This window comes from Lacerta agilis, chromosome 6 (assembly GCF_009819535.1).
Source record: "Lacerta agilis isolate rLacAgi1 chromosome 6, rLacAgi1.pri, whole genome shotgun sequence".
NCBI classification, from domain to species: domain Eukaryota; kingdom Metazoa; phylum Chordata; class Lepidosauria; order Squamata; family Lacertidae; genus Lacerta; species Lacerta agilis.
The window spans coordinates 65,482,113-65,684,273 of record NC_046317.1 but is presented as its reverse complement, the minus strand read 5'-3'; the positions used below and the strand labels follow the sequence as shown (position 1 = coordinate 65,684,273).

At 41.9% G+C, this 202,161-nt stretch overlaps 4 protein-coding genes and 1 long non-coding RNA gene across 13 annotated transcripts; 2 read left to right on the top strand and 3 right to left on the bottom strand.

Moving 5' to 3' along the window:
• Positions 1 to 31,559: 31,559 nt before the first annotated feature.
• RALGAPB (Ral GTPase activating protein non-catalytic subunit beta) lies at positions 31,560 to 84,511 on the bottom strand. Of its 5 annotated transcripts, none has more exons than XM_033153219.1 (31): positions 84,334 to 84,511; positions 71,442 to 71,657; positions 69,723 to 69,925; positions 68,083 to 68,246; positions 66,366 to 66,552; positions 65,334 to 65,465; positions 64,257 to 64,435; positions 63,548 to 63,595; positions 60,537 to 60,685; positions 60,181 to 60,397; positions 54,000 to 54,201; positions 52,377 to 52,544; positions 51,687 to 51,801; positions 50,914 to 51,061; positions 48,393 to 48,457; positions 48,106 to 48,238; positions 45,242 to 45,375; positions 44,559 to 44,741; positions 43,302 to 43,453; positions 42,776 to 42,963; positions 40,881 to 40,987; positions 39,668 to 39,820; positions 38,835 to 39,044; positions 37,648 to 37,806; positions 37,041 to 37,206; positions 36,366 to 36,488; positions 35,959 to 36,095; positions 35,314 to 35,422; positions 34,567 to 34,645; positions 33,932 to 34,080; positions 31,560 to 33,365 (listed from the first exon to the last, which is right to left on the bottom strand). In XM_033153219.1, exons 2-31 carry the CDS (start codon positions 71,625 to 71,627, stop codon positions 33,172 to 33,174), a joined length of 4,539 nt encoding a protein of 1,512 aa, XP_033009110.1. In that variant the 5' UTR covers positions 71,628 to 71,657; positions 84,334 to 84,511; the 3' UTR covers positions 31,560 to 33,171. The 5 variants fall into 5 exon arrangements, with proteins under 5 accessions (XP_033009110.1, XP_033009112.1, XP_033009111.1 ...); XM_033153221.1 differs by having other exon boundaries at positions 45,242 to 45,363; XM_033153220.1 differs by lacking the exon at positions 84,334 to 84,511 and adding an exon at positions 83,877 to 83,895.
• An 8,948-nt stretch (positions 84,512 to 93,459) lies between these two features.
• On the top strand, positions 93,460 to 144,484 carry NDRG3 (NDRG family member 3). Of its 3 annotated transcripts, XM_033153224.1 has the most exons (17): positions 93,462 to 93,527; positions 112,027 to 112,126; positions 114,137 to 114,172; positions 129,676 to 129,781; positions 130,014 to 130,134; positions 131,936 to 131,998; positions 132,312 to 132,372; positions 133,344 to 133,430; positions 134,513 to 134,569; positions 135,215 to 135,318; positions 135,924 to 135,989; positions 137,153 to 137,204; positions 139,040 to 139,087; positions 139,875 to 139,910; positions 140,001 to 140,052; positions 140,707 to 140,745; positions 141,698 to 144,484. In XM_033153224.1, exons 2-17 carry the CDS (start codon positions 112,070 to 112,072, stop codon positions 141,865 to 141,867), a joined length of 1,155 nt encoding a protein of 384 aa, XP_033009115.1. In that variant the 5' UTR covers positions 93,462 to 93,527; positions 112,027 to 112,069; the 3' UTR covers positions 141,868 to 144,484. The 3 variants fall into 3 exon arrangements, with proteins under 3 accessions (XP_033009116.1, XP_033009115.1, XP_033009117.1); XM_033153225.1 differs by lacking the exon at positions 114,137 to 114,172 and having other exon boundaries at positions 93,460 to 93,527; XM_033153226.1 differs by lacking the exon at positions 140,707 to 140,745 and having other exon boundaries at positions 93,464 to 93,527.
• Positions 144,485 to 146,457: 1,973 nt separating this feature from the next.
• SLA2 (Src like adaptor 2) lies at positions 146,458 to 155,594 on the top strand. 3 transcript variants are annotated; one of them, XM_033153216.1, is made up of 9 exons: positions 146,458 to 146,663; positions 147,508 to 147,760; positions 148,807 to 148,980; positions 151,332 to 151,428; positions 152,487 to 152,573; positions 152,765 to 152,868; positions 152,978 to 153,127; positions 154,890 to 155,020; positions 155,415 to 155,594. In XM_033153216.1, the coding sequence occupies exons 3-9, from the start codon at positions 148,872 to 148,874 to the stop codon at positions 155,544 to 155,546; spliced, it is 810 nt and encodes a 269-aa protein (XP_033009107.1). In that variant the 5' UTR covers positions 146,458 to 146,663; positions 147,508 to 147,760; positions 148,807 to 148,871; the 3' UTR covers positions 155,547 to 155,594. The 3 variants fall into 3 exon arrangements, with proteins under 3 accessions (XP_033009107.1, XP_033009109.1, XP_033009108.1); XM_033153218.1 differs by lacking the exon at positions 146,458 to 146,663 and having other exon boundaries at positions 147,205 to 147,760; positions 154,890 to 155,019; positions 155,419 to 155,587; XM_033153217.1 differs by lacking the exon at positions 146,458 to 146,663 and having other exon boundaries at positions 147,212 to 147,760; positions 148,832 to 148,980.
• An 844-nt stretch (positions 155,595 to 156,438) lies between these two features.
• PHF20 (PHD finger protein 20) lies at positions 156,439 to 188,692 on the bottom strand. Its single transcript, XM_033153215.1, is given in 20 exon segments — positions 156,439 to 158,308; positions 159,610 to 159,781; positions 161,019 to 161,418; positions 161,939 to 162,128; positions 164,126 to 164,261; positions 166,033 to 166,208; positions 169,829 to 169,993; positions 172,629 to 172,727; positions 173,285 to 173,560; positions 173,737 to 173,901; positions 173,904 to 173,918; positions 174,116 to 174,289; positions 177,081 to 177,188; positions 177,784 to 178,134; positions 178,137 to 178,167; positions 179,648 to 179,727; positions 180,548 to 180,632; positions 181,907 to 182,078; positions 188,586 to 188,611; positions 188,613 to 188,692. Coding segments are annotated over 20 exon segments (2,934 nt in total). The 5' UTR covers positions 188,670 to 188,692; the 3' UTR covers positions 156,439 to 158,252.
• Positions 188,693 to 194,780: 6,088 nt separating this feature from the next.
• On the bottom strand, positions 194,781 to 201,886 carry LOC117048851. The gene is made up of 2 exons (XR_004426886.1): positions 201,717 to 201,886; positions 194,781 to 194,924 (listed from the first exon to the last, which is right to left on the bottom strand). It is a non-coding gene; the product is annotated as an uncharacterized LOC117048851 (long non-coding RNA).
• Positions 201,887 to 202,161: the final 275 nt, after the last annotated feature.

Genomic DNA, 202,161 nt, shown 5'->3' with positions numbered 1-202,161 from the left:
CTCCCCATCTTCAATTCTGGGGAAACCCATAATGTCTCGCTTTACATTTGGGATGTATTTTTGTTCACACAGCCAGAAATACTTAACAGGACAGCCGTATTATTTTTCAGCAGAATGTTAAATTCTGAAGAGAATATTGATTATCCATTCCTTCTGAATTGTGTAGACTGGGGGCCTGTGCGTAGGAAGTTTAAATTTAAGATTTGGGTATCTTTTAGATGCCTTAACAAACATAAAATGATGATAATCATTATTTTGACAAGCCTCTGGATAGATAAACCTCTGCTGACAGTTATAAAGGATAAAACTATTAACATAGTTGCATTGATCTTTCAGTTCTCATGAATAAACTGCGAGTTTCACTTCCTTTGAGGTGAATATTGGTTCTTTTAACACTTGAGACTTGATGTTTTACACCAGGGGTCAGCAAACCTTTTCAGCAGGGGGTCGGTCCACTGTCCCTCAGACCTTGTGGGGGGCTGGACTATATTTTTTGGGGGGGAGATGAACGAAATCCTAGGCCCAACAAATAACCCAGAGATGCATTTTAAATAAAAGGGCACATTCTACTCATGTGAAAACACGCTGATTGCCGGACCATCCATGGGCCGGATTTAGAAGGCGATTGGGCCAGATCCAGCCCCCAGGCCTTAGTTTGCCTACCCATGTTTTAGACACCTGGTAAGGCAACAGTAGTTCAGGCAATCATTTCAAAATTTCTAATGATTTCTAAGTCCTGGAACACTTTCCCTCTTTCTGCGGAAGCAGCTAGGTATGGACCAGTGGCAGTCAGTTTCTTTTGACAAGTGTGCTGTGAATCAAGTCCAACATATGAGACAGTCCTGCTGTAAAGAGCAGTGCAATACAGTGCATATCACCCAATCCATCCACTGCTTTTGGATAGTTTTATCTTTGACCTACAAAGCTGAGGAGCAGGCAACAGCACAGCACTGAGGAAGCAAGTGAGACTGAAAACTGACTGCTGTAAACACCTATGGGGCTCCTCTTCGGTCTTTCCACAATGGAATCCTGTAGACCTCTTCCACTTGTGGCAATGAAGCCGGGAAGCTGACCACACATATTTTGGAGCCTCAAATAAGGTTTGCAACATCACTGTCTATACTCGCTCTTTAGTCACCTTGGGGATTTAAACATCAATTTAGAATACAACTAGAAGCATGTGCCACAAGATGGCATCTTACAAACAAGCAAGCAAATAAATAAATGTGTCAAAGCAGAGAACACAACCCTATTTGATTTCAGCTTTAGAATAACAGCACTACCTTTCATCTATTCCGGAGGATTTGAAAACTGATTTATTATATTGTGGGTTGACAGCAGCCTCCCCACCCCAATCCTAGACCACCAGCTAATACTGTATTCATCATTTAGCCTTGGGCTACAGGGAAATAACAAATGCAATGATCGTTTGGGAAAGAGCTTTGGGGGCTGGAGGGATCAAATTAGTATTCAACGTACACATTTCTAAAGTCAGTACAGATGTCTAAAGCTCTCCACACAAATATGCATCTCTGCCTGATTTTATGGCCTTATTTGTGTCCCTCATGGCTGCATACCGTGCATTCAGGAACTGCTGTGGCTTTTGAGGAAGCTGATATGGATATGCCATCTTGCTTCACCAATAAGAAAGAATTTCCAGACTTTGTTGTGGCAACCATTTAAATATCCTCTAAGTCAGCCAAAGAGGGAGTCCAGGTTGCCACCACAGGCAAATAAAGGTCAGGCACAGCCCATTCAGAAAACTTCTCTGTCAAATCCCAGCTGCCAGAGATTCATGACAGAATTCACTTCCCATGCAGGTTGCTAGCTGGAACCAGAGACACCCTCAATACCTGTTTCAGCCTGAGGTCAGATGGGCTCCCTCCATATATAGAAGTTTACCAGACTAGCACTCTAATTTTACATCTTCAGCACTGGTGATGGCGCCATTCCTCCAATGCACCTGAAAGCTTCAAAGATGCACAGCAGGTCACCTGGCTCACATAGATTGGTCCTCCAAGAGAGGGGAATGGACAAGGAGATAATGATTACTCATACTACCACCCCATCTGCCACAAAGGCAGCACCTTACTCTGATTATTATTATTATTATTATTATTATTATTATTATTATTATTATTATCATTTTTCATACAGTTATTGACATAAGCACATACAAAATGCAATAAGAATGGTAAGTGTAATAAATAATATTTATCTGTAGAGCAGGGGGTTTACTGGGCTGTGCAGACAAGCTAACATAGGAGAAAAACTTATACCAAGTCAAATAAAAGTGAATTATTTTTGATGAAAGATTAAAAACTCCCTGTTTGTGTCAGGTGGTCTGATAATGCAATGTCCCACACTTTCACTAGCCATTCCTCTTGGGAAGGAGGTGAGTCAGATTTCCAGTGGGAAGCCACTGACATTCTGGCTGCAGCAAGAAGCATAAGCACAAGAGATTTATGCATGATGGGCATATTGGTACTATGCTTCAAGGATAGGAGCACCAGGCCTGGGTCTGCTTATTCTGCCTAATGGTAGGTCTGGTCCTGGTTAGGACTCTGGCTAAGGCTGAGATCCTTTCTTGGGAGTATCATTAACTGAATACAGTGGGATTTTATTCTGGGCATACATGCATAGGATTGTACTGAAAGTGTACTAAATGGGAACAAAGAGGCGTGGTGGGCCAAATCACAGGAAGATTCCTTTAGCAACACAGTAAGACTCAGATGCTTAATAAGGCAAAGTAAGACCAGTCCGCTTAATTCCATGGACCCCAACTCCTAGTTTTAGAATTCTCTGTCCTCTTTCTCTACACACCATGCAAAATCAGCAGCGGCTGCTGCCCATTACAACAGGGAGGGTGGAAAGCAGAGAGTCAAAGCAGTATGTGGAGCCAGAGCCAAAGACTAGTGGAGGCAACCAGTTCTAGTTTTGTTCCCATCCTCCATCCTGCAAGGGAAACAATGAGATTAAGGAGGAAGAAATAAGCAATGCCACCCTCTGAGCTTCGCTGAAAGCAGGAAGGCAGGCAAATGCCTGAATGGACCAGCCTACACTGTGTGTAATTGTATAAATCACCAGCATGCGTTCCCCACACCCTTATTTTTTCCTATACTAAAAATCCCCAAACAGTATAACCTTCCTTGGCATGGAAGGTGCCCCATAACCTTGACCATTTTTTCAGCACTTTTCCCAACTCTACAAAATCCTCTGTGATATGAAGTAACCAGAATAGTAGAAATGTGACCTTACCGCAGATTATGTACAAGGCCTCACAACACATTTTCAATCTTTTTCCTAATACTCCCTAGCATGGGATTAATCTTTTTCACAGCAGCTATGCATTGGTTTGACGTTTCCATTGAACTATCCGCCATGACCCCAAGATCGCTCTCCTGGTTAGTCATATCTGTTTCTGCCACATGTGATAGGGTTGTCTTTAAAAAAACCTTGTATTAGGTAGGAAATGTATCTGTAAAGCATCCTGGTGCTTCATACTTGTATATTTTTGTGTTTTGCTTGGGGGGTGGGAGTACTAACACCCTTTCTTCAGAAGAGAATTGTAATTTTAAAATTATATTTCCATTAAGGAATTGCAAAATGTGAAACAAACCATTATTTACAAAAAAGTTCCTTTCAAGCCTTGCTTACAGTTTAATAATAATATATTTATACCCTGCCCATCTGGCTGGGTTTTACTCATAGTTGTCAACCTTCCCTCTTTTTTTGCGGGAAATTCCCCTATAGTACTGATAGGGGAATTTCCTGCAAAAAAAGGAAAGGTTGACAGCTATGGTTTCACCAGCCACTCTGGGTGGCTCCCAACGAAATATTAAAAACACGATAAAACATCAAACATAAAAAACTTCTCTAAACAGAACAAAATCGAAAATTCTTTCTAGTAGCACCTTAGAGACCAACTGAGTTTGTTCCTGGTATGAGCTTTCGTGTGCATGCACACTTCTTCAGATACACGTGTATCTGAAGAAGTGTGCATGCACACGAAAGCTCATACCAGGAACAAACTCAGTTGGTCTCTAAGGTGCTACTAGAAAGAATTTCGATTTGTTTTGACTATGGCAGACCAACACGGCTACCCACCTGTAACCTTCTCTAAACAGGACTGCCTTCAGATGTCTTCTAAAAGTCGGATAGTTGTTTATTTCCTTGACATCTGATGGGAGGGCGTTCCACAGTGCGGGCGCCACTACCGAGAAGGCCCTCTGCCTGGTTCCCTGTAGCTTCACTCTTCGCAGTGAGGGAACCGCCAGAAGACCCTCAGCACTGGACCTCAGTGTTTGGGCTGAATGATGGGGGTGGAAACGCTCCTTCAGTAATTGACAAAGTGTGTCCATATTTCTCTGTAAGCTTAACATTCTGAAAACTGCAATTTCTTCTGTATATCATCTGTCAATTTGTCTAGTTCAGCCAACTCCAAAGGCTTCAACATCCATTCTCCTATAGATAGTACTTGAAGATTTCTCCACCTACATGCCTGTACAACCTTTGCTGCTATTAACAAAATCAGTATTGAGGATTTCAATCTTTTAGGGATAGCCAATTTAAGCAATATCACTTATTTGAGTAAGACTCATTGTATGCCTTCAGGTCATTTCTAATATAATCTGTATTGTCTGCCTGCCTCTAGAAATTATTGCTGGACAATAATTTAATTTAAACTTTTTAACATTAACAGCAACCAGGGTGGTATCTAAAGTTAGCACTTGTTAGATAGGAGATTCTAGCTTCTGTAGCCATCTTCGAAGCGCAAAGCTGTATGTACACTTCAATGTTTGTCTTGAGTAGGCAACAGCAGCTGCATGATACAGCCCAATCTTCCCTGCCAGGGAGGAATTTGGTGGGAAGGAGGGGGAGGGGCAAGAAAATTTAAACTCCCCTTTTTATTATCTGTTGATCTCAGAGCCCAGATGTTCCTTTGTTAGAAACCGGCAGGCACCTTTACACACCAAGAATTCATTAAGCAATTACTGCTAAAAAGGACAAAACCAAAGTCACGAGGGTATCAATTAGCACCTGTTTGTTGCCGAACTCTAAATTACAAACTTGTTCACCTTCTACCTGGGCTGACTTGCTTATGAAGAAAGGAAACTTCCCTGTGTGAGACAGCGGCATAATTCATTATCTTACCTGTGGGGTGAGATGAAGACCCAGTTGAAGACTATGCAGGAACAGTGAACAAGTAATTTTGAGCAAAAAAGGAAAGGGGTAGAGAGCAAAGGAGAGAACACTGAATGAGTAAGAGTTTGTATATTTCATTTATTACCCACTCCTAGATCCCAGAGTCACATGAGGGAACAATCATATAGCTGGAGAATATGACACTGTTTGAAATGTAAGACCTGTCAGAAGTTCCTGGAATCTGTGTGCTTCTGTCCTGTGGACAGGTAAATGGCAGCCGCCTTACTGAAGAACCTTTGAGACCTGGACACTCTACCCACCCAGGTTGGCAACTGGATCAATCTGGGCAGGAAAGAGCACAAAAGGCCTTCTTGCTACCGGTGAACTTTATTTAAGCATCATGGCCTTTCTGTTCTCTAGTGTGGTCTTGAATCATGGCTCTATTCTTTGGTCCCGTCTACTGCCAAGAAGATCTGATGGAAGCAGAGTAAGACTGATGACCTAATTTCCAAATAGAACCCCTGTAGGTTACCGCACGATGGGGTGAGCTCCCGTTGCTCGGTCCCAGCTCCTGCCCACCTAGCAGTTCGAAAGCACCTCAAAGTGCAAATAGGTACCTCTCCGACGGGAAGGTAAATGGTGTTTCCGTGCGCTGCTCTGGTTCGCTAGAAGCTGCTTTGTCACGCTGGCCACATGACCCGGAAGCTGTACACCGGCTCCCTCAGCCAGTAACGCGAGATGAATGCCGCAACCCCAGAGTCAGACACGACTGGACCTAATGGTCAGAGGTCCCTAGGTTAATATATCCAAGATTCCATATTGAATCTAAAATTCGACCCAGTGCTAAGATCATTTCTATTTTGGTTCAATGACTCTCTGTTTCTCTTAATAAATATGCTTGTGTTGAAGACCCAAAATTTGAGCCAATGGCCCCTTGGAGTTTGCTGCACCTGCATCTTTGAGAGAGAATTGTCTAAATGCTGCTCTGGGGACAGGCTCTTGGTAAGACAAGATTGCTGAGAGATAAAAGCACTTGGCTTTAAGGAAGTGCATGCCTATGCCTAGACTCGTAGGAAGCTAGCAGATTGTTGAGACTATTCCAATTTCCCATAACATCTGGTCATAAGGAAGGGTTCTGGTGATGGCAGCCGATACTCTGGTTCAACCTCAAGGTTGATTACCTGGGAAGATCTGGGACATTTATGCCAGTCACAAGGTGTTGCTTGTGATAAAGACATGACCTCACTGCTGCTGGAATATGCACCTGGCAATGCAATTGATTGAAGATGCCTGCACCTAAACAAGAGAAGCAGGTGCTGGAGCAAGAAGGCCTGCTGTTTGGTCATTTGCATCTAATTGGCTGCCCAGATACTGTATCAACCTGGTGATGGGCCTGATTGGATAAACAACAAACCTGCTTTGGAGCAGCAGGTGCTGAAGGAAAAGCTTCCTTGCTAGCCATCTGGATTATAAATTGGTTGCTGAATATAGCACTCCCTGAAATTTTGGGTTTAAAGGGGGAAAAAACTATTTAGGAGCTTACAGACAGCCTGTGGGGAATTGTTTAATTTCCATATTCAAGTTAGAGATTTTTCAAGTTTTTGTATTGTTTCCAGAGAAAACAAAGATAAGGGGGCAATTAAAGCATATGCCAAGGGATATTTCTGGATACTTGAAAATATTCATTTCTTAAAAATGATTTATGTATATGAATATGAGTGAATGGCACACATGCAAATTAGGCTGAAAGATGAACTTGGGACCTGAGTTATTACATTAGGTCAAGGCTTTGGTTCAGACTAAAGGAAAAACACAGAGGGATCATTAGACCTACTCTCCTATGGTCCTCGGGAGGGAAGCATCTGAGGGCCAGTCGCAGGGCTTTGGGTGGAGTGGAGCAACTGCCTTTCCCCACCCGCTTCATGACCTTTGAGACTGCACACAAAAGGAAATAAGAAAATATGAGAAATAAACAAGCGGGACCAGAATTAGGTATCCTGGAGCCTGAGGCAAACAACATGAGATGCCCCCCCTAAGCCAACCCCATATTTTATTATCTTAAAAAATGAACAACAGTTCTTATAAAATGATCCCATAAAGCACTACTCATTAGTGTGGGCTGTTAACACAGAGAGAGACTTGAATTGAAAGCACTAATGTGTGGATGCAGCACTGGGTTTAGGGTGGTGCAGTTTCCTCACCCAGAGCGCTGAGCTGAGGGGGCAGAAATAATGTATATATAGCAGACGTTTTGGGGAAACAGACATTCTTCTTCTTCTTCTTCTTCTTCTTCTTCTTCTTCTTCTTCTTCTTCTTCTTCTTTTGCTACTACAAGCTGAATAAAGAGCATGAAATTCTCACTCGACTCCGAGTATATTTCACTGATGACGAGGATGGGATCCTGCTGAGCTGACCGCCATGCACTGCACCGCAGCACCGCCACCTGCCACACCGCTGCATCGCACCGTGCATCCAGGCTTCAGCTCCAGGACCCAAGGAAGTTAGAATGGCAACCGACAGCAGCTTCTTGTCATTCAACCCAGAATCAGGAGACTGGGAAGGTTACGCCACCCATTTCAACTTCCTCCTAGAAGCTAAAGAGGTCACCGACGACGCCAAGAAGAGGGCGACATTCTTCAGCATCTGCGGAGAGGAGACATTCGAAATCGCCCGGGCTCTCCTTGCGCCTGAAGATGTCGCTACCGTTTCTTACCAAACAACAATGGAACGGCTGAAGGGGCAGGCTGTATAATCTAAATCCTCCCAACCCTACTGCTCAGGCTGTATAACCTAAACCCTCCCAACTCACAACATTATGCATTATTTCTATCTATATATTTAATAAATCTGATGTCTGGCATCTTTCTTTCAACCTTGGATAGGTTCAAAAAAATCAAAAAATCCTTCCAGTAGCACCTTAGAGACCAACTAAGTTTGTTCTTGGTACAGTATGAGCTTTTGTGTGCATGCACACTTCTTCAGATACCACACAGATGAGTACATGAAAGCTCATACCAAGAACAAACTTAGTTGGTCTCTAAGGTGCTACTGGAAGGATTTTTTATTTTATATTTTGTTTTGACTATGGCAGACCAACACGGCTACCTACCTGTAACTTGGATAGGTTGTCATTTTTTCCATTGTAGCTTATCCCCAAATGTTTGGTTGTTTCTGATACTTTATATATAACACCCATAAAGCTGTTACCATGTGACAAACAGTGCGGTGGGAGGGAGCATATTCAGCCCAAAGGCTGCATAACTTCATGGGCAACCTTGCAAAGGCTGCATGCCATTGGCAGGTAGGGACACAGGCAAAAGTGGCTGGAACAACAGGTGTATCTATTCCCTTTGTACAGGATGCTATATTGTAGCTATGCAAAAGTCAAGAGGTTTTTACCTACCCCCCCCCCCCCGCCTCCATGCAGGCAAGCAAGAGGCAATTTCCCTTCATCATTTTTTTTCATCATTTTCACTCTTCAAGGGCATGTTCCATCTAAGCAAAATCACTCAAGGGGACCACAGAGCAGGACTGTCGAGGGGTGTGCCCTAGGGATAGGAGGCATGGCTGGAGAAAGGTATGGCCCAGGTAGGATCCCAAGGGCCAGAAAGAGAGGTCCATGTTCTGCCTTAAGGTTCCCCAGCACGGAAATAACCAATGTTCCTTTTGTATAGCGTGTTTGGAACAGAATAGTAGAAATAATAACACAAAGGAGTGCTGGCCTTCCTTTGCCATTACTACCCCCAACCCTAAAATGGAGGGGAGAGTATAAATGTGAGAGTAGGCATATATTGTGAGAAAAGACTTTCCAAAATTAGTCCCTGGTAACTGCATGTAGCACAAATTTAGTCAAGGCGAGGGGGAATTATTTTCTGATATCTGCACTCCAGAGAGAGAGAGAGAGAGAGAGAGATGCAGCATTCTGTTGCTCCGCTTTTTTAATGCTATTTATAGAAGCAGGCGTCACTATTGTAGACAAGCCGATTCACTGGAGGTCCAGCTATCTCAGCATATCTGCCTCCCTGCATGTGCTGTGTTCATTTCTTGTTTCTACACAAGGCCTGCCTGATAAAGCCAAGAATCTCTCTTCTTGCCAAGTAAGTATCTTATGCATGCAGCTTGCCTGCATAGCACCTTGGTGCTGCTCTGTCCAATTGTCTAATCTCCTCCTTCCAACAACTTCCCGAAGGAAGGAGGAGTAGGACAGCATCGTTTTTGAGATGTATCATCTCGGTGCTTAGTGGCAGCTCAGAGGAAACTATGCTTGATGCCCTGGGGAGGACCATGCCTGCTCCCAGATTTATTTGTAAGCATAGCTATCAAATTTGATTCCAGCCCCACCCCACCCCCCAAAAAGGAGAGAAAGCAAAAACAGAAGGGCAAAATTCCATAATATGACAGAATCTGCAGCAATTTCTTCTAAACAGATGCACTCAAGGCAGGTGTGCCAATTTGAATCAAATATTTAAGTTGTTTGGGGCTGGAAGTGTATATTGAAAGTGTTTCGATTGGGGGGGGTACACATTGCTAAAATAGGAGTGGATGGGCCAGTGTGGTGTAGTAGTTAAGAGTGGTAGACTTGTAATCTGGGGAACCGGGTTCGTGTCTCCGCTCCTCTACATGCAGCTGCTGGGTGACCTTGGGCTAGTCACACTTCTTTGAAGTCTCTCAGCCTCACTCACTTCACAGAGTGTTTGTTGTGGGGGAGGAAGGGAAAGGAGAATGTTAGCCGCTTTGAGACTCCTTTGGGTAGTGATAAAGCGGGATATCAAATCCAAACTCCTCCTCCTCCTCCTCCTCCTCCTCCTCCTCCTCCTCCTCCTTCTTCTTCTTCTTCTTCTTCTTCTTCTTCTTCTTCTTCTTCTTCTTCTATATATTATAGCATATAATGTTGAAATCCTAACCATGTCTGTTCAGAAGCAAGTCTTATTGAATTCAGTGGAGCTTACTCCCATCTAAGTGGGGTTAAGATTGCAGCCTAACACACTCTTTAAGCAGTATTTAAATTGATATTTTCCTCTTTCTTTTTTACAATATTATAGCCAGAACAGAATTTCTTTGGCTAATTAACTCATTGATTAAAAACATTAACAGGGTTATAAAAGAGTGCCCTCCAGCCACCATGTTTAGAGTGAAAGTGTGCTGAGCTTCCCAATATATCACTGCCTATGTCAAAGCCATGCCTCCTCCTAAGATGCCTAAGTTATGCTATTCTTACATTCTTGGTTTTTGTTTTTGTTTTCAGTCTGCTTTCTTAACCATTCTGAATATTATGAGCTTTTTCCTTGCTAGTCTATTTTCTAAACTAAAAAACCCAACAGCCTCAGAAAATTTCTCTCCTTGGAGGGAAGGCGCTGTAATGTAGACAAAAGAGGGTCAAATGCTGCCATGGAAAGGGCCAAACAAACACACAGAGACAGCTGCACCACTGGTTATGTTCCCAATGCACATTTTAAAAAGAAGCAGCCAATCTCTCTCAAGGGATTTCCGTTGGTGCTTCTTGGAAGACTGTTTAGGTAAGCTGTAGGAGAAGGTGGCTGGGAGACACTGAATAAATAGAATGATTCATAAAGAGAATGGTTTTCTGAAAATGCACCAGAAACATAGTAAATGGTACAGGTGTGTCTCTCCCCACCACCACCACCAATGCTCTGTGCTCTGTCTCCCCTGATAATTTTGCTTGCTCCTTTTCCAGCACCAAATTGCCCTTTTTCAGATGGTGCAACAGGAACTTCCACTCAGTATTCCAAACGTAGCTATGCCACAGATTTATAGAACGGCATTAAGATAACAGCCATTTTATGTCCAATCACTTTTCTAATAATCCCCTGCATAAAATAAACCCTTTTCATTGCTCCTGAGCACTGAGTTGACATTTTCATTGAGCAATCCACCAGGTGCCCAAAATCTCTTTCTTGAATAATCAGGCTCAAAACAGACCCGATCATTCCAGGGCCTTTCTCAATTCCAGCAGGTGCTTGTGAGGCATCATATAAACCCTTTAAGGCTTCCTAGTACAGTTCAGTTTTAGAAAGGAATTAGCAGCAGCCAATAGCTTTCCTCCAAAGGAGAATATAATCTCTGGGTGGTGGAGAAAGGTTGAGGTGATAGTATGGGCAAGAAGAGTTAAATCCTCTCCTCACATGCCACAGTCTGGATTCTGATCACCCTGGTTGCTTTAAAACAAACATAAAAGCAAATATGTGAGATGCAATTGCACATTTCACAGATCACCTAGTTTGGCCTGCAAAACAGAGTCTGTCAAATTTTTAGCACAGGTTCACTTTTCTTGTGGTATTATTAAAACTATGTGTCCCTTATTTCAATAAAAAAATGTACCCCACAAAAATGCTTAATATTGAAGCAGAGGGTTCCCAATGCAATTTTCCCCGTCAGGGAGAACTATGTTAATATGAATGAGCTCTGAGTAGCTGGATTGCTATTATTTATACTGAGTAATTGAACTACTACTTAATTATAAGAAATTGAATTACTGAGCAAGAGCAATTTTAGTCCAGCTATTAAATATGAATTGGAGACATGGATAATATTATTCTTCATGGCAAACTAAATAGCTAATATCAAGCAAGTTAGCCTCATTGTTAATGGGACACATTGTAAGCCAACAATCCGCAGGCTGTTCTGCTGACAGAAGGTCCACTCAAATGAAGTGAATTTGTGTTGGCAGAGCGCTTTGAGGACTGAAAAGATGAATTCTTCTTATGTGTAAGCAATATTACAGCAACTGACACACTTAACCTTGCTGAACAAATTATGCTACACATCTATAGAATTCCTCAGCCTCATACCAGAGCATACTTCATTACAGCTATCCATCAGACAAAGCAGGATCCTCCCTACAAAAGCTTATGCCATAATGAAGGTGCAACACTATCCCTGATATCATCTGACTGAGTAGCCCTTGAAAATGGTAGACAAGCCACTGAACCAGCGGAGAGGAGCCACAATGGGGGAATGAGACCTCCACTGTGGGAACTTAGGCAAAGCTCCACAAGGATGCCCATCAGCCCTGCTGACTATTAGCACACTGGGACTGACGGTTTGATTGTCTTTCCTCATTTGATAGCCTCCTTCACCACAGCAGCAGTGACTATTCCACCTGTGAGCTCTGAGAGGCCTGCTCAGTGGAGACAAGAAGGCAGAGAATGGCATGTGTCAGAGCCCCCCTGCCCTGGTAGCAGAAGCATCTTTGTACCACCCTCTTAGTCAGAGCCTCATCCTGGGACTGGCTGAAATGGGATTTACTAGGATCCTACTAACAAATAAACTATATCGAAGGCAAAGTTAAAGCTTTTATTGAACAGTACCAGTTGTTGGTTGGTTGTGAAGAATGGTTTAAATCACATAGTGCTTGGGCTCATGTCTTGAGGAGGAGCACCACACACACACCTGAATGTTCTGAGATAAGGCTGCCAGGTGCACTGGGTTACCATAGCAACAGCAGTGAGGTTGAGTACTGTATATGACTTGCTGAGTCATTCACCTTCCCATTTGTTCAGGAAATATTCCTACATGTAGAAACGGGTAAAATAGTCTCTATGGCATTGCTTTCATTGTGTCTATGTCTGTTGCATGCCTTGATGTTATCCTGTTTGCTGTCAAAGTCTGACTCTGAACCTGTGAGCATCGGGAAGAGGCTGTGAGTTTCTCCGAGGTTGGCACTTGCCCAGCAGCTCACACTGAAGAGCTCTGAGAGCCAAGCAGTTGGATCTTTTGAGAGAAGAAGAATCGCTTCACCAATACGGTTTACCCAAGGTTGAGTTTTCATGCATTGCAAGAGGGGAGAAGTTACAGGTAGGTAGCCATGTTGGTCTGCCATAGTCGAAACAAAATAAAAAATAAAAAAGGAAGGGATTTTTTAATTTTCTATTTTGTTTCGAAGAGGGGAGAAGACTGGGTGAACCTGCCATCCATTAATAATATAGCATCAATTACTGCATCTGCAAGGAAAGGTTCATCATTACCAATGAAAGGTGATTTGGGTTTTCTCCTCTTCATACACGCCTGCCTGCCTGCCTGCCTGCAAGACACAGTTCTTTGAAAGAGACAACTCATAATCACATCTCTTTTGAAAGCTACAGCTTGGTGAGCTCTGCAAAGCATTAATTCAGCCTAGCAACATCTCCCACAGGGAAAGCAGGACCACACATACAGTGGGAATGCAGCAGTGAGAAACTAGCCATCTTGGAACAGTTCCAGCTCTCAGCCAAACAACAGTGTACGTGCAGGGGTTGGGGGAAGTGCATGTTAAGGATCACAAAATTCCTGTATGAGAAGCACCTCCATGCAGAAAATAGTATGCAACCTACTTATTGATTGTCTGCATTAGACAATACCAGGCTGACACCAATGCCTAGCTTTCTTGGGTAGCTACAAAGCCCCATGACCCTGGCAAGTGCACAAAACAGCAAAATAAAAAAGAACACCTGTATAATAAAGCAGGAACTTTAAATATGGGGGAAACCATAAGCTTAGTGCAGCAGCAAAGGTAAAAAGGTAAATAACCAAAGCCAAGCCTAAGCCAGAGATCTTTCTAAAAAGACAGATCCTTACTTGGAATTAGGGGTGTCAGAGAATACTGACAGAAACACACAGGAGTGGAAATTGTTGATACAATATTTGCTTATTTGTCCCACGTCCAGTATGGAAATCAATCCAGCAAATAAGATCAGTATTCGCTGTTACTTTCAGTCCACAAGTGAGACATAATTATGTTTTTTGCCTACATTTCTATGACATTTCCTTTGCACTGAAATGCGTGGGGTGGAATAACACAATGCTGACATAACTCATGTAATTAATTATGTAAATTATGTAAGTTTACTAATTTTGTCTTAGTGGACAGCAAAAAGAACAACAGAGTTTTTGGCAGAAGACAGACTATTGGCATCCATCTGGCTCAAGAGATAATGGAGTGCACTTCTGGGGGTAAAGTCAGCCCACTGCATTAACAGAACCGAAGTGACCTCCCCAGGCCACAGGCCTGGGCAGTGTGTATGGAGGTCCTGGACCTTCTTCCATCCCTACTAGGGGCATCTAAAAACATTCAGTGCTGGTGCTGCACAGGAAGGGAGGGCATTCCATAGTGTAGACCAGGGGTAGGCAACCTAAGGCGCAGGGGCCGGATGCAGCCCAATCGCCTTCTCAATCCGGCCCATGGACGGTCCGGGAATCAGCGTGTTTTTACATGAGTAGAATGTGTGCTTTTATTTAAAATGCATCTCTGGGTTATTTCTGGGGCATAGGAATTCGTTCATCCCCCCAAAAAATATAGTCCGGCCCACCACATGGTCTGAGGGACGGTGGACTGTCCCATGGCTGAAAAAGGTTGCTGATCCCTGGCGTAGACACCTTCTGGTTCTGGTGAGGGGTCCTGCTGCTCTGGTTCCTGTCCACTGACCTCCATCTCCTCACCATCATCTCCATCGCCCCATGAGTACTTCTACACCAACCTCTCCTTTTGCATCCCCAGCTTGCCCTCTTCCTCCTCCCCTTGTCCTGCCAGTTCATGACACTGCCTTCCATCAGCAGAAAGGCCAGCATAGCATACAATCCATATTCAGCAGGCCTGGGGAACCTTTCCCCCTTCAGATGTTGCATCAACCCCAGCCAGCATGGACGAGGGGGTCTGATAATGGGAGTTGGAGTCTAACATCATCTGCAGGGCAAAAGGTCCTTCAGTCCTGACACAGAGTCACTTACCCTTTTCATGGTTCTTCACAGGCAGAGCCAAAAGGGGGGAAAGCAGAGCAAAGAGAAAAATCCATCTTTGTCATGGCCCATGTATTAATTATCTCCATCTTTCATGTTAGGAAAGTGCCCAATCTTGGTTATATATTTTCAGTTGTACAAAACAAACTTAATTTGGATTAATCATCATTTATTAATGCATAAATAAGATTGCTGCAGCCAATGTTTTGCTATTAAATTGAGGAAAGACTCTTTGCTACATTAACAAGAACATTAGCTAATAAAAACCATATTTAAAGCTATCATAATATTTCTTTATTTGCATAGAAAAATGACATAATAAAGGATAATTAGCAGCATGTGCACCAGTTCTACTACTCAATTTCCTCAGTTTAGATAATTAATTATCGCAGAGAAATGCATCATTACGGCTAATTTTAGAAAATCCAGCAGCTGCAAGGTCATAGTGGTAACAATTTCAATGTGTAATTGGGGGAAAAAACCATGAAAGCAAGTCACATAATATTTTATTAGATAATAATAATGAATCAGGCCCACATACGTAGTGAACACTTTAAAGAGAGAAAATGAATTCCATAGTTTAGTAATGTTAGGAAAATGATCCTCAGTCATGAAAGTTAACAGGTTTTTCTCTGCAGTGTTTCTGCCAATGGAAAAAAGATAGCCATTGTGTTACTTTTGGTTAAACCCATAAAAATTTAGAACTGCTCGTTGGCCTAACGTTTGTGGATCAGCAACATGCCAAAAAGGTGTGGAACTTGATTCAACTTCACAGTTCTCAAAATAGAGGTTTCATATGGCGCCTCACATAATTTCTAAATTCTTACTCTTAATAACTGTCCACTTGAAATTGAGCTTAAGTTATACTGTAGAGGTGAGGGGTAGTCAGCTTGGCACGCTCCAGATTTTGTTGTCATCCTTGACAATTGGCCATGCTGGCTGGGACTTATAAGAGTTGAAAGGAGGACACCCCTGGTATAAGAAGTTAATTACTCATATTTAACCATTAATAGCCAAGGGCGATTCATGACTTCAATGACTTAGTCCTTTAGTGGTTCCTGTAGTGGACACATGGCTGCAACCCCCCCCCCCTTTTCTGTATGCTACAGGTGACTGAAGTACAATATGTTGTCTTACATTGCAATCTTAAGACTCATTGTGATGTACACACACACAAAAATACGAACAGCCCTGCCAATCAAATTTTTAAAAAGGTATAATTGCCCGACTGCTAGATATATTAATTCCAGCAAGTGTAATATTTAAAAGCATGCTGCATCAGACCAAGGAACATCTAGACTAGCATTTGGTTTCCAGCGGTGAGCAGATAGGTGCCCCAGGAAGGTGATGGCAATCCTCTGCAATGCAATCCAAGCATTAGCTATTCAGGGGGGTGCTGCCTCTGAACCCAGGTACTCTGTTTCTGATGTTCTGTTTCTATTTCTGATGTTCAGGCTGTGAGAGCTGTTGCTTATGTAGCCAGCATGACCCCCCCACACACACACGTAATCCTGCTCTGGGGAGAGAGAGAGGAGGGGGTCTGCCCTTAGAAAGGGAAGAGTCAATATCACAAAGATGCTCCACACTGCTGCAGAAACCTCTGCGGTCCTTGCCTTGCTGGTGTCAGATCTCCAACAGTGGTAGTGGCAAAAGCGGGAAGTGCTGGGAAAACATGGATCTTGTGGTTGCAGAGCACTTCTGTTTTCCCACTACTGTACACCTCTGCCACCAAAAGGGCAGGTACTTATGCTGAATTTGTATTCTCCTTCCCACTGTTTCTGAACAATTAAGATCTCTCACGATCAGCTAATCCAAAAGTATATTGTTTAGTTCTTACGGAGTAAATCTATCTCCAGTTACATCCAGGAGGCTAAGTCAGGATCTCGTCGATGACCCTGTACATGGGCAAGGACAAAGTTATGCTGTTGTAGGGAAGCTCTGCTGGCTTAGCACTACTGCTTCACTAGCAGGTATCCACTATCTGTTGACCACTAGCTGTGCAAGGGGGAAAACTGGATGGAGCAGGGATGAGTGGAAGTTAGTTCAGAGCCTGTGCTGCCTCAGTGGTTGGTCCTGAGGTAATATGATGTGATATTAGTGGTCACAGAGGCTAAAACACTCTCACTGAAGCTGGCACAGAGACCCAAATGACTCCCCCCTCACTTTCTTCCCCACAACTGTTCTTGTTTGTTTAGTCGTTTAGTCATGTCTGGCTCGTGTCTCCGTGACCCCATGGACCAGAGTACACCAGGCACTCCTGTGTTCCACTGCCTTCCGCAGTTTGGTCAGATGCATCTTGGTAGCTTCGAGAACACTGTCCAACCATCTCGTCCTCTGTTGTCCCCTTCTCCTTGTGCCCTCAATCTTTCCCAACATCAGGGTCTTTTCCAGGGAGTCTTCTCTTCTCACGAGGTGGCCAAAGTATTGGAGCTTCAGCTTCAGGATCTGTCCTTCCAGTGAGCACTCAGGGCTGATTTTCTTAAAAATGGATAGGTTTGATCTTCTTGCAGTCCATGGGACTCTCAAGAGTCTCCTTCAGCACCATATTTCAAAAGCAACAATTCTTTGGCAATCAGCCTTCTTTATGGTCCAGCTCTCACTTCCATACATCACTACTGAGAAAACCATAGCTTTAACTATACGGACCTTTGTTGGCAAGGTGATGTCTCTGCTTTTTAAGATGCTGTCTAGGTTTGTTTAGGGGTGGCCAAATCTTGGCAGTTTCAGTTTTTGACTTTCTTAAGTTCAGTTTCTCACATTTCCACATCAGTTGGTGAATTCTTTTAAAGAGTCCTCATGGAAAACCACCACCATTTTAGTGCAAATTTATCCTAATATACACATTTGCATCCATTTCTTTCTAACATACACATCTTCGCAGAATAATTTCCGCTAGTATAACATTTGTTTATGTTATTTTTTCTAATATATGCATTTTTAAGCACATGTTATGCCAGTAAAAGCATTTTTTGCACACATTATTTCGCTGGAGAACTGCATTACAAAATTCAGAGAAGTGCAAATTTAAAAGAATTGCTGTGTTTTGGTAGATGTATTCGAAGCTGTAGTTTGTTTATGGTTCTGGGAAGTGTAGCTCAGAGGTAAACAACAACTCCCAGGATTCTTCAGAGGAGGGAAGTGTGATTTAAATATGTATGCAGAAGCCTAAATCTTTTCAGTTGAAAGCCACCCAGAGTGATTGGGGAAACCCAGCCAGATGGGCAGGGTAGAAATAAAATTATTATTATTATTATTATTATTATTATTATTATTATTATTATTATTAGTAACAATGGCTCCAATATGGAAATATAGCTGCAGTGAAACATTAAAACATCTTCCATATTTATTAATCCAAAATATAATTTAGAATGGAGGCACAGTTATTTGGATTATCCTATTTGACTCTGTCATCCTATATCTTCCTATAAAGTCTATCAAGTGTGCCATTCCTGACATTGGGTGGTATTCAGCTACTACGTTTTACTCAGAGAGTAACCACTGGAATTAATAAACATAGCTAAGTTGGTTCTCTTTGCCTCTGAAGTCACTATATACTGTAGATATAGAAGCATCCTTGAATACAATACTGCAAAATACAGTATTCAAACTATTTTCAAACTATTAATTCAACCAAATAATATTTAAACTTTGCTATAATATTCTGCTGTAGGAACTATGTGACAACCCGCAACCAGGATCTCCTTCTGGACTCCACTGTGTAAGCATTATGTGATTTCTGGAGAACCTTGCTATTTCAATTTTGCTCCATTTCTACAGGAGGTAATATGTCAGTGTGCTATTGGGTTAGATGGCTGAAGATACCCCTCTCTCTTAAAGAGGATAAAAGGGGTTTCCTATTGAAATGGTGTTTTTTTAAAGCAGCAGCAGAAACAAAAACAAGCGAGTGAGCAGAGAACTTCAGAGATCTTTTATCTGATTATTGTTGCTAAGCGACAACTTTCTTGGTCTCCATGTGTTCCTGTCACATGATTTCTGTTGCCACAGAAACGACTCCCCTGATATCCATGTGCTCAGCATGTGTATTCCACTTTGCCGCTGGCTCTTGGAGAAAAGAAGGCAGTCATGCGGCATGCAACGAACCGCAGAACGAAGCAGAGAGTGGAGAAGAGCCATTTTCTTGGAAACTGGCTATCTACACAATCTTTGTTTGGGCAGCCTCCACCTGCACAAATGGACTGCATTGGCCACTTATTCATCATGGCTTATGGATATCCTTAGATTGGGATATGTAGAACCTAACATCATCTGTGCACAAGGCTTTAACACTCAGAGCACTCTTGATGTGGCAGCTCCTTACTCTCCCCCTCCCCTTTCCTATTGCAGGGAAGAGAACATTCTGGGCAAACACAAACATCCATTAACAGATGTGAATGCTTTGCCGGAAATTTCAGCTCAGAATTTTGTCAGAGAGGCATCGTGTCCTACTTATATGAACATGTAATTAGAGATGGGATTTCCTATGTGATTGGTTGATGTAAACAAAGCTACAGAATCAGGGCTTTCCATATGTATACAAACAGTGGTTTATATGCACGTAGGATAATCACCTGAGGCCACCACAACACAGACTGACAATTTTATTATGCAATATATTATACAAAGATAACATATGTCACAAAGACAAAAAACAAGTTTATACAGCAGAGCTGTACAACAGCTTTGGCTCCTTTCAGATTTAAAGAATTTGAAGCCCCAAACTCACAGTGCTGATATTAACCAAATCTCAAGAGGGTGAGCATTGCACATTGGTGGAAAAGGTCCTTTCACAAGTTACCACATAGCAAATCCATGCTTATGTCGAATCACTATGCATAACCAAAGCAACTGCAATAAAAGCAGTTGAGGAAAAATAGAAGGGTAGTAATTAGTGAGGGTGGATTGGGAAAACTGAAGGCTTGGGTGAGAATATTAAACAATTAGCAAACTTTTATTAAATTTTGTTAAAATGAAGAAGAAGAAGAAGAAGAAGAAGAAGAAGAAGAAGAAGAAGAAGAAGAGGAGGAGGAGGAGGAGTTGTTTGGATTTGATATCCCGCTTTTCACTACCCGAAGGAGTCTCAAAGCGGCTCACATTCTCCTTTCCCTTCCTCCCCCACAACAAACACTCTGTGAGGTGAGTGGGGCTGAGAGACTTCAGAGAAGTGTGACTAGCCCAAGGTCACCCAGCAGCTGCATGTGGAGGAGTGGAGATGCGAACCCGGTTCCCCAGATAACGAGTCTACCGCTCTTAACCACTACACCACACACCACAGAAGTATCGTGAGGAACTTGAGGAATTAAACAGAAAGAGCAAAAAAAGTTACAGCTAAAAGATGCAAGCAGCATGAACATAAGGATGACATAGTTAAGGTCAAAGGAATAAATCAGATCTGTTATCCAGAAAATATAATTTTAAGGAATATTCAGGAAGAAGTTAAATGGTAAGATCTAATAGGATACTTGTAGGGGACACATTTGCAAAATTCTACTTGGATTGCTATGACGACTAATTTTACATACCCATGAAAAAGAGGGTGTTTTAGTTTTTGCTTGTAGAGGTTTTTATTTTGTTTTTTTATGTGGGGAACACTGAAAAATGTGTCTTTACACCTACAATATGAACTGGTACAATTCACTCTAACACTTACTGTACTTCTTATTACCTTACTCTCATTGCAGCTCTATGCATGTGCAGGGTAGGACTTAAGCCATAGAAGCCTCTGAGTTCATAATTTATGCTTTCTGCGCTGCCAACATTAACAGATGTGAGCCCCGCACAACTGCACCCGCCACGAGATTGCCCACAAACACAATTTTCTGCCGAACTTGAAGACTCATACCCATCTGAATTGCGTCAACCAAGAATAATATTCACATTTTCCTCCAGCTAAGCAAACAGCTAAAATGTTATTAAGTAAATTAGTGTAAGTCTTGCTCAATTAAACCACACAATTAAACCACCGGCACATTGGCTGTGTCTAAATTTATATTAAATATTATTCAGAGGAGCCAGATGGCACCTGCTGCAAGCAGTCATGCAGCTTCTAGAGCCCAGGAAACTACCCTGGAGAGAAAGCTTAACAGAAGTACAGAAAAGTTCTGTTCTTCCAGGTTTTCTGAATGAAATAAATTAAACTGCTTTGGTATAGAGCTTGATTAACCATGCTTCAAAGCAAGGCCCCATCACAAGTGCCCTGTACGTCAGTGGTAGAACGTAAGATCAAGTTCAATTCCTGGTATCTCCAGGTAGGACTGGGAAAGGCCTCGTCTTAATCCTTGGAGAGCATCTGCTAGTCCATGCAGAGTTAGATGGACTAAGGGTGTTACTTGGTACAAGGCAGCTTCCTAGATTTAGATTAAATAGCTCGATTCTTTCTTGTGGGCCATATTATATGGAGCCAGACCATTAATCAATGTGTCTATTTGTGCAGTGCCTTGCAGCTAAATTTGTTCCCTAACAAACATAGGGTTGGAAATGCCAACCATATATGAGAAGACTACAGATGCAGTGGGAGTAAAAAGGGGAAAAAAGAAAAAGGAGAGGGACCAGGGCCGGATCGGTCCTCAACCAAAGACTAATACTCCCTGGCCATACAGCAGACAACAGTATGTAACTGAACCCTCAGCTAACATACATTGGGAGTCCGGCTGATGGCAAGTAAGGGACTTGTCACTTGATTACCTTCAGCCTGGGAAATATGGGAGGATTGGTCTCAGGGCACTTCAAGGTGAAAGGATCTGCCCATGTACTTTGGAGGATTGATGGGGTGAAATTTCTTTCAGAGGACACCCTCAGAACAATTACCTCCCTCCCTTCTTCTGTGTCCCCAACTTAGAATAAAAAGCAACAACTTGTAAATAATAACATTCCGTTCAAAACAGCTGCAGCAACAAGACAGGAACAACCACATCTGGGAAGCTATGAGTGTGAAAAAGTTAAATATGAATGGAAATTGGATTACATATGAAAAATTAATTAGGAAAGAAGGAAATAAGTGGAAAATGAAAGCATATGAAGAGGTAAAGGAGTATGTAAATGACTGGTTGCACTATTGCCAAATCAATGAAATGTTTAAAGAAAATTTAAAGGAAAATGGATTTGATGATGGTAAAATATTGTAAAATATTGTCTAAAATGTATAAAATACTGCTGGAGTGGCATCTGAAAGATGAGGAAGTTAAGTCGGTCATGATACATTGGGCCAAAGACTTTGGATATAATATACAGTTAAAAGATTGGGAAAATCTGTGGAAGGAAGGATTAAGATTTACCACATGTATGACATTGAAAGAGAATACAATGAAAATGATGTATAGATGGTATATTACGCCAGTGAAATTAGCTAAAATGTATAAAATGAATAATAAATGTTGGAAATGGAAGGAGAAGGAAGGAACATTTTATCATATGTGGTGGGAATGTAAGAAGGTAAAAAGCTTCTGGGAAATTATATATAATGAGATGAAGAAAATGTTGAAATGTACATTTATTAAAAAACCAGAAACCTTTTTACTGGGTATTGTAGGAGATGATATCAATAGACAAGATAAAAAAATTGTTTTTATATGCAATGATGACAGCAAGAATATTAATGGCACAGAAATGGAAACAAGAAGAGCTACCGACGCTAGAAGAGTGGCAGATGAAGTTAATGGACTGCACAGAATTGGACAAAATGACAGGAAGAATTCGAAACTGGCGAGACCAGAGGTTATTGGAAGATTGGATGAAATTCAAGAATTATTTGAAAAACAATTGTAAACAACAAATTACGTTAGTAGGTTTGCAAGACGTTTTGTAAGGAGAATGGTATGAAATATTACAAGATAAATTTATGTTAATGAAAATTGGTTATAAATCTATAAAGTAATAATTAAATTATGAAGATACAAATTAGGATTGGAAAATCGGAAATCTTTAGATGTGGTTGATGGAAGTCCAAAAATATTGTTTAAGACTGAAGAGATGTTAAATGCTATATGGAAAATATATTAAAATATTAATAATTTTTTTTTTTAAGAAAAAGAACAACCACATCTGGTGAGGCCTTTTTGACTACCAGGTTTTCAGGGATACGGATGTGTGAGAGGGTCTTTTCTGCAGTGGCATCCAGAATGTGAAACCCCCTGCCTCAGGAAGTTCATTGGGAACGTTCTTTGCTAGTGTAGTGTGTCCTGCTAGTGAGTAGCAAGTGTTTACTCTGCCTGGCGTCCATCGTTTTACTGTTGTCTCCTCTGTGCTCTTATCTGCTACTTTTCTGTTTAATTGGTTTCACTTAATTCTCTTTGTAGTTTGATTTCTAAACATTGTTAATTAGTTTTATGGTTATGTAGGTCACCTTGAGCACTGCCTTGTGGAGTTGGAAAGATGGGGTGTAAATCCTCAAAGCAAACAACCAGCCAACAAAGATGATGATGATGATGATGATGATGATGATGATGATACCAACCTTCAGCTGTGCCAGACTAATCAAAGTCCTTTAAAAAAGGGGCATCTTAACTCCCCCTTCTGCATAGATGGAACTTCTTATGGATGGAGTAATTGCCATGGGAGGCCTCATATGGTTACCAGCAATGGAGCCATGCTGCTGGCACTGCCTTGGCATTAGGTATCACACATGCCCATGTGTTGCCATTGTCTATCTGCATGAGGAAAGTCTACATGTCTGCAAGAGACCTACCAGTAGACCCCAATCTATCTTCTGCCAGTCACTGTTTTAAAAAGTTAAAACCAGCGTTTTGAATTGAGCCTGGGGAGATAGTTTCGTTGCTTATTATTGGCTGTGATGTAGTTGCTATTCCAAAATTGCAGTTGCTTTGCTAGCTGGTGCCTAGCTGTATTTTCTCAGCTACAATAAGATGTGATCAACCCAATATTAACGAGAATAGACCCAGACTTTAAAATATTGGCTACAACTCACTATGTTTCATTTATTAATAAAATGCTCTAGGTACTGACCTGTCACTGCCTGTCTTTTTAAACAAGGCCCTGTTTGAATGCCAGGAAAATGCAATTGTCTCCCAAACAGAGGCAATTCTTTAAGATTCCTCCCCCCCCCCTTCACTCATCCCTGTATAGATCTGCCAACTGAAGATAATGAATCTGTTTAATAAGATAGCCTGTGAAAACTTATGTCATAATTACATTGACAACATCCAATGTTACTCATTCTCAGAGTAGATCAATTGAAATCAATGGACTTAAAAAATCCATTGATTTCAATGATCTACTCTGTGGGTGACTAATGTTGACTATCACCCGTTGTCTTTATGTTAATTTAAGATGTTTTTGATGCAATGGATGAGCAACTATTTGCAGGATATTTGCTCTGCTATAAACTGATCAGCTTAATGCTTTCTTGCCCAGAAAACATTTTGAACTGTAATGCCATGCTTCTTGGTCTTTCATAATTTTATACATTACTACCAACTATCGTTTTAAGCAATTGTTTGTCAATATGGGTCACTTTTGTGGGCTATCCCACCCTCCCCTCAAGTCCAATAAATCTTAGAAAGTATTTGCATCCCTCCAACCTTCTGACCATTGGATTGTGCTGGTGAATTTGGGTACAATTTGGGCATAGCTGAGAGTGCTGCACAGCAGCAAAACTCCATTGGGACAAATTGCATTTATGCACATTATTGGATGCTGATTTATAGAAAACAGGGAACTTCAGTGATCTGCAATATAGGTGCTTGCATACAAACGGTTATTCTGAAATCTGAAAGACAGCTTTTGAGAACACATGCAGAATTTGAATGCATTTGGGCACTAAGATTAATGCCACTTAATGCCTAGGTAGTCATCTGCAAAGAGAAAACAGTGGTGTAAACTGCAGAGTGCAAATTATTATTATTATTAAATATCCACACAATAAGTATATCCCAATTATCTTGTTGTTTAAATTGGTATAACTTCTTATTGTTTCTAACACCTAAAAGAATTTAATTGCATCTGCCTCTTCACAGAGCGGGTTGCACCTATTTGAAAATAAAACCTTAGCAAAGCAGCCATTGATAACCATTGACAGCCAGGGGATTGCAGAGCTGCATAGAACATTTGCAGTGTTAGACGCAAGTCAGGCTAGGTTCATTGACGGAGGTTTTTTTTAAAACAGCAGTTTTAAATTTCCTGGCAAACCTAACCCAGAAACTAGCACAGATATGCAGTGAAGCATTTGTGTGAAATGTAGCATCCTTCTTTCTAGTCAAGCAAGACAAGCAAATCTGTGAAAGGTTTCAATGAAAAAAAGGATAGCAGCCAAGGTAACCATATGGGACATTTTTATTCCTGGTGTAGCAATATAGGTGTGATAAAAGTAATGCTTGCAGTATACAGACTTTTCCCTTGCACAAGAACCACTTCGGTGTAGTGTGCATATGAAAGCAACACTGAAAGAACCACCCATGGTCTTTTGAATCTTGTAGTACGTTGTCAATATTTAATAGCCATATTTAAGGCACCTGGCTTGCATGAGGAAAAATACTTGGAACACAAACATACAGATGGCCAGGCATGTGAGATCTATGGATTCAAGCAGCACAGCCACACTCTTTTTGACAAAGCTCTTTAATTCATATCACCATTATAGCACTCCTTCTCTGTGTTGTGCTGTTGCTGCGGCTGCTGCATTTAATGGGCATTTAATTGCCATGATTTAAGCTGTGCGCATATGTGCAGCAACATAAAAGATAGAAGGGCTAGGAAAGGAAAGGGGAAGATCCACTGAAGCAGCAACAATCTGGAACAGCGGCTGTGGAAGCAGGCCGGGGTGGGGGGTGGGGATGAGACATGGACATTGACATCAAGAGGCTGAGTCTAAACCCTCTTACCTGTAGCTTTCCCAGTGTATGGAATGGGTGAAGCTGACCTTAAGAGTGATCTAAAGGTGAATACATTTGATGCAAGGCAAGGAAAAACCACAATCATTTAGTGCCATATGGCGGGACTTCATCTTGTATACCTCTAAACCAAATTCTACCTGCCAACAGCAGCCAAGGACATTTTAACAATTTGATGTTGCTTTGTACAACTAAACAGGCTCTGTAACATGTTCTGCACATGTTCCTCCTGACTTGTGCATGACCTCCCATGTTGGGGCTGTTCATTAGTTGTTGTTGCTTGCATGCATGTGTGGTTCTTTTTCGGGAAAGCCAACCAAAGTGGTGAGCATTTTGGTAGCGCAGTATGAATACAAAGTAAAATCCTGATCTTGGAAAATAGGAGCCTTGAGGTGCACCTAAGGAGAGGGAAATGCCCCACTGAAGTTGAATGTGTATACTTTTACAAGAAAAATAATAATAGATGTGGCTTCTTTGGTCCATGAATACTTGCAAGAGCCCTCCATGTCATGCAAGCAAACTGTAGGTCCAAGGGTGAGCTACTTAGATGGAAGGTGAAGCTGCTTTATTTAGAGATTTCTGAGAACATTGCAGTTGTGCTTTTAGAAATGAGCTGTATTCAGCTCTGTTATGTGATAGACTGTGAGCTACAATGATTTGCACTTCTGAGAGCAATTAGCTTGAAAACTGTAAAAATAAAAAGGTGTCTGTACACTTAAGCTTGCTTGTAAACCATCCCTGCATTATTAGTGATAATTTAACAAAGTGGGACTGCCACAAACTTTTCTCATCTCCCAATTTCTATTTTGAGAGATTTTTAAGACCTGCGTTATCCATGAGCTGTGATCAGATTAATTATTCACAGATTTACAGTGACTTAGGGCAACTCCAGCAGCAGCATTTTGCAAGGGATAGCACGTCAGTCGTACAAATCCACATGTTCATGGTGTAAATTGATGCTGGTCCAGATGGTTTCACAGGATGGAGAATCACTGCCTTAGCTCAGTGGGCAGCACATATGGACTCAGGTCTAGTCCTGAGTAACTCCAGGCAGGGCCAGCAAAGACTCCTTTCTGAAACTCTGGAGAGCTGCTACTGTAGACAGTTATGATCTAGAACAGGCACCCCAACCTCCAGATGTTTTGGCCTACAACTCCCATGATCCCTAGCTAACAGGACCAGTGGTCAGGGATGCTGGGAATTGTAGTCCAAAATATCTGGAGGGCCAAAGGTTGGGGATGCCTGAGCTAGGACCAAATGGTTTGTCTCTGCATAAGGCAGTTTCCTATGTTGTAACATGTAATATGAATGAGGAAGTCCCTGTTGTGAATCTTGTCTTTGCTATGGAATCACTTCTTAGATAATCCCTAGCTTTCTGCCTTAGCCCTATTAAGGGGACAGCACACACCTGCCTTTTTAGGTTTTAAAAAAAAGAGATTACAGTGGTACCTCAGCTTACAGACGCTTCAGGTTACAGACTCCGCTAACCCAGAAATAGTACCTCGGGTTAAGAACTTTGCTTCAGGAGGAGAACAGAAATTGCATGGCGGTGGCAGAGGTTAAGAACGGACCTCCAGAACGAATTAAGTTCTTAACCCAAGGTACCACTGTACTAATATAACTCTACCACATAATAGGATATTATTATGAACACAGACAGGACAGCAATTGTTATCTGGTTGACCACTCTGAGAACAGGACGCCAGAGTAGATGAGCCTTTGGTCGGAGCCAGCAGGGCTCCGTTGGCCCAGATTCAGCTAACTCAATGTGCTACCAGAAGCCAGCACAAGGGCTGAGAGTGCAAGAGGGATTCTCCCCCTTCTCCTCTGCCCCCCTCCACTTGCCCAAATCAATTCTGGAAGGTCAGGAAAAGCTCCAGAACAATTGGGGAGGGGGGAGGAGTGTGGGAGTTGTCCCATGTGGCAAGCAGAAATGCTTGTGCCGACAGGATGATCAGAAGAGTGGCATCGAAGTCTTCCCTATGTTCTTGTATCATATTTTTAAAAAGGGATAGGAAGTTTAAATTCCCAAATGAAGTATCTTTGTCTTCCATACTTTCCATTGGCGCCAACAGCAACACCTGGAAGCACCGTAGACACCAAGCAATCCCCCATTCTCATTTGTATATGAAGGATAACAGGAGAAGGAGCTCACACACTGAAGACCATCAGCTTCATACATAAGAATAATCTTTAAAATTTATTTGACTAATTGTGTTACATTCAAGATCTGATGTGTTTCTTCTAGACAAAGAGTTGGCATAAATACAAACAAGCCTTTGTGCCTTCCCTAAACAAGAGATAAAGTACTAGAGACAGAGGAACATAGCTTCACATCTTTGTATTTACAGTCTGCCTTTACAACTTAGTGGTAGGAATATTTACAGAAAATACAATAAGAACAAAAAGATCATGTCTTGGCAACATACAGAACTTTATACACAATTGTACATGATTAAGCACATGGTATCTAGCCATCTCCTTCCAAGTACTCCTGCAAAAACCCAGTTGTCTTTCGAAGATGCACTCTATCAATTGTGTAACTATCACTGTGTTATACTTTTGTTCACTATTCATGTTGAATTATAGTTCTATAATCCACCTGGGCTAAATATTATGAACACTGCATGACAATTGTATACTTCCCTCCTGGGAAGCGGCCACAGATAATGGGCAGTCCAATCCTCAAGGCACTCCTAACAGCTCATGACCCACTGAAGAAAATAGGGCTGGTACTGAGGACCAGAAGCAAGCTGTGTTTTCTATAGCTGCTTTACAGCTGTTCTCCATACAAAATAGCTACTCTTTCAAACATGATTCCACTCAGCTCCCTCCCCATTTGATTTTTTGCTTTACATTTAAAATATATTTGAAGGACCAGCTTAAAGGTTGCTTTATATTTCTTAAATGTAAACTCTTTATCAAGAAGGTACTAAAACTGACATTTCTGATTTGAAATTGTTGGGAAGATGACTAACTTCCAAGTGTATAATGCTTTATTAAGAGGACTTGAGTACAACCCTTGTATGTATTTATGTGGTAAATACTGCAGCCCTAATATTTTATCTCTTCAAGAGACCAGTGAAAACAAACAATACATGGTAGTTAAGATACCCAAAGGAAACAGTAATAGGAAACAAGCAACCTAAATGTTAAGAACCAAGCCTGGTCTACAAACTTCTATTCTTTCAATTATCCTGTGCAATGGTATCCAAAACAAAAGTTGGAAATTTAAATGTTATATTGACAGTTTTACAAGCCTGATGCCTCAACCTGACGTAAAAAGAACCAATTTTTCAAAGGCAGTCATGTTTAGAGAGCTCTAGACAGAACATTGTATTGCAGTTAATTGGTCAGTCAATAGTTCTGCACAGGGGACAGGAAGTTATCAGTGCACTTGGAAGCCTTCTCATTTACACACATACAAAAACAGACAACCAGCATCTGTACCAAAGGACACAGTGAAAGTGAGCCCTTACATGTTTCCATTAATTGCTCAGTGCTGTTTGGAGAAATCACTGCTGTTATTTCCCACCGTAGTATTTTTATTAACAGAATCAAAAGAATTCCTGCATGCAGATTTAGGCCACAACTTCAAGTCCACTTGTGTGCTGTTAAGTACACAATGGAAGCGAAAAGTAAATATGACACGAATGTGGATTCAGGGCAGCATGTCTGCCGAAGAGCAGGTTTTTTTTTAAAAAAAAAAAAAATACAGGCTAAGTTAAGGCTGCTTCAAGCAAATTATAAAGTCTGGAGAAGTGAATTCCTGGGGGCAAGAATACACTGGCTTAACAGAAAGGAGCTCCTGGGGGAGGGGGGACCTTTACAAGCATACAGCCCTTATTTTCACAGCAGAGTTTAACAAACTGAAACTTCTTTTACTAAACAGAAGGTTTTTAAACACGAGAGGCTGTAATTAAAAGCAAATTATTTAAACTCTTGAACACCAAACTGGGCCATGCCTCTAACCCAGTTCAAAAGCTGTTATAGGTTTAATACATTTCTGTCCTGTCTGTGTAACTCAAAAGGATGGTTTTGGCAGGTCATTAGTTAAAACCAACTAATGGCTTCACCCAAAGTACATACATGGTTCAAACCATTGATTTCTATATGCAGTCACCCAACTGCTCAACCTTTCATTACACGGCTTTTGTGGTACACATGCATTGGTCGTGCCATTTAATCCATGGACTAAATGTGACAGATCATCTTCTAGATCAGAACAGTATCTAAGGGGGTTCAATTAAGTTTAGTGCTCGTGCACTAGGTTAATACTGGCAAATGTTCAGTACTAAGTACAAGGTTCTATGCAAGTATCAGAACACCCTGCATCCCCACTAGCAGTGCTATTTGCTGTTCCAATCTGTGCATCAATTAAGCAGGACAGCTAAACATGCCAGACTTTTGAGTGTGATTTTATGATGCGCCCTTATTTTTCATACATGGACCTACACCTCAAGCTGACAAGACACTAGCATGCTAATTCAATTTAAGCAGCGGGCTTCATTGTTTAATCTTCCCAAAGAAACCAGGAAGCTCTTTAGGGTTTTTTAAATGACCATCCTGGCAGCTTTTATGAACAAAAAGTACACCTCTCAGAGGAGTGCTGTGTAATAAAATACAGTTATGAAGCAAGTACTGCCGCAAAGAGCAGCTTTAATACACATAGCCTCACTGGAAATCCATCAAAATCTACCAAGTTTCTTTTTGCTAAGCCGTTCGCCAATTGCTCCAGACCTTGCCACTCTGGTTTCTTTGTCATAATTCAACTACATCAAAAGATATAGGGGAATACTGCTGCTGTAGGCCAGTTTCAAAAGAGCTTTCCTTCAGGATCTCAAAGAGTCAAAATATAACTTACTTTTGCACGTTCCATTAATGGACAGTTTGCTTCCTGCCCTCAAGTATCAGATTGCATAGCAACATTTAGAAAGGTGAAGGTTTTAACTAAACGAAAGCTTTCATGTCTATGTCTTTTATGGCTAACACATCAGTTAAAAGTTTTCAAAAATTCCATGCTATGCATACTGGGAACACTGGGTATTTTAAAATAAATAAATAAATAGACAAGTTGAAGTCAACGTTTTTCAAAGGGCGTTCCAATGTTGTATTCAAAAGCAAAAGGGCTGGCATTTACATTCTATGCTATGGGCCCACCTGGACACAGAAACTGAACAGACCATATTAATTTTAGACATTGAAAAGGCCCACCAACTTGCGTTTCACTAACACCGGGAGAGTAGTTCACTTGCTTCAGAAGACTACTGGCCATGTGTTCCATAAGCAAACATGAACAAATTAAAGCAAAACAAAAATTGTACTGTCAGTTGTAAGCCACCTGCATTATTATTAATATTATATATGCTTCTGAAGAATCAAGAGTTAATTTTGCTCTAGAATTTCTCAGCTTTGTTTCAGTACTAGGTTAAGAGTTGTAACTGGCTCCCCAATGATGAATCTTAAATACTAAGGGGCTGCTATGAAGTGAATCACCTTGATCTTGGGAGTGTTTGCTTCTAAGTAGGTATTCTTCACATTTAATCCTTGAACGCGTTCAGCAACTTCCTGCAACTAGTCAATAGTAAAGCAAAGCATGCTAATCTGCATGCATTCTATTATGGCTGATGGTAAAAAAAGAGACAAGAACTATTAAAAAAACCTAAAACGTAAACTGTGTTGGGAACTTAGGAACTTAATTCTTGCTTGCTTAAATATCATACTACCGGTATATGCCTACTAGGAATCAAATACATTCAAATCAATAGGACTTGTTTCCAAATAAATGTGGACTAGGTTTGTATCTCTTATTTCTGAAAATGCAATTTGCCTTTTTTGAATAGCTATCCAGAAAGTTCTTGCACAAAGCATTATTTTCTGGATTCCCTTTTGGAAAAGATGACCTCCATTTATAAAATGTGCAGGTAGATTTTTAAAAGGTTTTATCAGCTTCAAAAAAAGTTTTATTAAGAAAATGATACCCTGCCTTGCATCCAAGTATCAAGCACAAGAAAACCAAGTGATCTAATAAATTATTCTTTAAATCTACACAGGGTAGCTATTTCTTTCCTCTCCAGTAACATCCAGTAATACAACACATATTAGCCAATGAAGTGGAGGGACACCAGGGAAAGTTGAAGCCGCATGACTTTGTATTACTAGATATTAAGGGTGGGGACAACATTGCCGGTTGTTTTTGGCAGAAGCCATGCATATAATATATGGTTCCAGACTGATATCAGTGCAAAGCAAGGATGAAACCATTTAATTTAAACACGTGTAATAATTCTGAAGGGGCACATAGTTATCAGATAATTTCAAGTACACTTTTTAATGACCTTACATTTAACTTGCATGGGTCTTCACTTCCAATGTCACTGGACAGCTATGGTGTGCCAAGGTTTGAATAATTCCTTTTAAAAAAAAGAAACCCACCTCTTTCAGTAAAATGAACGAACGAATGAACGAACTGTGGGACATGAAAAGTAGCTTCTATTCCTTTCTGTAAAAAGCATTTGCAATTCAGAAATCAGATTTCACAATAGGGAGGTTGTAACTAGTTCTTACATGCAGAGGTGGACATACATTCTGATTGCACCCTTTCCAGGTCAAGGATTTCACTTCTTTCTATAAGGGTGGACTGGTCAGATGAGAAATCATGTTTTTAGCATTCATAAGATACAGGTGAAATTATGTACTGGTCATAAATACAATTGGGATGAACCACTATACAGGCTTTTCTTTGTCTCAGAGCTGATTTAAAAGGACCATCCTTAGCTCAAAGAGCCAACCTTCTTTGCTTTCCCATCCCTCACCAATACCCCAGAGCTTTTATCCTGGACTGGCCAGCAGTAGGTAGAGGGTGCTTGCAACCTACAAAGGTAAAGAAACTTTGAGCAACGGACCCATGGGTATTTGCATCTTGGATCTAGAGGAGGAGAATCAGAAATGGAGCCTCTGAGTGGGGCTAAAAATAAATAAATAGGCCTGCTTGCAGGTGGGAAAGCAAACCAAACAAGATATAGCACAATAATTTATTGCAATTTCATGGTCTCTGTCTGAAAAAAATATGCATCTGAACCCAACCTGCTATGAAGCAAAGTACCAGACTTCAGGTGCTAGTTCTGCATGTTCAGAATCTGGCATTTTATGTCCACATAGAAGGCCATGAGAAGTGCAGTTAACCCCCCTCTCTCTACTACACATCCACTATATATTACTAAATAGTGACTGATGGTGAAAGTTTGTCCCTCTGCAGCAGCTGATGGAGTGAAGCTGGTTTTCAGGAAAAGTGCCTATATTGAGTCCTCATTTCTTCCTTGCAGCAGAAGCAGAAGTCATGCTCAGGTTGTGGTTTCTTTATACAGGACTTGCAAGATGGGGAAGGGTCCGTCCCCCCCATTACTGTAGACACCAAGCTCTGATCTAATTGTTCAGGGAGGATATTGGTCTAAGGATTGCAGTTTTTGAGCCCAGCCTCTTGGAAAAGAGAGGTATAAAACTCTGGCTCCAGCTGTTTGTTCCTGTATTTATTGACAATGTCAGCTATTTTCTGTTTTCGACGGACATGTGGAGGATTGTACGAGTCACTTTCCAGCCGTTTTCTTCGACAAATATTTATTACTGTCTGTCTCACTAAGAAGCCTTAAATGGGGGAAAAAACATGTTAATGCTGCTTACTCCTTCCTTCTTCCCCCAGGAAAGTTATTTTTAGGACTTTCTGAGGCTAAAAGGAAAAAGTGCTCTTTCCATCCTCAAGTCAGTGACACTTGTGAGGTTTGGAATCTTCTCATAGTTGTCAACTTTACTTAGGAATAAATCTGGCCGAAGAGACTGTCTTGAAACGTAAGTGCTACTCTGCCTTAGTATGAAAAGGCCAGTTCCCTGCCTTCTTGGAAAACACCTTCCTCAACAAGATCAAAGATGGTATATGAACACAGTATCTGAATGTTTGTCATTCATTCAGCCACCCACAAACCGATGCCTTTCGACATGGCTACTGTTGCTGAGAATCCCAGCCAATCACTCCTGGTTATCTCCTTCACTGGAAAAGGCAAAATGGGGGCATTTTTCTTTCCAGGCAGAACAATTTGCAACACCAGAAGTAGCCTGGTGCTGATGTGTGGCAAGGGATAGCATTATTAAATTGCACTCCTAGCCCCAAAGAGGCTAGCTACGTTAATCATCCGATGTTAATTAAAAGCACCTACCTAATGCTCTTCTGCTTACTATCATCCCATCCACCAGTGGAATGACCATGTTGAATTTCCCAGTAGCTCCTTGCACTTTAACCCTGAATAATCCAGTATTTAGGGGGTGGATGAAAATCACTGGAACCTCTTTTTCAGGAGTAGAGGACCTTAAACACATAAATGTTACCAATGTAAGCAAACATTTCAAAATGGAAACAGCTGGGGCCAGCCAACATTTTTTTCAAAATTAAATAAAAACTTGAAAAATACACAAAAGTGTAGAAATTGGGTACACCTTGAATGTTACTTGAAGGAACAAAATCTAGGCAATGCCATAAAAATATTGTGTGATAGGTGGAATATAAGGCATCAAAATGACAGTTTTCTGGGCCTACACTGTGAGTAAAATACGTGTTTGAAAGAAGGGGAAGGACCATGTAACCAAACTCCTCGGACTCATGAGAAATGTTGCAGAAATTCAAGTGCCAACACATCTTTCTAAGGGCTGCTGGGACTAAAATCCATGAACACTCAGCACGCAGCTTGCATGTGAGCAGAGTACTTCCAAGAGTGAAAGAAATAGCAGGAAGCAATGCCCGTAGGACTTCTATGCAAATGGCAGAAGTGGAAATGCGGATAAATTCAGGCCATACCTCAATGAAGTGCTGCTGTTTGTTGTAGTTTCTACTCCAGTGCTGGTCTCTGAAACCAAGTCAGAGAGAGGGAAGTTCTCTGCAAGATAAACATATTCGCGATAGATTAAATATTCCCTTTTCAAGTTGTAAGAGATAGTACAAAATGAGAAACCAAATCATGTTAAGTGACTGGTATTTAAAAACATGTAACTAGAATTGGTATGAAGGATCATCATGCTCTGAGCAGAGTGGAGAAAGAAGGAGCCTGAGGAATTGTCACCATCCAGCTGCCACAACAGCCTAGCCCTCCTCCAAATGCCACCACGGGGATTGCTGCAGAACCAGCTTGCCCCCGATGGAGCAAGAAGCAGCAGCACCAGCTTCTTCTCAACAAACAAGTTGGGTTTTTAATCCCATTTTATTTTATTTTTGAACCAATGCTTCTTGTTGTAATAATAATCTCAAGTAAAACACCTTCTATACTACTCACAAATGGCTGAAACAAGCAAATTAATAAAACAAGAACTGGACATGGAGGTCTGGGTTATGAGATGGTTTGCTTAGAAACTGGCAAGGATTGTTTTAAACCACAATCTGTGGGTGGTACATAATGCTGAGCTTGGGTTACCGAGAGTAAACACAAGTGGAGTCCTTCTCCCAGCCAGGAGGCGAAGAAGGGAAGGGGGTGAGTAGAAACCTAAGGCTTTTATGTCAGCTCCTGCCTGCTCATGCAAACTCCACAATAAAAACCTAAGATTCACCCACCTATATCATCATAACGTTCAACCCAGACCACATACACCTTGGTTTCAGGTCCCATTGGAGGAACAGCCCGACCATGCGGCAGCCTCTTGCATCTGGAAGTTGGACTGAGCTGTTGAAAATACAAAAAAAGACAGTCACCAAATAATCAAAGCTACAGGTGTGCAATTCAGACTGTCCTTTTCAAAAGTTTCGGGGGAAATAATTATAATGCATACAACCTATTGTGAACACTTCATTTAAAAGACAATAAATATTGTACTGTTGTCAGGCTGAGGCCTAAACATCTCCAATGATTTTAGATTCCTTTTGATTTGTTTCTGATGGACCATGGCAATGGAGGCACTTGCTGAGGGACATTTCCTCAGGTACAAAATACTGTACTTTCAAGTGTCTGATAACTGTGATAGCCCTTAAAAAAAAAAAAAACCAACACAACCCGAGGGGAAGACAGGACCTTAATTACTATAGAATGGGAAGCTTGCTCCTACTAAATTATTCTATTTCTGAATTAACATTTTTTTGCAAATACTATTTAGTGTATCATGAAACAGTTCATATTATTTAATACAGGAAGAAGCTATCCGACTTTAAGACTATCACTTGCATATCAAGTACACTTTATTGGTCAATGTTGCATAAACTTGCCCTCTGCGAAGAACTGAGATTGTCTGTATGATTGGGGAAGAGCTCAAGTGTCAGTGCAGGCTGCTTTAGTATTCCAGGCAGGAGATCCATATTGGAGTCACTTTCCTGGTCTGAAGCATTGCTTTCCAAGGAATCAGCTGAAAGCCAAAAGGGAGAAGTTAGGCACAAATACAGGAGTAGCAATTACACTTCAGATGTAACAAAAACACAGGGGGAAGAGAGGAAAGCAAAGCAAAGCAAACACTCATTGCGCCAGGAGAACTCCTTGGCACAGCACTGGATACAACTCTAGAATTTTCAATGCACACCCATTTCTATTGCAAATATTTGATACACTTGTGACACAACTGAGGAAATCTCTTTGGAATTAGATACGGAATCAACAGATACACACAGAGAACACTTACTTAAGGACTCCACAGGTGAGGGAACCACAAAAGCTATTTCTGTAAGAGCATCTGCATAATATAGTGCTTTCTTTTGCCCATTGAAGATACTTGCCCCAATGTCTTCTGAAGGAATTATTTCATCTGAGAACAAAGCAAATAAAAGATGGGGTCCAAGGGAAGGTCTTCCAGTCTCGTTATGCACTTCGTCATTCCCGCCTCCCCCACACCTATTTTAAAACTTATTCTACTTTCTAGGACACCCACCCCAAACCTTTCATGAACCTGTTCACAGATGAATATGTAGAGATCCTTGCAGGCAGTTCTCTGCATACCACTTGCTGCTGCACCAAAAGATCTGGGGATGCTAATCTCAGCAGTGGTGTAAGAAAAGCAGTATAAGAACAGCTCTCTGGCCACCCCTTCTAAAACTATGCATAAGGAAGCATCCTAAGGACAAAGGGGCAGTGCTGAACCTCCTTCTTCCCAAATCACAATGGGATGATAGAGGTGAATATGCAGTCACCCCCTCTCCAAATCCAATGCAGGTCTGCAGTGGTCTTCTGGAGGAGCATGCAATCTACCAGGTCTTGGGGTAGAGGGGCAAGCAGGCACCTTCTGCCTTTATCCCTCTCTAGAACACTAAGATGACACAAAGTATTAAAGCAGACAGAAACCTCCACAAACACCTCTCACCTTGCTCAGATCCCTCCTCATCACAGAAACTGTTAATGGACCAGCTAGTTGAGACATGCCCCGTCCATCCAGGGTGTTTCCCCACATCAACTGACCAGCCAAGGGAGAGCAAGAACTCTAGGAAGTGTGGCTGGACATTTCTGGAAGACTCTACATTCTTCAAAATCTGGAAGAAAATAGGCCAGCAGTTCAGTTAAGAAGGCTATATATGCACATTTTTAAGGTGTTCAGAAGTGCTGGCCTGAAGTATCAAGCCATCTAGTTAGCAGAGTAAACAACACCGGAGCAGATGTTAACTGGTAATCTACCCCAGGGCAGTATGTATGCCACAATTCTAGAACTCCCATTGTCCCTGACCAATGGTGATGAGAATGTAGTCCAAGACATCTCAAAGGTACCAGGTTGGGGAAAGCTTGGACTAGGCAGTGCAAGGAAACTGCATATGCACCCTGTGCCATCACAGCACAGTTCTAAGGGGTTTTAGCGATGATACACATCCAGTGATGTGAAAGACACACTCTTCTACTGCTCTAGTTCAAGAGAATATATATATTTATGTTTTGAATACACTTATTGATAGAGTTTAAATTGGAAGCATGCCACTTACTTCTTGGCTTGTTTTCTGACCTGCCTTCATGTAGAAAATGAAAACTGTATCAAAAGGACGACATGGTAGCAAATCCAGGTAGCCAATGTCATCAAAAAACCCGGGTATAGTAGAATCAAGTGCAATCAGGTGAGGAGGTAGTCTGCTGTTAGCAGGTTCCTAACCAAACAAAAAGCAACGTAGATTTTATACCTCTACATAATCACCTTTTGTGGTTACCTATAAATTGTGATCAGTCACTTAAATTTGATAATATGCAATCAGCTTGCTAAAGAAGATCCAAGAGGAAGAGCCCACATTAGTAGTTCTGTACACAAGCCTTTGTCTATCGCTTCACAGCAAACCCAAACCTCCCCTCCCCTCCCCGCTCACCCCCAACCCCCTTTTAAAGGAGGATGGGAAGGAAGTTCAGAGAATGGTTTGCCAAATTGCTCTCTGAAGCACACCCCACCCTCTTCAAACACCATAGGAGAGATGTTTAACAGAAGGGGGAAAGGCACTTCAGAGTTTGCCAAACTGCTTTCTGAAGTTCCTCTTACCCTCCTTTAAACTGCTGTGCCATCTATCATCCACGTTGCTTGATCTCCCACCTGCTGTTCTGTGATGATGCTGGAATTGCTGTGGCCATCTACTGGCAGCCACACTAACTACAGCTTGACAACAGCCTTACAGCTTTATTATATAGCAACACATAGAGGTGTGTGGATGCAAAAAAGGAATTGTACTAATTAATAAAAACGACAGGCACATTTCTTCTACATACAACAATGAAACCAGGACCTAATTTTAAAATCTCAAGAAAAATAGCCCCTCCGCCCATACACATAAACCCAATTTAAAAAAAACCATGTAGGTACAATAGCCAGCCTTACACCCACATAGACTGATGGCATCACAATGGTTAACACTTTCTGAAAGTAATTTAGATAAATATCCAGAGGAGTAACTGTGTTAAGTCTGTTGCAAGAAAAAGAAAACCTTACAAAGAGTCTTGTTGTACCCTGAAAACCAACAATTTTATAATATTCAGGATGACACAAACATCTTTGTTATTTGTACCCAAATTTGTTCTGCTTTCCTGCACAAATCTGTCTAATGTAGGCTATAAGCGGTTGGACCCAATATTAAACAGTAATAGTCTCTAATAATGGCAGCATTTGAAGCAATTAAGAGAAGCCTCCAGTCACCTTCAGTGCTTCTAGTGACAGAAATCCAAAGTGAGAGAGGAAAAGGCGTGCTGTTTGGAACTCCTGTGCAGGAGGCGGCGGCTTACACTCTGTGACTGGGTCAGGGAAATTCTTCTTTCTCCAGTCTTCCTCCATCTGCTGATCTATAGACTTCTCATAAAGAACTTGCTGATCCATACCGTTTCTCAGCTTCTCATGCTGCTCCTCCAGCTGAAACATATATTTAACACCCTCATTTTAGACATAAAAAAAATGCTGAGCGCAGTAGCAGCATACGACAAATGGTAGTACCTGTTTGCCAAGCCAAACAACACTGACAATGAGTGCCTGAAAAAGCTGCTGTAATTTCCCCCCAGCTTGCTAATAAAATTGTGACCACTGATGTTCTTCAGCTGCTGGGTTAAGAGAGATGGATACACCTGCTGTTCAGCACGTGCACTGTGGCAATCCTAAATCAGTGTGCGATTTCAAAGAACAGCTGCAAGAAGTGTTAACAGAACCAACAAGCTGACTTTTCACCTTTACAGGGATAAGAACAATAGGGCATTTTAGCCCACTTTGGCAGCAGCTTCCTGAAAAGCATCTGCTCCAGAAATGCTTTACTTAGGTTTATAAGATGAGCATGCAGGGAGCATTTTGATGTATGGGGCTATTGAAATGCACACTTTGTGCCAGGCTCCCACCCTTTTGGTCAGTAACACCAATGTTGAGTACAGGTAAAGCAGTAAAAGTTGCTGAGAAGAAATACTTTCTACTTGAGAGGTAATGACTAACATGTTTTGTGGAGCGAAACACACAGGGGGTAAGAAATCAAAATACTGTAAGTCTCTTACTTCCTCTGTAACTATTTCATGCAAGTCTGGAATGCTCAGGTCTGCTTTCACAAAAGGAATCTTGTCCACTTCCTCAGGAAATGGCCGGTGTTTCACGCTGTATTTGAGTCCAACATCATTCTTAGGTGCAGGACGAGGCTCTGGGACAAACATCTATTCAAGAAACAGTACAATGTCATAATTTTCTTAATGTGTCAAATATTGCATGATATTTCCTGAATCAATGATTTATTGCTGAAACAGGTGTCAAGAGTTTTGGAGAAGGGGCAGTGGGGTGGTTAGACTGAGCTATACCTTTAGGTTATAACTAAAGCAACATTTATACAGTGGTACCTCGGGTTACATACGCTTCAGGTTACAAACTCCGCTAACCCAGAAATAACGCTTCAGGTTAAGAACTTTGCTTCAGGATAAGAACAGAAATCGTGCTCTGGCAGTGCAGTGGCAGTGGGAGTCCCCATTAGCTAAAGTGGTGCTTCAGGTTAAGAACAGTTTCAGGTTAAGAATGGACCTCTGGAACGAATTAAGTACTTAACCAGAGGTACCACTGTAGTAGCTTCCACAATGGTTTCTTCCATCCCAAAATTAGAGATCCTGATCTGACTTTGGTAGTCTCTGCCTGGACCTTAACTAAGAATGTACCCCAAAATTGAATACAAAATTCAAAGCAGAAAAGTATAGAAAGCTACAGATGTAGAAAGAATACTGCTTTTACCATCTTTTTAGCAAACAAGAGTATGTATTAACATGTCACACCCACATCTGAAGATATTTACACACTAAATGCCAATAAAGAATTTTATTTTGCACAGTCCTGATATACTTTTTGGCACACACAAGCTCCCGATAAAGCAACGTAAGTTACAAAAAAAGAAACCCCACTGCATGGTTCCAGCTACAGCTAGGCATGCAAAGGGTAGATTTCTACCATTAGATATGATGAATCTATGTTCGAGTTAAATGGGACATTCAACACACATCATGTGCCTACTGTACATTTATATACATGCATCCATGTGTACCCATCTCTGATCATTTGACTGAATAATATTGTAGTCTTCTAGAAGGCACCTCAGAGGTGTGAAAAGCGACAGGGTGGAAAAGCTAGTAACTCATCAAGGATACTATAGCGTTACTACTTTCTCTGCATATATCTCACAGCAGTTTGGAGGCAACCTTATGTATAGTTTTCACTATGGGCTTTGATAAAGACCTTTTGATTTGCCTTGGCTCCTCTAGGCAAGAGGCAGAGTTGTTGGGCCCAGGCGTGTCTTCCAGACATCCCACGGATCAAAATTGTGACTGAAGGGAAAAAGTCATCTGACGAAGGAAACACACATGCATGAAAAAGTATCCCGATATAACAGAAGTGAGAAATTATGCATGAAACTATGCATATGTGTAAGTAAGCAAGGAAAAATGGTCAGCCCCACTACCTGCAGATATGCAAGCTGAACAAACAAATCTGTAAACAGCAGAATAATCCTGCCCTCTGTAGGTAGAAATGTGCCGCTGCCGGCGAGAAGAATTGGAAGGCTCTTTCGCCACCAGTTTGGGACTGAAAACGCCATGGGAAGTTTCTCCTAGTCTACCAGGTGAAAGAAAGGATGGAGGGGTTGAGATTAAGCTGGCCAGTAATGTGGTCAATAAAAATGACCTGATGCAGTAAAAACTGCATTGAGCATCTCAGGTGTTCAAAGCCAGGCTACAAGAGCTCAGCTGAAGCTGTTAACTCAGTCAAAGTAACAGAAGCCAGACCAAAATTGTGTTTAACTAGGTTGAATGCCTGCAGTACAACTCCAAAAGTGTTGACTCATTTTATCAAACCAATTCAGATCTTGTAAGAATTCATGCGGCATGACAGTTGACCTCAGTCCACTTTCCCTCAAGCTCAGCGCCCACCCGTCTGCATCGTGGGGTTAAGAGCAATGATGTATCTAATGGGATTGTTGAAAAGATTACCTAGATAATGTCCTGGTTTGCACATCATGCTAAACCAAACAATAGCTTAGTGTGAATGCTGGCTCTCAAAGAGAAGATTGTGATCACTTTGCTCCTTCCTGCTCGTTCTGCTGCTGTGCTGCCATTGTTTGGCTTAGTGCAATGTGTGAGCCAGGCCACTGTATGCAAAGTGCTTTCGATGCCCCAAAAGCGTTATGAATAGCCCACCTCCTGAAAGAACCATGGTGCAAGGATGGTCAAAGGGTATTATCATTTGAAAATAAAAACCTGAGTTACCAAAACATGGAAAATTCAGACTCAATTGCATAATTTATTCAAATTGCACAACAAACTGAGACAGAATATTCAAGAGAGCTTGGCTTGAGGGAGTTTTCCCAGTGTTCGCTATGATCATCATTTAGATTGCTGACTGTAGCACACTGACTGTATGCATCTAGACTTCAGTTACAACTGAAATAAGTGTGAATATGTAACACTAGAACAAGCTTTCCAGAGAGGGTTGTTTTATTCTGCCAGATTAGTTTTCAAGTGGCAAGGTAAATTTGTTCTATTCCAGAGCTGAGTTAAACTGATTAATTTGTGCTGTCCAATAGCTTTCGCATGTTACTGAATTTCAAGTGTTTTGTTGGTTATTCGTTCTGTGCTGACTGCTACTGATTAGTCTGTTGCAGTTTTATTTATGATATGTTTCTGGCTTTCAGAAAGTCAAAGCATAAATATTTTAAATAAAAAGGCAACTATAGATTCAGATATTGATCTGCCAAGCTCCATACCAGAGACTTCACTACATGGAGAAATCTATCCAGGGACGGTTTGAAGAAAAGAGGGGTTTTTGGGATGTGTGTGTGGGGGGGGGGAGAGAGAACATTATATAGTATTATGAAAGTGAGACACTGAAAATGGAGAAATATCTGGAGAAAATGGAAGGCTGGATTTTGCATAAATTATAAAAAATATTATTGTATACCCAGTGCTTAAGTGAACATTCTTGCTGTCTGAATTTTTACTATGCCAGTGTTTCCTAGTTCTTTGCATAATACTCCACAATGTTCTGTAGAGCAGGACACCAGTGTAATGAAACAGGTAGACACTTGGTAACATAGCATACAAATTTTTACCATCACCCTACTGACAGCTGAGACTCACTTTGCTCATTCCCTAGAGGCTGCTCCAACATTGCAAGGATGACGCTGTTGTCCAAGACGAAGTAGCGGAAGCTGAACTTGTTTATGGAAGGAAGACGGGAGCATTTAATTAATGTGACTTCATTCACCAAGCTGCAAGGTGAGGCAGGGCCACTGGGTGAAGGAAATGCTCCAAGTATTTGCATGATGCTGTAAACCAAACAAAATGGCTAAGTCAAAATACATATCACAGAAAAATACACTCTCACATTGCTATGACATCTCGTCAGATGCCCTGATGGTGTAATGTTAGCTAGAACTATAAACAGACAAGTGAGATTCAAAAGAAGATTGCAGAAACAGACAAAATCCTGCTCATCTGCAAAGAAAACCACATTTAACACACAGAGGACGTAAACACCTTTTCTACTCCTAGAACCTACATAAATGAAAACCACTTTTCTGAAAGATCATTTCCTAATACTCCTCACTCTCACTTCTAAATTAAGCCATTTCCTACCACCAGCTGACTGAACTATTTTCCATACCATGTGAGAGTGGCTTCAGCTGCATCCTTCACCCTCATGGAAGCAGGATTGGGCTCCTTATCTCCTTTGTTCTTGAATTCTTGTTCACTGTTCCTGGACTTACTTCCTGAGATGCCCAGTTCCACAATCTCCAATACTTCTTTTAAACAGTCCTGGGGGTAGAGAGAAGCCATACTGTTCAGCTGTCTGGCAAATTCACTGACAAATTTACTGTACTTATGAGGACTAAAATCTTTGGAAGAACTTTACACTGCTTTCATGTATTCTTAATTTAGTGTTCATCTATGATATATGGAAGGCACCATGTTGTCTACCCCTGATCTACAAGATGCTATCCAACACTAGCTTATAGGAATGCAGCCCTTGTGTTGTTAAAAGGATCTCACTCGTGGTTCCTGGACTTTGTAGGCTGGTTCCACCCCCCCCCTTCTTTGACACATCCTGGTAGGTGAATTTGGGGAAGAGTGGCGGAACAGAAAGTTTGTGGAGTGTTGCCTCAAACTCCAAGAGGGAGAGGGCAGAGGCAGAGATCAGAGTGCACCAGAAGTGTCAAAAAGAGAACTTGTGCTCACATTTTTTTTTTGGGGGGGGAGGTATTGCTTTGTTTGTTATTAGGTCAGGTATTTCTATTCTGTAAACCACCCTGTGATCCTCTGATGGAGGGCAGCATATAAATCTAATAAAGAAGAAAATTAGACCCTCTAGGCCTCCCAATTTGGCACCCTATCACACTACTGTCCTGCTAACAAAAGAGTGCCTACTGCATTATGCCACAGTAGCAGCCACTGACAAGTAGGATAGCTGGATTTGGGGGCATACAAATGCTTGCATCTGTGGCTTCTAGGATATAGCACGGTATGTGTGCGTGTGTCAGACTTTTTGGTGATCTGTTAACTCTTATAAATATTTAAGAACAGAGAGCTTGACAGACCCACAGGAACCATTTCTATGCCCACCTTCCCCCGCAACTTTCCTGTCTAATTAAGGTAGATGAGCTGTTGTCAAAATTGATATTTTACAAGTGAACAGTGATGGGGAACAATGGGGCTGGGTGGCAAAATCTGATCCTCCAGCCCACTTGAGTTTTACACTTCTGTTGTACAGCCTCTAGTCTGGTACCAGAAACAAAACATGGGAACACGTTATTATACCCGGTGAAAGGAGGAGCGGCTGTTCTGGACATTTTTTTTTAACGTTTAGAGAAAAATAATGTGGTTTGCACATTAATAGATAGATAAACAGTGCAATTTCACTCGCCTTTTCATCAAGCATGTCTGGATGTTCTGTGAGCCAGACACAGAGACACTGAAATGCTGCTACGATCATGGAGTGCAGATCTCTGGAGTGGAGAGGAGCTGGACGACTGCACTGGTACACAATGTAAGAGCACACAGAGCTAATTGCTCTCTTCCTGTCAGAAGAATCAACACCAACCTTCACCTGAAGCAAGCAGCAAAGGCAGATGTTCAGCTGGAAACCTCTCAAATTAGGCTTGCAGTTGATAACAACAAAACTAAGAAACAATGTAAATCAATACTCTCTGAAGCTGTAAAAGCACATCTGAAAAGCTTAAATAATGATATATAAAGAAGAGACACATAGGAGTGCTGGAATTTGGTGCCCTTCTAGCTACCTGGATTGGAAAAAAAACCCTGCTGTCTTTTAGCCATTTATTTTATTTCAGTAAACATACTCTTCACCTTGAATTATTTATCCAGGGCAATTTCCTTTCCAAGAGGAAAAATGAAAATCACACACTGTGTGGGAGGAGTTGGCTCCTCAGCGCAGAACAAATTATTTTTGCCAGCTCTGCCAGATGTTTTTTTCACCAAAGAGGTGGCAAAACTCTCTACAATTATCATCAGGTAAGAACTTGTGGCTGGGAGAGACAGAAAACCTGAGCCCAAATCCCATAGCCCAGCAGACTGCCTGATGCTCACCTTGGCCAAACCAGAAAGAAGCTCTAGTGCAGCTAATGAGATGCTCATTTCCTGCCGCCACTGTGCATTGAGTCTTTGTGTTACCAGATGAATGCTGCGAATCAGGAGTCCGGCAGCTGTATCTGTATGAAGAGCTAGGATATAAACCCCAATACCACACACCACAGGGAGGGAAAACAACTAAGCATTAGTAACAGTCAGCAAAGCAGTCCATCGGGCAGAAGCTAAAGCAGCCACAGTACACACAAAAAAACACATCAATTTGGGAAGCAAAACATTCACAATCCACACAGATTAAGTAACTTCTTTAGACTATGAATGTTAACTAAAGAAGCTATTTACTGATTTAAGTACTGTATGTGGGTTTTGTTTTGTTTTGTTTTCAGAAACTGATAAAGAAATTTTTGGGAACACAAATGCTTTCCATATCTCAGGCTGATGTCTCCAAAACACTGTTTTTCCTATGTTAATCCAGCAGGTTTTGCCAGTTGCAGATGCACTTTAAGGCTGCTGCTATTTGGTAAGAGAGACACTTAAACTTAATGTCAGAGTGAACTTCATACTTGAAAACAAAGTATCTGCTGCTGTAAAATACTGCTGGGAAGTGCCACTTTATAAATGTTGATAACTCAGATCTCTCATGAAAACTAATTTGTTACAAAGTTTTGAACAGCATTTAAATTAATCACAGCCAGAAATTTGTTACATGAAAATTTAGAAAGGGAAATTCATTATCTTTATCTCTGTCCATTCAATATGTGGTGCTACAGCATGTGAATTCTGCACTCAGGATAGAACAATAAAATTATAGAAAACCGATCTTCCTAAACTGCATAGTTAGAATTAAGCGTTTCAAAAAAATTATTGGAAGGATAAGCTTAGGCTCAAAAATACGAAATAAAAAGATAGGCTCACAATGAATGTTGTTGATGGGTTGTATTAATTGATCTGAAGAGAAAGGGGGCTATACAAATAATATTCATTAACTATATATTAACAGACCTGGTTCTGATGCAAAGCCAAGCAATTCTAAGAGAGGGAGCTCTACAACTGAAATGAGTGAGCTTTATCCTGTCTATCTGCTCCAAAATGGTTCTCTGAAATGGCTTTACTAAGCCCTGCCCTCCTCAACAGATAAATTATGGGCAAGATTATGTTTCTCTACTCTGAAGTTTCCCTTGCCTAAAGCTTCACTGCTTTTTAAAAACACTGTTGGGATTCATTTCCATTTAACATGTAGTTAGTTCGTGATGCGAAAATCCCTCCTTTACCCTATCCTTTCTCCCCCCTCCTTTTCCCTATCGCATTATGCATTATATATTTTTCTTTGCTGTAAGTCGCTTGGTGAAAAACCATGTAGTAGTAGTAGTAGTAGTAGTAAACAACAACAACAACAACAACAACAATTTAGCTGAATGTCCAAAACTGGGTCAATTTATCATGACTATCTCCATATTTCTAAGCCAAATAATCAGTTTCAAGCAGTCTATACTGTATGGGTTTTAGTTTATGGACTGGCAATGTCACTTCATTAAAGCATCCAGTTCAAAATCAAGCTGGGTTCAAAAACAGCTTACATGTTCATTGCTTCAACAAAGGCACAATGTGGGAAACTCTCTGAAGAGTCCACCTGGACCTTCAACTGCCTGTGTTTCAATAACCTACCTGGTACTTTATCTGGGTGTTATGTTTTCTGCCTGTTAAGGACAGTCAGTAGCATGAGTGAGCTATTTAAATATTTAAGTAGCTGAGGCAGGTTGCTGCTCTTAAGAAAGGTGGTATCCCTAAGGTGAGGTTTCTGCCAAGTAAAAACAGTGAGGAATCTTCTGTGTAGAGGAAGGAGAACTGCCTGTTTGCCAATTTCCTCCCTTTGAATGTAGGCTCCTATTGTGTTTTCTGGGAAGGTGATTGTCTGAGGTCTCCTGCCTTCACCCACCTAGGTTGCTTCAAACCCTCACTTGACTGAGCCCTTTGGTTTATCATATTCAGACATCTATAAATCCAGACAGTGTCACTATGAACCCCAGGCATATATATGACAAACCATAAAACAGCAGCATCTCACAGCAAACTGGGTTAAGTGTGTGAAACAGAAGCATTTCTTGTCAAAACAGACATTTCAGGTTAAACTCAACTGCTGAAGAAAGACGTATAAAACTGCTGCAGATGAAACAAATACTGCACTGCTCTCCTGCTTTATGTAGTAAATTTTAAAAATTCTTGCAGGACACTGCTTTTTAACACATTTGTAGCAGGCACAAAACTGGAGCGCTAGAACATGGCATACAACAATTAGCCAACACTCCGTAATCAGCCCTTGATAGATGGAAACATACAAAGCGCATGAAACTGAAGCAACAATGAAGAACTGGGACACCACATGATATTTTCAGTTTTATCTTCCCTGAAGTTGCAATGGGGTCAGAGTGCCCTGACACAGGAAAAGCTGAGGAGAAGAGGTCATGGATAATGGCATCATCTCAGAGAAACCAAACTACATCCTATGTTATCAGGCAGTATCTCGAAGACTTTTAGTCTAATGAGATAGCAAAGTGGTGGCAGTCCCTGGGAGTGAGGTGAAGGAACAGAAAAGCTGCAGCAAGGGAACTGGTGGGTTGACTAAATAAAGAGTTGGAACGCTCCCAGCTATCCCACTGCTACCCATAATCCTTCCTCACTAACCCATCATAATGATTTTGCTAGTTCATAATAAAGCACCTTGCTCTTTATATTATTAAGGACTACAAGCTGTCTACATTATTTCAACTGGAAATCTCCTTAGCATTAAAAAAAAAAATCATTTTAAAAATGCAAACTACATACCAGGGCATGAATGCAAATGTTTAAGAAGTTCAATTCCTTACCATAATCCCTTAACAGAGCCTGCGCTGGTCTTTCGCTGTCAGGAGTAGTGGGCTCTGTGCTTCCTCCACTTGCCGTGCTAATGCCGCTGTTAGTGCGACTGTGGCTCTTCAAAACAGTATTCTCGCCGCCATTCTGTCAAGTTAGAAAACAGGCTGTTGAAGGGCTGAAGATTACCCTTCCACAACTGAGCCAGACATGCTTTGTGCTCTGGCTATGCGATAACCTGGTGTAAGCCAACAAGGCACCTTGCACCCTTTTCCAAAACAAGGAAAACAACCCATCTTACCGTCTCCATCTGGCAGCCAATGGCTTCTAGGAGTGCAGAGTCTTGCACGATGTTCAGCATTGCACCTGTAGAGTTAAAAATGAAGGAATTTTATATTTAAAGTATGTACATTTAAAAAAAAAAACACCCCTTATACCAATATATCCAAGGGCAATGATATACAGTACGTGTGAACACTCTTCTTTGAATTTTGTGAGAATTACCTCAAATTTTGGTAAAATCCTGTTTCATCTTGCAAATTGGTATTTTAGTAGTACTGGGCAGATGGACACCCACCTCATCTTTTTGTGAAAATCCATCAAGTAACACCCATCCCCACCCTGCAACAGGAGGGCTATGCTCCCTATTTTTGGAAACAGTAAATAACAACTTGGAAAGAAATGTCAAAGTTTGACGAATCCCACTCCAATGAGAAGCTCAGTAGAAATCTGCTAGGAAAATAGAAGGTCTCAGGTTCCCCACCTTCAAATTATATTTTGATGTTTCTATGCTACTACTGTTTCACATTTTACCATCTTAGCATTTTTGTAAGCAGGTTAAAAATAATATAGGTATACCTAACACTTGGGATTGTATGCAAAGCAGTGGAAAGTCACGGTCCATCAGCACAAAGATTACTCCACGTGTATTGGAACCCCCCACCTCCCCAACCTTAGCTAAAACTGTTCTAGTTTCCCCCAATCCTACAGGCTGCAGGCAAGAGAGGAAGGGGAAACGTGCCACTGCACGAGTGGAAATCCTTCCGCTAACAAGATGCATTAACTGGATACTGATCTAGGATATCTAACAATCATGACCCAAATTTTATGTCATAATACAAGTCTAAGGGTAGAATAAAATGTAGCACTAAGGAGATCGTCCAATCAGTTCCATTCTCCTAACCTCCTAGAATGGTTCTAGTTACAGGTAGTTACAGGCATGTATCTAGTTACAGGTGTGTATCTGTAGAATAGTGCATGCATGCGAAAGCTCATACCAATAACAAACTTAGTTGGTCTCTAAGGTGCCACTGGAAGAAATGTTTTTATTTTTTATTTTGTTTCGGATGATATCCAGTGTTAGAACAGACCCACTGAGTATAACTTATTGCAGTCATCACCCCTTGAATTCCTTTGAGGTCTCAGTACCTTTAAGATGAAGGCCAGAGTGTTCTGCAAAAACTCCACTAAATTCTTATTCAGATTGCATTAAAAATAAATTACTGCAGTGAAAGCCCAGAGGGAATGTTCTGAAAAGATCTGACATTTATGTGCTACTACAAATTAAGAGCATAAGGAAAGAAAAAAAAATCTAATGATACAAAGGGGTCCTAAAACAAAATGTTGCAGAATGGGGTGCACTAGTTTAGTATACCGGTCATCCACCCATGCCCTCTAAAATACTCCATTCCACCCCACAGTTTACTTCTGCTTGGCTCTGAGCATGTTCAGTCTTCATTGGGCTGTTTTGGAGTTCCTCCTTAAGGGTTTGTGGGTTTTTTAGGGGTGAACAGCTGCAATAAGCCTGTTGATACCTCCCTTGTGTGTATGGATGGTGCCTTCCAGCCTATATAAGGATGGCACCTGGAGAATGCAAATTATAATGCAGAATGTTACAGCAGAAGTTGCAAACCCATCTATATGCTTTGAATTTAACCCGGTGATATAATCATAAGCTAAAAGCAAAAAGGCAGCTTTGAAGATTTCCCCAGAGATACAGAACTAGATAAAACAAAAGAGATAAGAGAATGGCATACATTAACACAGGAACGTAATCAACAAGAGCTAAAACTGTAGAGAGTTCTTAGAAAAATATGGTGTTCAGTTTTAAAGGCAAAACAGGTGTGGCTTGTAAAACAAGGCTGAACCAGAGTGCTATTGGTTCTGGACCTTGTCCCCGCCCACCATACCAATACCATACCATAAGCCAAATTATTCCCTCAGCTCAGTAATATGATGTTTGCATTCTGCCCCCGCTGCAGAACATGCAATATCTTCTACACATGTCTTTTGATTGTTTCTTCTTTTTCACACAGCAATGATCCTTCCAATGACAGGAGTCATTGCTAAACTACTTGCTAAATTTTTGTAGGGCTAGAATATTTACATGAAGAGCACCCCTTGGAGGTTAAGGACAAAATCCTTGAATAGTCTTCTGATCCCAGGAATAACATGATCCAGAAGAGCCAATCATGCAGCACTGTTTGGTTCCAACTCCAATACTTGTGGCACTCTCTTGGTCTGGATTGTTCTCAGAGAGTGAAGCCACATCCAGGCCATTCCCCTCTCTGCTTCCTGGTCACTGTATCTGCCTCTTAATTAGTTCCATGGCTTGCCCCACTATGATGTATTCTGCTGTTTCCTTCAACCATGGAAGCTTTGGTTGGCTACGGTTTTTCTCTCTGTGCTCGTAAATTCTGCCTCCTGCCACTGTAATGTGACACCACTCAGGTCGCCTGCTTGAAGGCTACTGTAAACTATAAACAACCAAGGGCATGTACATTTTCAAATGCACATCACACAGATCAGGTAGAAACACCAACCGAGTATCATCTGTGTGTTGTTGGGGTCAGTTTCTGTCTGCAGTGCTCCTATTAGTATATTCACAAGCCTCAGTTTCAAGGAAAGGAAAGTTACTGGTTTATCATAGGATGAGCTCTCATCGTTGCTGAATTTTCCTTCCAGAACAATCTGAAAAGTAATAAATTGTTTTTATAATTTGTAGTCATATGCATGAATTAGCACTAGCAGTACCACCATGTGTTCTTAGTGACCTTTTATAAATTTCACAAATATCTACTTTAGTGACATCTAATTTTTCTAATATATGCCCCACCCAAAAAGAATCAAAGTGAAAAATTTGACACAGGAAGAATGCTAAATGGAGCCCTTAAACAGACTGCAAAATTGGACTTGATTCAACTCTAGCAAAATGAAACCAGCAAATCAATGAAGTATAACACAATTTTCTGACTCAACAAACCTGATTTATGCCCAACAAACATAGATTTTAGCCCGAGTCCTATTGTAGTGTCACTGTCGGTCATATCTGCTCTCTACTAGAAATGACTGTAACAGTGTAATATACACTTTTTCAAATCCTGAAATGTTCCTTTGTAAGCATATGTTTACTGCTGCAAGAACTCGAATTACCCATTCTGTGAATTTCTTTTCCCTCCCTTATACAACAGCAGTGAAGTTTTAAAAAATCATCATTGCAGAAGTAATTCATCCTAACTGTTGATTTGAAAGTACAAGCATACATTAAGCCCAAGTTAAAACTATATAAATTGTCACTGAAAACCTAATTCATTACCTCTGATTTTATAGTTCCAAAATGATGGGGAAGTGGCAACAAGGAGAGTAAGATATTGATAGAGGCTCTTCTTAATTCTGTAGGATTCACGAATGTTTTAAATTTTGAGAGTTCCCTGAAGATAAAAAATAGTTTTTAAATAAAATTGCCACCAACACATTCGATTTCAAAGCAAAAACAACCCTATTTTAAAGGACAGCAGCTGCTGTGCAAATTTCACTTATGTCATAAACAGTCAGTGTGTGCATTAGGGTTTTCTGATGTCCTGGTAGCACTGGCTTTGCATAAGAGCCCAGTGTGTTCACTTTATTGTAAGAATTCATAAGCAGAAAGCAACATAGGGGATTGCAGTACTTATGCCTAAAGCTAAAAAGCAAGATCCCCAACTTGGTATTAAAACAGTTAACATTCCCTCAGAATCTGAATATGTTTCAAAGCTTTGCACTATTACATGGGCAAGATGCATGTGTTCTGTTGAAGCACTTGTATGGCTTAAAGCTAATTTGATTCCCAAGACTACCTGTCTATTGCTTGAAAATAGGAACACTCACAGCATGGGTCAATGAAGCAGAAAGTGGGAACACATAAAAGCATTAGACAATTTCTTAAGGCCACATAGACAGGCACACACACACACACCCTCTCTCTCACTTACTAAGACAAAACAGAAAAATAAAATTATATATATACCTGTCAGGTAATATAGTTTCCATGGCCGAAATAAAGTATGGAACTAAGACATCAATCCCTTTCAGGTCACAGCAGAATAATGCAGGAGAGTTTAGAATAACGCTAGCCAGAACCGGATGGCAAACGGAATCCGCTATCTGCAAACCCTGAATTAAAAGCATGTAAAATCTGGCAGAGAAAGACAGGCTTAGTGAGTTGTAAGAAAGAAAACATTTGTAATCCAATGCTATTGGGACTGGGTCAGAAGCACAGAAGCATTTTCAGGTGGATATAACAATATCTGTCACCTTGTCTGTTTAAGCAAAGACACAGGCTGAACAGCACAATAAGTGTCCTATAGACATTTTGATTACTTATTCTGTACCAAAATGTCACTCAGTTATCAGGGGTATAATGGGAATCTCTCTAACATTTTAGAGTAGTGTAAATAATCTTCAGACATCAAAGAAATTTCTTTAATTGAAAAAGCCCAAACACTCTGAGCTTTCCTCACAGGGGAGTTGCTCCAGCCCTCTAATTGTTTTGGTTGCACCTTTTCCAGTTCTACAATATTCATTCTGAGACACAGTTACCCATAGTATTCCATGTGATGCAGAATGGGGGGGGGATACACAATATGATGCCACAGCATTTTGCTCAAAATTACATGGAAAATAGGACGAAAGCTCAATATGAAGTTCTGTCTTACTAGCGTCACCCATAACATAGCTGTACCCAACACTTTAATATGTTTCAAATAAAGGATGCATTGCTTGCTTTTAGTTGAACATTCTCTCCAAGTGACATAAAAAATGAACATGGGCTTCTGTATTTAAATGCATATAAATATAAAGCCAATTATCATGATGAGCTGCATTGTATCCACTCTCATCCACTGTCCAATACAGCTGTTGAAACATAATGATCAAGGTGTTTCTATTTGCTCCATTTCCCTTATATTAAAAGTTTCCAAGTATACATTCGGCATATTAAAGTTTTACCCTAGGTAGAAAAAAAGCACACTGTGGGTGAAATACTGTATTTTCATCACCTGGGAAAAAAATGGAGAACCTGTGAAGTAACCTCTCCTATTCATCCCCTTTGACTGATTACTCTATATCTAAATGGCAAGGACAGTAACTTATCCTACAAACATACGATTGGTCAGATTTGTTTTATTTATTCACTCTAAACTCATTAATTTCAATGGGTCTCCTACTTAGGATTGATACAACCCTGAATATTTGGGCACAAAGGAGCTTTCAAAAGTTGTAGAACCCCTTCTTATCTAACACAGATACTCAGCAGCAGATTCAAGCCCTACTCAGGTGAACTGCTCATGTGTTCAATCAATGAGCAAGGAGGGCCATGCCAACTAGCTCTGCCCACATCATCATACATCCCTGCTAGCCTTGTCCTCTGGCATTTGCAAGTACAACGCAAACTTCTGCAAAGATAGAGCCTTTGGCAAGCACTCTCGCCCTGTAGATGTACTTCCTGTATGCACAAATGCCAGGAGCCAGGATAGCTCAAGTATGTGATGTCAAGGGCGGAGCTAATTGGCAGATGTCATGCGCTGACAGAATGCGGGAACAGTTCCCCTGAACAGGACTTCTGACAAGATAATTAAGATTAAATAATTACCGGGATAAGTAGGCTGGCAGTATATCCTCCCCAGTCTTTTTGCTACAAAATATCCTACAAAGTGTTCCACATGCCTCTGCTCTGCCCGATTCATAGTTGTCTGAAAACTCGCCTGCATCAAACATGGGATTGGATGTCATAGCGTCTGCAGACATTTGCGATCCTTTCCGGCGAAACTCCACACTAGCTTGTGTTGCAATAGCTAAAACAAAACGAGAAGCACAGAGTTTCATTATATCTGTCAACATACTCAATAGGCTCATGGGATCTGGGACACAAAGATCAAGTAAAATGTAGTCATCATAAAAGCCACTAGTTCATTGCATTTGAGTTGCTGCCTCTGTTTATAAAGCATTTAGGGATCATTTGACTACTTCAGTAAGAAGTGAGAAATTATATCCCTTTAATCTCCACGCACAAGTGTATCATCTCTTCCCACAGTATTCTATGCTGCACAATCCATGCTGCCAAGCACAGAAGCCTTGACTCCATTCACATTCCCAGCGACATGCATTAAACAAGGAGGTCCCTCAATAGAGTCCCTAATATTTTTTTTAGGTCTATGCCACTCATTTTCCTAGCCCGCTCCATAAATTCTTTGCCATTCGAAAAACTAGTTCTACGCTTTCAATAGCACAAATCAATCTAAATGCTCTAGTGATCTCCCTTCATCTTTTGAAACCGTCATGAATCTACTCTAGTGCCATCTGTTCTACAGAAGCTAAGACTGCAATTTTGTGAGTTTAAGACATAGGGCAAATTTTAACGAAAACCGTGTTTGGGAGAAGAAAATAATGGGTGGTTGACTTTTCCCTCTCACGCTGCTTAAAACAAACACAAACAAAAACCCTAAAAGGGACGATCACCAATGAGGAGGGTGTGCTATTCAGGAAGAAGGATTAGGATCCATAGCCCTACAGAAAATGCTGCTGCCGTCCACATTCATATAAAGATGCCCCCTTTTGGTCTACAGATCTTCATGCTCTATCAGAGACTGCTCCATAGCCCTGCCACCTTCTGGATTCCTTTTTGTGAGAAGCACGAGGGGTGATGGTGAAAAGGTGGGACCTCAGAAGCTAAGAGCAAGGATGGAAGCTCCTGCGCATATGTAGAAGCTGGGCCTGAATCTCTTTGGGTTAAAGACAAGATACAATCAATTTATTTTAAAATCCATCCGGAAACTCTGACTTCCATTTCCTCAACCAAAGTCTAGTTTCATACATTTATAATCCTATATTGTCAGTGATGCCCTATACAAAAAAATTCTCATTGTCAGCCAGATAGGAGGAAGCGATCAATAAGAATGTAATTTCCATAGTGGTTTGCCCAATTTCTGAAAGCTGCTTTGAAATTTCTAGAGAAGGTGAATTATAAAATTGGATTGACATTCACGAGTCTAATTCCACCAATCCTAAAGCAACTAAGTAAGAGCAAGCCTATGCTATTAAGGGAACTCCGGGCACAAGTCATTTGCAGTCTGATCCTAAGCATGTTTACTCAAAAGGAAGTCTCGTTAAATTCAAATCAGACTTGCTCGCAAGTAAGTGTGCAAAGGATTACAGCCTAAATCAGCTAGTCTTACAAACAGAAGCTCTGCTCATGATTTTGTAGGATGTTACAAATTTTACAGATTGAAAATTTAGAAGCATGCCAAGGTCAGATGTATTTTTTTTTAAAAAAAAAAAAAATCTTCACTGATTTTTTAAAAATAAAAAATCTTTTTTTATAAAGCTAAGCTCAAATCTTTATGCGTCTTCCCATGAGCCATATTTGTCCTGAATAAACTATCCAGCAAATTATTATAATTAGGGGGGGAAACTACATGCAAAATGCATACAAATCAAAATACTAGTTCTGTATAAAAATAAGCTTTAAGAAAAGAACACGGTTAGTGCAAAGTCCTTAAATTCATGACATGATCACAGACTAGAGTACAGAAAATGATGGGACTGATTCAGGCAGATTAATTTGCTTTTGCCAACAATCTTCCCCATTTAAAAAGCCACACACAGTTATTTGTCTTTGCCATGTAAAGAGCAAAAGCTACAAGGGATGATGATGATAAAAAGAAAAAGAAAATGGGATTATGGAAAAAAAGAAAAAAATGACTGCAATTAAAGAGAAGCTACTAGTTCCTACTTACAAGATTTATAAGAAAGAAGAATTTGGATAAAAGATGCTGCAAGATAATAGAAATAAAATGGAAACAAATCAAAGGACAGCAGTAGTTATAAAATACTTTAAAGATGGTGAAACTGTAACAACAAGTTAAGCAGCTTTTTAGGTTTTTGAAAAACTGATTCAAAGCTTATGATCTAGTAGGCTTGTTAAACACACAGGAAATTAGCATTAGGGTCTAAAACTATGATTTCATGCAGAACAATGAACAAAAGTTAGAAAAAATATACTGCTGTAAGGGTTAGGTATCTATATTAATGTACATTCAATATTTATAGTAGAAATATTGCCCCTTCACAATTCAGGCAGTATTTTGCTTTATTTCATATACCACCAGCTGAAAATCTGCACTATAAGGAAATCACTGGGGGTGGAGGAGAAAAAAATACAAGTAACCAGCTCACCACTGTCTGATTATCCCACGCATTAGTTATCTGAAATTTCCATACAGGAAGACCTTCAAGATGGCTCAACCATTTCCTTTTAGTCAAAGGAAGTACAGGGTAAAATGGAACTCAGGCTTATCCTCACTTTGTGGAAAAGAGAAAGCTAGAAGATTGCAAATAATCTTAGAAACTCATGGTTTCAGCCTGTTAGTTTCTTAGTATAAAAACAGCCAAGTGCCTTGCTTGGCTTTGTAGATGGCATTGGAAGATTTTTCCCATTGTGGTGTCAAATGTTTCACCAATCATGAAAAGGGATTCATTTGGAAGTGGGGAGGTACTGAGTTAAATTCAATGTTAGCCCTGTTCAGAAATTGCTTGCTTTAAATGAATCCCAAATAACTATTTATACAAAGCAGTTCCCACATGGATGGTAAACCTGTGGCCCTCCATATATTGTTGGATTCTAACTCCTATCAACCCCCAGCCAGCATGTCTATCAGGCAGGGATGATGGGAATTACATTCCAACATCTGGGCCACAGCTTCTCTCACCCAAACCCCACCCCACCTGGCTTCAAATACTGTGTGAATGGCCATCTAGTTTATCTGCATTCTATCAAAGGGTTCCCTGCAACCCTTAAGAATATGAGAATAATTCAGATAGAGAGTGAGGGCTCTTCCTCTATTTCTTCAAGGGTTCTGTAATCTGTAGCTGCTGTCAACAGGTACCTTCCATATTCTACTTTGGAGGTGTTTTTAATTACCCTTCTACACCTCCTACAGCAAAAGGCCAATGCTTCTTTTAAGCAACTGTTTGCTTTCCATTGGCCACAACTGCTTGTCTATTCAGATGCAAGGGTTACAAAAAGACATCAACACCAGGGAATATTTTTCATCAATGCATGATTCATTTTCTGGTCTGCTGTTGAAGGGTTTAAATGACAAAGAATCCTTGAAGCAATTAAAATAAAATAAAATAAAATAAAATAAAATAAAATAAAATAGTGGCTACACTGAAGGGGGAAAGCTTATTCCAAACAGTATGTGATTATGCAAATGGGTAGACAGGTAACACTGCAAAGTGATGAAGCACTCAACTTAAGTTTTCCACTACAATTCTGCAGGGGGGGGGAAGAAACACAACTCTCACTAGATCAAAATATTGGAACAAAGTAATGTTTCAATTGTAAAGGGAGATGGCATGGACAAAGTCCAAAAGTGGGTGTGACCAAAGGAGTGGCTGTGGCCATTATCATTATTATCATCATCATCAAATTTAAAGTGGTCTTGGGCAGTTCTCCCTCCAAAATTGGCATTACAGAATCACAGCAGGAGACCATGGAATTGGTCTGTTCATTTTTTTTTTTTAAAAAAAAGCTTTTTTAATGGACAAATTTAGGGGGGCCTTGGAAGGTCACAAGTCTTTCTTTGGGCATCACAGCAGTTATACACCTATGTTTGTTTGTTTGTTTTAAATGAAGCCAGAAGTTTGGGAAGCCTCAGAAGGCAGTGGGTGAGCACTCTCATTGTTTTGTTAGTTATAGATCTCATTCTTTGGGACAGGAAAGGGAGGAATGCTGGGTGAGGCCTCCCCATGTAAGAGGTGTGCTTGTTTCATATACACAATCTAAATTTCTCTGCTTTTCTGATGGCTTTAATGGCAGTCTGGGGTGAGAAGCCATACTGAAAGAGAGGATTGAAGCCATCTGTTGACAATAAAATTGTGGCTCTCTGCAAGGATGAATGAGAGGTGATTCTTGTGCACTTTAAGAGTATATGACCAGCCTGCTAGGTACGATGTGCGCTCTATAGAAAAAAAGTTATGCACTTTATTTGCTAGCACTGCCATGTACTAACTACTGGCTGTCATTTTTTTTTGAAGTGAATTTGCATTTACTGAATGATGTATTTATTTGGAGGTTTTTTGTTGTCATATTGTGAGCGGCCCTGGGCACATGGGAAAAGCGGCATACGAATTGAAACAAACAAATAATAAAGCATGGGGGTCTACCATTGGACCAGAGCCCCTTATCTAAGAACTAAGGAGATACAGGACTACAAAGTGGAGATAACACACAAGTGAAAATAATGAATCATGGACACGTGCTCCACAATACCCCATGGGCATGTTATATCAATAAATCTAGGACAGAGAAAGATGTGTGGCAATTTATCAAGAGTTCCTTATGCACCACATATTCCTTTGGGGAGTGAAAAACAAGATGCTATTGCTACTGCCTCGACAACGTCAAAATAGAACTGTATTACCGAATCAGATTTAGATGAAGTAATGAAATATGGCCAATACATAGAAAAGACAACATGGCTCTCAATACTCTTGTAAACATGCCTCCCTAAAGCCACAGATTTCTCAATAGAATCTGAGCACTAGGAAAGCAAACTAAAGTGATATTTGCTAATGGAATGCTGACATTTGCACTCTAATTGTTTTATATTTTCATCATAGGATCAAACACTTTTAAATAAGCCTCAAAAAGACCTCAAAAGAGAAAGAACAGAGCAAATTTGAGAGATGTAATTTCTCTTTCAACCCAATAGTTAGTAATTCACAATTGTATATGATTTCTATTAAATCTATATGGTTAAGCGGACAACTATAGAGGATGTAAGATGTGGTTTTGCTTTGATTTCCTTTGGCAACTGAGCTACCCTCGTGCAAGCTCTGTGGAATACTGGAATTCATTCTCCACAAAAGCTCCTTGGGTCTACACATGCCATTTACCAGGACAGACATATATTTTCTACACACGTGGGAACAGACAGGCTGTGAGATGTTAATGAAAGTTATGTAAACTAGCTAGATTTGAAACCCCACCTTTACCACTAGTCCTTGCTATTATGAATTGTCTTATTCAGATAAAACATTTCATGGCAGAGCAACAAGGAATTCAACTCTGGCATAGTATGATCGTGACGACAAGCCTTTTTGTTTCCAGCTAAGAACCCCAACACAACACATTTGCTGCAATGAACTCATTTATCTCAGTTGGAGATCACCTCTGCCATGTGTCTAGGGATAGCTCCAAAAATGGAAATTAGGAAAACAATGAGAAAACAAAAAATGAATTTGGTGCAGTAGTTAGGGAGATTTGAAAGCTACAACTTACAGAACCCTTGAAGTTTAAGTATTTGACCAACCACTGGAATGCACATGCTTCACTGTGGGGCCATTTATGAAAACTAAACTAATAACTCTCAAAAGCAAAGTTAAACAAATACCAAATAATGCAGGCAGGTCCTGTTATGATGCTTGCCTGCCACCCCTACTAATGAATAGCTTTAAGTGATTCATGGTATGGGACGTTGCTCCCAAAGTGGTGCTTTTTAATGCTTCCCTCGGCTTTATTATATTCTTCAGGCTAAGATGTGGGCAAATCTTAAATTTAGTTTCTGCAGTAACATTTGACCCAACCACAAATTAGCTACTTTAGCTCCTATATTATGCAGAAAAGCAAGAGGTTAGCATGATATTGGACATCAGTTAATCATGCTGCTTTATCAGATTTCTGTTTTGGTTAGCCAGAGAAGTTAATCTTGCAGGTAGGAAGTGCCAGCAAAGGAGGAAGGGAGTGTACAGAATGGAAAGGCAATATTTACCAGTCATACTGCTGTCTCTGTTAATTCCATTATGGAGCTTACAGTGAACAAAGGCTGCATCAAATAGCCACGATCCAAAGAGGTTCAATATACTGTTGACTTTTGGCCTGTGGGGAGCAGGAAGTGGTCGAGGCTCAGAACTAGTCTGGTTTGGGCTAGATAGTGGAGAAGTGGAAGATGGCTGGTGTTGTACTTTGGAAGCATGAGCAGTGTTAGCCTATTGGAATGAGAGACGGAAATCATCCAATTAGAGAATAATTTTTAAAAAGTCATATACTCAAGTCATGTCTGACAACACAATCTTCTCCTACGTAAAAGCATATAAAATCATTGCTTTACTAAGCGTAAATACTCACTGTGCTGTTTTTCAGCATTGGCTTATTTACAGTTACAGCTCGATGCCTTCGGTTGTGAGGTGGAGTTGTGTTGACAGCTGTAGTCTGAGGCATACTCAATCTATTTACTGGTGTGGGCGGAGCACTATCTGCCCGAGGCCTTGAAATACCTGAAAGAAAAAAGGGAATCTCAGCATTAAGTTCTTTTAAAATCCAACACACTGGGCATTTAAACAGCAAAATAGTAATGCACACATACCCATTAATTCCTCCCATACCAGCACCAGTGTTAAAAATATCTTGTTTTGAAATTAGTTTTTAGTTAAGATTGGAAAGTGATGAAGGAAAGTATTTAGGTAACTACATACAAGACTGCTGCTTACCTTTCAAAAGGGAGCAACACGCACATTTGCACCTAAAAAGTGGGAAGAGTAAGAAGACCAACAGGAAGCAAAGAGGAACAAAGGCCACCTGAAAGCCACTTTCTTTCCAGCCATGTTATTGCCACTATCAATTCATTTTGATTTAGCAGAAACAGGCTGCAGTTGATCTTTTTTTAAAGGATAAATATCTTTCCATTAAACTAAGATAGCTAAGGAATATAGCTTAAGCCCAACTGTGGCTTAGTGCTATCAAGCAAGCATGCAGGTTCCTTGGAAGCAGCCTACAACAAATTTGCTCCTCATCTAGTCTTGCTGCAAGTTTGGCTCAGCATGATGTCTAAAAACAGGCTCACAGCTTATCTCTCACAGACAAGCCTCCAGCTTGAGTCAGGCATAATGTTAAGCCATAATGTTAATACATACTCTTGTTTGCTAAAAAGATGGTAAAAGCAGTATTCTTTCTACATCTGTAACTTTCTATACTTTTCTGCTTTGAATTTTGTATTCAGATTTGGGGTACATTCTTAGTTAAGGTCCAGGCAGAGACTACCAAAGTCAGATCAGGATCTCTAATTTTGGGATGGAAGAAACCATTGTGGAAGCTACTACAGTGGTACCTCTGGTTAAGTACTTAATTCGTTCCAGAGGTCCGTTCTTAAGCTGAAACTGTTCTTAATCTGAAGCACCACTTTAGCTAAGGGGACTTCCCGCTGCTGTTGCGCCACCAGAGCACGATTTCTGTTCTTACCCTGAAGCAAAGTTCTTAACCTGAAGCGTTATTTCAGGGTTAGCGGAGTTTGTAACCTGAAGCATATGTAACCTGAAGCGTATGTAACCCGAGGTACCACTATACTACCCTACACTCCCAGCTAAGTGCAAATAGCATTGCAACATTACATAACAAGGCCTCAGCGCTCTCCTGCATCTCCCTCCCAGGCAAATTATCCTCTTTGTTCTGTTTTCAACATTTCAGTATTACTCATGGGAGAGTATAAAGCATCTGCATCAAGGTAAGCACTATTCATGATGCATGAAGGACTTAGAGGTTTGTTAAATACCCACAGTTTTATAACATTTTCAGGTCACAAGTGCATGCTATTCATCCAACAGTTCTTCATTGACAAGTAGAATATCAGAAAAAAACCTTAAGTAATGGATAATAAAAGGACAGAGGCAATTTACAAGTGTGTGATTGGCAGTACTCTTCCATCTGCCTTGGTACAATGATTAGCACAATTGAAAAGGAACTGTGCTACATTTCATAAACATAAAGAAGCAGTATTCTGTTATGAGGAACAATTTATCTAAGAATTCAGACTTTGTTATTAAAAATAAAAAAATGGCCATGTTAATATGAATTATATGGTTTCCTCAAAATTTAGGAGAAGCGCTCTCTCTTATACTGCAACAGGCTTTAAACAGCATTCTTCAAAGTAGGACCACACTGTTCAGTTTACTGTACTTTTGTTAAGGAGTCAACCTTCTCTGGCAGCTGGAGGAGGAGGAGAGGATGGGGGGTGGGTTTCCTATCTTTGGACCCTCTGGAAAACTCAACAAGGCCTGCTATACCTGAAACTGGGTGTGGAGCATGCAGCGGATGGGACACAGCTGTGGGCATCCTGAGGAAGTTCCATCCACCTTGGGCCTGCCCATAAAGAGCAAGTCTAGAATAAGAGACTAGGGTGATGTTCACTGTTTCCAAGAACTCTTCTCATTGTGAGACTTTTGTGGGTAAGCCGAGAGTTTGTTTGGACCCTAGATGAGAACCTGGGGGCTGAGAGGGAGGGTGTGTTAGGAGGGAAAGGAACTGATATTGATTTATATATATATATATTATTAACTTTATATTAATGTAACATTTTTATATGTAACTATTTTTGTAGTATTTTAAGTTGTCAGTTGTTGCTTCAGTTTTTTGTACATCGCTTATAGATATATTTTTAATATATTAAGCAGTATAAAAATTAAATAATCATTTCTCCATAATCTAATGTCCATCAGCCCAGCTTCAAGACAGAGATCATTTCATCACAGCTGTGTCATAAATCTGCATATAGACATATCTCAGTAGAAAGGTTGGGTGGTATCTAATGCACACGTTCCATTAGCACGAGGATTTACACAACAGACTCCCCCCCCCCCCGCTGCCCCCAGGTTGTCCCCAAATCTGCACAAAATGCTTGCATTAACAGAGTTATTTACTTAGCACTACATTGGATTCAACCCCTTAATTGCAAGACATATTTAATCATGGACAAGGTATTAAAGTTATGTTTTTAAAATAGCACATGTCTGCTTGTTACAGTGAGAGAGACTTATACCATATTGCAAGAAATACTAACAATTTGGGTGGTGGTTATTTTTTAAACGACCAACCTACTGTTCATATTTAAAATGCGTAACCCATAATGCTACAACCAAGCAGATTTTTTGCTGCAAGAGTATCTGTATGCCAACCATTTTTTAAAATAGAACTAGAAACTTTTGAAGCATTGTCTTTAAGAAGAACCACATCAATTTAATAGAAAATTTCAATCATGACAGAATACTGCAGCTTTCCAGGATTTGATGCAAACCCCAACCACTGTTAAAATCATCACCCCTGCCCCAGATTCTTGCCACCCAGGAGAGTCCAACAAGTTTTAATACCATATCTGGGTAATCTTTCACACCCACTGGTTGTAAAGACAGCAACTCCTGGAGAAAAAAGAAATTATATTGCTACTATATTATGTACTGCAATGGAAACATTTCCATAAAGCAGTTTTTCATGAAAATGAATATTTAGTAAAAGCATTTATGGTTTCACAAGAATAGGCAGTTTTAATTAACACCAAACAGAACTGCTGAGAAATTCCTGAGGATGAAACTCTATTGGAGGTAACAAGTTGAAATCATGACAGGTTTTAAGGCATCTAGCTGAACATATTATCAATTACTTTTCAGTGCCTCTAAGCAAGATATGGGAGCCCTATTTAGGAATTAGTTTTGCTGGGGAGCTCTCCAAAAAGGGAATAGGGAAGGTTGCAGATCAAATCCCAATATCTTGTTGCAAGGGTCTCGTTGCCCCCAAAGCTGTTCATCCAAACCTATTTTGAGATTATGGGGTTGGATAGGTGAGAGGGGCAGACGGCACCAGAATTGGGAGCTCAATTTGGTCCAGAAGTCACCGGTTCCCAACTGATGAAAATAGAATACAGTCGCTGCACAGATGACAAGGAGAACGTAATGATTAAAACAAACAGCCCTGCAGACAAACATCTGAAATATTAGATGTACCAATACAAAGTATTAACATCTATCTGAGCTGCTACAAAAGGCAAGGAACATCCTATAAATTAAGAATAGAAAATGTTACCTAAAAATGCATCCACTAAGCAACTGATCCCACGCATAGCACGAAAGAATATTTGAGGCAGATGTTTAAGGCAGGGATACTGATTCAATTCCTGAGCCATTCCACTCACATTCAGGAACTGTTCCTGAAATTTGGGGGTTGAGCTTATAATTGCTGGATTACTCAAATCCACAGGATTACTAAAAGGGCGAGAAAAGACTTTGTTTAATCATAATACATTTAACAGATGTAAAAAGTAAAATACACTAAATATTGAAATTTTAAAATGTTCATTAAAAAAAAAGCTCTACTGTACTCCGAGTTAGAGATGTCGAAAAACAAGTAGCCTTTATATGATTAAACCCACCAATTAAAAGATAGACAAATCGTTGTACTATGTTTGCCACAAGTATTCAATTCCTATTATTATTTAGCTACCTTCTCTCACACTACTTTTCAAAGTTGTTTTAACTTTTATGGAAGCTTTTTAGAAGTTGACAGCATCTGTTTATAAGAACAGCGATCAACTACACCCAGCAAACAAAAATCCTGAAGTCTTTTGCAAATTAAAAGTACTATTAGCAGCAGTTACCCTGGGGCACATGATCTTTTCCTCCAGCTGTGGAGTATGAAATGAGACAGTATTGCGAGACCCCATGCAACTGGAGAGACAAGGATAAAAACAGGCTATTCCATGTGTGGAGCTGCTAAATATCTGAAGGGAACCAAAATGAAGGGTATACAGAATTGCAAACAAAAAGTATTTGAAGCCATGAGTGAAATGTTGAAGGGCAAAACTATACATGATGTTCAGGAGAATAGTTGAAGACAAACAAGTATCAGGTACTAATTTCCAGAACGACTATACCCCTATCACATGCAAGCTAGACAGACAGATCTAGGAACTGATCCTACTATGAGTTGGATCTTGTCACAGGCACCTGTGAAGCATTATCTGCCACAATATTATACACCCCTTCCACAACTAGAGCATCTGATTCCAATAAACCACACTCCCAAAAGGACTCATTCACATTAACATATCAAATTTTGATAAATACGCTAGTAACATTGCATGCTTTTTGTTATGTACAGTACCTCAGCATATGTAAAAAGCGAAACCAAGTCTGGGCAACACACTCATTATCCATTTCAGGAGGAATCAGACTGGCATCTTCATCGGGGATTTTAAAAGGTGGGAATGATGGCCCGTATGTAAAACGCAGCAATCTGGAGGAAAAGTCAGGCTATCGGTGAGCTTGAAGTTCTGCATGATTTCACTCTGCCTAATTATAAATGATGCATCCATATTTCATTGGGGATATCTGCTTCCCTCTCACTATGGTGAAGTATGGGGCTTCCTCCAGGTTGGAATCCACCTCACTGGTGGAGGCCAGTGGAGAGAAGCCCATGTGTCATCCTAAACCATTCCCCAGGCATCACCATGAGATATTACAATCATGCTCACTTGTTTTGTGCAAGTGAGACACAGAGTTTGCCATTTACTACATACAAAAGTGACAAGAAACAGCTATACCAGAAACAAATACTGTCTGGTTATGTCACTCGTCAAAGAGTTCACACTTTGGACCAGGATGTTAAACAGAAACCAAGGAGAACAAAAATGTTGAAAGCATTCTCACAGGTCTTCCTTAAAAATAAAAACACACACACTGCAAAGAGCCCCTTCTCTCCACCTCAGTTCATTGACCAACACTGATGCCAAGTACTCAGTGAGCTGGTAATCCCGAGTCAGAATGCAGGCATCTCCCTGACATGTCAATTTACTATGTGCAAGCATCCTTTTTAAATATATGGTGGAGCATTCAATCATAGGAGCTCTGACCTATATTTTGAAGTATTACTTCCCAGGCACATGTTTTTGCCTCCTCGGTAAGAACTAGGTCCAAGAACAAAGTTCATAGCTTATTTTTAATACATGGGGCACAGTCAAGTATGGTACCTGAGAGTGAAAAGCAGCCCCCCTTTTTCTGTAGCAAAATGATGGATTTGTGAGGGTGAAGGGAGAGATTCTACTAAAACACACTACATAAAAATGGAAATAACCACATAATTAGTGTACAGTGGCAGCCTGACATATGAAAAAAAAAGCAATAGGTTTTCAGCTACCTGGCTGTAAGGGCACAGATTACTTTGCTCCATTGCTCCACCACTGCAGAATGGTGCCTCCAGTTTGCTACCATCTCTTTGGCAGTTTTCCAATAAGGTGGTGTGGGGAAGCACCGGGAACAGGCTAGTAACCAGACTTCAAACAGCACACCAATCAGCTTCTCTGCCAAATTCTCAGCAATACCTCCTACAAAAGAAATAAAACAGAGAAAGGGCTTTAAAAAAAAATACCTGTGGGGTTTCTTTTATCATCATTGAAGAAGAAAATTCCAAATATTCCTTGGAGAAAAGCAGCAATTAGGGATCTTATCAAAATAAGCTGATGTGCAAAGTGTACAATTATTTGAATGGATAAGTAAAGTTAAAATTATCTTGGGTTTGTAGAATTTCCGTGATTAAAAAGTTTAATTACCTCAAATCCATTTCCTATTTTTAAATATGAATCTAAAATAAGTAATTCGTGTATTATTAGATGGCAAAAGTTAACACAGCTAGAGATCTATCGTAGAGAACGTCAAGAACACTCTATAGAATGTTCTTGCGCTTAAAAATGTAAGAATTTCAAATTTAAGAACTGGGAGACAAGAAAGAACAATCTAACCAGATGAAATATGGGAATGGATGTGGGGGGGGGGATTCTGTTTTAATTTATGCATGAATTCTAAAACAATGCAGTACTGGTATGCACTATGTTGTTGTTGTTCAGTCATTCAGTCGTGTCCGACTCTTCGTGACCCCATGGACCAGAGCACGGCAGGCACGCCTATCCTTCACTGCCTCCCGCAGTTTGGCCAAACTCATGTTAGTAGCTTCGAGAACACTGTCCAACCATCTCAAATTAACGCTGCCGTATACACTGTCCAACCATCTCAAATTAAGGCTGCTGTATAGTATGCACTATACGGCAGCCTTAATTTATGCCTAAAGATTTCAAACTTATTAGAAAACAGTAACAAGTGGATGGATCCACAGCCAGGACACTTTCTCAGCTTCTCGGTGCTAGACAAGATAGAAGTTGGAGCCACCATCCCCCTGCCTGTCAAGCCCTGTGCCCCTTCTTTCTGAGCAAGCCCCTTCTGCCTTTCTCAAGGGAAAGCAGGCAGAGAGGCAGTATGTCAGATCTGTGCACTGTTGTTTGAAGGCATATTGAATAGCTTTTAGGCTACAGCCAACTTAGCAGAAAGAGGGATTTTTTTGCTCATTAGACTCTGAATGGCCAAGGCTCTCCAGGTACCTTGGCCACGCAGCTATCAAACCACCATCATCTTTCCTCCCATTTTTGAAGTTGGGGAAGAGCGCTGCACAACTGCTGGCACAAGCTCTGCCTGCTACTTCAGCATTACAAGAAAAGATGGCTGCTTGTCAGAGGGCGGCTCCACTCCCCATGACAGTGTTGAAGCCTAGAAATCACTGCCTAGAGCATCTGTGAATGAATAAACTAGAGGTAATAAAAGGGCCTTAGCAACAACATGTCGGTAAAAGTGGCATCTGCTTTAAATGGTAACAGAAATGGAAGTATCATTCAATTCCTGCTGCAATGCCAAATTAAGACTTTAAACAGAATCAAAATTGGAGAATAATAATAATTCATTTCATGACAATAGTCCCTCTAAATTTTGAAAGGTGGGGAAGAAAAAAGATAAGGCTCTTAAATTGTCACACTCAGGCCAAAGCCACACACTTTAAACAGTTATGGGGAAAAGGTAAAGACCCAAACCTTGCACTGTTGGAGCTGCCAGTAGAATATCATTAATCTGTAGTAGAAACAATAATAAAACCTCCCATGTTTCTCTAGACATAGTGCTTGACTCACGAGCCAATTTCTGGACAGCTTTCAAAACTTGCAGACATAGTTTAATCTGACTGGAACCCTGATCCTGCCTGTAGAAGAAGAAAAACATTACTTACACCTGCATAAATAGAGTACTTTCCCTCAGCCAAAGATAAATTAGACAAGAGATTGGAGGCATTCTTACAATAGATGTTTTGCACCTCTAATAAGAATTGTTTTTAAATGAAGCTGGAGCTAAACTATCTTCACGCAATCTTAGAAAAGCCACTCATCTTCAAAAGATCTGCAAAACATCTAAATTCACAATAGACCAGGATAGTTTGTAATCCACCAGGTTGAACACAAACTACCAATCCCATATAGTGGGCCTAACAGGGGAACAATAAATCTCCTGTTCTCACTGTCCAGGACAGGCAGGAGCTACTCCTGTGAGCCAGAATACATGAGTGTTGGTTTGCATTAGGCTTGTGTTGAGGTAGCCTTATTGCAAATATAGTAAATTGCATCAGCTGAAGTGGAGCCCAAAGGGCAGCAAAATCTAAGTAAATGAACTGTGATGTTTGCATGCCAATATGAAAGCTGCCTGCAGCTTGTTTGCTCTTTGGTGGCCAGTGGCCACCAGACTTCGCTGGAGCCAACAGGCAATGGATTGCCCTGACATTCGCTCCCTGCCTACAGGGAAAACTGAATGGCAAACAGATTCTTGTTCTGCTTCTTCTTCAAGCCACTAGGCTGCCCTAGGTATCCCAATTGCCATGCAGTCTGTACAGAAGACACTGAAAATGCAGGGTCTGTGTTTCTGCATACCACAAGTACATCTGTGCATTCATACTGTTCACATGGCAATAGTATTCAAATTGCCTAATGCTCAGGATAGAGATTAATCCACATACTTAAAGCAGAAAGGCTATAAAAACCCACTTTCCTCCACCCTTATAGTGTACCCAAAGCAAGAATTAATGTAGATGACAATTATATTTGAGAGTAACAGAATGTTGTTGTTGATAAACTATTTTTCAGGGACTGTTCCCAATACTTCAAAATGTGTAGGGTATAGATTTTTAAAATAAATATTTTACATTCTCAGACAGCTTTCTTTTCTCTGTTCATCGTTTCCTGCTGCAGTAGAGACATACATTTTGCTTTTTTGTTGCTCAACAAATTTAAATGTTAACAAAAACAAAAAGGAAAGACAAATAAGCTTCAACTTCAATTAGCGCAAAATCCAGCAACAGAGATATGGGCATTAAAATTTGGATAATTTCAAAATGAACTTTTTATTCCAGCTTTGACATCTTCACCAGAGAGAGCATGCATCCTCTCAAATCCTTTCCCCCCTCTCTTTTTTCTTTTTTGCAGCTGCAAATTATGGACATATGCTTTCTTAAATACACAAGTGTTAAAATCCAACCTCCAAAGCAGAAGATTATGGGGCTCTTTTACCCTGCATGTTAATACAACAATTTTTTAAACTACACTTCTAAATAAATGTCTGCTGTTTACTATTACACTTGGCTTGTAATCATGCTGCCAACATGAAATAATTCACTCTCCACTGCTCTCACCTTGGTACAAATAGATTTTGTAGATGTTTGAGAATGCTCTGAATATAAAGGTTTGGTTCTTTAATAACAGGTAGAGGAATTGAGTCCTTAGGAAAGACCAGAGCCATAATCCAGTCTGTATACACATCAACACAGTGCTTTACAGTATCACCATCTAAAGGGAGGGTCAGTCCATAACAAACTACCTCCATGGTCCATTTTACCTAAGAGAAGAAGAAGTGGAAAGTTACATGACCATATTTTAAACGTGTCCCCATTTGGTAAACGCTTCCAAATGATAACTGGCACCACAACAAAGCACTGTTAACACTAGAAATACAAAGGATACAAAATAAACAATTAAAAAAATTCCTTCCAGTAGCACCTTAAAGACCAACTAAGTTTGTTCTTGGTATGAGCTTTCGTGTGCATGCACACTTCTGGACACTTCCATGCAGACGAAAGCTCATACCAATAACAAACTTAGTTGGTCTTTAAGGTGCTACTGGAAGGAATTTTATTATTTTTTATTTTGTTTCGACTACGGCAGACCAACACAGCTACTTACCTGTAACTAATGGATATACAGTAAGAGATAACAGAAAATTCATTCTCTAACAACAGTACAGTGGTACCTCTAGATGCGAACGGGATCTGTTCCGGAGCCCCGTTCACATCTGGAGCAGTCCGCAACCTGCAGCGCCGCTTCTGCACATGTGCAGGTCGCAATTCGGCGCATCTGCACATGCACGTGATGTCATTTGACACGTCTGTGCATGCGCAACCCGCCGAACCCGGAAGTAATCCATTCCGTTACTTCCAGGTTTGCTGCATTCGTAACCCGTGCCGTTCGCAACCCGCAGCGAATGCAACACAAGGTATGACTGTATTATTTTAAATCTGGAAATACCATAGCATACACCCAACTTTGGATCTTACACATGTTTACTCAGGAGTAAATCCCACTCAGCTGAAGGGGGCTCCCAGTTAACTGGGTACAGGATTGTTTTCTGTACCCTCTTGCCCCACATACACTTGAAGACCTCAAAGAGCCTCTCGAGAAGGTAGGACCCTCCCAAATAACATGAGATGGGAGTCTCCTGGAAGAATCACCCAATATCAGGTAAATTCCATTAACTTCCTTAAGTTAAGTTGCCTTAACGTTCAAGCCAGGCTGCTCATGCCAAGATCACACTTTGTGTTGTGTGAGAGATAAGGTGCTTGCACACAGAGTTGCTGGGCCAATCTACTTATCGGATATACTATTATGCCACTTTTTATGGTTAAACCCTCACAGGACGACTTCCAACATATCACATATAATGAGCACTACATCTGACTAAATTACTGCCATGTAGCACAGCTTGCAAACCTATGGTCCTTCAGATGGTGTTGGACTCCCTTCAGTACCAGCCAGTATGGCCAATGGTCAGGGATACAAAAGGTAGTCCTAGCAACCTCTGGAAAGCCACAGGTTCCCCATCCCTACCATAAAAGAACAGTGCAATTAACAATAAAATACCAACAAACACAGCCATATAAGCAACACACAGTCTTACAAAAGAAAGAAAAAAGTTTTAAAATTATCTCAGCACCAAATCAAACCAGAACATCATAGAAACTATAAATGAGAAGGTTGTTCTAAACAAATGGGTCTTTATAGCCCTCTTAAATGCCTGTAATGATGAGACTATATGTACTTCAACTGGGGAACTACAGGTTTTGCAGATGTATACTCACTTCTTTGTCTGTTTTCAGTAAACTCTCACTGCCAGCTGCTGATGGAGCATTTAAGACTTGGCCAAGGGGACGCACAACAGCATTTGCCACTTCTCTCCCCACATTGTCAGGATAGCTGTGAAGTACACTGGTGTGACCCTTATCATTTTGAAGTACAAGATGTAGGGACCTCCACTCTGAGTACATAATGCCTCTATACTGCAGAGTAGACTGTACCTGGAAGGGGGGGGGGAGGAGAAAATAAACTTAAAATTAATTTTAATTGATATTACTTTGGTTATAAAGGACACTGTTTCCACAAAATATAGCCATGCATATTGCAAACACTTGGCACTAAGAAGTGCAACCCTTAGCACAATGAAACGTATAGTTTTTCAGAAGTTGCTGTTATTTTGCCACCCCTTGAACTTTTATCAGCTGACATAAGTCTTCCACTCACCATGGTTTATCCTTCAGTTTGCTTTAGTTGGAAAGCAAAACCAGCAAGCCTCACTGACATTTAAGAATGTGCTTTTAATAGACTTCCCATTTTTATCCAGATTGTAACTTTGGTTCCTATTATGGCCACTGGAAACAGTTCATGCAACCGACAACACTGTAGTGCAATAATATTATTGCAGTGTTAAGAGTATATTGGCAATTCTTTCTCAACTATCACTCAGACTAGCAAAGAGCCACCTCTCATGAATGGACTAGTACACAGAAGCTGCTTGAAACCTCTTCCGTGCAGAAAGCCACAAGCTTGCCATGGTGATTGGTTCTCATCACACATTTTAGCTTCACATTACTGAAAAATATTCAGAAGAGGGAGCACAGAAAAAGGAAGAAGTTGAACCTCAAAGAGACAGCAGTGCACCATGTATCCCATGGAGGCAACTCTAAGCATACAACATGAAATAAGTGCATGCTAAGCAGCAGGCTACAGTTAGGAGATAGACTTCATTCTGTATGTTAAGTCAGTATTGCACTTTTAGGAGGCAGTTGCACATGACTTGCCATATTTACCTTGGTTCTCCCCCCCCTTGCTGCTGTCCTGGGTTTCCCCCTTCTAGCCAAAAAGGCCTACAAACCAGGGGTCAGCAAACTTTTTCAGCTGTGTGCCGGTCCACTGTCCCTCAGACCATGTCGTGGGCCGTACTATATTTTTGGGGGGGTGGGGGTGGGGGAACGAACGAATTCCTATGCCCCCACAAATAACCCAGAGATGCATTTTAAATAAAAGCACACATTCTAAATAGTCTCGGTCCAGTATACCTGAAGGAGCGTCCCCACCCCATCGTTCTGCCCGGACACTGAGGTCCAGTGCTGAGGGCCTTCTGGCAGTTCCCTTGCTCCGAGAAGCCAAGTTACAGGGAACCAGGCAGAGGGCCTTCTCGGTAGTGGTGCCTACCCTGTGGAACGCCCTCCCACCAGATGTCAAAGAGAAAAACAACTACCAGACTTTTAGAAGACATCTGAAGGCAGCCCTGTTTAGGGAAGCTTTTAATGTTTAATAGACACTTGTATTTTAATATTCTGTTGGAAGCCACCCAGAGTGGCTGGGGAAACCCAGCCAGATGGGCGGGGTATAAATAGTTTATCTTCTTCTTCTTCTTCTTCTCCTCATGTAACGACACGCTGATTCCCAAACCGTCCGCGGGCCGGATTGAGAAGGTGATTGGGCCGCATCCAGACCCCGGGCCTTAGGTTGCCTACCCCTGGTATAAACCCTTCTCAAAGCCTAGAAGGTGCACCCAGTTTAGTCGCCCACATTGAAGTAACTCAGAGAGACTATATGGGAAGATGCAATTGCTGCCATATTGAGACATGAATGAAGGCTCTTTCGTGCTGTTTTCATTCTACATATGTTATTTGAGTACCGGTATTTCAGTTGAGGGGGATTATGGTTATTTTTGCTTTTGATGTGGTTTGCTGTATACCGTTAGCCCCTTTAAGCCATCTCCATTGGACCGGGGAAATAGAAATTTTAGTATAATGTAGATATAGAGGTGCATTGTAAACCACCCTGGAATATTTATGAGGTGTGGTATATAAATGCCATAAATAAATAAAGAGCTGCTTTGTTTTGGCTTTAAGCCTTAGAAGAAACACTAGTTAATAGTTAATAGTTCAGGAAAGCTATTAAAATGGGATAATATGCCAGTGAATTTGCTGTATACAGACAATGCTGGGATAAAGGCACATTGTTTCTAATAGAGTGCAGCAATAAAAGCTATATTGCATGTGTAGCATGGCCTACACCAGGGGTTCTCAAACTACAGCTCGTGGGCCGGATCCGGCCCACCAGAGTCCTAAATCCGGCCCACCCGGACATTGCAGAACCTGCGGCAAAGCTGTTGAGGAGGAGACTTAATGCGCTTGGGAGAGCTTGCATTGCGGTGCCTTTAAGCAGAGCAGGCAGGAGGGAAAGAGGCGGGTCAGGATTTCCTCCTCTTGGCCCTGCCTTGTGGCCTGTCTCTTTCCAGTGTGTCTGCCTCCCTCGACTCAAAATTGTAACCCTCTTTGGCAGCACCTATGTCTGTGAACAGACTTTTTCCCGAATGAAACATTTGAAATATTCAACCAGATCCAGACTAACTGATAAACACTTGCATCACTTGCTACGACTAGCAGTGACAAATATGGAACCGGATATTGACCATCTCATTAGCCAAAAGCAGGCCCATACTTCCCATTGAAATACTTATAAGTTTATGATTCAAGTAGGAAGCCGTGTTGGTCTGATGCAGTTGAAATAATTTTTTTAATTTTTTTAAAAAAGTTTATGTTGATTAAAATTGTTCTTCATTTTAAATATTGTATTGTATTTCCTGTTTTTTTGTGCACTACGAATAAAATATGTGCAGTGTGCACAGGAATTCATTCATTTTTTTTCAAACTATAGTCCGGCCCCCAACAGTGTCTGAGGGACAGTGAACCAGCCCCCTGTTTAAAAAGTTTGAGGACCCCTGGCCTACACTATGCTAGACATAGTCTATGCAATGATTAGTAGAACCTCATGAATGATGCATCATATCTATGGAAAATGTAGCACAGTGACCAAATGTATTACAGTAGGTTATATACCTGGAACTTCACAAACAGCTCAACTAGTCATCTTGCATTTCACGAGCTTATGCAACAGGATATCTTTGTGATTCTGGTAGTTAAGTAGCGTGTACACATGCTATATTAAGAAAGCCTGTCTCAAAAACTACTAATAAGCTGTGTCCCTTCGGTGCCAGTCACTATGTTGACATAAAACTGGTTAACTTCTAAAAAAGGAAGTGGCAGAACTCAGGAATCCTTGGAACTTGCATCTTCCGATCTGGAAGCACAAGCCCCTAATCCCAAGTGTATCTAAGCCTGCTCGTTATGCTTGGCCATGTATATTAGAGAAGGAAACATATCAGAGGTACTACCGGTACTTTCCCTACAAGTCTAAAAGAAAAATATGTAGTAGTGAAATAGATTTTCTTCTTCTCTTGAAGAAGTCTACCTTCCACTCAGCACCAAAAGGAAAGAGTTGGCAGAAAGTGGCCTTTCAAACAAGACTGCCATAAAATAGGGAGATGTGTATAAATAACATTTATCCAAAGGGGGGGGGAGCTGAACTTAAATCAGTATTAGCAGTATAACCTCCTCCCACACATATATTCTTCAACCTTTGTCACAAATGGAGAAAGTACTGTACTCAGAACTAAGCTGATACATTTAGAAGGATATCCTCCACTCCCACACACTTCCTAAGTAATCAACTTTTATTTCCTGGACAAGAAAATGGCTTACAGCCAGAAATTTCCTGTGTAGAAGAATAGGAAACGGTCACATGCTTGCCACTTCTCTGACAGAAGTACTGTACATTAGGGTGGTAGACATTCCAACTAGTTCAGGATAGAGATGTGAAGGACTGGAAAAGAAACCCGGGGAAAATGGGCGGGGGGACCTGTTTTTTCCGTTTTTTTCCTGAAGCCTTTTTTGTTTTTTCCCGAAAAATTGAAAAAATAAAAAATAGATTATGGAATGTTTTATTTTAACATGATGAATAAAATATTTTAAGATAAGGTATTCAAATATTTTATAAATCATTTCTAAAAAATATGTATGGTATCAGATTATTCTAATTTCTGTGAGGACAAGCAAGTCCTAGGTTACAAACTGAACTCTCCAATGCAAGAACAAGATACATTTCTTCCTTTAGGAGGTGCTGTTGTCACCAGAAAAGAAAGAGGTTTCAGTTTTGTTTTTGCATGTGTGTGGTATGCATTAGTTCTGTTCCTCTTCACTAGGCCTCAAAGCACTAGAAGAAAATATAGAGCAATAAAAGGGGCCTGAAAGTATATACCGGTACTTAATTACTGCTCAGAAAATGATTCTGATTAAATTTCATGCCCATTCATTGAAACTTAGTCCCACTTCCTTCTTCAGTTCTTTTTAAATACTGTGGAGAGGAAATATGAATAATTGTTACTTCTGGATTTTTTAAAATTGTTTCGTGGAGTTTTTTTTTGTTCCACATAAACTAGTACAGTAAACAGTTCAGGAGATTGTTGCTCCATTTGTTACAAATACAAATAAATATTATTTTAAAAGTAAATTCTGTTTGTAATAATAGTTTGGATACACTATATATTTAATATGCTAGTTGTGGCAAATTTATGCCCATTAAAATTGTCCATAGTTATATTTTATGTTTCTAAAGTAACAGAATGATTTTCAATCTGGAAAAGAAAAAAGAAGGGCCAATGTAGCATTTTTTCAAGTTTTCCGAAAATTTCTGTTTTTTTCTGGGAAAAAAAATTCCAGAAATTTTACATCTCTAGTTCAGGATAATGAAGTATAAAATGCCGCCTTCTGATAAGGAGAGAGCAGTCCCACCTCCAGCAGATCACTAAGGAGCAGGAGGGTGGGGGAGGAAATTAAGACATTAACTGGGGGTGAACCTTAAAAAAAAGTTTATTCTGCTTTGTATTTGCTGTCCTACTTGCAACCACTTCTTTTGGTTTTCATATGCATTTCTCAGATGAGAAGAGTCAGTTGTAGATAGGAGAGCTAAGCCTGTCATCTCTTTCTCTCTTTGAAGCCAGCTACTGTGATCCTTGAGTCTACAGTTGCCTCATTCTTCTCCACTCCCACTCTTATTCATAGCAACTTCAATATCCATATTGACTCACATTCTGAATCTTGTTCAGCACTTTCTCACACAAACTCTTTTGCTTTCACCCACTCTTCTATACACCAATTTATTCTGCTCACTACATCTTAGAACAGCGTTGGCAAAACATGACTATAGGCCTGACCCAGTCTGCCTAGTCTTTTGTTTTTAATGTCTGCTAGTCCCCAAGTCAGTTTACCAGTGGCACAGAATGAAACGCCACTCCACCAGCCACCATTGATCCAAGTGCTCCATAAACAGTATAGAGCGCTCAGACATTTGCTAAGCACTCCAATCTGCTCAGACCAATGGTGGCTAGAGGAAAGGAGCTTTGTTCAGCATCATCACCAATGGTAAACTGGGCTGGGAGCTGGAGGGTAGCATCACAGTGCTGGGCAGGGCATAGTGGTTTAAACCTCTCTACCCAGCTGAGCACCACAATAGGAAATAAAATACTCCATGCTCCTCTGTTGATCTTCACAGATCAGCTGAGATGCAGGAAGGCAGAGGATCTGCAGTGTGATCATGCCACCTTTGGTCTAAACACCCCTGAGTAGAAGGTGTGACAATGAGGAAATGTGACCCTTGGACCAAAAAAGTTCATCACCCAGTCTTAGATCTTGCAATATGAAGAATTGATTGATAGTCTTCATTCTGCTTGTTTTCCTCTCTCAAATCAATTTGTTTGCTTTAATTTCTGGCATTAAATTTTTCCTTTAGGGGTGTATCCAACACTGCACTAATGCAACACGTCTTCCTCTTCCTCCCCCTGTGCATCCTAAAAATATGCTCCAGAGAGTGCTCCAGCTGTATGAAGTGGATTTGAGAGTTTTTTTTTGGGGGGGGGGCTGCAGGGGAGATGGGGAAAGTTCTGCTGCACAAGCAGAAGTCTGCTGCACTAGCAGAACTGCAGTGTTGGACATGTCCCAAAGTTTCTGAACCATTTGAGAACCTCATTTTATACACTTGGATATCTGTGGGAACTCATCAGTCTTTTCTCTTGCAATCTCCTCATTCTGCAGTTGTGTATTTTGTGTTCTGAATGGTCACACATTAGACTATTTTGCTCTGGTTTCCATCATACAACTGATATTCTACTTTAACAGTCTCCCTTTTTATCTTACTTTTATTCCTACATCAAAGCTGCTGAACATCTTTACAAATCTCAGTAACGCCACTCATTATGAATTCATGCTTTCATTCTGCTCACGTGCTTTAATTCTACGCAATATTACTCATCGCACCTTATTTTTTATCAGTAAAAGTGCTGTCTTCAACTATGCTCTTCTTCACTGGGTTGGAATATTCTGATATAATTCTCCATTGTTCTTGCCGAATATTCATTCTCCTTTTGCTATTCTCTATATTCACGCAGGTGGCACTGTGGTCTAAACCACAGAACCTAGGGCTTGCTGATCAGAAGGTTGGTGGTTCGAATCCCTGCTCCTGCCCACCTAGCAGTTCCAAAGCACGTCAAAGTGCAAGTAGATAAATAGGTACTGCTCCGGCAGGAAGGTAAATGGCATTTCCGTGCACTGCTCTGGTTCGCCACAAGCGGCTTAGTCATGCTGGCCACAGGACCCAGAAGCTGTACGCCGGCTCCCTTGGCCAGTAAAGCAAGATGAGTGCCGCAACCCCAGAGTCGTCCACGACTGGACCTAATGGTCAGGGGTCCCTTTACCTTTACCTTTTTATATTCTGCTTCTGACAACAGTCTTCTTTAGTTAAACCCACCACTACTTCTTTACTTTATCCAGTATTCCTCTACCCCACCTTCTGTATATCTCTTCTTCTGTCCCCGCCTCCCCATCATTTTCTCCATTTCTTTCTCTCTTCTGGTGTTGTTCCCTTTGCTTTTATATACTGTATGCTATTTCCCGATACTTAAAAAGCCTTCTGAATCCTCCTCCTCCCTAGAACTGTTATTCTTTTTCTGTTCTCTCTTTCATTCCTACACTTCAACAACCAATGCCTCAGCTTTGTTTCTCCAATTCCCCTTTTGACACTTCCCAATCTGGTTTTTGCTCTGTATAAACTGAAGTTTTAAAACTGCTTTTCTGTTTAATGTATCCTCAAAATAGCATACAATAAAACAAAGTAGCAGAATTTTCAAAAACCATGTTGCTTTGTTAAGAAAAGACAGACAAGATAAATTTTTGAGCAGCACAGAAGGAAGCAAAATCAGCCACAGAAAAAGTCAGCCTTGTGAAAACTACAAAATACAGGAGGGACACCTAAAGGACATGTTAAAGGACAGAAAATAGTGGTAAAAAATTAACAGGGGAAGGAGGAAGTTCCAGAGTCTGGTCGCTACAACTCAGAAGACACTGTTCAACATTCCTAACTGCACTTCCCAGCTGCAATAGTGGAACACAGAACAGCACCTCCCCAGGGACCTCAGTAAGTGGGTGGGATCATTAGAAGATGTAGTGCTTTAAATATGCTAATTATAAATTGGCTAAGCCATAGGACAAACCTTGGTTACAGTTCATGGATAATCTGAAAGAAGCTTAACCTTCAGATGACACGATAAGTCACACTATGGTTTAGCACAGCACTACACAGCAGTGAAATGACTGGAGAGGAGAAAGGTGGCCAGAATCTGCCCTGTGGGAACCCATAGGTTTATGCTTTACCATTATTTGGCTTAGCATGACATACAACACAAGCCCATGTGCTTCTCTTCACAGTCTTCCTTTACTGACCCAATTAAGTTTCAATTTACAAGTATTTTCCTGATCTTACCCCTTCTCTGTCTTACTTTTCCCTTTCTCCCTTCATTCACATTCATGAAATGATAATAATCTTCTTATTAAACCTTCATTTCCTTGTGTCTTTTCCTGTGTGGATGCCATCTCTTTCACTCTCCTAGCCCTTGATGCATGGAATTCTCTCCTCTCAGCAAGCATCCTCTTGTCCTTCTTTAATATAAGCTTGTGTCTTCTCTGTAGCATTTCCCCCCTGGTGTCATTCTATTTTTATACCCTTCCTACTGTTAGGCTAATTATTATACAGGTTTTACTGTAACTGCTGGCTGACAGAAAGAAAACACCAGCAGAATAAGGAGGCAGGCAGGTATCAATACTCCCCCCTGCAGTACCACACATCCCTAAATCTGTTAGAGAGTTGCAGGACTCTCTAAACCCAATTTAGGGGGCATTGCAGCAAGCAGGGAGGGAATTGTTTCCATGCCCAATTGGTGTACTACTTGTGTAAGCAGACAAATTCTATTGGATGCCAACCGATTTTTCTTCACTTTAAAGTTTGTACACTACACATTAATTCAACTTTAGAAATAAGCAGCGTCTTGCAATACTAGAAAACATAATTCATCTTTATTAGCTAAGCTGAGAAGTGACTAAGCACATGCATATAGTCCAATCTCTCAGTGTGCTGTAGCTTGGTCCACATGGCACCTACCCTTGCTGTACCACATTAAGCCAACTGACCATAGCTGCCTGTTTTGGCTGAAATAGGAAATGGTCATTAACAGATTTCAAATAAGCCAGGAACTTAAAACTGTATTTTGGAGTTAGTCTAGAATACCTCCTCATTCCAAACTAGGCAACATTTTCTATTTCATATGAAACAGGCAACTATGGTCAACTGAACAATTCCTGGCTCACTGTGGTACACCAAGAATGGGAGCCATGGGGCTAAGTACAGGGGCAAGAAGGTCTGTGCATACATTATTAAGCCATGGTATGATTGTCCAAACACAGCCACTGTTAGTTTGTTCCCTAACATCCAAAATCCAAACATCAGTAATTATAGCCTAGTGGAGAATTTAATAATGTACTGAAATATTGTGTGTCATCTTGCTTCCTTGGCAACCTCTTCAAACATGTAACATGTCTGGAATAGGGAACCTATGGTCCTATAGATATTGTTTGACTCCAACCCCATCAGTCCCAGCAGCACGGCCAATGTTCAGGGATGGCAGTAGTTGTATTCAAACAACATATGAAGGTCCACACTCCACAGGTTCCCCATTGCACACTTTGGGGAAAACTTCACAGAAGGCCCAAGGACAAGTAGCGCTATGTACTGAAGGGCGATCAGAGAGCAGAATGGTTGAGACCCAAAAGATAGGAAAGAAGGAAGAAGAGGATGGTGTTTTAAAAACCCCAAACACCAGCAGACCCTGTACTAACTCCTAAAATTCTTAACTCCCCAGTTCTAGAAGGAGCTTTAGAACAGGGAGCTGGTGAAAAGAGCCAGTGCATTATGGAGAACTTGATGACATATCTTACACACAGAGCTGTAGGAGAGGCTACTCCGTTATTATTTAATTTGTATTCCTCCTTTCAACCCGAGAGTTCCCAGGGCAGTTGATGTGAAGGGAGGCAAAAATATATGTACCGGTAAGTTACTTGACCATGCCCAAAGCTTCTCCTAGTCCTACAGAATAGTTTTGGTTGTGTGTTTTTTTAAAGTAATAAAGATTTAATTAAACCTGCTGGCTTTTTCCAAACAAAGTTTGTAGAGCCTTGAGGGCAAGCCAAGTATTTTCTTTTCAGAGCTGTTTCCTTTGGGCTTTGAATGTAAGATTTTCCTATAGAACTCACCTAAGGAACATTTTAACTACTAGTATTTGTTTATTATTGTTCCGATTACCGGTATATTGGAGCCAGGATAGCATTTCTAAGCTTTTAAATCTCCATATGTAAGACCAAACAGAGCCACTCACTTCAATCCTAAACATATTTACCAAGCAGTCTGTCTGCTTGAAATCAACAGACTTCACACAACCCAAACATTTACATAAGCATAATATAAAAACAAAAATGTAGTAAGAGCAGAAGCACAACCTTTTTTGTGAATGCCTACCAAGATAAATGGTTTTGTACACCTTCAAGAAGGCAATGAGATTAACACTGTACCTCTTGAAATGGGTAATACTTAGGGCCATTACATTATGGGCACTACTTCTAGTCTAATCACACAAGGCAGAGGCCCATAGGAGCATGGGATCTACAGAATGCACACAGTATGGAGGTTCAAATCAAGAGGGGGAGTCTCTCAAGTATTCAGGTCTCAAAAAAATGAAAGGCTTTAAAGGGCAAGTGCCAGAAGCTTAAGCTGGACACAGATGTAAACAACAAGCCAATGCATTTGCTACATCTGTTGAATATGCTCCCGCCTCCCTGTCAGGAAATTAGCAGTGGCATTCTGCACAATAGTCTAACAGGCAGATTCACATAATTGCATTACAGTAGTAAACCTTACATGTTACAAAAAGCAGATAAATAAAGCAAGATAACTGACTTCCAAATGTGCACAGCCTACGCGCTAAACATAATTGACAAAAAGCATTCCTGGCTTCCAGCTTATCTGGGGTTTTAAGTTTATAATATAAGAAATGCATCCACATGTTGCATTATTTTTCTCAAATGCTGAGTTTTTCTTATACATTTGCATAACTGTTCTAATGTTCTTGTTCATTATGTTTGCTACCATTATGCTTGCGAAATAATAGTGCTCCAAAGGATTCCTTACTTAATGTATTGTATTGTAATGGGAGGAGAGGGAGTATGCAAAAATGCCACTTCAGCACCACACCATAAAGGTAAACACCTTCCCCGTTCTCTCTTACAAAATTTTACTATATTGTGCTCCCAAACAATGATCTGCTTTTTGCTCTTCTGCATTTCCACATAACAAGAACAATGACATATACTCTCCGGTATACTTATTTTCAATCTGCTTCATGTGGGGTTTTTTGTTCATAGATGTACAACCACACTGCTTTGCCGCAGCAGAAATACCACAACTGCATGTTTTTGCAAGAGCAACAACCCCACCCCCATTGCTTTGTATTTTGATATTTTGAATGTTTGTTGTAAGTTGCTTTGGGCACAGCTCACACATATATTCAGAATGGCACATATATTCAGAATGGTATGTAGACCACTGGAGGGATATAGAGTGGGAAGAAATGCTATTCAGCTAATCTGCAAGAGGAAGTGTTTAGAGTGTACTAAGAAATAATTATCCTAAGTTATTTTATGTATGCTCTTTCAAGAAGCGTTACTATGCTGAGAACTTTTTCCGATTGGGTTGCTGAGGGCTGAAAAGGGCATAAGTGCACATGATCTGAGGCTATAATTTGCCAGGTTCTTAGGTTAATTACTGCATTTTTACTTTTATTTTTTAGAAATTCCAAACAAAACATAAACCAAATATAACCACATACAAATTCACAGGTATTGTGGGCAGGATTCTACTTGTACTTTCACAAGGACTTCTACTTGCACAATGAGGCTTTCTCCCCCTGCCCATGAAATTGGCTTGGGGTCAGGAAAGCCCCCAGAACTGCATGGGTGTGTGTGCAATACAGTACTTGCACAGATAGAACAATAAGAATGCAACACTGAATTCTTTTTTTAATGAATATGTCCGAGATAGTACAATACCAGGTTTTGAAAAGCAGTCCTTTTGCAAACCTGTTTTTTAGTAAAAACAGGATCTTCATAGCAATAACCTTTTTAAAAAACAACTAAATTGGGGAAATCAGCAAGTAGAGTAACTGGCTACTTGCCTTCAGGCATGAGACAAAACAGCAAAATCCTGTCAGTAAGATTATAACTTCTAGCTTCCAAGAAGCCAGGATTTCAAGTTATGTTTTCAAACAACTAGGATGAAAGGCAGTAAATACAGAGACCAGATTACAGACTACAGCTGCCCCAATGAGACAGCCATCCCCAACCTCTCGCCCTCCAAATGTTTTCAGCGATAACTCCTATAATTGACTGTGGCTATGCTGGCTGGACTTGACCAGCATTGAGAGCCAACATAACAGGAGACCCACAGGTTCTGCTCCCCTGCTTGAAGGGAATGAACTCTTTCCACAAACGATATTAATACTTAGCATTTATACATAGCACTTTTTTCAAAGTGCTTCTCGCACATCATTGTTGCCGATTTTTACAACAACTCTGTAACAGAGCACTATAATTACCCCCTTTTTTGCACAAAGCTGTGGAGTGATGAAAGGTAAAAGCAGCAACAGAAGCAAACAAATTCATGACCACACATGGCTCCATTTATACCTCAAGTCCCTCCTAGCTACTCCAGATGACATGCCATCAGTAGAGTTTCCATCCACCTGAGCTTGACCATTTCACAGTGTCAGCATCTTTGCCTATTAAACGTGTTTCTCTGGCTGTTTAAGGTTGAAATCCTGCTACCTATTTCCGAGTTGGGAGAAGAAGTGAACCCAGAATTTGCCAGCTGGCCAACCTTGCCCAGCAGCAGCAGCAACTACTACTACTACAAACTGAAGTGCCATCGTAACTCACTCAGGCAGCTGCTGTAGGGGCTCTTCCTCGAGAGGTGGTGGGGAAAGGGATACTGCTTCGCCTCGGCAGGGCCTAGCTTTGCCTGAGCGCCCCATGGGGGGCTCCAGGATCCACCGGAAGCAAGAGCAACTCTTCTCCCGCAGGGAGCACTTTCTCCCAGGAGCGGTCTGCCGGGAAAGAGGAGCTGCTTCCCGGCCAGGCACAACCGCGCTCCGTTGAGGGAGGCAGCCCGGAGAAGACCCCCCTCCCCAATCGCCCTGCCTCCGGCTACACCCTCCCGGGAAAGGAGGCGCGAGGATCCGTCGTCGAGGCCTCCAACCCGGGAATAATAAAGGAGCGAGACAGCCCGGAGCGCAGAGGTCAGAGCGGGTGAGGAAGCGGGCCCAGCGAAGGGAGAGCGCGTCGTGGGCCGTGGTTCTTTTGCGGAGGGGCGGGTGGGTCGCCTGGCCGCTCTTACCTGCACCAAGGGGGTCGGCTAGCATGTCTAGGGCAAAGGCAAGCAGCTCCTCCTTCAAGCTCCCGGTTCCATAGTGCCCGCAGTGGGTGAGGGGCGGGGGGTGCGGGAAAGAAATCGGACGCTGCGCTCAGGTCTCTCCGGACACTTCCGGCCGCGCCACAAAATTCACACCCTAGAGCCCTGTTTCCACCCTACACGACGCGCACGCGCCTTGAGAACCTTCTGTGCCGCGCGAAATAAGTTCTCATATTCCCCTACGGTCGTTCTCCACCGGAAGTACGCGTGCGTGCGTGATATTTCCCTTGAAAAGCGGTGGGAGAGTAAGGTGAAGGGAAGAATTTTCAGGCAGGCTTGGGAGGTTTGCGCATGCGCAATGCCGTTCTTGCTCAGCCCTTTCGTTGCCACTTTTAAAGGGGCCGGGTTCGTTTTAATTTGTCCTGCTGTTGCATCCTTGTTGTTAAAATTCCTAACAGTGCAATCCTATGCGTACATATCTACGCGGAGGTAAGCCTCGCTGTGTTATTAGTGGTGTGTGTGTGTGTGTATATATATATATATGCAAAAGGGCCTTATATAGGCCACAAAAAGTAGTCAAATGTGCAGAATTCAAGCAATAACAAGCAGCTTGCAAAAATTTAAGTCAGCAAAATCGCAAGGGTTTTTGTAAAAAAAAAAACTCAAAAGCATTACAATCCAAATACACCTTTGCTTAACGACAAACACCCACCACCACCCATGCACCCCCTGGAACAGTAAGCCTTTAATTAGAGACCTTGCAGGGAGCAGCTCCTAGAAGGGTCCTAAGCAGATGGCAATGGAGCACAGCAGGTGCAAAGGTTTGCCCCTTGAAGGACCAGACATAGTCCCCCACACAGGTTTTATGTTAGGAAGCCAGGATTTATGTTAGGCTGGGGCTAGACACCTACCTGTCATAAACCTCTGTCTGGCTCTGTCTAGCAGATTTGGAATGAAATGTCTCAACAGCAGTTGTTGTAGATTGACCCCCAGTGCTCAGGAAAATCTGTCAAAATCTCTACAATTTCTATTTTTAGTTAAGTATTTTTATTTATTTACTTGATAGCTATGCCCATGGGGCTGCCCTCTGAAGTCTATTGGGCTCTACACCCACCTTTCGTGATTTAGAGTGGGCCTTTTCCCCACCCATGATGGGCTTTGATTCCCACATCAACCGTCAAGCAATCTTGATTTGATTCTACCCCCCTCACTTGGTCACATTGTAAATCGTAACCCACCCCTTCTTCCCTAATGGGAGGGGAGAAAGCATTTTGTGGTTTGCCTCCAGTACCAAAATGTCTTGGGCTGACGCTGCCATTACACCACACTTTAAGGAGGTTAGAAAGCTTACCTTTAATACAACAAAGTTTGCTAATGTTTTAAACACATGCATAATGGATGCACAAACCATTTGCACAATTATAAAAAGCAATGTCTGAGAAGGCATAGGACTATAGCCAACAAGGAGGAATAGATAGGCTGAGGACAGCATAGTGCAGCAGTACTAACAGCAATTCTATTGTGGAATTTAGTTATAACTTTAACAAGCCCAAACTTGGATAGCTAAAAAAACCAAAAAGAAAGTTCAGAACAGCCTTCACCAACCCAATACCATCCAGATGTACTACAACTCCTATCAGTCAGCACAAAAAATGTCTGGAGCTGCACTCTCCCTTCCATTACAGAACTGGTCCCAGGAGTTAAAAGATACCCCACTGAGAATATCAAGATGTGAAAGGTAATTTCTACTAGAAGCTGTGATGGAAATTTTATTTAAGCAATCATTATTATTATCTATTTGACTTACTCTTCACTCAACTACAAAAAGACATATAAAACAATACATTTCAATAAAACAATTCCAGTAGCACACCTGTTGTGAAAGTACTAAGACTAGGCCACATGTTACAAATAGACATTCCCACTCTTAAGAGTGTGAGTGACAGGCTGGTGCAAGAAGGAAAGGTGAAGAGATTTTAAAAGTTGTGGAACCCCTTGGAGATACCTTCAGACTCTGGGGGTTCCACACAGTCCTGATTAAAAAAGCATTGCATTAGTTCTTGGTAGGTTACCGGTATTTACTCCTATATTTTAGAACAGAAGCCAGACACTAGGTGGCGTTAGGAACCAGAATTTGGATTCATGCTAGCCTTTTTATGTGTGTAGGGGTGTGCAGGTGTATTTACTTTCTTTCTCATGGTATTTTACTTGAAAATGATCAGCAGGAAGCAAGATGCAATGGTAAAAATGCTGAATTTGTCACATAAATGTAAGCTGCTATTTCTGCTATGTTGATCTCACAAAACATGAAAAACATTGTGTTTCAAACTCTTCCTCCCCACACATATAAACACTTATCCAAAAGGTAAGAGATTTCAGACTTTTTAAAGATCAGTTTCCATGAAAGGAAAAAGTACTGGAGACTCACTGTGACTTGTTTGCAAAGCATTTTTAGGATAAAATCACTTGCATCCACAGGGATCGTGACTCCACTGTTACAGCACATGAATCTCAAGGGGAATCCAGAGCACCGTCTAGTCTTGTTGTATTGGATGGGTTTCAGTTGGCGAGGGTCGAGGATGTGGACAAAGTGCTTGGATTGGTCAGGGAAAACACTTGCACTCTGAACCCTTGCCCCTCTTGGTTGAAAGAAACTAGCAGGGAGGGGACAGCTGGCTGGGCTAGGGAGGTGATGAATGCCTCCCTGCAAGAGGGAATTGTCGCTGCCTGCTTAAAGGAGGCAGTGGTAAAACCATTCTTTAATAAACGCTCCTTGCACTTGGAAAATCCAAGTAACTACTGGCCAGTTGCTAACCTCCCCTTCATGGGCAAGGTTCTTGAGCAGGTGGTTGCAGAAAAGATCCAGGCCATCTTCTAAATCCATTTCGGTTGGCGTTTAGGCCCAGTTTTGGCACAGAAACTGCCATGTATGATGACATCAGTCAGTAGAGAAACAGAAGAAAAGTGCCCTTGTTAATTCTCCTCAACTTCTCAGCAGCTTTCAATACAATCACCCATGGTATTCTTCTGGAGCAGCTTTCCAAGATAGAGGTTGGTAGCATCGCTTTGCGGTGGTTCTGTTCCTACTTGGATGGTTGTTTCCAGAGAATGATGCTTGGGGAGTGCTCTTTGGCCCTGTAGAGCCTTGAATGTGGGGTTCCTCAGGATTCAATTTTATCCCCTGTGCTGCTTAACATCTACATGTGGGGTTATCTGGAGTTTTGGAGTAGGTGGTCAGCAATATGCTGATGACACACACTCTACTTATTCCTTTACATCTGCAGGTATGGCAATAGATGTGCTGGACTGTTTGTCTTGCCTCGGTCATGGACTGGATGAAAGCCAGCAAATTGAAGCTCAATCCATATACCAGATGGCTAGAAGGTTGCCTGCTCTTAATGGGGTTTTACACTTCCTTTGAAGGTGGCTTGAGGCTCAGGTAGCCTCAGTGGCATGGAGTGCCTTCCATCAGCTTTCATTGGTGGCCCACCTGCTCCCTTATCTGGACAGGGATAGCCTAACTTCTGTCGCCTATGCTCTAGTAACCTCTAGGTTAGATTACTGCAATGTGTTATAGGTGGGGCTGCCTCTGAAGGTGGTTTGGAAACTTCAATTGGTGCAGAATTCAGTTGCTCATCAGGGCAAGATAGTTTGAGCATATCAGTATCCCGACTGCACCAGTTCCCATTTAGTTTACGGGACCAATTCAAAGTGCTGATTTTGACATATAAAGCCTTTAAGTGGCTAAGGACTGCAGCAGTACCTCAAGGATTGCCTCTCCCCATATGAACTGACCTAGACTTTGTGATCATCTGAGGCCCTTTTTCATGTACCTCCTCCGCAAGAGGTTTAGAGGGTGGCAACATGAGAATGGGTATTTTCTGCAGTGGCTGCCCATTTGTGGAATGCGCTCCCCTGAGAGGCTTGCTTGGCACCTTCATTATACATCTTGAAGCACCAGGCAAAAACATTTCTGTTCAACCAGGCCTTTGGCTGATTAACATTCTTTTTACTTTTAAATGTGTCTTTGTTTTGTTATTACTGCGTATTTTATGTACAGTATTTATTTTTATTTTATGCTGTGAACCACCTTGAGATCTTCAGCTTAAGGGAGAAATAAAATAAAATGCCACAATTAGGCTCAAAGAAGGCTCATTGCTGCATGGGACCATCTTCATGATGTATACATGTGTGTATGCTGCCTGCCTCTGGGTCTGGCCCATATGGCTGCATCTCTGGAATTTGATCATCATTTGTGTTTAGCTTGAAAGTTTGCAAGGCTGGGTCAATTAAGGATAGCAGCCTACATTTTCTTATGGATGTAGACATTGCACAAACAAGCTTGAGGGGCATATCGTATCAAGGAACTTCTACATTTCATGTCTCTTTGACGTCAACAGATGCTATTCTTCCTCTTCTGATTGGTTTGCTTTCACCATAGTTATCTTATATGTTTGGATCCTCACAGGTGCTTACAATGTCTGGTGCTTATGTACCACAGGTGTGGTTATACACAGGTCCACTCAGAAGTATGTCCCACAAAATACCTATTCCCAGGTAAGTGCTATCAGACTGCAGCATGAAGGCAGGATATGATGCACACTTTCGTGAGAGTGAGTCTCACTGAATCCAATGGGGGACTCCTGCATAGGATTGTGCCATGCATATTGCATAACTCGAAGAGACGAGTTTAATTTCAAGCCAATTAAAGAAAAACAATGTCTATAATGATTTTAAATTAAATCCGGATTTCTTCTGATTTTAAATTAAATCAGGGTTTCCCCCTCTAAGAATAGTTCCTCCATTTGTTCTGAAGTGCAACATGCAAACAGGTGGCTAGACCTAAGAGAGCAGGGACCCTTCACCTTTAATAGTTGCATAGTTGTGTAGAAGAGGGAATTCCAGCACCTGGCAATGCTGCATGCCGTGGAAGGAACCACAGCTATATGGAAGTGAGGTGCCTTGATATAATTTAAGTGGGCAGGACGGTGGGGGGCGGATCCCGTTGATGGCAATTCCCACCACATAAATAGTCCCCAAATGAATGTACAAACCCATTATGCGTTTTTCTTATTCTGTCAATAAAGAACCAACAGGATGGAGCCCAGAGATGGTGCTGGGGTGATGAAGCAGAAAGCACTAGAGTCCCACTGCTGCCAGATTGATTAACATAAAAAATTCAGAGCATCAACTGCTGGTTATTATATTTATTTATTCAGGTGTACTAATATAAAAAATTATCCATAGTTGTACATATGACTAATTTCATCAATGTTGAATATAAGAGGCTATAACTTTTTTGTCCACTAAATGAGCAGACAAAAATGTGTCCAAAAAGTAGGTAGCATTCATCCTGTCTTAACAGCCTTTATCTGCCCTGGGCCTCCTTATAAATGCTTCTGAATTCCCTGACCAACAGCATATATAAGGCATCAGCAAATGAGAAATTGAAATACATAGGAAGCAGCAATGCAGGATTCCAACAATTAAAGCTTTCCAATCTTGAGACTTCTTCCCTGTTGGCAGTGCATCTGGCTGCTAACCAGAAGTTTGGTGGTTGGAGCCCACCCAGGATGGCTGTGGGCAGGATTCCTGCACTGCAGGGTGTTGGGCTAGATGACCCTCAGGGTCCCTTCCAACTCCACAAATCTAATCTATGTGCAGTAAGGACAGGTCCACCTGCTTCTTTTTTTACTTGCACCATACTGTGTAACTCATTAGAACTGGCACTGATAAAAGCCTGTTTTACATAACCTCAATTTTGTTAATTTATTTTGATTTTACCTTTAAGTAGTTTTTACTTCATAGGAATAGCACCATAGCTTTTCTACTGGTTAATTAAACCTGCAGTCCACACTTGCTACAGAGTAAATCGCACTGAAGTCAACAGGGATTACTTCTGATTAGGCACGTATAGGATTGTACTGTAACCGTTCAATACATTAGTTGAAACCATGTCTGATTCCAAACCCAATGTAATCACTCAGCCAACAAATTTACCTCTTAGGGCAATGCCTGCCCTTGTTGAGTTTGGGTTCCCATGATTTTTCAGAGTGGAACATGTGGTTTAGCAGCTTTGTTCTGTACTGCTGTTGGGTATGTTGAATTCTCCTTTGCCCACTAATTTAACAATGCACTCCAATCTGGGAAGGACTACACAATTTCATATTCAAAGTGCTATGTGCATTTTATTGTTCTACAACTGCAACTATGTTGAGCTGGTGGTGGTGAGGAATCCCACCTGCTCTATAGTTCATGTTACTGTTCGGTCTCCTGGTCCTCATCTGACCTGCATTCATTACATATAGGGCTATGTGTTTTTATAGTGGTATGGCAACTCTCCTGTGTTTGCCTTGTGTATAAGGGGACTCCACTAGCCATGACATTCTGTACATAGTTTTAAATTTAGAAATCTTCAATAGTAATCACTCTGGAGTAAAATAAGCTTGTAAATAATACTGCTGCAGCTCAGCTGGTGACAGCAAAAGGCCATTGACCCTTTAATCCTTTCTAAACAATCCTGTTCTTTTTGTAGGTCAGGCAATAAATGAGGCTTCCTCAGCCTAGTGTTACAGATGATCACTAATATGGAGAGCATTCTGGCTGTCCTGAGAAAATTCTCTGAAATGGCTGCACTACTTGAGAAAACAAAATCCTAAAACTACAACCCTCTCTACATGCGCAAATCCATACTATACTGTGTTGGATCTGAAATTGTTCCTCACCCCTCAAATTTAGACTTTCCATTCTGGAACTTTCTCCAACAGGGTGCCCTCCCAATGTTGTATTTGGCTGGGGCTGATGGGATTTGTAGTTCCATAACATCTGGAAGGCACCAAGTTGGGGGAACACCATTTTTAATTTCAGTACCTAGCCAGATCCTATGAAAAGTTCACAAGCAGAACATGATCATGATATCTATCTCCTGGTAACATTTTGTTTGTCTTAAACTTGCTACATATCAGCTTCAATACATAACTTATTTTGAGAATGAATATTCCCACCCCAAAGAACATTTTTGTTCTTTGTTCTTTGACACGTTAACCCCATCCACAGCTCATCTAATACTTTATTTGATTTCCCCCATTTGATATGAATGCCTGCTTCAATTGTTGTTCTCTAAAGCAAGCCTTCTCCACCCCGCCCCCAATAACTAAAAAGAAATGTTAAATTCCTTAGGGCTCTGTTTGAGCCATGACTCAGTCCTGAAAAATCAACATCAAAGTTTGACAAAGGGATCTACGAAACAATATAATGAAGGGTGCCTATGTTTCCAAATACGTGAAGAGGACATTGTCCTTGAAGGCTGCAATCATATGATCAGGTTCTTGTGAATAAGTCTCATGGGGTTTACTTCCTTGTAAACATTATATGGTGCAGATGAATGAGTAATTTGAGGGAATCTTGGTTGGCTCCTGTTTTGCTAGCTTTTCAGTGGCAGCTAAACCATACTTTCCCCTCTGTACTGCATCTTGCTACCAAAACAGCCTTTATCATCCTTCCACCCCATCAATTGCATTCATTGATTCCAACTGCATTCCAAAAAGCACTGCTGCATCTTTCGTTTTAGCACACCCCACCCAGCAAACACTCTCCCATCTACCCAGCAAGGGAGATCAGCAAGGATTTCTGACATGCAGTTGTTTTAACAATAGAAAGCTGGATGCAGAGACAAACAAAAACTGAGTGTACAAGCACTCTTGACTTTAAGAAGGCTGATTTCAAAAAGCTTAAGGAACTACTGGGTGATATCCCATGGTCATAAATACTCAAAGAGAAGGGGGTCTAAGATGGGACTGGCGTTTCTTAAAGGTGAAATATTGAAGGCCCAAATGCAGACAATTCCAACAAGAAAGAAAATTGGGAGGCACCTAAAGAAGCCATTGTAGTTGCATGAGCGTACAGATGAGCTGAGATTTAAGAAGGGCATGTATAAGAAATGGAAGGAAGGGGAAATCATGAAGGAAGAGTATACACAAGTACCCAACAGTTAAAGGGAGGTCAGGTGGGTCAAAGCTCAGAATAAGCCTAGGCTTGCAAGAGAGGTTAAAATTAAAAATCAAAAGGTTTCTTCTGCTATGTTCAAAGCAAGAGGAAGAATAAGCAAGTAGTAGGTCCTCTATGTGAAGACAGAAAAATGCTTTTGTTTGACAGAGAAGGCAGAACTGCTCAACACTTACTTTATCTCTGTCCTCACTCAAAAGGAAAGCAGTGCCCAACCTGGTGGTAACAGAATAAATGAGGCAGGGAGGGAGCTGCAGCCCAAGATAGGAAAAGAAGTGGTAAGGGAACACCAGGCTATTTTAAATGAATGCAAATCTCCAGGGCCTGATGAGCTGCACCCAAGGGTAATAAAGGAGCTTCTTGGTGCAATCTCAGAGCCTCTGTCTATAATCTATGAGAATTCTTAGAGAACAGGTGAGGTCCCTGCAGACTGGAGGTGGGCAAATGTCCCCCATCTTCAAAGGCCTGTCAGCTCTACAATTCTATGAAACACAAACAAATACTGGCAGACAGGAACAAAGCCTCAAAGAATCATGAAAACTGTCGTATGACACAACAGAGAGGTGGGTCAGTCCTGTGCTGCTGTTGTAAATGAACCCATCAAGTCAGCCTTTCAATGTGCTTGGCAGGGGCTGTTTGTGGGGGGGGGGGGCGGGTAGCGCCCCTGGGGTAGAGGGATCCTGAGCCTCACCCCCCCAAACTTTACACCTCTGATAGGAACAACAAAATTACTTTCCCTATGCTACTAGACTGCTGAAGTGAAGAAAGATTAGTGCAACAGGGGATGGAAGGATGGTAAACTTTACTAAATAAACAAATTCCCGAGCTCAGGAACAAATGTTCCAAATGCATGCCCTTCGCACCTGACACCTTGCGTTTCTACCAAAGCGGAACTGCACCGCTTGCAAGTACTAAAACCCACCCTAACTGCCTCTCTGCCAACCTAACCCCTTCCTCTCCCCGATTTCCCTCCAAGCCGAACGAGCAATATTCTTTTGTGGTCCTAAACATTGACGCGACTCTGCGCTTGCGCGAGAGCTGGGGAACTAGCACCGAGGCGTAGCGCGCCTGCGTAGTCGCTTCCCCACACATGCTGGTACTGCTGCTGCTGCTACTGGGAGAGGTAGCTGCAGCGGCTCAGGTTCACCTGCGCGGTAGTGTCTTCTTGGGAGGAGGTAGGTGGCTGCTTCTAGGCTGTGTTTTGCACTCCTCGCGCTCTGGTGCCTCCCCGCCCGCTTTGCTTGCTGTGGCTGCTTCCCTTGTGCTTTGTTGCTGGGGCGGCGCTTGTTGTGTTTTTGGAACTCCTCGGGTAGCGACTGAGGTGCGACGCCTCTTCCCCTCCTGCCGGAGTATTCCGCGTCTTCCCTTCCCTTCTCTCCCTTCGCTTCCCTGCCTCTATCTACGGAGAGAGCTGGCGGGAAGGTCTCGGCCTTGTCCTCCCTTTCTCTCCGTCCTCCCGGAGACAATATTGACACGCGCTTTGGGGAGGGAGGGGTGCGGGTGTCCTCCTAAGCGGGGGGGGGGAGGGCTACCTGTCGCTTTGGTTCCTGAATCCTGCCCTTGCTGTGCATTATTGGGGGCTTTGCATCCTGGGTCCCTTCGGGTGATGCAGGTTTGCACCGTGCCCGTCTCAGCTGTGGGAGCTCAGCACGCCGCCCGAGGGCAGGGTGGGGGGGGGGGAATGCAATGCAGGGAAAGGACACCTAGCGGATTGCTCGTATCCGACCACCAGTTAAGTTAAAAGAGTAAACGGCGTCGTAGTAGATTTTCTGTGGGAGAGTTACTTGGAGAGGATACGGGGGGGGGGGTCTGCGGTGCTGCTTTAACTCGAGCATTGTAGGAGAAGGGAAGCTGCCTGGGGACCGAGCGAACAGTTTAAGGCTGCAATCTTAAATCCTAAAAATGAAGCCCCGTTGAACTTCCGTCTAAATGTTCATTTGGGATCCGGCTGTGAATCTCCATAGGATAAGCAATTCCAACAAAGGGTTGTTGTTGTTTTTTTGCGCCTTGCGCTGGCCGTTTTCACTCTTTCCTCCATTTTCTCCAGTGTGCGTGCGAGTGGTGTTCTTGTTTTTCTTTGGAGAAAGAGGGAAATGTGCCGAAGGCTATTCATATAAACAGAAGCATTTGTGTCGTTTGCAGGCAATTCCAGGAGAGTTAATGAGCAGCCGCGCTAGGCTTCCCTGCTTGCCGGGAGCGGGAGGATTAATAGTTTTGAGTGTTTTTCCATTCAGACGTAACTACCGTTGTGTTGGGCTGTCTTCGCATGCTTCAGAAATTGTCATTTTAACCTATGGAAGCTCGTTACTAGTTAAAACACACACTGCAGCCGTATTGTTAGCTGGTAATCTTTCCCACACGTACATAAAAGGAGGCAGCCCCTTGCCTTTTGTGATGGCCTTCTTAGTTACTGTATATATTTATATTTTTGAAGGTGAGGGATTGTTTTTTTGTTTAAAATGGGTGTGGGGGGTGCTAATGTATTTCATTCAAGGTACTTCCCCATAATTGAAGTAACTGTCCTATTCAACAGATTAAATAAGACACTGAGGAAATATTTTTGAAGCTTGTTAATAAACATGTTTCATATAGTAGAGGAAATTGCTTCTGTGTTGCTTGATTCAAGAGATGTTTCTCTTTGGAGAGCAGCTGTGCTTTAAAGCTAAATTAAAATCCTAAATTTGCACCTGGGATTGATTGCTGTGTTGGGCCAATTACCAGTTACAAGTTGGTTTAAGTGGTAACTAAATCATCACTAACATGTGTATGATTAGTAATTGACTGGTGGAGATATTTAAGCAGGCATAGGCAAACTCGGCCCTCCAGACGTTCCAGTGGTCAGGGATGATGGGAATTGTAGTCCCAAAACGTCTGGAGGGCCGAGTTTGCCTATGCCTGTATTTAAGCATGCATCCCTGTGATGCCTGGGAGAGTGTCCCAAGGGCCATAGGATATATTGGAGCCTCTTCGCCATGGTTGAAGATGGAGCTTGATGTCCAATCCTGCCTCTCTACTGTTACCAAAAAATAAGGGGATTCCTTTTGGTGGCCCAACTCCCCAAGTTCATTATCTGTCAAAGATGAATGAGCTGAGGCAGAAATCAAGTGAAGGTAATGAGCACTTTTCTGGTAATACCACCACCACAGAAAGCCAGCAATGCCTTGCCCCAAGTGACTTTGGAATTCCCAAGATTGGTAGTGTTGAAAGGGACATGTTGAAGGTTGTTTGTTCGGAGACATGTCGGGAGAGCACCAGAAAATCAGCTGGCTCTAAAGTCCTCCTAGTCCCCTAATATTCCCCCAGACTTGGAGACATTTTAAACCAGGTCTCATTTTCCTTCATTGTTTCCAGTTAGAGGGTAAATTTAAAGTAAGTTTCTACCTGCCGGGGGACCCAGGTGGCGCTGTGGGTTAAACCACAGAGTTTAGGGCTTGCTGATCAGAAGGTCGGCAGTTCGAATCCCTGCCACGGGGTGAGCTCCCGTTGCTTGGTCCCAGCTCCTGCCCACCTAGCAGTTCAAAAGCATGCCAAAGTGCAAGTAGATAAATAGGTACCGCTCCGGCGGGAAGGTAAACGGCGTTTCCGTGCGCTGCTCTGGTTCGCCAGAAGCGGCTTAGTCATGCTGGCCACATGACCCGGAAGCTGTCTGCAGACAAACGCCGGCTCCCTCGGCCTATAGAGCGAGATGAGCGCCGCAACCCCAGAGTCGGACACGACTGGACCTGATGGTCAGGGGCCCCTTTACCTTTACCTTCTACCTGCCAGTGTGATCCAGACAAAGCTAAGGATGGACAATTAAACCACCTTTGGATTCCCCTGCTACCCTTCGGGACACACCTTTAATTGCCCTCATGCTGCTTCACTATCAGTTGTTTGTAATCCTACACATACACACACATTCCATGGAAATAAATGAGACATAATTATCTAAAAACAGTGTTTCAAATTAGGCCATCAACTACTTTTAATATTCTTAATCACTCTCTCACCTATATGTAATACTTTTTGCAAAAATGATCTGGATATCTGAGTTCTTTTGTGGCTCAAGATGCTGCTTATTTTCTTTAAGGCTAGTGCCATATATGGATGGGGAAAGCTAGAGATATTTGACTTGGCTACTGAAATGTTAAATGCTAGTTGGACTCTACAAAAATAATCTGATATGGAAATGTTCATAAAGGTTACTGTTTGTGTAATGCTAGATATATGCATGGAACTTTAGAAACAAGTGGATTTTTACACCTACCGGTAGTAGGTCTTCCCACCCTGTAAGAAACTATTCTTTGAATAGCCTATACACACTGAGCTTCTAAGGTGGGGGGGAAAACAGTCAATCCTAAATATGTCTATTCAGAAATGCATCCTGATTAGTTCAGTGGAAGTTGCTGGAACTTACTTCTGTGTAAGTGTGTATCGGAATGAGGTAAGGCTTTTCATAACGCATGTTGCTCTGTGCTCTATTACTTTGTGTCTTCCCTAGTGGATAAATTTCCAGCCATTGCATCGGTAGCAAGAAAGAGTGATGGAGTTCTGAACAGTGGAGGTTGGTGTAACCTGATTGTACATTATACATAATTTTGATGGGAAATTAAAGCAATAATACATTGATAACTGGCCTAGGCTCTCTAGAAATTAATCACCTCTTCTGTTGAGGTGTGAAAATATAACAATTACAGTTGAACTGAACACTTAAAGCCACGTCCTGTAATCTCTTCATATGTGATTATTTAAAACAGGCTCAAAGTTGTTTACAAATTTGTAGTTGTTGATTCTTTGAAAATAGGAGACTGCTGTTCAGAAGCTTTGCTGCAGGGATGATTCAGTATAAATAAGTTGGCAACAGTACACTTTCTTCATTGTAATCAGGATAATCTCATAAAGGGTATTTCTACAGGTCAGTTGCATGGTTGCAACCTTGACTGCAGTAAAAGCATGCTAACAGCTCTCATTTCTCCTTTTTTTCCTAGTCCAGAGGTCTCCCTTCCTTATATTTGTGTTCTCTACCCACATATGTTCCAGAGTAAGCTTGACAACATTTATTGGATTTCATGCCAATTGGTAGCCAACCCTCTTGACACTGCTCCTGGTGTTAATAGCCAAAATCAAATCACAATAGCGTTTAGCTACTGCAAGTAGTGGCTTATTTTATCTTCCAGTAACCAACAAGTATTTTCAGCAAGGCATGCTAAGCTTCTGGTGACTTTGAGATAAGCAATAATATTCACTCTTAAATAGAGATCTTAAATGACTTTTCAGAAGTAAACATAATAAAGGCACTTAACAAGAGGAGAACACCATACTCACTTCATTATTTTTCACCCTACAAAACAATGAAATCATAGAATCATAGAATCATAGAGTTGGAAGAGACCACAAGGGCCATCCAGTCCAACCCCTTGCCAAGCAGGAAACACCATCAAAGCATTCCTGACAGATGGCTCCTCCTCTGGACACGTTCCAGCTTGTCAGTATCCTTCTTGAACTGTAGTGCCCAGAACTGGACACAGTATTCCAGGTGAGGTCTATTCCAGTGGTACTATTACTTCCCTTGATCTAGATGCTATACTCCTATTGATGCAGCCCAGAATTGCATTGGCTTTTTTAGCTGCTGCATCACACTGTTGACTCATGTCAAGTTTATGGTCTACCAAGACTCCTAGATCCTTTTCACATGTACTGCTCTCAAGGCAGGTGTCACCCATCCTGTAATTGTGCCTTTCATTTTTTTTTGCCCAAGTGTAGTACTTTACATTTATCCCTGTTAAAATTCATCTTGTTTGCTTTGGCCCAGTTCTCTAATCTGTTAAGGTCATTTTGAATTGTGATCCTGTCCTCAGGGGTATTAGCCACCCCTCCCAATTTGGTGTCATCTGCAAACTTGATCAGGATGCTCTCAAGCCCATCATCCAAGTCATTGATAAAGATGTTGAATAAGACTGGGCCCAAGACAGAACCCTGTGGCACCCCACTAGTCACTTCTCTCCAGGATGAAGAGGAGCCGTTAATGAGTACCCTTTGTGTTCGGTCAGTCAGCCAGTTACAAATCCACTGCAATCACTTGCTCTTGATTTGACAAATGTATTGGGCTAGTTCTCAAAGCTACCAACTCCCGTGGGTTGTTTTCTTCCTGCATGTAAAGCATTTTGGGGTCCTGCTGTTCTTAAAGTATAAGTGAGATGAAGGCTTCTCCTTTCTTTTCTGTCTCCCATTATTGGATACCAGATGTGGCATTGATCAGCAAGTGTCTTGTGCTGGGAAACAAACATGCTAGAGGAGTATATTATGTAGTTTAATAAAACAAAACAAAAACAACCTTGCCCTTCTCAGTCACTTTTCACATGAGGCACCAAGTAAATCCTTTTTATAAGCTGGTGCTTTTTGTCATCTTATAAAGGGCTTAAACCTCTGCTCTCATCTTACTTTCTGAGAGGGAAGAGAGAAAAGGCAGCCCCCCCTCTATTTAAAATAGTTGCAGCAGCCTGCCAATCCCGCTTAACATGTTGTGTTTATCTCCAGTGCTCTGACTCTCAGGTTTAGTTCTGCTATGCTGTGTCCCTGTGAAGTCTTAATCTAATCAAAAATCTCCTGGATTTATTGACAAAGAAGGAATATTCAGCACATTAAGAATTGTTACATCAGGGACCTAAAACATGTGTTTGTTGCAGAAAAACATAGTATTAAAACAGCCCCGAGACTTCTGGGAATAGGGTGGTATATAAATTCTAATAATACTAATAATAATAAAAACCCAGTGAACTATAACCCATATTTAAACAGATTTATAAAAACCTTCCTAAGACATTATGTATGGAAAAAATGTCACTTAGAAGTATGAAAGAAAGGAAGCTTGCTGCCATGAAAGGAAGCACAGGTTAGAAGTATAAAATAATAAGAGCTTATATTAAAACAAAGACTCTGATGACACATGACCAGTACAGGCAGTGATGACAGTTTATCACGTGTCCAAAAAATGCATGATTGTGCACAGCACCAAACCTGGAAGTGATCCTAAAACGTGGTAGGGGGTGGGGTGGAGCGAGCTTATACGCACTCAGAACAGAACTCCTTTACAGTTGACTGTACTGCAAATACCCCAACACTGGAAGTTTGAAAGTGGAGATTAAACTGTACATTGGTGACTCCATTCCTTTGGAAGCAAGACCTCAAAGCCTCATCATAATTTTGAATGTGTTGAATTTGCAGATCCTTGACTATTTTACCTGGCCATGCTGGGTGGGGCTGATGGGAGTCAAAAACATCTGAGGGCTCCAGGTTAGAGATAACTTTAAACCTAGCTGGTTCATGGACAGTGCTGCTCAGAGACTTCTCAACATGAGATGAGTAACTGCTACTGTAAATAAATCCAAATGCACACACTAGCTCTAGTATAGACAGTACTCTGTATTATTATTATTGAAACAAAATCAAAAATTCTTTCCAGTAGCACATTACAGACCAACTGAGTTTGTTCTTGGTATGAGCTTTCATGTGCATGCACACTTCTTCAGATACACTGAAACAGTGTACAGTGGTGCCCCGCTAGACAAAAACAATTCGTTGTGCGAAAATTTTCGTCTAGCGGGTTTTTCGTCTAGCGAAGTGGCAATGACAGCCACGCTTTCGCTAGACGAAAAAAAAAAGACGAAAAATTTTCGTCTTGCGAGGCAGCCCCATAGACAAATTCGTCTTGCGGGGCAGCCTTCCGCTAGACGAATGCCTTCGTCTAGCGAGTTTTTCATCTTGCAAGGCATTCGTCTAGCGGGGCACCACTGTATCTGAAGAAGTGTGCATGCACACGAAAGCTCATACCAAGAACAAACTCAGTTGTTCTCTAAGGTGCTACTGGAAAGAATTTTTGATTTTGTTTCGACTATGGCAGACCAACACGGCTACCCACCTGTAACTGTATTATTATTATTATTATTATTATTATTATTAATTTATTTCTATCCCACCTCAAAGTAGCTTAGAGATGAAAACAAGCACAAACAGCAAAGGTAAACAATAATTAAAAAACAATTAGTGATAGAATTAAAACTATATAAAAAGGTAATGGTACCCCTTGATCGTTAGGTCCAGTCGCGGACGACTCTGGGGTTGCGGCGCTCATTTCGCTCTATAGGCCGAGGGAGCCGGTGTTTTTCCGCAGACAGCTTCTGGGTCATGTGGCCAGCATGACTAAGCCGCTTCTGGTGAACCAGAGCAGCGCACGGAAACGCCGTTTACCTTCCTGCCGGAGTGCTACCTATTTATCTACTTGCACTTTGACTTGCTTTCGAACTGCTAGGTGGGCAGGAGCAGGTACCGAACAATGGGAACTCACCCCATCGCAGGGATTTGAACCACCAACCTTCTGATCAGCAAGCCCTAGGCTCTGTGGTTTAGACCACAGCGCCACCCGTGTCTTAAACCCATACAAAAAAATCTTATTCTAACCTCAAAATTATAGGCTGCCAGCCATATAAGCTTTCTCTACTTCTAGCCATAGTTGCCAGTTCATTAAAAAGTTCTCAGTGCCTTAAATGGACATAATGTCTTGCTTTTTTATTATTATTGCAAATAATGAATTATGTACAGAGATGATAGAAAATCTCATTTGTTAGATGGTCTCTGCATTCACTGATCACTGTCCTGTTGGCCTGGATATTCTGAGGATTCTCCTGGTTCTATTGGTTGTGATTCCCTGACTTAAAGGAGGCAGGGAGAACTAACTGGGAGTTTGCACACTTTCAGGAGAAACATTTAGACTGGAAAAAAATGTTATGACCACAACAATAATTATTCGGTTACACAGAAATGTTGTGTTCTGTTCTAATAATATTAACATTTTTCTCTTGCAATTGCCCATTCTCTCTAATCAAAATACAGTGTATTGTAATACGAAGAAGTAAATTCAGGGCTGTGTGTGTGTGCCTTTATTCTGTCCAAGTGCAGAATCTGGTTGTGGGAACAGAATTTAGCATCCTTAATTTTCATTTTAAAAACAGGTTTTGAACTGAGTGCATAAGATTTTGTATGTTCTCAGGAAAGCTCTTGTAGTGAATTTAAGTTTGAAAAGATACATGAAAACCTAGGCGAAACTGAAGGATATATAATTATGCCATTACAAAGGGATAATTGTTTTTCCCATGGAGAGAGAACTATATATAGGAGTCTCTTACCTACATACACAAACATTGTATAATCCTGGTAGATAGCTTGCTTCTAATTCAAGAGCAGCTGTACATTTCCCCCCAAATATTGAATCTATGTCTTGTGATATTTATAAAACACCCAACTAGGTAAGAAAAAGACCCTGCTGGCCATTTGATTTTCTTAGCAGAAGGCACGGTAAACAGTAAATGTATCTTATGTGAAAGATATTGAAAGATAAGCGTCCAGGTGGAGCAAATGAGTTATGATTGATGCACACTTCTTTTACTGTGACTTGAGTTTACATTTATCCAGTCCATTTAGGGTTAAAGAACTCAACTTTCCCAATATACTTGTTGACATCCTGATTTGCATCGATATTTCCACTTACTTTAGTTTATAGTAAATCCCTATTTTTTCTTGAATTGCTACCTTCAGCAATCTAGGGGATGAACATGCTCCCTCTAAGAATTCATCGAAATCTGCCATCTTTAGCACAGACAATGTAGTGCTTCCTCCAGTACCATCTGTCCTTTCCATTCTGCGGACCTTATATTCAACTGTTGGCATTGCCTGACACCATTTTTCCACTGCCTTCCTTCATTTCCTATATAGTGGGCAAATATTTCAGTTTACACCCATTTAACCTTCAAACGCACTGCCCAGGCTTGCTCTCCAGGAGGTCATTTCAGTTTTGTTAACACAGTGGTTTACCTTCACACACACCCACACACACCAGCACCACACACTCCATTGTCTCTTGAGGCAGAAGGATGCCTACTTCAAAATAATTATATTTGATCACTTGCCACTATGTGGCTTCTTGTTCCCAACAAGTTCTGTAGTAGTACAGTGGTACCTTGGTTCTCGAACAGCTTGGCTCCTGAACGCTGCGAACCCAGAAGTAAGTGTTCTGGTTTGCGAACTTTTTTTGGAAGCTGAACATCTGACGTGGCACAGGAAGCTCCTGCAGCAAATCGGAAGCTGTGCCTTGGTTTTTGAACAGATTAAGTTAGACAACCAAGGTACCACTGTACAGAGGTAGTCAAGTGAAGATCAAGAGCAGTAATCATAGAATTGTGATCAACCTTAGCTGTTCCTCACAAGCCTATCCACCTCACAGTGCCTCTGTATTGCAGCTCCAGCACTTAAAGCAAGAAAGAAAGCCGGGGGGGGGGGGCTTTCACTCAGCAGACGTTAAATGAAATAAAGGGATAGGAAGTAGAATTGGCAAGAGTGGAGCAAGAAAGTGAAGCAGAGTGCAACAGATTTGATTGGGTTGTTTTTATCACCAGGTCTGCATCAATTTAATGAAATGTATATATTGTATGGTTTTGGTTGCACATGAGAGCATGTTGACAAATTATAGCCACTGTGGAACAGAATGCTGGACAAGACGGGTATTTGGTCTGATCACACACAACCACACATAATGAGTTTTGCAGACTGGATTATATGTACCTGTCTTCTGTAAATTTGAAGATTAAGATACCTTGTACTGTTTAGGTTTTACAGTTTAAGGTGGGTTCTACCTTACACATAATGCTAAGCCATACCATGGCTAAGTGTGAAAGAGGGAGCTTGCAGGTACTCACAGCAAAAATCAAGGCCACTTTTCTCCTCCCCTGGTCCTGCTACTGCCATGAACTGCTATGGTCTGTCTTAGTGTTATATCAAATGTCAGACTTGTGGGTTCTTTGGAGTCCTGTATGATGTTGCCCCTTCATGGATCACTGCCTTGTCGTGGCGAAGGGGCTTGAATTACTCAGGGAAGCTATGGACAGGTCAAGATGGACAGGTCATAGTGGAGAGTTTGGACCAAACGTGATCCACCTGGAGAAGGAACTGGCAAGCCACTCCAGTATCCCTGCCAAGAAAACTCCATGGACAAAGACAACAGGCATATAAAAGATATGACGCTGGAAGATGAGCCCCTCAGGTCAGAAGGCGTCCAACATGCTACTGGGGAAGAGCGGAGGACAAGTACAAGTAGATCCAGAGCTGATGAAGTGGCTGGGCCAAAGCCGAAAGGACGCTCAGTTGCTGATATGCCTGGAAGCGAAAGGAAAGTCCAATGCTGTAAAGAAAAGTATTGCATAGGAACCTGGAATGTAAGAACCATGAACCTTGGAAAGCTGGATGTGGTAAAAAATGAGATGGCAAGAATAAACATTGACATCCTAGGCATCAGTGAACTAAAATGGACGGGAATGGGCGAATTCAGTTCAGATGACTATCATATCTACTACTGTGGGCAGGAATCCCGTAAAAGAAATGGAGTGGCCCTCATAGTCAACAAAAGAGTGGCGAAAGCTGTACTGGGATGCAATTTCAAAAATGATAGAATGATCTCGATACGAATCCAAGGCAGACCTTTTAACATCACAGTAATCCAAGTTTATGCACCAACTACCAGTGCTGAAGAAACTGAAATTGATCAATTCTATGAAGATTTACAACACCTTATAGAAATGACACCAAAGAAGGATGTTCTTCTCATTATAGGGGATTGGAATGCTAAAGTAGGGAGTCAAGAGATAAAAGGAACAACTGGCAAGTTTGGCCTTGGAGTTCAAAATGAAGCAGGGCAAAGGCTAATAGAGTTCTGTCAAGAGAACAAGCTGGTCATCACAAACACTCTTTTCCAACAACACAAGAGACGACTCTACACATGGACATCACCAGATGGGCAACATCGAAATCAGATTGATTATATTCTCTGCAGCCAAAGATGGAGAAGCTCTATACAGTCAGCAAAAACAAGACCTGGAGCTGACTGTGGCTCAGATCATCAGCTTCTTATAGCAAAATTCCAGCTTAAACTGAAGAAAGTAGGAAAAACCACTGGGCCAGTAAGATACAATCTAAATCAAATTCCTTATGAATACACAGTTGAAGTGAAGAACAGGTTTAAGGATTTAGATTTGGTGGATAGAGTGCCTGAAGAACTGTGGTTGGAGGCTCGTAACATTATACAGGAGACAGCAACGAAAACCATCCCAATGAAAAAGAAATGCAAGAAAGCAAAGTGGCTGTCCAATGAGGCCTTACAAATAGCGGGGGAGAGAAGGCAAGCAAAATGCGAGGGAGATCGTGAAAGATACAGGAAATTGAATGCAGATTTCCAAAGAATAGCAAGGAGAGACAAGAGGGCCTTTCTAAACGAGCAATGCAAAGAAATAGAGGAAAATAACAGAATGGGGAAAACCAGAGATTTGTTCAAGAAAATTGGAGATATGAAAGGAAGATTTCGTACAAAGATTACCACAATTAAGGACAAAAGTGGAAAGGACCTAACAGAAGCAGAAGACATCAAGAAGAGGTGGCAAGAATACACAGAGGAATTATACCAGAAAGATATGGAGGTCTCATACACCCCAGGTAATGTGGTTGCTGACCTTGAGCCAGACATCCTGGAGAGTGAAGTCAAATGGGCCTTAGAAAGCCTCGCTAACAACAAGGCCAGTGGAAGTGATGATATTCCAGCTGAACTATTTAAAATTTTAAAAGATGATGCTGTTAAGGTGCTACACTCAATATGCCAGCAAGTTTGGAAAACTCAGCAGTGGCCAGAGGATTGGAGAAGATCAGTCTACATCCCAATCCCAAAGAAGGGCAGTGCCAAAGAATGCTCTAACTACCGCACAATTGCACTCATTTCACACGCTAGTAAGGTTATGCTTAAAATTCTACAAGGCAGGCTTAAGCAGTATGTGGACCGAGAACTCCCAGAAGTGCAAGCTGGATTTCGAAGGGGCAGAGGAACCAGAGACCAAATTGCAAACATGCGATGGATTATGGAGAAAGCTAGAGAGTTCCAGAAAAACATCTACTTCTGCTTCATTGACTACGCAAAAGCTTTTGACTGTGTCGACCACAACAAACTATGGCAAGTTCTTAAAGAAATGGGAGTGCCGGACCACCTAATTTGTCTCCTGAGAAATCTCTATGTGGGACAAGAAGCTACAGTTAGAACTGGATATGGAACAACTGATTGGTTCAAAATTGGGAAAGGAGTACGACAAGGCTGTATATTGTCTCCCTGCTTATTTAACTTATATGCAGAATTCATCATGCGAAAGGCTGGACTGGATGAATCCCAAACTGGAATTAAGATTGCCGGAAAAAATATCAACAACCTCAGATATGCTGATGACACTACCTTGATGGCAGAAAGTGAGGAGGAATTAAAGAACCTTTTAATGAGGGTGAAAGAGGAGAGCGCAAAATATGGTCTGAAGCTCAACATCAAAAAAACTAAGATCATGGCCACTGGTCCCATCACCTCCTGGCAAATAGAAGGGGAAGAAATGGAAGCAGTGAGAGATTTCACTTTTTTGGGTTCCACGATCACTGCAGATGGTGACAGCAGTCACGAAATTAGAAGACGCCTGCTTCTTGGGAGAAAAGCAATGACAAACCTAGACAGCATCTTAAAAAGCAAAGACATCACCTTGCCGACAAAGGTCCGTATAGTTAAAGCCATGGTTTTCCCAGTAGTAATGTACGGAAGTGAGAGCTGGACCATAAAGAAGGCTGATCGCCGAAGAATTGATGCTTTTGAATTATGGTGCTGGAGGAGACTCTTGAGAGTCCCATGGACTGCAAGAAGATCAAACCTATCCATTCTCAAAGAAATCAGCCCCGAGTGCTCACTAGAAGGACAGATCCTGAAGTTGAGGCTCCAGTACTTTGGCCACCTCATGAGAAGAGAAGACTCCCTGGAAAAGACCCTGATGTTGGGAAAGATAGAGGGCACAAGGAGAAGGGGACGACAGAGGATGAGATGGTTGGACAGTGTTCTTGAAGCTACTAACATGAGTTTGGCCAAACTGCGAGAGGCAGTGAAGGATAGGCGTGCCTGGCGTGCTCTGGTCCATGGGGTCACGAAGAGTCGGACACGACTGAACGACTGAACAACAACAACATGATGTTGCGCTTTTGTTAAAGGGATTGTGTACTCAGGTAGTTGGTGGGTGGTTGATGGAGGACCCTGGGTGGGTGGGAGACAGGGAAATGTTGGTCTCCTAGGATGAGAGGCTGGGAGGGAAAAGGAGGGACCGCAGGTGACAGCAGGGAGAGGCTGCTACCTTCTGTCGTGGTGGGGACTGAGAATAGCCTCTAGGAGAGGACTCCATGTTTCACTTGTTCTATTTGTTGTTGCTGCTTTGTAGCTGTTACTGTATTGTGAAAAACTTTAGTAAAAAAATTTTTTTGAAAAGCAAAACTCGGACTTATGACTTGTCTTCCTCAGACAAACCACAGACCACACATAAGGAACAAACATTGGCTGCATGGTCTGAAGCAAGACAAACCAGGAACATGGGTTTGGACATAACACTCAGCCAAACTATGGCTTAGCTCCAGGTTGTGTGGCAGCAGCAACAGAACTGAGGGAGGAGCAAAGTGGCCATAAATTTTGCTGTGACCACCTGCGTGGTTGTGGGTTCATGCTGGGGTGTGGTTCGGCTTAGTGATGCACACCAGGCCTTAGATTTGTAGCTGAACTATGTTGACAAATGGAATTTTCCACCCTATGTTCTGTTCCCTTGTGGGGTTGCAGGTGTTTACAAGCTGCTAGTGTAACTGAGTAAGAGCTTTTTTCATAACAGGCAGAACAATCTTTTTTTTAAATTTAATTTTTATTAATTCATTTTGTTTAACAAAGAAAAAAGGTAACAAAGTATTACAACTGCTATTATATAATATTGCTGAATAAAATCTAACATCCCATGTATCTGTGTCTTATTGTTTATATCTTACGAGAAAACTTTAAAAAAAATTAGAAAAAGGGGGGAAAAATTCAGCCAGGCATATAATTAGATAGTCCATACATCCACTTACTTATACATACCTATATATACCTAGACTCTCTTACCTACGTATACATAACAAACTTAACTTGACAAAACTTTAGTTTCACAAATCAGACTTCCTGTCAAATCCCCATGCGTCTACCTCTCTTATTATTGAATGTAGAACAGGCAGAACAATCTTGGTGGTTCAACATTCCCTATAATATTCCTGATCATTTGTATGATGCAATCATTATTTTGTGTCTTTTCTCAAGGACTCTAGTTTTTGTTTTTTAAAGCCCTGCTCCTAAACCTCTGGCTTGTTTGTTGGTAGATAAATTCTTTTAGTATTGTGTATAATTTTATTTTGTGTGTGTGTGTTTTTTTTTAAAAAAAATCTTTTGTTTAACTTCTCTGAGACTTTTTGTAAAAAGTAGCAATATAATAATAATAATAACAACAACAATAATATAGTGCTATCCTCCAAAGCTAGAACATCTTCCTCTTTGTGTAATATACCAAATAATTCAGTGTATTTTTCAAGGGTGGTGCAAGTTGGTGAGACAACTGTAACTATTGGGTAAGTGTAATTACTCCAGAAAACATTGACTGTAAACTGTTAACAGGACTAATTTGCTTGTCTTTCTCTGTCAGAATAGCTTAGTTGGTAGAACATGAGACTCTTAATCTCAAGGTTGTGGGTTCAAGCGCCACATTGGGCAAAAAATTCCTGCATTGCAGGGGGTTGGACTAGATGACCCTCGTGGTCCCTTCCAGCTCTACAATTCTGTGAGCTCATGACTCTGATGTTTGCATTTGGTTCCATCTAGATTTAGGGAGGAATCCAACAAATTAGTTCCAATAGTACAATAATAATAGAATAATTCTCTCCTCATTCTGGGATTTCCTGCAACCCAGATTTGGGGAGGCCATTGCAGGAGGAGTAGAGAGAGGAGAAGTTCTGTTGCGCAAATGCAAGTTCTTGTGCTAATGGAGCTACTTCATTGGGTATGTCTCCTTTATGTGTCACTGCTCACTGATTGTCTAGTGTCTCTTGGTTACCTCTATAGTCATCCATCACTCACATCTCTAGTGAATAGAGTGTGTTCCCCTGAGGAAACAAGCAACTTAAAAATCTTGTCATTGAAGCATTTCCAGGATAGATCTTGGAAAATTGCACTCAGTTGTTTCAGATGTGATTTCCACTTTGTTTATTTTTTTTTAACTTTTCCTTATAGTTCATAAATTTTATAATTAAATCTTGTGGAGTGTTGGTGCTGCTCTGAGACGTACCTCCAGATTAAATGCAGAAGCAAGCCTTTTTGCTGGGAAAGCCTTCACTGATGTAACTTGCTCCTTTAAATCTGCAAAGATGCAGGTTTCATCTTTTAGAATGGTTCCCAGCACCATTCAAGTTTGTCGTTCAGATATTGATTCATTCTACAGAACTTTGGGATCATTTTTCTGTGGTTATTTCAAAGTCTAAGTTTAGGCTCTGCGGGAGTTTCCATCATCTTACTTTTAAGTCCTCCACTGCCTGCTCAGTTGGGGTTAACAGAGCTGGCATGTCTGTTTTTATTTCGACTCTTCTTAATCCAAAATGAGTTGAGTGACAAAAAGCAATTCCAATTTTGATCTAGAGATGGCAGCAGAGCCCCCTTTTGTCTCCTTGCTCTGTTTACTGCCTCCAGGCACAATTTGTTCTAGGCAGATGCTGTTCTAGAGTGGGGTGTGTGTGTGTGTGCGCGCGCGAAACAACGCTTTATTTCACCTGGGCCAAGATCCAGTTTTTGCGTATTTGTGTACACACACACACACACACACACACAGAGGCTGGGAGCCTCAAGGGCACCCATCTGGAGGCTTGACCACCCTCTATTAAGTTTGTGTGCTTTGGGCATTGGAGGGAGGCTTAAGAACCTAAATATCAGTCCCAAAATAAGGGCTAGCAAGGTTTATGAAGGAGAGCTTCTTGGCCAGCCTTACGCCAGACTTCTCTTCCATATCCACAGAGAGCACACACAGTTGCCTTGGAAACGTCAGCTGACTATATTTACCAGTTGTGGAGAACAAGGCTTGAATTCTCCCCGGACACTGTTTCTCCCCAGCGCCATATGAATAACTAGTTATATTGAATCATTCCAGGTGTTAGACCTGTAATAGTATCAACTCTGAAAAAAAAGTGTGTTAGAGACATGAATCTAATTATCAGTAGCAGCGTACACTTTAAGGAAGTGGGAATGGTTTTGCTAATTCTTTTCTGGGAGAATTCACATGTGCTTATGGACTCCAGTGATAATTTCTGGTCAAAGCACAGAGACTGTCCGTATGGATACATCTGCCTAATGTGGAATTTAATGTTAACTTCTCTACAGACTTGTTTAAAAGGCAAATTGCCCTCAAACACTATCAACTTAAAGGTGAGGAATGACAGAGGTGCTAATTTGAGAACAGCCCATTTAATTGACACCTGGATATTTTATAATCCATACAGTGAAGAAGCTGCTGGTTTTTTAACGGTGCATCAGTTTTGCACTAGATTGTACCACTTACTTATCAGCAGTTTATTTTTAGTGCTACATTTACCTGCAACTAAAACTCATCAGGTGTGTCTTCAATTCAGACACTGTTTGATGGGACCTATACTCTGCAAGTTTAGGTACACTTTAATCACTGGATCCTGTCCCTTTAAATATAGTTATTGTACTGTCCTCTCCCCGCCTCCTCCCTTCTTCTTGCTCACTACTGGGATTGCAAGTCAATACTCCTCTTCTCTTTCCCTTCCTACTCTCCTCTGTTCTCCTGCACGCCCCCACCAAAGACCTCCTTGTCTTCAAACCTTCCTTAATTTTACACACACACACAGAGAGAGATTTTTACTCCCCTTCCCAGGGACCCGTCTCTGATGTATCAGCAGGTTACATTGTTTGCTATTGTTAAATTAGCTATTTGCAGATAAAATTGAAAAGAGTTTAATTTTAAACAGTGTTCTTAACTCTTAGGCAGTTGCGGATTGAGATACTTGCAAGGCTACTATTACAAGCCTCTCACCATTTTCATGGAGGGCACAAGGAGAAGGGGACGACAAAGGATGAGATGGTTGGACAGTATTCTCGAAGCTACTAACATGAGTTTGGCCAAACTGCGGGAGGCAGTGAAGGATAGGCGTGCCTGGCGTGCTCTGGTCCATGGGGTCACGAAGAGTCGGACACGACTGAACGACTGAACAACAACAACAAACCATTTTCATTAGTGAATCATTTCACCAGAGGAGGAGACAGTAGCAAGGGGGGGGGGGAACCTGTTAAAGAAATAGCAGGTTTTCAGCAGTGCCAACACACATTTTGAAGAGATTAACACCAAGCTAGTGGTGGCAAGGAAACAGTAGGCTTATTTTACTTTTTCAAAAATATAGACATCTTTAAACATTTTGCGCTTAAAGAGGCAGTGGTAGATCCACTCCTCAAAAAAACCCTAGACCAGTTACCAACATCCCTTTATGGCAAAGGTGGCAGAGAGGGTGGTTGTCGAGCAGGGGTCAGCAAACTTTTCAGCAGGTGGCCGGTCCACTGCCCCTCGGACCTTGTGGGGGCTCGGACTATATTTTGAAAAAAAAGAACAAATTCCTATGCCCCACAAATAACCCAGAGATGCATTTTAAATAAAAGCACACATTCTACTCATGTAAAAACACCAGGCAGGCCCCACAAATAACCCAGAGATGCATTTTTAAATAAAAGGACACATTCTACTCATGTAAAACATGCTGATTCCTGGACAGTCTGCAGGCCGGATTTAGAAGGCGATTGGGCCACATCCGGGCCCCGGGCCTTAGTTTGGGGACCCCTGTTGTAGAGCAACTCCAGATATTCCTGGAAGAGGCTGATTATCTGGATCAAGTACAATCTGGGTTCAGACCTGATTTCGGAACTGAATTGGGTGCCCTGATGGGTGACCTTTATCATGAGAGGGACAGGAGGAGTGCAACCTTATTACTTCTGCATGATCGCTTAGCGGCCTTTGAAACCCATCAGCCATGATATCCTCCTGGACCGAATTAGTGAGATGGGTGTTGGAGCCACTATATTACAGTGGTTCTGTTTGTATCTTTAAGGTTGTATTCAGCGAGTAGCACTGAGTGAGTGTTTCTCGCCCCCTCCCCCGGCATTTGTGCTATGGGGTTTTGCATGGTACTATTCTCTCCCCAATTCTATTTAATATATGTATGTAGCCATTGGGTGTGATTATTAGGAGTTTTAGAGCAAGGTGTCACCAGTATGCTGATAATACACAGCTTTACTTCTCCATAACATCTGAATCAGGAGAGGTCATGAGAGCTTTGGACCAGTTTCTGGATGCAGTGGTGGACAGGATGAGGACCAATGATCCTGGGAAGGTGGAGGTTCTTTGGGTGGAGCGTTCGTATGTTCATGAAACTGTGTTGCACTTCCTCTGAAGGAGGAAGTTTGTCAGATTAGACCTCTGGTCTACCAATATTTTAGCAGGGATGCCTTGCAGCAGAGGTCATTTGTTTATGATTCAGTCAGGCATAAATAATGCTTTTTTCAGTGCTGCATTGTGAAGGGAGTAGGTGCCTTTCTGTTCAGGAGGCACGAACCTATTCCGTGGCTGTGTTCAAGTACAGTATCTAGTCCATGCTTTCAATTCATTCTGCAGGATCCTGGCATCTTTTTCAGTGTTTGCAATCTTAACCCTGGTCTTTATCTCTTCTCTTGCTCTCTCTTAGAGTGTTGCTGTTTGAAAGCTAACGTCGGGTGTTCTCAGTAAACATGGAAGAATTGCAAGATGTCCAATTGACGGAGATCAAGCCCCTCCTGAATGATAAGGTAATTCTGGCTATGTGTTGAGCATTAGCAAAGCACTAGTGTTTTATGTTATCTGTGAGCGGTACATAAGGGTTGTGTGTTAATTTAGAATTCTGTACTGTTGGTATTAAGAAACAGAACTTAACGTTCTGAGAGCTCCATCACTTCAATGTAACTGAACACAACCCCACCCCCTCTTTAATATTATCTCTGTTGTCTTTTGCCTGTCCTGTTGCAAATTATAGATTGCAAACTCCCTCGGATGTTGAACCTTCTGTTGTAGCTCCATTATCTCTCTGAACATTGATGATAAAGAGTCCCGTGACACTTTAAAATAAATAAGTTTGTTGGGCTAGAGTCCAATGCACCAATCATACTAGCACAAACTATGTAAAGAATGAGCTGTAAAGATTGTCTATACATACACTTTCAGACACGTCTGATGAAATCGCCAAAGCCGGGGACTTCAGTGCCCTGCATTGTTTCTTGCCCTTCCCTACAAGTAGCATAAGAAGAATGCATTATGCAAGAGTAAGGGAAGGGCACTTCTTGCAAAAGGGCAGCCTTCAGGATTCTTGATTTTGCCATCCCTTGATCCTCAGGAGTGGCTGGTGGGGGGGGGGGGCTTTGGTGCAGGGAGGGCACAGGAAAGCCCTGTTGCATGAGTGGAGTTGCATTCACTCTTCTCGGGATCCATCCCATTAATTGACTGACTTCAGCCTTTCTTTTAGTACATAATTGAGGTACCTTTCACAAAGAACTGCATAGGATATCCTTCTCATTTCAGTTTTAACTTTGGTTCTTACCTTACTTTGGCTCCAGATCTTAGCACTGTCCAAGGGTGTGCAAGTGTGTGGGTGAATAGTGTGATCACTAACTTTTCTATGGTGATTTACAGCGATGAGCCAATGTTTTCCAGCTATTTCTGCAAAATCCAGTCTTACACTGGTCTTCTCTTTTTAGCTTGTGGTGTGCCTTGAACACTGGTGGGCCGTCCGGTTTTTCCTCTTGCTACCATGTCTGTCTCTACACTTACTATTTTAACCATATTTCTGTTTCAACTTTTAGATGCCTGCTAAAAACGTTTTATTGCATCAGGCTTATGTGGTCAATTAAGGAATACATATTTCCATAATAGCTGGTTTCTGGTTTTAACTTTTTATGTGGCTTATGTATGGTTTATATATAATTGTTGTAAACCGCTCTTGGTTTTTTTAAAAAATGTATGGCAGTAACAAATATTCGTTTTACCATGCCCACACACTACAAAAAGTCTTTCCTCTTTTTAAAGGGAGTGAACTAGTAGTTTTATATAAATACAGACAGAAAACCGTAGCTAGATCAGTGATAAATTACATAGCAGCCAGAGTGAGTGATTTGTCTAAATGACCATGCATGTTATATAGGAATATAGAAAACTGTCAAGTCAGGCCACTGATAGGTCCATCTAGCTCAGGATTGTCTTCACTTACTGGTAAAGAACACCCAGGTTTTCAGTTAATTATTTCCTATCCATGAAGATGCCAGGGATTGAATCTGGAACCCTTTGCATGCAAAACATGTGCTCTAACCTTTTGTGTGCGCTGAGCAGCAGTGCCACCAATTCATAATATATATCGACCAAATAATGTTGGGATGGATATAATTTTGAATGCTGTTTTCACAGTACATTTGAAAAATGAGTAGGTTTGCTATGCATGAAAGTGTTTGAAAATGATTATTTCTGGGACCGATAAATGTGTACCTACTCATGTGGAATTGTGGCACTTGCCTCTCCTCTATCCTTGGCAGTTCATACAGTAATTTTGTTTCTGGCATCAGTGGTTAGGGGTGGAGGAAAGCTAATTGCAATGACCTCGTCCTGTGCATTTATTCATACTAATGAAGTACAAGAAGCTTCAATTCTGACAATAGTTTGCTGCAAAGTGATATGCCGGAGCAGAGTTTTCAGAAAACTCTGCTGCAAAGCAAAGTTTTTTAGGCTGTTCTGGAATCAGGGCTATTCATTGGCTCTTATTCTTATTTTGACAGAATTCAGCTCGAAACTTCCAGGACTTTGACTGTCAGGTAAGTACCTGAAACCAAAACGGGCATGCATTGTCAGGCTTTCCTTGAAGAACGACAATGGATCTCTGTTGATCAGATAGTTGCCCGAATTAAAAATAAAAAAGAACTTGAGAAACCTAGAGTCCATTGGCTCCCATATAACTTTTGCTGGATTTCTGTACATTTAACAGTGTGTTCAACAGTATGTGTTGAACAGGACTTGTCTGCTTCCAGATCTTAAGGGCCAGATTTTGGAGCTGATCACCATGGACTTTTGAAGCACCATAGAGTTAAATTACTGCAATGGTATGTGTGTAATTTTTGTAAGATGCGAATCTGTGTTGAAGCTCTACACCTCAGAAATTAATGAAGTAGGAAGGGCTTGTAAACCTCTTAAAGTGGTGTTTTCAGTGTTTAAAAAATTATTATATGAAGTAGCCAGTTTATTGCATTCTGTGGCTTGGCCTGTTTTCCTATCTTGTCTTAGCCACACTGGCAAGATACAGAAAAAAGGAAATGCCAAACCAACCTCAGAAGGTGGAGTTAGGAACAAAATTGGGTAGGACCATAAATGTAATATAAATTGCTACTAAAATTTGTACAAAAAGTAAAATTTGACTTCAATTCTACGAAAAGTATGAATATAAATTACCGGTAAACATATTAATGACCGCAACAATACAGGACAATGCCTTAACGTCCAGCATTAGACTAGTTCTAAAGACCAAATGCATTTGAATCCCCAAGGGATCTTTTTTAGTGCTCAATAAATGTATAACACACAATTTTGTCACCTGAAATTAGTATTTTGGCTGATCTGCATAGATAAGGGGAGCTGGCCAATAATATTCCTGTATGCACATGGTAAACATTGAGATGTACCTGAAAAGGTGATATCTTTCTACTAGTGTCTGATCATGTTTTAGGGCATCCTCCAGATTTCTGGTTATCAATGTCAGCTATTCACCATCATAGATTAAAGTTGATTTTTATTTTTTTAACACATTTTGGTAGCAATTTATATTTTAAAATTGTTCCTGCCCTATTTTGGGTCTTAGCCATCTATCCTGAAGTTAGGAATGCCACTCTACTTCTGGCTTAAGAGCTTATCTTCACAGATGTCTTACCAAACATGAGCAGAGTGTGATGTGAATTTTAACCAACAATCTTGATATGGCATCTGTACAAGGCATGGCTAGGAATTGTTAACACCTGACATATGCTTAGAATAACTTTGAATTAAAAGACAACCAGAATCTCAGCTTCAGGGTGCTAACATCACACACCGGTGAAATTGAACATCCTTTTATGCCCTTTGGCTTGACTTGAAGCTCCCTCCACTTACCTCATTTGTTTGACCAGTGTGCAGTTCAGTGTTGTGCAAAGGTGAATTTAAGGCTTGACAAGGATTTAAGAGAATCTCTCAAGCATTCACACACACACACACACACCAAAACCGCCTAGCCATCCCAGCATAATTCAACACAAGCAGGCACAGAAATAGAGAAAATGCACATTTGAGAGCTTATGAAAATTACCCAGGGCAAATGCACTATAATTAATGTAAAACAAAACTGGTGAGTGTGACATGAATTGAGCATAAACCAGGTGATGCTTGCCACTTCTTTTTCTTAATCTTCTAGAGTGGATGAACAGTGAACTTGTGTCCATAGCAACCATTGAACAGGATGTTCCTTACTGCCACTTTATTAATTTTAGCTGCTCCTAAAATTGAGCTATGTACAGCCTTTGTGTTTTGATAAAGCTTCTTTGCCTTGTATTATACAAATGACAACTTCTGAGGACTGCCTGCTTTAGTTTTTTATTTACATAAGTTAAACATTATGCATGAATTACAACATATTTAAGAAGGATTGCATGGGCAAGATTGAATCTTAAAATTTCCCATAGCCTTCAGCTGCTTCAGGCTAAGGTGCTCTTGATAAGCCAAAGAACTACACAGTAAGATATAACGTACCTCACTCGAAAAACAAATGCACATATCCTTTATTAGGTGGCATTCCACTGTCTTAACTTAGGTGATGTCCTTTTGAGTCAAAGACAGTGCAAATGGCCTCTCATACCTGGGTTAATTAGAGTGGCACCATTTTTAGAAATCATGTGGGCACACCAAAAGCTTAGGCATAGATGCAGAGGGTCTCCATTCCATTAGATAATGGAAAAGGAATGGGACATGGTCACATTTAGCTTCAAAGGAAATTTGAGGGGGAAAGGAAGTGGGCAGCTGAGCAAGGACTTTGAACAGCATCTTAACTCCTTCAGCTGTCAAATACTGAATCTGCATGGCTAACACTCTTTCTCATAGATAATAGTCACATCAAGAATTGTGAAAAGAATTTAGTTCTGTAGCATCAGCACCTCAGGCAGCAGCATCTGTCAAAACTTTAATGGATATTGCTGATTTAATGGATATTAACTGATTTGTGAAAATTCCACACAGATGCCATTTTCAACTGTTGAATCCCGGCTGTGTCTGGACGTATAGCAGCCCTTTTTAGACTTCTCAAAAAATGTGAGGATACCGTGCTCATCTTTCCCAGCAGCTCCATTCTGCCTGCAGTCACTTTGCTACTCACCACCTGAGCTTGCCATTGGAAAGAGCGGGGTTTAAAACTCTTCTTCTTTTTGCAGTTAAGACTTGTTCTCAATTAGGCAAACCCTGCTCAGACCATATAAACTTTTAAATATATTTCTTTCCCTTTGTACAATTGAAATATGAGAATGTAGGAACTTGCCCTACTTCTTGAGCAGATGATAGATTAAATGATCTCCAAGGGTTGTCTGTGGGTGAGCAGATGGTGTATGTGACCTCCACTGCTAGTAAAGTCATGGGTGCATCTGTATTATTGTGCCTGTCTTTAAGAGTTCCATGTTACCTTTAGTCTGCCTATGTTTCTGTTTTGCAGTTGGTGCCAGTCATGTGTTTAATCTGTCCCAATCGCTAACACTTGTAACAAACCTTATTATAAGGGACATAGGAAGCCCTGAGCAATTAATAAGTGAATAAAGATGAGCAGTAAATGTTTATATTCTAACACTGTCCACAGAACAAGGTTGGGACAAGCAAGGTTCCGAGAGATTTCACACTGGTGTGGGGGAATTCCAGCCAAGGAGCTCCTTCCATGGCTACTGTCTAAAAATGCAATGATTACTCCTGAAAATGTGAAATGCTTTGTGCTTGTCATGAGCCCCATGATCACGACTGGTTCAGGGCAGTTGCTGAAAAAAGAGTCATAGGAGGAGGAGAGTGCAGAAGAAGACTGGCACACCAACCCACTCCTGTTTCCTTTAGAGAGGGGGAAGGGGAGACAGTCCTACTGGCTGCCTCCCAATCCCCATTCATGGGGTGGAGGGGTTCCTTATCAACGGGGTGGGTGTCAGTCAGACAGTGGGGGAGGTTGGACAGCTGGAAGAGCCTCCAAGCCTGTGACTCCCAAGTGCGTCAGTCTACTTGAGTGACTGTCTCATGAGTGAGCGCACCAAACTGCTCCTCTAAAAGCTGTTCGTAATAACTCTCTGAGCTCTCAAGGCATCACGGAAAACTGTAGAGATTAGTTCACTTCTTATGTGGTGCAAATAATGCTGCTGGTAGCCCTTTTAATTTTGAACATTCTTTTTCTAACCCCTTAGGGTAGCTGTTTTTGGTCCAAGGGCTGTATTGTTACATGGTCAGCCCTATGGGGGCTGCAAGTCAAAGATAGTGTGGTCAAGGTGTAAAAGGATGTGCAATGAGAACTGCAGTTCCCAAGGCTGCCTTCACAAAGGCTCTCCCTTTAAAAGAAAAAGAAATATTCAGTATTAAATAGAGTAAAAAAAAAAAAAGCTTTCAAAAACCTTTGTCTAGGTTCCTGGAGCCACAAAACGTTTGAGTAAAAGAAAGCAGATCATTTATTTTTTTTAAGCTAAATTCTAAATTGACAAATTTGGTGGGCCCGTCCTTCCCAAAATGTTTTGGCATCATAACATCACAGTAGGAGATCCAACTCAACTCAGTTGAAAGATTTAAATAAAATTAAACATGGGTGCATTTTGTGGAAGCCACAAAAAACTCTGGGGGCTGGATACACCCCATAGAGCACGGTTATCCATCACTAGTTTCAGTAGATTGTAGTTATGCATGGGAATTGAGGGGGAGAGGATGGAGGTAGTTATGACCACACTAAAATATTCCTGTCCAATGCTCCTGCCTTGCCAGGTATTGATTTTGCATGAGGAATTCATGACCCCAGCAGGCAAAAAGAGAATCTGTGAAAACCCCAGCAGTGTAATATATATATAGCCTATCTATATTAATTGATTACATTATGAAACATCACCAACAATGTTTCAGAGTAGTTGCCATGGGTGTTTGATGATAACAGTGACAGCCATTATTTCAGAGGCACAGATGAAGCTGCAGGGGAACGGGGCAGTTGGGGGCCGCTTACTCCAAATTGCTTTGGAGTTCATGCATTTATTGTTTCACGAGATCTACTGGCTGCTATTTTCAGAAATTGAAGGAAACCTTGTCCATGCCTTCGCTTCCTTTCCTTCTGTTAACATCTGTAGTAGATTGCTTGTAACAGCAGGAAACCATAGGAAAGACATATTCTATGTCTCTCATCTGTCAAGGTGAATGAACATCAAGATGTTTTCCCTTTCCCCAACCAGGTGCCATTTATTTATTTATAAACCACACTTTCATATAATATATCACAAAGCAGGATATGGAATAAAAACACAGCAGTGAGAGCTGGTTGGCAAAGAATTCCAGATTTGAAAAGGTCTGTCTGAATAATACGGTTTTCAGAAGGTATCTAAAAACAGGGATGACTCCTGCCCAACTCCTTTAGACAAGATGCTCCACAGAGCAGGGCCAGCCACACTAAAGCCTTGGACTCTGGTAATTGCACTCTGCTCTTGTATTGCAATGTGCTGTTCAGCAGTTCCAAAATGCAACAGCTAGATTACTGGTTGGGGTTCAGTTTTGGTCCCATATATCCCCTCTGCTAAAATAGCCGCACTGGTTGCCAGTTTGTTTCTGGGCTCAATTCAAGGTGCTCGCTCACATTGATGTTCAAAGCCCTAAATGACTCAGGCCCCAAATACCTGAAAGACCATTTTCTTCCCTACAGACCCTCTCAGGTGATTGGTACAGTGGTGCCCCGCTAGACGAAAATAATTCGTCCTGCGAAAATTTTCGTCTAGCGGGTTTTTCGTCTAGCGAAGCGGCAATGACAGCCGCGCTCCGCTAAAAAAAAAAAAAAAAAAAAAAAGACGAAAATTTTTCGTCTTGCGAAGCAGCCCCATAGACTTTTTCGTCTTGCAGGGCAGCTTCCGCTAGACAAATGCCGTTCGTCTAGCGAGTTTTTCGTCTAGCGAGGCATTCGTCTAGCGGGGCACCACTGTATGTTCTTCCACCTTCAAAAGCTTAGAGGGGTGGTGACCCTGGAAAGGGCATTCTCTGTGGCAGCCCTTAAGCAGTGGAACTCGCTCCCTGCAAAGGTGCATCTGGTAACTTTATTATACAGATTCCCTGGCTTTTGATGCTTGTGCTGTATATCTTTAGGACCCACTGTATTTGTAAGTTGCTCTAAGCTGTTTTTAATATTGCATTGTTATGTTGTGTTTTAATATTGTAACCTGTCCTGAGACCTTAGGGTGAAGGATGGGTAACAAATGTAGCAGTAGCAGCAGCAGCAGCAGCAGTAGTAGTAGTAGTAGTACCGTGTTTCTCCTAAAATAAGACATAGCCATAAAATAAGCCATAGCAGGATTTCTATGCATTTGCGAAATATAAGCCGTTCCCCGAAAATAAGCCATACCCCGAAAATAAGCCATAGTGACGCAGCACCTCCCATTAAAACAGCCTGGAGAGGCGTGGCTATTCAGCGTACCAATGTGACACGGTTAAAATAAGACATCCCCTGAAAATAAGCCATACTGTTTTGTTGAGGGGAAAAAAATATAAGACGGTGTCTTATTTTAGGAGAAACACGGTAGTAAGGCCAGCCAAACCTCAGGGGCACCTGGGGCCACCAGAAGTACCCCATCAGAAGACCTCGGCGATCGAGGCAGAGCATGAGGAATCAGGAGATCCTCAAGGTCCCTCGGGCCCAAGTTATTTAGGGCTTTCTGAATTAGCACTTGAACCTGGTCCAGTAGCAGATTGGTAACCAGTGCAACTCTTTCAGACAGTGTAGTAACATGTTGCCAGCAGCCTGCTCTTGTGAAAAAGTTTGGCTGCTGCATTCTGCACTACCTGAACATATTTTAAAGCTAAAACAATGCAAAATAGACGCTAGTGGCAAAAGCCTACCAGAACAAAAATGTATTCAATTGTTTCCAGAAAGTGTAGATAGTGCGTACCTATTGTATCAAAAGGAATGCTATTCCACAGAATGAGAGAGCCACTCTGAAAGCCCTGCTCAGTGTTACTGCAGATAAACGTCCAGGAGAAACTTTCCTACAGACCATGGGGATCTACTGGTATACAAGGGTTAAGGCAGTCTCAAGTAACCTGTTCCCGATCTTATATGCCAGTACCAACACCAGCCTGGTAGCACATTGGCAGCCAGTGAAAATCCAACAAGCAAGGTGCTGTATGCTGACGGTAGTTTGCCCCACAAGCAACCTAGCTGCTGTAGTCTCACGCCGTTCTTATTGCAGTAATCCCAACCATTGAACTCAGGGAAGGTGCTTACTTCTGAATAGACGTCCATACGGTTGTGCTGTAAATAAACATATTTCTAGGGCTTATCCTTTCTGGTCTTCAAGCAGCTGCCTTTACAGATTAAACAGACTCCTGACTTTGATGAAGGAATAGATTTTTCCCTCCTAAATTGCCCTGGTTCCAGTTTATTTTTCTAAGAGCAGCGTTTTGTTCAGACTAATTTGCTTATTGCTCATAATTTTGAAATCTATATTTTGCTGAACAAAGGATGCAGGGATTGGAAAATTAGTCAACACAATCTTGGTGTAGGAACGCCTTCTGGTCCAATCTTTATAAGACTAGTTCCCCAAAGCTGTTTCACCTAAGAAGTGATTTACTGATTTCATAGTGGTTTCAAGCTTGTACAGTATTGTGTGTTTTGGGGAAGACTTGGCTTCACCTCATTCTTTCAGCATTCTGCTGTGGTAATTTAAAAACGGATGTATAAGGCAGTATGGGGCCCAAGCAAAGTTTTAACAGGGATGTGATGTGTGCAGACACAATTGCTGACTGGACTGTGCCCTTGGGTGCGTGCTGTGTGCTTGAGGACTTCACATCATTAGATTGCATATTTTATCTCTCGATAATGCTTGGATTTCACAAAGCATCACTCTTAATTTACACCTTGATCTATTTATACAAAATACCATAGAAACCAGTGCCTGCTTGCATAGACTGTGCTGTTTTTCTATTAATATTTCAGCTCTGTGTGGGTATGAATAATTTAGTTCAGTGTGCTAGTTTTAAAATCTGAGCAACTAGCTTCCCACAGTTCTTCTGAACAAACATAACTTTGTGGCCGCAAAGCAGTAAATATGCAGGCTATCATAGTCAGGTGAATATTTTAGTTTCCTTGTTACATCCATGTTCTGTGTTTTCTCCAAGGAACACAAAATGGAATGCATCATTCTACCCCTCCCTATTTTATCCTCACAACAACATGAGCTAGTTTAAGCTGAGACAAGTTGACTTGACCCAAGGTCACCCCTTGAGCTTCATGGCTGCCTGCATGGGGACTCAAACCCTGTTGTCTCAGGTTCTAGTCCGATGCTGTATCCACTACTTCAACACACTGAATCTGAGGATAGATTTTTAAGAAAGAAAAGCAATTGGGATGAATTGGCAACTTACCATTTTGTCCTTTTATCAGTTGAGAGTCCAAGGAAAATCTACAAGTGAAGAGGACTAAAGCCATATGCTGTGAGGAACATAAGCAATCTTGCCCTTGCCCTTGCTCTGGCTTGTTGAGCGCATTGTAAAATTTATTAGTTTGCCCTTTCTCACTTGAATACTGGTTGGTTCCATTCCGCTGTAAACATTTCCCTTGCTGGTCAGGAGCCAAAGATGTCATCTGCAGAACTCTCTCTGTCTAAATGCTTTTTAAAGCCAAATGGGCCAAATCAGTTGAGTCTGGATGGTGCTGAGTGTCTGTAACAGAGATTTATTTGCTTTGATTCATTGCTCTTAAAAGCTTGGGTTATTGTGTATGCCGAAAGAAGACTTGGTGTGAAGCCTTTTAAGTACCTTGGTCAAGCAGGGCATAACAATTAGCTCTGGTATGGGGTAGTTTTGTTTTTGTTTGGGTAAATGCTGGGATGGGTAAATGAATTCATCAGTTGGCAGTTTTGATAGGTGAGTGGAGCCTGCCCACCTGTCAATCACGTGAAGTCATTATGACTCCATGTGACCCATTTTTCCTTTGTAGTGCAGCAAGCCACATGGAAGGAAAATCCAATATCAGCCAAGCAGGACTTGAATTTACTGCCAGTCAGCTGATAGACGCTGACTTCAAGCTGTGCTTTCTGTAGGAGTGTGCTGTGCTGCTGAGAGTTCTCCAAGGTGGGCTTGCTCTGCCTGCCTGTCAGCTGATCAGTGGTGTCAGCTCTTGTTGATGCACAATCAGGAGCATTCTTTTAAGGATCTAAATTGGGCACTGGCAGCTGCATCTCTGCTTGCCCCTCGGACAGGTGGGTGTGGTTTAGGGAAAACAGCCCAGTGGGCCAAATTGGGACCTATGCTGGGCCTAATTATGCCCATGGCCCATTTATCATGGAATACATTGATATCTTTTTTTCCTCCTGCCTCCTTTGCAAGCCTGACAGCATTTTCTCTAGCTGAAACTGCTAATTGCTTTGTGAAAAGGTATTGTTATGCTCTGAGCTTACATGAGGTTTGCATTCTTTCCAGACCCATTATCCCATCCTGATTTTAATCTCTGCATCAAAACTGGCCAGACTGTCTTTAGGCTTTATTCTGCAACACTACACTCAGTTTCCTAAAATTGTAAGCTTGGGTTCTGTAATAGATGCCAGAGAATTATAGCCATGCAGCTTTTCATAGCTCTTGCCATGAGTGGCATTAGCTGTCCCTTTTATTGTGCTGTAAGGCTCATGAAGCTAAGGTCGCACATGCTAATTTTACAGTGCAGAGCAGAAACATCCATGTGTGGCCAGATCATGGAATGCATACTAGCTAACAGAAAGACAGGACTTTGAACTGTGTTTGCAGAGTTTATAGGCTAAAATTCTCTGCAGGTTTCCTACTTTAGTCCCTGAAATGACCCATTTCTTCAGTATTTTTTGTATAATTGTCACCAAGGCAAAATACATAGGGCTAGGTAAGATATAAAACCTTTTAGTCTCTTGCACAATCTCAAACTTGTTAAATTTTTCCTACCAGAAATAGTACGTAATCCTCTGATACTGCATGTGTGCTCAAAGTTAGGAAACTTGCTGCTGATCTGCTTTTTTAAATACCTTTTGCTAAATCTTTGCTCTTGTAATTAAACCTTTTGGTCTTTAAAACAACGGTGCAGATGTGTCACGTAATCTGCGTAGCCTCCTGCAGATAATGTGTAACTCGTGCTCTTCCCCTTCCTGTACATAACATGCACTAGCTTGCTCACACTTCAAATGTGAAAGCAGATGTCAGAGCTGCTCTCGATACCCTCACGTGGGCTGCCAGCAGCAGGCTGATCTTGAAAAAGCAATCAGGACTTCACACCATGTGTCACCTAATGAATCTTTTAGGGCAGGCTGCTGTCTCCCCAAAGTGGGTGGAAAGCACTGCAACTAAAAGGGGGATTAGGCCATCTGCTGTTTAAATCCAATCCAAACCTGTTAGTTACCCGCACCATCTTTGGTGGAAATGTTTGGGAGTAACATCAATATTATTTCAATATTTTCCTGTTCATGCAATACTCATGTGTAAAGGGCAAGTGTGGCGAAGGGGACCTTCAGGCCACACATTTAACACAACCCCCGAAGTCATGCTGCTGCTCTTCCAGTTCCCGCCATTGTCCTGTTGAGCATAATGTCTGCAGCACGGAGTCTTTTCTGTGCATGGAGCTCCCCATTTGATTTACGATGCAAGACACTAAATCCTGCACAGAGAAAGCTCCTCACTGCAGATGTTATGCTCAACATGGTGCAGATGTCGGAGCAGTTCACTACTGGGGGTGGGGCTAAATGCATGACCCCCATGGCTACTTTTTCCGTGCTTTCCCTCTACATGCAAGTAGCACATGAACAGAGCTTAAGTTTCAGAGTCCTTAAAACAGGCTGTCCTGTTGCATTACAGGCACTGTTATGACTAAAGTGAGCAATAGTCATCTTCAGTCATCTTCATCTGGGTAAAACTTAGCATGGTGTGTCTGTAGAAGGTTTTGTGCATAAAACCCAACCTCACTATTTAATGAGAGATGGAGGTAAGAACACCACGTCCACTGAATGCAGTTCAGAACATCAAATAGCTTTTAATTTATATGTAAAAAATAATACACACACACTCAGACACACATATGTTGACATCAACTCCTAATCAGGAACGGCACACTGACCACTTAATTGCTAGCTTAGTTCAGAGTGAAGGTGAAAAGGAAGAATTTGAGCTGTAGAATCAGCTGTGACATGTTGCTCCAAGTGGAGGCTGAGTTCTTATCAAAAGATGACACCTTCTGTCCAGGCTCTAAAGATCTTTCCCCAAGCCACTGGGAGATCAGATGTCCCAACTCTTCTTCTTTCACACTCTTTGGCCTCATCCACACTTCCGCAATAGATCAGAACATGGGGAAGGGGTGATTGCTCTGACTGAGCGCCAAAGAGGAGTTTTCCAGGGGTGGGGGACAGCACCTGGAAGCCGAAGTGTGGATAAGCCCTTTGTTACCTTTCATTCATTTTAAGTTTTCAGATTTATTAGATTTTTAAAATTTCTTTTATTTTTTGCTGAGGCTTTACTTTCCCTGCCTACATTGCTTTGCCCACTCCAAATTATTTTTCCCGAACATACCTGCAGTTGCTTAGCTGCAGTGCCCAGCTGTTAGGAAACAACAGTTGTATCCCATAAAATCAGACTGCTGTGGTCATACTGTCAATTGACCTGGGAAAATAAAAGACAAAGGAGTACACCCTTATACAAATCCAGAGTGGAGTCACTAAGACCATGGGATGGCACCTTGTATGCATCCTTCTGGCAATTCCTGCAGCCAAGCTGGTGCCAAACGTATTGCTCTGCTTTCCTTTGGACCACATCAGCGAGGCCAAGAGGGGGTTCTTAACATCTGGGCAGCCCAGGACTTCCGCACACACTGCCCTGGCTTTCACCTCAGGCAGGTTACTTGGAAGAGTTTGGATTTGATATCCCGCTTTTCACTACCCGAAGGAGTCTCAAAGCGGCTCACATTCTCCTTTCCCTTCCTCCCCCACAACAAACACTCTGTGAGGTGAGTGGGGCTGAGAGACTTCAGAGAATTGTGACTTGCCCAAGGTCACCCAGCAGCTGCATGTGGAGGAGTGGAGACACGAACCCGGTTCCCCAGATAACGAGTCTACCGCTCTTAACCACTACACTACACCACACTGGCTCCACACTTGGGTGCTACTAACGCAGCAGTTTGACTTCACCCCTGAATATGCACTCCATTGTCTGTTGAGACAGACAGATGCCACAACAATAGTCTCTGGTGGGCACACTTTCACATACGCAGTTTATTTTTAACACAGATCTTTTGTAGTGTGTGTGTCACAGCCTTTTTCCTGTTTATGAAATACAGTTGACCTTTAGCCATATTATGATAATATTCCATGACCTTAATAAAAATGAAATATTGCCGTAAGATCTAGTAAGCTAGAGCAGTCTTCCTGAAATCTAGTGCCCTCTAGATGATTTTGGACTCCAACTCCCTATCAGTCCCAGCCAGCATGACTAGTGGTCAGGGATGATGGGAGTTCGGGTCTATCCACAACTGGAGGATTTCAGGCCAGGGGGAGCAGGCTTAGAGGCTCGTACTGTGCTTCTACATTCTGCTTTGGCAAGGAGGGTTGCAGAGAGCCTGCTCTGACTTTCGTTTTAATTCCTTCCATCTTTGCCATCACCTTTGCCATTTATATGTAAATGACTAATTGAGGTCTTCCATCCCTGGTAACTTCATATACTTCATAGTTGCTAGTTTGCTTTCATTATTGCTTGGCATCCTTTTTGCATGTCTGCGCCTTCTTCAGAGGACAGTTTGGAGGGGTCACTAAATGACTGAGAAAGACTGACCAGGTGGCTTTCAGAGAGAGAAGCAGATACCATGTATTAATATGGAGAAGCAATTTCCATATAAATTAGTGAAATTTACATGCAGCTAAATAGGTTTTGGGCCAGGCATAACTCACAATGCACTATTTGGGTAAATTTCAGTAACTCAAGCTGATGTTTCCATCTTAAGAGGCCTTTTTGTTTCCTAATAATGGCTGTTAACCCTACCTGCTGTTCCCCACTGCTATATACATAGCTGTCAACCCTCCCTACTGTTTCCCAATGCTATAATAAGGGAATTTCCCGCAAAAAAGGGAAAAAGTTGTTTTCCTCTATACAGTGTTACCTCGGGTTACAAACACCTCAGGTTACAAACTCTGCTAACCCGGAAGTAGTACCTTGGGTTAAGAACTTTACCTCAGGATGAGAATATACCGTATATACGCGAGTATAAGCCGACGCAAATATAAGCCGAGGCACCTAATTTGACCACAAAAAACTGGGAAAACTTATTGACTTAAGTATAAGCCGAGGGTGGGAAATGCAGCAGCTACTGGTAAATTTCAAAAATAAAAATAAATACCAATAAAAGGCTTGGAAAGAAAGGGTCTCTTACAGGGAGGGCTCAGGGGGTAAGGGGGCATATTGTGGGTACATTTCAGGGGGCAAGGGGAATATTCTGGAATGGATTAAGGGGGAAGGGGGCAGATTCTGGGAAGGTTTCAGGGTGGGTGGGGTATATTTAGGGAGGGCATCAAGGGCAAGGGGGCATATTCTGGGAAAGTTTCAGGGTGGGCAGTTTCTAGGGTGGGCAGAGCTGGGATGGGCAGGGGTTAAGAGGGAAGGCTTGGAAAGAAAGGGTCTCTTTACAGGGAGGGCTCAGGGGGAGGGGGCATATTCAGGGAGGAATTAAGGGGGGATTCTGGAATGGATTAAGGGGAAGGGGGCAGATTCTGGGAAGGTTTCAGGGGTGGTTGGGGCATATTTAGGGAGGGCATGAGAGGCAAGGGGGCATATTCTGGAAAAGTTTCAGGGTGGGCAGTTTCTAGGGTGGCCAGAGCTGGGATGGGGGCAGTTTCTAGGGTGGGCAGAGCTGGGATGGGCAGGGGTTAAGAGGGAAGGCTTGGAAAGAAAGGGTCTCTTTACAGGGAGGGCTCAGGGGGAGGGGGCATATTCAGGGAGGAATTAAGGGGGGAGATTCTGGAATGGATTAAGGGGGAAGGGGGTTGATTCTGGGAAGGTTTCAGGGGTGGTTGGGGCATATTTAGGGAGGGCATCAAGGGCAAGGGGGCATATTCTGGGAAAGTTTCAGGGTGGGTAGTTCTAGGGTGGGCAGAGCTGGGATGGGGGAAGGGGTTAAGAGGGAAGGCTTGGAAAGAAAGGGTCTCTTTACAGGGAGGGCTCAGGGGGAGGGGGCATATTCAGGGAGGAATTAAGGGAGCAGATTCTGGGAAGGTTTCAGGGGTTGATAGTTTCAGGGTGGGCAGTTTCTATGGCGGACTGAGCTGGGATGGGATGGGGGAAAAAGCAACAGGCTCTCTGGGGCTGAGCCGGCTCGCGTGCCTGCTCTGCCCCCTTCGCTACCTCTGTTCCCCTTCGGGGAGAAGGGACGGGGGGGGGAGGAGGAGGAGGCGATCCTCGCACAGAGCAGTGACTGCTCTGTGCAAGGCATAGGAGAGGAAAAGCATCGAGGAGCACTTTCTCCCCACTTTTCCCTCCCTGATGCGTTGTGCAGAGCAGGCACAGGATCATAGAGTCTCAGCGCAGTTTCTACAGTGGGCAGAGCTGGGATGGGCAGGGGTAGAGCAGGCACAGGATCATAGAGTCTCAGCGTAGTTTCTACAGTGAGCAGAGCTGGGATGGGCAGGGGTAGAGCAGGCACAGGATCATAGAGTCTCAGCGCAGTTTCTACAGTGGGCAGAGCTGGGATGGGCAGGGGTAGAGCAGGCACAGGATCATAGAGTCTCAGCGCAGTTTCTACAGTGGGCAGAGCTGGGATGGGCAGGGTAGAGCAGGCACAGGATCATAGAGTCTCAGCGCAGTTTCTACAGTGGGCAGAGCTGGGATGGGCAGGGGTTAAGAGGGAAGGCTTGGAAAGAAAGGGTCTCTTTACAGGGAGGGCTCAGGGGGAGGGGGCATATTCAGGGAGGAATTAAGGGAGCAGATTCTGGGAAGGTTTCAGGGGTGGGTAGTTTCAGGGTGGGCAGTTTCTATGGGGGACTGAGCTGGGATGGGATGGGGGCAAAAGCAACAGGCTCTCTGGGGCTGAGCCGGCTCGCGCGCCTGCTCGATACTTGTGAACTTGTCCTGCTCCCGCTGCCCCCGTCGCTACCTCTGTTCCCCTTCGGGGAGAAGGGACGGGAGGAGGAGGAGGAGGCGATCCTCGCACAGAGCAGGCACAGGACGAGGGATCAGAGAGCAGGCACAGATGGGGGATCGGCAGGGCAGGGGAGACAAGCAGCAAGAAAGGATCCCTTTCTTGCCGCTTGTCCCTTTGCAGCCTCACGCTTCACCTGAGTATAAGCCGAGGGCGGCTTTTTCAGCCCAAAAAATGGGCTGAAAAAGTCGGCTTATACTCACGTATATACGGTAAATCGCGCGGTGACAGTGGGAGGTCCCATTAGCTAAAGTGGTACCTCAGGTGAAGAATGGTTTCAGGTTAAGAATGGACCTCCAGAATGAATTAAGTTCGTAACCAGAGGTACCACTGTAATCGCTATCTGTTTTACAAGAGTCCCGTGAGTTCCGATTAGGGCTTGGGATAGATTAGAATACCTGCCAGTGTCTGTCAGTTCAGTGCATCCATTGCTGAGCTTTTTCTATTGTGACACTGGCTATGTGGAATTATCTTCCTTGAGAGATCCAGCTGGCACCTTTGCCATGCAAGTTCTACCAGCCACTGTAAATGTTTGGTTTTTTAAAAGCATTTATTGAATTGTGCCTGTGTTTTTTTTTAAAGGTTTTTATTGATAAAACGAAACATGGACAGAATAAAACATATACCCTCCCCCTCCACAACTTGCCAGTGGTAATATGTATGTTTCATTATCATCTCTTTTTTAGTTGACACAGGAAAAGCAGTGTTCCAACTTGCTTTAGTGTAACCATTTTAAAACTCTTTTTTATTATTATTTGTAAGTCACCTTGAGTGCTCCATGTCTAAACAGGAAACATGTTTCCTCAGTGATTAATAAGCCTGTTGCTGGGGGCTCACTGCTTCCTAGCCAAGATGGCTCCTTAGGGCTTGTTTTCTCTAAAAGCCAGGTGGGCTATTTGTTTTTTTTTCCTGTAGGAGCATGACATCGAGACATCTTGTGGAGTTGTTCATGTCACTATGCGGGGCACCCCAAAAGGAAACAGGCCCGCCATCCTCACATACCATGATATTGGCCTAAACCGTAAGTCCCCTTTATTTCTAGGTAAGCAGACCTATGCAATTTTTGGTTTGCAAATTCAGCAACTATATTCTTACTGATGACTTTAAGGACAAGAGAGAACCATGGCACACATTCAGTTCCAACCTTTCTTTCTTTCTTTCTTGTTTGTTGTGGCCATAGTTCAAAACATGAGCCTAAAGTCAAAATGGAGCAGTGCTTTCACACTTGGTCATTCCCAGCATTTTTCTTACAGATAAGTCCTGCTTCAATGCTTTTTTCAACTTTGAAGACATGCAGGAAATCACCCAGCACTTTGCTGTGTGCCATGTTGACGCACCAGGACAGCAAGAAGGGGCTCCCCCTTTCCCCTCTGGGTAAGTGCAGTAGCATCTCTCTGATCTCTTTCCCTTGGGCTGCCTGCGCCAGGTTTTAAGACCAGTCACTAGGTCCTGTTGTATGGCATGTTGATAAGACACATCAGAAAGATTGAGACGAGGCTTTTTCAGTGGCGACACCCTATTTGTGCAATTCCCTCCCCTGGGGAAAACAAAGAAAGCCTGGCTCTAAAGAGAATTCTTCAATCCAAATTTCATTAACTGCTGCATTGTAGTTTAATTGTTACTCTCATTTTTTATGTGGTCTCTGTTTTGTAGTTTTCTTTAGTACTTCTGCTATATAATGTTGTAAAGGTAAAGGTACCCCTGACTGTTAGGTCCAGTCACAGACGACTCTGGGGTTGTGGCGCTCATCTTGCTTTACTGGCCGAGGGAGCCGGCATACAGCTCCCGGGTCATGTGGCCAGCATGACTAAGCTGCTTCTGGCGAACCAGAGCAGCGCACGGAAATGTCGTTTACCTTCCCTATTTATTTATTTGCACTTTGACGTGCTTTCGAACTGCTAGGTGGGACCAAGCAACGGGAGCTCACCCCGTTGCGGGGATTCAAACCGCCGACCTTCTGATCGACAAGCCCTAGGCTCTGTGGTTTAGACCAAAGTGCCACCCGTGTCCCCTGTTGTAGCACTCCTTAATGAGGTGGAAGTTATGTAGATGTGATGATGTGTGGATTGGAAGGATTTTGGGCAAGGGCTCTACCTAGTTCCTTGCTCTCCTTTTGCTGTACAGAAGTCCACCACTATTGTTGAGAAAGCTTGAAATACAAAGGCAAACAGAGAGGACCAGACTTGCCATGCCTGTTTTTGCGTCTTTGGTGTGGAGGTAGTTGTAGAGTCTCCCTCGGGAGTTGGGGGAAATGTATGCTATTGGGAGTGTTGCCTGAAAGTCAAAAGTATCTTGTGAGCTACTTCGGCTTTTAAATTGTGTGGTTTTGGTCAGTACACATCTCTATTCCCATATGTCAGGCTTCAGCCCCAGGATCTATTATTATTATTGGAACCTCCTTGCAGAATTGTGTGTTTGACAACGGGCCTTGAAATAACATCTTTAGGTTTTGAGTTAATGTACCGTATTTTTCGCCCCATAAGACACACTTTTTCCCTCCTAAAAAAGTAAGGGGAAATGTTGGTGCGTCTTATGGAGCGAAGAGCATCTCCTCCACTGCCCGCCGCTCGCCAAAACAGGCTTTTGCGAGAGGCGGGCAGCAGATGAGGTGCTGCTTGCTCCTCCACCTCCCACTCCTCCTGCTAAAGCAGGCTTTGGCGGGGGGCTGGACGGGCGAGCAGCAGCTTCTCCGCTGTAGTGGAGGAGGTGCTGCTTGCTCCTCCTCCACCCCCCGCTTCCCGGTATAGCAGGCTTTGGCGGGGGGCGGCAGCTTCTCCGCTGTAGCGGGAGTGGAGATGTTGCTGGATCCTCCCCGCACCTCTGTTCGCAAAAACAGGCTTGTTTTTGCGAACGGAGGCTGCAGGGAGGATCCAGCAGCATCTGCTCCGCTCCCTGCTACCTCCCCCGCCCCTGCCAACACTGGCGAAAGTGGGGAGGGGAGGAGAAAGGGAGAGCCCGACAGCATCTCTACTGGGCTGCCCCTTCCTCCCCCACCCCCTTCGCCGGACTGGTCCAGCCTTTTAGAGGAGGAAGACCAGAATTTTTTTTTCTGGTTTTCCCTCTTTAAAAAATAGGTGCGTCTTGTGGTTCTGTGCGTCTTATGGACCGAAAAATACGGTATGTCAGCTATTGGCAGCCTCTCTTCTTAACTAACACCTCCTTTTTATGGTTTCAGATACCAGTATCCCTCTATTGATGAATTAGCTGAAATGCTCCCTGCTGTTCTTACGCACCTGAGGCAAGTATACAAAGACACCCAGACCTTTAATAATTCGCTTAACTGCAGGATGTCCACATAGCACGTCCCCATTTCCCAGAATCTTCCCCAGGAATAGAGGAAAGACATGTGCTTAGGTTGCATAGAAATGAAGCAGTTGCTCAGTTTCTTTTAAATTATACATGCAGTATTTTTGTAACCACCCCATTGTTCTTCACCATGAACCACAGTAGCTCCCTTCCAGCAGATCACCCATCTCATTGCTGATCTAAAGGACGATGGCTGGGTATGTTATGGGCTTTGAAGCATGTTCTCACTTTGAACTCTCTTTCAGTCTGAAAAGCGTAATTGGTATTGGCATTGGAGCTGGCGCTTATATCCTTAGCAAGTTTGCAGTAAGTAGCCTCTGACTGTTGGTTTCCCTCTGTGAAAAAATTCTGTCTCTCTGTGCTCCATGAATAGGGCCGCCTGTTTTATAAAAAAAAAACACATAGCAGAGATGAGTGCAGTAAAGAGAAATACTGGTAAGAGCAAGTGGCCTGAATCATGGATGTCCCAACCCCTCTGGAGGAAGGACTTCCATAAAAAGTTGATGAAAGGTGAGACAGTTAATTCAAAGTGATGGATAGAGCACTGTAGGCTGCTATTCAATTCCAGGAGGATGATCACTCAACAAACTAGTAAATTTACTGTTAAGTGAAGTCTACTAGTCTTCTCATGTATTATTTCCCAGGCTAAACTGAGCTCTTTGGCATGTACCCTTAATATTGTGGCTATTTCATTGCATTTTATTGCATTGCATTTGTATACCACCTTTTAAGGAGCTCAATATGACATACATGAGTCATATGTGGTTGCCTTATAGTTGCTGTGATCTAGGCTAGTCATTCATACTCCTTTGCATTTTAAAGCACAATATTTGGGAACATACACACTAGACATATTCCTTAAAAAAATGAGTTCATTTTGAATGAAAATGTATTAAATCCTCATTTTCCATTTCCATTTTTTTTAAAAATCCAACCAGAACTTAAGAAAAACAATTAAGCTATTTTATATTATCTTGCTTTTAGGAACAAAATTATATATAATCAAGTACGCTTTACTAATCGAGATTGAAATAAATAATTCAATTACTGCTAATGAAGAGTAAGGTGGTACCATATCTTGAACATTATTATTACATTATATAACAAAAATGGTCTGTTTTTCAGTTTAAAAAAACTCTTTCCTTACTCTTATCATGTTAGACAGCTGAGTCATATAAGCCGTGTCCCAGATTCTCATGCCAATCTTTGGAGGAAAGGGAGGATTAAATCTTTTCCCACCTGCAATTTACAAGTGTGTGTTTTGTTTTGTCTTTTAGTTGCATCACCCTGACTTGGTGGAAGGTCTGGTACTTGTTAACATTGACCCATGTGGAAAAGGGTGGATGGACTGGGCAGCATCCAAGGTAGGATTACTCTTCCATAATTTGGATGCCAATGCTGATTTGCATTATTCAGTTACTGGAATTATGTTTTAGTGAATGCTTTGATATTATTGATTACTGCTTTGCCTTTCATTTGTTTGCTTTTTTTAAAGCAAAAGTCAAACTCTTCTGTTCTTTATTCTAATTACTTACATTGTATCACTAGAGATACCAAGCCATATAGCTGACACAGAGCCAAAGAATACACTTTTCTATATACACCATCTTTTTCCGTCTATAAGACGCCCCCATGTATAAGACGCCCCCCTATTTTTGGGGACCCAGATTCAAGAAAAGGGGGGAGATGGTCCAGAGCAGGGGTAAGCAAACTTTTTCAGCAGGGGGCCAGTCTACTGTCCCTCAGACCTTGGGGGGGGGGGGGCTGGGCTATATCTTGAAAAAAAATATGAACGAATTCCTATGCCCCACAAATAACCCAGAGATGTATTTTAAATAAAAGCAAACATTCTACTCATGTAAAAACACCAGGCAGGCCCCACAAATAACCCATTTTAAATAAAAGGACACATTCTGCTCATGTAAAAACATGCTGATTCCCGGACCGTGCGTGGGCCAGATTTAGAAAGCGATTGGGCCAGATCCGGCCCCCAGGTCTTAGTTTGCCTACTCATGGCCCAGAGTATAAGACGCCCCCTAATTTTTGACATTATTTTTTAGGGGAAAAACAGAAAAATACGGTACTTTTTCTATGGCAATGCATGTGGAATGCAACAGGCAGTTTAAAAAATAAATTAAAAAAGAGCCAGTGGGATGGAGCTTTTAAACAAGAAAAAAATACTTAGTTTTGCCTTCATATGCACTGCTGCATAATCGCTTGCAGATTTATGCTTATCAGGGTAGCCAGTGTGGTCCCCTCCAGATCTTGGATTACATCTTTCATTAGCCGCCTCATGTCTGCGCAGAAGTAAAATCCCTCTCGATTTAATGTGGTTTCCTCAAAAGTAAATGGGTGTTGGAGTTGTGACTGCAGCTTGTTCTGTGTTGCATGACTACTGTGTAGTGACACCACTTGAAATAATTTGACCTTTCTTTTTCTTCTTTAGTTTTCTGGGTGGACAACAAACATTGTGGACATTGTTCTGGCTCACCATTTTGGTCATGTAAGTCATATTGCTTGATCCAATATCGAAAATGCCAATTAATATAAAGAACTTTGATCCTAACCTCAGTAGCTGCTTACAATAACATTATTACTGTCTCAGTTTTGGGTTGTTGGGTGAGTTTAAAAAATGTGTGTGTTGACATTCTGCTACCCTTTCTTGAGCATTCTGGGATGAGCAGGCATTGCTAAACATTCCAGCACTGGAATATTTCCCGTGTGTTGATTCTTTATGTGTATATTCATGCTTGCTGCAAGTACATGTATATGTGACTTCCCACTATCTCTCCTTCCTTTACAGCAAGCTCTTCATACAAGTGTTTTATTTGTAATATTTATATTCTGTCTCTTAGGGCGTAGGCCTCTCAATGTGGTGTACAACTAAAGGAGTTTAATTTGAAATACATCAGAGTGTTTAAAAAAAACCCCACATAATCAGAATTATAAAGAAGTGCCAAGTTTCAGGAATCAGTTGCGTTAAAAACATTGTAAAAGGCAAACGAGTCTTAAAAGGCATGTTTGAAAGCTTGTATTGAAAGGGCTTTTTGTAGTTCCGTATGACAAACTCCTAGCATGTTTGCTGCTTCTTCTTTTAATAGCATGTTTAGCAAGACAACTGATTAGATTATTTGTCATTCTTCACCAGGAAGAACTGCAAGCTAACTTGGAGCTGATCCAGACCTACAGACTTCATATTGCACAGGACATCAATCAGGAGAACTTACAGCTCTTTGTCACCTCCTATAACAGGTACAAGACTGGTATAGAATCCTGGTTCACCCCCCCCCCCAGAACCTTGAAAAGTATAATTATGCATACATAGTGCTTCTGCAGCAGTTGACAGCATGTATTGGAAGAACCTTTGTTTTTTAAAAAATCAAAGAGCCTCCCTCGTTCAAGAAGCTTACCAGGTTCCCTCCTTCAGTTTAAGATCCAGTGCCATCAACATGTGACCCTATAATGTTGTTCTAGTTGTCAGGGCTTTTTTATCTAAGCAAAATCTTAAGTCTGGTCGCTTCATTCTTTTTATGCTTTCTAGCTTATGAATAAAGTAGTCATGCGGCAAGCTGAGGGGTGGATGGCGGCTAAAGCACATGTGCCTCTTGTTGGTAACAAGGGAAAACTTGTGCACCTCATAGAGTAGTTAGGCCAGGCACCCCCAAACTTGGCCCTCCAGATGTTTTGGGACTACAGTTCCCATCATACCTGACCACTGGTCCTGTTAGCTAGGTCTCATGGGAGTTGTAGTCCCAAAACATCTGGAGGGCCGAGTTTGGGGATGCCTGAGTTAGGCAATGCCCACATTGCCTCCATCCCAGCCTTGTTTGACTTGGTCACTCCTATTGTCTTCCTAGCCGTAGAGATCTGGACATTGAGAGGCCAGTCTTGGGTGTGACTGAAGAGGCTGGAAAAACACTCAAGTAAGTTTATCTTGGTCATCTTTGAACCTGTGCTTGAAATTATGTGGAATTCCTTTTCTAAGTTTAGCCATATTCTGTTTCCTCTGTTTCCCCACTGCCCGTGTACCTAGAGTTCCACCTCCTTTAAAAATATTAGTGTAGTACATGATTTATCTCCTTTTGCAATGCTTTTTGGTAGAACTTGCACCCCAAATATCTACTTCAGGCTATCTAACTGCCTTTATTTTTATTTAATCCATTTCTCTCTGTGTCCTGAAATTGGAAAAGACCTCCAAGTCAGTTAAACCCCAACCCCCTGCTGATGTAGGGAATCCAGTGATAGATACATGGCTCTGCAGACTCCGCTTAAAAACCTGTAACAAAGGAATGCCTTCTAGGCATTCTGTTTCACTGTAGTGATTCTTCCTAAAGTTCAATTGAAATCCCCATTTTTGTAATTCAAACCAATTAGTTCTGCTCCTACCCTCTGGAACAACAAAAAACAAATGTGATCCATTTATGTCATAGCCCTTCAGATGTTTGAAAAACTGTTGCTGGGGTGATGGATGTTTCATGTCACAGGCCTTCAGCCAATCATTGCATTGCACAGTGGGTATCTGCCCTAAAGCACAGATAATCGTTTCCCCAAGCTCCATTGTGGGGCAAAACGTTGTACATGTGAACAAAATATGGTGAGTTCACTTTCCCGGTGGCTCTATCTGTTAGTACATGCATGTTTGAATGAATGAATGATGAATGCACTCTGGCATTAAGAAATAGTGATCTAGTATAGAAATACAGCATAATGAAGTATTCACAAACATGACGTTGTATCCGGTGAAGTCACTGTGTGCACGGAATGTCTTTTGCTTGCACAACAAAGCTTTCCCTCCCCTACACACCTCCTGCATCTCCCCAAATCTTCTCTGGGGGTTCTCCCAAGACTCCAACAGCTAGTATAGTGGGATGTTTTGTTGCAGAGCAATGGAGATGTATTGCAGACCAGAAATGTAGGGTATTCAAATGAACAGGAACTGTGTAATACAAATGATGGTTTAGGATTGCTTTATAGAAATTCTAGCAACTCTTAGAAAAAAACAAAACTGAGCAGAATTTATGACAGCAGGAGTTGATGCTTGTTTAAATTGTGCAGACTACAACTTTATCCTGTGGTTTTTGTACAGGTGTCCTGTCTTATTAGTGGTTGGGGACAGCTCACCAGCAGTTGAAGCTGTGGTAAGTATGCCTGGTTATTATACGCCTTACTCTCCACTGCCTTCCTTTCTTGGAAGATAGAACTCTGCAAATTTCACACAATCCATTCAAGTAGTATTTATCAAGTGAGAGGTTTGCTTCTATCCATGAGTCTTGAATTTGTGTGAGGATAAAATACAGGCCATTGATTTTTAAACTATTCATTTATTGATTTTATATATCACAATATATAATCGTAACAAAGTTCCCATTTCCCCACCTCCCAGAATAGAGTTTTGTGATAGCAGAATAGTCAAGGAATTATTGAAAAGTATTCTGCTGGGCAAATGAAGGTGTCCTTCCACAGGTCTCCTTGAATTGCCAGTGGTCTGTATTCATGTTCTTTTGAGAGGGCATAAGAAAGAAAGCAGAACCATTTTTTAAAATAAACTTAGTCTGATTTTTGTTATGATTTTTGTACATCATTGCTGTACTTTATCTGTTAGCTTGTCCATCAGAGCCAAGTCCCAAATCTGTAAAAATCAGGTTTCAAAAAGATTGCCATTCAAAGTACTACAAAATTTAGCAACAGTAAGTCTGACAGCTATCATAAGCTGAGTTATGAAATACTTTTAATTACTGATGAGCTGTGACACAGGTATAATTTTTCCTCTTGGTGTCTTAATGTTCAAGGGGAGGGTGGGGATCTCAGCACTGAACTGTAGTTAATATCTGGGCAAGTTTCAACACACATATCCTACCAGTTAGGCATAGATTGGGGTGCTGGTGATTGGATGCTTGTGTCTTGATCCATGCAGCCCATTCTGATGTTATGAAGGCAATGTATATTGAGCGACTCTTTTTGTGTCTCTGTCTCTCAGTTCATTCCCTTCTGCTCTCACAAAGATTCAAGTGGATAAAATAACATCAACACCAGCCCTAAGAGATGTGCTTGTGTGAATTGGTGTTGCCACTTCCCTCTCAAATTCTCTGTTCTCAAATCAAATGAGTTTTCAGCACCATAGTTTCTCTGGCTGCTATAGTTAACAGTGAACCTGCATCTCTGCTTTCTGTGTCAACTGTGGAGATTGAGAAATTTAGAATGTATGTGCTGTCCCTGCTTTGTGCTTCCTGGAGACTTGCCTCAGTGTTTCATTTATGTCATTTTATTCTGCTGTTAACATTAAGGTTAGATAAGGCTGTGAAGGCTTAATGGCTGAGCATAAATTTGAACACAGGACTTCCAAGTCCAACTTTTTATTCAGTGTATTGGCTTTTGATGTCATAACTAGACTTTATTGGATATAACCAACATTGTGCACTCTGTGTTTTGGGACTACAGTTCCCATCATCTTTGTCCGTGGTGTCTGAGGATTATGGGAATTGAGTCCCAACAACATCTGGAGTACCCCACATTGGGTACCTCTGGTCTACATGTTCATGCATCTTTCATATGGATGCTGGTATATCAGTCACATCAGATACCCAGAAACTCTCAATCCTAACTTCTTCTTCTTCTTCTTCCTCATGACTGGGTTCCCTTAGCCACTCTGGGCGGCTTCCAACAAATAAAAACACAACACGACATCAAACATTAAAAATTTCCCTGAACAGGGCTGCCTTCAGATGTCTTCTAAAAGTCAGATGGTTGTTTATTTCGTTGACATCTGATGGGAGGGCGTTCCACAGGGTGGGCACGACTACCGAGAAAGAACAGGGACATTGTATCCTATCTACCAAATCCCTTATTTTGATGTGCTGCTGCTGAAGTATGATATTCCTGTATCCAGTCCCCACCTTCACTGGATCCTTGGTAATAACTATGAATTAGATAAATAATGGAGAGGGGGAAATAAATGCTGTTTTGTGCTTTGTAGGTTGAATGCAATTCACGGCTGGATCCAATGAATACAACACTCTTGAAGGTAACCATCAACTATGAGTAGCTATCTTGGGGGCTGTCATTCTAGAGTTCATTGTGGTTCCTGGTTTGCCATCCTCCAGTACATAACAGCCTGCTGGATTGGACCAAAGGCCCCATCTAGTTCATAACTCTGTTCTCACAATGGCTGACCAGATGCCTATGGGAAGCATGTAAGCAGATCCAGAGGGCAATAGCAGTTGTGACATCCTGATAGCCTTATTCTCCATTAACTGGTGCAATACTCTTTTAAAGCCATCCAAGTTGATATCTTTCACTATCTCATGCAAGAGCGAATGCCTTAGTTTAACAATGCCCTGTATGAAGAAGTGTTTTCTTTTGTCTGCCTTGAGTCTTCATTTGAGGTCCCCGAGTTCTAGTGTTATGACAGAGGAAGAAATCAGAGTTGTATACCTGCATTTAAGTGTACCCTGGAGGCTGCGCTGAAATGGCAGCAGGGAATGGGTTTCTTAACAGCTGTGCTTCCTCTTAGTCCAAATCCAGAAATGAGGGCTAACATCAACCCTATTAAATATACTGCCCTTTCACCTTCTTCCCCAGTGGCTAATGTGACTGAAGGCTCCCCATCTCAGCATGCCATTCATTTTCTTTCCCTGAGAAAACTTCAATTTAAAGCTATGTTTGCTGGAAATAGACACTGTGTCTCAGCTTGATGCTATAATCCACCACTTGCTGGGCTAATTTAGGCTTCATTTGTTTGCTCAGCATTGTTAGCTGAATGTCAATTTATCTTGGTTTTGACTCTCTTCTTTCCCCACTTCTTCTTGCAGATGGCAGACTGTGGAGGGCTCCCTCAAGTCGTTCAGGTGAGCTCTCATTTTAGTGGGTCTCCTGCTTCTTGTATGCTTTTAGGGGTATATTTATGGCTATATATATGTTTATGTTTATTTTTTCAGCCTGGGAAACTGACTGAAGCCTTCAAGTATTTCGTGCAGGGAATGGGCTACAGTAAGTTATAACAACACTGTCTTATTTTACAGAGGGCAGGATTGGGAATTCCCTGTCATGCAGACCCCACTAGGCTGTTGATAGGACTAATCCCCCCCCCATTGACACTTGGTGTTTTTCACTATTGGCCAATATGGTCCATGCATATTGCTGGACTTGGAAGGCAGCCTTGTCTGAACTGTAGGCATATTTATCCAGATTCCCAAATTCCTCAGTGAGTGGGTTAAATTGGGAGAGTTCCAGAAAGGAAAATGTTAATTGCCAAGGTCTATCCTGTGGTTAGATTGGCAGCCCTGTACATGTATTCAAAACAGGATCAAGCCTTTTGCTACAGTAACTTCATTGGGGGAAGCTCCTGTACCACCTGTCTTCCTGATCTGTGTGCCTGTAGCAAAAAGAAGAAACATTGACAGAAATTCATTTTAGGGTTGGGGTGGGGGAAATCACTTGAAATTTAAAGGCCCAAGAAAGTAGAGACTATATTTGCAGGTCATCTAGTGTGGTGTTAAGCACGTTGCCTGAAGTTCTACCATGTTGCAAATATTGAAAGACTTGAGTGTTCAGGCTTGGTGCTCAAGCAGCGTACATTCTCCTAGGCGTGTCATTTCTACACTAACCTGTATTTCCCATTCCCTCTCTTGTCTTTGCTTCCAGTCCCTTACGTGCAGCTCAGTCACCTGAGCACTGAGTCAGGTACCTACAAGTGTGTGGCTGGTTTGACTGAGTTACTTTTTTTCCCCTGATGCGTTAACTCTGCTTCTAGCATGGCCTGGTGATATTTTGCATTCTTAGGCCATCCCACTGTACGCTTCTTGCGCTACAATTTTCTTAGTGGTTTCATTTGCATTTGGTTGGCTGTTGCATGGTTCTGCAGCTCAGTGATGATCCAGGAGTAAATTCTATGATTCCTGGCTTTTGCTATTTTTTTTAAACTACTATGCGAGCAATCTCTTATGCACACTCAGAGAGATGACTGCATTGCAATGTGTCTTCGGCAGTTATGCACATCAGGCCTTAAGCATCCTCGATCATATGCGTGCATTTCATTTTCATATCTGAGAATGGAATCGTACGCTAAAAATAAAACTGAATTCTCAACCCTGGAATTTCCTCATACATAGGTTTGCCATTATGTGTGGAATTTCCAGAATACCGCTGTCTCTAGCAATGTCTGTCCAACAGCGTTGGGCAAAACTCAACAACTTTTCTGTCCAGGTTGTCACTGTTTGAAATACGGCAAACCTATCATACAGCAGATGTGAGGGGGAGAGGGCACTTGCAAGTGCGAGGGGTACAAAATGAGAGCACAACTAGGGAATGTGGGGGTGGAGCAGCTGGGTGGGATTGTATCTGCAGGGGAGGTTGGAGGGATTAAGCACCTATTCCCACCTGCTGTTTCTCCTTTACTATGCCCCCTACATTTGTTTCACTGTGGTAAACATGGGTTTGGGAAACTTGCATTTGCCATTGTAACATTGCACTATCCGGCAGCTCCGAAAAGGTGGTGCGTCTTTTTGTTTGTTTTCCTGCAGCACCACTCCCCCCCCCCTTCCACTTTATGCTTCTTCCATCTCTAAGGCATTTTTTTTAGTGCAGTAAAACAAAACTTGCTTATTTCTGGTCTTCACTGCCTCTCTCCTTCCAGTGCCATCTGCAAGTATGACCAGACTGATCCGCTCCCGGACCCAGTCGTCTTCCAGCGTTGGCTCTGGAGAGAGCAGCCAAACACGGTCTCAAGCCAGCAACCCAGGGGAGGCAGCGGTTGGAATTCCTGGAGCAGCTGATGCTCCTCAGACTATGGAAGTATCCTGCTAAGCAAGCAACCATCTTCTGTATCCAGACAATCCCTCTTCTCCCCTTCTGAACCCACCCAGAATCCAGTGTTCACCCAAACATGTGGCATTAATAAGTCCCCCTCCCAACCTTGTGCCTGCCCATCTTACTTGCCACCTTCTCAGCTATTTGTCTCTTTGGCATTATGTTTCAAATCTTTTCTTTTTTCCCTGTATTGGCTACAGAAACATAGGCTGCGTACAGATGTTTCTGAAAACAGGAGTGGGCTTGTGGGCCTTTGGGGTGGGGGAGGGTTGGTTGTGCAGGGCGAGCACCACTTTCCCCCTGCCTTTGCTCCTTTGCTGACACATAATCCAAAGCAGTCTCTCTCTCCTTTCCCACCACATGGCCGCCATGTTTCAGGTGAGCTGTCTGCTTTGCGTTTATTCCACACCACCACCGCTCCCAGCCTTCATACGTAACCTGCTTCTTGTGATGTTTTGCATTTTGACAAAAAGGTTTTTTCTGTGCGGGTATTTGCTCGGTCTTGGTTTGTTTGTTTGTTGGGTTTTTTAAACTCTTTGGAACATGCTCCGAGAAAGTGGGGAGGTTTCATGACTCAGCCATGGCTGTCAGCTAATCGGCGCTGCACAGAGCAATGCTTTGGGTGGGTGGGGAACATTTATGAGTGACTCAAGGGCTGGCCAATTAATGCTGTGCTAATCTAGCTTCTACTCAAACTGGAAAAGCAGCATCCTCCTGAGCTCAGACTAGGGAAGGAGATTGTGTGTGTATGTGTGGCACAAGTGTGGCAAGTGAGCTTCCCCAGTGCGCTCGTCACTGAAATGATGTCCATCTGCATGCATCCATTGCGCTAACATTCCATTGGTGCTAACGGAGAGAGTTACTGTATATGAAGGTGCCATTCCTCCCCCCCCCCCCCCCGGATTTCTGTGTTGTCAAACCATGTGAAAGTGGTGGGTCTCCTGTTTCGTTTTGAATCCGAATAATTTCTGTGGCTTGTGCACTTAGAACTGCTTTCTAGTCGTGCTTCAGCTGAAGATTATTAGGGCTCTTGGCTGCAGTATTTACAATGTCTTTGGGGCAGGGGTGAAGATTCAAGTGTTTTGAAACTTCAGGGGTGGGTGGGTCTTGAATCCTGCACTGTCTGAAATATTGAGTGCATCCCGGCATATGCTGCATATTTTCACACTGTAGGGAAGTCTTTCATAGCTGAGGTGGGTGAAAGGCATGCAAAAGGATCTCTTACCAGGGCTGCTGGGACATCAATTAAAGAAAGAGCAAGGTTTCTAATGAGCTTAGCTCTCCCTGATGAAAGTGTCCTATTCAGCAGTGTACAAGGGATTTTATACATTATGCGGTAGCCAGGGTGCTGGGTTATAGAGGCTTTAGAAATGGAGCTGGATTATATTTAGAATGACTGACTTCTGCCACCCTTGGGGTGGGCGGCGGGGGAACCAGTGCTTTCCCAAGCTGGAGAAGAAGAAGAAAACAGTTGGCTTAAGATGTTCATACAAATATCTTACCCTGACTGTTTCATGACAGTGACTTGCCCAGTCAGTTACACCTGTTAGACAGCCACTCTCCAAAAATGAAATGAAGGTTCCAAAATATATTTAATGATTGAGTAAAGTGAACTATATATTAAATCAAAAACCATAGATTTCTAAATCATTGATGGAGGGTTGTTTGGTTGTTTTTTCACACAAGTAGTCACACAATGTTCTATGATAATAATGTCAATTTTGATGTAGCAGCAATTTTGATGTTCAACAATTGGGAAGTATTTATTCTATACAGTATTTGCTAAACTTGCTGGACACTGATGCATTGCAATTGCAATGCCAGTTCTATTAAAGTGTATGTAGTCCAATCCCACCCCCACCCCCATTTTCCTTGTTTAAAACTGGCATTCTATAAACTTCCCTATTCACTCCTATAGCCTCCTCATGGGAAATCCCCAAGCCTTTTAATTATGAAACATGCTGTTTGCAATATGTGGGAATAACTTAGCAAACTGGTCAGTGGAGATTTCAGATTACGGATTTAGACATCTGGAGGGACAGGCAAGTCAATTTTATAGCCTTTCCCCAAGCAGTTATGTTGCTACAAAAAACTTGGGGTGCGGGCGGGACTATATTGGGTCTATGATTTATTCTGCTTGCATCATGCAGGCATCTTGAGCTTGTATTGAGCTAAGGGAATGCATCTGTGTACTGTATAATGTAACAGCGTGCTCTGTTTAGGGCCTGTTTTTTATATATTTTTCATAGGCTGATATTAAACTATTGTCTGACAAATTCAGCAATCTTGATAGAAGTGGGTAGGCTGGCCCTGGGAGCTAGATAGTTCCCAGATTATATTGATCTCCTGAATTCGAAAGGTTGCTGCTTTCTGCTTCCCGTTGGGTCACAGAAGACCAGAAGTGTGTGATTTCTGATCTGATAAGAGAGTGAAATAATTGCTGGTGTGCTGCTGACTTATTCATAATATGGTGGCAGAATATATTTGGCTCATGGGGCCAAGATCCTTGGGAAAACCAGGTTCGGCTCTGTTTCAAATAGGGAACCGGAAGATTCTGCTTGGGAGGGAAAATTCGTACCAATTAAATAAAGTTATAACCGAGTCTCATTGTTAATGTGGCTCTGTGTGTTTATTCCATCTTTGGACTAGTCTCCATTAATTTCCAGAGGTCAGAACTATCAGATTTTGTCATCAAATGACTTGGTCATCAAATGAAACAGTGAGTTTCTCCGGTGTTCAAAAACACAAAACCTTGATGGACAGCATAGCTAGTGTCCTGTCAATGTTTCTATGCAGTGCAGATATTTTTGAGACATTTTTGAGTGCCATGGTAGAGAGTCTGAAGTGTAGATAATACTAAAAAAAAAATCAAAGAGACACAATTTGTGTAGTTATAGCATGTAAATTTCATCCAGAATTTTGAGATTGGGGTGGTGGAGGGAAGAGTATGAACAAATGAAGGGTAACACGGTGCTGAAAGTCCGCTTATCCTATGGCAGGGATGTCCAGCCGGTCGACCGCGATCGACAGGTTGATCCCCAGATGATAGTGGTAGATGACATCCGGCCCAGCCCCCTTGTTCTTCCCTTCAATTGTGCACGATTGCAAAAACTAAAAAATGCTCAACAACTTTGGCCTGCCCCCCAAAAAAGCTTAACAACTTTGGGTTCGCCCCCCAAAATGTGTAGATCACTGCTAGATTCTCCTCCCCCCCCCCAGATTAGATAGCAGCCTCTGGGGAGTTGGACGTCCCTGCCCTATGGGAACTGCTCTTTCCCAGACTACTGAAGACGTTTCATATTTTGTTCTGAGCTGGAACCCATGGTTATGAGGCAGATCAGTAGTTACAACATCAAGGATAATTCTAAGCGAGCATATTGTTCTTACTGAGGCCTTATGAGTCCACACACACACACACACACACTCCACTGTTCCCACCATGTTGGCCTGAAGAATGTAGATCTTAAAGGGCTACATCTAGAAAATGAGTGTTACTCTCTCTTTCAGTGACCTCCCACCTGATTTACTTCCCATATTATTGGGCAGGCACAGTGCAGGAGGCAGCTATTTAAGAGTCCTTGCTTGGACTCCGTGAGCTCAAGGCCAGCACCAGTACAGCTGCTCCAGACTTAGCCAGCTCACCCTTGGACTATGAGCTCATGCCCAGGGCTATGACACCATCTTGACCTAGTACAGTCCCCATTCATAAACTTTAGTATTTCATTTTGGGCAAGTACCAGAAATGTGAAAGAAACAAGGCTCTATTGGGTCCTTTAAGATGTGCAGATATCCATGAGGTATGCAGGAAAGTCATTTAAAAAAGAAAAGCACACTGGTCCCCCCCCCCCAAAATTGCACGTGGACAACAGAAAGCAGCATGCACTAGGAGTTATGCTGCCGGGGGGGGGCAAAGACCTTGGGGGGGGGGGATGTCCTCAGGTGGGTGTGGTTTTCTCAGAGATCCCTGACTCCCCCCTACCTCCAGATCTTTTATATTGCGCAAGTGAATTTCCCCAAAGAGTGGTTTCTGTAACTAAAAAGCAACAAATTGAACAAAAGGGTGAGCAAAAGTAATTATCCCATGAGAGTATGGCTCTCTCTGGTTGGGACAGCATTACCAGGGAACTTCATAAGCACAGTAAATTCTTAGAGACGGAGTTAACAAAACCATTCCCACTGCTGAAATGTGTACACTCCCTTGCTATTTACAATTAGAGTGGCTTGTCTCTAACACACAAACCATTACAGAATTGATAGTACGAGAGGTCTAACACCTGGAATGATCCGCTAATGTACTTGTGGACCATATGGAGAAGCATTGTGGAGGTTTCAGGTTTCTTGATCAAAATGATTTTGAGTGGATATTTCGAATACGTTATGAATATATGTCTGACACCTTATCAACCCAGATTCTTCAATCTATTTCTCAATATGCCCTTGTGACCTTGGGGTGCTGCCTATGCAAATGCAACCTCACGTTATTCTGAGGGTAGCTTTGTGAGGTCTTTGCATACATAATAATTATGACTAATACTGCCAGAAAGCTCCACTTGTCCATGGATGATTTTTTTTGATATAAAAAAAAATCTACATAGAACATCTAAACTTCCTGATGTAGCAATCTGGGGGCTGTGACTAGTTGAACAGGAACATCGGGGAACAAAGCGCTTCATCAGAATCTCTAAATACACAGAAATACGAGTGCTCGGAAAATGTTCATGATGTGCGCTACTCACGTTACTTTCCATGGGACTGATGAAACGGCAGAGGTGTTATCAGAACTACATCTCATGGTAAGAAAACAACTTGAAAATAGTTGGATAAAATGGTTATTATACCATCAAGTATTGCCCTGAAAGAGCAGAAAATAGGTTTATTCCACTGACCGCTTGCTCTACTTTACTTTCACCCCATTGTTTCTGTTTTCGTGAGGTGTTTGGTTGGTTGTGAGGTCTATACTCACCACCAGCTGGAGATGGTGGTGGTGATATGAGTTTATTTTAGGCTGCTGTGAAAGATACAATCTCATAAATAGTAGGTAGGCAGGAACTTAATAGTACTGAGGCCTCCTGTCACATTAAAGTTTGCATAAGCTAACTGACCAACTGCATTGCTTAAGGACCAAAGAAGGGCTATTGTCATTATTTACTGAATTTATATCCAGTCCTCCCCTCCCCATGGAGCCCAGGGAGGCAAACAGATGTACCATTTAAAAACAAACAAAAGCATTCTAAAACATATTAAAGCATTCTGAAAGCAATTGAAAACATTAATTGAAAGCAAAATAGATGCCCGAGAAAAGGGACTGCTGGGCAGGTATGCCACCTTCTCCACATCTGTGCCCTTTGGTTCTCTAAACTGAACCACCACCGCTACATGAGACTTTCTGGATTTAAAACTTGCAATCCCATACAGTGTGCACCTGTCTGTCTAGTTTCTAGAACCTTTGGGGGACAAGAAAGGCCATTCTGCATAATTGACCGCCAGTCCACAGGTAGTATCTAGCCTGCTACAATTACCTGACTCTAGTTCGTGGTAAAGGAAAGTCAAACAGTGTTGTAGAAGCATCTGTTTTCTGTGTGGTTTCCTCCTCCCTTTTTTCTATCACACCAACCATTTTTCCACTTGCGTCAAAAGGAAATTGAGCAGCTTGTGGGTTCTCGAGATTCAGCTCTTCTCAAGAACATGCAGTCAAACAACAAGAGCAGCACAAACTCACCGGCTGTTGGCTTAAGCTGTGCTTCAGGGAAGAAGGGCCAAGAGGATTCTGCTGTTTGGGTTAAAATAGCTGTATTTGTGTACAGAACAAGAGGGCAGCCTGTTGCTTGGAAGACACTGCAGCAAGAAATCCAAACTACTGAAGAGCACTGAATGCAGAGAATCTGGTCAGGTGCGTTTATCTTTGTGGTGTTGTTTTTGTAGTTTCATATTTTAAACTTGTTTTTCATGGGTTTTGCTCACTTTTGTCCACCAACTTACTTCACATGGCTAAAGATACAAAGAAGGCAAGAGAGGGCTCAGTGCTAGCATCCTAGACATCAAATTTTGTTTCCTTTAACCAGGATGATGTACCTTTGTACTACAAAGGTCCATATTTTTATTGGTACTGCAGTCTTGCAGAGTAGTACAGCTCCAAGGCTTCAGTCCACCTTAATCTAGCCCAGGGGTAGGCAACCAAAGGCTCGTGGGCCGGATGCGGCCCTATCACCTTCTCAATCTGGCCCGCGGATGGTCCAGGAATCGGCGTGTTTTTACATGAGTAGAATGTGTCCTTTTATTTAAAATGCATCTCTGGGTTAATTGTGGGGCATAGGAATTCATTCATTTTTCCCCTTCAAAATATAGTCCGGCCCACCACATGGTCTGAGGGATGGTGGACCGGCCCACGGCTGAAAAAGGTTGCTGACCCCTGATCTAGCCTGACTATAATGCTTTACAGAGGCATAACTCCTACTTGTTTTCATGAGCCAGGCCAGCTTAAGTCTTCATGACCCCTCTGATTTTGAGTCTATTTCCAGGGATAACTACTTATTGCTTGGGCTATTAATGTTAGCTTTCCTTGAGGACTCAAACCAATAACCAAACCAATGATGAAGCCAGTAACGTCTTACAGAGGCAGCAAATGGCTTTGTGGCTTCTTGCCTATTTCCCCTACACAGTGCAAGGACACTGCAAGCACTTGGCAGATAACTGAGTTCAGAGCAAAGGGTGGATAATGGCTGATAGAAGAGGTGCCGAGCACAAGATCTTTTGGAGCATGTGACTGAGTGGAGCCAAGGATAGAGGACTCCAAGCTGGGAACCTAGTTCATTTAGTTTTAGCATGTAGAAAAAGCTCTTATGTCATTGGTGAGCAACTGAATGGAAGCTCAACAGGAGGCTGGATGCAATCTTGAAGTTGATGCTGATGACCCTCTTTGTTTTCTCTCGTTAAAAGGTCTCTCTCAATACTGTACTTTTAGACCACTATTACTTAAATCTACCAGCTGACGGCAGACTGTGATGGGAAGTTTGCCCAGCAGGAGGAAGCAGATTGCTACTCAGCCAAGCCCACAGTCCAACGTGCAGAACAGCCAGGCCCTTGGCCTCAGCCATGGTGTCAGGCCACAAGGTGGGAGGTTGTTCTGTGCTACCAGCCCCTGGAGATAGAAAGCTTAGGGTTGCATCCAATGCTAGTCCTACTCGGGGTAGATCCACTGAAATGAATGACCACTGCTAACTTGGGACCATCCAGCACAGTGGAAGGTACCAGGTGGGGGAAGGATGATCAGTGACTGGGAGAACCAAAGTGGTGCCTTCTGGATAGTCTTGGACTACAACTCCTACCACTGCTGACCATTGGTGATGTGCTGGCTAGGACTGATGGGAATTGGAGCTCCCAACCCTATATGGAAGGTACCATGTTGGCTGCTGCTACTAGTTTAAAACACTTTTCAGCTTTGCTGGCTAACTAACTGGTGAAGCAGGAATGTCTTAATCAGGCAGGGGAAGACAGCCAGAGGGGGCAAAACAAACCTCCCTGGAGAGGGAGTCCCACAATCGATAAACCCTTTTGTGGTGCCCCAACCACCAATGGGATGTCAAGAAATGCCTCCTCTGTTTATTTGAAGGTTTGCACAGCTTCTGTATGGGAAGTCTTTTAGATCATTTGTTGCCATTACTTGGTTTATCATCAATGTTCCCTGGACAGCTAACAAAGAAAGGCTAAAAAACCCATAAAACCCAGTCAACTAGAGCTCTAAAAATTAACACCAGCCACTGTACCAACTAAATAACCTGAGCCTAAGCCATTTAGGGTCTGAAAGGTAATAACCAGCACTTTGAATTGTGTCTGGAAAGCCAGTGTGGTGGAGAGCCAGTGTGGTGTAGTGGTTAAGAGCAGTGGACTCGTAATCTGGGGAACTGGGTTTGCTTCCCTGCTCTTCCACATGCAGCTGCTGGGTGACCTTGGGCTAGTCACACTTCTCTGAAGTCTCTCAGCCCCACTCACCTCACAGAGTGTTTGTTGTGGGGGAGGAAGGGAAAGGAGAATGTTAGCCGCTTTGAGACTCCTTCGGGTAGTGATAAAGCGGGATATCAAATCCAAACTCTTCTTCTTCTTCTGGAAATGAACTAGAAGCCAGTGCAACTGTTATACAGTGGTACCCCGCAAGACGAATGCCTCGCTAGACGAAAAACTCGCAAAACGAAAGGGTTTTGCGAGTTTTTGGTTGACTCGCAAGACGAATTCGTCTATGCCTGTTTTTCGCAAGACGAATTCGTCTGGCGAGGTACCACTGTAAACTGGCTTACCTTTTCGCTCTGGTCGGGAGGGGTGATGTCCGCGTCCGCCATTTTGGATCGACTGTGCATGCGCAGTCGATCCAAAATGGCAGAGGCGGACAACATCCCTCCCGACCGCAGCGAAAAGGTAAGCTCCGCTGCCGGTCGGGAGGGGGCCGTGGGATCGTGCCCAATGTCGGGCATCATCCCACGGCCCTCTCCCTCCTTCCCGGAGCCCCGCCGCTGCGTTTTAAGACTGCAACGATCGTTGCAGTCTTAAAACTCGGCGGCGCGGAGCTCCGGTGCCGGTCGGGAGGGGGCCGTGGCATCATGCCCGATGTCGGGCATGATGCCACGGCCCCCTCCCTCCCTCCCGGAGCCGCGGAGCTGCGTTTTAAGACTGCAACGATCGCTGCAGTCTTAAAACACAGCACCGCGGAGCTCCGGTGCCGGTCGGGAGGGGGCCGTGGCATCATGCCCGATGTCGGGCATGATGCCACGGCCCCCTCCCTCCCTCGCGGAGCTGCGTTTTAAGACTGCAACGATCGCTGCAGTCTTAAAACACAGCACCGCGGAGCTCCGGTGCCGGTCGGGAGGGGGCCGTGGCATCATGCCCGATGTCGGGCATGATGCCACGGCCCCCTCCCTCCCTCCCGGAGCCGCGGAGCTGCGTTTTAAGACTGCAGCGATCGCTGCAGTCTTAAAACACAGCACCGCGGAGCTCCGGTGCTGGTCGGGAGGGGGCCGTGGCATCATGCCCGATGTCGGGCATTATCCCACGGCCCCCTCCCTCCCTCCCGGAGCCGCGGAGCTGCGTTTTAAGACTGAAGCGAGCGAACAGCAGCGCTGCTGTTCGCTCACTGCAGTCTTAAAACGCGGCTTGGCTTAGCTCCGGTGCCGGTCGGGAGGGGCCCCCGGACTTTTTTTCCCATAGGAACGCATTAATTAAATTTTAATGCGTTCCTATGGGAAAAGGTGCCTCGCAAGACGAAATTTCCGCAAGACGAAGAGTCTTGCGGAACGAATTAATTTCGTCTTGCGAGGCACCACTGTAATAAGAGTGCATCCTGCTCCTAGGACACCTGAAGTTTCCTGATACTCTTCAAGGGTAGCCCCACATAGATTGCATTGTAAGGAAGCTCAAGGCATGGAAAGATGGTAAGTCGTTTGTTAACTATGTCTTTATTTATTGACTTGTAGGTGAGAGTACCCCTATAGCTGTTGCTGTGTGTAATTTCCCTTCTGGACATGCAGAGCCAATACTGTGGATGGGAGAGCAGCTGAATTTGCTGTCTGAGTGAGTACTAGCACTGAGATGCTGAATGACATAATTCCCTCTACCCATCTTGAGACATACACAAAGGTGTGGAACAAGGGTGTCCTTGTGGAACTGGCCCGTATTCTTTGAGACTTTTTGAAGTTTGATCAAGGCCAAGCTCTCTTGTCATTTGTGCTTAAGGCCCATTTCCTTTGGCTTCTACTTGAGTCTCCACAAAATATATAAAAGATAATTGAAAGCCAAATGTGGTGTAACAGTATTGGACTATGACCTGGGAGACCAGTGATTGAATTCCCTGCTCATTGGGTGACCTTGGCCCAGTCAACGTCCCTCAGCCTAGCCAATCTCAAAGAGGTGTTGTAAGGAGAAAATGGAAAGGAGAGAACCATGTAGACCACCTTTAGCTCATTGGAGAAAAAGGTGGTATACAAATCTAAGAAACAAGTCAGCCAGTCAAACTAAAATTTTAGAAACCATTTGTCATCACAGAAATACAAATAGTATGTAAATTCCTTTTTCCATAGATGTCCCCAGCACATGAGACCTCATGTTGCATGATGAAATTTTGTGTGATCCATCTGGGCTGCTAAGGAAACTGAGAAACATTGGGTACTATCCAACTAAGGAATCCCCTCATCTCAAGGATTTCTGCTTATGCGATGGGACTTTCCCCTCCACTCCTCCCCCAGCCACACCCTCCCCATATCTGCTCCAAAGGGTTGGGGGAACCCCTAGAACAGTTAGGGGGCACAGGGGAGGAGGAGAGAAGGAGAATGTTCCATTGTACAAGCAGAAATACTGACTGAACATTCTCGTAGTGCCATGTCGTATTTATCCCCATCTATGGATGTGAGGGCGATCTGGCTGCGACATCTGTCACCCCCCCATCTATCAACAAATAACAGACTTTCTCCGTTATTTAAAAAGGAAAGCTGCTGGAAACAGTTTAAGTATTTTTGTCACGGTAATGGCCTGCCCCTTCCCCAATTCTCAATTATGAATAGGGAAGATCTTCAAGGAAGAGGTCATTGGAAAGTCTTGATGCTCAATTTTACAATATGATTTTCTTTTAACAGAGATGGTGAATGGTGGAAAGTGGAGTCAGTAACCACGGGCAAAGGCTGCTATGTTCCCAGCAACCATGTTGCCAAAATCTCTCACAGGTACGAGTTTCTGCTTTCCTGTTTATGCTGCAGCAATATACATGGTCCTGTTGGGAGTAACTTGGGCAGCAGTTGGGCGGTTAAGGAGCTGCCTAAAACCACAAGGAACAGTGCATATCCCTGGAGGAACCATTCTTAGCTTGCATGGGACAAGTGTTCTGGGCAGTAAGTGGCGTGTGCTTCTCTTCCAGGTGGCTCTATGAGGGCATCAGCCGATCAAAGGCTGAGGAGCTGTTGCTGCTGCCTTCCAACAGTGAAGGTTATTTTCTGATCAGAGAGAGCCAAATGAAGAAAGGTATTGAGAGTCTTCAGCAATCTTCTAGGGAACAAAGTGGGCTCAGGAAGTTCAGAGGTGATGATTTCATACTACTTTGTGGCCTGATGGCGTTCTCTCTCACATGCAGGTTGCTACTCTTTGTCTATCAGACACACAAATGGTGCTTCCTGGGATTGTGTGAAACACTATCGCATTAACTGCATGGAAAACGGCTGGCTTTACATTTCCCCTCGCCTCACCTTCTCAAGCTTGCAGGAGCTGGTGGAGTACTATTCCGGTAATTTTGTTTCCCCCTGCTTCCGGGTTGATAAAAGGGAGATTAAATTCTGTTTTGTTCCTGCTTGAGGTGGCCTCCAGTAGTTACAAAGCAGTCCTGGTGTCAGCACCTGGCATACTGGGCTGACACTTTGGGCCCTCTGGTGGCTGTATTCTTACAGCAGCCAGCCACTTCCTGCTGCAGCTGCTCATGCATTTGCCCTGCTACTGCAGCAGCAGCCCTTTGCTCAGCCACCAGCTAAGCCTGCGAGTGTGAGTGTATGAGGGGGGAGGCTGGCAGTCTCCCACCTTGTTGCTGTAGTGCGTAGGAGCCCATAGTGGGTTGGATACACTGGCTCCCTTGAGAGGGGAGGCTGCAGCAGGCGAGCCCAAATGCCAGAGGGCACTGGGAGGCTCTATGGAGAGCAGCCTGCCCAAGGCCTCCCCAAAACTGAAGTCAGGCCTGACAAATCCTCTTGTCAGAAGATGAGAGTTGTGCTAAAGCCCAGTGGGTAAGTAGGTGGACCAGTCCATCTGCTATACCTGGGTAGGCGGTCATTTTGCACTAGCAAGTGAGGGTTAGATGGATGTAGAGAATGAAGGGGGCCAGTATGGACTCTTTATGAAAGAGGCATCTCTCATATCAGACAGTTTGACCCAAGTATAACATCTTTAGTTTCTGCCATAGAAGAGAATAGCTGCCGTGCACTCCTGTCAGAAAAAAAAACAAATGTGTACTTAAGAGGCATCATCAGGGCTTTATAAGCGGCAGCTATCAATGCAGGAAAAGCCTGTAGTATACACTGCCATAAGACTATCTTTATCGTAACAGACTCCAGTCTACGATAACAGAGAAACGGTTTGTGCACCTTGTACTGGGAATTACATTTCATGCACAAGAAACTCTGATCTTCCAGATGTTAACAGCCTAACAAACTCTCATCATCTGTGACCATTAGCTATGTTGCCTGGAGCTAATGGGAGTTGGAAGTTCAACCACTGGAGCAATACAAATTCCTCATCCATGACTTTTAACAGGTTGGATGGTTGCTCTTCACACACGTGATTGCACACACTGCCTGCTATTCCTCTGCTAACTTCCTGGCTGGTCAGATGGAAAAGAGGCTCACTTGCTTCTGTAGAATAAGGAGTGGGAAAGCTGAGCTTCCCTGGCCACAAGAAATCACAATTTGATACCCAACTTATTTTGTACTTTGTTGCACTGCTTAACTTCATTCATCACATGGGTTTCAATCCTATGCTTGGTGAAACTAGTTCTGGGTGATGTGCAAGTGTGCTGCCACTCACACAAATTGCAGTCTGCTTGTTTGCTTTGGGGAACACAACAGGATGCCTTTTCCTTGCTCATGCTAAAGTGGTGGTGTTGGGCCCTCCAATCGCTTCTGACTCACAAGCTTGCTCTGCATCCTTCCAAGTACTTTGGCTTGGCTAGGATGTATCCTTGAATTATGACCATGCCTTGAATGCCTGTGTGTGTGTAGAAACCTCCACCTTCTTTACATGCAAGTCAGTCTACTGCACAAAATTAGGAGCTGCATCTTTGCTCTGGCATGCAACCTCCAAGATGCCCACAGGGGAATGTGTCCCTTGAGCTGGAAAAGGCTCCTCACCTCTTGTGCGGCCACCCAACACACTGGTTTAAAATATCAAGACTGAACCAAGTATGTGGTGATCAGTGCAGTTTAGCTTTGTTTACTACTATGCGCTTGGTCTGGAATACCAAAAACCCAGATTAGGAGATTCTTTCCTCCTTTTGTTAACAGAAGCTGGGGATGGCTTATGTTGCTGCTTGAAGGAGCCGTGCTTCATCCAAGGCTCTACATTGTGGCAGAAGTCTAATCTTTCCCGACCAATGGTAGTAAAGAAGCCAACTCTCAACTGGAAGGAGATCAGCAGTATTCTTTTATTATCCTATTTTCTTCTAGCACAGAGTTCCTAAGCAGTCTCTTTATCTGGGCTTTGGCTTGTTTGAATTCAAGTTGATGCACTATCAGCCTTCAAAACCATGTTCTGGCCAGGCATCCTTCACTGGTTGCAGCAAGCATAAGACCATTTAATCTGTAGTGGGTAAATACTTCTGCTGCAAAAGAAGCATTTGGTTGCACTTGGTAATAGCAACAAGAGATAAAAGCAAGTTTCTGACAGTGATTGGGATAAGCAGTGGGGATGTCTGCCTGCTTTTGTGTGGGAACAATCTACCAGAATGCTATAATGAGGTCTTTGCAAGAGAAGGATGTTTATCCTTCTGCTTCACACCATATTTAATCCTTCAACGTTTTCTCCTGTCTAGCTCAGACTTGCTGGCAGAAAATCCGCTATCAGAAGACTCGCCAATTAGCTTGGGCCTGAGGGAAGCTGTCACTTCCTACCTGTTAATGACTGAAGAGCTGCCCTCAGAGGACACAATCAGTGAAAAGTGAGAAAGATCAATACGCTTAAGGTTACTGTTGGGAACCATTTTTGGAATGTGGAAGAAAAGGACTTCAGTATTGACCTCTTTCTATTTTTTTAATGCTCTCTCACATTAATTTTTAGGATGTGGGTGGTGCTGTGGGTTAAACCACAGAGCCTGGGCTTGCTGATCAGAAGGTCGGTGGTTCGAATTCCCCGCGATGGGGTGAGCTCCCGTTGCTCAGTCCTAGCTCCTGCCCACCTAACAGTTTTGAAAGCACCTCAAAGTGCAAGTAGATAAGTAGGTACCGCTCCGGCGGGAAGGTAAATGGCATTTCCATGCTCTGGTTCGCCAGAAGCAGCTTTGTCATGCTGGCCACATGACCTGGAAGCTGTACGCCGGCTCCCTCGGCCAGTAACACGAGATGAGCACCGCAACCCCAGAGTCGGACATGACTGGACCAAATGGTCAGGGGTCCCTTTACCACATTAATTTATCTACTTAATAATTATATTCTGCTGGTCTTCCATCATGTGGATCCCATGCAACTACTGACCAAACCCAGACCTGCTCAGCTTCAGCAAGATGGCAGCCTTCCTTTATGAGAACTATATATATGTATTTATAATATATTTTTAAATAATAAAGCTTGGCTGTGTATTTATGACTACTCCTATAAAGCTCTGCATTTCAGCAAAGTTCACTTTAAGAGTTCACTTCACTCAACATCTGTAAAGGATATTTACATGGCAAAACAAGAACCGCAAGTCACTCAAACATCAGATAACCACAACTGTTTAAATCACTCACCTTCATTGTTCACAATGGGAAAATATAAAGTTGGTATTGGCTACGTAACTAAATATTGCTGTGAACACTCCCACAGCACAAGCACTATGCTACTTTGAGACAGCCAGGTGTCATTTAATGGTCACATAAGCTTTATTCCAAATTATTACAGCAAAATAAGTTTATCTGCTGTACAGATGTTACACTCATATCATAGTGCCAATAAATTGGAGACAAATTATTCCCTGAAATTAGTCTTGGCACAAAGCCTTCGTTTCAACTCAGAATAGTGTAATAATTCTTTCTGAAAAAATTAGCTGGTCAAAATGTTAACTGAAGTAATTGTTACTCCTATGACAAACATTGGCTAACTGAAATTTACATAATCAATTCTGCAGCATATAAACATTACAGATTTATATCCATAATTATCAATTTGTCACTTAACAGGTCTTCAACTCACAAATGTGCTTTAAATTTTAAAACTTTGGTGGTGTCCAAAACAACTGATATCAAGGTAATAAAAAATCCAACATTCAGAACACCATCAATGAAAAATAGTCCATTCTTGTCCAGCTTGAAGTAACTTTTGTCCCAGGTGTAGTCCAACACAAAAATCAATTATGGAAATATTGATCTGCAGGCAAACTTTTTAAAAAAAACATAACGAATACTTACAATACACCAATGTTTCCAAAAGGTACTGTATAATGTAGCTTCAACATAAGCAGCATTTTCACTTTGATCTCACAATAATACAAATAAGGAAACTAATAAAAGTACAAAAAGGGATTCTGAAACATACTGTTTTTAACATAATGCCCCCATGCTTTGGGACAGTACCTCATGCATAGATCTTGAGGTTCCATTTACACAAATATAAAATACCTGATTCCCAAAACCACACATTTACAAGTCTCTACAATGAGAAAGTTTATAATATTGAAAAAGACTACTTTTCAAACTATAACCGGAATGGCAATTATTAACAGTAGGGTAGAAAACTCACACCGTGTCCATCACAGACAAATCTGAATTTGTAGTACACCTTATATCTCACCGACCGTCCTGTCCCCTGCCATGAGGGTGGTCTCATCAGCACTAGGTCATGAAGATGCACAGCATGGCCAGATTTAGAAATTCAAGAATGTACAGAAGTACAACAAAAAAGGGTTTCCCAGTACCTTAAGTCATGCTACAATGACATGATAAATACGGAAAACAATCATTTACTAAGAAAAGAAGTGCAACCAAGGTGTGACCTTCTACTACATGTATTCAAAATAGTAGACAAGTTTTCAGGTCATAATCTGCAAACCTCTTGTAACAGTTTACAATTAAATTAGACATTCATACTTGCTAGGCTTGAAAATAATATCTTCTCTATGATTAAATACTGTGGTTATGCAATAAACCATTAGAAATAAAGTATGACTGTCTGGTGCACTAGTTATTTAAATAAACTATGCAGAATGTAATTTACAAGCCTTGGTCAACTAATCATTTTTGGCTCTCAGAACTTTGTTCTCCAGTGGCACAATTTTGTCAGTGTATGTATGCAAAGAACATGAATGTTGAATTCAACAACTTGATACAAGGAGTGAAAAGTATTATTACCAGCCTGCTCCTAGCCTCTGAAGACAAGACTAAATCCATTTCCATAATGTTAAAAATGCCTAGCAAAAGCCAAATGAACAAAAGGTAAGGGCAACCCCATCACTTTCTGAAGAGTGGACCCTTGTTCCTAAACAATTCCCTGAAGTCAGTTCTGCATCACATGCAACAAGCATGCTATACCATTTAACAGAGAGTGATCAATTCATGTGATACGCTCCAGCCATCACGTAGAAGTCTCCAGTATCATGTGGAACAGCAAAGTGCTATTTGTTGCACTTTGCCCAAGTCTGTGAGGAGTTGTTTTATACAATGTTTGAGTTGGGGGAGTCTAGCTAGTGGTTCTGGTGCTCCAACTCCCCAGTATAATCCAACCAGCTCTCCAAACTGGAAGAAAAAAGAATAATGTTTAAAAATGTGCACACATCAGTCACTGGTAAACTAATTTGTACTAGAGGACTGGGAAATGGCCAACAAAACATTTTTTTAAAAAGGCTCTGGGAATCACAGGCCAGTTAGCTTAACGTTTGTACCAGGGTATCTGCTAGAAAACATAATTAAGAATATAAAAGGAACAAATCAGAATGGGTTCTATAAATGGAAGAAAGTTCTGCCTCATCAAATTTTGAAATTATTTGAGTGCCAATAAGCACATGGATGTGGTGAGCCAGTAGGATTATATGCTTGGACTTGCCAAAAGCTTTTTGTCAGGATGGTTCCCCAAAGGGTTGTAAGGAAGTCACAGAGTAAGAGGGCCGGCAGTGCTATGGATTAGTAAGTGGCTAAAAAGAAAGCAGAGAACAGGAATAAGCTCCCACCACTTATTCCACCATGGAGTGATGGTGGTATTGGAACCAGTGCTATCTAACCACTACATCCATAGACCTGGATTAGGGATGAACACTGAAGTAGGCAAATTTGCAGAAACAAAATTATCTGGATTTATTATAGTGAAAATTCAGGTAGACTGTGGCTGCTCCAAAGGACTATCCTCATTCTAGACCAGGGGTACCCAAACTAAGGCCCGGGGGCTGGATGCGGCCCAATCGTCTTCTAAATGCGGCCCGCGGACAGTCCAGGAATGTGTTTTACATGAGTAGAATTTGTGCTTTTATTTAAAATGCATCTCTGGGTTATTTGTGGGGCATAGGAATTCGTTCATATTTTTTTTCAAATATAATCTGACCCCTCACAAGATCTGAGGGACAGTGGACCGGCCCCTTGCTGAAAAAGTTTGCTGACCCCTGTTCTAGACAAATGAGCAAGAAAATGACAAAAGGGGTTCAAAACTATAAAGTGGTGCACAATTAAGGCCAAAAAACCCACAAAAAATGTTACTTCCCAAGTACACTCATGGGATTTCAAGTGGCAATGGCTACACAGGAAAGAAATATATTGGGCTGTGGTGGATAGCTCAGTGACAATACGAATTCTGAGCATGGCAGCTATGCCAAAGCATTATTAGGAAAAAGGTTTAAAGAAAATTGAATGTATTTACACATTACATAAAATTATAGAGTTGGAAGCAACCACAAGGGTCATCTGGTCCAACCCCTTGTAATGCAGGAATCTTTTTGCCCAACATGGGGCTGAAACCCACGACCCTGAGATCAAGAGTCTCATGCTCTACCAACTGCTGGAAAGATTATTTTGTAAACTGGCAAAGGTTGTAGAAAAGAAATCATTACCATCCAGCTCCTTTTCAATTAAATCCATCCTATGAGTAACTTCATCTTGCAGAGACTCAACGTGGGCCAAAAGGTTAAGTTGCCACTGCAGCTGGGAATTCACAACTCCTTCCTTGTCTTTTTCCAGCAGTTTTACTTCAATAGCTTCCTCCGATGTGACTTTTTCTCTTACCTATCAAAATACACAAATTAATGATGCTTATAGGCAGTAAATCAATCAATGTACTTTAAAGAAAAGTTAAAGGTTTACTGAATAATCTGGCTCTACAAATGGGGCTACTTCTGGATCAAAAGACAGAGTATAAATAGATACAGTGGAACCTTGGTTCTCAAATGGCTTAGTTGACGAACAGATTGGTTCCTGACCGCCGAAAACCCGGAAGTAAGTGTTCTGGTTTTCTAAAGTTTTTCGGAGGCCGAAAGTCTGGTGTGGCTGTCGGCTATTGTTTCCGGGGTGCCTGCATCAATTGGAAGCCGCTCCTTAGTTTTCGAACGTTTCAGGAGTCAAACGGACATCTGGAACGGATTAAGTTCGAGAACCAAGGTTCCACTGTATATCAGTAAGTTCCTTTGTCAAATGCTGCTGAACTCTGAGTTTTATGACTACAAACTGTTTTTCAGAGTACAGTTGGGAAAATAATATGGAGTATTAACACAGTCACCACAGAAGTAAGGCCTAAGAGAATAAGAAAAAATACGGTTGCATTATATAGAAAATACTTCCACTCTGAAAGCTAGTTAACTGTTTTCTCTTTTTTAAAAAAGGGGACACCCAAATTAGAACACAATGTAACCTTTTAAAATAATAAATAGGCACATTAGTTCTATACAGCTCTCCTGACAAATAGTCTATACTCTTAAATTTCATCACAATTTTCCGATGTGAGGGGTTTTTGGTTGCACAGTTGTATCAAATGGAGTCCCTTGTGCTGACAGAAGGCTTTTTGATTCAGCAGAGGATTTTGCCAGTGGAATAGGGAGGGAGATGATATTACTGATTCCCTCTCCTGGTGATGCCCTCTGTATGCTTCCAAAATCTGCTTTAAAGTATTAATGGAACCTCCGGAACAGTAAGATTTTTTTTTGGGGGGGGGATCACTTCCCTTCCAGTTTCCTCTACAATTGATCAAAGAGCCTTCTGTCAGTGCAAGGAGCAGCATTAGATAGAGCCTGCAATTCTCACCTTTGCATTTATTTTCTATTGTTGGCCAGCAATGTATTCTATGTATATTTCTATTTCCATTAGCAACTCCTCAAAATTTCCAAGCTGTATGGCAGGTATGCTACCTCATTCTTAGTATACAAGCTTAGCTCTTCCCTGTGCAGGGATTATCATATCTATTTGTGTTGGAGATAAGATTTTCCTTCTCCCAGCTGCTGAAACTCAGAAATACTTCAATGCAACATACCTTAGAGTAGTTATGTTTCGATTCATTTTCAAACTTGTGTATTTCTCTATCCAACTCCCATCCTAATCTCTCTACTATAGTATCATCTCCATTCTCTCTTATCCTATTGACACCATCATCAATGTCTGAATTTCTGGTTTCCACGACAAGTCTCTGTTCTATAGCAGGATAGTAGGCTCGAGGTTTTTGGTAACAGTGTTCACTAGTGATATATGATTCCTCTACAGAAGGAATGGTTGAAGGTTTCTCAATGGTTCCATTAAAAGTTCTGTAACTTGTAGTCTCCTCTTTGCAACAGTTTTCATCAATATGAATGAGGCGCGTGCTGTGTGATTTTTCATCTACTTCAAGATGCTTCCAAGGCTGACACCAGAGCTTCAAGTCAGGATGTTCTTTGCTTCTGGAAAAAAGCAAGTAAGTGGAAGTCAGGACTACAAACTTTTACAGACGATTCAGATGACCTACTCCTTTTCTCCAAGAAGAAAAGGTTTCTCCAAGAAGAAAAGAAGTTTTCACTTCTGCTTAGATTGACCACGGTCAAGTGTGCAGTCAACTGTAGTCAATAAACTATGGTCAGCTTAATAAAATATGGTTTAAAGTTGGTTTATTTCAACTAACTATAGTTGAAATCAGTTTGTCTGGGATTGGGTGGCATGGCCAGCTGTGGTTAATTTAAGATTGAAAGTGACAGTTTCTGAACACTTCCGTTGCAGCTATACTAGAAGAGGGGGGAGCACATGAGAAGGAAGCTCACTGTGTCCAGTTCTCAAGATGGGTTAGCAACAAGGCCACACTAGCTCATTACAAATTTAGATCCACAGAACACCATACACAGCTGAGATCTGCAATGCTAACCACACTTGCTTCTTCAAAAATCTATCGGTATGATACAAATGAGAACTTGCAAAAACAATGCTTACTGCAAAATGCTCATCTTCAGTTGAAGTCCATGCAGTACTTCTATCACTTTTTGCACATCGCCAAGAAGTTGGTGCGTAGCTATTTTCTTAGCATTCTGGTGGGAATTTTCTCCCAAAAATGTTAAGCCATGCATGTGACCACTGCACAACCACTCCTTCTCATACCAGTATTTCAAACTGGATCTCTTACCTGAAGCAGAATAATGAGAGGGTAAGATTACAAAAGTAAGTATAAGAAAACTCTTGATCAAAAATTATCATATTCTACTACTTAATCTTTATTCTCTTCCTCCCCTCCCCCATATAATAGTAGCTTCTAAAAAGGAATAGTACAAAGTCAACTTTAAAGTGCAATTGCAAAGAAAAAAATCTACTCCCCACCCTTTGCTTCAAACAAGGATGCTATTTAGTAATACTCAAATTCTCTCTTGGCATTTTTTTAAAAAAATAGTGAATTGGATATCATTTAACTAAAGTAAAAACTAGCCAGTATCAAAATGCAAGTCCTATGATGCAGAATTTCATTTGAAGCCAGTCTAAGAAGGCTTGGAAGCTGGTAAGACACAAAGGATGTAATCAGATCTACACTTACCTGTGAAGTAAGCCCACTGAACATAGTGGAACTTTCTTCTGTATAAACACACACAGAGAAATCTTTATCTGAAACTTAGTTAACCACATCTTTGCACTTGAATAAAACACACAAAATCCTTGGCTCCAAGTGAGGAGAAAGCTACTGCCGCCACTGAACACACAAAAAAATTGTTTCCTTATGGCAATGAAAAAATAGGTGCTGCTGTGATGTGAGTTTGTTTTGGTTTCAGCAGCACCTTCCTTGTGAGGAGTGCAAGAGAAGGGAAAAGCCAGAATTGGGCTCTCCTGCTACAGTGGTGTATTCTGGTCATCATCTCTACACAGCTGTATCCTACGATACTAGAGGCACAAGAGCAGTTTTTCCTTTTCAAAAGGTAGAAATTATACTGACAGAAGTAATATAGATTGAAAACTGGTCAGTTTAACCTCTTTTTCACATGCTATTATATACAACTGTCACTGCAGTGAGGGCCCAGAATTGCGCATTCTCCCTTAGTGGAGAGGTCAATCTCCCTTTGAATATGCAAAGTACAGAATAGGTTTTTGTCTGGCAGGGAGATGGAGATTTGGCCAATAATAATGCATTTTCCAGAACGTGTCAAGCCACCTCCCTGAGGGATACAATTGACTTCTGACTGGCTGGATACAGCCACCTGTCAATCAAGACCCAGCTAGGTAAGAAACTCTTTAAAAGATGACTGTTGCCAAATAGTCTCTTGTTCCTCAACTGGCCATCTGCTACTGTATGTGAGGAGACCAGAAGCCCTTATCAAAGTAGCTATATTGGAATAGATGAGACTTGAACTAAAATGTTCTTTTTGTTATTTTCTGCCTCTCCATTTGCCCTCCTTTCTTTTCTATTCTTAAGACTCTTCATAAAATTTAGCTGTTGGGGTCCTGTGAATGCATTTGAGCCCAAACTCTCAGGGTTGTTCCAACCTCTCATGTTATAGTAACTTGATTCATGCTATGTGCGTGCTATGAGAGGGAGGAACAGGTAAACTGGATGCAATCTCTGCTTCCCCTTTGCAACCATCTGCCTTGGATCCCTGGAAACCACGGCATCTAGGGTTAGAAGGAACATGCCTGGTAGCCTCTGGTACTACAGTGATACCTTGGGTTAAGAACTTAATTCGTTCTGGAGGTCCGTTCTTAACCTGAAACTGTTCTTAACCTGAGGTACCACTTTAGCTAATGGGGCCTCCTGCCGCTGCTGCGTTGGCAGCGCACTATTTCTGTTCTCATCCTGAAGCAAAGTTCTTAACCCAAGGTACTATTTCGGGGTTAGCGGAGTCTGTAACCTGAAGCGTCTGTAACCCGAGGTACCACTGTACTGGTCTACCCAGAATGGCAATTGTGGAACCAAGGGAGTAATGTTATTTACCTCACTTCCATTACAATCATTATAAGTGGTTTCATTTGGAATGCTCCAAACAGTATGAATTAAATGACAAGGAAAACAAAGTTCCATCTAATGTTATCATTTCAGATGCATAATAATGTAAACTTGCAAATTAAAAGGAGATAAGTCAATAACATCAAATAGGTTGTATTTAAAAGAGACAGACAATAATAATAATAATTACTACATACTATTAGAAGACTCTGCAACCTTAGAAATCTTTGTACCTGGAGGATCTTGACATATATAGCAGGTATATTTCTCAGGTACATTATCTTCTAATAGACCCATACAGACTCCGTGCTGCCAACAGAGACATTCTTCACACTGTTGTAAGTCAAATAAACAGAATTAGATCAATGCAAAGTATGCATTAAACCAGGGGTCCCCAAACTAAGGACCGGGGGCCGGATGTGGCACAATCGCCTTCTAAATGCGGCCCACGGACGGTCTGGGAATCAGCATGTTTTTACATGAGTAAAATGTGTCCTTTTATTTAAAATGCATCTCTGGGTTATTTGTGGGGCCTGGTGTTTTTACATGAGTAGAATTTGTGCTTTTATTTAAAATGCATCTCTGGGTTATTTGTGGGGCATAGGAAATCGTTCATTCCCCCCCCCCCCAAAATATAGTCCGGCCCCTCACAAGGTCTGAGGGACAGTGGACTGGCCCATGGCTGAAAAAGTTTGCTGACCCCTGCATTAAACACAAACAAACAACAAACAAACAAACAAACAGACATTTTAAAGGTATTTTAGAGGCCTAAATACATGACTGTATATTGCTGGTGCATATTTCTTTTACAAACAGAATAAATGAAAAAGAGAAGTCTTGTTATGGGAAATTATTCTTTTTTCCCTTTAACTGGAAAATTACAAACTATGCAACATGGAAATCAGTTAGCAAGAAAATTAATCAGGAAATATCAGGTCATATATCTATAGAGAAATTGTCAGAAGCACAAACTTCAGTTTTCCCATATGAATGTAACACCTTTGGAAGGAATATATGACATATAGTCTTGTGTATTAGAACTAGTGAAGGCCAAATCAGCCCCAACACCTGCTGGATCAAGCTAAGCATACCAAACTCTTTCCCTCAATGAACTATTTCGAATCCAATCCCAATTTTTCCCTGTGTTATTAATGGATCTTCTGTTTCCACCAGGATCTTCTGGTCCTTCCCTCTTAAGAATCTCAAAACTCTCAGCCTGCATCTTCCTCACCTATTTATCTAAACTGCTCTAGCAGCAGTTGAATGGTTGGCATGTCAGCCAGATACCAGGAGCACTGAGATATGTCATCCTCAGGACTATGTTAAATGAGAAGACTACATCACTACCTGCTCCCAAGCCAGGCATCTGAATGGGAGAAGTAGGCCATCCTCTATCACTACCACCATTATAGTTAACAAGCCAGGTAAACTTGGATGGTAGGGAGGAGGGCTTATTTCTCCAGCTTCCTGAGTGAAAAATGCCTACCCCTTCTTTACACAAGCGAAGTACAGCCTTGAGTTACAGGGAGGGAGGGAGGACACAACATGTTTGTACAGTAATGGAATTTTGGGAGGTTTTCTTAGGAAGATTAAAAGAGTTCTATGTCATTCTAAAATCTTAAGCATTTGTTTATGCTACATTAGCATTCACCTAAGCATGAATTGCACAAGCAAGGGTTACAGGTAAGCACAATTCAGAACATTCTTAGAGATATTTTCAACACAATAAAAGAAGTCAGATCTGACACTATCTACTCTATTATAAAGCAATTTCAGGTAACAGTTAAGCTCCATAGCATCACCATTTGGGGGTTTGGTAATGAGGATTCTCTTCTATCTCTATCTATCTATCTATCTATCTATCTCTATCCACACACATAAAACATGTACAAATGAATCTTCCTAATTAAGTACTGTTTAGGCATCCAGAGGAGCACTGCAATATATTATTAATTTACAAATGTGCAACCTAGGCTTTCATGAAAATATAGCAAGGTAGAACTACACAGATCCATAAATATATCAATAAAAATTCAATTTGTACTTGATAATTACTTAAGTGTTTCAATTTACTTCATTACACTCACAATCCACAACCATGTACCTGAATCATAAAGTCGTTTTCTTCCTCCACTTCACAAATGCACCGAACAATTTCAAAGTCATTATCATCGTATTCAAGATCCTCATCAGGATTAGTTGTTACATCAACGTCCTGACTGCAGTCATCATCGCTCCAAAGCAAACTATCTGCAGATGACTCACTCAAGGTATCATCCTCTGTGTGCAAAGAATTGTAATTGGAAAAAATCTGTGTGAGTAATTCCTGAAAGCTGCCAAAGGAGGTGGCCATTCTAAACAATTTTAGCAAAAGAATATCCATTGTTAAGACTTTCACACATTCCAGATTATGCTTAAAATTGTGTTTCTGTGCCAGACTCAGATGCTTTGTTAAATTTGTATCCATTACTAAACAAATGTGAGACGTAAGGTAAAACCCAGCCAAACCCTTAATTTCTTGACTGAAAACTGGGCCAAGAAACATAATGTAATAAAAGGAAGCCAGTCTCACTGAAATCAATGAGACGTGTGTGCTTTGCTTTGACTGGATCGTGTCAACATGCAGCTACAACCCAACACATGCTTACTTTTTCAGTGGAGCTTGCCATCAAGTAATAAGGACTTAAAAGTAGATTAAAGTAAAGTAAGTGAGCAGATAAATACAAAACTCCTCTCCAATAACAGAGGTATGTGCATTTTCATGTTACACACACTTAATTTGTCACTGAGGTTTGGCATCTCTTTAGGTGGTTTGCAACAAAAAGTTCAAAGTTCCCTATGATTTGAGTAAGTTTGCTCAGGAAATATTAAGATCTGGATCTAGAGATATAATTTCTCAGTTTTTGTATCCAAAGTAATTTGCTGTGGAGAACTTATTTTCAAGTCTTCAGCTTTTTAAAAGACGTCATATAGTGATTGAAATGGAAAATGCATTTAACTTCAAATTCTAATTTGCTTTAGAGTAGCAGTGGACATTACCTCTTATAAGTAGGTAAAGGTTGGTTTAAGGTTAGAAAAATGTAAGTCACCTTTAAGCAGAAACCAAATCTAGAAGATTTCAGCCTGAAGGTTGAGCATTCTGGAAAGATACAAATGATTCAAATGCAAGAATTTAGAATGGAAACTGGTGGAATCCAATTCATTTTAAAATAAGTATCAAGGACTTAATGTTCATAGATGAGTGGCTGATCTAGGAACAGTGAAGCACACAATTCTGAGCCACACTAGGTCACAGTGTGGCTCTATTAAGAAGGATTTGAATACACAAAAAATGTTATTCTTCACAGTTGTTGTAAGAATGCTTTCAGATACTAAATACTATGAGACAAATCCAAAAGAAAAAGCAGGAACCGATTTCCATATACAATTAGTTTAGTTAAAGTGCTGCTCTCTTTACAAGATAAACAACCTTCTTTCCACGATAGCCCACAAGTAATAAGGTGATCACCTGATCATTTTTTTCTGAGCTCACACACAAACACACCTGTACAGTGGTACCTCTGGTTACATACTTGATTCGTTCCAGAGGTCCGTTCTTAACCTGAAACTGTTCTTAACCTGAAGCACCACTTTAGCTAATGGGACTCCTGTTGCCACTGCACTGCCAGAGCACAATTTCTGTTCTTATCCTGAAGCAAAGTTCTTAACCTGAAGCGTTATTTCTGGGTTAGCGGAGTATGTAACCTGAAGCGTATGTAACCCAAGGTACCACTGTATACCCCATGCTCATAACACAATACTTTTATAAGTCAAAGCTTTATATGGGAAACTAATACAGAGGCAAGCAATATTGTAGCACAAAGACTTTACCAGCTGATGCAGCTAGGGAATAACTACATTTTTTGTTAATACAACTGAATATTTTCTAATATATCTATAAACTAAGTGTATAGAAGCATCAGATATTGCTTAACAATACTTCTTTAAATCAACAGTCATATATTGAACTACTTATCTGCAAATTGGGGGAAATTACCAAAATTAAAGATTTAAGATTAGGATGCCTTCTCCTTCACTTAAATTACTACACATGGACATGTCTAGATGTGGAACAGGACAAGGAAAAGAAAGTTGAGTGTCCCCAAAATCTGAACGTTTCTGTAAATGCAGTAAGAATGAACTTGATACATTGGACCATATCTTCCTCTCTTGTAATTTTGGCACTAATGCTAGAAGTCAATTATTAAATGCTTTACAAAGGGATAGGCCTACCTCTACGTTTCCAACTATTAATACTATTATCGGACAGTAATGATAAAATCACTTCAATAGTGGCCGAATTGTTAAGCTCAGTCCATGCAGAAAGATAAGCTATCACAAAGAGGATTAGGGGGTCTTAATTAAATAGTAATGCAGAACTGATATATTGTTATATCATTTATACCAAATGATGTTTTAACTAAGGTTGTTTTGAGAAGTTTTAAGTTAATTTTTTATGGATTAGTATGAATTTTAGTGCTAAAGATTTAATTAATATCAGCCTTACTTTGTTGAGTTTATATCTATATATTTTATACACAATGTCTGTTCTGAAATTGTCTTGTCTGTTATGCCTAATAAAGGTTATTGAATTTGAAAGTTGAGTGTCATTTTTAGCCATGTTCTTTCTGTATCAATGGTTGACGGTTTATGGCAGCGACACAAAGTATAAACTATGCCTGTTCTTCAGTGCTGATCCTCCTTCTTCAGGGCTGATCATATGGTCTGCTTTTTACTATTTACCTCTTACACAAACTTCATTTCAGCTTCAACAGTGTTTCACAGGTGCTAGTAGTTATGTATTAACATCCACTGCTGCTATTTAAGACCCCCAGATATTATCACCCCTTGCCATATTTAAGGCCCAGTTGAATTGCTCCTGTCATTGCTTCTTAGGCTGCAAGGCAACTTTTGCTGTGCTAGGCAGTTAATTTATCCCCTCCGGATATTCACCTTTATTCTTCTTTATTCACCTTAATACTTCTTTCCTTAGTGCTACCCTACACCTAAACATCTGTGTAACCTTCAGGTGCTTCTAAAACATTTGTTCAATATTCATTGGTGGTTTCCCCCTTTTCTACACTGTTGCTTAGTTCTGACTATTGTAAGAGATGGACAAATACAGAGAATGGACACATAGAACCCAACTGTCTAAACCAATGGCTGCATTCTGACATGTTAAGCCAAGCTTATCTTAGTAAGGCCATACTGTGCATGCGGCCCAATCCTCCTGCTTTTCTCCTCTTTGGCACAGTAAACAATGAGGACCATGGCTTGTTGGACAGTAACAAGCCACAATCATTAAGTCAACAACAAACCATGGTTTAAGAGTAGCCAGTGATCGGGGCTTATTATGAAGCAACATACCATAATTTCATATTTGGATGCAACACCAAGCTATCACCTTCCTGGTTTGCTTATCAACTCATGCCAGGAGAGGAGCAAAACAAAATCTTTTGCATAGCAGAACTGGGTTGCATACACCAACATGAAGCTTTGCACAGTAGTTATTAAATCAAACTTCTTGACTTACTATTATGTGCAAACACACAAAATTTAACACTTCTAAAGAATAGAAAACTGGAAGAAAGGAGAAAGTTACAAAAACAAGCCAGGCTCAAGCAAATCTGCTAAGGAAGAATAGCAAGAATCCCTTTAACTAAAACTGATAAATCAGTCTTAGGTCTTTGAGCTGGCATGTCTCTGCAAGGAAAATATATCATGCTTTATGATAATGTGTTGTTGCAGTAGTCAACGCGCTCTATCCTAGGCAGCAAGTCTTTGCAAATTTTCAGTTCCTTTACTAGCATTTCATAGTTCTAAAGTGAAGACTATTGAGGTAGAAACTAAATCAATCTCACCATTCGTTTTTGATTTGTGTTTACGATGCCCAGAATTAGCACCCTGCAGTTGCATACTCGAATGTGCACAAGGCCGATTTGCTGAATTGTATCTCGTTGCAATGGCAGATCTCGTAGGGGAAAGATCTTGGGGAAAGTCAACATTTTCTTCACTCCCTGAATGCTCTGAAAACATTAGGAAGTATTAATACTTTAAAAATGAATATACACAAGAGTCCATGGTTAAAGAATTAACAGTACCGTATATCGCGGCGTATAAGGCGACTCGGCGTATAAGACGACCCCCCAACTTTTAATGTGAAAAACAGAGTTTGGGGTATACTCACCCAGCCCGGGATCCATGGCTGCTGAGGCGGCAGCAGCGGCGGGGAGAGCGTCCCCCGCGCCACACAGGAGATTTCCGCGCTTGCCGCCCAAGCGCACAGCGGCCCCCATGGCTGCTGAGGCGGCGGCAGCGACGCCTGGGGCAGCGGGGAGAACCTCCCCGTCGCCGCAAAGGAGGCCTCCGCGCTTGCCGCCGAAGCGCAGGACGGCCTCCACGGCTGCTGAGGCGTCGGCAGCGACGCCTGGGGCAGCGGGGAGAAGCTCCCCGTCGCCGCAAAGGAGGCCTCCGCGCTTCCCGCTGAAGCGCAGGACGGCCTCCACGGCTGCTGGGCGTCGGCAGCGACGCCTGGGGCAGCGGGGAGAAGCTCCCCGTCGCCCCAAAGGAGACCTCCGCGCTTCCTGCTGAAGCGCAGGACGGCCTCCACGGCTGCTGAGCGGCGGCAGCGACGCCTGGGGCAGCGGGAGAAGCTCCCCGTCGCCGCAAAGGAGGCCTCCGCGCTTGCCGCCGAAGCGCAGGACGGCCTCCACGGCTGCTGAGGCGTCGGCAGCGACGCCTGGGGCAGCGGGGAGAAGCTCCCCGTCGCCCCAAAGGAGGCCTCCGCGCTTCCTGCTGAAGCGCAGGACGGCCTCCACGGCTGCTGAGGCGTCGGCAGCGACGCCTGGGGCAGCGGGGAGAAGCTCCCCGTCGCCCCAAAGGAGGCCTCCGCGCTTCCTGCTGAAGCGCAGGACGGCCTCCACGGCTGCTGAGGCGTCGGCAGCGACGCCTGGGGCAGCGGGGAGAAGCTCCCCGTCGCCCCAAAGGAGACCTCCGCGCTTCCTGCTGAAGCGCAGGACGGCCTCCACGGCTGCTGAGGCGGCGGCAGCGACGCCTGGGGCAGCGGGGAGAAGCTCCCCGTCGCCGCAAAGGAGGCCTCCGCGCTTGCCGCCGAAGCGCAGGACGGCCTCCACGGCTGAGGCGTCGGCAGCGACGCCTGGGGCAGCGGGGAGAAGCTCCCCGTCGCCGCAAAGGAGGCCTCCGCGCTTCCCGCTGAAGCGCAGGACGGCCTCCACGGCTGCTGAGGCGTCGGCAGCGACGCCTGGGGCAGCGGGGAGAAGCTCCCCGTCGCCCAAAGGAGACCTCCGCGCTTCCTGCTGAAGCGCAGGACGGCCTCCACGGCTGCTGAGGCGTCGGCAGCGACGCCTGGGGCAGCGGGGAGAAGCTCCCCGTCGCCGCAAAGGAGGCCTCCGCGCTTCCCGCTGAAGCGCAGGACGGCCTCCACGGCTGCTGAGGCGTCGGCAGCGACGCCTGGGGCAGGGGAGAAGCTCCCCGTCGCCCCAAAGGAGACCTCCGCGCTTCCTGCTGAAGCGCAGGACGGCCTCCACGGCTGCTGAGGCGGCGGCAGCGACGCCTGGGGCAGCGGGGAGAAGCTCCCCGTCGCCGCAAAGGAGGCCTCCGCGCTTGCCGCCGAAGCGCAGGACGGCCTCCACGGCTGCTGAGGCGTCGGCAGCGACGCCTGGGGCAGCGGGGAGAAGCTCCCCGTCGCCCCAAAGGAGGCCTCCGCGCTTCCTGCTGAAGCGCAGGACGGCCTCCACGGCTGCTGAGGCGTCGGCAGCGACGCCTGGGGCAGCGGGGAGAAGCTCCCCGTCGCCCCAAAGGAGGCCTCTGCGCTTGCCGCTGAAGCGCAGGACGGCCTCCACGGCTGCTGAGGCGTCGGCAGCGACGCCTGGGGCAGCGGGGAGAACCTCCCCGTCGCCGCACAGGAAGCCTCCGCGCTTGCCGCCCACGCCCAGCCCGGGCTCCATGGCGGCTGAGGCAGCGGTTGCGGCTGGAGCGCCGGGGAGAGGCTCCATGCAGCCAGTGGCGGGGCGGAACTCCGGGTCACATCGCATGATGTTGCCGGCGTACAAGACGACCCCCGACTTCAGAGAAGATTTTTCGGGCTTAAAAAGTCGTCTTATACGCCGCGATATACGGTACTATGTTTACCCTGGTTCTACACCTCTAACAAACAAGTAATTAGTGTAGACAGGCTCCTCTGCTTACAAGTTTAGACCCCCATCCACATTATTTGCCCATCACCAACAACAACTCCAGAATGCTAAGAGGCTCTGCTCTCCATTCAATAGGAAGCAGGCTCTCTTCTTAGAACAGCGGTGGGAAACCTGTGTCCTCCATATATTGTAGGACTAAATCTCTCCATAACCAGATTATTGGCCATGCTGACTGGAGCTAATGGGAGTTGGAATCCAGCAACATTGTCACAGAATACAAGCTTAACCAGAGGCTGGACTGATCTGCCCCGTCCTCTGCTAGATGCCATCATCACCTGTCTCTGAAGCAAACAGTGACACTTCTTTGTTAAAAAGACAAATGCAATATACTTGTTTACATTGATGTCTCCAGTATAACAATGCTTTAGTAGTGTTTTCTCCTAAGAAAACGACATTGATCAAGAAAGGAAAGACAATTAAATGAAGCCATATCCCCCAATATTACCTGATTTTGTTTTCTTTTTCTTCTTTTTCTTCTTCTTTGATTTTGATCTTACAATGTCTCTGGGTTTTTTCTCTTTGTTCTTCTCCTTTTCTTTATTAGCTTAAGAGAATTTTTAAAATCTTTATTATTTCATACAGGATAAAATAATAAGCTTTTACTCAGGTATATTCAGTGCTTTTTTTCTAAAAAAAAATGTTTAGGGATACTCATATTTTCCTACTCATATTGAAATACTGCCCCTCAATGAGGCCAAATTTAGATTCACAAAATGTTTAGGGATATGCGTACTCCAGCATCCCCCCAGGGGGAAAAAAAGCACTGGGTGTATTTATGCATGATTAGGGTGTTTCTAGATCGGTAGTCATGTAAATTTTCATTTTAGTCATCTCTTTGTGTTCCAGTACCAATCTCTACTCATTTGCTATAAATGTGTGTTTCCTCCTCCTTGAATTGCTGGCTCATTATATTGTGCCCCTAAAGGTTATACTTAATTTGCACAACTCCATGTTGTAAATTAAGTGATTAATAGAAAAATAACAAGCTGAATTTTAATGATGAAATGTAACTTGAGTGATTCAGGCTCATAAATGTAACTAGAGTGTTAAAGGCCAATTCAAAATAGTTAAGAGAAAGAATACGTTTGGCAAAATACTCACATAAGCAACCAGATGTCGTTCGTCTTCTATTAGAACATTCTTGACTGGCCTTTTCAGAAGCTACAGAGCCTCTTGTTTGAATGCTTCTTGTTGTTGGACTCTGTTGGGGTTCTGGTGACTTCTCAATACCATGAAAATACTTCATATGATAATGCAGCAGTTTGGCTTTCCGAAAGGACTTGGAACAATCCAAGAATTTGCATCTAAACTTGGGTTCATGCTCTATTGCAGCTTTTGAAGCAGTAAAAACATCAGCTCTCTTTGAAGCAGTGGTTACTGTAAGAACACAAGATGCAAACTTAAACACATGCATTTTAAATGCAACATACTAGCCTTGTGTAGACATGTAAAGCCTTTTGCACAGTGGGGAATCAGGACTACACTGCCCAAAGCCCTTCAAACTAACTTTTAAAGAAGCCTAGCCTGAAAAATATAATTAGTAAAAACTTAACCTGTAACAGGTGCCCCTGAAATCTCCTGCAATTCAGGTGTAGAGGAAGGCTCTGCTGTATTGTCTTCCTTTAATCTGGTGTCATCTACTGAAATATGAGGTACTGAAGTCTGAGATACTTCTGAAGATGGAGGCAACTCTTCATTAATCTTTTGGTCAGACTCAAACATGCTTCTAATGGGCCTAAAAGTCAAAAGGGTGGGTAAGTGAAGAATAGAACACAGATACAAAACACTTAGGTTAACATAAAGTCTTTAACAGCCAAGTCTACATTTTAAGTTAAAGCCTTAAGAGAACTCAATGTGCAGATTTATTTATTTTTTAAGTTCAAGGGGTGGCTTATAATTAAAGACAGGCACTTATAAAATAAGCTTGTTTACCTTCTACAACTTCTTTTGGGCTAGATTCTGGCTCTTTTAAAGATCCAACTTCATCCAGTAGTGGTGCAATAAAGTCAGTATCTAAAGTTTCATGACTGCTACTAGTAGAATGTCTTGATCGTCTCTTTATAGAATCCTTTTCATTGTCCAGAGCATTTTTCAACTTTTCTTGCGCTAAAAATAATTTTAAGACCATTTATTTTTAAACTCTTAGCAATAAAATTTTATCATAATATTTACATGTTTAATTCAAATGCAACCTAGTACACCACCAAAGCATTTCACCAGTTATATACATTCATATACACATAAAATTATACACAATGTGTTGATCTTGTGGCAATTATCATTCATCTTTATGACCACATTCATTCTTCTTCATGTAACACAATTCCTCTTCCCTTCTGGCTTCCCCAGAAGCATGGATGTAGGTTTTCAACCTCCAAACCTATTGACTAGCAATAGCTTATTATTATAAATGGGCATTTTAAAAAAGGTATTATATCCACTGCCAACGGTTAGTGAAAGGCATGTTGTTCTTAGGGTAAAACACAGTCCAGTGAGAAGCAGTCTTTTAATTATTAGATCTTCTTGTTGGTGCTGGGGGTTGTTACAGATACGACAGCTGTGCCAGTGGACACAACAGGGTTTCCCCTTTGTTATCTCCTCTCACCCCTTTGCCCCACAATCTACTTCACAGGGTTCCTTAAGCCAGCAGAGCAGAGTTGAGGGTGGAGGGGAGAGGAAGGGGAAGTCCCATTTGTGCGAGTGGAAGTCTGCTGCACAATGACACCATTAGATAAGTCCCATGTAGTATTTTTTTTTAAAAAAGAAATTAAACAAATACTCAGGCAAATAGTGAACTACTCTTACTTTATTTTATCCATAAATCTGCAACTTTCCCCCTGACCCCTTTTGTCACCTTTACTGGCTCCTTCTGTTAGTACGTGTTCCTATCAAGTATCTACACTATTAATCAATAAAGGTCATTAAAACGAACATGAGGAAAGTGACCAGCAGTTCTAAGCTACATGCCAAACTCAATATAGAAATGGAAATGCCCAGTCCTTTCCCCACATTATTATTTAATTATTATTATGTTTAAAGATCGTCTGCTGTGTGGAATAAAACTGGCTCAATGAAAAGCAAAGAACCAACTATGAACAAGGTCTGAATATTAGACTGTAATTCTTAGAGAATCGAACTCACTCACAGAACTTAAAGGCTAATGCTCTAGTCAGCTGAGAATGTCCAGTCAGGAGAGCTGAATGCTGATGTACAATTATCAGCTTCTCCAGCTGACCCAAGTGCCCATCAATCTGACCTCTCATGGCGTCTAAATAGTCAGATGGTGGTTCTCACAAAAAAAATTAAGGCTAGTGCTTCAGAATTTTATTTTATATATTACACACTGTTTTTTGATCTAGCATTTCTAAGGTAGATCGCCAATAGATAATACAATTCAATACAAGATGATGGTGTGACATGTGATCATTTTGAGAAAATGTGATATTCAAGGCTCCCCCTCAGCTGTGTGTTGCTCTTGACGCTACGGGCCTTAGAGGCCGGTAGCAAACCCAAGCAAACTGCACCCCTTTGGGAAGCTGTAACTGTCACTCAGGAGTGGAACTCTTCCTCATGCAGAGCAGATAGAAGGTTGGCTTCTGGCTCATAATTTGATGATGGGGCAGCTGAGATGCTGGGGGGAGCATGATATTAAAAGCCTCTCACCAGCTCTCTGGTGTCCCTGATGCTGCTGTGTTAGAGGTCTGCCCTCAAGTATCAATCCTGCCCTGTGCCATTTCCATAAGCTGTATGTTACTGAAACAAAAGAGTTTCAGGGCCTGAAATGCATGCCCATACACTGGGAGAGGAGAAAGAAACAAAACAAAAATGTTAAAGATTACACAATGCCTATCAAGCCAAATTATGCAGGAAACATGAGACTGAACCTCATCAAAACAGGTACATCTCAAGTGTTCTCTTTTTTTTAAAAAAAACTTATGTTTACTTTTTAAACTATTATTTATATAAACGGATGAAATGTATGCAAAAAAGCTAAAGTTACTGAAGGTAAGCATTCTCATACAATTCAGTTGTTACAAAAAATCAGAAAATGAGTCAAAATAAGGTCCAAAAAGATCAGAGCATATTAAAAAACAATTGAAGATTTGCAATTAAGGTTAAGCACATTTTTGAGAGAGAGAGACCAGTACAACATAAAAATAGTCCCATCTCTGCTTATTTAGCCATTACACACATCCCTATATTTTATATCTTGCCTTGGTTCATTGGTTAGCAAAGAGAACTGAAAGAAAAAGCAATGACTGTATAGTTTTGTTTTTGCATTTGTGAAGAGTTTTGAAAAGGGATTAGCAGGACCGAAATTAGCTGATTTTCAGGGTTGCCACGTTCCTTACAAAGTGCTATTTTTCAGAATCTCTTGAAAGTCACTCTGCATGTTTGCAGGGGGAAAGTGACCCATAATCATTGTGATAGCTGGTGGGTCAAACTTGACCCATGAGGGATGGCCAAGATAACAATGTGGGCCATTGGCAAGATCCTGTTCCCCTTGTTCTAGGGAACTGACACAGAAAAGGCACTACTTCGGCTTTCGCGGCAAGAGAGGATAGATTTGCACATGTGAAATATTTTTGTCCTTTGGTTCCCCGCCCCCCAATAAAACCAGAAAAGGAATCTAGCACTGTTTTAGAAATACATGAAAAAGCCTCCATGTGCCTAAAGTTAAAATCTAATGGGTCAACTAAGCTTTACTTAAGAGTAGACCCACTGAAATTAATGAACATGGCTAAGTTAGGTCCATTAATTTCAGTGTGTCTATTCTGGGTAAAATTCAGTTGAATGCCACCCAGTTTTGCTAAAATTTGCACTCTCTCTTTAAGAATATTTCCTATTTCAATTAAATGCAAAAAAGCTTATTTAAGTAAGTGAATAAAATACTCACACATGTTCTTCTGGAGTCGGGGGCGTTTTGAAGGGATCTCACCTCCTTTAGGTATTTTCCGCCTTCTTAGTTCTAAAGTTATTGGCTGCAATGTTTGAGAGCCTTGCTCTAAATATGTAAATAGAGCAAGGAAAAGGTTTCTAAACATACCAAGAGAAGATGTAACCAGATTTTTTTCTTTCTTTTTAAAAGAGAAATGACATTTTTCTACTGTTTTATAAAACTTTTATGGAGCTTAGGATTTGAATTCTCTAGTTTCACCTTCCTTTTTTGGGGGGGGGGGGAGCGAAGTATTCTATAACATGTAGTAGTACCAACTGAGATAACAGCCATATATCATTAATATCACAAGTTCCTTAGGAACTGGATGACAATCATGCACCCCACTCATTGTTGTAACTCTTGGCTTTAACAAGTGTAGAATACTTAACACTAATTTGCGTGTGTTGATGGTCAGTTCAAATTCAAGTAGCATAATAACTAGTTAATCTGTATCCTGTATCACCTACACTGGGATATCTACACAAGGAGAAGGAAGAGGGGGGATCCCTGTGACCCTCCAGATGATGCTGAACTACAGCTCCTGTCACCCCTGGCAACTGGCCATGCTTGTGCGCTGCTGAGAATTGACGTTCAACATCTGGAGGGCCAGATTCTTCACCCGTCATATGAATGAGACACAGCCTTGACTGTTACCACTGACCTGCAGGAGGCACCACAGGTGGTCGACCACGTCGTCTCTTAGTTTCTTTGAGGTTTTCTGGTGGGCTATTCACATTATCATTTTCAGGTTTCTTTTCAATCTGGGTATCTATTGAGAATTCTCTGTCATTTTCAGATATGTTCTCTTTGTCTTCTTTGCCATCCTTGGGTAGAGCCTTTTCAGAGACCTTGCTCTTTTCTGAAGGAACTATTAGTTTCCCTTCTTTATCAGGTTTAGACCTTCGTTCAGTCTTTAACGTCTTTTCATCCTTGTCTTTCTTACTATTCTCAGTTGCTTTCCTCGGTTCTTTAAACTTTTCCCATCTTTCAGGAGATGAAGGGATTTCATTACTCTCTCCTTGGGTCTTGAATTACTCACAATAGACTAAAAGCAAGTTTAAAAATTGTGATTGTTTTCCACTGTAAATTAAACTTACTTACAGAACTGGGAAGGGGGAGGCACTGAAATAAGCCAATTAATAAGACACAATATACAATTAAAAGAATCCTGTGACTGTACAGCTTTAATACTATTGTCTGGTTCCTTTTTCCTAATATGATTGCATGCACATATAAAAAGAGTTAAAAGCTATAAAGCAGTACATAAGGAAACAAGTACCACATGACAACACTCAGTGCTCATGGGAGATTACATGGGGGACAACTGGTTAGAGTGTCTGGAATTTCTACATTTATTAAGATTTATAATCTGTGTTTTAATCAAATTAGCAGGGTGGCATACAATTAAATTTTAACACACAATAAAACAAATACATAAAATAAACTTAGATTTATAAAAGCAGTAACAAGTAATACATAAGACAGAATAAAGCCGATAATCAAAAGTTTAAAAGCTTGGGAAAATAAAATAGTCTTTGCCTCATGATGAAAAGATACCCAAGTAGGTACCAGTTGAGACCTCGTTGCAGGATGTGTTCTAAAATGTTAGAGCAGAACTGAAAAGGTCCTTTGCCTGGTAAACATACACCAGATCTTGGTTCAGAATGGGAACCCGGAGAAGGACCTCCAGCAAAGGTTATTATGATTTATTATGTTTGCTTGTCGCTTGCCACAAAAAACCCTCTCAAAGCAACTTACCATTTTTACCCACCCACCCCAGCTGGCTCTGTGAGGGTTGGGAAGACCCCTGGAACACTGCATGGAAGGAGGAGAGGGCAGATCACTACTTCAGGCAAGGAGAAATGCTTGCACTGACTGAGTGATCTACTTAGCGCTATGTTGAATACGTCCTGTGATATTTAAGGAATGTCCACAAACAAGACCTAAGTATAACAGCATTCACCTCACTTGTGGATTTCTAGCAACTGGTATTCAGAAGAATATTGCCTCCAACAGTAGATATACTGTAGAACATATGGCTTGCAGCCACTGATAGCCTCCATTAATTTGTCTAACCCTCTCACAATAATTGTCTCGTTCCCTTACATTGTATCAGGGGGGAAATATTGTGGTTCTCATAGGTCATGAAGGCAGCCACCTTTTTCTCCTTATAATTCCCCAGGAAGGAACCGCATGTCTTAAGATATAAGTTGCTTCCTGGGAACATTTAACAAGACTATGAGGAAGGACACTGTAGAGAAAAGCTGCCCTTGGACAATCTTGTAAATACAGTGCAAACATATGCGCAGATTCATGAAACAACATGCAGTTTAATCTGAGATTCATGTTCTGATCTGTGCGTGGGTCCTGAGTGGGCAAAATGTGTAGATTTTATCCAAGATGCAGTGTGAACCAGAATCCACTTCATCCCTACATCTTATAAAACACATGAACTAACAACCCTATAATTTATGTTCTGCCCCCAAATCAGTTTAACCAAATCAAAATAAAAGTAAGTTTCATACCTGATCTTTGGAAAAAGCTTTGACGTGTATATTCTTGACTGTCTGAATTACACCATCATAAAATTTTACAGTGTAAGTACCTGAAATTTAAAAGAAACCCCACTTATAAACTGAAGCAGCAACTTTACAGTGTGCTAATTACTCAAAGCATAAACACATAGTGATTCACACATAAGAGTAGTCTTCCCCAACCTGGTGTCCTTCAGGTGTTTTGAATTACAACTCAATCAACCCCAGACATCATGGGCAATAGGCAAGAGGGGGGGGGGTAAAAGCAATCTTCAGAAGTTCCAGATCACAAGTTTCCATCACTGTGAAAAACTGGGTTTGATTGCAATAAATTCTATTTCTATCAAGAAAAATGTTGAGATTAAAAATCTTCTTAATAGCTTTTATTCCCATCGAGTGGAAATAAATACAAAAACTTAGCTTTCTATAAACAGAAAGGCTCCTTCATTCCATGGACACCTTTGAGGCAGTGGTGAGATCTTGTTGGTAAAAGGTGGTAGGGGCAATTTTAACCAAAAACCTCTTTTCTTGAGAGTTCACCAAATCTCCAGAGCAGGTTTTGAGAGAGCATAAGGAGCTACAGGTGAGAATCTGAAAAGTTGCCTCCACACCCTTCTTCCACCAGAAGAAATGTCTGGATCCAAGCAATGAAACTTACATATGCCCATACTAGAAATTAATCCACAAAATTGTCTTCCATTACCTTTTCACTCTCACATAAATAGTGTTTATACCAATTCAATTCTTCACAACATTCATAAGTAGTGGTCATAAAAATTGGGAATAGCATGGAACATATACAGCAGCTACTCATTTTCAAGACGACTTCTGAAAGCAGTCATAAAGGATGTTTCTCTACAGTGTATTCTGAAATTAACAATTATGCCTTACCATCCTTGTTAACAGAAGTAACTTTGGCTGGATAAAAACGACAATCAGACCAGCAAGCCAACACTTGATCATTTATATGAAATCCCTAAAAAATGGAAACATATAGAAGCGAGTGTTCAGGATACACTGCTGCATCATAGCAATAATAAAATAATCTATGCTGTAAACAAAATATTTCTGCAGCAGACTTTTCCACCAATTATTTTACAGACGATTTTAATAATTCTACTCAGCCCATGGGGCACAATAGCTTTGATATTCTAAACATATTGTCAAGGCAGGGTGATCATCATAAGCAGCAAGATTATTGAACACTTGGGTGCAAAAGAGTGTGTTATTTGTATAAAAAATGGGAAATTGCCATGAAAAACGACAATAATAAGGATACAATCCTATACTCACATATCTGGGAAAAACTTCACTGAAGTCAAAGGGAATTACTTCTGAGTAAACAACAGAGTAGACCCCGGCAGACCTAATTAAAGCCAACAGGCCACTTTGGCTAAACCACACCCACATGCCAATTACCTACACCATACACAATGCCATATATGGGAAGGTGAAAAGGTGACCAGACAGGGCCAAAGGGGTCTTGTGAAATGTTGCCGATCACCTGATTGGCAGGAGTTCAAAAGTGCTTTGAAGCATGGCTTATCAGTTGTTGGAACTTCCAAGTGCTTCATCGCCTTATGTCACTGTGACATCCACCTATCAAATTGGACCACATGGAGTTGGGGTAAGAAGGATCTGGCCCACCAGAGTGCACTGTAAAGCAAACTTCACAGCAGGTGTGGAGAACTAATCAGGCAAATGGGCTGCATCTAACTCCTTCATCCCCTGTCGGTCAACAGTAACAGGTGGGTGGGACTGTAGAGAAAATATGTCCATTTGCACATGCAAATAGATTTCAAAAGGGATCACAGCAAGAGCCTTCGGAGATGCACTCTTAAAGTTCTCAGTGGAGGTCTCACTGTTGGTGACACCTGCAAGCCCTGCTTAAAACAAACAGGCACTGACTGATACCCACGTGCTTTTTTGCCCCACACCTGATGTCACATTTGAAGTCAGGTGTGGGGCACGTGGGTGTGGTTTGGAGGGGATGAAGCCTTGACGGCTACATTGGCATCTCTGTTGGGCCCAAATAGGTCCATGGACTGCCCCCACCCATGCCTTACAGTGACAAACAACATGTCTATAAACACCAAGGTTACCATATTTCATTTATCTTTTTCTATCCCACCCCAGCTAAGAAACAGTATTATACCAGTAATATTTATAAAAAAACAATTAAATCTGCATTCACAAGTTTGCAAAGAATTGGGTTGACTTCAAGCTTTAACTTAGGTTGCTTTTACTTACAGAAGATCCTTCGTCATCATGTAAGCCTTCTTTCCTCAACTGTATTTTTTCTAAAGGACGCAAATAAGGACTGTCCCAACAAAACCATTCATCATAGCGGTGATTCCAGCGTTTGAAATGGATTAGCACTTTTCCTTCCTCATAATCAATTTCTTCAATGTGAGCTGGATACCTATGCAAAGAAAGTTAATTTAAAATATTCTTGCCCAAAAAATGGAAATAATTGTCTTGAAAAAGGAGTAACTATATTACAAAGCCATACATTTTGGTAAATATATGAATATGATATAAATAGCTTCAATTTCCACCTTTTTGTGATTAATTTAATCTTGCTGCTTTTTTATTATTAAGCGAAACTGCTTTCGTTTTCCAGGAAATATGACAAACACCTGAAATCATGTTAACAAAGAGCCGACAGTTTATGTGCTTATGGTTGTGTCTTGTGAATTCTTAAGTCATGGTTTTTATCCATGCTTTTGCTGTGCACAGCTTGCACTTTTTGTCATACTAATGTTCTAGCCAAACAACCTTGCTGGTGCTATGATAGCCAGTTAAAAAATCTTACGCCATCGGAGAACCACAAAAAAGCCCCTAGGAATAGCTGCTTGGTACCCTAAGGATGATGACAATAGGCAATGCTAATTTGTCAGCACCACAACCTGACACTGCTGTTATCAGTGGGTGACATCCAATTGTTCCCAAGTGCTGGCAGACAGACTGCATACCCACCAAATCTGCTTTGGAAAGTTACAGGACCTTGTGGAAAGGGGGGGGGCTGAAAGAGGACGAAAAAGAATGGGAAATATACTTTTGTAATGTTTGATATCACTCAGTAATGTTAAGAATTAGTCTATTTTAAAAATTAAACACAGACCCATACAACATGTACATCTCTACAATAGTTTATGGTAATCTACACTTTTGTTAAGGGTAACTTCAAAAGTATAAAACAAGAGCGTAATCCCATATGACAAACTAACCAGGGAATTTTCAAGCGTGCAATAATCATGTGGGTACAGAAACTGAAAAGGACTCGTCAGACCTATTTGCTTGTTCCTAGAGAATAATCAGTTCCTCCCGATTGGTCCTCAACCATTATGGAGCAAGATCCTTTTTAAAATATTAATCAATCCATCTTCAAGCAGAGAACATTTTCATCATCCCTTACTGATATCAGATGAGACGAGCAAAACCACCTTAGCTTGGGAGATGGTTCTGGCAATTTTTTATTTCAATGCAGAGGTTTGTTCAGAATAAATTACGAGGACAGACAGAAAGGGGAGAAAGTTCACCAGTGAAAGCAAGATAGTGACCCTTCTAAAGCATATCTGATCTCTTGCTACTAGATCATGCTACTAGAATGTTTAAAAAATGCATGATGTTCATATCCTACATATTTAGATTGTTTAGTCTCAAAATACAGAACAAAATGGCATGTGAATATGTTCTTTCTTTGTATTATACAACTGTAATCACATCTATATTAAAATTTAGGACAAGTTGTGAAATTGCCTAGAAGCCTATATTGTATATAACTGCAGCAAAATAAAAAAAAAAACACATTTCCTATCTTTACTTTGATATACTGGCAGATTAGGAAAACAAGTTCTGAACATCACAAATCCATGACTACACATCAATATCAGATACAGCAGCTTTCTCCAACCTGGTGTCCTCCAAATGCTTTGGATAACTTTTAACAATCTTAACCAACTTGACCAATGGTTGGAGATGATGGAAGTTGTAGACCAACAATATCTGGAAGGCATCAGCTTGGGGTAACATACTTTCAGACCATAGCCAAAAAACAAAACAAAACCCTACTCATCGATGGTTAGCAATCCTACGTCATTTATGTCATTTCTTCTCCTTCTACCACTCCTTACTCACCGTTAATTACCTGTCTTTGAAGTGCTATCTTAGGAGGCTCTCTAAACTGGACCCAATAGCAAGAATACCCTTACAACCATAGAATTCTATACAATATCACATCAGCTATAACCACCAATCATTTTCAACTTCTTAAGGACTACAGTTCTTGTATACTTAAATATAGTAATTTAAAACTAATTCTAATAATACAACTTCTCATCTAATACTTCTGAACTGATTTTATTTTGCTATAGTAATACCTACATTCTTCTTCAAAAGGCTGTATGCTACATTAGACTCAAATGTCTAAAACCAGGAATAATCAACACGGCACTCCCCAAGTGTCACTGGACTACAACTCCCATGAGCCCTAGTCAATCAGCACTGATGGAAGTTGGGAGTCCAACAGAAACTGAGGACACTACACTGGTAATTTAGGTGGGGAGGGGGGAACACCAGTGCAGAATGATATGCGCAGGTCTCACTTTCCCAAGAACTCATTCTTTAGTCAAGTGTTTACTAAGTTTACAATTCTCAGAAAAGTTAATGCTGTTCTTTTCAAACATAGAATCACAGTTTTGCATATAAACTCAAGTTCAATAAAGGGCAGCCCAGATTGCTTTATTACTTGACAATGGCAACCCACCTTCTGCCTCCAATTTATCATTAAGTCTAAATTCTAATACAATTCTTGCTGTGTTGCTACTGCATCAAGAAAGCCTTGCTCATGAAAACAACTAGGGTTATGTCAAATATACTGATTATACCCCCCCATCTATACTTCCAAGGAGAATGACATAACACCAGCATCTGCCTAACAAGCTACAATTTTCTCTCGCAACTCAGTATTGTTTTTTTTACTTGCACATTATGTGCGATGGAGTGTTTATTCAAAAGGTTTCTGTTTATAAGGCCTACTGTCAAGGAAACTATAATTAACTAGCTGTTCAGTATTATGTTTCCAGTTGTTCAGATATTTTAAAGGTAAGCAGCACATAGGCAGCAAGAACAGATAAAATCAACACACACTTTCATACATTCATATAGACTGAAAAAGCTCATCTACAATTAGGTTTGTATCATTATGTGATACACTATTATGTGACCCACTAGCTTATATAGGAGTCTCATATGCACATCACAGCTCCCTAATATATTAGGAGCCCTTGGTCTGAGCTGATGATTTTATGATTTACAGCTGGTATAGAATTAAATGGCCAGGTTGCTTGGGGAAAGGGACTCTTGGCAGTTAACACTAATCCTGGCCAAACTGCACTGGCTACCAATTAAATTCCAGGTCCAATTCAAATGATGGTTTTGACCAATTATGCAGCTAAGGACCTCAATGCATCAAGGACAACCTCTCCTCATATGAACCAACCTTGACCCTGCAACCATCATCTGAAGCCCTTCTTTGTGTGTGCCCCTCCTCAGGAGGTCTGAAGGGTGGCAACATTAGAACAGTGTTTTTCAGTGGTGACTCCTTGTGTTTAGAATGCTCTCTTTGGAGGTGGCTCACCTGGCATCTTCATTGTATAGATGTACACACCAAATAAAAACATTTCTTTTTCACCAGGGCTTTGGCTCTTAATTAACTGTGGTCCCCTTTAGTGGATGGAGAATTTTTAATCCTGTCTTTAAAAAAAAGATTGTCTTTCTTGGTTTTTCTTTGATGTCTGGTTTAATGTATGTATTTGTTTCTTTATACAATGTAAGTCACTTTGTGGTCCCTTGCTAAAAAAGGTGACCAATAAATTTAACAAACAAACAATTTAAGACATTTATATACCACTTAATTATTCAAATTTCTAAGTGGTGTACATTATCTTCAGTGACCAAACTGAAGAAATGGAAATATTATCAAGACACACTAGTTCATTCATTGAAACATTTCAAAAATAAACTCTTATTTTTTTTTATAAACTTCCAATGCTACCAACCCTCATCTTCAGCAGACTGCAAACTGTGCAAAATGCATCATTTTAGATACGTCATTTGCTATAGCCTTGATCTAGCCAAAACAAGTTCTCATGAAAAGCATGTTTCCATAATACATTAACCCAAGTGAGACAGAATGATTAAAAATGAAAGGTGTAGCTGTCTTTTCTATACAAATTTCTAGTATCAGTGTTCTGCGGTGTCAAGGTTCAGCTCAGTCTCTTAAAAAAGTTTGATTCTCAGTTTTCTCTATTCATATAACACAAAACAAAGTTCTACTTATCAATTCAGAACAGTACAATATCACATTCTACTTTCAACCTCCATAAAGTCAGAATGAAAAAGTAATCCACTAGTTCACCCCCTTTTAAAGCATTCCTCACGATCAAAGTTTTATTTCAGACACTTGACAGGGGTCCTTCATTTCCAGGTGCAGGGTATTGAAGAATAAGGACACTATACCTCAGGGAATGGGGATACCCTAACCCATTGTTCTTTGTTTTTTTTATAATTTATTGATTAGAGTATGCTCCTTCTAGAGTAAATACACTGTTCATGGCTGTTTACAACTATAAAACATAATACTTCCATAAAAATCACATAAAATAACAAAAAAAATCATAATATATCCTATATGAGTCATAAATAAAGGTTACAATGAAATGGTCTTCAATAGCTTGCAAACAAAAAACAGCAAGGGAGAGAGCCAACCACATTTCAGAAGGCATAGCATCCCATGATACCAGTTATTTAGAGGCCTCTCCTCTTGTCCCACTCAGTTGTGCTTCCACTCTAGGAAAGACACAGAGAAGAACCATTCCTTCTGATCTTAGAGAGTGATTAGGATGACATGGGAGAAGGCAATCCCCAAATGATCAACTTGTTGACTCAAATGTCTTTTTCAGAGCCTCTTCCTAGATCCCTTACACTTGACACCTCAAAAACAGTAATACTGTGATAACAATAAAATGGTGTAAGGCAGAAGGTCTCACTGTGGCTTAGGAAACAGCCTTACACCAGATCGGACTATTGTCCATGTAGTCTAGTACTGTCTACTCTAAATAGTCATGGAGATTCCAGATCCTGAATCTGAGAATATTTTTCAAGAAAGTGCAGCTGGGTGTTTCTTTGTGCAGGAAACTCAGGCAAACCCTATACCAACTTCACAACAGTTTTAACACAAAGGCTGCAATCCTATACCCACTTACCTGGGAGTAAGCACCATTAGGCTCAATGGGACTTACTTCTGAGTAGACATGTATAGGATTGCACTGTATTGCAGATCAGCAGACATTAGGTGAGGGGAGCAAAATCAATAACATACTATATGAACATTTGCAATCAGAACAAATTTAATGTCAGGGAGTCAAACCGAACCCTTTTTAAAAAACTGAAAACCCAGCATAATCAGGACCTACATAATCATTAGTGATGTTAGCTGTCTGCAAACTTTTATTGTGCCCTAATTCAACTGTGATCCAATTTATAATTTCTGCCGTATTTATAAACAAAATATTTTAAAATGTCATTTTTATTTATTTGTCATTTTTATTAAAGAATACCATGCTAATATTATGTGCTATATAAATATCTCATTTCCTAAATAGCCAAAAGTATCTGAACTGAATGTTGATGTTATATTCAAGCGATGCAAAGCTGTACTATTTTTTAATGAAATACTTATAAATATTGACATTACAATTCAGTAACATATGCTTCCTCAAATTTTAAGGTGGACAAGGCACTGATAATGGTTAACATGCTCAATTTTAGCATACTCAGTGCTCTATCTGTTAAGATGTATGCATGCACACTTTGAGAGGAAGCATCCATTTTGACTAGTTATTTTTATCCATTCATTATTTTTACAAATTAATTTTATAAAACAATGCAGTTTTAGAAATGGGTCTTTTTTAATGTGGAAAAACATAGCAATGGAATTTTTTCCATTACTGAAAATATCCTGTCCCACATCACTGTTTGAAACAAGAATGGAACACAATCAGAAAAAGGCAGGTTATTAGTTTGGAATAAGGGTTTGACTAAAAACTGAAAAGATAGCATGTACTGACTCCAAAAACAAAGAATTATAATAAATTACTAACGCATTCACAGAAATTGAGAAGAATGCAATGCTAAAATCAATGGTTTAGTGCTGGTTTGAGTGCTTCCCCACTGTCAATGCGGAGTCAGGACTTTTGCCAGCATTTGTAATAAACCAGATTGTGTAAAGTAAATGTCCTTTTCCCGGTCAATGAAGAGGAAATGAAGGAAGTGTGGGAGCATGAGCCTCTGCTCTGACTCACTCCAGCTAGTGCATATAGTACTGCTAAACAATAGTTTAGCACTGTGTACAAATGCACCCAATATGTTTGCAGAGATTAAACTAGTTTTCTGATTTAGGTATCACAGAAACTGTGAATTAACCAGGCAGTTTTCTTCCCAAGCTGAGTGTGTAAACAAGGGAAGGTGGGAATACTAAAGTTCATTTTACAATACCATTACACCCAAACTAGGCCTTTAAGTTTTTGAAACTTTCTACTTTTACAATGTGACATAAAGATCGACAAATAGCTGCATCTGTACAATATATTTAAACATTTTGTATTATTAACATTAGGATAATTACCACTTGATACTAATCACCTTATCATATATTTGAATCACCATTACGTTTTCTCACATAAAGTACAGAACAAGAGTAGGTGGTTTGGATACTCTGAACCAGTTACCGAAATGCTACTGTCTGATTGCAGTTGAATCAGAACCAGACCTGAACTGGAACTTTTGTTGGTTTGACTCCCTGTTGTAGCACAATGTGACAGCATCACAAAAATGTATCCAAGTTTTATCATGAAATAAGAAATACCAGTTTTTTAATCTGTCTCGGGCTTCCCAACTGGGCTCCCACTTCAAAGCTGATACCTCTTCTGTTTGGTGGATGTTTTCTCATTTTGTTATAAGCCGCTGCTTTTATTCCCCTGAAAAATGCAATTAAATATCAATCACCAGAACCTGTGTCAATTGCTAATCTGTCTAATCAGTTAAAATAATTCATATTCTAATGTTTCAATTATGTAAGTTTTTCTTTGCATTCTTTATACTGTATGTTGAAAAGAGTGCCCTTTATATATAGTCTCTTCATTACAAAGACTGGCTTTGTATACCCCAGATCTTACTAAACTCAAATCTGGATGTCAAAGTGGAGCACCTGGTGTACTGTGGAAACAGTATCATTGTTAAGGTGCTCCCTCCGGTGTTCAGGTACCAACTATCTGTAATGCTTCTCGAATTAAATTATTTGTTGTCAATATTTATTGATAATTCAGCAGTTTTGTACATCACTGTTAGTTGTTTCCAGTGGCTACCTGTCTACGCTTTGCTCCATGTGCTACAGCCACCACCTTTAGAGTTTACTGTGTTGTTGCCACGTAACAAGCTATTTTACCACCTGGATTGTCCGCTCTAAATGTTTCTCTAATAGTACGTTTTAAAATAAAATAAAATCCTTGCCATATGGACCAGGTATCATGCAGAACAAATTCTGAGTAACCACAAAGCAGATGCACTGTCTGAAGAGGTCCCTTAATTTAAATCCTGCAAGTTTACAGATATGATGCAGTGGAGTGTGCTAGCTTTTACACAGTACAGGAATCTTAGATTTAGTGTATGTAGTGTATTAAGAGAGAACTGGGTGAGCCATGGACACTACTGGATTATCTGATATATACTGCTAATATATTATCTTTTCTGCAAATGCCTTTGGTCTTGCACTTTTGCTTCAAATTCATGCTAACAGCACTATAGGCTTTTATTGCTGCAATTTTGTTAAGGTTGTTTTGTGATTTAACAGCTCCTTCATTAACACCCTAAGACTCAAACTAATGAACAGTGGCATATAAAAGCACTGTTTTGGAACATGCACACCACTGATCTAGAACATGAAAATCATTTGCAAATGAAACAGCCTTGATATGGTGGGCTCTTAGTGACTTGTGTTTTAGACATTATAATGGAACCTTTTTCTAAAAGCTTTCATCCCACCCCCCACCCTCCGGTAAACTGGAACATTTGTTGACTCCTACAGTTGTTTTTATTTTCAGTTCTAAGTTTGATGTACAGCTTAAAATCATAATTTTAAAATGCTATTGTGAACTACAATTTTTTGCTGAAATTTGAGATTCTATAAATGTGAGCTACTAAGAAGCAGTGGGCATTAACATGTTTCAATATTAAAAATATGTTTTGCTGGTTTACATGGCTCTGTCAACAACATAACATTGGACTACATAACAAATCCTATACACACAGAGACAAGCCAAAATTTGATAGCCAAGCCAAATTTGCAGTTGTCAGTAGCCTGCCAAACCCGTTGAATCCAATGAAGTCCCTGTGGGGGTGGAAAGGCTGCTCATGTAACAGATTTCCCCCTATGCTCCCCATACCCCCCAAATCTGCTTCAGAAGGTTGGGGGTGCAGGAGGAAGAAGGTAGGGATGTTCCATTGCACTAACAGAATCATTCTACTCATGCAGTGCCTTTGCTAGGCTTTAGAGGCATGCAGATGAATCATTCAGTAAGCCCAGCACAGGTGTAGGGAACATCACCACCCATCAAACTCTGAACTAAAGGTGGTAGGTGAGCCAAGACTTGCTTTTCTGGACAGCCCAGCACCAAGAACAGCAGCCCCAGCCTTCTCCAACTGGGAGCTGGTGAGACAAGGATCTTCCAGTACAGTCCAACATCAGGGATAATCCCTACTTCCCATCCACGTCCAAGGCAGAGAGGAGGGCTGGGCTTTGTCTTGTCGTGCATACCAGCGAGGGATGAGACATGCACTGAGTGTCTTAATACAACTGAAGAGTGGCAACACATCTCCCATCTTAAATCCAATGCAAACATGATCCTGCTTAGCCTTCTCTGCACCATCTAAAAAAAAATTACTGAGACATATGGAACCATGAGCTAAAATATAACTTGAAGAACTCTACAAAGCATGTGAAAATAATGACACCCTCTCCTCCTAAATAGCTGCACAACCGAAAGAGAATTGAGGCTTCCATAAGCTTCTGAAACTGGACCCCTACCCAAGGCCTATATGATGCAGTGATGCAACCAAATACATATTTATTGAATGTAATTTGTTCCCACTTTAGGCAGAAATAGAAGACTAACAGACACACACACACACACACACACACACACACACAGAGCTAAGGTTTCTCTTCCTGTAACTTGCTGCTGGTGAAAATCTGGTCTTGGTTAACACAATTATTCGTGGTAACTGTATTTTGCCTGCCAGATCACCACTTTGATGAACACTATGTTTTATCAGACAAAAAGGTATGAAAGATTCAAAACAAGATTCCATAATTTTACACATCAGCTTATTTTATTGGTCTTGCAGTGCGCGCTCTCTCTCTCTCTCACACACACACGCACAAACACACAAGCTGCAAACTATCAAAGATGTGTATGTCGATAGCCAATCCTGCTACTGTGGAACACACTAGAATGGGACATTCATAACCAAGTGCCTCCCTTCTCTGACTTAAAAGGCCAGTATGTAAAGCAAACCTTAGAGCTAGGCATACAGAGCAAGATGCTGGCAACTAGCTCCAGTCAACAGCTGCATAGTGTCTTTCTGTTTCTTACTCAGAAAACCAAACTATTAGGTATAATTTCCCACACCTCTTTGTAAATCAGGCAGACAGGGTTTCTCCCTTAATACAATACTATGTACTCAATATACAGTATAACACAAAAGAAAGGAAATCTTGTCCATCTGTGCCACTGAATTCTGGGCCCAGAAGGCATAGACTGAGATATGTAGCAACTTAGCTCAGCTCTGCATATGTGAAAAATGAATGAAGGGACAGGAAAGCTTTGACAAGAGCCGGACAAGGAACAGATTTCATGTGAGAGAGAAAGGGGGTGACTGATATTTCTATCTATCCTGTTCTCTTTCTGGTTTATGGTGGGTTACTAAAAAAATTGTCTTTAGGCCAAACAAATAACTGCCTAAATTTCTAAGCCTACTGAGCACTATTAGCAAGAACTACTGTACAGAAACTGTCAAGCAGGCCTCCAGTAGCAGCTATCAGGTACATAAGCAACAAGTATTATTATTTTTTTAAAAAAGTAAGTTTTAAGGTCTCCTAAGTCCCCTTTGCATGTAATGCCTAGCCAGAGGCTTCTCGGCCTCTGTGTAACCCAAAGCAGCTAATCCAATAGTCACCAAAGGGACCATGACACCTTGCCAGTGGAATATAACTATGAGATAAATCAAAAGCTTTCATGAGCTTTCCAACTGAATGGATGAAGGAGCCTGAATACATTTTAAACCATGTGTGAATGGAGTGTGTGCTGAATCCTCATGCACAGGGCATAATATGCTTAAAATGTGTGGTCTCCACTTCCTAGGTGGTTCTCCCTCAAACAGAAACTACTTTTCCCCCAATAGCTTTAAGACATTTAATATGTAGATGCAATTACAGAATGTAAATGTATAACAGAATGCTGAGCTGTTCATGTTAGTGACTTTCCCACCAGATAACTGCTTTCTACCATCAACTTCTTAATAGCACTGAAAAATAACCTACCGGTAGTTTTCAAGAGCACTGCATTTTCTTTATTCTGTCATGTTGAGCTTGAACATACCACAGCCAGGTAAGTTCAGGACATGCACCAAGGCTAGCATTTGTCTGTAGACAGCTATGCTTCATTTTATTACTGGAGTCCAAAGGCTATTTCCTCCCACAATGGAACTGACTAGATCCAACTGACTTTGGTCAAGTCAGTTTATTATTGGACTACTATAATCCTGCATTATTCATTTTCTTTAATCCTCCTTGCACTTTGTTCTTGGTCTCCACCAAAGGCCTGTCTCTAGATTCTAATTCTGTTCTTCAACACCCTGAACCGATTCTATGATAATAATCATGCTTCCATACAACTGCATATTCTATTTCCTTTGCTGTATCCAGCCTGGAAAAGATTCAATAGGCATAACCTTTATGTTCCACTTTCACAATGCACAGAATGTCTGTAATACTATGTCTCTGTCTGAAGACCAATCCAAGAGAGAGGGATAGTATCTGCACATCAAGCTCTGTTCTTGACAAGCAGCCATGGACTCCAAGTGTCAGGTTAAAAAGAATGGTATTATACTGCAGTAATGATTTACAGATTTAAAGAAACCAGATGATCACACTATTTTTCATATTAACTGCTCCTGCTAGTTTATTCATGTTAATGTGTGGTAGACATTATGGGGCCCAGTACAGACATAATGCTAGCTCCCTAAACTGCAGTTGACAGTGACTCATGCTTGGGAATATACAAAATGCTCTTTCTCCTCCACTTTTTGGCACAGGTTTTCCTATTTTTTTCTCTTGTTCACTTAACTGTAGGTTAACATTGCATTTGTACTGATATCTGCCGTGATTAATGCTGACCAGGGTTTGGAAATACGGTCTTAAGTGCAGTTATGAAGGGACCTTGTTATCTGATTAGCGTTAACTGTGCTTAGTACCACTGTATGAAAGTGGGTATTTTCAAGTTTGGCTGTAAAATTTCATGGTGGTTTATGAATTGGAGCATATCAACAATGTTTCTGTATGCCTTCATTCCCACTCACTCCACCATTTTGTCACTGAAGTAATTACACAATGTGCTTTTACTATACTACAGTAGAACCTTGTGTTACGTACCGTCCTCCTTGCAAACGCTTTGGGTAACGAGCTCTGCTAACCTGGAAATAGTTGCTCCTGGTAGCGAACTTTGCCCCAGGATGCAAGCGGAATTTGCGTGCGCACACAGCGGGAGAACCCATTAGTGAAAGCGCAGCTCAGGATAAGAACAGTTTCATGTTAAGAACGGACCTCCGGAATTAATTTTGTAAACGGAGGTACCACTGTATGCTACTTTTTCTGATGAATGTGCCTAGTGATATATTGGTGCAATTAATATTGCTCTGTTTTAATGGTTGTCTTTTCTCAGTTAATGTGTACTTTCTCTCTTATAGTGGATGTTGTTTGTAGGATTCACTCTGGGACACAAGATGGAGCTGGAGTAAATGAGCTGGTATTACTGGACTTTGTGCAACTGTTAACAGATTAATTGGTAAAATGTTTATCAGTAATGCAGAACATTAGAAAACTGCAGAAGTTCTGCTCACACAGGAATTGTACACAGTATTTTGTAAGATAATAAAATTTAGTATTTCAGTAACTGACGCAACTACAACATCAGGTAAGAATGGTTTAGCTTAGGCACTGAAACAAGCAGATGTATCCTACAAGACATCTGACAATCAGTATGACATATGGCAACATGTTTTGATTTAACCAGTTTTCATACATCTTATGTGCAAATTGCCTTGAGACGATGGTTAACCAATTAATAAATCAATGATAATACTTATTTCATGATGATGATGATTTCTGTTTTATTAGTATATCAGTGGCTCTCAAATTGGAGGGTGGAAGAGACAGAACACCTGAATGGGATAAAACATTCAAAGGCAAGATAGTATCATTGAAGATGTGGAATCTTTCTCCTTTCACTAGCCAAGGTTTGTGGGCTGAATGCCTTCTGGAAGACATCACTGATGCACACTAAGTTTGTAAGAGTGAGTGCATCCCCACTAACTCATCATACCACCCTCATCAGAGAAGAAGGTTGCTAAGATAGATAGGGTGCCTTGTGTATGAGTTTAGAAAACATAATAAAAAATTTAAAAAATCCTTCCAGTAGCACCTTAGAGGGGTTTTTTTTACTATGGCAGACCAACATGGCTACCTACCTGTTTAGAAAACATATTCTTCTCTAATAGCAATATTTGATTAGTATCAAATATATACTAATGAAGCAGCAGAATGAACACAACTGTGTACGAGATTCTCCACACAATCACTTGTAGCACACATTACTGGAGTTGGTTTACAGACACAATAAAATAAAGAAGTTTGAGATACACTGAGATAAGCAATATAATCATAAATACTCAGTGGTGACATGTGTTGTGCATCATACCATAAGTAATGGCAAGAACAAATAAAATCTCACCCAGTTCACCCCCCGCAATTTGCATGCCCTCATCAGAATTGGTCAATCCAAAGTAGGAGTGGTGAATGTCCATGATGCCTGACACAATTAGGATCCCTTGCAAGTGGATGGCCACAGCCAGGCTGCGCTGAAAAACACACCTGCAGGTAAGAAAAGGCAATTGCTACATAAGGCTAAAACCATCACTACTACTGTTTTACCATTCCTATAAAAATAGGCAGCATTCCTGGAGCAAAGATTTAGAAAATATCTTCCTTGACCCACACCCTGTCCCAAATGCAGAAATGTATTAACGATTCTAGATACACACACTGATCTCAATCCCAAAGTGGAACTTCGAAGGCAAAAATAAAAGTATTCCCCTTGAATTAAATTTCCTTATCTTTAAATAATGCTGTGTAATGTAATGTAAACCTATCAAATGATTAGGGATGATAAAAGTATTCTTAACTACACAAAACATCTAGAACTATTGGGCTACATTCAAATGTTTATTTCTCCATTTAGCATGTAATTTAAGCACATATGATCCTTTAAGTCTTTACTGACACATTAATGTATTTTTAAAAAAAGTTGTTGCCTGGTATATAACCCAAAATACTTTAATTATTTTCTTGAAATTCAAAGCTCTAAAAATGTAGATTTGTATTGAATACATTTAAGAAACTGTTAAATACTTGTATGAGGAGAGCTGAGGCAGTGGCAGATGAGACGATTACCTCATCCCCATTAGATAACAGGCACTAGCAGGCACGGAGACAGATGGAGGTTTTGCAGGTGACACTGCACCTATGGGCAACAAATTAACAGGTGGTGATCCTATTCCCACTATGGCTGGCTACTCTTTGTTCCTGTCCAGTTTCCCTATCTCTTCCCCCAGGATTCTGCTTCCACATTTCTTTTTATTACCTAGACCTGTTTACCCAGGACTGACTACTTACTGAGGATTCATGCACACTTTTAACTGTGCAGGGCAGACCCTCAATTTAGTTACTGCCTCCAAGTATGGGAAGTATAATCGGAAAGGGGGGGGGGCTTAAAATAACTAATTGTTATGGTGCAACCATTTTGTAGGATTTGGTCTTACAGCAGCAGCTGGCATTTTGGCGCTGCAGAGGTAAATAACCCATTAAGAATGTCTGCCTCCAGAGATTTCAAGAATGAAGCAGGTCAGATGACAGCTAGAGCACATATGGTGCAAGACTTGCCACAAATGCAATTGAGCGCATGTTAAAGGGCATGACTGTGCCTACTGTGAGGTGATAACGGGTGGCGAAGAAAGTATACTCTGTCACCTCCATCTCATCCTTATGTAGCCATGGAACAGAGGTTAACATCCATCCCAATAAACATAGCATAAAATAAGCACAGGAAGCCTGCTGTGGTAAGTTTGCAAAACACTTCAATGATGAAATTTACTGAATCCATGATGATTTGGACAACACTGCTGTGAAAAGTCTAGAATGATAAAGTGTAGTCTGGTTTTGTGAGAGCAGTTTTAGCTTTTGAGGTCTGGGGATGTGGGACAAGGTGCTTGTAGCTGTTTGACTGACCTGGCAACTTCTCAACTTTTTCTCATTGTGGGTGATCTGAACAAGCTTGTGACGGGTGTTGTATTTTACAGAGTAAGTCCAAGGCATGGTAAATGCATATTTGTGTGCAGAAGCAGTGCGTGCCATCCCTAAAGAAGCAGTAGTGCAGCCACTCTTGAAGAAGAAGAAAAACAACAACCTGGTCACAGAGGCTTATGATAACTACTTTTTAGGGAAGATGCTTAAGAAGGGTGGTGGCAGCAGCAGTTTGGCTCTAGGTGCTCCAAGAGCAGGGTGGGCCAATATTTTCATACCCAGTGGGCCACAAGAATACTTTGTTTGGGAACCCATGGGCTGCACACCATGCAGGGATGGGGAGGCCAAAATTTGATGCCGCTCCTTCCACCTCTCATGCTGCCTTCCAAAAGCCAGGTAAGTGAGGTGCTGGGCTTTGGGAAGGAGGTGTGAGGACTCTAGGACCCTATCAGAGTCCTCATGCATCCTTTCCAAAGTCCGGTGCCTCACTTACCCAGCTCTGAGAAGGCAGTGTGAGGGCTGGGAGGGGTAAAACGTTGCCGATGGCTGCCAAAAAAGCCCTAGGCCTTGGGCCGTGTGTTGGATCATCCTGTCCTAGAGGAAACTGATTATCTAGACCAGGGGTTGGCAAACTTACCCGGCCTTGGGCCGGTTCCTCCGGTGCAGATTGAGTGGCAGGCCGGAGAGAGTGCGCCCATATGCGTGCGTTCTTTTTCCGGCGCACTTCTGGCGCGGTGCCGGAAATAGCTTGTGCATGTGCGCAAGCTATTTCCGGTGCCACGCCAATCTGGATACGGCCCGAGGGAGCCAATTATCCGGCCCCCGATGACCCCGTTGCCCGCTTACCAGCGTGGCGCCGACCCGGAGATGGGCAGCTGTGCCACGCCGGTAATAGTGGGCGGCAGGGGTCATCGGGGGGCAGATAATTGGCTCACTTGGGCTGTATGCGGCCCGCGGGCCTTAGTTTGGCGACCCCTGATCTAGACTCATTCCAGTCTGGGTTCAGAACTGATTTGGCTTTGGTTGCCTGATCATTTACTTTCACAGAGAGATTCAGGTAGGTAGCCATGTTGGTCTGATGCAGTCAATCGAAATATACATATACATACATACATACATACATACATATGTCCAGTAACACCTTAGAGACCAACTAAGTTTGTTTTTTGGTATAAGCTTTCATGTGCATGCACAGAATACACTGGTATATGCACACGAAAGCTTATACCAAAAACAAACTTTGTTGGTCTCTAAGGTGCTACTGGACAATCATATATATATATTTCAAAGAGAGAGACAGAGGTGAAGTGCAACCTTGTTGCTTGTATTCAATTGTTTCATGGCTTTCAATTGTAGTACCTTACTGGACCAGTTCAGCAGGATCCCCCCTCCCTCTTTTAATGGTAAACATGCAAATTGTATTGATGAAGCTAAATTGCTTGACAACAAGAAGTGGTAAATATTCTGCTGTTTCACAGGAAGTTTTCTATACGTGCAGGAACTAAGTCGGCAAGTTTTTTTTTATCTTGAGGAGGGGGGTGCTTTGTCCCATGGTGCATGGAAGAGGTAGGCTGATCATATAGCTTATCCAAAAATAGTGGCTACGTCTTCAATAAACCATGCATACCTACAAGGCCTGTTCTACAGCATGGCATTGGGTGCCTGCATCTTGGCCTTGTGGGGGGTGAAGCAGGTTATCCTCTTGTCTCTATTGCTGTTAAACATGAAGCGGTTCAAGGTAGTCATTAGGAAATTTGGAGTGTGATGTCATTAGTATGCAAATGACACCCAGTTCTATGTCTCTGTTACATCAGAGTCAGGAATAGATATGCAAGTCTCCAAGGATACAGGGATTGATGAGCATCAATAAGATGAATCTTGATAAAACAAAGGCCTTGTCGGTAGGAGGTTCCGGGGTCTGGGGAGTGGACACATTGTCTGTTCTGGAGGGGGCTGCACTCTCTCTGAAGAACAGGCGCAAAGTCGGATGGTACGCCTTCATCCACTATTGTTACTGGAGGACCAAGTGGCCATGGTAGCCAGGGGTGCCTTTTACCAACTTTGGCTGGTACACCAGCTGTGACAGTTCCTGGACAACCTAGACACAGGGATTCATACACTGGTAACCTCAAGGCAGGATTTCTGTAATGCACTCTTTGTGGGGGCACTCTTAAAGTTGGTCTGGAAACTGCAGCTTGTGCAGATTGCTGCTGTTATGTTGCTGAGTGGAGCTACCTACCAGTAGCATATGACAGCACTTTGAAAAGAACTGCCCTGGCATTTTTACCACTGCATAAAATCAGCATTTCCCCCATGTGATTATCAATAAGATATTGATATATTATTTTTAATTGCTCTATCAATGCTTAAGAAATAAAATTGACAGATATGTGAGTGCATGTAGCTTAATACTCAAGATTGGCATGTCTGTGTACATTGTTTTCTGAGAATAGCTTGTTGTTTGAAGAAAAGATACAACATGAATATCATACAACAGATAAACACAAAACTACCGGGAAAGTTTTAATTCCCCAAGGCTGATTCTAGCAATAGTAAATGTTTAGCAGAAGTCATCAATATTTCTGTTTTTCTCTATCCTTTCTGCTGCATTTGCAAAAGCTGTTCCTCATAAATCTATAGTAAATTTTATTTACCATTTCTGCATCTAAAAGACCTCTTCCCTATTTGGGTACCAATACCAAAGTACAAAATATATGCATATCATACTGTAACATATATAGTGTGTGATGCATTTATAAATTGCAACCAATTGTATTTTCCTGTTACAAGAGTGCATTAGTTCTGCACTCTATGATATGATTGAGTCTATCAAGTATTTGTAGTGGTTTAAATTAATTTAAATTCATGTTAACCAGAGATGATCAGTTATGCTCTGTAATGCCCACTGATACAATTATTTAAAAGAGAGTAACTACAATGCAGTGCTAAGGTTCAGCCAAGACAGCCTATTCAAAACAGTATCCACACTAGAGGAATACTGCTGCTGTTATAGAGCAAGTTACAACTGTATTCAGCCACTGCTTTCTGCTACTGCCCCACTTCAAAAACTGAAACTTCCAGCTTACTAGAACCACCAGCTACTAATTCTTCCTCCTCTGCCCCTGCTCAGTTTGCTATGCAACAAATGAAGCTGCCTTATGGAGTCAGACCAGTGTACTGCCTACACTGGCTGGCAATGAGCCTCCAGGGTTTCAGGAGATGCCATTAATTGAACCTGGGATATTTTGCATACAAACCAAGTGCTGTACCACTGAGCCAGGACTCTTGCTTTAATTCCCTAAGTTTACATACATAATAGTTTAAAGGACTGAGTGGGTAAATGAAGGTACTGCAAATACAGCTACCGGTACTTTGATTTTCCCGATCATCACACAAAGCAACAGGGTTTGGCCAATTATATTTGTACAATTTCCTTGAAGGTATTTCTCAGGCTGTGTGGTCAGTCTGCAGCATACACACCACAAGTTGCATAAACAGCACGAGTTTGTGGCACATCTGAGCAGGAGCAAGAAATACTTGGAGCCTGGCTACAGCAAAGTGTCATGGCCCACATGCTCTGCTGACCTCTCCTGCGCCACATACTCCTAAGGTTAGTAGGGTCTGAGGCAAAACCAAACCATTGTAGAGAGGTTCCCTGTACTGTATAATAAACCTAGCATACACAAAGGGGACACCTTTTCATTCTTTGGGCTTGAAATACTGTGGTACATTTGCTTAAAAAGTTATCTGTTTTTGCATTTAGACAAAATGAGGAGGGTCAGTAAAACTATCCAGCTAAATATGTCTTCAATTTACTATTTATTTAAATATCCTTATATTTTCCCTTCATTAAAAATAACATGGATGATAGCAGTATTTTGTTTGATTTACAGCCCTCCAGATCAGCTTTGTCATCTTGCCACTTAAACACATTGTGTGCTGATATCTTACCTTCCAAGTAAAAGAAGATCTAATTATAATGGAGTAGCATTAACAAGAATGGAAAAGTAAATATAGTTTACAAGCAGGTGATATACTAAAGCTTTAGCAACTCTGGATAAAAGCTCTTCTGAGTATCTTGGTCCTGAATTTACTTTGATCCCACAGGCAATGTTTATTGTACAAGAAGTTAAAATACATCCTCCCCTGTGGTTTTCTGTGGCAGACTGAATATGCCCAATTCTGTGGGAACAAAATATATCTAGGTTTCTAGGTAAAATGCCCAAGAATGCTTTCCACTCCAGCCTATTTTCCCATAGGCACAGAAAGGGTAAGCAAAGTGAATTCGAAACACGCAAAGTGAAACCACATTTTTCAAAAGGCCTTACAAACTAATATCCACAGCCAACATGAAGGGCACTGACCTATTCCAACAATATAAGCCCTAAGGGCAAGCAATTAAGAAAACATATGTTATGTAACTGCAACGCCCATTATGACTGTCAAGAAAATAATACAGGCTCTCAGGTCCCAGCAATTCATCACCACCTTTAATTATTACAAGAGATAATCTCTGCCCAAGGAAAAGAGGGAACAATTATCAAGGGTGTCATACCTAAGTGGCAATTATTGCGGCCACTACTAGAACACTATCTTTAAAAAAAACACACACACACTAATCGTGGGGCTCTCAATGAAGCCAAAGTAGCCAGTGAAACAAACCACGCGCGCCAGTCCTGTGGTACAAAAAGATGCGTAACTTGGCGTGTTATTAAGGGGGGGGGGAATGAAAGCGCAACTGCGTCTCGATCCAAACCGGACGCTGCGCCTTCAAAGGGATGAAGGGAGTCTGATGCAGAACCTGCCACGATCAAGGTCACGTTACTGACATCCTAGAAACACAGCATCCCTTCTTGTTCAGGAGGAGGAGGAGAAGCTCGCCTGCCCTTTTGGCTTTCCTCCGCTGACGGGGGCCGAGCGGCGTCAGCAGCCTCCGACGAACAAGAAGCATGGTGCCGGGAGGAAGCCGATCGCTGCGAAGAGACACGCCGCCGCCGACACCCGCCCGCCCCTTCGCAGGGCAAGAGGCGGCGCGGGAGACGTGACGGGCCCCTCCGGGAAGCCTCGCGCCGGTCCCACGCGGGCGCCGAAAGCCGCTCGGACGCCGCCGGAGGGACCGGCGAACCAGCCAAGCACCTTCCCGGCTCCCGCTGAAGGAGCCTCCGGGAACCCCGAGCTCAGAGGGAAGAGGCGCCGCCCGGGGCCCGGGACTCCCTCCTCTCCGCCACAGCCGCGGCTGGTCCCCGCCCCTCTCCGCCTTTGTGAGGCCGCGGCGGGAACTCTTCTGCGCTCGCTGCCGGGCTCCCGCCCCCCCCCCCGCCTATCTCTCTCCGCGGGGCCGCCTAGGAAGCGCCATGCCCTTACCGGGGAGGGGGGTGCTCTTCGTACGTGCAAGGGGCTCGAGCCGCGGGGGCAGGGGGCCGCCAATGATCCGCTCACCGAGTCCAGCCCAGCGCCGCCGACTGAGCAGCGCCACAAAATGGCCGACGCGACTGCGGCGCCGCTAGCTCGCCCGCCTGCCCGCCGCGAGGGGAGGGGAGGGTCCTCCTGTGGGAGGGGCGAAAGGGGCAGGGGGCGTGGCTCCGGCGGAGATGGCTGGGGGGGGGGTGTGCCCTCGCGCAAAATCCAGGCGGCGGCGGCGGCCCGTCACGCGCGCATCCTTCTCTCGGGACCCGGAAGGCGTTGCTGCTTTCCCGTTGTCCAGTGTGAGTTCGCCAGTGAGAGGAACTTACGACGACACAGTCAACGACGAGTGCGTGCTTTTTTATCCACGAGGACCCGCTGCTGCTGCTGGGCTCAGGTGTAATTA

Coding starts and splice junctions, on each gene's coding strand:
- RALGAPB (XM_033153219.1), bottom strand. CDS start 71,627: ATGTACTCAGAGTGGAGGTCCCTACATCTTGTACTTCAAAATGATAAG. Junction 52,545..53,999: donor CTGCCAGCCTACTTATCCCG/GTAATTATTTAA, acceptor TTTCTCTGCCAG/ATTTTACATGCTTTTAATTC. Junction 48,239..48,392: donor TTGGCTGCCAGATGGAGACG/GTAAGATGGGTT, acceptor CTAACTTGACAG/AATGGCGGCGAGAATACTGT.
- NDRG3 (XM_033153224.1), top strand. CDS start 112,070: ATGGAAGAATTGCAAGATGTCCAATTGACGGAGATCAAGCCCCTCCTG. Junction 114,173..129,675: donor TCCAGGACTTTGACTGTCAG/GTAAGTACCTGA, acceptor TTTTTCCTGTAG/GAGCATGACATCGAGACATC. Junction 135,319..135,923: donor TTTGTCACCTCCTATAACAG/GTACAAGACTGG, acceptor TTGTCTTCCTAG/CCGTAGAGATCTGGACATTG.
- SLA2 (XM_033153216.1), top strand. CDS start 148,872: ATGGGAAGTTTGCCCAGCAGGAGGAAGCAGATTGCTACTCAGCCAAGC. Junction 151,429..152,486: donor CAGCTGAATTTGCTGTCTGA/GTGAGTACTAGC, acceptor TTCTTTTAACAG/AGATGGTGAATGGTGGAAAG. Junction 155,021..155,414: donor TCAACTGGAAGGAGATCAGC/AGTATTCTTTTA, acceptor TTTCTCCTGTCT/AGCTCAGACTTGCTGGCAGA.